Here is a 288,358-nt window from a genome sequence, read left to right as displayed (position 1 = left end):
CACAGGCACGTGGGCCTCGTCCCTTACAACAGGACACAGACTGGGGGAAAGAAGTAGTCATGTAAAATAAAAACATCATTGCTTTTCAAGAAGATGAATGTCCATAACTTGCAAAGCTTTTACTCTTGCAAGTAGCACATATCTTTTTGAATAGTCCCGTTACAGTCAGCAGGCTGTTCATGGCAGTATTTGGAGGAGCAGACCCTAAATTCATTTTAAAATAAGACCATTAAACTCACAGCAAGCTGTATGGAAAATTGCTTTTTAAATGCCTCAAAATACCCAAACATTTTATTTGTAGTGAATTTCCAGTTCACTGTGGTCATCACAGTAGACCCAAGATTTCTGCTCAATTAATGAATGCTCCATCAATCATTAATTGACATTTGACATTTAATAACTGTTTAATTGCATTTAAATTACATGCTTGTATGAGATGTTTAAGTATTTAACATTAATAGGCTTGCAAATAATTGATTTTTTCAAATCATTAGCTGTCAAGCCCTTCATCAAACGAATCACCTGTAGTAAAATAAGGAGAATTAGCCAACTTCCTAGACAGCTTCACCCCATTACACATCCCCAAGAAGACCGTGTACAGCTGTAAGGCAACTGTGTGGTTGAAAGAAATCCATTTACCCATTCTGCTATCGCTTTCAGAAATGAAAACACTAAGGAATGTTTAACCACAGGGGCCTCTCACTTTTCACGGTGACAGCTCTGTGGCCCTTACTGAAGTAGTCTCTGCAGAGGTACAGAAGAAATTTCTAAAGGTTCAGCTACTGTGCTGGACCATTAAGCCTCTGAGGAACCAAAGAAAACACAAAAGGATTGTCAGTGTCAGGTCTGAGGCAGAAAAAAACTTTGAAATATAAGAAGGGATAAAAAGAAAAGCCTGTACAGGTATGTCATCCCCAGTCAGATAAAAATACCAGTAGAATGGATGATAAAGCTAGATTTGAAAAGCTGCTGTCTCTGGGAGAAACCCAACTCATTTATTTTTACTGGAAACCTGACACATTAGTTTGTTGCAACTTAAAGTCTTAAGAGCCCACTATGGCTACAAGCTCAGCAATAAGAATAAGAAAAAATTCAGAGAAGTAGTAGGCTAAACAAGCTCTCTCGTTGCTGGTTTTATGCACATTTCACCTGCTGTATGTCAAAGAGAAGATGACATGTTTCACCCAAGTTGCTTTTCAAAAGATGGCAAAATTTCATTTGTCCTAAAGGTGCCATAGAGAATATGTAGCCAGAAACAAAGTCGGTGATCAAGTGTCTTGCTGTTTATTAGATGCTTAAAGTTGTTCCTGGGGAATATTTGTAACAGAAATGTATTTTTGAAAGGACAAAATGTGACATCTTTATCAAAGGAAAGCAGTGTATCCAGGCAGATTCTGAGTTCAGCATGGTTCCCCCCAAAAAAATTCACCAGTTGCAGCCTTGTTATGAAAGATGTGAAGATTTAATGCTTTTAGTTTTGTGACCTTTTGATTTATCTGGAACAATTGTATATAAATATCCAGAGTTCCACACCCTCAATAAGCATCAGTTTTCCCCCAGTTTATAGACTGGCATATTTTGAGCTGTCTGTCTCTGTACAGTTAAGATTTGTGTTGGAAGTAAGAAATGAGAGCAAAGCAAAACAAAAATTATGGTGAAAGGCTTTTCCTTACTTAGCAGAAGTCCTAACTCTAACCAAAATAATTTTACATAATAGTCCTTAGGAGAGCTACCAAACTTTGCACACTTGAGAGACAAGAGAAACCCAATCAAAAGTTATAGATTGAACATTGCTCTGCTTGAAGCATTGTAAATGGAGTTTGGAATGAAGCATTGTAAATGGAATTTAAATGTGATTAAAGGATTCTCTCTACACTGAAGGCAGACTAAGACCAGAAAACAGTGTTTTTAGGGTACGTTGCATTATGATAATTCTTACCCCGCATAAAAGCCGTTGCAACAAATGTGATTAAAAGTCATTCTGAAGTTTCTATAAGAGCATGGATCGTGAACTTTCTCCAGGGTCAATATATGGGGAAGGAAGGGAAAAGACAGAACAAGGAAAAATCTTGGACAATTAATCCCCTTTGATATGGAACAGTAGTAGCTCTTATCTTAATGGAGATTCACACACGCAGGGAGAAAGAGATTGGTGTATGGACTAACTTCCTCCATATTCCTACCCTTCCTCCTACCTTCTACTTCCTTCCCCACCTCCCAAAAACAGCTCTTTGAAACCAAGTGCTTATCTATCTCCACTCATCCACTGCATGTCCCACTGCCGCAAACAAAGACCCCAACCTATGTTCCAGCCTCCTGTACCCTTTTACTTCCCATTAGGAGCCCTGACGCCATGCCCTCATTTACCTTTACACATCAAGGCATTGCCACCTAAGGCATATTTTCTCTCATGACTCCCATGCTAGCTGACATGGCTCTCTTTCTGCAGAGCTGAACTAGAACTACAGGTTGGAACACTGGCTTAGTTCCTCCAGATGCTCCAAGGCACAGCAGAGCAACCTGAGGAGCTGAGAACACACATACTAAGAAAGGGACCTCTGATCAGCTCATTGGTGTCAATTGCTTCTGTGTCTAGTAAGCCAGGGACACAACTCCCCATAGGCAGAGCTAGAAGCTGCTGCCAGGATGTGTCCTTCTGAACTGTTTCATTTCTAATAAATTTTACCTTCTGTGAATTCAGCTTCTAATTCAACTTGGATTTGATTCTGGTGAAGAACACTTAAAGAATGTTTCGTTTGGAATATTAAATAGAGGAGGACAATTTTTCACTTAATGTAACTCTTGAGCACTTAGACATCTGTGCAGTCTAAATTAAACAAACCAAGCTATTCTTGCACATATGTGTTAAATGAGTCTTATCTGATGTTCACTACTTTTCATTAGTGAATTTATATTTGTACACTACTAATGTAAGAATCATGATGAGAGGATTTAATAAAGCACCTGTGTAAGTCCAAGGTGTTGATTGCAGGAATATCACAAAAACCACACACATGATCCACGGACACAGTGGATTGCCATCCAAAACATAAAATGTTATCCACAGTCAGAGTCTCCTAGCTAAAAGACAGAATAAAGCAAGAGGTTTATAAAGTGGATACACTCTGGAGTCTTTACAGGCAAAGTATAGGCATGATAAATATGCTGGTAAGATACACAGAATGGCTGAAAAACACTGTTAGTAAACTATTAAAAAAAAAAAAAAAAGGATGCCCACAATGCATTATTAAACTAGCTGTCTGTAACCGGGCAAAAATCATATCCTCATTAGAAAAAAACCCTCTTTTTGACTATAGAATAGAATAGAATAGAATAGAACAGAACAGAACAGAACAGAAAATAATATTTTCAGTTGGAAGGGACCTACAACAAACAGCTAGTCCAACTGCCTGACCACTTCAGGGCTGACAAAAAGTTAAAGCATGTTATTAAGGGCATTGTCCAAATGCCTCTTAAACACTGACAGGCTTGGGGCATCGACCACCTCTCCAGGAAGCCTGTTCCAGGGTTTGACCACCCTCTCAGCAAAGAAATGCTTTCTAATGTCAAGTCTGAACCTCCCCTGATGCAGCTTTGAACCATCCCCATGTGCCCTATCCCTGGATCCCAGGGAGAAGAGATCAGCACCTCCCTCTCCACTTCCCCTCCTCAGGAAGCTGTAGAGAGCAATGAGGTCACCCCTCAGCCTCCTTTTCTCCAAACCAGACAAACCCAGAGCTCTCAGCCGCTCCTCACAGGACATGCCTTCCAGCCCTTCCACCAGCTCGGTTGCCCTCCTCTGGACACATTCCAGGACCTTCACATCCTTCTTAAATTGTGGGGCCCAGAACTGCACACAGTACTCAAGGTGAGGCCGCACCAACGCTGAATACAGCGGGATAATCACCTCTCTTGACCGGCTGGCTATGCTGGGTTTGATGCACCCCAGGGTGCGGTTTGCCCTCTTGGCTGCCAGGGCACACTGCTGACTCGTATTGAGCCTGCTGTCGACCAGCACCCCCAGATCCCTTTCTGCAGGGCTGCTCTCCAGCCACTCCTCCCCTGATTTATACTTGTGTCCAGTTACTCCATCCCAGGTGCAGAATCTGGCACTTGGATTTGTTGAATTTCATCCCATTAATCATTGCCCAGTGCTCCAGTCTATCTAGATCCCTCTGCAAGGCCTCTTGTCCCTTGAGAGAGTCAACAGCACCTTCCAATTTTGTATCGTCAGCAAACTTGCTAATGGTGCATTCACCTCCACATCCAGATCACTGATAAAAATATTGGACAGAACTGGCCCTAGAATTGAGCCCTGAGGAACACCGCTGGTGACCGGTCACCAGCCAGCAGCCAGATGTAGCCCCATTATGCTCTGCTCTTCACCCAGCGCACGTGTACCTGCTCATCTCACAGTTGGACAACTACTCCAGAAGGATGCTGTGAGCGACAGTATCAAAAGCCTTACTAAAATCCAGAAAAGCTACATCCACCACCTTCCCTTCATCCACTGGGTGGGTGACCTTATCCTAGAAGGATATCAAATTAGTTAAACAGGACTTTCCATTTGTGAACCCGTGTTGACTGTGCCTGATGATTGCATTGTTCTTCAAATGCCTTTCAATAGTAACCAGTATGATCTTCTCCATAATTTTTCCAGGAACTGAGGTTAGACTAACAGGTCTGTAGTTTCCTGGGTCATCCCTCTTGCCCCTCTTGTAAATTGGAATAACATTGGCTAGCTTCCAGTCAGCAGTAGGACAGGACTTTAGCCTGGCTTTCTAATAGTAGTTGTAAGGGTCTAACAACCCCTTCCTTATCTTTGGTTTCCTTATTTATTCTATTTTGAAAATATTTGACACTTAGCTCTTTTTTTCATCTGGGGTCTGGTAAAGTAGTGAGAAGATGCACTGAAACAATAAACTAATACAATATTTTGCTGAGGATTGAAAGTCTACAAAATAAAAGCACTTAGCATGTGTAATGCACTGTGTCTTGGAAATGTTTTTACAAACTTCAGTGAGTAATCTTCCAAAAACTCCCTGATATATCTAAATTGTATTATTCCCGTCTTAACAATGGAAGGGTTAGGTAATCTGGCCAGTAAGCACTTTGATTTGTATTTATGAGCGTCTGACTCTTATTCCTTACACAAATGAAATCTTTCTTTGCAGTAGGTCCACTGTAGGTATATCACTGAATGTGTACATGTAGTTGAAGTTTGTTCACTAAAAAGCTGTTGCTAATCTGGGATAGTTCTCTCTTTCTCTCTCTTTCTTTTAATTCTATCACTCTCAGCTGACCACTGCAATCTAAATTCCTAGCTCCTACCAGAGAAAGCAAAAGAAAAAAATATTTTTTATAAAAAATTATGTGAACTTACCAACAATGGCCATCATGTAATAAAGGCAAGTGTCTCTCACGCCACTTCCCTACTGAAACTTTCTGGTTTGAGCTAGTTTATTGAAGCTTGCTGTGTAAAAGTTTCTAGGATACCCTCTCCTAGACAAGGTTAGTAATGAACAGTTTGGCAACCTCCTAACAGCTGCAGGTATTAAATAGGTAGTTATATATAACTTAAAGGTTTCATTTGGCCACCTTCATTGGAGTTCTCTGTGTTTGACATGTAATATCCTGAGTGGAGAAATGACTCAAGTTGGCGCTTCATTTCCTTTATTCTGACTGAGACCCTTGCAAGCATCATTTGGAAAGGGTATGGCAGCTTGAAAGATACAGACAATTATGTTTGAAAGTAACAGAACTTTCGTTTTCTTCCCTAGCAGATTTCTAATAAAAAATCTGTTACAGCAGTTAGAATGTGTGATAAAACTAGAATATTTTCTTCCAAGAAAGCAGCTTCTTTTCATATATCATGCAACAGGAGATTCCCATGGGGAAATTACTGAATCTCTTGTGGGTGATTTTCAGTACCCACTTCACAGACATAGACTGTCTAAAAACTGAATTTCTGCTTTTGAAAAATGCTAGATTTATAACCCTGGTGACTGACAGTTACTTGTGACAGAGCAGGCCATGGCCTGCTGCATGCAGCTTTTTAACACTGCTCTGGCAAAACACCTGAGCAGTTATTGGGAAAGACCACGTATGGGGTCAGCAAGTGCTGGTGGTGTTTGCTTACTTCTTGGTCTGCTTACTAGGGATGGTCGAATAGTACTCATGTCAGTGGTCTTTATGTCAAACAATGTCAACCACATCAAAGACTAGATTCAAAGAGTTTCAATTGTCTTTAAGCACAAATTCTGTAGCCAGAGGTTTTCTTCCAGATCCAGCTGCAGTGACATATGACATCACAACACTGTTACTTCTTATGGTTCCTTTCTTCTGAAGTTTACTGCCCAAAAAGCTCTGTCAACAGAGCAGTTCATGTGAGTCTTTATCTGATTCAGGTCATATCAATCAAGTCAGGTCAAACCTGTTAGCTCTGCTGATATTGCAGGGAGTAGACTAAGAAACAGCCTATTAGCACAGGTGTGTGAGCAAAAGCCCATAGCAGAGGGGTAGTAACAAGCAGCTGGAGGGCAGTAGTAGCTTAAACTGCTACAGATGTTTACAAAATGTATATCTGTTCACAGTCCAGCAAATAGCTTAAGACAGTTCCCAACCACAGTGTCGGCAATCAAGATTTTTTTGAATCCTTTGCACTTATCTACACCAAGTTAAAGACCTAGAGAAAATTTCAGTGGCAAATAGAGAAAGCAACTCCTGCTTGGAAAACATAGCAAGAATTAAATGACAAATGACAAATAAAACAAACCTCCACAATAACTTTGGTCTCTCTTGATTAACTCAGTTCCCAATGTGACAGTGCAAACAAGCAGCACAGCAATGTTTTTTTCCTATGCTTTCAACATTCCTCTCAGTTCAGTTTCTGTAGACAGCAAAATCTCAAGTGTCCCAGGACCAGGCTTCTCTCCAATTCACTAAAAAGCCCTACGCAATTTTTTCTGGGCTGTATTAATTGATCTAAATGTAGTAAATTCATTTTAGAAGGTGTCTGAACACAGTGACCCTTGCCTAAGTTTATTTAGCTTTGTTACTGTTCTTTACAGCTTCAGTAGAGTGTCCCATGGAGCATCTCCTGTTGGACAATCCTCTATCACAAAGTTGTTTGACAGAGGTAAAGCAGGCACAGGAAAAACCCTTGAACACAATCCTTACAGTGAGGGCTACATTCTTGGTTGAAGTCTAAAAGTCCTCTTTACCTTTTCCCAGGCAGCTAGGATTTTGCATTCAGTTGTGGTAACTTCCAAAATCATGCTGGAGGAGAAAAAGCAAATTAATTTCCCCTTGGTAGCCATGCTGATGACCAAACCTAAGTCATATGAGAGGCAAATGTACCTTCCACACTAGATCATCTTCTACATGTGTACTCTAAACAGATAAGCAGATAAACTTCTCTTGTCCAAACTGCAGGGCATGGTACTGAACAGTCTTGAGCATGCACCCCAGGGTGGTGAGCTCGCCAAGCCACACTGCAGCTCCTTTTTAGCCTCCACATCCTTATTTCCTTTGCACAGAATTGGGGCATGGAAAGGGGAATTGTAACACAGAATCAAAGCACAGCCTGCATGCACACATGAGTTTAGGGGCTGAGGTGACCTTGTCTCCCCATTTGAAATGTAGCATTATTTGCCATTCTTTTCTCTGTTCTCAAACAAATTAATAGAGATCTCCTTACTTTTTATACCTTCAGTCACACGGATTAAAAATATGTCTGTCAAGATTTCTCTGAACAATAGTAGACCTTAGAGTAAAATGATTTGATTTGTTGGGTCATGTTACTCTTTATTTGTGAAAGTGTAGACAACCGTGGAAGTACCTGAATCCTAGCACGGTAAATATTCATCTGAATACCTAAACCATCTGTCTGTTTGTAAAAGTTTCAGTCTACCAAAGAAAACCAATGTGATTTAGATGACTCATAATGCAAGGTGAACAGTGAATACTTATTCCTGTATATGCTAAACAATTCAGAGACTACATCTGAAAAGTATTAACTGATGGTATTTATTGGCCAATAGCTGTTACATTCACAGTAGCTGTGACTGATATGTGAAGAATTTTATCTCTAAGAATGGGGCAAGAGTAAATGAGTATTATTTCAAATGAAGAGTTCAGCCAGTTTCTTTTTCCTATTCAGTCAACAAGATACCAGTTCATGACAATGGTCCCATAACAACGGATTTGTTTTGATTACAGTTTTATCCAAGTCAGAAACTCATTTCAGAAATGGGAATTTTTGATATTTCAGTTAAGTTAAGAACCTGTTCCTCAGGTAGAGTGCAAAATATATGTCTTGGTTAGTCAAAGACATATCTCAGCAGAAGAGTGATATGAACCCATATTGGCAAGGTACCAATCTGGATTTCCTTTATCATGTATTATCCTTTATCATTTGTACATCACCTTAAGCAACCACCAAAAAAATTAGTATGTAATTCTTCTCTCTGAATGTCTACTTGGAAGGCATACTGAAAACAGGGTATATAGAGGAGGAAAAAATGAAGCCAGGTGGCTTCAGTAAGAATAACATGGTAACAAGGCTGTCATGTAGGCACATATTTATAAGTATTTGTTTATTCAGGTTTTCTTTGCAAACTCTTTTGCAAGCTGCTATAATGTCAGCCTTTCAGCAGACCCAGAAAAACCGGTCAAAAATATCTTTAAGTTCAAGACGCTGACCCATTATTGCAAAAGTACATAGAGTTGCTCAAAATAGCTGTTCAAATGGGCTGAAGCTTCCAGTTCAAATTCTGGGTTTCCATAGACGAGGGACCCCTGATGCAATCTGATGTCTATGAACACATATGTGACTTTTACTGCACACTATTGTTATGCATGTGCTTCTTTTGGTCACTATGAATTAAGGCAACTAGATGCGTTTAGCAACATACATTACAGCTGAAGTAAACTCAAAATGTCATTGCTGAATAGTCGTAGCAATCTCTTTTCCACAGTAAATATACAAATGAAACAATGCTGAGACAAAAACATTTCTGGAGATAGTATCTTGAAACCTCTAGAAAAATAATTCAGAGTTCTACCATCTTGAGTGAGCTCAGGGCATATGAAAAGCACTCACCTGCTTAAAGCAGGGGTACTAATCTTAAGGTTTTACCTCTACTGGGGAAGACTACTCAGTTTCTCTGCCCCACTCCCAGCTTTGATAATAGTTTTGGTAACTTTTGCTGCTGAGGGAGGAGCTGTGGTATGTAAAAGGTGCCAGAGTGCGTCTTCCTAACAGACCCAGTACTCTTCCTAGTGAACTCATTACGTTAAATGAGAATTTAGTTTGGCTTCTCCAGCATTCTTTGGTGATTGAAACGTAGTTTTGACCAGGAAGCTTTCAGGCTGCAACTGCCTTAGCCCCTTTTTCTTCTTACTCCGCACCAGAAAAAATTCAATGCTCGTTTTTACCTGCAAAAATTACTACTGCTTGGCCCACCTCTAATGAGGAAATGCCTTTGTAGGACATGGTTTTCCTTTTACTCTTAATAAGACTTTAATATGAAAAAACACTTCATAGAAAGCCTGAAAGGAGACTCCTTTGTGTTCTGCAATAGGGCTACTATATTTCACTACCAGACTGAGCAACTATTCACTGAGCAAAAAGATTTTGGAAATCATGACTAACACCAAAAAGCTGAGGAAGGTTTCCATGATTATATTGGACACAGGGGATAGGAATAGACAAATCAAAAGGGTGTTCCCAAGAGATATTCCATTCCTTAGGATTTACAGAAAACAGGGCTAGATTTTTAAAAAAGTTGGGTTTAAATCTGAAATGTGAATTGGAATGTAAAGGAAGCTTCGTACCACAATTTTGTACCACACACACAAAAAAAATCAATCAGACTGTAGGACTAAAAATACCTCTGCTTTGAACATTTTTTTCCCCTCTTATTAGAGTTGAAAGCATGCCCATTGATCTAGCAAGAGCAATTTGCTAATAATTAGACCAGCAAGGGAAGACCTGGGATTTTAACCAGGAGAGGAGGGAGGAGGAGGTGCTCAAACTTCACAAGTCCCAGTTTAATACAGATGAAAAAAGAACAATTCATACCCTTCCTTACAGCAAAATACATACAATTATGCTAGTCACTATATCAAATTACCATACAAAACCACAAGTCCAAGGGTTTATAGATTCATTCAGAGATTCAGATAGGAGATTATAGGCAGCAATACCATTTGAGATAACCATAAAATATTTCTAACGTTTACTGATATAAGGTAGAAGATCTCTGGTTCTCCCCATCATCTGCAAGTGAGTTTTTTGCATTTACCTCAGTGCACGTTACCAATGCTTGTAGCTGAATTACCCTAGAAGTGGTGGTTTGCATTACATAAAGCAGAGAGTAACTCAGAAATACATGATTTTAAATAATAATTACCTCTGAAAGTTTTTACACAAATGTTTGTGCATTGTAGCTTGATAAAACTTTTAAAAGAAATAAAAATAAGTGTGAAAGAATGTAGATTTTTATGAATAGTTAAGAAGGTAACTATTCCTCTCATCATCCTAGCTGTGAATGCTTATCAATCAATTAAAAAAAAATCAAAGGTATTCATTTTCTCATAAAATATGCATTGTTTTTTATTTTAAAAGAAAGAAATCAATTTTAGTTTGAAAGGCACATTAAAAATGTAAGTTCAAGAGCATGGGATACATTTCACAGAAGATTGCAACTGCTAACATTTTTTTTCTCATCTACCAGAAGAAATCAAATGAAACCAGTTCGCCTCTAGGGTTTTAAACATCATTACAATTCATCTTAATAATGAAGTTAAAATTAACTGAAAGAAGACAAAATTTAAAAAAAAAAAATCCTCAACCAAAAAAGCTTTCCCCCTGCCAACACATGGGTTTATTCAAGAAAAATGGTTAAAAGCAATGCCTGCTGTATATATTTAAAAAGAACAGTGAGATATCAAGAGCATAGGTGGCATTGGATTCAGGAAGTACAAGACTGCATATATGTTCTGCAGATACATTTTCAAAAGCAATAAATATGTGTGTTTCAAACAAGACACAAAGCATACAAAATATAAGAACAAAGGTATGAAGATATGCTATAATTATACGGATAATAACACTCACTGAAAATATATGGTTCCAATACAGTCTTTTTATTTATTTATCTGCAGAAGAATGAAAGCATGGTGTAGAGGTCAGAGAGGGCATCTAATCTATCCAGGCCCCCCATAAATGCTTTAATGAGTTTGCTCGCATTCACTGACCTTGATCTTAAACTGTGCTGAGAGCTTTCCATTCCTACAGTGTGTGGAAAGCACCTTACAGTATTAAGCCTGCTGTCTCCCATCCCCTCAGAATGTGCACTAAGCTTATTAGGAGTATTTTATATCACAAATTAAGTCCTTTAGGAAAAAAAAGGTTGTCACATGCCAGCTATGACAATGATGCTGACAGTAACGGATAGTGCTGTAAAGCTGATCAAAAGGAGAGTGCTGGTGGTTTCTACAGCTGTCAGGAAAGAACTTACTATATTTTTACCCTGTCTGACTGTCTATTTTAGTAGCATTAAATCATTGTGCAGCCATTTTAAACATTCTGCATGCTTTAAACAGACCTGTGAAAAAAAACAAACACGTGTTCACTCCAGCATGATGAACAGTGTAAACAGAAAGGAGTCTGACACTAGGAGGTATTTTCACTTGCCCTTTTGCCCTTGATGCCTAGAAGACTTTTTTCAACAACAACAAAAACAGTATGGATGAAGGAAGGAGAAAGTTGAATTCACCAAAGGGAAGTTGCCCTCTGACGTGTTTCTTCACAGACTTTCAACCTAAGTGTTCCAGGGTAACAAAGTGGCTGAGTCAGCCACAGCTAAATCTGAAATTATGAACTCCAGAGAGGGGGGCCTTATAGCCAAGATAACACCAAGGGCAGTCACTGGAACTGCAGTACTCCTCCTACACCTCCTCCTCATTTTGTAGCATTGCCATATACATACAGAAGCAACACAAAAACCTGGAGTTTAACCCCACTGGCAGAATGTAGAGATCTACAAAGCTTTGCAGTCAGTCAATGCAAGAGCTTGTTTTGTTTCCACCTCCTCACAGTCTGACTGATCCTGGAAACTGCTATTGCCATTAAAGACTGTGGCCAGTCTTCAGCACTCATTTGCCTGCTTCACACCTCTCTCCAAAACACAACTTTACCCGCTTTCAAGCCTCTTTGTAACACCAGTTCCTTTCACTGTGCAGGATGGATAATGCCTGTGTGGAACTCCTTGCTTCAGAATGGTTTGGATGCTACAAGCTAACGTGTGTCCAGAAAGCAACCTGACAACTTTGTGGAAGAAAAATCCACCACAGACTATTAACACCATGACACCACTTCAGGAAGTCTCTGACTTGAATTGCTGAAGACTAGGAGAGTGTTCTGGGAAAGTATTTCTACATTTGTCCCCATTCCTAAGTGACTGGCTACTCTCTGAAACAGAATACCGTGCTAGATGGACCCTTGGTGTGACTGGGGCCAATTGCTCTTCTTTTCACCTGTGATTTTTCAAATTGTTGTTTATTGCTACTGATAAAAACAGAATTAAGTGAAGTGAAAACTTTAGCTGCAAACTGTGCCCATAACTAATCACTGTTCTATTTGTCCTCCCTGCCTAGTAGTTTATTCATAATACTGTCATGACTTTTGCTAAGACATTAAGTCCTTCACAACTTTAAGGTTTGCTTTAGTAATACATATGCCCAGCAGCTACAAGGGATCCCCACCTGGTTTCCTCATCCAGGTGCTATTATAGTACAAACAAAAAGTACAACTGTATGATGCTTTTTTGTGTTCGGGTAGGTGGATGTCTAATTTTTCTCTTCTGAATCCTCCTTGAAATTGAAAATAAAACTCCAAGAAACACAGATCACAGGTTTAGCCAGTTTCCCTCCTGAGAAGGTGGGCAGGCTGTTATGGCTTTCTTTGAAACATCTTCTGCCCTTTTAGATTTTCTACTCGCTCACTGTGCTTTTAAGACCTTTGTGGTTTGTTTCACAGAGTGAATTCTTGGAACAGATCCATGAAGTGTCCAAGACTACAAAAAAGTGTTGCAGTTCAAAAAAACCCTAATCTGTTTGGGTTTTTTTAATTAAAGTACAACTTTTCTTGGTATTTTGAACTTTACAAAAATAAACTGGAAAAATTTTTTTCTAATTAGCTTTTTCAAATTCTTTTTCTTCAATCCACATTGCCTACAGCAAAATATTACCTTGAAGATCTGAAGAGGCATAGCAGAGTAGATATTGACTGAGCTGTTAGCCAGAAGAGTAGCTCTCAGTGGACTGAGAGGTTGGGCTTTGATGGAGCTAGCATAATGAATGGATATTTCACTCAGCCCAGGTACTTATTTGCAGTAAATACCCAGCGTATTGGTGAGGTCTTTGCAACTGTTTGGCAATACTGCAAGAGCAGGATCTCTCAGTAAGTAGAGCAAAGAATGGCACACCTGGAACACAGTGACAGTAGTGCTCGTGCTAACAGCAGAAAAATGCCTCTTCATATTTGGTAATCCTTGCTAAACGGATCAGCATGATTCTGTCATAATTTCCCACTAACTTCATACTTATAAGTACTCTGAAAGGAGTAAGAGTGGGAACACCCCATGACTGCAGAGAACCATAATTTCAAATAAAAGGAGCACTTATTAATTTCATTCAGCTTTTCCCAGGCAGTTATGTGTGACAAACAAAATGACAGCAGTGCATGGACCTCTTACATGATAACTAGTTTATTACCGTTAACTACTTTGAAATGGTGGAATGGAGATTCTAAAATTATTACCAGAATAATTAGTGACATAAATAAAACTAATGAGAAGTGATGCTGTTCTGGACATTTCAGAGACTCATAATGATGTGTTAGGTCCAATGGCAGAACCCACACAGCATTGCTGTACTGATCAGTTCTTCTGGTACTAACAGATCTTTCACTCATGTGGCAAAGTGACATACTCAAATCTTACAGGAAGATTATTCACCTGCAACCTATATAGTTCAAGAAATAGAATAGAATGAAACCAAGTAATCATCTAACCAATATTTTGACTTCAGTGGGGTCTGGGTTTCCTCCCAGGCTCCTAGAAGCAAAGAAGATGCTGACACAGGAAGGAAGCCATTCCCATATCATTGCTGAAACCTGAATTCAGTATAACCCAAAGTTATTTCAGAATATCTAGTTACTGCTACACATCTAAGCTCAGCAGAGCAGGGTATTGTGTTTGACTGGTATCTGGCCCAGCATGACAACAATTCTGACTTGAGCACGTAATTGCTATAATAATATAAATATTGAATAAAAATAACATTAAAAATAGTTTCACTTAGATTGTTTACTATGCTGTCTATGTGTAAAATGACCAGTGTTCTCTCTTCACCTTGTTAGTAAAAAATTTGCTAATGCATAAAATAATTAAGGACCCAGTAAATGAAACAATGCTGATTATTCAGTGAAAATTGACTTTACTTATTAACAAATCTAAAGAAAATACAAGCTCGGCTTTGTAAACCAGCCATGATCTCAGAGGTTATACATTAAAACATTAGATACAGTGCAGTTCACCATCTTCCAAGAAGCAGTAGTAATCTTTTGTGTAAAAGTAAGCACTGTGGCAGCAATGATTTGAATTTTTCTGTTTCAGACTTGAAAAGGGCTTGTGTACCTGAAAGCCTGTACTTTTTTCTGGATATGGTGCTTTTTCTAATAAAAGATTTTCTCCTTATAAGTCTTGCCTACCTTATAAGTCTCTATGATATTCACTAACATAACACTGTTCTTGTGGATTTTAACCTACTTTCCCAGTGCAAAATGTCAGGTCCATCACTACACTTGGGCTGAGGCCAACTGTATGAGGTTCAACAAGGCCAAGTGCCGGGTCCTGCACTTCGGCCACAACAACCCCATGCAGCGCTACAGGCTTGGGGAAGAGTGGCTGGAAAGCTGCCTGTCAGAAAAGGACGTGGGGGCGCTGGTCGACAGCCAGCTGAACATGAGCCGGCAGTGTGCCCAGGCGGCCAAGAAGGCCAATGGCATCCTGGCCTGTATCAGAACTAGTGTGGCCAGCAGGAGTAGGGAAGTGATCGTGCCCCTGTACTTGGCACTGGTGAGGCCGCACCTCGAATACTGTGTTCAGTTTTGGGCCCTTCACTACAAGAAGGACGTTGAGGTGCTGGAGCGTGTCCAGAGAAGGGCAAGGAGGCTGGTGAGGGGTCTGGAGAACAAGTCCCATGAGGAGCGGCTGAGGGAACTGGGGTTGTTTAGCCTGGAGAAAAGGAGGCTGAGGGGAGACCTCGTCTCTCTCTACAACTCCCTGCAAGGAGGTTGTAGCGAGGTGGGTGTTGGTCTCTTCTCCCAAGTAACAAGTGATAGGACAAGAGGAAACAGCCTCAAGTTGCGCCGGGGGAGGTTTAGGTTGGATATTAGGCAAAATTTCTTCACCAAAAGGGTTGTCAAGCATTGGAACAGGCTGCCCAGGGAAGTGGTTGAGTCCCCATCCCTGGAGGTGTTTAAAAGACGAGTAGATGAGGCGCTTAGGGACATGGTTTAGTGGGCATGGTGGTGTTGGGTCGACGGTTGGACTCGATGGTCTTAGAGGTCTTTTCCAACCTCAATGATTCTATGATTCTACACAGTAAATAAGACAAAGGAAGGCAAATACAGGTAGCAAGAATGGGTCCCAATCTATACGTTGTCTAGAGTCTTAAAGATAGCATATATAGATGTGTACATATTCATGCACATGTATAAAAAATACATGTGATTTAACTTCTGAAATCCTGGATCCTATGGATATGAATGGGAAAACAGAAGTCTTAATGGTTAATGGGACCAAACAATTGAATACAGTGAAGTATGAGAGATTTTAAAGCTGAGGCTTTCCACTGCTCACTGATATATTTCTGTTATTACAAACTGCCAGCATTTACGAAAAACCTGTAGTGCACAATGTAATGATTGGTCATACAGAGGGAATTCTTTTTATTTTCTATTCTGCAGAGGGTAAAGCTGATATTAAAATTAACACCTCTGTCTTCAGTTGTTTAATCCCTTGGCTTACATTTGGAAAATATAATAATATATCAGTACCAGAGAGGAGTAATGATGGTGTTTAGTTTGCTACACATGAATGATTTCTGCACATGCAGAAAAGTCTGATGCGCTTTTGATTTTTCATTCATTGGTAGGAATTTTAGAGATTTTCATCGCACCACTGGTTTCAATCAGAAATTCAGCAGAAACACAGAAATAAATTATCTGCCTTTAGAGTCTGAGGTATTTGCAGGTGGAATACTACTTATGATTAACTTGCATTGAGTCAAAATTTAGGGATTTCTTCCCTGAATATGTTAAGTATGTGATTGGTAGGTGAGAGAAAAACATTCAAATAAACACCGTAACAGGAAGGAAAGTTCCAAAAGTCCCCAGAGTCCCTCCTCAGTCTACTCTAAGCACAAATTTTGAAAAGAAGAAGAAAAGTGTATCAATGTATCAAAAAGTACCAATTTGAGTGTAATATGGAAAATATTAATTTGAGTGATAACCATATTGGTCTGTCTCTGAGTTATTTATGCCTTTCAAATAACATTCTGAAAAAAAATGAGCAGAGTTACTTTCAGCAAATGCTTATTTCAGTTGCTAAACTGATAACAGTAGTTTGTGAGATAATTGGGTTATTCTTCCTACAGGGAAATAAATACTTATTGCTTTATGTACTTTATATGGTTGAAAATCAATGATGTAACTTCAAGTGCGGGACTTATTTACTGATTTAAATTCAAATTATCTTGTAAGTTAATTCCCTGTCTTTTTAAGTTAGTTAACAATTTACTTAACAACTTACTTAAAGGGACCACAATTTTGAAAAATAAACTTGTATGTATATATGTTTTGGACAACTATATGAATTATTTTATGCTGTAAACAAAAAGTGTGTGTGGAAAATACATTGTTTTCATTGTTCTAAATACAGCTTTTTAGGCATATTTATTATGTATGATTCTTCCATTTAACATACATTTTAGAGTTGCATTCATTTTTTACTTCAGCTGTTGTTTTCCATTATCAAAAGTAGTAATTGGTGGTGTTACATTCAGTAGAAGATGGGGTTTTAAAGATTTGATACTGATTTTCAAATTAGATTGGCTTGAAACAGGTCTATACTTAGGCATATTCTTAAACTCCTTTTTGAATTTACTTGCCATCTACAGGAGGAATGTACATGCAGAATATACTCCTGGATGAAAGCTGAAATTATTCTTCTATCTTTTGTTTAGCTTTGTTTTAAGCTTACAGCAATAAAATCAGTTCATTACCTGAAGCTATTCTTCACAGCTCATTCTTCTGAAAGTAAGTACCACAAATAATGAGTATACTCTATTTAGAATTTTTGGCAGGAGAGGAGGGGTTTGCTTTGCTAGTGTTCTGTTGGATTATGTCCTCAGGTATGTTGTTGAATGTTAAATAATACATTGAAAAATGGAGAGTACTAAATAATGCAGGTTTGCAGGGTATGAGTTTTCTTATGCTAAGTGAGGGAACATTCTTTGAACAGAAAATTGTAACTGGAAGGAAAATATATCCTTGTGCTAGGGAATTTTTTCATTTTAATGAAATTAAATTAATCATTTAATAAAAAAAAAAATCATTAAGTTTCCAAATTAGCTATCATACATATATTCTAGACCACAAATTTAGGCAACTGTTTGAAAACCTATGCATTATTATATATCAACATGTGAACAAACACAAAAGAAGAGAATATGTTCTTTTGTGCCATAGTCAAGTTAAAAAATGCTTATAGGAGAATTTACCTTCTTTACAATTTGATCAGATGGCATCTGATGGCTTAAACATCCCTTGTTTAAAACATTTACTTCTCTGCACTTTCCTGTGAACTTGGTGTCATATCTCAGGCCTAGTTTGTCACTCCAATAAAATATAACATCTAGAGAGTTAACTCCAGGAATAATTCCTATATTCTTTATTTCCAAATAAACAAAAATGTCAGTATGGTACCTAAAGTATTTTTTTTCCTTTTTTTTTTTTCTTTTAGATACATAGGAACTAGCAGTGGTTGCTTGCTGAATCATTATTGTATTATTTATTTGAACATAACACCTAAGAGCTCATGACAGTGGACTCTCTATACCTGAGACTAGAGACCCTACCTCTGTTTTCAGAGAGATGCATTTCACAGTCCCATCCTCTGTGTGTGTATCCTGGCTAGCTCATGTCTGCAGAGCAAGTGTGCTCCATGGGGACCTCTTCGAGAACACTGTGGCTGAGAAATGGGGAACAGCACCCACCCAGCTGTTGTCCTGATAGGCAGCAAGGATGTGTCCTAGGACCGCACAAAGGGATCAAGACTGCTGAGCACACCTGCTTCAAAGAGCTACAACACTTATTTCAACAACAATAAAAAAAGTAAAAGGTGAATTGTGAGACATTAGCCAGCATTGTAGGCAGAATCTCAGGGAAACCATTTCTCTTCTACTAAGCAGGATTCAAAACAGCAATTCTGATTTTATACAGGTTTTCATAAAATTGTGATAACTTTTAATTCAGATGAGATTAAAATCCAGAAATTAGAGCTGACACCCAGAAGGTGCTCTGCAGGGTTTGTGACAACCATACCAGTAAATAAAACAGGGCCAGGGGCCCAAGTGCTGAGCCATGTTTATTCATACTGTTAACCCTTTAGGACTCTCCACAGCAGAGTTTTGATGTGTATCAGCTATCATGCAATCAGACAGTTCCTTGGCAGAGTTCAGGGACTAGGACGTGCCAGGGATCATTCCAACACAGACCTAAGGGTCTGAAGAGGAGGGGTTTGGCTTTCTTTTTGGTGTGAGCAGTGGTTTGCAGCCTGATTTTGTGATCAGACAATGATCTCTGCTCTTTGGTCTCTAGCAGCCCTTGAGTTCAGTGATGAGCTCCAGCTGACTGGAGACCAGAACCAGGATCTTGCAGCACTCTGCTCAATTGCCAGTGTCACACATTAAGCCATTTAACTATGCAGTCCATGTTACTATGTCCCAGCTAACTACCAATACCAACATAATCTGAAGTTCAATATTACTGAAATATTGACTAGACTTTCCGCAAATGTTTGATTAACCTGTAAGATGCTTCACTGATATTCACAGCTGGGCTTCAAATTCCATGTTTAAGCTTCTGATGACACTGATGATACTTCAGCTAGCCAAGATATCTCTTCCAAGTTCTATCTTCTGTTTATACTTCACACTTCAGCACTTAATTTCTTTAGGGTAACAACTGAATTTCAGTTATTTTTCTCCCATATTTTCTCATTCATCTGGCACAAACTAATACTAAATATTTCATTCCCACATGCTTTGCTTTATTCCTAGGAGGCAAAGACTTTTTTTAAACATGTTTATCCAAATCAAGTGTCATAACTTCTAGTCCAATACATAAAAATCTCCCCATTAGTAATTCAGCACGCACACATTTCTAGACTATATGGTGTTGTTTGATAAGACAGCAGGAAATAAGCTATTTTCTGATTTAAAGATAGTTTATCTTCTTTGACAGTTTTCATGCCAGTTAAAAAACAATCTTGGAAAATACTGCCTTCTCAAATAGAGCACAGATTCTGGTAGGTAGATAAAGTAGCTAAATATTATTATCACATAACTTTTTCTATGTTCATCAGGGTCAATTAACAGAAATTAATTCGCATGGTAACACATACGTCACGAAGTTAAGCCTTAAAATTAAAAACATTGCTTGTATGGCACTGACAAACTGTAGATGGCTCCTGCCTATGCTGATGATGAATCTTCAAAGTGTCAAAAAACTTACACCAAAGAAAGGATTGCCAAAAATCAATATAATCTACTGGTCATTGGCATGATGACTATTTCAAGGAATGTCCTGGTGCACAACTGAGATCATTTATGCAAACTTCTTTTCAGTCTTCTTTTCATTCCCCACCCTCCTCTAAGCAGAGACAAATTAAGAATGACACTGAACTCAGGTATAATACATTTCTTAAAGCATTAAAAAGTCCAGTGACTATTAATACAATTGAATAACTAGACCCAAATGAATGATTTTTTTTTTCCTGATAAATGTTGCTCTAATTTTTTATTCATTAATTGTCCCAGATCAGATTAAAACAGCCAATACCAGCCATGTAACCATTCTTTTTTGGTTGTTTCAAATCATAGAATCACAGAATCATAGAATCATTGAGGTTGGAAAAGACCTCTAAGACCATCGAGTCCAACCGTCGACCCAACACCACCATGCCCACTAAACCATGTCCCTAAGCGCCTGATCTACTTGTCTTTTAAATACGTCCAGGGATGGGGACTCAACCACTTCCCTGGGCAGCCTGTTCCAATGTTCAACCACTCTTTCAGTAAAGAAATTTTTCCTCACATCCAATCTAAACCTCCCCTGGCGCAACTTGAGGCCATTTCCTCTCATCCTATCACTTGTTACTTGGAAGAAGAGACCAACACCCACCTCTCTACAACCTCCTTGCAGGGAGTTGTAGAGAGCGATGAGGTCTCCCCTCAGCCTCCTTTTCTCCAGGCTAAACAGTCCCAGTTCCCTCAGCCGCTCCTCATGGGACTTGTTCTCCAGACCCCTCACCAGCCTCCTTGCCCTTCTCTGGACATGCTCCAGCACCTCAACGTCTTTCTTGTAGTGAGGGGCCCAAAACTGAACACAGTATTCGAGGTGCGGCCTCACCAGTGCCGAGTACAGGGGCACGATCACTTCCCTACTCCTGCTGGCCACACTATTTCTGATACAGGCCAGGATGCCATTGGCCTTCTTGGCCACCTGGGCACACTGCCGGCTCATGTTCAGCTGGCTGTTGACCAACACCCCCAGGTCCTTCTCTGCCGGGCAGCTTTCCAACCACTCTTCCCCAAGCCTGTAGCGCTGCATGGGGTTGTTGTGGCCAAAGTGCAGGACCCGGCACTTGGCCTTGTTGAATCTCATACAGTTGGCCTGGGCCCATCGATCCAGCCTGCCCAGGTCCCTCTGCAGAGCCTGCCTACCCTCAAGCAGATCAACACTCCCGCCCAACTTGGTGTCGTCTGCAAACTTACTGAGGGTGCACTCGATCCCCTCATCCAGATCGCTGATAAAGATATTGAACAAGACCGGTCCCAAAACTGAGCCCTGGGGAGCACCACCAACTGGATTGAACTCCATTCACCACAACCCTCTGGGACCGGCCATCCAGCCAGTTTTATACCCAGCGAAGAGTACACCTGTCTAAGCCGTGAGCCGCCAGCTTCTCTAGGAGAATGCTGTGGGAGACGGTGTCAAAGGCCTTACTGAAGTCCAGGTAGACCACAGCCACAGCCTTTCCCTCCTCCACTAGGGGGGTCACCTGGTCATAGAAGGAGATCAGGTTGGTCAAGCAGGACCTGCCTCTCATGAACCCATGCTGGCTGGGCCTGATCCCCTGGTTGTCCCGCTCATGCCTTGTGAGTGCCCTCAAGATGATCTGCTCCATAATCTTCCCCAGCACCGAGGTCAGGCTGACAGGCCTGTAGTTCCCCGGATCCTCCTTCCGGCCCTTCTTGTAGATGGGCGTCACATCATGAAGCATCTGAGAGGTTTGCATTAATATGCACTACATATCATTTCTGTTTTTCTTATGCTGGCTTGTATGTACTTACCTGTGTTTCAGGTTAATCTTTAAATTATTGTGTGCATCTCTGATCACAAAATGGTAGTACCTGGCATTCAGTTACACCATATTTTAAGACAGGTGGGAGCTCTACTGCAACTGGCTAATAGCTCTTTGGATTATTTATAAAGCTTCTGGTGCTGCCTGCTCTGCTTTCTTACACAGCTAGAAGCTGCTGGAATTCATTAAAGCTGCACTGCGAGATAAACGTAGCTATGCCTTGCATGTTGGAGCATGCGGTTACTTGATTTCCAGTGCAACTGCATGTCTTCTTCTTACTAATGATGCTCAGACCAAAAGGCATACCGGATCTCTGGCTTTGAATAGGGTTTCATGGACTGCTTTAAGATTACTGAAGATGCCAAACAGCTTACATGTTTTCTCTTGTGAAGACAACAAAGTGTTTGTAGGGAGAAACACTGTCTACGGTAATGCTGCTATCGTCTTTGCCTAAAGTCACACATCTGATAGGACAGGATATAATATACCCATTCATGGGTAACAGAAAATACATCTTAGTTAAGGAACAACTGATTAATGAAAAGTCACAGAGGTTTATTATATTAGTTATACCTAATAATTTATTTATTTATAAGGTATACCTAATTATTTATATATTTATTTATTATTATTAGGTATACCTAAGCAGTTCTTACACTTTTTTATTGCTCAGGATTGATAACTTTTATTGCCATTTCAGATCACAGCACATAAGACGGATTGACACTCTTGCAAAAAATCTCAGCTGTGTTGATCCATGAGTATTTGCCTTCCAGACAGGGATGCATGGACAAATGAAATGGACGTGAACTTGCGTGTCACCCTACTGAGCAAGGAGGGCTTTCAGCGGCCATTTACAGACAGTATGGCTAGTAACGGACCCCAACCCTGACAGCCGCAACTCCAGTTCTGAACAAACATGTACACAAGGGACCCAGATGATCAAGCATTAAGTGCATGAGCAACCATCACAAGGTTGAGCACAGTTTTCAGAGAACGTAGTAGCTGACAGCTTACAGTTTGGTACTGGGGTAAGGAGATGCATAGCAGCTCCCATACTGCACACTGCTGGGAGCTCAGTCTTGTGGTGGTTTCATAGGGGTGGCAAAACACAGACAGACTAAATGCATCAGGAGTCTCCTTACTCCCCACACTGACTGATAGCAGCGAAGGACACAGAGGTAGCTGTTTTCCCTAAAAAGTTATTAAGCCTGGAGGTAGCCTATGAAGAGCAGAGCAGCTGCTCAGGTCACCCTGCCCCACTGCTGTATGGGGTCAGGGCAGAGGCTATAAAATCAGCAGCTCATCCTGCCCATCTACTTCTTCCTTGAGGTAAGCTGATTCCTCTCACTCAGGTATGTAAGTATAGGCATGTATTACCCTGCTGTAAAGCAGTCCCTGAAAAAGTCCTATGAAAATCCACACAACAGCTACAAAATATTTGCTTTTTTTTTTTAAATGAGGTATTATACAACAGAACATGTTATTTGTAGGCTTTTACCTATCTTCAAAATCCCACTGAGAACAGGCTGTGAATCAGGCCACAAATTTAAAGAAGGGTCATAAGCAGGTAACACAAAGCACAGAGATGTTGAAAGTTAGTGTAGCATTTTTGCCCGCTGAGTGATGCTGAACCCAACAGTTACTTTTCAAACCGCAGGTTAATTGCTACAAAATACCCACATTCTCCCATTATTCTTAGCACAAACCATCAACAGTATCACCCAGAGAGGCATTCAGTTAAAGCAGCTCAAGCTTGGCCTCTAGACTTCACTTGACATTAATTTGTTACTACTTGTTTCACTTATTGTCACTTTTTCACCTGTGAATGTTTCTGGTCCAGTCTTTGGTCTGCTCCTGCAGCTCCTTGAGCCTTCTCTTGGTTATTTTTCTCAGTCGTTCAGGTACTGACATACCGGATCACTTCCACTACACAAAGTGGTTCCCTATTTCCACTTGATAGTAATTTCTGGATGCTATTTTGATCTTGGGGCTTTATGGACATGTTCCAAATTAATTTCCATGCCAGATTTTCTTCAATCTCATTAGTATTCATCACTGTTTCTAAATTGGTTACTTTTGTTAGTTTTCTCATTAGTCTTTTGTGTCACTCTTTTCCTGTTGATGTATATTTTGCTTAGCTAGATATTTTTTGGCTGTTCATGTTGTATGTCAAGTTAATGTGGCCAACATTTTGATATTTGTGACACCTGGCTTTTTATAAACACATACGTGAATCAGCTGGGTTTTTTTTACTCTATGAAAGCTTTCTGGTGTTTCAGTTTCTCTTCTGAAGTTACATATCTTCAATTTGACTATTTGTTTCCTTGCAATCTCATGGTTTCTCCTAAGCATTTTTGCATGGATTAGTATCACATTCTTTCTTTCTCAGACAAATACAAGTTTGCCCAGTAAAGCTTCTTCTGAAAATTGCCCAAACTGATGTACACTTTTCATTATAAACTCATCAGATTAATTTCTTGTTTCTTCAAATGAAACTATAAGAAATAGTCTGTAGTGTTGCTATGAAAGAACTTCCCATTAGGAGTAGTGCAGATAAAATCTGGCTGGTTTTAAGATAGGTCTTGATTCAACTACTGTTGGACAAATGCACCACTGTTGCCTACACCAACAGTGGATTCAGCCTGATGTCCCATTGTAACCCCCAGTACGCATTTGACACCAGCTGAATTTCAAATAGTCATTAATTAATTGTTCATGCCCCAGATGTTTGACTCTCTAGTGAAATACATAATCCAAATGTATTGGCAAGCTCTTGGTCTGGTACAATTCCTTACACCATGTTAAGCCAGAACTTTTGGGGATACTAATCAAGCTATTTGCTTTCTCCACTCACACTCCCAAAGAACTGTCTTTTCCACTTCCTCGCTCCCCTCTTTATTCCTCTTTCAAAACCAGCTTCAAAATCTGGCCCTGCCTCTGTATAGCTTAATTTTGCCTGGGCAATCTATTTTTCTTATGCATTTTTATTTGTATAAAAAAAACCCAACCCAACAACAAAAACCCAAAACTAACATCCTAGTGATCCTACATTCTTAGAAAGAGCACTGGAATCAGATAAGCTGATCTTTCTTTACTTCATTTCCCTGCTCTTCATCACCCAGACACATCATCACCTTGCTGGTGTTTGGTCTGTCATCTTATTTGGAGAGACAATCTTTTCTGTCTTCTATACAGCAGATACTACATTTTGGGATACTGTTAAATGAGAAAGCCATCAACTGGTGACTGTGTAGTGTATAGTTTTCTAAGTTCTTTCTTCTGTGGCAAAGCAGTGATTCTCCTAAAGGCAGGTCATACTGTTGACATTTTCTTGAGAAAGACACAAAGATCTAGGCGGTGGTCTGGGTAAACTATGGTCAAACCTATTTTTTGTGTCTAGTAAGTGTCTTTGATTGTATTATCATCCCTGGCTGTATCTCACCAATAGTCTTTCTCTCCCATGACAAATCTGCGTCAGGAGACAAGGTGAGTACATTTTATCTGTGTTAGGGCAAAAGAAAACCCCAAACAAATGCAAACCCAAATAACAGGGTAATCAAACCCTTAAACTTCCATTTTTTCTGTGAAAGACAATGCAGAAATAAAATACTTAAATTTTCTTTGCTTTTTAGTTAGGCATATGCTTAAATATGTCTGGAACATATTACTGATACATTAGTAAGAATAATGAAAAGAGGGCCAATTTCTCTAATATTTTATTGAAGAATGGAGGGATTTTCCTTAGAAAAAGACTGTAAAATTTACCCTAAGAAATTATATAACAAGATATTGTTAAATTGTCATGAGGTTTTCTGTTTTGCTCCATATTTGCCATTTCTTTCTAACTCAGTTAAACTTAGATTTGGGCTAAAAGGTTACAAATTATTACTAGAGTTTGGCTAAAAGGTTACAAATTTGAATTTTGCTTCCACTGCTTCCAGTCAGCTTCCACTTAGTATTTCACAAACTGATGCACTAAGGTACAAAACAGTCTAATTAGTGATTACAGGAAAATGGTTCCTTTGCCTCCCAGCTTCCACCTCCACTGCTTACAACAGATTGCCCTCAGCTTGTGCTTCAGTCTTATCAAATCCAAAAGCACTACCCTCCTCTCTGACTTGTGGTTCCCCATTCAGAATTAATAATAACTTGCAGGATGAACTTGCAGTTAAAACGATAGGTGAATTTGTTTAATCCATCAAAGAAGCACACAGCTGTAATGGTAAAATCTGCAAATACCATCCACAGGGAGAGCTAGAGTGTATGTTGAGAATTCATAAGATAACACAAGGAGTTCACACAACGCATTTGGTGCTATTTAAACCAAAGACATCCTGACCATCAATCTTTAAGAGAAGAAAGTGTATATGCTTTCCTGAACTCTCCAGAGGGAACCTGACAAGATGGGAGCAGGCTGGTAGCAGAGCAAAAAGTATCAACAATAGATGGATTAATTGGCCATAACCCACGGCTCCATGAATGCCAGGGGACAGCAGCAATGTAGGAATTGCCTTGAGATTCTTGCCCTAATGATGAACTGTGGAATAAGTTTCCCTCCTGCATTTTCCTCACGGGAGTACTTCACCCTCTCATGCTTCAGGAAGTTGAAAAGACAATGAGTGATAATGTCTGGTTACAATTTAGATTCACAGGTAACAGAGAGACACATAAACCAAAGCTAACCCTATTTTTTCTACGTCATTTTGATTGCAGTCTTGATCATATGTATTTGGAATTTCTAGGCACAAAAGTCTGGGGAGGGCTGTGTTTTGTTGCATACTTATGTATAGGATTATCAATATTGAGGCAATAATACCTCTCTGAGAGAGAGGTCAGTCAAACGCATAGAAAAATGAGAACTGGCTGCCTGAGACTCCTCAGGTAGTTTTTCTGACCTGTCAGAAAGAGTCACTTTTCCTGTCAGGAGAGTGACTTTTCTCAGTGACTGGGTTAGTGGCTTAAAAGAAGCAATGTCAAGGACTGCTCTGCCCACCTGTCAGTATGACTGTTTTTTGAAATCAGGAGGATAGTCTCAATCTTTAAGACAGCACTAGTCTCTGATCTGAAGTTAATATTGCTAAGTGGAATGAAAGAAAATAAAATTGAGGTAGATATTGTCTCATTCAGGCATTCAATTCAGAAGAATATCTAAAATTAGTTTTCCCCTCTATCTATTTTATTCACTTCAGGTCCCCAGTCACAAAAATACTTACAGGTAGGCTTTCTTTTCTATTTGCTTGCCTTTTTTTTTTTTTTCTTTTGACTCCCATATACCCTTTTTATTCCTTCACATACTGTCACAGTCATGATTACTTGCAACCATATGCATTTTTTTTGTGTTGCACAATTTTGTTTCATATTAAAAGAAAGGCACTCAGTAGAAACAATAAGAATGCAATTATGTATTTCCAATATTTATTTGAAAAGAGTTATACCTTTTAATGACAATTTTTATAAAAATTGGACATATGTATGGATAAAAATAGTACTTATAAAATAATGCAATGGAATGAAGCAGTATACTACATTACAATGTTTGGCAAGTTCATTATACAAAAAATACCTAAGGAAAGTTTACATGAAATAAGCTTTCCAAAACATCATAAGTTGTACCTGCAACAGTTTAAACAAACATTTTTAAGAAAAACATAAAAATAGATTTCTGCCTCTTCTCACTCACAAATCTGGCAAAAATAGCAATCCACATTTCTGTAAACCTTTCTTTGGCTTCAATCTGTTATGTGACAAGGTTGGGGTTTTTTGTTTGTTTTAAATTGAAAACAAGAGAAATTGACAAAGCAACGCATAAACAATAGAAAAAGTTGCAATTCCAGATGAATAAGCAGACCTATTTTTTAAAGGGTCAGACAAATCCTGAAACGCATTATCCATTATCATTCTAATATTCCTTATAATCTATCTTTGTGACAAACACACAAGCTGTCTTCGTTTTTCTGAACTGTGGACATTTTCTGCACCTAGTGAATTCTGGGTCACATCTGAGTCTGTGGATACTGCAAGCACTGCAAAACACAAAATCAGATATTGGTGTTGCAGAGAGGACCAGTAAAAAGTTACAAGAGATTCAATGTTATTTAAAATACCTGAAAAGTGAAAACATCAGTGAGAAAGATTTTAAATGCAGATAAATTGAACCGTTGTGGCTGCTCTAAATTCAGAGAACTCTCAGCACAAAGGGGAGCAGCTGCACACCTGAAAAGAGCCCTGTAACCCCCTTCCTTGGAGGGGCAGGGGGAGTCCCTGTGCCATCTCCAAGTGCACCACTTCTTTCACCTATCAGCAGGGCTGCAATATGTGCTGGCTACTTCTTCAGCTTGACTAAAATGTCAGGCTCTATTTCTCCATTCACAGCTTTTACCCCTTGCAATCTTATTGATCTTCATATTATCAAGTCACTGTAGAAGAGATGGCAAAAAAGCGCTAGTGGAAGAAACAGGGATTCTGCATGATGGAAGGGAACTAAGAAAGGATTTGGGAAAAGCTGACAATGGGATTTGAGATAGAAAGATTAAAAGGACAGAGAAGGGAAAAAAAAAAAAATCTTTTCTCCTTCAACCTGTCAGACCTTTCATTCAATTCCCCACCCACCCAACCTTCTTAACAGGATACTAAAATTTATCTTGCATGACACACCCAATTCATCACAATTTCTCCACAAGCTATTTATTGTCCGCTATGACACTAGAGACTCCCATAGGAATAATTATTTCTCATGTGCTTCACAGACATCCACATGCACAATGAAGATAATTCCACCAATGCTGAAAATGAACATGATATATGTGCATGGATGTGTTCACAAAAATCCGTGCACATGCATGCATGCACACGCATATACATTCACTCCCTACTTTGGCAGATGTATCTTCATTATTATTACTACATATCCCAATGCCAATTTGCATTACAAACACTCTTATAATTTCATAAAATGAAGCCAATGTTTTTCATAAACTGATATCTAAAGTCTCAGCCAAGAACTACTGTTAATTAGAAAAGACATTAATGTGTTATTTTTTCATAGTTCATAAATAAAGTTCTTAGTTTTCCTCGATGATCTATTTTAATGGCTTGTGAGTTATTTGTTCTCTTATTAATGGTTTCATTTTTAAAAATCTAAAATAAAGATTTTCTAAAGGCATGAAAGCCATATTCTTATAAAGTCTGACATTTCAGCTTGTTGCTTTTAAGTGTCTATGATCCAGGTATTCAGAAGTATTTGAATGTCTAAAGATGTCAAAAGTTTTCAAAAGTATCTAGATGCATAAGGTACAATTGAAGCATAAGCTGTGAAGTAGGCAGCTATCATACTTACGCATTTCTGTCAGTCCTATTATGGTGATGCTAAATGCTTTTGAATATCTAGTCTTGTAATGCTAAATTTAATTTTTTAAAGAGGAATCTTCCGAAGGGCAGTGTCTGTCCAGAGATCATGAATATATAATTCATGATCCTGTGATACCCGTTCCTTGTCCAAAGTAGATATTTTAAAATTTATTACTTTTAGATTTTTTAAAAAAACCAGCAACCTTACAGATTAGGTTGTCCTTTATTTATTACAAGAACACCCATCAACATGGTGTCAGACTGCTATGCAATAAGTGATTTACAAGGTACTAGCAGAGCACTGGTATAAACAAGATAATAGGCATTTGTCCTCTAAGGTCATTTTTTACAGTATTCAACTATTTTGAATAAAATCAGAATATTTTAATTAACTATATGGCAATAATATCAATGGCTAAAGTAACTACATGTTATTTGCAGTTGTGGTTTACAAACTTAAAACACAATTGATACTCTCATGGCACGTCTATTTTACACAGACAAAGGGGTAAGCTTTGGCTAGTTCAGGCCATTTATTTCAAAGAAAGAGTTTATGGAAATATCCTGTCCTCTCTGCTAATATTTTCAAGAGTCTTGCAGTTCTTTTACCAAGAATGTTGGAAGAGAAGATCTGAAATACAGCAGGGCTATTCTTTTGCTTTAATGTTATTCTTTTTGCTTCCCCATTTCCCTTTCTCTGACAGAGGAAAAAAATTAATGTTAGTAATGTTTAAGAAATCTGGGGTGACGAATAGACCATGGAGACTACTGAGGATTTTTCAAAGACTCTGTCAACAAACAGATGTTCCAGAACCCCATCCGAGCAGAAAATCTCCTGCTCTCCTCTGCCATAGTGTACTGTGGGCCTGAGGGACTGTACCTCCGATAAGCTCTCTATACACCCCACTGCCAGCATGCAAAAACAAATCACTACACTTTAAATCAGAGAAAATTAGAAGCTTCTGCAGAGAGAGACTGACTAGGGAAGCTAGAGATTGACTCCAGAGTGAGGAGATAAGTGTTAAGACCAATAGCATTTGGGAACAGTAGCATTTTTGGGAGCTAGCAAAGGAAAAAGTCTAAGGTCAAAGTAGCAAGCAATGGTAAAAATGGGAGAAAACAGGAAAAGCAGTGAGTTAAAAGGCTTGACTGGGAGAGAAAAAAATTGGTATGAGAAGTCTCAAACCAAAGAGACAGGATGAGAAGCTGGAAAGGACATGAAAAACAGTGTAGGGAAGAAGCAGATGGAGTAGGAAAACAGATTCAGCTGAGACGGGTAATAAGGGCTCATGCTCACTGAAGTGCGCTTTCCAGGATCTGATGGAAGAGTGTGCCCTGGAACAGATATCTGGACTCCTACCATTTACTATTGCCATGCTGTCAGTAATACCAAAGAAAAACATAGACAAATTATGAATGAAGCCTCAAGTTGTGTTTCCCGTCTCTCAGCTGTATAGTGTGATCAGGCTCTCTATGGCCTGCAAGGAGAACGAAGCACACATACTGCACGCCAGTGTCCCCCAGCTCTACTGACATGTCTTCTTGGAGACTGAACAGATTCTAATCCCGCTGATGACTTATTTTGGTGTCATTATGAACTCAAGGAATACATTTTTGGAGGTTTGTTTCCATTTTAGTTTTCTTAAAAAAAAAAAGGTAAAAAAAAAAGTACTAGTAAAGAAATGCCTATCAAGAAACGGAAGTCAGAGGTAGTGTAATCTGTGCAAACTTAATACATTTTTTTGTACTTTTGCATTACATACTGGTATCCTGCATCAGCACACAGATGGATCAGACCTGTTGCTGAATGCAACTGCATAATGAACAAAACTGAGCGGTAGAGCACCAGTTTCTTCTAATACAGAATTCAGATTGTGCTGCAGTGAATGGGAATGACTGGTCTCACAAAAACACTGATAAGAAACTCAAAGATGAAAAATGTGGAAACAAAATAAAAAGGAAAGTAAATAGCAAATGTACTTATATGAGAAGATAAAGACTTGTGGGGGAAAGCAGTGGCTGACATAACTTAAGAAAAGAGCAAGGAGCTTTTAAAGTATCCAAGAAATAAAGAGATACCATTGATATTTTAACAGAGTATCATAAAATTGTAAATAATGATGCAGAAAAAATAGAGCAAATACTTCTGCTCAGGATTTGGAAAGAAGCGCGATGCTTTATTAACATCACCTTACAGGGATCCAATTAAATCTATTAATAACTAAGGGGACTGTTAAAGACAATCTATTAGAATTATGTAGTTTTACATCAACAGGCCTGTGTAACTTCACCCACACATTATCAGTAAGTTGGCTGAAGAATTTTCTGGACTTTTCTTAGCTAATATTACATTAGCTAGCATATCGAAGACACTCTAGAGGATTCAGAAAATATCAAGACTGCTCCAATGGGAAATTGAAGGTAATTATGTCATACTAGGAAAAAACATAGAAAAACTAGTATGGAATTATATCAAGTAAAAATTAAATTAAAATAATATAATCAAGGTCAACTGATACCATCTAAGGGAAAAAAATAAAAGCTCTTGTAAATCAAATCAGATTCAATCTTTGGTGAGATTAGAATTTTGGTTGGTGAATTTACTGCACAAATATAAATTTTATGAGGCTTTTGACTCAGCATCTATTATCCTTTAATTAAAAAATTAATGACAAACACTACAACAAAGCATATATTAAAAAGACTAATAATTAGATAATTGATTATATGCAAAAACAACCGGCAATAAAGAATTATTATTGAACAGTGATTGTTTCTAGAGGTGAGTAGTATAAACCCCCAAATTTCTAAGTATGATTCAGAAGTATATATTATATCAGTGCAGAAGAAGCTGATGAAGGTTACTAGTAGACAAGGGTAAGGCCAAGGATACCAGCTCTGGAACTGAAACACAATGCATTTTTTACAGAGAAACAAAAATTCCCTTCCTTCTCCACCCCCCACCCCCAAAATGCAGTACATATCTACACAATGAGAAACTATTTCTTGGTAGCAGCAAGTCTGAAAAAGAAATTCAAGGTCATTGGAGATAAACAAATAAAAATTAGTTCCTAGTAAAACATAGAGACAATGTGGGTTAATGCAAACCTCAAAGGAACAAGCAAGGAGGAGGAGTAATGAAAAGCAGTGGTGATTTTATGTCTCTAGATAACACTAGTGAGATTGATACTGGCAAACTGCCTCCTGTTCTGCATACTGCACACAGTTCATTTTTAAAATGTCACTGAAAAAATTGGAGATGATATAGAAAAAAAAGCTGAAAAACTATTCCAGGCTGCAGAAAATTCAGGTGAGTGAGGACTTAAAAATATCAGTCTGTTTATCTTATAAAAAAAAAGACTGGCAGGTAGCTTGATTGCAGTGTATAAGCACCCTCACAAGGAACTAAAGAACTCTTTAATCTAGCAGGGAAGGACATAAACCAATGCATAGAAAAGGAAGGCAGGCAAATTCAAATTAGGAATAAGATAAAAAATTTAACAGCGTAGATGATTAACAGCTGGAACAAACTCCCAAAAGGAATGGTAGATGGTCCATTACTTGGTGCTCTCAAATCAAAGCTAGGCACCTTTCCAGAAAATGTACTTAGTCTGGAGCCACTGGAAGAAATGTAATGTCCTGTAATATACAGGACATATGTGACCAGATGATCTAGTCTTCTGGCCTTAAAATCTGTTAATCAAAGGTAAGGCTGTAAAATATTGCCACACAAAATTGGATGTTAACCCTCCTTCTACCACAGAGCATGCCTAGATAATGTTTGGCAATTCACTTAGAATCATAGAATCATAGAATAGTTTGGGTTGGAAGGGACCTCTAAAGGTCATCTAGTCCAACCCCCCTGCCGTGGGCAGGGACATCTTCAACTAGATCACGTTGCTCAGAGCCCCGTCCAACCTGACCTTGAATGTTTCCAGGGATGGGGCATCCACCACCTCTCTGGGCAACCTCTGCCAGTGTTTCATCACCCTCAGTGTAAAAAATTTCTTCCTTATATCTAGTCTAACTCTACCCCCTTTTAGTTTAAAGCCATCCCCCCTTGTCCTGTCGCAACAGGCCCTGCTAAAACGTTTGCCGCCATCTTTTTTACAAGCCCCCTTTAAGTACTTGATTTAAAATGTCTATAAACAGTTGCTGACAGTGTACTACTGTTTGGTGCGTGGATCCCCGTCTTACAGTCTTGCATATTGATGCTTACTAGCACAACCAAAGTCAGTGAGAACAATGCAGAGAACCTACCAGCATGCCATGGATCGCTATCTGAATATCAGCCTCTGGGAATTTCAAAGTAATAGGTCTTAACTTTTTGTGCCTCTGTTCCCTACATGTTAATGCCATTAAGAACATTTTCTCCCCATCTACATACAACAAAAATAAACCAGTCTTCACAAACATTATCATGTTCAATGCCAAAGAAAAGCCTATGAGAAAACTAGTGATTTTTGTACTCACAGAAAAGTATAGATTGATTTCAGTGAGTAAGACATGAAAGTGTACATTACATAATGACAGTTTAATGACCAAAAAGTCTTTCAGTTAGTTTATAGAATATTTCATTCAATGAACAAGGCAAGGAATCTATGGATAGTGTACAGTTACAAAAGACTGTATTAAACATATGGCCCAAAGTCACCAAAAAACTGATGTTGCATCACTTCACAGTATCTTTTTTATTTGCTAGGAATACAGCCCCATCTTTTGTGGCTTTCACACTGTCCTGGTCATAACTGGTGAAGTGGTCTCTTCCACAAATCTTCATGAATAATAAGAAAGTCACAAAGAGAGAAATATTAAGTGGATCCAATGACGCCGTCTGGGACAAAATATGGTCTAACGGCTCCCAATACAGCATCATAAGGAGATAAAAATTACAGAACTTTGGGCACCAGATGGTACAATAACATAGCACATAATGACCTATACACCTTGCAGTGTAGTTTGAGAAACCTCTGAGCCTCCCTGCTCAAGATCCTATAGCTCTGGGGTATACAGCAGTGGATAAAGACAAGGCTTGAGGGGGCACCAGCTGCTTCTCATAATGCTGTAAACTTCAAAACAGAGAATAACTTTGCCACTGCTCTGTCTGAATAGTAAGTAAAGTGGCAAGTTACCAGCTGCCTGTCTTTTGGATTTACTTCCTCTGCAAAACTTTAGATGATGGGTAAAACATCCATTTGTTGTGCTTCAGTTCTGGACAGAATATTCCAGGGATCAACCTGAGCTTCCCAAAGAAAAGTGGATAGGATGCACGTACATGAACTAATACAGTTTTACAGCTCCATCATGAGCTAATGGAGTGGTGGCTTCCATCCTGTTCAAACACGAATGTATGGTAAGTTCTAAAACATTTTGTCAGCAATTGGTATTGTCCATTTTGTGTGGAGATAAACTCAGGCACAGAAAAGTTAACTGAATTACCTGATGGCAATTTAGGGGCAGACACAGGAATACATTTACAGATTGTGCAAGTTTTCATCAAACGGTAAAGGCAGAATTTGCCTTTTACATAATTTTGGGACAAACGTAATCTGTTTGCCTTTAAATGTTGTGTTTACAGTTAAATTTAACTGTGTAAGGAATTGTCCATCCATGAAAATTTAGCTTGTGTCCTATGCACATGTATCCTACCTGCCATGTCCTCTGACATAGATATGAACTTAAAGTTCGTCGTTTTAACTCAACTCTTACATAGATATTAGTAATATAATACCATTGTATTATCTTCAGTCAGCTGTGTTTTCTAAGTCTGCAGGTGGGTGAGATCCTTTATAGCTTCACATGAAGACAAATATTAAAGCTTCCAGCAGTGTTCTCTAAAATCAATTCTGAAGTCATGGTAGTGTATCTTTGTCTATCCTCTTGCAAGTGAGTTTCATTACTGTCATTTTGTCTAGAAATCAGGTTATTAAGTGCCATCCTTATGGAGAAAACAAAGAACTGTTAGCTTATCATCGAAAATTATCCTATTTCTAGTGCATATACTTGAACATTTTTGCTGAAATAACAAATTGCATTTATGCAGCATTATGACTGAGACTGGGTCTGTTATTCAAATTCAGATCTTCTAACAATCTTCTCTTAGAAATGCAATGGTAGACCTGGACAGCGAACCTAAGGATCGGTAAGGATTGTCCTGTACCCACTTTCCAGAAAAAATCAAATTATGGCAAGTACCCGTGTACAGACAACAGGGTCTTAGTACAGCAGCAGAATTTGAGGGGTGGCACCTACACAAGTGAGTTAAAGGATAGAGGGATGCAGCTCTTTTCATGACTAGAATAACAAAAACTTTTCACTAGTCCTGAATCAAGTGCAATCTCAGTGTTCAAACGTCATCAGTTACATCACTAAATTTATTCTAAAGTGTGGGGGATTTTTGTTGGGGGTTTTTGGTTGGTTTGTTTTTGGTTTTGTAAACAGTTCTTTTACAAAACTGTAAAAAACTGCTTTTATGGCTTGGCAGTCTTATCTATGCTTTGATTGTAAAGTAGTGTTTGTGTGAAATGGGTCTGATTGGCTATAAATGTATCTTGACAAATTTTCTACAATCAACAGCATAATATCTTAAACTTTTCTCACATTTTAGCAGGTTTTAAGAGAAGACTATGCCCACATTGGAGCTGACAACCCACCAGTTGTTTTCTCTATTAATTTAGGTCTCTCCTAAAAGGTATTTTAACCTCATTTGTTACCATTAATTAAGTCTATTTGTTCATAATGGTCATCCCAAGACTCCTGATGCCAATACAGAAAATATAGTATGAGTGAGGAATTCAGGTGCCATGTGAGAGCTTAGAATAATAAAGCATTCCCTTACATATTCAATTTCTAGGAAAAGAAAATCTTGAGAAGATTATATGCATGTGTTTGGCTACACATTTCTACCACGCATAGCTTTGAACATATCTAAAATGCCTAAACAATTATGTGTTTGGAAAGGGACAAGATAAAATTAGTTTCTTCTGTTATCTGGGTACCACAGAAACTTCCCCTGCACTTCCTTTTACTGATCCCCTCCTCATGTGTCCTATTCCAAATGGATACATATTCTGGTTTATAAATAAAAACTGCCTCAAATTAATAATTCAGTCTCCTTTCATCTTTTCAGAATACAACAAGCAAGGCAGTACCAGCTAATCTCAATCACACTGCAATCTGCTCTCTTCTGTTGTGCCTTTTACATTATTCCTTCTAAACTGACATTTTGTTTCCTTTGTTTCACACCAGGTGCCTTATGTAAGGGCTTTAGCTATTAGAGGCATAAGCTGCAAGATGACAAGAATGCAATGTTTCAAAACAAAATATTAATTACATTAGGTAAGAGACTCACATGACCATTTTTCCCTAGCAACAGTGTGCACACCCTCGAAGTATGCCTTCAGTGGCTGAGCCTGGCAAAGAACATTGGCACATACTGCGTTTCCCATCTTTTTTCTAGTACTTAAGCATTGAACAACCTAGTCCCCCTTTGATATCATTCTTCTGCCTCATTCATCTATAAAATGACATCATACAGCAGAGCGAGAGATATAAACCAAAATGGAAGTCCCAATAAAATAAGTGCCCCAGTTTCCCAGTATTCTTAATTTTTATTCTTATAGCAGATGCAGTTCAACAGTAGAAAGTGAAATCTCAGAAGAATAAGTCTTTCATTAGTAGCAATGGTGATACTTTATTAGGCAGCCACCAAGCACAGACATAGTGGGCTTGCTCAATGTAAGTAACAGGCAGCACAAAAAGCAGGGAAATAATGAGCCCTAGTGTCCCTTCTTGCCTTTCTAGGTTGTTACAGTCATGATGTGATAAAACATACTCATGTGGGAATTAAACACATAACCTTGTTATAAGAAATAACATCTGGTTTGCCTTGTTCTCAGGTCCCAGAGGGTTAATTTGTTTGCTTTTGTTCAGAAATGGAAAAAAGACCTGAATTTGAAAAGGCAGTTGGAAAATGATCTTCTGGATAGTTACAAAAGTAGCAGCAGTGAGTAATCACTGAAAAATCCATGTTTCTGAGACCTCAGTGTGCCTGGGTATCTCTATCTGCCAACAAGCATTGACAGGCTGCAAATGCACTTGGCTTGAGACCTCCCTCTAGAGAGCACAAGTCATCGTATAGTTCCTTCATATATATCAATCTTTGTTCCTGAGTCCTTGGCATGTTGCATTGCATGCATAGCCCCATAGTAGTAAAGTCATGCCCCAGGGAACAGACTGTTCAGTGAAGGATATTAAAAATCCCCAACTATTTCTGGAGATGTAAATTCTGTGTCTATTACTAAAGCAAAGAGATTCAGTGAAAACAGAAATTTGAATTCCAAAGACAAGCCTGCAAGTGCCGCAATGCCAATACTGATACTGTAGACATACATACAGGGAGCTGGTGAGGAGCCAAAGCAAATAGAGCTGTCAAATCACTTCCTGTTTTTAAAATAGTACATTTTGCTATTTTAATATCTAAAGATACATGAAAATGAAGATTAAAAACCCCACCTACTGTACATGAAACACATCACCTGCTTGTTCTGACAATCAGCATTTTAATACAGAGATTAAAAAAATCCCAAACCTGAGTAAACTGTTCAGAGAAATAAATACATTCAGCTGTGTCTTAATAAGCTTAAGTTGCAGAACTATTGCATTATTTACTTAACTATGTAGTTTCAAATGGTACAGCAGTTCTGCCAGCCATATGGGTAAATGCTCACCCGCTCATCTGTCCACTTACAGGATACTGCAGAATTCAGATTTCTCCTCCCTCTTCTTTACTATGCTTGTGAAGCCATTACTAAGTGAAATGAAGGCTCATAGTTTTTTTGCTATGTTGGTAGCATGTACCTGTACATTTCTACCTGCCTGCTCTGACTGAGGCAACAGAAAAAATGACCTGAGTGTGACTGTGGCTGGGGATTTTTAAGTTGGCTTGCTTAGAGTCAGTGAAGTTACACTGCAGGAAAAAATCTGCAGATTTTGGTGATGATATCAGCCCTTCAAAATGAAACAATTTAGCTGCTGTTTCTTAGTCAGGCTGATAATTTTTAGGTCCCAAATTTAAACTCTTCAGACCTTTCAGCTACACTAAATAATGCATCTACTCAAAATGTCACACCTCACACTGTCAGAACTAAAAAGCTCCTGACAGTTCTGAACTTTGAGATCTGTACCTTCAAGAATTGTTGCATTACCTCTGCACAGTCTTTTATTTCATGCTCTCAACTTAAAAATAACAGCTTAAGTGCTGTTTCTCAAAGACTGTAGCTTGAGACAAAACTGCAGTACAAAAAGAATGTGTAAAAAAAAACCCCACAAGAAGCTTCAAAGGTTTAAAAAAAAAAAAAGAAACACAAAAAACCAACCACCCCAAAAAAAACTCAAAAACCCTTGCTGATCCTTAACGATAAAGATCATTGTCTGTGGCCACTGCAATATACATGGTAGGAAGGAACCTACACCTAAAAGCTGGCATGGATAAAGTCTTGGAAGGCACTGAGGCTGCCTAGACTGAAGACTATCTTTTGCAGGTAAGTGATTAATCAGTTGTTGAAGGGCAAAGAGGAAAAAATAAGCAAAGCTAAGCATAAAAACAATCAACTATATGGACTCACTGCCCAGGCCAGCATGCAATCAGGTTGAACAGGACATAGGCAGCTCATAGGTTTGGGCAATCCCAGCCATCAGCACTGTCCTGATCCCCTTCAGGGTCATGTATGATATAGGGCTGAAAAATGAAAGCACAGTTACTGCGCTTTGTGACTCAGTGCAGATGACTGCAAGTTGAGCAACACTTACCTTGCCTTTTCAGTCATGGCAACAGAAGCAAGGAGCACGGCCCCATACCAAGTTTAGAGTGAAAACCAAAAAGCTGCAGCTGTTTTATACTAGATTGCACCTAATAAAATATGTCATGAGGCAGTCTTAGGGTATGCATGAGACATGTCTCTCAGAATACCATGAGTCCTTAGAAAGGTGAGAAACAAGGGCAGTTTGTGCACATGGACACTGTTTGGCCACAATGCCATACTGATGTGGCTAGTGCATTGTACAACAGGCTGAGCTCTCTGTAGTAGAAATGTAGCACAGACCGAGAGACTACTAGTGTACTGCTAACAAAGAACTCTGACTGCATTTGTCTAAATTCAGCTATGCCAATACAGTTCTATATTGATTTTGCTGTAACATGAGCAAAAACCACAAGTATGAAGCTACACCGACTGTTTTTGCAATAATAGCAGATTAAATGAAGGCTATTCCCAGAATTGTCTGGATGTTGTCTGTGCTGACTACTTGTTGTAAAGTAAACAACCTCATTAATTGTAAGCCATGTGAGAAAGAGAAAGATGAGCATTTAGTGGTGGATGATTGTATAAGGAAAAGCTATGTTTGTCAAATGGAAAACTGAAGAAATTGACAAAGTACATTCTGACTTTTTATTCTGAATAATAAAAAAACCAGGACTTTTAATATTTTAACAAAACTTCCTTTAAACAAAAAAATAAAAAATAAAAATAAAAAAAAAGCAAGCTCATTCCTGGCATGCATACACACTTTCTTTGCTGCATTTAGCAAAGGATCACTTCCAAAGATGCTTTACCTCTTGGATATGCGCCCCTTGCCTTTTCTAGCCCCTTAGACCATTTTCATGTGCAGTTCATGTTGAATAAACTGCACACATGGGGTTTGACTTTTAGATCAGAACAAGAGTTATCCCCAGGACTATGCAGGAAAGAGACTCAGAGCTCTAGATTAATGCAATGAAATTTCAGGACTTTCAGCATTTCTTTAGCAGGAAATAAAAAGCTTGCAAACAAACAGGAAGACTAGTTAACGTATCTCTAAGGTATTCTCCTAAAGAAAAAAAGAAAAGAGGTGTTTCTGATCTCTTGTGACTTATCTTCATTATGCCATTATTTCTGCTTTATTTCAGCTGGTCTTGATACAGTATCATATTGTCTGACATATTAGCAATCACCTTTATTGCTGTACATGGGTTTTTCTCCCCTCCATACAGGGACTAAAAAACCGTAATTATGGCTACAATCTCAGGAGCAAGCTAATTAAATATAAGTATTGTATTTTCACATACATACCCATAAAAAGAAAAAAAGAAAAAGACTACTTTTTTTCTGCTGTGAAATTCTCCCTATAAATACACATTTCTACACAAAAACCCAACCTATATTAGGAAAATCATATAAAAGCTCAAAAGACAAAAATGGGGTAAACTTCCATAGATGGGATCAACACAGCATGCTGTGCCCTGAATGGAGGCCTGTTCAATGCCTTGTGATGTGGGGTTCCAGCATCTGAAGGGGTGTAAGCTTTTCTATAGTCTCCTTTCTTTCCTTATATTGTTAGCTCCAATAAATGGCATTCTAAATACTACTTCACAGTGTCTGAGTGCCTTTCTTACCAGGATCACAAAAACCCAATGTAAAATTGGTGCAAAACACCTTCCTCCAAGCCTCCTGGGGAAACTACTTTTTCAAAATCTACAACTTTAAGGCAACCAGCTGTGAGTTGAAGATGCCAGTGACTCCAGATCCCATAGCTCCAAGGCTGTCTTCCAGCCATGGAGACTACCCCAGTACCAGAAACTTAGGATTTACATTGTTTTCATCAAAAATATTTTTTCTTCAGAATTTTTAACCCAAAGACACATACCTCTTATATTTAGTACAATTTTTTTGCTACAAGGAAGCTCAGTAAATTTATTCCATAACCATATGTTACTCCTTATAAGAATAGCCGTTTCTTCCCCATATAAGCGTTCTTGCTTACTCCTTACTAAGATCTCGATAAAACACAAAAATATCAAGATATGAACCTTTTCTCAAACACTGACAACCAAGACAGAAATGAAGCTTTGAGAAAATTTTCCTTGTTTTGTTTTTCCCATTTCATGTACTTAGTTTTTTATCACATCAGTTTTCTCATCTGCAAATGTTCTTCAATTCAGAGATTCCTTTAGTAACCCTCCTTTGCATGTTCCTCCAGCTATATGTTCCATGATGCATATTTCTAATTCTTTTAAAATCCAAACTGTAGTTAGTTCTATCATGTGTATAATTTAGAAATTCAGAAACAGTTGAAGTCTCACAATTTTTGATAGTGTTATAAATGCATTCCATCTGAAAAGCAATATTTTTCTGGGATATTTGCATATTCTGAGTTACTCAAAGATACTTAGATGCATATGTATACTTGATGGATTTGGGGCTTTCAGGTCCATATGCTTAAAGACAAATGTGAGTTGAAGATTCATAGGCTGGTCTTCAAGTTGTTGATTAAATTCCTAAGCCTTTAGAAAAAGTATAGGAAGAGAAGCTTCTCCCAGTTTCAGACAGTATGTCCTGCTAGATATCTACACTGGTTTATCTTATTGATAGACTTGTGTCTAGTTTTCTTTGCCATCTTTTGTGGTTTCCTGGATAGTTGAGCAAACATGCACAGGCATATGTACATAAAACCAGCAAATATGTAATATATGTAAAAATTATGATTGGAAGAGCTTACTTAGTTCTTTCTTGTTTTGCTGTTCCTCATAACCCAAAAGTAACATCATAGAATTTTTTAAGTGTATGTATCTGCTGTGTATGGAAAGAAACATTAGAGGTATTAACAAAACACAACAGTTTTATGAAGAAGGCATGCTTGCTTGAAAATGTATAAATAACTTTACACTTCCTGATCAGCAACAATCAGGCATTTGGTTGTGGGAAAGGAAATAAATCAAGTTACCATTCAGAGAACTCTGTGTACTGAAGGTGAAGGAAACAGACCAGCAGAATCATGGTCATCAACAGCTGTGCAGTGAAATTGCGACATGGAGAGAATGAATAGGTATTCTGCTCAGAAATCCGTTAGACTGATGCAGTGAACTTGGCCAAAATTGTTACTTTTGAGAGTCTGCTTTCATTATGTATCATAACTTTTAAGAAAGTTACTTGTCATCTCTTGAATTCTCTGGGTAGATTCAATTCTTTTGCATGGTAGTGAGATACAGTATTTCATACCTGCGATGATTTCTCCCCTGGGTGCTTACTATGTGGTGATAGTTAAATGATTCTCAACATTATATATATAGTTTGAAAAATACGGTAGGATTTTTGGAGATCATCTACATATACTGAGTTGAATGACATTGCAGAGATTTAGCACACTGCATACTCTCATCTACTTCCAAGAACTAAAGTTACGAAAGTAAATGCTCTGTATCACTAATGGGGAAATGCAGCACCCTCCAAAAAGATGATTCAATGCAACTAGGTTATATGCTTAAAAGTAGGCAACAATAACTCTCCCATGTATTCACAGACATGATGTCATTCACAATGCATATTTTGTATGAAGAATAAACCTCCCCCCAAAATAAAAGTGCCCCCCCTAGTTGGTGGTCTTTTAACAGTACATGTGGCAATATTTATGGAATTTAGTCATCCACTTTGAGCAGAAGACAGCTGCAGTTTAAGTCTTACAATATTGACCCGATATTGCTGTCAAATATCTATGGCTAGCAAGGACCTCCCCCTGCAAGACATCTTTACTAGCATGAAAGCAGCAGGTAGGTAATTGACATGCTGTTGTAAGTGCTCTCCAGCTGCAGGCTTTTCAGTGGAGTGATACTGTTATGAATTAGCCATTCTCAGGTTGATGTTCTATCACAGATGGGTTCCCTGTGACAAAGATCTAAAGATGGTCTGTGTCCACAGTACTCAAACAGGGAATCAGAGTAATAGGTAACTTCTCTATGATGTGTGCAAAACATTTATTCAAAAATGAAGGGAGGTTTGATTCATAAAATAACAGAGATGTCAGGATTAGCTTTGACTCTTTTCCAGAGTGCTCTCCCCACACTAAACCTACTGTGGTCTCTGATCAGAGAATTGAACTGATTTGTATGTTGGGTTTCTGAAGGAAGGAAAAGGAGATGGATTTTCCAAGAAAGGAAAGACACTTCAGACTTGATTATGAATTTGGTTTTTTGTTGATCAAATGCTGTTCCATAGATATTTATTTTTCTCATTCATTAGATCAGTAATTGTTATTTGTCATACAATGTTACAGGTAACAATTGCAAACAAGGTAATGCAAGTGCAATAGAATTGATTGAGTGCTTAATCATAGGCAATTTGTCTCAATATATTTGTATTGTACTCACATTCATATCAGGCATAGAAAAGAAAAAGTAAGGCTGAGCAAATCCAAAACCAGATTTCTGCAAGTCAGCTCAACTTAGTGGCTCTGAATGAAGAGAATGAATTTAATCCTTTAATTACAGTTTGAATTCAAATTACATGTTTTGAAATGTTCTGGTATCAACTATTTGTATTTAACACTTCAGCAATAATACAGTGACTGTGGTTTTTTAAGTCATTCAAAGAATATAGTCATCTAAAACAATATGAGCCTGAGGAAAACAATCTATCAGCCTAGCTTGTATCGAGTATAGAACAGGTTTGTGTTCTACTTACCTTTGGATTAGCTGGAAAGTTTTAAATCATTGAGAAATGAGTAGCTCAGTCTTGAAGTCCTTCCTGAAGCAAAATTAGTAACAAAGAAGGTGAAGATGTTGTTCAATTCCTAAATGAAGAAAGTTACTATACATTACAAACATAACAGAAACTTATGGTGCAGCTATGCTCAGTTTTGCCTGGAAGGTAAGCTTTTGGAGAATTTTATGGATTAAAAGAATGAAGTATTTAATTCCCTGTATTTAGACCATATAATGCATGAGTAAACCCACAATTCTCTGAGAATTTTTATGAATTTTTACTTTTATAATTTATGATCAAAGACTTTGAAATAGGCTGTTCTCATATTTCTTTGTTTAAAAACCAATTTGTTAAGATTTATACTTTTATATAAAATTTGAAATTCACTATAAAAAATTCTGTGAAAGAAAAGTTAATTTCTGTAGAAGTACTTTGTGTTGAAGTTTAATCTAAGTCAGACCGTTATTTATTGTCTGAATGCAGTAAATTGCCAAGTTCTGAGATAATGAACAATCACATATAACAAGCATTTATCTTACTGGCATGAAGGCTCACTCTTGTGGTGTCACATCACTGATAAAATTCTCTTTTGGTACAGATTTTCTGTAGAATTTAGGTCATAAATATGCAAAATTAATTATAATTATTGTACATTAATAAATTTCTTGTAGTTCTGATTTTCCTGTTTTCAAAATGACCACATCCAGACTTTACAACAACCTTCAAGCTATGGATAAAGTTGTCTTTAATAACAAAGAGGTCCATAGCAGTAAGCAAACAGTTCAATGATCTCATCTCAGTGAAGGTAACTATCACGAGATGCTCCAGGAAAAAGGTGATTATCACTCCCAGTTTGAACAAGCAGATTCTGTATAGCCCGCTAAATGACAATATAGTAGTTTTGTATGCTATAAATAAAGTAAGTAATTCTGGCAGATACAAAATAGAATTTCGATTAAGCTGTATAGGAAGTATACTTCCTATCTGACTATTGTAAAAAAAATATTTGGTTTAGGGATTAGTGAGAGAGAGCTATTGTTCCTTCCAAACCTGTTTTCCTTTCTGTGATATGAAGCTGTTCATTTAAGAAGATCCAAACTAGCAGAGCCAAAGAATGTCTAAATAATGAGTATCTTCACAAACTACTCTAAAACTGGATTAGCATAGAATATATGCTGTACCTTTCATACTGTGATCACGTTTATTTATTTAAATTTTACGATATGGTAGCAGCAGAGACATTACAGAAATCCAGAGACTAGAACACAGCTGTTTCTTCCCATCCTTTAAGCTCAATATAAATTATATTTGCAAAAGCCTAGCAATTACATTCATGCTAAAGGATACTAAATTATGCATCACAAAATAAAGGCATGCTATAAATAACAAATCAGTTTTATTACAACAATTCAGTTAATATTTATAAGGCATCAAATATCTTCCAGGAGTAAGAGCTCAGCAAAAACAAGGGCAGTTCCTTTATGACACCTGCTTTGCTGCATCCACACAAGAATTAGTCAGTCTGAGCCAGGTATTCCGACAACTAAACCTAAGAGGATCAGCTACAAATGGCCTTAGCAATCTTGAATTCTGTCAAGGTCGAGGGCCCCAAAATTTTAGTTCCTTCTTTAAAAAACAAAAGCTGAATATCACCACAAAGATGAAATACACTGTATATACAAGATTGGATGAGATCAGTCCCTATCTATAAAACTCTGACAAGCTTCAATTATCAAATTTTACATTGTAAAATGTCAAAATCCTTTGTAGCAGTAATTTCATACTCCATAGAGAAGGAAAACTACTGGCAATACAATTTCCAATTTTTCATCAAAAAGGGCTTTGTCCTGTTTTACACAATTATAGTTTGGCTTAATATGTCCCGAAGAGCACCACTGAACGAACTTGTTGTAGAAATTACTTACTTTTTTTTTTTTTGTGTTGACTGCCCAGAAGATCTCCTACAAAACACAGTTGCCCAGGCTGGGCCAAAACTAGATAAAATGTGGAAAAAGTAATGCAAGCTTTATGCAGATGCTAAGATGCAGCCTTATGAGAGATTCACATCAGAGAGACCTGGCTGGAGCTACTAGAGGCATTGTGCTAACCTAAGTCTACCAGTCAAGATTCACAGCTCTTGGCAAACTAAAATAGGACAAGAAAGCATATAGAAATATAGTCATCTGTACATGCCTTAGATAAAACAAGTTCATTCAAATTCTTTCATTTGATAATAGAAAACAAAATTACAGACAATAATCTTTGTGAATATGTCTGTCACAGAGAAGATATCTGAAAGTCTTCACTGTACATTAGGAACGAATGACTGGAATACACCTCCTGGATCATCCGGTGCAGTCCCCTGGTGTCACAAATACTTAGTTTGTGTTCTGCATTTTGAAAAAAGTTTTTTTTTGGTCCACAGTACCTCTAGAAATGGAGGAATCTAATTACTACGCAGCTTTATGAAATATCTAAAATTAATTCACGGCCTGCTTACCCCCTTTGTCTTTTGGTATAGTTATTTTCCTCTCTAGGATTGTCTTTGATGTCCTTACATCCATGCTTGGATATCAGTAGGCTAAACAAAGTGAGCTTTTCTAAACGCAAGACAAGGGATTCCTACTACCCCAGCCATCCAAGGAACCCTCATCTACACCAGCCTAAATTTTATTTATTTGTTTTTTAATATAAGAAACAAGAACAGAATGTGAAATCAAGAAAAACCTCTCACCCAAGCCCTGAACAACAGCATTAATACATTAATACTTCTCTGTTTCCTAAGAATTCTTCTCCCGTCATCTTAGGATCATACTTGCCTTTCTCAAGGCTACTTCCTGCTGACAGTTCACAGTCATTCTGTGATCAGTCAGAATATCCAGCTGCTTACTCATATCTTTTTTTTCCCCTCAGCTGATGAAACCCTATTATATGACAAAAGCTTCTGTTATGCACTCCCAACATGGGCATCAATAAAGGGCTTTAGGCACTGTGATGTTCAGCACTGGAAAGCCTAATAGGTATTTAGGTCAGGGACTGGAATATATGAAACTGACTTTGGTAAACAAAAATTCTTACACATAGCACAGGGGTGAAGGGGGAGGCTGGTTCAGGAATGCAAACAGCCAGCATGCTGAGCACTGGGACCCCAAAGAAATCCAAGAGGAAACGATAAAGATTGATGCACGTGTGAAATCTTGTTTCCTGCATGGGCTACATATGTACCTGTCTTGAGGCGGCAATTGAGAATCTAGGGAAATAGAGATGAAGCCTAAATTCACTTACCTCACTTTGCCAAGTGCATCCACACAGGACTTGATGCCAAAGGAATTCTTCACATTTGCCTTCAAAGGAGAAGTAACTGTGAAGATTCCCATGGTAGGACCTTCTGTTGTGGAGGACTCATCACAATACCTGACTTTTTAGCAAAGTAAGCAGCCGTGGTACAAAAGGGAAGGCCCTTACATAGACAATTAAAAAAAAAAAAAATTAAAAAGACAGGAAACAGAAAAACAATAAAAATCCGTTAATTCTTGAAATGGAGGGAGGTTACCAGTTCCACAGGTATATGTGGCTGTTCAACATTTTTGGATGTGTCCTGAAAAAGGGGGTGAGCAATGGGGTGGCAAAGTTTGCTGTCAGCCCTGTTATTCAACGTCATAAGGATGAGGGTTGATTGAGATGAACTGTGTTTCACATGACCAAAGAATCTATCTAAAATGGCAAATGAGATTCAATGTGACTAAATGTAAAACTAGGCAGGGGGTGGTGTGGGGGAAGACTTCCACATGTGAAGTTAGAATTGTTCTCAATTGTCCATTAACCTCAAGACCTTGCTCCTGAGTAGCATGATAAGCAGTTTAGTGGTCAGCAGAGATAAAATAAGAGAACAAACAAGCAAATCAAACGTCAAGAAAGGATTAGCAAATAAAGAAGAGAACATAATTGCTTTGCTACATAAACCCATGCTGCATATGAACTGTGAACACTATCTGCAGTTCCATTCTCTTTATCTCAGAAAGGATATGGTAAAATTGGAACGTACTCAAATTTCCTTGTTGCTTTAGCTAAAAGTACAAAACAGTTTCCTTTTAAGCAACAGTCAAGCAGGCCAGGACTTTTTAGAAAAATAGAGTACCTTGAGGGAATATGACAAAAATCTACAAAATCCTGAGTGGTACAGAGAAGATGGATAGACACTGACAATAACCTAATTTGAGGTATCTGAATTTTAACATGAGAAGAAGCAGGCTGCTGGTTTTCTTCTGTTTATGGTGCTTTGTTCCTGAAGCAGGCAGGAGCTTGAACAGGTGAAAAGCCTGTGTTTCCACCAGTTGACTGGCACCTTCATGTCAACAAGTGTCTTCAGCCATAGCAGGCAAAACCTTTTATCCTTAATGTTTCAAAAGTGGTACAGGGCACAGCACAATACAGTGGTACAGATAGTGTGGGCCACAGGGGTATTCCAAAGGGTTTGGGGTTCATTCATACAGATAACAGCCTCTTGCCTTCAAAACACTCACTTTGTCACCATTCGGCAATAACTAAGGCATAATCAAGCTATTTTGGTGGGATGCACTACAGTGGTCAGAGTACTTGTACACAAATAAAGGCAGAAGGTAACTGGTAGTCCAGCACATTTAAAGTAACACAGCATCCAGAATTGAGGATTGCAACAGGCCTATCAATGACCAAAGAAAGTACAGAAAGGAGACTACCAGGAGAATAGTCTGTATGCAAACACAGTGCATTATTATTAGGCTGACAAAACAAATGAAAAATTAAATGTATTATTGATTGCTTTCCCAGATAACAATGCCTCCATTTCTACAAAACAGCTTGCACAGTTTAGCTCCACAGAAAACTAAAATACACACCTAAATGCCAGCATTTAAAAAAAAAAAAAGTGACTATTCTAAGTAAAAATATAGTAAACTGATCAAGGTAGCGTATGGAGAATAAACAAAAACTATAGAGCTTCCTGTGGCTGTTTGAGCACAAGCTAAAATACAGTATTTTAGCTGTTTTTCTCAAAGTGGGAGGCACAGACCCTTAATTATATATAGCAGTGACTCAGCTCTGCATTCTAAGGCACAATTCAGCAAAGGTTCACTCACACGCTGACATAAAAGGTGCATATTTAAGAGGTATATGGTGTGGTGTCTCCATCAGCAAGGAAGGAATAAGTCTTAAATACAACAATGTGCTGCTTCACAAAAGGCTTTTAAAACCCACAAAGGTGGTTTAAAGCCAGTCTGCCACTCCACTGTCAGCTAAAATAAAACAGGTCAAGCATTATGTGTTCACAATTGCACAAACCAAGAACAAACATGCTACTCCATTCCGAACAAGCTGTAAGTGGTGTAGACATTGTGCCGCTAGGAAGAAATTGCAGAAATGAGCCTCCCAGTCAAGCAATTAGATGTTGCTTCACAACTTTTTCATGAGATCATTAGGCTAACTGCTTGCATGCATAGAACCAGTGGGAAACTCTCACATGATAAAAAAACAAGTCAGAAGGAATATACAAATTCTAAAAAAGCCTCACTAACCCTATATCATCTTGAGAGAAGAATAAAACCCTTTTCTGGCTTGCAAAGATTTCTTCTCCACAAAATAGTCTCCTTGGACTCACTGATGAGGGATATACACAACCAATACAGATGAGGTGAACCACAAAAATAAGTACATTAAAGGTTAATCCAATAGGATAAGCACTATTTTAGAATAAGTGGGCAGCATTTTTCAGTTATTTCTGTCCTACAGCACAGATCAAAACTTTAAAAGTCCACAAAAAAGAAGCTACATCATGCTTCTCAATAAAAACACTGTTGAGTGTCCTGCGATGCTCAGAAGAAACACAACTTTTCTCTTTCTGGAGAGTGAAAAAAGGAGTGGATGCCAACGATGCTTTGTGTAGGAGAAGAGTAGGCATCAAAATATGTGAAAGTTAGCTTTCCTTTCTGCTTGTTCCCTGGTGATGTGGGAACATGAGAGAAGGCAGCAGGACAAGCACTTGTGTTGTCCCTTCAATTGCACAAGGTGAGGATAAGTACACACTGGGAAAGAGAAGAAAGAGTATATATACAAAATAATTTATAAGAACACACAGATGATATGCTGGGGAAAAGCAGGATGAGAAAAAAAAGGTACGTTTGGTTTTTTTAATGCCATAGGATATGTGGCTCTAAAAGGAGAGAAAGAGAAGAGAAAAGAAGAAGAAAAGTTAGAAACATGACCTAGGGCAAAAAGTACTGAGAAAATGTAAAGAAAGATGCATTTGTGAGAGGAATGAAGGAAAAAAAATGAGTGAAGGAAAAGAAAGTAAATGAAAAAGAAAGGCAAACTAAAAGGGCAAGGACAATAAAGCTACTTTTAAGAGAACTATTGTGGCTAAAATGCTAGAATAAGCAAAAATAGGTATCTCCATTAGCTCAGACAATAGAGGTTTATACTTTCATTGCTGAAATGTTCCAGCTTTCATCTCTGGACAATTCTGTTATCTGGATTTGTGGCGTGACTATATTTGCACCTGATTTGGACAGAAAATATGCATCTCTGTAGAAAAAAATAAAGCAAGAATAAAAGACACACTTAAACCAATAAAAAAGAAACAGAGGTTGGGAATTGTCTGCAATTAAAAAAAAAAAAAAAGAAAGAAAGAGAAAAACTAGTGAAAATATATGAGAAAGTCATCCCTGGAGTCTACAAAGTTAAGCTGTTTTAAATAGCATATGCTTTGACTTTCGTATTATAAAAATATATACTAAACATCAGACATTCCCCTGCTACTGATGTACGTGCATATTTATTTTAAAGTATCTCTGCACTCTGAGTAGCTACTTTATCTTTTGCTTTCTCTCCTGCAGCAGGAATGTCATCTGTTATTTCCTAATGGACAAAAATACGAGCGGTCACAAGTAACATGCAGACACATAGACAATTTGACAATTTGTTTAATTAAGGCTTTAAAAATTTCAGATCCTTCTAAGAAGTTGTTTAGCTGCCAGTTTGAACAATGCCAGTACTGTGAGGGTTAAACAATGCATTTAAAAGTGACGAGTGCTCAAACACTACTGAACTATAAGAAAAAGATTCTGGACAGCATTGACATGACACAAACACAAGCACTGTCAAACATGACAATAAATCTCTTGTCACAGGAAAAGAGCAAGAAATGTTTAATGCAAGCAGATGCTTCAGTGGTTGATATGCAGCCCTGATCTTCGTCAAGAAACACAGTGAATAGGAAACAACATAAAGTTTGCTGTCACCAAGGAAGAGAACGCATATCCTGCAACTATGAATGAAGCAATTAGACTATCTACTGCGCACACATTTATGGATAGCAGCTCTTTACAAATACTGGCAGGATTAATGCTGTCTTTAGAATGACAGATCTGTTTGGGGTTTTTTTTGCACAGCATGTGCAAGCAGGATTTCATTTAAAATGTGAACATTGATTTTTGTCTTTTTTCCTTCATTTTTAAAATGGCACATTAAAAAACACAGACAATAAATAAAATAATTTCAAATGACATGTACATCAGGGAACAAGAGAAAATTCTTTTAAATGATTCGATACTATCCCCTTTGATGCACATATAGCTTATTTAGCTGTGGAAATGTTTCAGCTATTTCTCTCCTCCTGCCCTGTCACTTTACCTCATACCCATTTACAACGTTGCTGGATAGTAGCTTCAGAAATTATGCAAACCAGAAAACAAGCCTGCAATTTTCAGGCTAAATCCACAAAGCCATTTGTCTACAGTAAAAAAAAAGAAGAAAAAACAAAAAAAAAAAAAAGAAAAAAGTTAAGTACTGAGATACCAAGTTAAGACCCAGGTACTTCAAATCTTTGTGGCTTTGGCCTTAAATGATTAGTATCTTTGGATGATCTGGAGCACAAAGAGGCCGAGGAAGCCAGATTTCTCAGTCTAGAGAACAATAATCTGAGATTGATCTTATCAGCTACCTAATAGGGTGTTACAGAGGCGGACTCTGCTCAGAGGTGCAGACAAGAGGCAAAAGTTGCAATAATGCAAATGCCAACCAAGGGAAAAATCTTCCACAGAGAGAGCAGGTAAGTGCAGGGACACGTTTCTCAGAGAGGTTGTGGAATCTCCATTCTTGGATGTTTTTCAAAATTCGATTGGATAAGGCCTTGAACAACACACTTTAACTTGGAAGGTGTGCCTGCTTTGCATTGGCTAGACGGGACCTACAGATGTCCCTTCCAAACTAAATCATTTTATGATCCTAAATGAGTTTTGAAAACAGAACAGACTACTAAATCACATAAGGACATCTGGGTTTTTTCCACATGTTCGTACAGTGTATGAATGTGAAGGCTCCTGGATCTTAACTTTGAATCTGGACAGATAAGCATTACTAAAATAATGAAAAAAGTTTACTTGTAATTCTACTTTTTGACAATCCTGGGTTATCAACATGTCCCGACTCTAATCAATAGAAAATGAATGAGTCATGAGACTGGATGCTCTGCATCATCATTTAATTCTTCAAATTCAGTTCAACTCAGTGGTAATTCATAGATTCTTACCATGAGAAGGCTGCTTAGCAGCCTGAATAGAAATGAATTAGCCACGCAGTTACCACAAACCCATGCTACATAAATATACTTTGCTTGGTAGATTCAACACTCACTCCTAAATCTCAATGAACATAAAATACTCTTATTCAGAGATTGTCATTTCAGCCCTTTGCTTAGTTGCACAAGGAAACCAGCCAGAAGTTTAAACTTTCCCTGCATTTTGTTGTGTGTTTTCAGCGAATAAAGAGAACATTCCAGCCTTTGGGGATATTGATCTATTCACAGGCACTAAATTCATTTTTTAAAAGACAGTATAAGAGCTTTGCCATTCTGGACATCTATGCAAAGCTGTGAAAATCAAAGAAAATTAAATTTGAAGAGTAAAGTCTCTCTTGATACATGCATGGTAAACTACCAACACAGATAGCCCCATTTATTCAGCAAGAGGAAAATAGATTTTAAAATTGAAAAATAATTTTTTATAGCAAAGGTGGGGAAGGCAAGAAAGTAATTAATTTTTGTTAATACTAATGATGGAAGGAATGTGGGTTTTTGCAGAAGTCTAAAACATAAAACTACAACACTAAATCATCATGTTTTCTTAAAAAAATATATATAGGTGGTCTTCTCAGTTAAACAAATTCAGAATAACCCTACTCAGTGATTTACTCCACTCTGCCAATTGATTTAACTTAGTATAACTTTGATGTAATATCAAAATCTGTCCCCTTGTTAAAATCAGGTATTCATAAATCCAAATTTGATAAATATCTTTCTAAATCTGCCAGAAATTTAAGTGACACCCACAAATACTGGATTTAAGGTCAAGGCATATAACTATATTTCAAAGAAAGCATGTCAAATGAGGTATGTAAACTAAGAGTTGTGAGTAATAAAAATTTAAAGTGTTTAACGTCAGGGTTTTTTAATATGGTTATAGCTTAAGCATAACTTCATGAAGAAATCCCAAACGTTTACATTTCTTGATTGTATGAAAAAAAACCCCAAAACACCCTTTGATAAATTCTGTGGATTTGCTATGACTGTAATTAAGAACAGGAGTCTATGAGGCAGCACAGGTTCAAGTGGAGGTGTATTTGTCCTCCTCTTACTAGCAAAGATGTTCAAGATGGAAAACGGCCAATGTGATATGGCATTCACAAACCTGACTGAACCTGCAGTGTTGGCAGTCTGGAAATCAACATCATTTGGTATGTAATGTAAGCATTCTCACTACAGAAACAACAGACAAAGTAAAATCCCAGATTGACAATTTCACAGTACTTTTAGGGTAGAAATTTACAGTATTGTATTACTACTGAAGCTGAAATGGTAAAATTCTATGACACACTTCAAGTTTAAATTATTGTCTGGGTTCAGCCAGTACCAAACACCAAACAACTCTGCAAAAATATTCTAAGGTACACCTCCTATCAGAATAGGAATTGGATACATTTATCAAAGCAAACATTTTGTACAGAGGTCACACTTTGAAAATTCATTCCACCTTTGGAGAAGTCATCAGTTCCAGTGGTATCCACCTTTTAGCTATATGGATTCTCTCTCAAACCTAGGGAAGCAATCAAAAGAAAATTAACTTTTTAAGTGCAAGCATTGTACATCAAATCAGTCACCTTTCAGTGAATTACAATGAGTGTACCAGCTATTGAATCAAAGTTATCACCTCATAAATCATACCAGGATCAAGTCAATGTCAGGTATACTGCATGGTTGACCAGTTATTTCCCCTGGCAAATTAAAATCCTGATATCCTACAGCTGCTAACATTTACAAAAGCAATTATATTCAAAACTGACCTGTTATAACTTGCTGGGAAAAATCCTGATATGGTAGGTTTTTAGGTAGTCATTATACTCTCCTTTAGTGGGAAGACAGCAAAAGCACTGCATTTTTCATGTGTCCGATCTAATACTAATTCTAACATGGTCATCATGCTTTATAGAGCAAATTACTAAGTAACAAATACTGCACTCGTATCTGGAAAGTCCTTTTGCTTTATGAGGTTTACTGTAAAATAAACAGATTAGCAGAAATACAGTTACTGAGTCTTAAAAATATATATTTGAGATTAGAAATACTAATTTAATATGAAATAATGAAATTGTTCAATCACACACAAATAATCTTATACAATAAGATTGCCATAAACAGTCTTTGTAACAACTTTGTAACACTTCAAGTTTTTATCACTGTATTTTCCAGATGGACAATTTAAAATATAGAATTTGATTTATAATTGTATAATTCATAATATGTATGCATTTAAAGTTGAGGTAATATGATTTTTCAATTAATTGAAAGAATTTTAAAAGGTCAAAATATTCCAATATCAACCTTATTGAGAGTGTGTTATAATTCTTCGCTTTGAAATTTTATATTTAATACATTTTTATTTTACATTGTGATTTACCATATAAAAGCTAACTGGCTCACTCCAATCTATTTTACCAAAAAACTGTTTCAAAATTATATGTTTTGTTCCAATTCAGAATGAAAACTAATGTTAAAAACGTACTGTATTTTGAGAAATAAAACCTCTTCTTCCTATGCAACTACTCAAGAGAAATCAGTTTGAAGTAGTATTCTCAGTACCTTCATCATAACTGCTTTCGGAATAAGTAACATACAGTCATTTATATTTTATTTACCACAAAGCTTTTTTCTATAATACTTAGGTCAAATGTTATAAGATGCTGCCCTCAGAAACTAGAGTTACTGTATTATTCCATTCCCCCAAATGTCAGAAACAACAGAGTAGGAATTATTTCCTGCAGCACTATTAAAATATTGTACTTTCAAAGAAAAGAAAGTGAACATTCCAAAATGAAAATTCAAGTGACAAAGAACAGAAATGACAAAAAATCTGCAAGATTGACCCATAGATTTTTTTTCTTTTTTTTTTAGACAAAGACATTTAAAATGTAGGATTGAATGAAAAAAACAACAGTAAATATTGATGTATGTCTTTTGGATGGAGACATGGGGGAAGGGATGAATTTCAGGCAGAATAAGCCATTATTTTAACCATTATTTACAATAAACTGAATTATGAAGTTGCTGAGAACTCTCCTCTCCCCTAACATGGATGTGGTGTATGTGACAGTGAGAAAATAACAATACTTTATGTAGATAACTCCCACATGTACCTTTCAATTATTCATAGAGATAGTTTTGAAAGTGAAAGCACACAGCAAGAACGTTAAGAAAGGGGTCGTTAAGAAAATAACTTCACAAACCATAGTGATGTAATCCCATATCTTTCCAGACCACTAACCCTACAAATTGGGAACAGTTCCATAAGTTATAAATTTTATATCTTGTGTTGAATTAACAGCATACGTTTCTGTTTAAATCCCAGATAAGTGCAGCAAAAATGGTATTCAAGCTTACAGGTTAAAAAAACCACTGAACCAACATATGTGATTTCCAGGACGTAGACCAAGCTAAAGCCTATAGCACTAGGTGTGTCTGTAAGATATTAAGATGATCACCTTTCAAACCCTTTCTAGAGGTTTTTCTGATATAAACAGGATAGGCTACAGGAAAAATATTCTGACAAAGTTCTAAGCTAACCCTGAAGAGAAAAGTAGTATATATATTTTATGATCATATATAATTATATATTTTATATATTAAAGTCATATTATGTATATTATATGATTATTATATAGACTATATATTATGTATTATAATTATATATTATATACTTTATTAAAATATTTCAACACAAAACAGTGTCAACTCAAATGAGTCCATCATGTAAGCCGTGAGAACCCATGATTCTATTAAATGTTTCATAATGTCTAATATCAGGAGGTAAATATTTCTCCTTAGAAAATACTGCTAAATAATCATTCTACAACATCTGGATACTTATTTTTGTTAGGAGGTGAAACATCCTTCGCTTTTTATAAAATCAGTATTGAGGAAATGTTAAGTCTGAAGTCTCTGAAGTAATAGTAGACTGGTAGTCTGAAAGAGCTCAGGGATTTTCAAAGGACAGATTTACTGAAGCCAACCTCATATCCATGGAAAACAGCCCATATGATTTGTAATACACAATTTATTTGACAATTTTTCCTGTTTCTTTGTAAACTGGCCACTAGCAAATGGCAATGTTCTCAGATATTCATTATTCAAAATTATTGGTGGACAGAGTGAGCTAATAATTTCTGGTTAGCACATTGTTTAGGACACTTAATTTCTATTGTTTCATTCATTAATATACCAGACATTATATTGTCTGTTTCCTAACAGAACAACTTATATCAATAATCATTACCTGTGTGAACTTTAAGTTATGCATCTGAATGTTATACTCAACATAAGAGCACTATTTGTGTAGACAGAAATTAATTTTGTTGTAATATTCAAGTTCATTTTTTTAAGCTTTCCTTAAATATTTGTGCTAGTGAAGCTGTGGTGTTTAGGAAAAATACAGAAAAGAAAATGAAAAAAAAGTTCTTGCATATCCAGGATGACTTAACTGAAAAGTAATATTCATCAAATATTGATCACCAGTTTTGCAGCATGCACCACATTCCATATGCAGAGCTGGAAACAGAAAGACTATTCTTCTCAAATTGGTAATCATTATCTGAGAGAATGCAGCCTATGTCTCAAATAATAAATATGTACACATATATATATTTGCCTCCACCGAGGTAAACAAATATTAACATAAATTATTCCAGAGGTTTACTCATATATTGAAAAATTAAAGTTTAATGAACATAGGAAAATTATGTCCATATTTCTCTCAAGCATCTAAGAAAAAAAATTAAAAAATTCTCATTTATTAAGAAAGGACCAGAATGTTACAAAGAACCTTTATTTACCACTGATGTACTGTTTGCTTTTTATTAAATTATTTTAGAAAAAAAAAAAGTTTAACTTTTTGGGAGGTAATCTGAAATACAATTTTTCTGAAGACTAGTTTCTCAGTACAGTCCTTTGCATTATATTTTTCTAAAATTTCTATCCTAATGACTACAACTGTTTAATCTAGATAAGTGATTTTATTTACAAGTAGTTTGTTTTTTTATTAAAGCACTGCATAGATGGCTGGTATCTCATTGTTTCTCAAAACTGGATGCAGAAACAAATAGAACAGGTGCAGAATTTTCTGTTAAAATGTTTATTTTTTTCCCTTGCAGCCCCTCAAAGACAATTGATATTTCAAAATTATTACTTCTTTTTAAAAACATGAAATGAAAACTTTTGATACATCAAAAGTTTCATCCCATTTCAATACGGAAACAAATGTTGACCTATCAGAACTTCATGAGCATCAAACATTCAAATTTTTAGTCAGCTCGTGTTGAAAAGATCCGCAACACAAGGACAGATACCGTGTTACTAATATGGGAGAGCACGTGAACAGATACAGCAAAACTAAGGTTAATGTGATTATATAATCCTATTTAAGTGATATACTAAGTAACTCTGAACAAACCTAATAAGGAGGGACATACCATGAAAAGCATAAAAGTGGGCCTGAGATCAGTCCAAATGTTGGCCAATTTTTACAATCATGTGTTTTTTATGTTCATGTATCATAAACACAGAAGGATAAGTGCCTTTGTGTTTCCCATCATAAACAATTCAAACTAACCTTGTCAGGGTTCTGTATACTTTTGGATAATTTAGAAGAGTGTTTCTGTTCATAATTCAGAATCTCTGAGCACCTCATAATAAATAATTAATTATAACTGCTATTGAATTTCAGTATTTTTATTTTTTCATGCTGAAACAAGGACTGTATTTTATGTACCCAAGAACAGCATTTCAGTTTTCATATTTTCGTACAAATATTACTGGATTCTAGGGACATAACCAATAAAATCCATTTATAATTAGTTTTGACAAGTTTAACCACTGAAAGCAAAAATTTGTAAGCTGGTTGTCTGTCTTCAGTCAAACAGTGACAAACTTCAGGTTCCACTCTTGCTCAGAATGAGGCTAATGATCAGGATAGAGAGGAGAAAAGAGGGAAAGACATGACAGAAGAATATGGTGCTGGAACTAACTAAGCAGGAACACAACCAAAAATGGCAGAAGAAGGGTCAGTAAGGGGGGGGGGAGGGGGCGAAAAAAAAGGTAAAAATAAAAAAGCTTGGAGAAAGATATTGAGACTGGAAGAGTTATTAGTTAAGTTTTGTCATGTGAAGACCCATGTGGAGAAAGCATAGAGTAGGAAATAGGGTCTAGCAGACACGAAAGAGCTGACTGGAATAACAGGACACATAGTTGGCCTGAAGAGACAGAAAGGAGACAGACAGAAGCAGAAGCGGTGTCTGTGAGCATTAGGGAGCCCTCTCCTACTTTAACAGAGTCTCAGATGCTTGCTGCTCATTACTCTGTAGCTGTCAGCATGTACCTGTGACACCTACTAGAAACAAACAAATTTCATCACTCCTCAGTGCCAGTTTGCCTGTGGAACAACTACCATTTCCATCAGTTACTTGCTTGACAACTGGCAGTGGTACACACAGAAAACGTGTACACTCACTTTCGTACTGCACATGGACGCTTTTATCTCCAGCACATAAGAAGAGTCACAGAGATAAACTCCTCCTTCCCCAGCCAAAAAGACCATTAAATTAATTCTCCTCTCCTTATCTCTTCTGTTTCATAAAAAAATGAAAATCTATTTTAAAAGTTTCAAATAAAAATTACCCCAAACATAAAAGCTGGTTGCAGAGGACCATTCCATGGATAATAGCTGTAGATATATGATATACTTGCTTCCTACCTTGTGTTTTTCTTGCCTACTTAGAGAGTTGGAACAGGAATTGTCTGTTGTTTCGCAGAAGAAGGGTTTGCTCTTGGTTAAAGTACAACAGTAACAAATAGTTGACCCTCTACACATATACATGCTCATATACACACACAAACATTTTGTGTGCATAATTGTGGCAAACTTGTATGCAGCTGAACCGCTTAATCACATGTATGGTTTGCAAAGCCAGCCTTTATTTCTAAAAGTAGACACAGTTTCTGGGTGTATTCACAACTGGAGGTATTCAGCATTTATTCTGCCAGAAATAAGTGCACAGAGACTGGAGTCAGGACCTTTGTGGAGAATCGTCATTGAAAATTAACTGTTCTGACTGCACAACTCTCAGCCATGTTCTCATGTATCATTTGGATGGCAGAATCCTGTGCTTTAATAGTTTTGTCATTCCATGGAACAGCAGACTCTGCATGAATGTTTTTGCAGTAGTAAATAACTAGTGTATATGACTGGCCATGTCACGTGCAGAAGTTTGTTGACAAAAAATTTGCATGAGATGAGACTATATCCTTTTTCCTTCCTCAACACCCGTTAAATCACCAGCACTACCTGAGCCCTCAAATCCTTGATCCTTTTGACCTCTAAGCACAGCAGGATAAATACAGCCTAAGATTACTGGCATTTGCTCCATTCATGACACGTTTCTCCTAAAACTGGCAAAATGGCTTCACGTTCAGCCATTTTCCTATAGTCAGTGTTCCTACAGGGTCCTCTAGTCTGCCTCCCCACAAACCAGGACATTTAGCCTTAAACAAAGATTAGCTTGGCACTGGATCCATGTCTTAATTGATCTGCATAAGGCAGTATGGCAAAGAACATACTGCCAATAGCAAGTATGCTATCAGTCAAGTAACAATATTGTAGAGTCCAGCAATGCCAATGAGCTGCAGCTCCCAGAAAATGTAGAAAAACATATGTTACTCTTTCATGCTGGTTTTAGTCTTCTAACATACTGATAATGTATTTCTTAATGAGTTAACTAACCTAACCACAAACTAAGCAGGCCCTCCAGGCAGGGCTAGTTCACGTGCAATGCCATGCAACTGTGAAAGCCAATTGAGATGCTTTGCGATCTGTATATCCTCTGACTTTCAGCTGCTTAATGCAATCTTCCAACACTCATCGCTTCACTATGAGTAGCCCAACCACAAAGACAATTTATATCTTCTCCAGACAAGCACCTTACCTTAGCTACCAGTTTAGTCACAATTAGATCTCATTGTGAGCAGAGATAATCAGGCTTCTTGTTTTCCAAATATGAATATGTAGTGTGCCATTTCAAGTCCAAGTCTTCATAAGACCACTTGGCCTCAGCCTATACAGCATTGTTTTGCTCTGTCATTCCTGAAAACTCTGGGCATTCAGCCCCACAACAAGCCCAGCTGGCCACTATTTGGTAGCAGTTACACAAGTAAGAAAATGATGCTGTTAACTTGATTGCAGGCTTTTGTTTTGTCATTTATTAACTGAACAGGCTGGTACAATTTTAATAAATATTGAAGTGATTAAAGTGTAAGAAAATTGGTATTTGCAATGACAAGATCAAATGGCTTAATATGGGTTGCAATAATAAATTAACAAAATTAGCAACTAACCTTATCAAAGAGCAGTTTCTCAACTAACTATAAGAATATTGGCATTTTTCCAGACTGACCTCAAATTAATGTTTAAAGGAGTGCATTTGCATAATATATTACATAGCACATACACAGAGTTACTAACAGCTTGTTGAAACCATCCTGTTTTCTTACTTAGGCAGAAGCAGAATAGCAGCTGCTTGCATACTAAGCTCCCTGCTTGGTACTCCCTTACCGCAGCTGGGTGCATGTAGGGAACTGATGTGACTTCCTCTAAAAGGCAGAGGTAGGGGTGACCTGCTGATAAATTCAGTTCATTTCCAGGTATACTTGTTTCAGTAAATGTGTATAAGCAATGACATTTGTGCACTTGATTATTAAGTGATAACAGTATTGTAACATGCATCTCATTTTATGTTATTACTGTGATGCAATAGACTGTATTCTGCAACGTGAAGTACAGAAATGTTCTTCATCAGTGCAAAAGATGTAGTTTATTGTTTTTATACCTCCCTGTTTTACCACCATGTTTTCTTTATTTTCCTTGAATACTGTTGACAATTCCTCCTTTGCTCTTGAAATTTGTCCTTCATATGTGCATTTGACACACTATTTGCTACTGCTGAAGTGGGCTGGCCTCACTACTGCAGGCAGGGCCATGATGGAGCAGGGCAGTGGCTGTAAGGGCAGCGTCCACAGCTCCTCGGGTGCCCATCACCTAGGGACCCGCCACTTCAGAGCCATGCTAAGAACTAAAGAAATGCAAGGCAAGCTCAGTGGCAACATTTTCCTTCCTGAAACGGCAGCAGCAAACTCCATGCTTGTGGTATGAGTGAACCAGGGGTACACACCTGTGTGGAGAAGGAAACGGGGTTTCCCCCACACCATTCTCCTCCTTGTGGGTAGGTGTGTGGCATGGTGCCTTCTCAGGCTGTCCTCCAAAGTGTGCACACCTGTTGAGGGAGGATTTCACCCCATTCTGCAGAGAGACCAGCATCCCAAAATCCTGGGGTTTATCAAAGCTCCAGAACAGTCCAGTGTGTCCCAGGGCGGGATGTTCACAGTCTGATTAACCAAGAGGTGTTGAAAGCATCCTACAATATTGTGGCAGCTCCTTCAACCAACCAAAGAGGGGGAAAAAATTATTAAAGGAAAAAGTGTGTGTGCAAACAGGCAATCACAATTCACACAGAGACTTTTGTTAAGTCACACAACCAAGTACACAAAGAGCATTAGATTACAAGTGAAGTTTCTGTACAGAGCTAATGCAATACTACAGTGAATAAAAAAGTAAGACACAGTTTAAACATATGATCACATACCATTTTTTTCCCAGGGACCCCTGGTTTATTCACTGCACAGGATGGATGGTGCTTACTTCAAAAGCAGCTGTTCAATATTTTTTTTTTCTCCTCATCGTTCTCGTGTAGTTATAACATTATTCAAGCCCTGCTCTGAAAACAGAATTTCTGCTTACCCTTTGGGCTCCTTTAGGGCAATCAGCACTAAATATCCAAATTTCTGAGTGAGTGCATTTATTTATTTATTTTCATGAGACCCTTGTACGGTGAGAGCCTGGTTAACTCCGTTTAGCAGACAAACCAACATCTCAACTCCACAGGTGTTTAACCAGCCCAACCTGATGCTGTCACTCCGCACTCCCCATCCAGCCCATGGCCACCCATTCCTGCCTTCTGACTACCTTATCCTTCTGGTCCAAGTGTCCACGCAGGGGTCATCCCTGATGACATGCAGCTGGCTGTGAAGAATCTGAGTGTAGCAGATCTACAGGCTTTCCCAGCAAGGAGCAGAAAACAAATTACCTTAACCTACTGAAAATCTCCTTTCTTCTGGCAGAAAACCTGCACATCTAGGACACAGTACCAGAACCATTGCTCTCACACAGGCTTTTTGTGGGTATGATAAAGCAGCTTACTGAGAGCTGGAACATTGAGTAAAGTTGCTTTGCAGTTAGAAGCACTTAAAAGGACTTTCTAATAACCTGAAAGGTATAAATTAATATATGAAGCAGTTTTTAAAGTATAGCAAAATGGCAAAAGGAATGGCCATTTCCAGGCAGGTCTGACGGATCCTGGCACTCTGGCATACTGCAGAAGATTCAGACCCCTTGTAATGGCTTTGAGGGTTTTCCTATTTGAGACAGGGAAAGATCTAAATAGGAAATCCGAGTATGTGGTAAGAATTTATTCCTCATTTGTGAGAAAGTGACTGTCCGCTGTTTCTTACCATTAAGCCACAACTAGATCCTCTTTAGTATTTAGTGAGAAGAGGCCAGCTTTCAGTTGTCTTTAGGACATTAAAGATATCTCATCCTATTACTGCTTTAATTTCTGTCTGGGGAGTGCAGAGAGCTGGAATATTCTTGTAGGTATAACTCAGTCAACACTTCTCTCTCTGGCTCTTTCTGCAAATATCTCACAGGGCCACAGCACAGATCCAGTTTAAGCTATGATCCAGGTCCCATTAGTACACCCCTATGTAACTAAAGGCTCAATCTGATGAGCTTGTAAATGACTCTTTCTTTTCCTAAAAGGAGACATTTGTAAAACCCTTGTTAAGATACATGTTGAATTCCCCCTGTAAAACACAGTTCTTTAAAAGCCTCCATGACTTGAACTTTACACACAGGAAGTTCTCATTAAAAAACTAAGGCCAAGATAGTCATTGTAACTTAAAACTGTACTGGGCAGTTAAGGAGCATTCATATATCCTGTGGCTTTTGAAGTTGAGGGGGGCTGTGCCTCCATTTTTATGAGATTATTTTGAATTCTTCAATGTTCTTGTTGTCCCTCCTGGCTTCGCACTGCTCACAAATGTAATAACTACTCTTTTGCTTCCATCTTCTAGATCATAATGAAAATATTGACTAGTACATCACTCAGGACAGTCCCCAGCAGAATCGTACTCTAAACATCCTTTCATTTAGACAATGAAACACTGATAATTCTAGCGAGCTTCTGACCAGTCAGGAAATCCCATCTTTCAAAGAACTGTAAACCATTTGACCATACGATTACTACAGTCATTGCTTACTTTGCAACATTCTACTTCATACAACACCCAATACAAAATAATTTCCATCATGCTAGCAGCTGAAAGGAAGTTGCAGGTGTTAGGGATCTGACTTGTGCACAGAGACAACGCTAGCCAGAAATGGTCGTAGTGTACTATCTTGAGCTAGTCTGTTTCCTAGGGTGGAATTCAATACTGCAGAGTAGGATTCCTCTGTTGCAAACTGGTGACTAATCTGCCAGTCTGTCTGGAAAAGTGGGCAGCATTGATCTGCAGCAAAAATGCTGAACAGCATGCGGCTTTTCCTGTGATGCTGCTCAGAGCCTGGTGTATAGTGGTTTCATCTACCTTAAATTCATACTTTCCTAAACCACGGCTGCCAGAATACTTTGGGTAGCTTATACTGATGCTTATTTTAACACAGTAGTTCCCAAACCTGATTTTCAAGACAGCAGCATCAGTCCTGCTGAACTAGAGCTGCAGTACGTGGGTGTGCTCAGGTCCAGTCAGGAAGAAGGAATGCATGTCCACCCACTCCTCCCTGCTACATATCCTCTTTCTTCCCCAAATTCACACCACCAGCTTTCCCCTAACCATCTCCTACATGCACCACAAGCAAGCGCTAGTCCTTCAGCCTTGCTTTCCCTCCCTGGCATAGGTTGTTCTGAGCTCTTTGTCTCATCCTGCCTTGCCAGTGCACCTCTGACACACGTCCTGGAGACCTGTGGGCATGGGAGCTGGCTGGTCCAGGGCTCAGGTAAGCACCTGCACTCAGGGAAGCAGGCAGGAGCTGGTGCAAGGAGCTTCTCAATGCCTGTCTTGAGCTGCCTATCTGTGAGTCATGATTAAATCAGCAAGGAGTCTGTAACCTGGTGATTGCTGAACGCATGTAACTGCTGATGTACAGGACTGTGGGTGCAGGAAACACTTCTGCGCAAGTAATGGGGAGCTGCTGTCACAAGCCACCAAGACCATGACATGAGTACATCTGCTGTCCTGTGGTTACATAGGGTGTGCAGTAGAAAAATACCACCACCCCAGCAGGTACAAGGCTGGGCGGATGCTTGAAGAACTTTATCCTGTTCCTGCTTTTTGCACCGGTTTAGTCCTGTAAAATCAGATGTAACTTCTCTCAGTGCCTATACTGGCCCTCTGACCTGATTTCTCTTGCCTGTTTTGTCTGAAATATTTTTGTGATAAGGGCAGGTCCTTCAATGTGCTGCCATGGTGCCCTGCAAAATAGAACCCATGTCCTGTTGGGTCCTCAGGAGCTAAATGCAATAAGTCCAGAACACCTGTGCCTGTGGTTTTAATTCAAATTGAGGTTTTCATCAAGAAAAACAAACAAAAACTGACTTCAAAAGAGCTCGGCCAATCTGCCAAAACAACAGAGAGGAAGATGTATTTACTCTAGTTTAGCTTTTGGTGGTCCCTTCCTACCTGTCCCTGGATTAAGTCAACTAATACATTAAAACAGGTACATGAAAGACTATATTCAAAGGTAGTTGTCACCTTTTCTTTTTTCAAAACAAAGATAAAAGATATGATTGAGAGTCTTCTTTCTGGAATACAATCATAGAATCATAGAATCATAGAATAGTTTGGGTTGGAAGGGACCTCTAAAGGTCATCTAGTCCAACCCCCCCGCCATGGGCGGGAACATCTTCAACTAGATCAGGTTGCTCAGAGCCCCGTCCAACCTCACCTTGAATGTTTCCAGGGATGGGGCATCCACCACCTCTCTGGGCAACCTGTGCCAGTGCTTCACCACCCTCAGCGTAAAAAAATTTCTTTCTTACATCTAGTCTGACTCTACCCCCCTTTAGTTTAAAGCCATTCCCCCTTGTCCTGGCCCAACAGGCCCTGCTAAAAAGTCTGCAGCCATCTTTTTTATAAGTCCCCTTTAAGTACTGATAGGCTGCAATAAGGTCTCCCCAAAGCCTTCTCTTCTCCAGGCTGAACAACCCCAACTCTCTCAGCCTTTCTTCATAGCAGAGATGTTCCATCCCCCTGACCATTTTTGTGACCCTCCTCTGGACCCACTCCAACAGGTCGTGTCTTTCCTATGCTGAGGGCTCCGGAGTTGGACGCAGTACTCCAGGTGGGGTCTCACCAGAGCAGAGTAGAGGGGCAGAATCACCTCCCTCGACCTGCTGGCCACGCTTCTTTATATGCAGCCCAGGATACCATTGGCCTTCTGGGCTGCGAGTGCACATTGCTGGCTCATGTCCAGCTTTTCATCCACCAGTACCCCCAAGTCCTTCTTGGCAGGGCTGCTCTCAATCCCTTCATCCCCCAACCTGTATTTTTACCAGGGCTTGCCCCGACCGAGGTGCAGGACCTTGCACTTGGCCTTGTTAAACCTCATGAGGTTCACACAGGCCCACTTCTCGAGCTTGCCCAGGTCCCTCTGGATGGCATCCCGTCCCTCTGGCGTGTCGACTGCACCACTCAACTTGGTGTCATCTGCAAACTTGCTGAGGGTGCACTCGATCCCACTGTCTATGTCACTGATGAAGCAGTATCGGTCCCAATATGGACCCCTGTGGGATGCCACTCATCACCAATCTCCATCTGGACATTGAGCCATTACCACTACCCTCTGGATGCGACCATCCAACCAATTCCTCATCCACCGGACAGTCCACCCATCAAATCCATACTTCCCCAGTTTAGAGAGAAGGATGTTGTGGGGGACCGTGTCAAAGGCCTTACAGAGGTCCAGGTAGATGACATTCGTAACTCTTCCCTTGTACACTGATGTAATCACTATCATTAGAAGGCCACTAGCTTGGTAAGGCAGGACTTGCCCTTGGTGAAGCTATGCTGGCTGTCTCGAATCACCTCCCTGTCCTCCACGTGCCTTAGCACAGCTTCCAGGAGGATCTGTTCCATCATCTTGCCAGGCACAGATGTGAGGCTGACTGGCCTGTAGTTCCTCGGGTCTTCCTTTTTTCCCTTTTTAAAAATGGGGGTTATGTTTCCCCTTTCCCAGTCAGTGGGAACTTCTCCAGACTGCCATGACTTCTCAAATACGATGGATAGTGGCTTAGTAACTTCATCCGCCAGTTCCTTCAGGAACCGCAGATGGATCTCATCAGGTCCCATGGACTTGTGCACCTTCAGGTGCCTTAGATGGTCTCAAACTTGATCGTCTCTCTCACAGTGGACGGCTCTTCATTCTCCCAGTCCCTGCCTTTGCCTTCTGCAGCTTGGGCAGTGTCGCTCGAGCACTTGCTGGTGAAGACCAAGGCAAAAAAGGTCATTGAGTACCTCAGCCTTCCCCATATCCCGGGTAACCAGGTCTCCCATTTCGTTCCGGAGAGGGCCCACATTTTCCCTTTTCTTCCTTTTATCCCCGACGTACCTATAGAATCTTTTCTTGTTGCCCTGGATGTCCCTGGCCAGATTTAATTCTATCAGGGCTTTAGCTTTCCTAACCTGATCCCTGGCTGCTTGGACAATCTCTCTGTATTCCTCCCAGGCTGCCTGTCCTTGCTTCCACCCTCTGTAGGCTTCCGTTTTGTGTTTGAGTTTGTCCAGGAGCTCCTTGCCCATCCATGCAGGCCTCCTGGCGTTTTTGCCTGACTTCCTCTTTGTTGGCATGCATCGCTCCTGAGCTTGGAGGAGGTGATCCTTGAATATTACCCAGCTTTCTTGGGCCCCTCTTCCCTCCAGGGCTTTGTCCCATGGCACTCTGCCAAGCAGATCCCTGAAGACGCCAAAGACTGCTCTCCTGAAGTCCAGGGTAGTGAGCTTGCTGTGTGCCCTCCTCGGTGCCCTAAGTAGGATCTTGAACTCCACCATTTCGTGGTCACTGCAGCCCAGGCTGCCCTTGAGCTTCACATTCCCCACCAGCCCCTCCTTGCTGGTGAGAACAAGGTCCAGCACAGCACCTCTCCTTGTTGGCTCCTCTACCACTTGGAGAAGGAGGTTATCTTCAACGCATGCCAGGAACCTCCCAGATTGCTTATGCCCTACCATGTTGTCCCTCCAACAGATATCGGGGTGGTTGAAGTCCCCCATGAGGACCAGGGCTTGTGAGCGTCAGGCTGCTCCTATCTGTCTATAGAGGGCCTCATCCGCTTGGTGTTCCTGATCAGGTGGCCTGTAGCAGACCCCCACCGTAATGTCACCTGTCCCTGCCTTCCCTTTAATCCTGACCCACAAGCCCTCAGTCAGCTCCTCATCCATCCCCAGGCAGAGCTCCATGCACTCCAGCTGGTCATTGACATAGAGGGCGACACCCCTTCCTCATCTCCCCTGCCTGTCCTTCCTAAAGTGCCTGTATCCCTCCATCCCAACACTCCAGTCATAGCAGCCATCCCACCACATCTCCATGATGTCAATAAGATTGTAGCCCTGCAGGCGTGCGCACGTCTCTAACTCCTCTGGTTTATTCTCCATGCTACGTGCGTTTGCACAGAGGCATTGAAGTTTGGGCCCCCAGTGAAGCTGTCTTACTGGCTGGAGTTCCTTTGTGCTGCTCGTCAGGCGCTCTCCTGGTGGCCTGTGTTCTTCCTTCTCCAGGCTCTGGGCATCTGTTGCTGGCCCTGACATCAAACTGGTAGGAGTGGGATGGATTGAGGTTCCCCTCCCCCGGCATCTCTAGTTTAAAGCCCTCTTCACCAGCTTGGCAAGCCTATGACCGAAGATGCTCTTCCCCTCCTCTGACAGATGGACCCTGTCAGCCCCAGGTTTCCTCAAAGTGAGTCCCATGGTCTAAGTAGCCAAACCCCTGGCTGTGGCACCAGTCCTGTAACCATTTGTTGACTCGACAGATTCGACTGGCCCTTTCAAACCCCTTCCCTTTGATCGGCAGGATTGATGAAAAAACTACCTGCTTTCCCGAGTCCCTTACCACCACTCCCAGGGCTCTGTAGTCCTTCTTGATAGTCCTCAGACTGCTCCTGGCTGTGTCCCTGGTGCCCACGTGAAACAGCAGCAGCGGATAATAGTCAGTGGACTGTACGAGGCTTGGTAGCCTCTTGGTGACATCCCTGATGCGAGCCCCCGGTAAGCAGCACACCTCTCTAGAGAGTGCATCCAGTCGGCAAATGGGTGCCTCCGCACCTCTCAGAAGAGAGTCTCCTACTGCTATCACCCGTCGCCTTTTCTTAGTGGTGCTGGTTGTTATACGGGGGGCAGATCGGGCTGCATTACTCAGCTCCAGCGCTTCTCCTGGTGTGACAGGACTTTCCTCTTTGGCCTGCAGAGCAGTGACGCGGTTCTGCAAGGGCACCTCAGGCTTTGGGGGAAGTCTCTTCCTCCTGCTGGTCCTTGGCTTTGCAACCGTCCATTCTTCTGCATTATTGGTCCCCCTGCTCCCTTCTGCATGTGCCGGTGGGGGGGGTTTTGGCTGTTTGGCCGTGGGCTGCAGGTCCGCTGCAGACTGCACATGGAACCAGCTATCTAGCTCCTTATCTAGCTCCTTCTCTGCCTCCCTGATGTTACGCAGTCTTCTCACCATCTCCTGCAGCTCAGCCACCTGCTGCAGGAGGTCCTCGACCTGGTCACACCTTTTGCAGGCAGGTCTGCCGCCTGTCCCTACCCCAGGAGAGAGGTCTGGGCACTTCCTGCAGCCTGAGGTCTGCACTGCAGCCTCTCCCTTCAGCAGTTCCCTCTGCCTGGAGGCATCGGCCACCGCTGGGGTAGATGGTGCAGACCCCCCAGCTGGAGCCACGGCCTTTACCCTCAGACGAGTGCCCACCATTCTGCCTTGAGGGTCGGGTAGGATGAGTGCCCTTGACCTACGCCCAGTTGCTGGGTTATCTGTACGCCAAGTGCCCCACTCAGCCTGTGGAATGCCTCTCCTTCAAAGAGGTGGCCTCCCTGCACGTCCTTCTGTGGGAACTGCCACCCAAACTGCCGTGCCACGCCCAAGCTGACATGCCACGCCCTGTTTGCCCATCCTGTTGGCAGCGCTCCTGGTGGCAGCGCTCCCTGGGGCTGTCTTGAGTGGGAGTGGGGGGTTCTCCTGGCCCCGCCCACGCCTCGTCAGCCGCCCTCGTGAGAGCTGCCGGCTCCCGGCGGGTCTCTGCGCTCCCCTGTGGTTTCCCCAGCTCAGGAAACCCCCCTGTATGCCGCGATCTGCGGCTCCGCTGCGGGACATGCCTGCACTGGAGGTGATCGCCTCTGCAGGTGCAGGAAAACAATGTTATCATAAACTTTAGCTACACTTCTTTGATATGACATCTTCAATGAGAATTGTTCAAATGAAAAGTGCTTTTCTTTTATTTGAGAAACCAACACTGAAATAGGTTAAGCGTAATATTTTTTCATGGCATGTTTTCCACTCTTTTTTCCCTCCACGTGAAGAAAATGAAGTTGTCTGGAAATCCTTAGATTCAAATATCTTAACCTGTAGTGGCTACTCAATTATTCTTCCATAATTTTTTATGTTAGTGTGTGGTTAATCTCTAAATAAAGACCCACAATTCTGTCTTGTTAGTAGTAATAATGATAATGAATCTGTATCAGTAAGTATATTTCCATAGAGATTTACTACCGTAGAGGAGGACAATGGTACTTAGGTCTTGCGTTTGTTTTTTTTTTTATTTTATCACAAGATACTGAACAGTTGTTCACGTAAAGGAAGGAGACTACATAGATATTCAAGTTGAGTTAGACCTGGCAAAGGAAATTAAAATAGAGATTCCCTTCCCCCCCCCCCATTCCTGTAATTAAAAAGAGGAAAAACAAAAGGCACAGTCAGGTATAAAGTTTATATAGTTTGAGCGTTTGCAGGGTCAGTGGCTTCAGAGCAGCCTGTATAGCATGGCTGGCTGAAACTGATGCTGGAATCCTTGGAAGCCAGCCAATAAATTTGATATTCTTTCTGGTTTTGTTACTGTTAGTAAAAAGACTAAAGTCCAGGGTGCTTTCCATTCATAGGAAATTACAAGAAAAACGTAGGAGTATAAAGTAGGTATGGCTCCAAAAATAAATATTTCACCTGACTTTTCAAGATACATAATAACTTCTAATGCATAAACAAAAGCAAAAAGAAGTTCTTTGTTTTTCCATTAGGGAACAGGATATTTTTTATTCCAGAATTCTGAACGAGCTGGGAAATGAAATCACATATCCAACAGTGAGAATTTACAATGAATCTTTCATCCCAGAGAAAGGTACCATCAAACTGCAAACCAGAATACGGTTCAATAGAATATTAACATAGGTTCAGAAAGGAAGAGTTATAGGGTAATGAGTTGGCAAGAGTTTGGCCTCTGCAATAGCTAGGGCTCAAATTAGTCTTTACTTGAAAAATTGTGGGTAAGTTGAAATTGGACTAAACATGCAACAGTGTTAGAAGGGCAGGTTGTGTCATCAAGCATTTTTCACAGACAAAAATAATTAATATTCTGGACAAGGAAAATCCTCTAGGTCTCTTCTCTTTGGCATTCAGTGGAGGAATTTGACACAATGCCATGTAGGAAGTTATTAGTTCAAGTGGAAAAGGTGAGAATTACTACAAGAATAAAAAAGGATGAGGGTTTGCCTATAGGGAACGTAACAAAACCAAAAAGCATCCTGTACTGATGTGATTAGTGGACTCCTCAGAAGTTTTAGAAGCCAGCCTGGAGCGAATATTTTTGGTGATCATCTTGGCATAATATGCTATTGTTTGCTTCTGAAACAAAGTTTGGAGACATTGTCAGTACGGAAGGGGAATTGAAAATAGCTTGAAAACCACAGTAAAGTACGAGTGTCTTTTGCTGTTGTACAACTCCCCACAGAATTCCAAACTCTCTTAAGGTTATTGCTGAACCTGCCAAGAACTTGCATAGATCTAATCACTTGGGGGGTGGGGGAGGAGGGACAGGATTGTCAGAAATACTTAGAAATTGTATTTCAGAACACTGTTGGTAGATTTTTAAATTTTTTTACTAAAGTCCCAAACCAGACGATACATGCATTGCCGACCACTTTTAAAAACAAAGATCAGCCATATGATTTTTCTACAGATTTTAGTGCAAACTCAAAATTAGTCCTTGAAGGACAGGAAATGAGCATGCCAGAAACATGAACCAATTTGAATTTCTTCACATCTACCACTGGAGATATTTGTATACCTCAGGTTAGAATGACAGAATGATCAGCAACATGACTCTGCAACACTGATCCGGGTAGGTATTTGGAATCATGTAAAATTAGGAGCATTACTATTTCCTTCTCTCCCTGTCACTGCAAATGCACTGGTTTAGGGTTTAAACACACTCTTAATTACTTCTGTACATGAAGAAGCAGAGCAGAGAGGTCTTCTCTGGTTCTAAACAAGGTATAAAGAAAGGAAGTTATGGTTAGGTGATCTTGCCTTATATAATTTCCTTTCCAAATGTTGTCTTGTGTAATTCAGCTAGAAATCATGTGTATGTACACACACATATTTCCAGAGTGAAAAGGTTCAGAAGAGATCTGGAAGATCTGGAAGAGATCCTGATATGGTCATGCCTTAAAACACTACGTTGCCTATAGAAATCATCTCGCACCCCATTGCAGAGGCAGGTAATTTCAGTATTTTTACCAATTTGTGATAGTATATTCTATTTGTAAAGTTGCATCATAGAAACAACTGTGAAATCTGCAGCTGATAGTTTTGAGATATGAATTTGACCATATTATAGCTTAGACTACAAGAATATTGTAACAAAGATGAAATCAAATTTATAAAAAAAATAATGACTTACTATTATTGGCCCAGCATTCAATGTTACATGGAATCCATTAATATAGATGTTCATAATTCTGCTGCTTCTTCTCTCATATTGAGGATTTATTGTGCATTATTTTGGTTTAAAAACAAAATTATTCAAGTTAGCTAAGAACAAAGATACAAGGGAACACACATTGGTTACTATTATCGGGTACTCGGCCCCCCGAGCTGGAAGACGGGGACGGCGAGCAGGATGAACCCCCCGTAATCCAGGAGGAAGCAGTCAATGACCTGCTATGCCACCTGGACACTCACAAGTCTATGGGGCCGGATGGGATCCACCCGAGAGTGCTGAGGGAGCTGGCGGAGGAGCTCGCCAAGCCGCTCTCCATCATTTATCAGCAGTCCTGGTTAACGGGGGAGGTCCCGGAAGACTGGAGGCTTGCCAATGTGACGCCCATCTACAAGAAGGGCCGGAAGGAGGATCCGGGGAACTACAGGCCTGTCAGCCTGACCTCGGTGCCGGGGAAGATTATGGAGCGGCTCATCTTGAGGGCGCTCACAAGGCATGAGCGGGACAACCAGGGGATCTGGCCTAGCCAGCACGGGTTCATGAGAGGCAGGTCCTGCTTGACCAACCTGATCTCCTTCTATGACCAGGTGACCCCCCTAGTGGAGGAGGGAAAGGCTGTGGATGTGGTCTACCTGGACTTCAGCAAGGCCTTTGACACTGTCTCCCACAGCATTCTCCTCGAGAAGCTGGCGGCTCACGGCTTAGACAGGTGTACTCTGCGCTGGGTCAAAAACTGGCTGGATGGCCGGTCCCAGAGAGTTGTGGTGAATGGAGTTACATCCAGTTGGCGGCCGGTCACGAGCGGTGTTCCCCAGGGCTCAGTACTGGGGCCGGTCTTGTTTACTATCTTTATCGATGATCTGGATGAGGGGATTGAGTGCACCCTCAGTCAGTTTGCAGACGACACCAAGTTGGGTGGGAGTGTTGATCTGCTCGAGGGTAGGCAGGCTCTGCAGAGGGACCTGGACAGGCTGGATCGATGGGCCCAGGCCAACTGTATGAGGTTCAACAAGGCCAAGTGCCGGGTCCTGCACTTCGGCCACAACAACCCCATGCAGTGCTACAGGCTTGGGGAAGAGTGGCTGGAAAGCTGCCTGTCGGAAAAGGACGTGGGGGTGTTGGTCGACAGCCGGCTGAACATGAGCCGGCAGTGTGCCCAGGCGGCCAAGAAGGCCAATGGCATCCTGGCCTGTATCAGAAATAGTGTGGCCAGTAGGAGTAGGGAAGTGATCGTGCCCCTGTACTCGGCCCTGGTGAGGCCGCACCTCGAATACTGTGTTCAGTTTTGGGCCCCTCACTACAAGAAGGACGTTGAGGTGCTGGAGCGTGTCCAGAGAAGGGCAAGGAGGCTGGTGAGGGGTCTGGAGAACAAGTCTTATGAGGAGCGGCTGAGGGAACTGGGACTGTTCAGCCTGGAGAAAAGGAGGCTGAGGGGAGACCTCATCGCTCTCTACAACTACCTGAAAGGAAGTTGTAGCGAGGTGGGTGTTGGTCTTTTCTCCGAAGTAACAAGCGATAGGACGAGAGGAAATGGCCTCAAGTTGCGGCAGGGGAGGTTTAGATTGGATGTAAGGAAAAATTTCTTTACTGAAAGAGTGGTGAAACATTGGAACAGGCTGCCCAGGGAAGTGGTGGAGTCCCCATCCCTGGAGGTTTTTAAAAGACGTGTAGATGAGGCGCTTAGGGACATGGTTTAGTGGGCCTGGTGGTGTTGGGTTGACGGTTGGACTCGATGGTCTTAGAGGTCTTTTCCAACCTCAATGATTCTATGATTCTATACTGCAGAAGTTAATAATGTTCCAGTAACAATTCATTTGAAAAATGCTTGTTGAGCCTTAATTGTTTCACATGAAGCATCACAATTTCCATTACCTTTCACCAAGTCCAAGGAGTCTTCTACAGGAATCTACAGGAACTCCTTTTGGACTACTTGAAACTGGAGATGCCAGGCTCTTACCTTTGGCTTGCAGATAGCCACAGTGGCAGGCCCATTCTGAAGCTGGGTAACTGGTAAGCTCTAATTCCCAGGCGGTGGAGAAATCCCTGCCCCACAGGACTCCAGCCAGGCCTCCCAAGTAGATTCCAGCAGCTTAGGAGGCAGATTTGCCTGTAGGTGGCTCCAGGTCAAAGGCTGCAAATGCATGAGGGTAACCAAATAGCAAAAGCAGCAGGAAGCTATTAAGAACCCCAAACAGAGCTAAGGCACTCAGCATCTGATAGGTTGAAATTCTAAGGATAGAAATCCTAGGGGAGTTTGTAGGGTCCCCTGCAGCAGAGCAGTCTGTACAGAGAGTGGATGGCTGCAAGCAATGCTGAGAACCCTGAAAGCCAGCCAGTGAAGTTGATACTACTTCTGGGGTTTTTTGCTGCTAGTAAGCAGAGCAAAGTCCAGGGTGCTTTTAGCTGACTGGAAATTAAAGGAGAAAATTTTATTTTCATTCTGTATGGAAACACACAAGCAGTAACCACCACACAACCTGGAAGTCTTACCGCCATAATTGCTAGCTTTGGTTCAGCCGGTGACTGCTGCTGTTACAGGTTCAAAGAGGTGGATTTGATCGTAACTTGGTGCTCTAAAAAGTACTGTGCCACATTGTGTGCATCTAGACTAATACTCTCAGAAGCAATACACTAAAACCACACAAAGATCAAGAGAAACTATAGATGTCACATGCAACTATATTCAGTCACCCAACATAAAGGTGCAGAACTGTACGTGAACAAGAGCTACAGGAATAATTAGGTACTTAATAATAGGTAAAGTTTTTAAAGCATTTTATGCCATGCTACCAGAATACATTCTGGTGGACAAGTGACAAACACCTCCAAGGAAAATAGTCAGTCTCATCAGTAGAGAGAAACCGCTCTTGGATGCTATCTTACTTTTGAAAAACAATGAGCAAATCAAAAGCATCCTTCATTGCTAATAATAAATTTATATCAACAGAGTCTTAAATACAGATATCAACAGTTTCTCTTCTGATTTTCTGATATTTGATCCTTATCCACTGTCAAGTGATCATTGATCGATAAAGACAAGATTGTTTTTTAGCAGAATTCAAACACTGAAATGGTTCTAGCTTTGGTACAAAAGACTTTCATGTAAACTAGTTGCTTTATTGCTTCATCACTATTTTCTATCAAGAAAAAAGCAAGGCAGTTATTGTTGAAATTCCCTCATCAATAATACAACTCTCACTTACAGGAAATCAGCAGTGAGGAACCTAGATGCAGTTTCCTGGTCACAGTGTTCCTTATGTATGTCCTTAGATTCAGTGAGCAGAAATTTTCCAGCTAGTGTATCTAGAACAGCCTAAGCCTTTGCAGTAAGAGAAACCACCTTATTAGGGTCTCACATTCTCAAAGTGCGGGCCTCTATGTCAGCAACACAGTGCTGTATAGTGCTTTTCTGCTGTGGTCTCTGTCACAGAAGGTCTGCCTCATCTCTCTATTTTTTTCCTCTGTTTGGATTTCCTTTCTCTGTTTTTTTCCTCATCACTTCTGCTCCCCACAGCTTGTACTCTCAGATGTTCTTTAACTGGAATTTCAACTTTCTTCCAACTAATACAGAAGAATTTGTGCTGTATAGACAATTGCTTTCAGACTCATGACAAGGAGTTTTAGTCCTCTGGGCCTCTGTTCACACAATTGTGTTTCTTGCTCTGTCATACTATCAATTGTTTCCTTTGATAAGCCCTTTTAACAACAGACATATCTATATTGTTTAGTATGTCAGCTGTATTTAAAAGACAAATCCATAAACACTACTGCCAAACTACCAAGCAGACCATACTATATAACCTGTATTCTAACAATACAATAACCTCTGACATTATAGTTTGAATATATAACATAACAGTACAATGAACTCTGAAGGCTGGAAGGGATAAATATGAAATCGCTCCACTGTCATGTCCTAAGCAGTAATGAAACATTGCCATTAACAGGCAGTCAGAAACATACTTAAACAATGTGAGAAAAGTAGCCACCACTTAGCTTGCATTCACAGTATTATATAGTCTGCACTTAAATTACTACAAAGAAAAAAATGTCTCCCAGAATTTCTGAGCATACCTGAAAGATCGTCTGTGAGAGAACGCTGGATAAAAAGTCAAACATGAAGAAAGGAGATATTCTTCTCCTCCTCCTTACTTTGTTCTCTGCCACAACAAACATCCTGTATTTGATCTGCAATTTGTAAAGCTCCTTTGACATCTTAGTTGTGAATACTTGCTGTAAGTGTCACAGCTGCACTCAAGACACAAACTAACACCCTCAAGGTCAGGCAGCTGTGGAGACAACTCATTACTTACCTGCACAGTAGCCCTCTTAAAAATCTTTATTATGCAGATAATGTGTGTAAGCAAGTCATTTTAATTTCTTTTCCAATCTAGCATTTCTAATGCTACTTGCTATGTTACACTGCAGCCTAAAACTGCCTTGATCAGTAAAGGATTTTTCAGTCACTCTGGCCATGCTTTGAATCAGGTCCCCAGGCTGAACAGCTGCTGAACTTAATCTAGCTTCTCAGTAATGAATTCATTCACCTCATTCATATGCAAGTCACGCATAAGTACCACAACTTTAAAGTAAGACCAAAACCAATCTTTTTAAATGGAGTGAATGTACAGTAGACTTAAACTGAAGAAGCTTGCACAGAATTCACAAAGCATTTGCTGTGTTAGTGAATAAGCTGCACACACTGCAGTTAGAAAAATTCCTTTCAGTGTTGCCATCTAATTCACTTTCTTGCCTACAAAATGATATCAGTCATTGCTGTCTCTTGGGAAGAGGGATGAATGGCACCTCTTAGGCAAGGGCCCTTTGAAGGGGCCCGTAGTGCAGCCATAGGTATAAGGACATCTTGCTTCTTGTTTGCCCACTGCACTCTAACCTGGATGTTAAGGTGGCAAATGAGCACTTTATTGGGAGTCTCCCAAATGGTTGCCAATGCATCCCAGCAACATCTGTCCAGCACAGTGCATTTCAGCTGAACAAACTGCTTTGTGGGTAACCTGGATCTGGTGCAGCTCAGCCAGTATTACAAGGAGGGTCTCTTCAACAAGCTCATAAGTCAACATGCTCCAGGGTGCACCTGGAATGCCTTCAAGCCTAGAGTTTTCCTATTTTTTGTTGGTAGGGAAGATAAATTTGAAGGAATAATGGTTGGAAATAGGTAGGAAAATGATGCTACTATGGGCAGCCCAATGCTGACATTATGCATTTTATATTTGGCCTTTCTAGAGGGGGTTATTTTGTTATATTCATGTGCCACAAGATGCTCTGTAATGGTCCGATCAATCAAGAGTATGTTACCAAGGACTGTGGTAAGTATACTCCTCAAACGCCATTCTGCTCAGTGCTAGAGATGTGGCTATCTGTCTGAAATGTCTTTCCTCTTTTTATTGCTGCCAGTGGTTTAGATTTAAAATAAATTAAATTGAAAAATTAATTACATAATTCCTAGATCATTCCTTTGCACCTCTCATAAATCCATAGCATGCTGAGTGGTATAGGCCACTTCACTGTTTTGCTTCATGTTTATATTGGACTACATATAACTATTCTTAAAAGAGTGTATAAAAGCTTTGTGAAGAAAATTCAGATAACTGAATGCCTTTGTCACTGTAGATGCTAATGCATTAGGTGAGAGCAGTGTTTTTCTTTAAATGTAATTTTTTGAAGAGTAGTAGCTTCTTGACCTCATAAGATTTTCATTCTGCAAATTGGGTTTTGTGCTTTGTGGAAGACTCTTTTCTTCAGTTTTTATTTCACAGCCAAAGCTTTCTACTTGAGAAAACCCTGAATTAAAGTGACCAACAAGCCATTTGAAAAATTATACTTGTTTAGTTCATTCCACGTGTGTAGGTGTTGCTCTGCTGCATGTTCAATATCGCTCAGTGACACTTTTTTTTTGTCTCAACTGCAGTGCTTCACATATTTAAACAACTGTTTGAACAAATACTGAAATGGAAAGTCATTGTCATTCTGACAGGATGCAGCAGTGTCTGTATGGCTTTTGTTTGTCAGAAGTGCCACTGTTGCCAGGATACTCTAAGGGAAGATGTCAAAAGACAACTAAGGGAAAGGACAGACTATCTGGACTATCCTGAAACCTGCCCCTTGCATACTAACAAATTTAAGGAGTGCTCCTTTTCTCACTGACTTCAATGAGAACAAAATTGGGCTGCTAGTTTCACTTAGGGACAAGCTGGAAAGGATTCCATGAGGCATTGCTAAATTTCTGACACCAAAGAGGCAGCTAAGATAATATCTCTGCTTCCAATAGCTTTGACATTTTCTCTGGTTGTAGCTAAATCATCCCTGCAAGAAGCTTATAGAAGGTGTTTGCCTTTTAAATGGATTCTGCTGTATGGTGTTTTCCTGAAGTGGGTTCTGTAGAAAGTGTAGCTTTAAGATCTTCTTAAATTGTGCAGATACTGATCAGGTTTGGTTGTTACTACAGGATACAGTTCAGGCCCTGATGCTGTGCCCTCACTTCAGTGGGCAGGTACACAAGTCTCTCAAAGACCCAGTGGCTTAAAAGGGAAATTACCCAAATTCAGATTAGAAAGACGATAGAAATTTAACTGACAGCAGTGTAGCTCTTACTACAACTTTCATAAAGATATGTGTGGAACCACCTTTGCTCGAAACAGGACCACTGGATTTCTTTATCAAAGTGATCCCCACAGCTCAGAGGCAGCCAGCCGTTTTTGTCGTTAATGCCGGTGAATCACAGTATAAATCAGTGCTCCAGATGGCCTTTCTTGCAGCTGGCACACAGCAGGGACACAGTGCCCAGCTGTGCTGCCGTACCCAGCGATCTATACTAAATGTCTATACTGCAGGTCCTCTTTCATTTTCTCTTTACCTACCGCTCATTTCTCCCATGTTGCTAAACCTGTCTTCGTCTGTTGCTCCCTCCCACACTCACATAAATACTCCCTTGCAAGCCACACAACAAACATCCCCCTGCCCAAGCCTTGACCGCAGACCTCACACCTAGACCTGCCCCAGCTCCATACACAGCCCCCAGCCCAGTCCTCACAGGGTCTGCAGCCACTGCACTTCCCTTCTCTACTGGCACAGTCACATTTCATACTTGCTACATAAGAAACGTTCACATTGCTGCTTTTCCTCCCCAGAAAAGGAGCCCCTAATTGCATGCACTGCTGCATGCACTCTCCCTGCTCTCTGATGAAGGCAACTGTTAGCAAAGGCAATAAAAAGCTATGTGTGCAGCAGGCTGTTTCTTGACAGGTTGGCTGCCCCTGCAGTCACCAGTGGTTACAGACATGATTCACCACATCACTTCTATGTGCCTGCATTATAAGGCAGTCAGCAGAACAACCTTGACATTTGTGCACCTCTAAACCAGACTGCAGGCTGGGAGAGCACACAGTGAGCATACTGTGTCAGCCCCAGGCTTCCCAGGCAGTCAAGTGTTCTTCTTCTGTAGCTTATTTATGAGTAGTGAGGGGTGGACACCATGCAGTGTTGTCAGTGTCATCAAAACAGATTTCAGAAACAGAATACAGATGTTACTAGATGATGCCCTTGAGATTGCACTGTTTGTTTGGTGGGAAGGCACCGTTCCTTGTTTTAATCATAAGGAAGTGTTTTTGTTTCAGACAGAATCCACAGGTTTCTTCATCTTCTGTGGAGAAAATATAGCCTGAGGTACAAGAGCTTATCACAGGCTGAGTAAAAATGTTTAAGGGCACATGAAGTAAGCCAAAATACTGAAACCAGAATAATATCAGGACTATCATGTTTTTATTCTGCATTTCCTATGGCTGGTATAATAAAACAAGCCTATTTATTTGAATTCTCTTGAGAGAGACAGAATCAGTTGTTAAAGGTGGTAATAATTATCCTCTATTTAAACAAAGCACTAGCGTTCAAGAGGATGATTCATTAGTATGTATCTGTGATTCATCATAAACAATCACACCACCAAAACATAGTGTTGTCATAAAGCTTCATCTAAACCTCATTGAAAACAGTAGAAAGATTCATTCTGCTCAGTGAACTTTGTGTCAGACTCTTTGTAATATAAAAATAAGGCTTTTTAGACTTCCTACTCTGTATTATTCAAGCCTTCTTTTACAGTTTAGTCAATATGAAAAAATTACATTCACAATGTGGGAAAATAACGCACTGGGCCATTCATTTACATTTTTAATAACTCATTTCCTATATGAACAGTTAAAGATTTGGTGTTATTCAATATGTGGTTTTGAGACATTCAGAATATGTATGAAAACCTGTAAAGTACATTTAAAAGGCTCCCTTTTTCTCAGTCTTCTTTAGAAATATAGTACAGAGAAATGCAGAAGTATATGTGTAAAATATAGACTGGAAGCTGTATAGTGGTGCATTTTCAACCAAAATTGGAACATCCCCTCATAAAGATTTCTGGGCTACCATGAAATTAAACAACCATACTCTCCAGAATCTTAAGTCAGTATTTGAAATGAATACTCTCTATACTCTTGTTCATGTGTAATGGCTGTATAAAACAAGGGACTTCACTTTGACTGCTGTCAAAGTGTCAAAAACAAATTCAGTTTCTTCATACAGAACTCCAAGGCTCCAGGCTGCTTATAAGTTGCAATTCTTTCTGGTAAAAGACTTAAATATTAGTGTATGACATGACTAAAATTACGTAAGATACTTTGGAGAGCTACTGCATTGACAGAAAACTATCTGAAGCCAAAATGCCTGTGAAATTTAACTTGCAAAATGTCAGCGTAACTTCCTATAAGAGACAGAGCAGAACTACACTTTGAGCATCTGGAGTTTAAGATCCTGTCCTTTACAGACTCAGCTATTACAATTGCTAGGTGGTTATTAGCCCCTTGTAAATGTGAACATTTTCAGAAACTGTGATTGCAGGTGGCAAGATTTATTATTATCGGAGGCCAAATTACAGAGATAACTCAGGAAAGAAGAGCTTTGAAATTAAGAATCTCAGATTGCTCCAAGGTTGCAAAAATAAATAAATGACAGTCCAGCCACCACCCTGGAGGAGTTTTTGTGCCTCATTTCTTGCAGCCCCTGCTATATTTAGGAATGAAAAATAGAAGGAAAACATTTTGTCTGTATAGACCTAAGGGTATGTCTGTATCACGGAAAGCAGCATGTCACAAAAACTCCTGGGCAAATGTGGCATAAGCTAGCTTCAGACACAGCTTGTGTAGTCCCTTTAGATCAAGACTGTGCCAAAGCTCATGAGCACTGTGCTGTACTATGTCAGCAGTCCATCATGCACTGAGCTGGCAGCTGGACCCCTGTGCTCTGTACTAATGTCCTTCATAGACACACCCAGAGGCATCCACTGCCTTAAAGCATCTACAGTTGAAGATATAGAACCTGACTTGTACGCAAACGTCATTCTGCCAATGCTTTCAAAGCCAAACAGTGTTATGACCATGCTCAACTTATAGTACATTTATTGTCTAGTCAACTGATTACAATGACTTATGGCAAATAGTAAATAGGATATGATTGCAAAAATGGAGTACAAGTGAAAATGGGCACAATTAACAGAAAATCTATTTTATGTAGCTTCATATCTTAATTACTTTATTTTACCTTAGCAATTTACAGTGTGATGTCAGTATGTCAATCTGAATATGGTGTACAGAACAGCCAACTACAATTTCTTACATGCTCAGGAATGCTGAAGCCTATGCACCATGAGAAGAAGAAAAAAAAATACGGCAAAGCAACTCAGAAGAAAGGAAAACAGAACTTGTTAATTTAAACCCACATCTTGAAAGTAAAGTTTGGAAGTTTATGTTTATACTGGATTCTAGAAAAATGTATTGTGCAAAAAATTTTTAATAGAATTTGCTGGCTAAATGTGCAAGTTAGTGTCAGATACCCTGCTATAATGGTTATCTTTCCCTTAATCCCCAAGGATACACATTAGTCTTCTAAAATCTCTATTAAAAAATAGCCCACAAAGCCTTAAGTATCAGATTTATGGAAACAAGAATTAAGCAGAAAATGAGAAACTTAAGTTTTTGTTTTGTTTATGGTGTGTTATGGATTCTTTGCATCCTTAAAATCCAGACCAAGAAAGAATTTTACATTGCATAAATGCATGCCATTAGGCATTGTGCTCCAAGCTGAACCTGAGAAAGATTAAAAAGCAATTGCAGAATACATACTGTCACACTGGAAGAAGAGAGATGACTTCAGCAGCATGGAACAAGTCATAAGCTGCCTAGATGAGGATCGTGGAAGAGTGTTAAGCTTCCACAGATGCTGACTTATAGCATTTTTTAAATACTAGTCAGAGGGTTATTTAAATACTCTCCGCAGTTCACCCATGCTTCTCACCAGTCTCTCACCATTTGCTCCATTTTTTCTTTCATTTTTGATCCTTGCTGCTCTCCAAGCTCACAGTTCCTTTTCTCCCCTGCATTCCTATTTCCCTTTTCAAACATCAGCAGGTTCCAGACACCCCCTGCACACCTTCCTTTGCCCCTTCCTCATCGCCTGGAGTGGCACTATCCCAAAACTGCATTTTTTCCACCTGTACTTGCTGCCACTGTATCCCTCCTCCATGCAGTCCCCTTCTTTATTTCCTTCTTCCCTTTTACATGCTGCCCTGTACCCTTCTATCTGAGTTTCTGGAGTGCACGCTCCATCTTTAACATGATTCCTAATTGCCGTTTCTGAGGAATCAAGACATTCATGACCTTTCAGCTTGTTCTTCTCTCCTACTGCCATTCCTGGATCCCTGTGTCACATACACTGACACAGAGATGACCTCAGTTCTCCTCATACAGAGAATAATTTAGGCACTGGACTTCTTCATCTTTTTCCATACCCTGTCACCTCTGGCTTCGTAGCTTCTCTCCTTTTTTTTGAGCAGCAGCCTCAAAGCCTCTTTCCTCCATTTGTTCTCATATCAAATGTACCTAGCCATCAACCTATTTTCTGGAGTTAAGCTCTTCGGTTTCCTGGATTTTTGTTTTGTTACTTGTTAAACTCATCTATGATGATGTCAGCCTTCATGTCAATGATCAGTCCACCCCCTGCTCTGCACATTACCACACCCTCATATTTTAATATAATCAGGAGTCTTGGTTCCACATCCACCTAAAAAGCTATTATTTGATTACAGTCTTCACCAGGTGTTACTTTAACTTAGCTGTCTCTTGCTGCAGTTCTCCTTTCCAATCATCCTTCAGTCTTTTTCCACAGTACCTACCAGTATCACTTTTGTGCACCAGCCTTTAACATTTCTATGATTTTCTGTCATTCACCATCCATTACTTTTCTGTTCTCAGCCCATTCTTCCTTTTTTTCTCTTCAGTATGATGACTGAGTCTCTCAGTGCTTCATATTTCTCTGTCCACAACTCCTATTCATCTCTTGCCCATTGGAAGATCCATAGTACTAGCCACTACCTAACAGGCCCTTCCTGTGCTCTGCTGTTGCTGTTGCCCTCGCCCTTGCCCTTTCCCTTGCCCTTGCTGTGGAAATCCTTTAACCAATGTAGCTTCCTTAACATCAGCTTCATTCTCTTCTTAGTTTCTCCTTAGCACTTCTCTTTCTGGATGATGGGCAAGCTTCCTGAGCAAGATGGTAATGCATATAGTGAATATAAAACAGTATTTCTGAAAATTACCGTAAGAGGTGGAAGTAAGTCAATATAACAAAGCATTCTTACAATCAATATCTGTCGGTAATATTATTTGGTCTTCAAGGTGCATCTGATACATTTTTTAACTGTATCTTTTTCCAAGAAACTGCTTTTGTTTTCCTGTGCAGGATATAAAAACAAAGGTTACAGGGAGTTAATAAGCTTGTTGGATATGGGCGAAGGCTCACTAATAGTTGTTGGGTGATTAGTTATTATTTCCAATAGCACCTAAATCTTGAAATAAATATATTGTGAGACTTAGTTATCCCTAGAGAGAACATGGATCATTTTTCTTTCATTAACAATGGAGCTGGAATAACACTGTTTTTATTTATATGCACATTTCCAGGCCTAAAAGCTTGTCTCTTTAAAATTGCTAGTATTAAATTCTGATCAGCCCTTGATGAAGAAAGAATTATGTGTCAACAGCAACCCTGTTAACATCTGTGTGCAATGCATGTTAAAAAGAAACCTAAAAGTCTAACAAGGTTTTGCAAAGTTTATCAGTTTTTCCTCCAAAAGTAAGATGGGATGAATTGCACAGTTCTTTTTAACCATACAGTCTAAGTCAATAAAGAGGTAGATTGGATTATGCTTTGCAATATTGGAGTCCCCATGTGTATTCTGACGTGCAGCTGACCCCCCTAGAATGCTGAATGTGCTTTTGCAACACATTGCATGATAGTAACCTCTGCTTTGTACACCAGTAACACTGGACCTGGATTCTATGAGTCCTACATACCTACTTCAATATTTAATGCACACTGCTTGACCAAGCATTTTTCACGCAGTTAGTATGGTCTAAACCTCAAAAACTGAGACTCTAAAGCCTCACAGTAACCGATGATGTTCACTAGATAGTAGTTCCATGATTTGGTGAGATCACAACACTTTGTGTGAACTTACCTAATTATAGGACTTTAACTTGGAATTATAGCCATATTATTGTTATATCATTTAACAGGTACCATGGAACAAACAGAACACAAAACAAGGGTGTTATGAAATGTTTTCAAAACCCTCAACCGTGAGTTCTGCACTTTATGACCAGAAAATTGTCTTGGTATTTTTACTGGAGAAAATCTAAAGCAACTTAGGTTCAGGAGAACCTCCACCCTCTCAATTCTGCATTATCACTGGCTGCTGAATCTTTCAAAAAGCTTTGTCAGAATGACCAATGGGTCATTCATTGGAAGACAGGGCAAATGGTTGCAATTCTCTATGAAAGTTCAAAGCAAACCAAAACACTGTGTTTTGCTTGCTTCTGTTTCTCAATTATTGGTATAATAGAAATAGTGGCTGAATCTACTGTCCAGTCTCCATACAGGAGAAGGCAAGTGTGTCAATGACTTTTGAAGGAGAATTTTTGTAATCTCCACATGTGTGAGCAGGAGCAAAGTAAGCAATTCAGGTGGAAAACCTGGAAATGCTGAATGGTCTGGCAAGTCTGCAGAATGTCTATGACTAGCTAGAAGAATCAAGTTCAACAAGATAAACAGAGTCTGTTCTTCTGAAGATAAGTGTAAAGGATGTTGTTTCTACCCTTTTCATAAGTACCATTTTGTGAATCAGCTCAATTTTTTAGAGGAGATGGATATTCCTACACACCTAAAATGATATGTCTTTTTTAGACATAAGGGTCTCATTGATTCCAATGACTGTCTAGACTTGACTGATTGCTCGCAAGAACAGCTGCTTCAAACACCAATCAGGTGATTATCTTCAAGTGTCTTATTTTGACATTGTTAGCAGAGGCATACAAATTCTCCATGTGTAGCTTGTGATATTTATCCTTGTAACTTTAAATGAGTTCTAATGTGTTGTGTTTCTGAGATCTTATCAAGGATCAGTCTTGCTGATAAACTTACTCAGGGTTCCCTTTCAAGATGGACACTGGACATGCAGTCCTGTATCTGCTTTAGGTCCTGTCTGTCACTGAGTCATCTGTGACTGGAGCTAAGGCTGTGGCTTCATCACTCTTTGTTGAACGTTTTTTTCATCTGTTTGTTAGGACTGCTTTGTAAAGCTTGCCAAGGCAATTAGAGTTAAAGGTCAATTAAAAACTACAAATGCATTAAGGTTTTTGGCACCATATAATGGCTTTTGACAGGCAGAATCTTAGCAATTACTTTTCAAACAGGAAGAATGCTGACTCTTATTGAGTGGCTTGTTTGAGAATGATAATTATAACAATATTGCCTGCTGGGTAACTTGCAGCAGTCAAGTTTATGAATTTCCATTACTTCTCCTGGAAGCTGAGTCCTTCTCTCATCTCAGAGGGGCACATCATTTTGTATTGTATTACAAATTTAATATGCATTTTGAAATATCTTCTGAAGACCTTTTATAACAATATGCATTTTTTTGCATATAAAATATTTTCAATTGGTGTGTCTCAAAACACTGATAAACATTAATCAATTGAAACTCACAAAATTTAATAAAGATGAACTTTTTGGTTTGCAGTAGAGGACAGTGATATAAAAGAAGTTTAGTGACTTCTATAAGATTTCACAAAAATCCCAAACTTCAGTACTCAGTCCCATTTTTTACTCTTTAACCATTCCCCCCAGTTGTGACCGCTGTGCCATTTCACGTGCTATTCACCTCTTTGATGACATTTTAATTTTCATCCTTGTGAAATATTATATTACTAGCAGAAAACAAGATACACTTGAGTATGCTGTTTAATAATGCTCAGTTCCTAGGAAGTCAATCCCTTAAAAATTGATATGTCAGAGAACAAAGAAGAACATAGAGAAAGAACAAGATACTAGAAAGCCTCTTGAGACAACTGAAAGGTCATCATCATAATCATTTTGGAGAGATAAGCCACTCTTCGTTTCATCATACTCTTCTGCAAGAAATAGCTTCTTTACAGAATACACTTGTTCTCACAGTTCTTCGTTCACTCTAAAAAGGTCTCTTCCCCAGTCAAAACATGATCCAACAACTCACTTTTTTTACGCCAGAAGAGACTGTAAGTACCTTATTTGATCTCTGTAAAAGTACGTAACTTTGCAATGCTATACTGTCAAGGGTACAAACATTCAATCTATTCTGCAGACAAGTGTTGTCTCACATTGACAAAGTCCCTTCCAGTTCAGTATGGAAAACCACTAATTTCCACATTCATAAGAGAATTAAAGTTGATAAGACATCAGTTAAATTGTGATAACAGATTTATACAGCACTAGACCACTAGACTTGTTCAGTTTACCAGCTTTCTTTCCCTCCTGAATGAGAATAAAAGACCCAAGCTCTACAGATGATGGTACCGTTTCATTTATTCAGCAATAGAACAGACCCTGCGTCCATGTAATTTACATGCAATAAAGCTTTTTCGCACAAGAGAAGTCAGTTTCTGGTCCAATTAGTGATTAACACTGCCTCTGAAAAGAAGAGGAAGAGCCTTATCTGCACTTTCCAAATTTGCAGTGCCGCCCATGAGATGTAGATGTCCCTTGTGGTAATTAGTTTACACCCTGAAGCAAGAAGCTTGATTACCCCTACATAATTAAGTTAACTATGGCTACAAACATGGCCTGAATGTCATCCAGCCTTCAAAAAAAAAAACGAAAGGCAACATTGTAAGCCAGTGATCTCCCCAGGCTGATTACAGTGTACATAGCATAGAATCACAGAATCATAAAATCATTTAGGTTGGAAAAAACCTTTAAGATCGTTGACTCCAACCATAAATCTAACACTGCCAAGTCCACCACTAAACCATGTCCCTAAGCACCACATCTATCTTTTAAATACCTCCAGGGGTGGTGACTCAACCACTTCCCTGGGCAGCCTCTTCCAGTGCTTGACAACCCTTTCGGTGAAGAAATTTTTCCTAATACCCAATCTAAACCTCCCCTGGCACAACTTGAGGCTGTTTCCTCTTGTTCTATCACTTGCTAATTGGGAGAAGAGACCGACACCCACCTCGCTACAACCTCCTTTCAGGTGGTTGTAGAGAGCTATAAGGTCTCCCCTCAGCCTCCTTTTCTCCAGACTAAACAACCCCAGTTGCCCCAGCTGCTCCTCTTAAGAATTGTTCTATAGACCCTTCACCAGCTTCGTTGCTCTTCTTTGCATGCATGAAGAATTTTGTTCAAAATCTACTGCCGTTTGACATCAGCAGGTGCATCTTTCTTCTTAAATTAGAGAGCATAAACAACCTCTATCACTGTAGGTATATAAATTCCTAACTTAGCGGTAAGCAAAGACAGACTGCACTCTGTTCATAACTGCACTCACTTACGTTAATGCCTTATAAACAGAGAGGATTCCTCTGAGTGCTGCTTTTTGTGGAAATCTTACTTCAGACCAAGTCTGCTAGTGGTCATTACAAAAATTTGGGTATGTGACAATAGCTACATAATGGGAATGCTTAGACTATATCTATGCAGATCTGAAGAAATTGTCTGTCACCTAGTATGTTTAAGTCCAATATGTAGGCACCTGCATGAGATCCAGACTCTACACATGGAGCAGCTACTAAAACTTGTAGATACCTGAAGTTCTCAGAAGGCTGTTTTATGCCAGTGGGCATCATCTAGACGCTTTCACCAGTAACACCACCAAAACCAAACCTTATCAAACTTCTCAAACAAGACGGGGCTGTTGATGTATTAGGAACCAACAAGGAAAAACACCTGTGAAATGCCGCAAATAAATTACGGTGTGTTCTTCTAGAAAGGTGACACAGTCGATAGCCCAGCTGAAGTGCCTCTATACCAATGAACACGGCATGGGTAACAAGCAGGAGGATCTGGAAGCCACTGTGCAGCCAGAAAGCTACGATCTAATTGCTGTCACTGAAACATGGTGGGACAAATCACACAACTGGGGTGCTGCGATTGATGGTTATAAACTGTTCAGAAGGGACAGGTAAGGAAGGAGGGGCAGAGGGGTTGCGCTCAATGTAAAAAAATTGATTGACTGCACAGAGATGTCTTTGAAAAATAGTGATGAACAGGTTGAGAGCCCTGATGGAATTCACAGCCTTGAGGGATACGTGCCAAGTGAAGAGTAGTCAGGACCCTGAATTTTAGGAGAGCAAACTTACAGTTGTTTAAGGAATTAGTGGATGTGACCCTCTGGGAAACTGCCTTCAGGGATAAAGGAGCTGAACAGAGCTGGCAGCTCTTTAAGAACATTTTTCTTAGAGAGCAAGTGCTCTCAGTTCCCATGTGAAAGAAATCAGGAAAGGAAAGCATGAGACCAGCATGGCTGAGTAAGGACCTCCAAGTCAAACTAAAGTGTAAGAAGGAAATGCACAGGCAGTGGAACCAGGGATGTGTATCCTGGGAAGAATACAGGGACACTGTCCAGATGTGTAGGGATGGGATCAGGAAAGCTAAGGCACAGTTGGAGCTGAATTTGGCAAGGGATACAAAGATTCATAAGAAGGTCTTCTACAGGTATGTTGGTCAGAAAAGGAAGATTAAAGAAAATGTACACACACACCCCCCAATAAATAAGACAGGAGAACTAGTGACAAGTGACATGGAGAAGGCTGAAGCACTCAGCAATTTTTTTGCCTCAGTTTTCAGTGGTAATCCCTCTTCCCACATCTCTCAAGTCCCTGAAACTCAAGACAAGGACTGGGGGAATGAAGTCCCTCCCATTGTAGAAGATCAAGTTTGAGACTACCTGAGGAACATACATAAGTTCTTGGGACCTGATGAGATGCATCCCAGGGTCTTGAGATCATTGGCTGATGTAGTTGCCAAGGCACTCTTCATATTTGAAAAGTCATGGTAGTCAGACCAAGTACCCAGTGACTGGAAAAAGGGAAACATCACATCCATTTTTAAAAAGGGTAAAAAGGAGGACCCTGGGAACTACCGACCAGTCAGCGCCACTCTGTGCCTGGTAAGATCATGGAACAGATCCTCCTGGAAGATATGTCAAGACATATGGAAGACAGGGAGCTGATTAGAGACAGTCAACATGGCTTCACCAAGGGCAAATCGTGCCTGACTGACTACTCTAGTGCCTTTCTATGATGTAGTGACTGCATCAGTGGACAAGGGAAGAGCTAGGGATGTCACCTACCTGGACTTCTGTAAGGCCTTTGATACGGTCACCCATAACATTCTTGCTGCTAAATTGGAGAGATATGGGTTTGATGGATGGACTGCTAAATGGATAAGGCTGGATGGCCGGGTCCTAAAAGTCATAGTCAATGGCTCATTGTCCGCATGGAAATCAGTAATGAGTGGTGTCTCTCAATGGGACGAATAGTATTTAATATCTTCCTCAATGACATAGATAGTGGGATTGAGTACACCCTCAACAGGTTTGCAGATGACACCAAGCTGAGTGGTGCAGTTGATATGCTTGAGGGAAGGGATGCCATCCAGAGAGACCTTGATAGGCTTGAGGAGTGGGCCCATGTGAACCTCCTGAAGTTCAACAAGATCAAGTGCAAGGCCCTGCACCTGGGTTGGCACAATCTCCGATATCAATACAGACAGGGGGATGAACTGATTGAGTAGAGCCCTGTGGAGGAGGACTTGGGGATATTGATGGATGAAAAGCTGGACATGAGCCAGCAATGTGCACTTGCAGCCCAGAAAGCCAATTGTAACCCAGTCTGCATAAAAAGAAGCGTGGCCTGCTCTTAGGAGACCCCACCTGGAGTACTGCATGCAGCTCTGGAGCCCTCAGCACAAGAAAGATGTGGACCTGTTGGAGCAGGTCCAGAGGAGGGCCACAAAAATGGTCAAAGAGGGCTGGAACACCTCTCCTATGAAGAAAGGCTGAGAGAGTTGTGATTGTTCAGCCTGGAGAAGAGAAGGCGCCAGGAAGACAGTACTGTGGCCTTTCAATACTTAAAGGGGGCTTAAAAGAAAGACATAGAGAGGCTTTTTACCAGGGCCTGTAGTGACAGGACAAGGGGTAATAGTTTTAAACTAAAAAGGGATAGATTTAGATTGGATATAAGGAAGAAATTTTTTATGATGAGGGTGGTGAGACATTGGAACAGGTTGCCCAGAGAAGCTGTGAATGCCCAGTCATTGGAAATGTTCAGTCAGGTTGGACAAGTCTTTAAGCAACCTGATCTGAAACATCTGCAACATCTGAAAGATGTGTCTGCCCATGGCAGGGGGAGTTGGAACTAGATAATCTTTAAAGGTCCCTTCCAACCAAACCGTTCTATGATTCTATGATTTATTACCCCTTTTCTCTTGCGGAGACCAATTAAAGACACAGCTTCAAAACAAACCTTGTGAATTGGGTTAAGGAAATTAAACAGCAAGAGATACAATTTTTCTTGGCTGCCTATACTGCATCAAGTACCTCAGTGGCTGCGGCAAACAAATTAATAGGATCATAGTAATGACTTGGGTGATGTGTATTCGTCGGGGAGAAAGCTTAATTTTAAGACAGCAAATCCTCGTCAGAACCCTGTTAGAGGAACAGCAAGTCATTTAATAGGAGTAACTTTAGACATGCAAATCTCATGTTGCTTCTGAGGTCACGTATGTTATATTGGTCAAAAAGAGTTTGCCAAAGCTGTTTTAAATTATCTAACCCTGGATATTGATCAGCTGCAGGAGTCTTTCATAGACTGTTGAAAATGTGTGGCATTGCCCTAAGTAGGTCTTATGGCAGAGAGATAAGCTAGTGTACAGCCATTTTAACCTGGAGGGAAACCTTGGTTATTTGGCATTAGACGAGGAATTATACAGTGACCTGGTATTTGAAACTGATTTGTCCCTTCTTGTTCTAAAATTTTTGGCTAATATACATTTATTAGCGATAACTTAGTTTAATACAGTATTTTCACAGAAGGACATAAAGTAGCCAAACTTTCCAAGTCTTTATAAAAATAGGATCCAACTAGGATTTCTCTACAATCGTATGAGAAATGGTTGAATTTTGAAGCTTTCTTTCAGGTAGCAACAGAATATTGACTGTAGATGCAGCGACTTGGTTTGTATTTTCTAACTTGATTTTAGTTTTCAAAGAAAGCAAAAAAAAACCAGAGTAGGAAAGTTGTCTGCTTTAGTTTAGCAAGGCTTCTTCTCTTCATCAATGTTTGGTTTAATTCATCAGTCTTGATACTGCATACAAACCTAACTGATGTCATTAAAAACATTACATTTCTAAAAAAAAAAATCTCCCATTGCCTCCAGGGAGGGGGAGTGACTATCTACCCCTCTGAAAAGAAATTAGTTGCTAATATTTGATTGTAAATTACTGGAAAAAGTCCTCTGACTCAGCACCTTTAAGACAACATTCTTCCTGAAATCTTATAAAACAACCAAAGTACACTCCTGCAATGTAAATGGAAGGTCATTTTACCCTAATATTGATGACAGTTTACTTCAATGAGCCACTGTGTAGCATGGAATTTAATGCTTTTTTTTTTACACAAATAGCTCAAGTAAATACCCTTAGATCTAGGATAAACAATGTTGAATTTTAGTCTGCCTATGGCTTTCCAGCGTTTAATAGTTTTTGCTTCACTACACTGAAGTAATTTCCAAAAAATTCAGAGCTTTACAGATATGGTTAACTGCTTATCCTTGGCAAATTAAATTAAGCCTCTGGCATATGATGAAAAGTTTGTTTCACCTAATTGAGCATCTAATGAGTATGGATGAATTTAAGCTACTCATAGAAATTTTGTTTTTCAAAGCTTTTTTGATTAACATCCATTCAAATGGAGAAAGAAACACATTGCATTTATGTATACATAAGCTTTTGAAAGAAAGCTTAAAATAAGATTCTCATCCCTCCAGAAGGTTTCACCTCAAATTGTTGTGTCCTGTATTGATAACTGTAATTATTACTGAAATACGCTGGCCCACTTTTCCTTTTGATTCATACAATTGCCTCTTTTTATTTCCCTGGGCTTTTCTGTACAATATTGTGTACGTTCACTAAGAAGCTGTGCCCTTCAGAAGCTTTACTATTACTCTGATCAAACTAGCATGTCAGTTTTTTCCCTCTAGAATATGCACCTGGAAACTAGATATAGCTTTTTTACCATCAAAATGTCAAGCAACCAGGGAAAGGGGTGGATAAAATTTTGGACTCTTTTGAGATTACTGAAAGCTTTATACCTTTGACCTTGCTCTATTTGATAGTATTCCTCTATGAATTCTTCATCTTAACAGTATTGCAAAAGCCCGAGATGGGCACTTTATTCTTTTTTACTCATTATTACACATTAATAAAGCTCTGGACTCTATCTTGTCTTTTGGGTTAGGATAAAGGAAGAAAATCTTGTAAGGTAAAAAGTAAAAAATTTTTATGCTAGAAATCTTCTAATTTGGAGGAAACCCACAGTCTTTTAGACAAAGGATTTTAAATTAAGAGATTGTGTCCTAAGAAAGTTCACAGCCAGTTTTTCACACCACATAGTCCCGTCACTAAGAGCTCATGTGGTTATCTACACTTGTTTCCTTCAATTCCACATTTAAAAAAAAAAAAAAAAAATCTCTTGTACAGAAAAAAACTGATTTGACCATGTCTTTTTGAAGCTTGCACTAGCTTTTTTCCTTCAAAACATTTTGTTCTGCCTTCTCCTTCCTTTTAAATCACTACACTTTGTGATCCTACCTACATCCAGACCCTAATCCTTTCTTGCAATCACCCTATTGCTTTTGTTTGTTCAGGCCTTTCTTACCATTTCCTTTGTCTCGAACTAGGTGTTTTCATTTAATGCCTTTATACCACTATCCATTTATCCCATGCCTACACTGAATTTGAATATGTGATTGAAGCACATGGAGGCATGCCCACGCTAGCCTTAATCTACCTGGTTGTGTTATGAGGTTATTGCCTTCAGTGCAAACCTGCCAGAAATTTGATTCACCTACTCAAGATATGACTCTCTTTGCCCTGAAATCTATGACTCTACTTCTTTCCTACATTGCTTCCAAAATTGCCTGCTTTAGAGCTAGCATGGATATATATCCCAAAGTGTGCCAGTCACCTTGATTCTGGCTGCGTAGATTCATGTATAGCGTATTTTTAACCCAGAGCAATGTGTGGCTTATTTCATTGGGATGGTTGTGTTCCTCACCCAGAGAAGGATTTGCCTCTGTGCCCTGCTTCCATGTGATTCCAGATTATGGTTTCATTGGCTAAGGATTCTTCCAGTTCCTACAGACACTTCTGAAAGAGCCCTATGTCATTTGCTGATAAAATAGCTTTTTTCTATTCTCAGAAGAAATCTGATATTACACACTATACGCTGATGCTCTATGTTTCTCAGTTTCAAAGCATTTGTTAGCTGAAGCAAGAGCAAGACATCGGTAAGAACTTAACCCCTGCTGGGCTGACAAACTGGCTCTTTGCTGTGATTAGCTCTATAGACAGTGAGTTGTGCTTCACCGTCTCCCAGTTACTGGTATGGTCTTGGGCATGGGAATATTTTCTCACAGATGTGAAAATAATACCCTGGACAACATATTTTTTTTAGACAATCTAAATAAAGTTATATTTCCTTTACTACAGAGGACCATTTTTTTCCTGTAGCACTAATGTGAGCTTTCACTTGACCTGGCCTGTTTAGTTATAGCAAAGTTCAAAAAATTCAACGTTGTTCATCTAAGGCTAGAATAAAACATTCTTAGACTTTCTCAGGACTTCCCATCCCTAAAGACCTTTATTTATCCTTTTACATGAATTATTCTGAAACATTTCATGAATCTTTGTATTAAACCAAATAATACTGAAAAATAAAACCACACCTTCTTCTCCTCTCCAGCTCGCAACATAGCCCAAGAATATACTTTCACAGCTGCCCATGCTAAAAGGTATAATGCTTTCTTTGTGGTCTCTCCCAAAGCAGTACCTTAGCCTATGATAATTCAAGCTTATGGTTTTGTTTTATTTTTACTAAACAAGTTAACCAGTATTATATCTGGAATTTTCTCCACTATATTATTCTTAAACAGCAGAAGGGCTGAAGCTGCTCCCAAGCGCCTTGTACCCTTTCTGATGTTTTCAATTAAAATATTTACAATAATGACATACCATGGACTAGGAACAATTTTCAGAGATGAAAATGGACTCCAAATGGAGTAGTTGGGAACCACTTATGTAAAGAATGTTTTTGTTCTCATTTATTTTAAGAACCCTTGTCAGTCTGTATAGATGGAAAAAAAATCCTCTCCATTTCTTCTCAGAGGAAGGAATAGCAAAGGATAAGAGTGCCAGTCTCCAAGTCTCCTGCTGGCAACAATAATTTGAGATTTTTGTTCCGTTTTGGGTAATGCTTGCCTCTCATAAAGACTTAAAGCCTTTTGTATTCAGAGAGTTCCTCTGCATTTATGATGCTTCATTGCTGTTTGCGTGCCTCACACACAGACCAATGGTCTTCAGTTTTGGATAGCAGTTTTCACACTGCTGAAAAGAGGATTATGGTAATACCCCCTTTGGAGTCATCTGTAGACAGCTGAAATTGTTCTTCCTGGTGTTGTTCCTGACCACTGCTGCTTCCTCAATTAACTCCTTCAGCTTCTTTTATTTTCTGTTAAGGTTTTCATTTAATGTCCACAGGACATCAGCCCAGAGTAGCATTTTCAGATTACTGTGTTGAGCAGGTGGGTTAGGCACACTTCTTATGAAACATATTTGTTCCAAGAGATCTTTGCTGGAACAAAAGTATTACTGATGGCAACAACTGTACTCTGTGCTACTCCTAGACTTTCTTCTTTTGGGAGTGATTTCTGTCTCAGGCATACTTTTTTATAGAATTACCTCTGTAATACCCATGCCTGTTTTCATTGTTAATACTGATAAGTACCACTTCTGGCAACACACTCTTTTGTACATCACTGTCCAGCTTAAAATCATTTAGTAACCCATTTCCTTTCAGGCTTTTATAGAGAATTTGACTGTGGCGTTATTGGAACCTTTGCCAATTTTGTGCATATTATGCAATCTCTTACAAACTCTTGTAAAATGATATAATTATGTTTCTTGCAACATTTATATGGATGCTGAGCATTGTCTTGGCTCCAATATCCTCCTGAGCTGTTGTTAGAGCTCTGTAGTCCTGAGCTCTGTCATTCTAAATTAGGTCTATTTATAAGATATTTCAGGTTTCTTTCTTTTTTTTTTTTTTTTAACCATTCTTGTTGCTTTGGAGTGGTGCCCACATTTTATAAACTTCATTCTGGTCTGGATTACTTCTGATGCCTGCCCAATTGCTTTGTCAAGAGTCAGACTGAGGTTTTCAGTTGTTCTTCACTCCCTTTCTCCTCCCCCAATTCTTTTGTTCCAGACCTAATCAAGGTCTAGTCCTCCTTCTAGGGTACTGTTCATCTTTTCATTCTTAAATAAAGTCACTGGCTTTTTGTAGTTTCATTCTATTTAAATACAACACCCTCAAAGATTTTACATTTATGTGAAATGCAAAAATACTCCTCAAACTTTTTCATTGGTTTCAGCTAGCTTCCTGTTTGATTTAACTGCTGTGCCTATCAAGTGTGTCAGAATTAGCCATTTGGTAGAAATATGGCAAGGTTTTTTCTATCTTTTGATTCTTGCAGGTACGGAGTGCAACACGGGTAAAATTTCTCCATCCCCCCTGCATACATATATTTTTTGGTCATTGACCTCTTCAGCCTTTCATTCAGGCAGTTTTCTTAGCTCCTTTTAAATTCATTACCCTGTGGGATTCAGCAGCTGCCCAATGCTTCTAACGCTTTATCCTCTGTTGTCTAAGCTTCACGTCTGAAGCCAGGATGAAAAATTCTGCACTCAAACTGCACCCAGTTATGCATACAGCCAGTTCCCTTGCTGTGGTAGAAACTCTGTAACTTTGAAATGGGTAGCGAAGGGCAAGCTGCCATCTTCAGGCTGTGATTCCCACCAGTGCTACACCTATCTCAGTGCTGTGCCCTAAAAGTTTCAGAAATTTCCCAGGCTTCTCCCCTGCTGGGTGCAGCACAGAGTATCTCACCTGGGACACCAGCAACCCACATAAGCCCATTCGCACAGAGAAAATGTGTCAGAGGAAGGACCCTGGCAGCACTCTGGACTTACCTTTGATGGCTGTTGTCCCCACAGCTCCTTCACTGTGTCTGATGCTGTCCCAGTATGATTTATACTCATTGTCACTAGGATCCCAATGAAGACCCAGAGGAATCTCAGTTCCTCATGCAGTACTCTCAGAGTAGCAAAGTAACTACAGCAGTGCCAACTTTCTTCCTTGCAGCTGAGTGAGTGCAAGCTTAGGAGGGAGGGGTGAACTGCTCATAAGAGTGGAAGAGTCATAACAGAACCAAAGCTTCAGACCAAACCCACAGTATCTGTTGCATTGCTCACTGACTCCCTGCATTGGTATACCTTCATCTCTGTCTCCTCTTTCCATCTTCTTCAGCATTACCAGTTATTACATTAACCTCCTTTCAGCCACCAGCACTGCTTTGCAAGCCATGTGTGGCCTTGAGCAACTACATTTCTAAGATTTTCCTCAGGGGAAGTAGTGAATGCTTGCATAGCATCACTGTGCTCGGTAGGTGCAGTCTTTTCAGCTGGCTAATTCCCTCCCCCAAAGCAATGAAATGTGAGACTGAAGAATTAGTCTCCTTCTCCTTTGTCAGAAAGACTTCACAGAAAGAATATTTGATCACTTCAGGATTCTGGATTGCATCAAGCTAGTGCTTTATCATCTGTATCAGTAAATTGTCTTGTATCTCTTCATGTCTTCCAACACATTTCTCTGCAGAGCATGGTCTCTTGTTCTTTGGTTTTGGATACCTAATAAAAACAAATAATTTCTAAAAAACAACCATGTGATTATATAAAAATAAAAACAAATTATCTGCTTCATTCCAGACTGGAAAGTGGTAGGTAGGAAAACAATTATATTTTATCTAGATTTCTGAATCTGGGTAAAGAAATTTTCTTCCTCAAGACATCTCGTTGACAGTATTCCTGTCTCATCATTTCAAATGCTTGTGGAAATATGAAGATAGCTAATATTTCTTCTCTAGAATAAGTCATTGCATTCATATACTAACAGAGATCCAGGGAAGGTTCTCTCCTTTAAAAGCTATGAGACAAGTTCGCCTGTAACTTCCAAATCATTGTTTAAATGTCAAGCTAAAATCAGTGAAGTTTGATTAGTATACCACAATAACTTTTTGAATCATGCTTATTTTTGGAGTTAGAAAGCCACTGAAGTTTCTCTGCTAGGGGAACACCTTTACACAAAATGGCTAAAATCAGGTTCAGATGCCCTTAGTGGGCAATATATCTGAGTCTAATCTGTGAGAACTACTTAGATTTTTCAGCAAATTTCTCTGTAAGAATCTAATAAAACTTTCTTTGTGCAAGTACACTATTTCATGTAAAACATCTCCACTTTAAAAATAAATTTTCTATCTTCTTGCACAAAATATTTGTAAATTTTTTAAGAGTTAGGATTCTAACTTTAAAATTACATTCTATGAATTGAAGCAGAACCTAAACTGCTTTTCTGTTGAAACCTTAGAAGAAATTTTTGAATATGTGAACACATGGATTATAAATCTTACAAAAAAGAATGTTTCTTAGATGAATGAGTGTTTTAATAGTCAGAGCATCTTTTATAACATTTTACTGACCTCTATATGAAATACAGTTTGGCTAACCCTTAGTCAAAATTGATCATTCTTTCTGTAAACTAAAGATGCAATCCATATAGCCTTAAAAGCCTCCTACACATTCCTCCTACAAAATGTTCAGTTTAGATTTTGCCTATGACTTGCACTCTAATTTGAAGATCTCCATGTATGCACACAAGAATCCTCCAGCTTTCAAGGCACTATTTTCAGCACAAACTGCACAACTACCAGCCCAAGCTGAGAAGGTTCTGGCATGGCATTGCTTATAACTACATCTCTATGTATTTATACATATGTGCACACAGAGAGAGATTTTTTGTGTTTCGTTTCTAGCAGAAAGCCATTCATTATTCCATGAATTTCAGACTGGGACTTGCAGTTCTTTATTAAATGAATGACAAAAATGTGAATGATACTGAACAGAAACATTAATATAAAGACTAATCAGTTTCCTTTTTTGTATGACTTCCATTTCAAGGTCTTCCCTTCTTCAATTAGTCTCCATGAATTGATTGTTTAATGCATAACTAATCTTAAACTTGTTCTTCTCTTGCTGATGGGAAAATTAAAGTTAATTTTCTTGAAGTCATGGTGCTTATGTTGCACATTTATCAAATGGTGATATTTTCAAAATCCGTACGGCAGCTGTTCTGTTTCTCCTCAGCAGTACACAGAAGTCAATTTTATTTATAAACATGCAGACCTCTACCCTGTTTCCTGCAAATAGAAAAAACCACGAATGAACATTTTCTCCATCGATACAGAAATTTTCCCTCATGGTGGTAGGAATTATGTTCCCATGTGCTGCATTACAACAGGTTAAAACATGATATTGCTGAAGGTCTAAGATGCTGGCAAAAGGGATAGAAAACCAACAACAAAGGATTATGTCTCTATAGAAGGCACACAAAAAGAATAGACATAAATGTCTGTGGTATGTTTATTTGCTACAGCAGTTATATTTTAACCAAGTAAAACAATACCTGTGCCATACAATTACTTGAAATGGATCTGAACCTCACCTCCAGGCCTTTTGGCAGTACATGACCAAATTCACCCTTTGTTAGTCCCTTATTTCAAGCTTTACATTTTTCCAAGAGAATTTTGCTTTATAAAGCACTGGTGAGAACTATATTCTAATTCTTAATATAGTTGCAGCTTTTGCATTTACCTTCCACTGATTTTCAACAAATCTATTGTAAAAGGGTTATCCAACACAAAACTCCTATTAAGTATCCTGGAGTTGTAAAGCAAAATGAATGAATAAAGGTGAAAGTAATGATATAAAAAGTAGCAAATCCTCACTACAAAATCAACTACAGAGAGACTGTGAATCCTCATCTACAGCACAGACGTAGAGTGCTGACCATTTGTAGAGCTATAACATAGCTGCTAATACAGCGACTAAGAAATAGCATAAATCAGACTTATTGCACTGATTTTGCAAAGTTTTTTTTTTTCCCCAGCTGTACACTATCTAAATCCCTTCAAGCCTGCTAAAGTCACTTCAGTCATTCATACCAGATTTTTTGCATGCTCAGATGCCATGGGTTTTTCACTGGATGAAGTGGAGGTGGAATCTGCCTCTCTCCTGTGCCAGCCTTGTTTTGTGCCCCAAGACACAGCACAGCATCATCTGCCAGCAGGAGGATGGAAGAGATTCAATTCTGTTCACTCAAGTTTACCCACAAAATTATTCACATGGTCTGAGCCTTGAGCTTATGAATTCCAAATCCCTAATCTTGACTACATTGTGGCAAGCAGATAATTTCATTAACTATAATGAACTATGTTAAGTTAATTTCCTCTCATTTAAATAATAGGGGTGTGACATTTTTACTTTTCTGTTTTTTACTTTACTAGCTAGTTTTTTCTTAGCAATTACTAATGGGTCATATTAAGTTTATCTAAATCCCGTGACATACATGCAGAAGCATCATAAGAGACTTGTGACTTAGCATACCACAAAGAAGTTTTTATCGTCATTTGGAGACAGAAAAATAAATATAGGTATCTAAACATACATAACTGATGAAACTAAACAGCCTGAAAGTACACAACATTAGTGAGCATTGGGAATTAATATATGAACTTAAAAAACGGTTGAGGAACTGCCTGAAAGGAAGATGGCATGGAGCTCTGATGAAAGAAGAACTACTGGCTGGAGAAAGGCAATTAGGGAGTTTTTCAAGTATTGCTTTTAGAACTGATGATATTTAAATATTTTCATCAATGACCTTGGTAAACAGAGTAGGAGTATGCTAATGCAATGTGCCAGTGCCATGTATTCCTGTTTTATCAGGTCATGGCTACATTCCAGCTACAGTATAAAACAGGCCATATGGATTTCTTTTCATTACATGATAAGCTGCTGCTGCCAAAGCAGTTTGGCTTTTGGCCCACTCTATGCCACTGTTCTTCCCAAGCCCCCTCATGTGGATAGGGAGCAGGACACAAACCTGATGACCATTTTGGGGAGGCTGGTGAATATTCTGGGAAGGCTCCAGCCTCTTCCCTATCATTCGCTTTCCCAAGGACCTCTTGGTGTCCTCGTCTTGACATGACCAGATATGTGTATCATGTGAATAAGTTCAGTTACTTAGTTATCCCTGGTTACGTACCAGACACCGAGTTAGGGAGTGGGAGCATGCATGCATTTCAGGCCACATGGGAAGAAAGAGCATGGGCGTCCTATCTTATGACCTACAGACAGGTTAGGGGAAGACATTCATGCCAAGGCAAAGAATAGGGAAGAAATCCTGTGTTACAGTCTTAACTGCCTCTGTTGCCAAAAGTTACGTAAGTTAAGTTACCTAATAAGGTTTTTGGGGAAGCAAAATATGAATCATTCAGATATCCTACTTAGGGAATGTTCTTGATGTATGAATAATGCACTTGGATCAATATAACTTTCAGGCTGTCTTTCTGTTGACTTTTATTTGAGCACAAAGTAAATGTATAGGATACAGCTGAAGTTTCTATCAGAACAGCTTTTCTTTTGAGTCAGTCAGCTTTCTATGTACATAGTTTAATACAGTTTTCCATTTGTTATAAGAGTCTGACAAAGAACAAGAACAACTTGTGGGTCTGTCTTCAATAATATGTTCTAAGGCTACATACCTTTCATGTGCTTTTCAAGTATTCCAGCCTCACAGAAAATGTAACTGTCTTCTTTCTGTTTCTAAACTCATAGGAGTTCAAATATGGATGATCTCTGAGGACCCAAGAAAAACATATTTGCTAGTTTTTTCAGATTACTGTTCTCAAGTTTACAACAAGTTTAAAATTCTGAATAGTCAAAAACAAGAGGAAAAAAGAGTCACTGCTTTGTCTTTCCCAAAACAGTTCTTTAGACAGACAAACCTTTCCTTTCAGGCTCTAAAGAATGGCAACAAACCTTGTTTCTCTGCATTTTGCAGGCATTTTATTTTCTTTACATCAAAGATTCTGAGGTATCTGGACTCATACTTCTGTTCTGGAGACTATTTTGTGGCAAATAACAGTGGGCAGTTGGGTGAGCTTGACTAACATGATATACTCCAAATACAGATGTCGATTACCCTACACAAATTCTCTTAAGCTTTTGCAACAGAATTAAGCTGCAATATCATGCTATATCATGTATGTAAAAAAGTCTATAACCCTCTATTTCTAAGAAACAGCAAAGTTTTGTTAGTGATTCACCTTCTGAGTCATTAAAAAATTTTCTAGTAGTGACACGAAGAGATTACACATGCTTTTTACTTTTAGCTAAAAGGCAGGTAATGCTTATTTATAAATTTTAGTCTGTGTATCTGAAATGCACCTATTTTCCTACAACCACCATTTCAGCAGAAACTTGCCTGAGAATTACTCTGCATAATTCTGCATAAATGGATGCCATTGATAAGAATAACCATAAAGTAGTCTAGGGAGAGGAATACATGATTTATATCTTGTGTAAGCAATTTTGCATAATAATTGCTAGAGTGGTCAGATTTGGGGTGTATGTAGTATAACAAACAGTGGTCAATATATTAATTTAAGAAGAAAAGAGCATTACTACAGGACTGCTATAAAATAATCCTTACCCTGCTTTACTCTCCTGCCTTCCACCAATTAACAGTTTAGGGATTTTCAGAACTGCAGGTTGTACCTGGGCTCTTGTTTTTAACAGCCACTGGAAGACCTATCTTTTCTGAATTTGTGTAACCTCTTTTTGAATCTATTTACCCATTCGGTTTCCACAAGTTATACTAGTTCCTTTTTTTGGTTTAAATTTGTTACTCAATAATTTCATTCTGTCTTAACTAGTTCTTATGAGGTAAAAAGATAGTCAGTCATTTCCTATCTACTCTATCCACACACATCTATAGTTTCATGATTTTATAAATGTCTTTCAGTTTTGCCATTTCATCATTTTTTATTCTGTGTTGAGGAGTCCCAGTTTTTTACTCTTTCTTCATATGGGAGCTACTCTAAACATCCCTGTCAGGCATCCATTACTTTTTCTAGTACTACTACATCCTTTAAAGATGAAATAATTAGAACTGCAGGCAATATTCAAGACAGGGGCATACTGTTGATTTGTGCAAATTCGCAACAGTATTTTCTGGTTTGTTTTTTTTTTTTTTTCCTTGACTCTCCTTCTAACAATAAAGCCCAATGTTCTGTTTTTCTTCTTGCCTGGCTCTAAGCACTGGAACTGACATTTTCAGAGAAATGTGCACAGTGCCTCCTGGATCTCTTTCCTCAGTAATAGCTAATTTAGACCCCGCCATTTTGTATATATATAGCTTCCCATATGCGCTTACCCATTCTGAAATTCATCTCGCAGGCCAGTTGTCCTGTGTCTGGTATATATATTGCATGCCTAATCTTGAAGAGTAGGTGTGGTGCCAAAAGAATATAAAAGCATAAGAATTATAGAAAAATCTTCAATAGATATATATGTCCAAAAAGAAAGACATGTTTCTGATTAAAGGTATTTACAGGCCAATAGAGAAGATATGTTTAAGGGAAGATGCTGAAGTATCAAGTCTACTAACTTTGTTGCAAGGTTAGTTAAAAGTCTGGACAAAGTGTTATAGCAAATGCCAGAATTATTTCACAGAAAAGACTCCAGTCTCAAAGACTTGCAGAGACTATGAAAATATTAACAGGAATTTAATCTTTATGCAGGCCTGAAACTACTGAAAGCAGAGAACATTCAAGTCAGAAAGATTTGATACCAAAGAAATATCACCAAATCAGAAAAATGATGGAAGGATATTTTCCACTATCCTTCACAACATGTGTTTCTTCTGATAATTTTTTTCAGTCCAAGAAACACAGTATCTAGAATGAAAAGTGCTGTGAGAAGACATTTTTCTTTCTGTAATGGATAGCACATGCCCATTATATCACATTCATCTCACTATGGATAGGTGAAGAGATCTAGAAGGCCTGAAATAAAATTTATAATTGACCAAAAAAAACTTTCTTTATGGATAGAAATTTAAGACAATTCAGAGGACTCCTTATATCAAAAAAAGCTAGTCGAAATGAAAATTAAAATCTTTCAAACAGATTAGAATCAGAAGAGATCAATTAAATCAAACTTTTAATTTGCATACACAGAAGTGTGTCATCATAGCAACCAATAACTGTATTTTCTCTGTTGGTCATGTGATGCAAATATTGACATGAATTATATAGTAAGCCTTTGGGAAAACTAATGAATGTTTCATATGATAAATAAGGTATTGCCCTCTCTTTCCTTTCAAATCTTTTCCTAAGACTCATTACTATCTAGATGCATACAAAAACATTAGCAGATATATTTTGCTGGGTTATAGATCAATCACAGGCAAGTACTATTGCTTATTTATGAGTTTAAAAAGATGAACTCAGAAATAACCAGTCATGAATCTAACAGAAATAGAACTGCCTTCTAATAATTTATGAATATGATTAATCTGGTACTGGGATATTTTCTTTTTGAACATACAGGTTTAGTCTAATGGCAAATAAGACAGAGACACAGAGGTTGGAAGAAGCAGGAAAAAAAGAAAAAGAAATCAAAATAACTTCTTCACATCTCATTATTTCTTATATTAAGTTAAGAGGAAATCCTATGAAAGGACAACACTGATGATATAATAGATCAGAAAGACTACTGCAATTCTTTTTTTGTTTTTTAAGGGAGAAGAGGTTAGCTGCTGTAGTAGCTTTTAGAACAGACTAGACAAATGCACAGACACCTATTGGAACATCTGAAGATGATAAGCCTTCCAGGGAATAGGAGGATAGATGTATATACAACAGTCTCTCTTTTAAAGTCTTTATGCTTTGTTCTTACCATTAAAATAAACCATGCATTGTATTTGTATCCATTTATATACGTTTGTGCTATGGGTACAAGTGTACTGACATTGTTAAGCAGAGACTTTTACACTCTTATCCATCCTGGAGCAGTCCAAGCTTCCTGCTTTCTTTTTCAATTTATAGAGAAATATAAATGGGTAGATCTCTCCGAGTCACTTCCTCTCAGTGCAAGAATCTGGAGTCAGGACTGTGAGGGAGAAAGACAGAAAGGTAGGTTATAGATGTACATATTGGAACCACCTCTAAAGAAAGAACAGTTATTCTTAAGTAACTTTTTTTTTTTTTTTTTTTTTTTTTTTTACTTTGAGTGATCATCTCTGGATGTATTCACATTGGGGAAGATTCCCAGAATCTCCTGGGTAGATTAGTTGTGACTTACTGTTTTTAAAACCTATTTGTTAGGAGTTATGGGTTGTTCTCAGTCTCCCAAAAAGTGTTATGGGGGGAGATTTGTGGCAAACAATATGCACTTGTTCACACTATCTAGCATCTCTTCAAAAGCTTGGTCTTACTGTTGAGCTTATCTATTATAAGAGGCTGGTGCCAAGCATAAAATTGTGCGGCAAAAAAAAAAGTCAAGAAATGGCATTTAAGAATTAGGAAAACCTGAAGAAAGCAAAGAAAGTGTGGCATCATTTTTAATACTGATGACAGAGAGAGTTTCAAATAAACAGTTAAGAACTGAAGGATGTCACAGTGCAAGGGGACAACTTTAAATTATGCATACTCTAGAGTAAAGCAGATCAGCCATCTAGGCAGCTGATACCAGGCTGATATATATCAGCCCGCCTTTGGGTGTTAGTCATGCTCCAACAAGTCAGGATCAAATGTGTCCTGTAGCAACATTAGAGAATGCCACTTGAAGGGGTCATCCACCTTTTAGTGAATTAGAGAATTAACTTTTTCACCACAACTCAAGCAGACTTTCAAATCAGGTAGCAAGAGTAAGTGATGAGCCCTAGGTATTTCTGGGTGAAACCCCTTCAGCACCAGAGATTAGCCATATTCTGTCACTTTTACTTATGGGGAAAACCCAAATCACCAGCCTAATAGAAGGTAATTCTTAGGTAACTAAGAATTATCCATTATATATCTTAATATCTCATTATCAGTTCCTGTCATCATCCCAGATGCAGACATTCAGGAACCTACAAGACATTACTCCATTAGTTGGCTAAGCTACAGCCTTTTGGAACTGCGTACCTTCCTAAATTGGATAGTTGGTAAACAAGCACAAATCATGGTATTCCATGACACACCAGCTAAAATTACAGTAACTCTAAACAATAGCCAAGGGATGCTTGGGCTGCTGAAGAGCAGAGTCTCATGGTAAATGACATACAAGTATAATACATGCATACATTTTCATTTTATCTTACATTCATTTTCTAATATGTACACTACTTACTATGCTTCTCCATCACTGTCCTGCTGGCCAGCGCAAACTCTCATACAACAGAGTTTTTAATGGTATCTCAATATTGAATAAAAACATTCCTAAAAGTCATACGGCAGGCTGTTATTTCCAACCCAGCTCACATCATTTTTCATATTTTGTCATTTTCAACAGCCACAAGACAAAGTGAAGAGAGGGCATTCATTGTATACAAATACAATTTTAAATTTTATTTATTTGGAAACTTTGATCCAGGAAAATATTCATGAAACAAGTATCTCCTTTTAATATTCATCTAGATGTAGGAAAATTTGCAAATTTGGATCTCTGACTTAGCCATTTGAGCCAAAATGTCTCCCACAGCTGTGCTGCATATGCACATTTTTTCACAACATTATCCCCTGTGTTGATTTTGGCCAGGATAGAGTTAATTTTCTCCATAGTAGCTGGTATGGGGCTATGTTTTGGATTTGTGCTGGAAACAGTGTTGATAACACAGAAATGTTTTCACTACTGCTGAGCAGTGCTTACACAGCGTCAAGGCCTTTTCTGCTCCTCACACCTCTCCACCAGCAAACAGGCTGGGGGTGCGCAAGAAGCTGGGAGGGGACACAGCTGGAACAGCTGACCCCAACTGACCAAAGGGCTATTCCATACCATATGATGTCATGCTCAGCATATAAAGCTGGGGGAAGAAGAAGGAAGGGGGAATGTTTGGAGTGATGGCATTTGTCTTCCCAAGTAACTGTTAGGTGTGACGGAGCCCTGCTTTCCTGGAGATGGCTGAACACCTGCCCGCCGATGGGAAGGAGTGAAAGGATTCCTTGTTTTGCTTTGCTTGCGTGCGTGGCTTTTGCTTTACCTGTTAAACTGTTCTTCCTATCTCAACCCGGGAGTTTTCTCCCTGTTACTCTTCCGATTCTCTCCCCCATCCCACCGGGGTGGGGAGGGTGAGCGAGTGGCTGTGTGGTGCTTAGTTGCCGGCTGGGGTTAAACCACGACAACCCCCTTCCTCTGCAACTCTAGAGCAACTCTGTGTATTCCCAGCTAACAAACAGATGTGGTTTGTTGTCTATAACAGGCAATATTGTGACTTGCACTGATAAAAATTAAAGCTCCACTGTCTAACAGCTTAATAGTAATAGATGTTATTTACTAAGGCAATAAGTAAAAATACCAAGTTTCTCGATTGGTGTCAATATACCTCTAGTTCTGGAGAGTCATAAGTTGTTCTGCTTTTAAAGGTAAGATATTCTATTAAAGAGTAAACTGAGTCTCCAAAAGCATCAGTGTTTTCCAAGTTCTGTGTAGTTGGCCTTCAGACAGGCTGACAGAGCTGGAAAAGCTTTGTATACTGGAATACGGGGCAGTATTTTTTTGACGTGTAGAGGAGGAACCTTTCTTAAAATTCACAGTTTAACGTCCTTTCTCCTAACCCAGTGGCTGACTGGAAATAAGCTTCCTGAGACTTACCTCTAAGTGCAGCATTCCTGTTATCTTGTTTATCTTACTATAAATTGACATTCACGTAAGAATGTTTATTAGACATCTATTGCTGATTGTATCTAAAATGGCTTCTTTGTAAACTCTAAGAAATATTCTGGATCTAGTGTACAACTGAAAGATACTCTTTTTTTGCTAGAAAGTATTCACTGGGAAAGCCCTACATCACTTTTATAGTGTGATTTCCTCTAATATTCATAAAGGAGATTAGCAGAATTCGACTCACTGAAAAGCACACATTAGAAAAGCAGAATGAATAATGAGAATTAAGTTTATGAGACAGCTAAACTGAATTGTAGGGGTTTACAGTTTTCTTACCCCTACAGCCCTTAAACTTAAGAGTGGCACATCCACATCTGAATCCCTAGGAATTCCAGCAGTAACCTGGAGAGGAAATTCAAGACTACGTATGTATTTCAAGACCAGTTCAGACTGTCTTGTCAATCCGCAGCAAGAGAATCCTAGAATCACAAAGGACTGGTTGAAATAGCTGAACATTTACAATTTATACTCATTACTGTCTGATGTAAATAGCAAACTGGCAGAGCTGTCTGGAAAGTGACCTGAGGCTTCTCACAGAAAACACACAGTAGATGCCCTAAAAGCATAAAGAAAAAGCAGATATGTTCTCCCCAGACCACTTGTATAATGACCTAACCCACAGTGCAATCTCCAGCACAGCTGCCGAAGTCAGCACACAAGCAATTTTAAATTGCATGCAGCAAAGCTAGTGATGGAGGGCTACATTGTCTTGAAAGAATGGGATCTGTGAGAGATAACAAATATGGTCTAAACTCAGAAGAAGCCAAGAACACCTTCATGCTAAAGGGCAATACTGCCAGCATCTCATTTCTTTGAGGGGCAGCATGTTCCCATTCCACAGTTTGTAAGAGCTCACATCAGACTTAATTTTGGAAAGAAAAATACAACTAGCCATCCCAACATACCATTTTTCCAACACAGCAAATGACAGAGATGTTTGCAGCACACTGAATGGACGTGTAAAATGCTTCCAAATGTCTTCAAACCAGAACTGACTTCTTATAATGGAAGTGGCTATGATCACAACACATAGGCCTTTCTGGCTTTATTATTGCAAACTATGGCTTTTAGCTATATCTGTACAGCTAGGAAGTCAGATACAGCAATATTAAAGTGATTTGGAAGCCAGATTCTTCTATTTGTATTGAATGTGAACAGAAGGTTAATGGTGTTGCCTTTATGCTATGTATCTTCTCTGTGAATCCAGCAACTAACATCCCATTGTGATAGCTGCAAGCACTGATTATTATTCTTAGACTCTAACAGTTTCTAGGATGTTTTATACATAAATTAGGTGACAAATTTTTACGTAGATGGTTTATTTTATGCAACTTTCTTAAGAAAGTTTTGCCAAGTGATAATAAAAAGTTGGAAAACCAGGCATACAACTGCTAGTAGAATAACTAGTAAAAAGCAAGATGTGCATATGGTTCACGTCTGCAAGAATTGCTGTTATTTGCTACTGAAAGGACTGTAACAGTGTTATGGGTACTGAATGGTACTATGCAGAAGACTCAGAGATTTTTGCCAGTAAAATATTACACTAACTGCTAAGAGGTAGAGGACACTGAAGTAAAAACTCTTAAGCCAGTGAGGAAGAAATGGTGACACTTTCTGTCCTAAACGCACAATTGCATTTACAGCCTTGGAGTAACTAGCAGGGGAATGACTGGAGACGTGTTTTTTCAGATGAAGTGATGATGCCACGGCACTTGCTGATTGCTTGTGCTGTTGAACACAAATGTTTAAATAGTGAACAATGGAGAAAGTAAGCTGGAATAGCAATGCTCTCTGTAGTCTGAAGTGTCCACACTAGGGCACTGACTTTAGTAGAGCTTCAGGAATGTAAATGACACTTTATTTTGGCCTGCTGGTTTCAGACACAAACCTTATCACATCCTAAATTACAGTGAAAACTGTATCAAAATTTGCATATCCTCCACTGAACTGTACACACTTCTTATAAAAGCAGAGGTGTATAGTCAGACAAGCTTGGCCATGTGTGGGCTTACATTTTCAGAAATTCTGCATTCACAACTTTTCCTCAATTGTATTTGAAGGCATATGTACAATCAAACATGTTTTCTTATCTTGTTTGTTGTTAGTCTTCTATTAACCTTATGTTATAGAATCATAGAATCATTAAGGTTGGAAAAGACCTCTAAGATCATCGAGTCCAATCGTCGACCCAACACCACCATGCCCACTAAACCATGTCCCTAAGCACCTCATCTACTCGTCTTTTAAATACCTCCAGGGATGGGGACTCCACCACTTCCCTGGGCAGCCTGTTCCAATGTTCAACCACTCTTTCAGTAAAGAAATTTTTCCTCATGTCCAATCTAAACCTCCCCTGGCGCAACTTGAGGCCTTTTCCTCTCGTTCTATCGCTTGTTACTTGGGAGAAGAGACCAACACCCACCTCGCTACAACCTCCTTGCAGGGAGTTGTAGAGAGTGATGAGGTCTCCCCTCAGCCTCCTTTTCTCCAGGCTAAACAACCCCAGTTCCCTCAGCCACTCCTCATAAGACTTGTTCTCCAGACCCCTCACCAGCCTCGTTGCCCTTCTCTGGACACACTCCAGCACCTCAGTGTCTTTCTTGTAGTGAGGGGCCCAAAACTGAACACAGTATTCGAGGTGCGGCCTCACCAGGGCCGAGTACAGGGGCACGATCACTTCCCTACTCCTGCTGGCCACACTATTGCTGATACAGGCCAGGATGCCATTGGCCTTCTTGGCTGCCTGGGCACACTGCCGGCTCATGTTCAGCCGGCTGTCAACCAACACCCCCAGGTCCTTTTCCGACAGGCAGCTTTCCAGCCACTCTTCCCCAAGCCTGTAGCGCTGCATGGGGTTGTTGTGGCTGAAGTGCCGGACCCAGCACTTGGCCTTGTTGAACCCCATATAATTGGCCTGGGCCCATCGATCCAGCCTGTCCAGATCCCTCTGCAGAGCCTTCCTACCCTCGAGCAGGTCAACACCCCCGCTCAACTTGGTGTCGTCTGCAAACTGACTGAGGGTGCACTCGATCCCCTCATCCAGATCATTGATAAAGGTATTGAACAAGACCGGCCCCAGAACTGAGCCCTGGGGAACACCGCTCGTGACCGGCCGCCAACTGGATTGAGCTCCGTTCACCACAACTCTCTGGGCCCGGCCATCCAGCCAGTTTTTTACTCAGCGCAGAGTACACCTGTCTAAGCCGTGAGCCGCCAGCTTCTCTACGAGAATGATGTGGGAGCATCTTTCTTCATCTTATCTTTCTTCATAAATTTCTCCATAAAGGAATTTGGAGCAGGAAGAGCAAGCTGAGCATCAGGCTTGGAGAAAGACAGCTCTTCCAAGCACAAAAGAGGGACCAAAGCCATTGTCATGGAATCAAGAATCAGATGTGAATGCTCCTGTTGCCTATATTCTAGTAGACAGGTGAAAATTATCTATTTCTAAACTGGAGGTGCCATATTCCTTGTTAATGATTGCATCTCTAAATTATAGATTAATTCATATAAATTGCAAAGAAAAAATATTCAGAGAAATGGATTTGTGTACTAATTAATCTAAAGATATTATGATTTTCAAGAATGTAGAACAGTGTACAGGTACTATAAAAAACCAAAATCTTCCAAATATTTTCTTCTTTAAAAAATCATCTATTCTGAACAGTTGTCTCTCAGCATTTTATGTTGAGAAAATATTCTGTTTTCCAAACAGTACATCCTAAATAAAATTATTTCCTGAAATTCAAAATACAAACAAAATATATGTATCTGCACACTATAGGATATAAAACCATAGATTGAAAAAAGATCGCTGTAATCAATTCACTAAATCTAATAGGCACACGATTTTTAACTGTGTTCTTTTCCTTTTTTTATTTTAAAAGAGTATTACATACATTTGAAAAGGCTTTTGGAAGAGCACAGAACCAATGATCCTGTACTATAATCCACCAATATTTGCAGAATACATTAAACACTTTCAAGCATTATGTGCTGAATATTTAACACATTATTTAATATTAGAAATATTAGAAAGTCTGAAAATTTTTTAATTTAAAAGCTGGGATTCTTGAGTCATTTGTTTCTTTGCTCACAGGAGTTACACAATACCACATTAGGTTAAAAGGAAAGTATCTTTTCTCCCATTTTTAACATGACACAGTCTTACCAGCCTTCCATCCTGACTGTGCTAATTCTAACTGTTGCCTAACTCCAAATCTTTGGTTCCTCAGCAAGTCAGAGGGAAGTAGCTGCAAACTGAGCTCCCCAACCCAGCAATCTACTTTACAAAGCCTGGGCAGCACCTGCCTGCTTGACACCACTGCTTTGCCCTCCACTGTGTGCCAAGGATGGGAGTGCTGGCTTCCTCTTCACCTTCTCTGTAGTGTTGGTCACTATTGGCCATGCCTACCTCTACACCTGTGTGTCACCTGGGAAAACATTGTGTGTAAGCAAATGCGTCAGAATTCTTTCCTGGAGAAAGAAACCCCACAAACAGTGATGTGAACCTGCATCATGACCTACTGGCTTTTCAGCCACCAAATCTCACAGGAGCATTTTGCTTGCAGTACCAGCCAACATACCACCTATAGGGAATCTGGTGTTTTGATGTAAATCAAAGCTCTAGCATGATGCAGCTGTTACTTTATTTACTATCACAGAATCATAGCATCATAGATTAGTTTGGGTTAGAAGGGACCTTTAAAGGTCATCTAGTCCAACCCCCCTGCCACGGGCAGGGACATCTTCAACTAGATCACGTTGCTCAGAGCCCCATCCAACCTGACCTTGAATGTTTCCAGGGATGGGGCATCCACCACCTCCCTGGGCAACCTGTGCCAGTGTTTCACCACCCTCAGCGTAAAGAATTTCCTCCTTATATCTAGTCTAAATCTACCCCCCTTTACTTTAAAGCCATTCCCCCTGTTTTCAAAGGCCAATTGAAACTATATTGATTCTTGTTCAAAGACTGTAATACGTAGCAAGATACCATCTTTCAGCAAACAAGCAATAGCCTTCAAACATGGTTTGAGGCATTATGCAAGACAAGAGAAATCACTTTGTATTATCACAGCTCTGGCATTACCACAAAAGTGTTTTTCCTTTGCCCTTTGGATTAGTTTCCATTTGCTGGTACCTACTTTTAAAGCCAAGTGTAGAATACAAAATTAAACCTGACATCGGTGCCAAGTTACCATGCATCAATGCCAATTGATAAAAATCCTTTTAATCTCAGTTTCCAACTTGGTCCAAATGTAAGGTGGCGTTGAACTGGTGATTGCCCTCACTTTTAAAGGAACTGTAAACTCCCACCCTGAGCACTCACAGTTCCACACCACCCATCACAACACAGCCAGCACCTTTCCAACCCAGTTACTCTGTGACCTGCATATCCAAAATGCTACCTGTCACCATAGTCACAAGGCTTTTTGTGCCTAATGACTTAGGCAGTGAAAAGTGAAAGCAGCATGCCTAGCAAGACCAGTAAAACCCATATTTTGACCACAGTTTGCAATATAAGAATGAACTGGACTTTTATAGACCTTATATTGTGGAATTCTAGAAATCATGACAGAGATGCGATGACATTCCCAGAGACTGGATGAAATATATTTGTGTGTTGGGGGTGGGGGTGTTTTTTGCTTTGTGTTTTTAATTGAAACATAGGGAAGATGACAAGGACTGCTGGAAGACTCCTTACAGATTTTGACAAAGCCATGAGGAATGAGATCTCAATGCTGCTTTTTTTTTTTTGGCTACTGATATTTACTTAGGTGTTGCCTGTTTCACACTTACCCCCATACAAGACTTAGTATAGTATTACTATACTAACTAAGTATCACTTAGTTAGGCAAGTGAACCATAGACATTTTTTTTTTCTTGGGTTTAGAAGATTGCTCTTGAATCCTAGCTTGGAAGAGCTTTTTGGTTCTCCCCACTTAAATGTATGTCATCATCAAGGAAGGAATCTGTATTTGCTTTTTCCTCTTGGCTAGCACTTACATGATTTACTGTTTCATATTTTATATATTAAAAATAAAAACCCCTACCACATGGTTACTAGTTATCAAAAACATTCAGAAAATGAACAGAGATCCATTTCTGATCCATATCTGCAGGAGCTTTAACTGCTAAAATTTGCCAAACTATAGGTTTCACATTTCAGCTACTCCTCATGTATTCTGTACTGGAAAGCTACTAATAGCCCACAAATCACGACTTTCACATAGACTGTATCTTTCAGGATGAACCTCGACAAACTCAATTTTGTAAGGCACCTTTCCTAGCAGCAATTACACATTTGTTAGCTATATTAAAACCCAACTCAACACAATTATTAGCATCTTAGCTCATATTCCAAAGGCCCAATTTTTGATGAATGAAAATTCACAACTCATTTTGTCTATTTGGAGACCAATTAGGTGAATAGGTTGTAGATCTCTGTGCCAAACCCATTTGAATAAGTTTGCCTTACAGTTACATTTGAGCTTTCACAGTTTCTTTCTCATGTCTAATAGCCAAGCCAGTAGAGTTCATTTTCCAAGGTACAAGCAAAAGCAATGGGACTGATTTTGGCACTGTCAAAATAGATAATTTCCTTTTGGTGTGCAAAACTTAATTCTTTATCTGGGTGATGGACTTTTACTAGCATGCTCCATTCAGAATTGAGATGTTTGTAACAGCTGTATTCAATCTTTTGACATAATCGCTGTCTATCTGAATTGCTTCCATTAAACTCATATTGTTTAATTTATTTTAGCTTGGAATGGGTTACTGTTTAAAATAATTCAAAATATTTGGAACAAAGAAAAGCTTCTTTTCACTGTCACAGGTATTAAACAAAGAGTTTTGTGAACAAAGGTCATCTGTTTGCAAAGCTGTTTCTCTCAGTACACTGCTGCAAGTGATTCAGACAGCACAGCTTACTTAGGATGTATTTTGTCTCCAGTAGGCATTTTAAACTGCAAGTCCAAATTAATCTTTAAACTTGTCAATTTCCATTTTTTCCTGGAAATGTTCAGTGCTGCACAGTGAACCAGGAAACACATTTCTGGTAAAGGTTGTTCCTTCTCTCAATTTTCAGCTGTCACCTTTGGCCTCACATCTTCCAACATGCATCTGGATCTTGTGCAAGTTCTGGTTATCTAATGAAGCCTTCCTTCCCCTTCACAGGAACAGGCCATGCAGCACCACAGAATGAATGAATGGTTGAGGTTGGCAGGGACCTCTGCGGGTCATCTGGTTGACACCCCTGCTCAGGCAGGGCCTCCTAGAGCCAGTTGCCCAGGACCATGTCCAGATGGCTTTTGAGTATTGCTGAGGATGGAGATTGCACAGCCTCTATGGGCAACCTGTTTCAGTGCTTAGTCACTCTCACACTGAAAAAGTGTTTCCTGATGTACAGGAAGAACCTCCTGTGTTTTAATTTGTGTCCATTGTCTTTTGTGCTGTCACTGGGCACCACTGAAAAGAGCCTGGCTCTGTCTTCTTTACATTCTCCCTTCAGATATTTATATACATTGATAAGATGCCCCCTGAGCCTTCTCTTCTCCAGGCTGAACTGTCCCAGCTCTTTCAGACCCTCCTCATATGAGAGAAGCTCCAGACCATAGCAGAACAAAACTACACAATGTCATTACCAGGACCTTTTTTATTTTCTTGCTCCTTTTCACATCTATTCCTTTGGCCACCATGCTGAATTAAGCCAAGTAAGTCACCAAGTAATTTTCTCAAAGATATAAGATTTTTGTATGAATTAGACTGGGACAATTTGCTTTCTCCTCCTCGAGTCTTTGTGAACCTTGAGAAGAATGCCTGTAAATGTACACTATTGCTGATAGCATTTAACTGGTATCATCAAAACACTGACCTTCACTGTCATCTGGAACTGCTAATTTTCTTTCATCAGCATATTTTACTGCTGAAGTCTTTGAAGGTCTTTTCTGTTATTAAATTCAAAGTTGGCCAAAAGTTCAATATCCTCTATTTTCTAGATAACTTTCTGATCTAGCACAATCAGGTTGCTGATTCTCTCTTTAATGTGACTTGAGTGTCCACTTGTTTATGGCTGGGTTTCTCAATATGCCTACATCTTTTGTTCTAACAAAGACTTCATCTGTGCTTACAGGTTATTTTTCTATCTTTCCTGGAAATCCTCCAGTTGTCCTTGTTTCAAAAAGAGCTTTACTTTCACTGTCTTAAAAGATGGCAGAACCTAGCAGTTTCGGATATTTTGCGTACAACAATATATGTATGATACATATCATAGATGTTTCCTCACAATACATTATTGCTCATTTTTTGCAGTACTACAAGACAGTTGCTATGCAGAAAAGTCTTTGGAATTGACTTGAAGCTAATATTTACTGAAAAGTTGAGGACTTGCAAATGATTTTGATTTCACTGTTTTCATTAACTTCTTCCAGTACAAAGCCTGTTGTTTAAAGAGATTTGAGTTCTAAAGAGAAAGCTGCAAAAAGTCTAATTTCTTCAGAATGAATTGGGATGCATCCCATTCTTAGTGAGAATTGTACACACAAGTTGCTGGAACTAGAGATTTCTTTTTTCAAACTAGTCATATCTATAGGGTTGTGCCTACCTGCTTCTGGAAAATAGAGACTTAGGAAACATCCGACATAGAACTCAAAGAGAAAGCAGCCCGAACCACAAACATTATAGATTTTGTTGGTCAGTGATGTGAACAGGTTGATCTTAGAGGGTCCCTGGTAGCCAAAGCCATAATAGTGGGCATTATCAAAAATTCTCTGATTTACTATTGCCTGATCAAGACAGGTCAATTAATTCTGAGCATATTCAGGACTTCTGGAAGGTAGGTTATAGGTAAACTTGGGGATGACAGACAGGTCCTGAAATGGAGATAGTGTTATATCATGCTACATATGCAGACCACTGACAGAGCAGAGCTTGTCAGCACTCCCCCATCCCTCTTGATGAGCATCAGGAACTCCTGGATTCTTGATCACACACAATTCCAGCTCACCAATGTATAAATATCTTTTGGGAGAGTGGGGAAAGAAATGGAGGAGAAAAAGGGAGAATGGCACCTAAGTCTGTTCAAGTGCATTTTCAGAGAGAGAAAAATGTATGTTCCTGAACAGCAGGCTAGTGATGTGAGGCAGTTGTGGCAAGCAAGTAGGGCATATGCCCCATTCGCATGGTCACTGATGTAGATTAAAACTATGTAATTCTTGAAAAGCTGGCTGAGTGCTCACATCCAGCACATCTCATGCTTTGGCTGACACAGCAGGCAGTCTGACTCCAGAAAGCTCTGTAGTATTCACCGGGCAGAGCTGGAAGGCTGTGTACATACTAGAGCCTACAAATGCCTCCACATTTAGCTGGCATGCCAAGAAAGAAGAAAGTAGTACAAAAGGAACAACTAAGTTAGAGATAGAAATAAAAATAGACTAGTTATCTGAGGAGACCACAAGTTGCTTTGCAGGTCATGACTTGAGAGGAACAGAGGCACGTGCCTTCCTGCATGGTGGATGTGTGTGACGCACAGGGAGTGGTGGTGGCAGTAAAGTAGGACAGACGCTTTTGGGATTAAAGTCTCCAGTTTAGTCATACCCATAATATGAATGATTTTATATACTGTCAGTCAAAGGGCATCCCTTTAACAGACACTATATAGCAGGAAGAACATGTTATATTGAGAATGTGAAGCTCTGAAATGTACGATTAAAAATATCCCTGTCTTTAAGTTCAGATAGCACAAGTTTACATACATGATGGATTTTTTTTTATTTATTTTCTCATTATCCTCAGTGTTATTAAATAATTTACATAAAGGAAGGAGAATAACCTAAATAATGCATTATTGCTACTACATAGAAATTCTGGCAGACAAAAAGCTAGTGATGCAATATGGACTTTAAATATTGATTAGTTCATAAAATCTGTATATTAAAAAACTGACAGATCCACGATTTAATATTATAATTTACAGAAATGTTTGGAGACAGAGAAACTTTGTATCAGTAAGAACACTGTCTGAAAATCCCAATAGTTCTCCAACGAATTGAGTTTATTCTAGATAATGGGGGTGGTTTTTTGTATGTTCCCTCTTTTAGAAGACAAAATTAATACCTTTGGCTGATCTTTGTTGTTGCAAATTTTTAAGACAGAGTAGTTATCCTAAAATAAACAGGACCACAAATTTAATTTCTACTTTATATTTTGTCATATACACAACAATTCATCACAAGTCAGATAGCCTGTTATATCTGAGCAATGTATTTTCGTGTCAGTATCAGTAAAGATGTGTAGAGAGATCTAGCACCTGTTATTTTAAAACACGATGGACAGGTATACATCAAACATAGTTAATTTAATTTCAAAAAGTAAAAGACGACTTTATTGGTAACTGGAATTAGTGGAATATGTTCTGTCCTTATGGTCATGCTGATAGTAATGGATTCCAGAGTAGGATGACCTTAAAAAGGTGAAGGGGTGTTTTAAATTGGACCCATACCCATTGTTTCCTGCTGCAGTTAGATGTTATACACATTCATCTTGAAACGTCAGCTTTAAAATTATGGAGATTTACACAGTATGTGTATATGTATACTTTTATATTTATAGCTAAGACTATCCAGTCAACATCAAATAGTTTCAGGCACTGACTGAAATTTATACTTATTGTCTTTGCAGCTCAATATGCTTAAGCTCCATCAGCACTTTGGGAAGCAAACCTGTAAAGCACTTATGCCTGTTCAACTTGTCATATGTAATTACAGCATATTATATTAGCATTATATTATTTTCTTAAAAATGTTCAGTCTAATTACAGTTGAACTGTTATTTTGACTTTATCTAATGGTGTGTTTGTTAATTTAATTTACAAGAACAGTTTCCATTCCATTACTCTCAAATGCTTAAAAGAGAAATGAGATTAATTCAAGTAAAAAAAAAAATTCTAGAATTTTACACCTTCTGCTATTTTCTGCTACGTCAGTGCAAGATCTCTTTTGTGAAAGAAGAGGTACCCATTCCCTTCCCACACTCTGCAATCACACATTTACATTTCTGAAATTAGCATCTATCTTCTTCTGTTTGGCACCTGTGAAATAGATTGCATCTTTCATCATGAGTTCATCTCACTACAGATAATTGTCCATTCCCAAAAGCTACCAATATATCAATCTCAAAACCAGCATGCTTGTTGTTTCTTTTTTTTAAATGTAAATTAGCTTTGTCTAAGGCATTAATGACACTGACCATATCTCACAATAACATTATCTTTTATTAGAGATCTTATTTTACATATCCCCATAAGATATAAAACCTTCCAAGAGTAAATATCAAAAACCTTCAGTTGAAATCAGTTTGTTTCAGACAATATGAGCAAGTAAACCAAAGACATTTAAGATAAAGGAATGAAAAAAAAAATTCAGTACAACTCCAGTATGGAAAGTAATTACAAGGTTTTAAACTATTTCTTACACAGCATTGTCTTTAAAACCATATTGGAAGGTAAGGATGCTTGGTTCTCTTAACCAGTAGTTATAAACCCAGCAGCTATAAAAATAGAGAAAAAGAAAATAATATGATTAAATTAGATGGCCAATGCACAGAAAAAACAAGAACTTAGTTGAAATATCCAATATAAAAAAAAATACAGCGTAAGAATTCATTAAGAGTTGTTGAAAAAAACCCCAAAAATCCCCATCAACAGCCACATTCTGAACTGATTAAAGTAAAATTTATTATCAGACTTGACTGGAGTTTTGACTTATTTAAGGTTTTCAGGAAAGGATCTCATATTGAAGGCTGTTCTGTTACACACAAAAATGCAAAAAAAAGGAACAAAGATTAAATCTGCTGGTTAAGGAAGATTCAGGCATCATGATTGTACAGCTAATGACAAAAGAAAAGATCCAATGCTATATGAAACATCTTTTGGAAGCAATTCCAATAGGCAAAATACTTTGAAACTTTATTGCATCAAAATTTTATTTTTCTGCCTAACAAAACTGAAATACTATTTTGAAAGCTCTCTTGCACAGAAGACATAAAAGTCTCCGAAGCATTTTAATTCTGAAGATGCAACAAAATAAATGTTGAGAACTTTCTCCTGGCAAGTCTACCAGGCTTTGAGTTCCAACAAAAAAGTATTTCCAAATACTACAGCTAAGAAAACTTACAGTACATGTTTATTGCATGAAAACATCCATTTATTGGATCCATCTGATTCTTCCATTTGTGGCTAGTGGTTCTTATATTCTTGATATAACTTGCACCAGATCCTACTAAGTATTCCACTAATTACAAAACACACAGTAGATTGAATTAAGTAGGGAAATCTACACAATCCCAACAGAGATCCAACCTATGACAATGCATGAAATCGAAGTTTCACTTTCATTTTCTTTTAAGATAGCCTGTAGCTACATGATATAATTTGATACACTATGGAACAACAATGATGAAATTAAATACAGTAGGCAATATTAGAGTTAGAAAGTAGCACATCTTTTTACCAGTTATGATGACTTTTCATGCATTAGTATTAAAGATAAGCAATGATGTATGGAAAAGTAAAGCATAAGCAAGAGATAGAAGAAAGAGTTATGAACATAAATGAAGACTAGGAAATGGGATCATACTCAAGTGCACGTTTATATATATTAACTGTAAACAGCAGCTCTACTTAGGGAAATATTTTTCACACTTGAATGGCTTCAGCACTAAATATGAATTACTTAATATGTGAAAACAAAGCCAAAAGTAAGACTCCATTCTTCATTAATGTGAACACTGGCAATGTAAGTGAGGTTGCAAGTTAGAAAAATGTTGTTTAAAATATAGGCACATGATTCTGAATTAATAGGTCACCACAGTCTGTGACATGCAAGCACATGTTTTGATGAGTTTGCAAACTATGTCTTGCTTACTATCAACTCTCTGCATCAAGTTGTGATTTCCTTGAAAGCAGCTGAAATTGGGATTTTACAGTAATTTTTTTCATCTGTGTTTCATGTTATGACATCATTTTAATACATTCAAATAGTCAAAATGTTCAGAATAAGATAGCACAAACTTGGTGCAGGAGGACATAGATCAGAGTGTGGCCAGCATTGTCAAATAGGAGATACACAGCTTAAGTATTATATAAACTACCTTTCCCCAAAAAACATTAACATAGACACCAAAATTGTAACAAGACGTATCAAAAAATAAGGCACATTTATCTTGATATGGTAATCTTGAAATAGAAAACTCATTTCAGAGAACATTGGTATCTAAATGAGTTTTATAAAAAATCTTGTATTCATGATAATTATGGACATTTCTCATCATATATGATAATGGAATAATTGCACATATCCCAGTGTGTCAAGTAACAAAATGGGAGTTTTATTAAACATTTCCATTGCAAAATTATTTTGTAGGTTCATGTTTTCCTATTTACATAACTCAGGTGAATGGTAGAAGTATTAAAATCCACCATCACTTATCACAAGTACTGCAGGCTTTCATTTTACCACAATTAATAATCCCCTTTGTGTTGAATAAATTGAAATTAATTGTGGAATAAATTGAGATTATTGTCATTTATATAAATGATTGTAAATATTTGGACATTAGCTACTACACAAGAACATTTTATTCCATTTTATTTCCAAGCTGCATCAGGACTTTCTACACAATTATTTGTACATAAATTCATCAAGGATCAGCAAAGAAGGCTGTTTAAAATCCAATCCCCTCTTTATGAAAATTAAAACACCAGAAACATCATTAGTTAGCATTTAACCTGAGATTTAATCTGTTGAGAGGTTAACATCCTTAGAAATTTCTTCACTTGTTGCATTAACTTATACTGATGTTGCTGTTTTATGTAAAAAACAAAACAAAACAAACAAAAAAAACCCCAAACAAACAAAAACGTTGCTTGCAACATGGCTTTTCACTGTGTTGGTCAAAAAATTATAGAATGCATGTTTTTCTCACAGTATCCAGAAGCTGGAATAATAATAATAATAATGTGCTTCTTATTGCACTTGAAACTTAGAGGAGATATAATTGCAGATTCCTCTTCTCTATCTGAGTGTTAAAGCCAGATTTCATCTTAGCCGAATCCGGAACGTATTTATCTCCATAGAACTCATATTTATTTCACTTATATTTCTGGCATCCGGAGGTGAATGCATCAAAGATAGAGATGCAGGTGTAAGACTTTCCACTCTGAATTTGTTAAAGAGTTTATGCACCTTTATCTGGAAAAAAAAAGAAATATATTTAGAAAATACAGTCTATACCTTAAAATTGACTTCAACCTAATCTCTCACGATGATCCAAATGATACATCTCCTTACAGGTATCAGCACAGCAATTCTTACACCAAAGATTATGAATATTTTTAAGTACCACATCTCAAATGCTGCACACTAAATTAGATCTTTTTAGGCAGTGTTCACTTGCCACATTTCAAAGCAAGTAAGTTAAATCAATATATTAAAAAACTGATCAGAAATATTTGGATTAAAACTCTTCTTGTTTCTAAACAAAACAACACTTACTCTTCCGCTTAAAGAAAATCCAAAACCTATTTCAAAGTTTGATTACAAAATTTCTACAGATTCATAACCATCCAGTCCATCTGTAACCCTCAGAACAAAGTTGTATAATTTATATTTCGTGGTTTTATGTATCACATCAATTCTACAGCAATTGCAAAACACTCAGATATTTGCAACGGTGTAGGTCATGTAAGTGAGCATGGGTAGACAAAGGGCTTGCTATAATAAGCAACAGTTTTCAAAGTAACAGTCACATAATTTGTGGATATGTTAATACTATTCAAAAGATACACTTCAGATGATGTAATTTGACTTTTTTTACTCCATAAATTTCTAAAACACTATTAAAAAATTATTTGAGAAATACTGATCCGTGTTATATGAAAACAACATTTACAGGAAGTTAATGAGACTAAAACTGACCTAGAAGTTTACTTGATGCTTACATGGTAATTCCCACACACCAGCAGATCCGTATCTTTATCGAATGGAAAGCAGCTTTCAAGATAAACTTAACTGTTATCCTGAAAGTGTAACTCTTGAGAAATAACTACCTAGACCTCGCCTATTACTTGATTTAAATATCAGTGTTTCTGCAATACTTGTAAGGTAAGCTTCCCATAAAATATCAGTATACCTTTCCCTGAGTAGTGGAACAGAGAAGACCCGTGTCTCTGTTTGAAAATCTACAGTCAAATCCCTTTCTGTGAAGAATCAGAGCAGCTTCATCAGACGGCTCAATATCTACCTACAAATAAACAAAATAAAAAATTACTCAGAAAGTAGCAGAGCTAGAAAGACATTTTAGGACCTCATAAAATTATCATTATCTTACAGCGATAGAGCCACTTCGCCTCAAATAATTGGCCTAGATTGAACAGTCATGTTTCTTTTAATGCTTATAAGATTAAACATAGAAAGAACTAAACAGCAGAGAGAGTTTAGATATATAAAGTACTACAGAATATAAATGTAAGTTGTTAACCAAAGAGTTCAAAGTTCAATAGATGCACATGTACAAACTCAGAATTTAAGTGTAGCTATCATAGTTGTATTAATTGGTTTTCCAGAAAAAATTATATGGCAAAACCAAAACCAAATGAGAAATCATATGCTAATTACAATAGCCTGTTTTAAATACTCATTTTGACCATGTTCCGTCAAGCTTTCATTTTGCAAAGCTGCCCTCTTAAACCTAAGTCAGCTTAAGGTGTACATGAAACCATACACTAAAATACAAATATTAAATAAATTTTATGTTTATAGATAAGACATACCATGCTCTTCAGCCTCAACAGGCATCAAAGACTAGCCCAAGAGTAACCCACAATCCCAACTTCCTCGTTTGGACCAAATCACTAAAATCACTTCGGACAAATGGTCACAAGAATAGCATATAAATGCCTCAAATCAGAATCTTGTTTTGATATGTACTTCAGAAAAAAAAGTCATATCCTAGAACTGGCTGGGAAACTTCAATTTATACAAAAACTTCTTTTTTTTTCTTTTACACTAAGATGTAAAGAACCATGAAATCATACAGCAAGAGTAACAGAAAAGAAATTCTTCTTCACACTATAGATGAACGTGCACATAACCTATCTTCACACCACACAACTGGCACATGAGTGGTACATGACAATACAATCATAGAATCATTAAGGTTTGAAAAGACTTCTAAGATCATGGAGTCCAACCGTCGACCCAACACCACCATGCCCACTAAACCATGTCCCTAAGTGCCTCATCTACAGGTCTTTTAAATACCTCCAGGGATGGGGACTCAACCACTTCCCTGGGCAGCCTCTTCCAATGTTTAACCACTCTTTCAGTAAAGAAATTTTTCCTCATGTCCAATCTAAACCTCCCCTGGTGCAACTTGAGGCCATTTCCTCTCGTCCTATCGCTAGTTACTTGGGAGAAGAGACCGATGCTGCAAGCTGTTTGCTGTATCACTACATTAACCTTAGTCATTTATTTTCTATGATGCATTACTTTATTTATTACTTTTTTTGGTTTTGTTTTACATTCTTCAGCTGTTCATCTTATTACATATATAATAAAGGCATAAAAAAGATGGTTCTACCCGCAGCCATGCCAGCACTTCGGTCTATTCTTCTCTAATTTATTTCTGGTTTTTTCCTGGTGCTTTTTCCCAAAAGTCTCTGCCATGAGTTAGTTTCATTTCTGGTACTTCAGTAAGCATCTATTGCCTTGGAGAAACCTACGCCAACAAGCATTAGGCATTTTGTGATGCTTCAGCTCTTGAAGCATAACAAACGAGAGAGATCTTACTCTAACAGCCTTCAGATCCAAACCAATTGTATTCTAATAAAGGAGATCTTGGAACAGCTTGGCAGTATGACAAATTCATAGTATTAAGTCGTCATTCACATAATAAAAATGGTAAACTGATAAACTTAATATTAGTGTTTTCTAAGTAAGTTCCTCATTTAAAATAGTAAAAATTTACTCAACAGTATTTGCAATTGAAATGAGATACTTTGCAGTAAAACATTGACTAGTAAAAACTGCGCATAGTTTACAAATCATGAATAAAACTCAGTTTGAGAAGATTTTCATGAACAATGTTAGCTTATAACCACCTAAAATCAGGTTTTTAATTAATGAATGGTGTCTACAGTCAGCATATTCAAACAAGTTTGCAGTACTTATTGCATTTCAATACTTTCAACATTGATGGTTGAAAAAGTTCTTATCCTGTTATTGGAACAATAGTACCACTTTCTACATTAAGTAAGGTAATAATGATGATGATGTGACAAAATTATTTTCCATCTCCAACTAAGAAATACCTGACATGGTTTTCACTGTCACTGTTGTGACAGTGTTGCACTTAAAAGTAGACATTTTTATGCACACAAAATAATACCGTCTGCCTAAACATCAGATTAGTGAAATATTAAAATTCATACTGCAAAAGCCTGACTTCCTATGGGGAAAGTTGATGTTAAAAATGACAAGCCAGTAATGGGTATCAACACTTTCTCTATTACAGTGGAATTATCTTGTAGTCATCTGCATAACAAATGCATTTATGCGTCTCAAATGATGGCATGAATATTTCATCTCTCAAGTTTTCAAAATTAAATATTATCTTAATTAAGATTCAAAAGATTTAGAACAGAAAGGTAATAAACAATTAATGACACCTTCAAGAAAAAAGTTTTGGTAAGGATAAACATCTATGATATAGTAGTCAACCTTTTAGAATTCCCAGGACTTTATCATGCACATAGCATCCATGCGTAATAAATTAAACTGTTCTAACCTATTATCAAAGCAGGTGTAAGACTGAGCAAGTTGCCACAGCCTCCACATCTACTTTAACTTACCTCTTCTTATATCATCTCTAGGTAAATTAGATTAAGCGTATGCAAGCCTAAGGAATATCTGAGCAAGGATGAACCTAGTTTACATCAAATACACCTAAACATGACCACGTTAACTGCATGAAAATCTGTAACAAATTTCTCAATTTTCAAGAAACAACATCCTTATTCTTTCAAAACTTCACACCATTGTTATGTGACAAAAATTCCCTAACTACTGTACTATCAAATCTCTGACTGCCTTTCTTGGAAGAGCTGCCAAAGTTTGATTTGATTTTGATCTCCGAGAAATAAAATGCGGTTCTCGCATCAGGCTTCTAGATGGAAAAAAAATTTGCTATGCTTTCTCATAAGCAGTATCCCAGGGCAATGCTGCTAAAATTTTTATGAGAAAGAAAAACCATTTAAACACTTTTTTGTCTGATTACTGTAAGCTAACAGACATGTATTGAAAAGTTCAAGCAACATGACAAATGTATTTATATTTAGTATAAAGGGACAAATGTACTCCGTTTCTAAATCTTGAGGCCCAGTCAGGAGGTAAAATCTGTGTCAAAGAACTTGAAAACTGCAGCTTTATTAAAAAATTCTTTAAATTTCATATTTCGACGGCATTGGACTCTTCCAAGACAGGATCACATATCTTACAACAATAGCAGTATTATTCCCACTGAGAGGAGCAGAGTTTAAAGGGAAACTAGGAATGCCCTTATGTTTTTTCTCATTTATGCTTTAATGCATTTTCATGCATTCTGATTTCTACCTTAAATTTTAATAATACTTTATTTTGATTTGGTACCCTTTTATGTGAAATTGTAATGATATAATTCCTTGAAAATCAACTTCAACAGCTAAAGCAATGGAGAAGTAGTCTACATTTCTGGAAAAAATTGCATTGCATCAATTAGCCAGAATTATGATGCTTGTCGTTCAAATTCTTGGAAGATGGAGAAAGGAAGCAGAAAGTGAGGGGAGATTTAAAAAGGCCATTTTGGCATGCAAGAAATTCTTTGCAAGGCATAGCACCATTTCTGCTGTGGGGAAGAACTCTTCTGTATCTATAACAATAGTGCTCCTATCCTGTAACTACTGATAACTTTCACTTTGAAGTGCACAAATTAATGCTGCAAGCTCAAGAGCTGTCAATCAAGTAGTCATTGAAATATGATAAATATGAAATATGAAACAAATCCCAGTTGTGGACAGGGAATAAATCATAGCCTGAAACAAACTTATACTGACTGGGATAGTGGGGCCAGTATAGGCCAGATAAAATTGTAGAATTCACCTACAAGTAACATTGAACTTAAAACAGCAGACGCAGAGCCAGCCTTCCATTTCACAGGTCTCATGGCCATACAATACAAACAAGTTTAGGTCTCGAAAAGGGAGAGGGGGCACGTTCATGAAGGTCTGCCCCTGAACTTGACCTGCTGAAGCAAATAGGTGGTGCTGAGCTGGCTGAGGTAAATGAAAAGATTTTACAGTGAAGTGTGGAACATACACTTCACATGAAGATTTAATTCAATACGAAGCTTTCTCCTAACTCTTCAAAGGCGTAAGACCTGCAGAATCAAGAGTTATTCCACTTTGAAATTCAAAATAAGAAACAGTCACAGCTGAAGGTGTGTACATGAGATTGAACTACTAACAGAGAAAGTTTGAGATTTTTAAGTTTTAAAATAAGGATTAAGACTGAAAATTAAGAACTATGATAAAACAGTAGGTAATGGCAAGTTTTGCAGATATTCTGAATATAATCTGAGGTTATTATAGATGAGCAGTTCTACCTCAGCCACCACGGAGACTCTAAGGGAGAAGGGACAACTGTAGTTTGTAAGTATCTGAGCATGGCAGAATTAAAAAGGGATTTCATCTATGGTAACAGCACTGGTGAGTGATACTGCAATACAGCATAAAGTTAATATACCCACATTTTAAAAGGTGTTGAAAAACTGAAAATAATTTATACAAGAGCTGGTGGAAAAAGGATGCACAAACAGCTCTACTTCTATACTTTATCAAACAGAAAATTGAAATATGGTGGTTTGGGGTTTTTTGGTGTGTGGTGGGTTGGTTTTTTTTTTAAACCTACCAGAGAATAGTTTCACAGGAACCAAGGATTGTAAGCTGACATTAGAATAATTAAAATAGGTCTTGTATTTAAGCTTAAAAATATTTTAACGATTTATTCTATGCATGTTAAGATGTGGTAGATTTTCTTTAAGTGTTCCAAACAGAATCAGATGGGTTTAAAACTATATGTTGTATTAAAAACACAAATTATTGTACTCAGAACAAAGTCTAATGACTTTAAATTTAATTCTTCTTAATACAAAGAGGGCAAAGTATATGAACCCTTCTGCTCTTAAACTTTGGGAACGCACTGAAATGTGCCCCCTTCAGAGACAGAATAATGCACTATGCATATTATTATCTTGTAAAAAAACCAATTCCTGTATTTCATGTTACTCAAACTGACACAAGTGTCTAGTTCTTGCAGAATTAACAAAAACTAGTCATCACTCTGCAGTTTATCGTATCATATAAAAAAAAAATAATCACAAATTCCTTTCCTAGAATAAAGTATTTGATTAGACTATATTAATAAGCTATATCACATTTGCTCATAAAAATAGTGATTTGACCTTACCTTTGATTGGACTGTCCTCAGATTGACTATATGCATGTCACAAGGCATTGATGACATGAGTGGAGAAAAAGTATTTAGCATCTCTGGGACACCTGAATCTGCATATGTTGTCATTGGAATTACAGGATGATTTAAGAAAGAAGAAGTCATATGGCTAAGAAGTGAGGGAAAACTGACTGATGCCTTCTCTTCATTCTGCAAAATACAAGAGAAAATATTTGTAAAATCAAGTTAATACACCATCACGTCTAAATTTTGAAACCCACTTATATGATTCCATTAATTTAATAGAAAATTTTAATTTATAGACTGTCCATTTAATTACTTTTGGAAACTTCTGATCATCCACTAATTGTCTTTTCTAGTACTAGGTATACTTCCTGTTTTTACAAATCATTAGTACATCTTTCAAAATGATCATTAGATGATACCACATTTCACACCATTCCTCAGTTTTCTGTGTTAGCCTTTGATGTGTAAACAATGTAGTTTAGAGAAAGAAACTAGCTACTACTTTAGCAAGTTACTCCTATTTATTCAGTATCTACTTGAATACTGACAGCCAGCTAGTCTTTTGCAGGCTTCCTTTTCTGCATAAATTTCTTATCTACGTTCCTCAGATTCACCTAACTTGTATCCTACATCCCTCTTTTTAAATCTAACTTCTTAAAACTGTTTTCTGGAAGAAATTGCAATTAGCATCTTGGTCTTGGTCCACAATGCAAAAGATTTCTTTCAGCAGTTTTGTTTCAACGTCCATGCCAGCAGGAACTGAAGGGACTCTCTCCCAAGATTTTACAAGTTTTGTACTTCCCAAGTTTTGTATTTGCAGTGCTTTTACATGGCTGCAGAAGCTGTGTTACAAACCCGAGATGACCAAGTCCTACATATTCACAACAGCTAGTTAAAGCACCATAGAAGCCAGAAAAGAAAACAAAACTTTAAAAAAGCAATTTCTGTTTTAGAATGTCAGTGAAGATGTTAGAAATGGGTGAAAACTTATTTTGCTCTTATTTTTCCTTGCATATTTTACAGATACATTCATGCTTGTTTACAGTTAAACAGGTGATTTTTAGTGAAAACTTTCTGCAAAGTTTACTGAAAACATAGCATCTTAAGCATTGATATCTTAAATTTGCATTTTATGACAGGCTGAAAACATGGAAATAAAAAATAAATGGGAGATACTTAAAGCAAAGGGGAGGATTATTTATCAGATAATTATGGACAACCATAACAGTAATTCCTGTTTTGGGGTGCGTATGCATGTATGCATATTGATTTATACTTCTGCAGTAGCATTAAATACAACTGACAGTGTAGCAATTGAAAATATGCCAGAGCTGACTTGATGCAAGATGATAATTTCTGTTTTATTCTTGGTGCTTTTCTTAGTAATGACTAACACTTTGCCTCTTTGGTAGCTACTAAGCATTGAGGCTAGCATTTTTATAGATCTATTATGACCCCCAAATTGCTTTCAAAAAATGGTAATAGTTGATAGTTGTAGAGGATTGCTCCTCCATGTGCCTCACTACATTTATTTATGTTGAATTCCATCTGCCACTTTACTGCACGCTTAATCAGTCTTGAGTCCTCCAATTCCTCAGTTAGCCTTGATTTTTTTTTTTTTTATTACCTTGAATAGTTCAGCATCACTGGCAAACTTCCTTGTCACAATTTTCTTCTTTTCCAATTAAAGTATGAGCAAGCTTGCTCTAAGTACAGCTAAAGCTAAAAGTCTTCAGTTCAAGTGACTGTATGCACACTCTATCCACAGGGAAAATGTGCATATACTTGTTCTTTCAAAGAAGAACTCACTGTTTCACCCCAAAAGGAACATGGTTTACTCTGTTGTCACAGATGTGCTAAAGTCAGTCAAAACAGTTTATCATTGGTTTTCTTACTATTATTCAATCATTTTTTTTCTGTAAAATAAGTTGATTGCTTGCATCTGAGAACTTAAAAAAGGTGTCCTAGAATTTCTTACAAATTACACCTGAATCAAATAATTTATTCATCCTATTATAATATTTAAAAAAAAAGATGTATCAAAAGCCCTTGCAACTGGTTCCTAGTTCTAGTCATGTTACCTGAGAAAAAGCAGAAGACAAAACTACTGTCCAGCAACAACAGTTATTTGAGATCCGTTTTTTATATGCACTTTTAAACACTGGGCATTCATACTCAAAGCATTTGAGATCAGAGATTTTTCCTAAAGAGAATTCACATTCATCCATTTCCTCCTCTACTTTCAACCATTGCCTAACATACACTACAAACATTTCAAAGAAAGAAGTGCATGCCCCATATCCAACACAGCTCCCCTCAACTCCAGATTTCTCAGATTTCAGGGACTCCAAGGAATTGCAAAGAGGAAGAAGGGTGAGCCTTCACAGAAACAACTTTTTTTTTTTAATGTTTTATCTACATGCAAATTCTCACTGCAAGACATCCCAAATACTCACCTGGAGAAGTGCCACAGTTTGTTATGGGAAGAGTGACTGAAAAATCATTCTAAGTGCAACTTTATGCTTGAAAAGACAGTGCTTGCTGAAAACAAACAGAACTCATTTAGATGTCCTCATAATTTCAGAAATAGATGTTCCTTGGAAAACACCACCAAGGTAATTTGAGATGAAGAGAAATGAGATCTTTCTGAAAGTTTCTGTTCCATGTACAGAAAAATACTGTGTACATAAACACAAGCATGACATCCATGGGTCAAAACCTTTCCCAAATCCCAGAAATCAGAAGTACAGGAAAAAATGGGAGGCAAGTTTGTATACTGGCTGACATGAAAGTAAAAAATCGCTCATGGTAAAAATATCAGATGAATCCTCAGCCTTGTCTAGGAAAAGACAGCAGGTCAATCTTCTACAACTGAATCCTTCAAAGCCTTTTCTAAGGCTAACAGAAGTAATGTGAATAAAAAAGGTGTTTTTAATACAAAGCTGCAGTAACGTATATTGCAGTTGAGAAACCAGGAAAGACAGAAGGAAAGACTCTGGAAACTTTGAAGACAAATAATGTGGGTAGGAGGGAATCATTCTCTGTTAATGGGCAATGGAACAAAATTCTCAGATAACCCACACCAGAACCATAAAGAGTGGCTCCTCAATTCCTAGATTCTGGAAATAACTGATGATTGCAGAAAAACACAGTCTTGAAGGATTCTGGCAAATGCTAGAACCAGAGCTGATTCAACCTGGCTCATTTTTGCTCCTGCTGTGTTTAGATGTTTTATCACAGCCATAAGCGTTATACTTAAGAATTATCCAAAATTCAAACTTTGAAAAGCTGCACTAAGACTTAGGTGGAGATTTTATCTTGAATCTTATATTCCCACATCTGGAATGACAGTCAGTTTTGGATGACTGCACCAACAGAAGAAGTGCAGTCATTGAGTGAATCTATGTAATAGCAATGTGAATGGAGAGTACAACAGGTGTCAAAACCTGCCAGGAGACCAAGGGAAAAAGGGTTTTACAAACACTGTGAAGACAATGTTATCACAGAAGATCCAGAAGGGACACTTCAAATCCCACTCCCCCCAGTACATCACAGTCACGAAACGATTGGAGTACATCTTTCCCCTCTCAATCTAGTGATCCAAAATTTAAACATGACTCTGGGGCAAGAGAGAGATGGAAAGGGTTTGCATGTACAAACAACATATTTGCAAGAATAGTTACTCTATAGGCACATTCACTATGTGGGTGGCTTTCAGCAGCACCCTGCTGATGCTAAGTCAGAAGACATAGTCCCACAGTCTCCATCTAATTAAAGTACTGCTCTCTCAAAAGTGGCATTATTTCGTCAACTTCAGTGACAGTGTTTAGCACTCAAAGTGTGAATTGTGCTCCACTGGCAGCCTTACAAACATTACATACTAGCAAGATTCTGATGAATGCCACTGATATAGCTGGTGCTGGCTTAATGAGCTCAAACCAAAGCAAATACGGCCTTTTTTAACTACCTTACAGCATATTCATATACAGTTATCCAACTGGAAACCGTCTGTGTTGCAATACAACTCCTTGAATGACTGTGCAATAGATGTAAACAAATCCTCATATAGGATCTTTCCTTGTCATCAAAAGTAAGGTGAATAATTCTAAACTTTTAGTTTTGAGGAAAAACAAACAAACAAACCACACTTCAGTATAACTTTAGATTATAATTTGCAACAAATTCTAGGAATGGCCTCATCTATAAAAAGTGCCCTTATATCAGAAATGAGCTATTTTATCAATAAATGGAGGATGGAACAGATTAAGAAAAGACTCAAAGGGTTTCCTGGTAAGAGTTTAAATTGAGGAATTGAGGTCCTTAATTAGAGGGGAAAAACACTAATTAGACTCTTCAGAAATCATTTAGTAATTGAATGGAAGAGAGAAATGGAAAATACTGTAGAGAAGAAAGTAAAGCTGAAACAGTTGATAATTGGACTTCAATTGAGCTAACAGAGAAACAATTAACTTTTCAACACAGACAAGTAGTCTAAAATTTCCCATACGAAAGTAAGGAAAGGAAACTGAGGCAGACAGAATATCAAATGACAAATCTTGACTACTTACTCCTCCTCTAGATTGTTCTCTGCTATGAACAGCCCTACTCAGGAAAGAAATTTAATTATAACTCCAAAACCCCACAAGCATCCAAACTATCTCATCAAACATGCTGAAATGTGGATGCTGACTTTGGATGTCAGTGCATTCAAATAAAATCTGGAAACAGAATTCTGGGCCTGCTAAATCAAGGGATGCAGATCAAAATAGTCTGATACCAAACCACCTGGACTATTCTTGGAAGGAAAAAGTCTCTCACTCTCTCTTGTGTTGTGCGAGGAAACAATTTTTATCCACTTTCTCTGTCACAGGTTCAGAAAACCAACTGGCAGCACTCTTCAAAGAAGAATGTTTCTGGACTGGAAAATCTAATCTGTGGAGTAAAAAGACTCTTCAGAGCATCTCTAGTCCAAAACATAGGGAGACAATATTATTAAATATCTGTCAATCATAATCTAGCAACTGACAGCAACCGAGATGGTCAGCCAAAGAATCTAAAGCTTCCCAAAGACAAACATGGAAAGAAAAATTTGTTTCTTTCTGTACAATCCAAAGATTGACAATCCATCTGCATGTTTGATGAGATTCTGCTTCTACATGAGAAACTGGTTGGGTAATACTGTGCTAGCCTGCTTATAGGTAGAAAAATAATGGCAGGCAACATCATTGACTATGTGAATATGCAGTTTTACAACATGACAAAAATAAGTGACAGGTAAGCCCAGATGCCTTAGCTTTTAAATTACATACATTCTTCCCCAAATGCAAACATCTTGAATCCTTAACTATGTAGAGTGCTCCCCACTTGAGGAAGGAGGTGTCGTAAACAGAAAGAGAGTGAGAAAATTGCACAACACTCTTGCACACACATTGCCCTAAACCTCCCAACTTGGAAGAGAAATTCAGATTTTATTTGGGACTGATACTAGTCAAATTAATGAAATGGACTTGAGGCAGTAAATGGTTTCAACTTAGTTGCAGGCTTTACATGCAAGACTGCCTGGCTGTTACCTCACCAAGTGAAAATCAGATGCACTTGCTTTAAATTCATCCAAAGTTGCACATTGTAATACAAAAAGAATAATCAAAGTCTGACAAGTTCTGAAAGTCCTTCAGATAAGATTGTATCATTCCCTTTCTTCTGAGGTGCATGTCTGGAGGTAGATTTTTGTGTCCCTGTAAAACCTTCTAGTGCTTTTAAGAAGGAAAGGAGAAGGATGTTAGATAATGGGGCTTACACCCACAATGCAACAAATAGCAATTAGTCACTGATGAAAACTGGATGAATTCTTCTGAGGTGAATAATTCATTTTCAGTGTCCAAGAGTGCAATGCTGAATGTAACCACGTGTCAAAGGAAACACTGACTATCACTTCAAGCAGCTTTCAAACTGGCTAGTGGTTGCAGAGGGAATTTTGTATGGAAAACAAATAAGGTGATAGGAAGATCCTCTCTGAGCAGTGTGACTCAGAACACCTAAGACCTCAAAGCTGCACAAGAATCTTCAGCAGAACAATTTTCAGGTAATCTCTGTAAAAAAAGCAAGTCCTCTACAATGAATTAGACTTTTAAGGAAGCCTGGATAAATTGCAACCAGAAATAACAGCCGCAAATGTGAGTACTGAACAGGCAGCTATCCTGAAATCTTACAAAGACTATAAACAAGAATACTGATGCCAGATTATTTTCTGCTATACTAGAGCATCAGCCTTTCCTGAAATCCTGCAAAAATAAGGGGCAAAAATCCTGAAAAATATAAGGATTAGATCTGCCTGAATTGTTCATATATACATTTTTGTCAACACTGAAATATTCATCAGTTATGTTACAGTTTTGCACAACAAAGCATAAATTCTTTTGGCAATGTTTCAAGTCCTTTATTGAGAACCATGATCTGGAATGCTTAGGTTTTTGATAGCTATTGAAGTGACCAGCAAAGGAGGACTCAACTGAGCAGACAAAAACTGATATTACCTCTTTACCTCTGGGAATGGAAGTTTTTCTATCAAATTCACTTGGAGGCTGTTACACTGGAAATGCATTTCTGCCACACTAGGTGAAAGGGGTCCCTGGGGGCTGATTATAGAGGAAATGAACATTCTGAGGCACTGTAAAATATCCACGAGGCTATGAGCTAGTTCAGAGCGACTTAAAATCACCACAGAGTTTCTGTACTACCTGTGAATTTTTAGCTGGCACTGAGACTGCAGGTGAAGAAACCTGGGACTGCTACCGGTAACCAAATCTATGGAAATTTGGACCCACAGGAGGAGTTCTTCCCAGTCTGCTAGACCCAAATTTGGTAGTCTCTTTGACCACGGGACTCCTCTCATCCCAAGTCGATAGATGGGAGCCTGCTGTGGTTCTCCCCCTCCAAGACCAGGCAGGAGAAAGGCAGAGCATGTATTCCCAATAGGTGTGCACACACACACACGGCCAGCCATACAAGTGAGCAGAGAGCAGCACCTTTACCAGCACCCATGTAAACACAGAGCACTTGGATAACATGAGCAGAACAGACAATCCAAACCTGATCATGCCCTCCAGCTGATCAGGTCTGAAGTTCACTAGCCAAAGACTCTCACTTTCTTGATTCACAAGTACACTTAACAACCACTGATCCCCCAAAAATCACTGTGGACTTTAAGTCCGTCTGATATCCAGGCCTGAACCTTAGGCCTCTTAACCATCCACCAGCTCAGACTTCACATCCTTCCAGGTGCTGGTCCCTACCTGTCAGCTTGAAATTTGCTAGCAGTTTACATGCACACACAGAAAATATAGGTCTTGCCAGCAATTGGCAGCCAGATATACTGGTCCCTCAGTCCCGCGGTCTCTCCCTCTCCAATAGCTGACACACAGACCTCTTACTCTACTTGCTTCCTAGTCTTGCCTGAAGTTGGCTAATGGGTCACACAGGTTCAGAAAAGGTTGTGCACTCATACAGAAACGAGATTTAATAAGAATACAGGATAGGCTGTGGTGATCAAGCACTGGACTTGATCAGACCCTTTCATGCCTATTTTACACCTATTTTCCCCACTTGTTCCTCCTGGATCCTTCTCTTTCCCCTCCTATGTCCCTTCCACTATGTGAACATCACACAAGTAGTCTCTTGTTTAAAAAAAAAAAAAAAAAAAAAGTAATCCAAAATTCTCTCCCTCCTCTAAATCCTGTAAGTCCTGGGCCTCTTTAGGCAACAATGCCTTTAGTCTGCATAAAGTGATTCCTACTGAATTGTCTTGTTGGGTTTTGCACCAGGAACAATCTAACCTTCTTCCTTTCACGGTCTCAAGAGCAGCCAGTTCAGCGTGCTCCATTCCTCCCTGGTTAGGTTCCTTCGCTTCCTCCACCTATCACTGTTCCTTCGATAACTGTTAGGTCCTTGCATTTAATTTAGTTAGTCTTTAATCAGATGCCATAATAGCAATCATGTTCTATAAACAGACCATTTGGAGAACAGCTACTCAATGGTCTCCCAAAGAGTGCAGATGGCAAAGAAAGTAACTAGTCATCATGACCATAATTACTGAGGTTGACAAATATGCAGCCATCAGTATAGCTGGATGAAAGGGATCACAAAAGCAGACAGACAGCATGACATGCTTTTCTCAACAATAAAAGTATTTTACACTTTAGTTATAGCCTCTCCCACCAATTTTATTTATTCTCTTCTAATTCTTCTTCCAGTGTTTATATTGTTCAATAATGATGCAGGAAGAAGAAGGAGGGACTTAATGCCTAAATAAATAACCCATGGTAGAGTTGTGGGAGGGACACGGTGCTAGATTTTGTTTCCTGTTGACTGGCAAGAGCTTATCCTGTCCCCGATGATGGCAGAACAGTGATCAGAAATTTTCTGGAATTCTGCTTTGACGAGGAAGTAGGTCACCAAACTGATGATAAAGACAGAAACTACACAATGATATCTCCTAGTTTTTGTCCTCCAGAGAGGCTATCTGCATTGGAAGTCTGCTGCTCATGTGAAGTTCTTGCTGCTGATGGAAACCGCTTGTTCCACGTGCAAGGAGATTATCCCTTGAGACTTATTTCACTTGAGAATACAAGAAGAAGAGGCTGGACTTGCAGCCTTTCTTCTGCTTTTAAGAAGGATTCTGCCCTACTGCCAGAACTTGCAGCAGGAATGAGTAGGCCTTCCTAGAAGTGGTGATACAGAAAGGTTTAAATTTAAGACCTCAAACCGCATCAGCTCAGATAAGCTTAGAAAAGACCTTAAAGAGGTCTACCTTCCCACTTTGGTGAATTATATGGGCTAAAAGTGGACAGACCAAGCTTGAATACTATGCATACTACTGAAGTAAAATACTTTCTTTCTAAACAGAGCTGGCAGACAGGTATGCACAATTGAAGACAAAAACAACCAAAGGAAAGTAATTCACTGTAGAGATGTACGTACCTACACAAAAAGACCACAAAAGAGACATAGCTATAAGTCCAGAAATCAGAGGAAGGCAGGACTCTGTACTACCTACTTCACCATGAGCCAGCTACAACGAGTGGCTGCTGCCCTGTTGCAGGGTGAGAACATTCGCTCCCTACAGCTTTGGACAGTATCACATGAATGGAGCTTGGAGACAAATCCATCTTTATTTAGAACCTTTCTGCAACACGTCTTTGTCACAGTGTCAAGAAAAAACAATATTTGAAAGGAAGTAAGCTGTAAGGTACCCTGACATAAAACCATGGACAGTGCTGGCCTGAAAGCAGATAGTATTTGTAGATAAATAAGATACGGAAACACTGTTCTTAAGCAGCAGACACAAACTTCCAGTGTAAGAAATACAGTATCATCTATATAGTAGTAGCAGTTATAATAATTTAAATGTAGAGTTTTAAGCAAAGCTGTAAAGAACTAACACATACCTGAATCTGTCTTCAAATGAAACAAGAAATAAGTGTACCTCCCTTACTAAATATACGTGGCAAGGCTCTAAAGAAGATGCATTGTGTTCTGTGTGGGAGAAAGAGCGGGAAATGTCTTTTTTTTTTTTTTTCCTGTGGCCATCAGAAAACCCCAAAACTTTGAAGTGCAAGATTTTGTATATATTTGACGAGTTCCCTATGGTAGTCATAACTAAAAATCATATTAGAATATCTGAGGTTGTCACACATGGGCCTGAAAATACTTCTAAATGGTAGTAGTTAAGTCAATGGTGAGTTTCTGCTTTTTTGAAACATCAAGTTGATTATGCTTGTTAAGATGTGGTTACACATTGCATAGCAATGCACAGTATAGTATATAGCTACTATGTGAAACGTACATATGGATTATAAATATGCACACCAAGTAAGTGGCAAATGCAACTCAATAATGAGACAGAAATAGCTATATCACCAAGCATATATTTTCAGAGAACATGGATACTGACAGATATTTAATAAGAAAAAAAGAGTAGTTGTATGTGGTGGAAGAAAAGGAGTTTGATTATTTGACTGCCACATATTTGTGATTTTATTAACTGCCTGTACCATTGTTTCTCTAAACAACCTCCCCCAAACCATAGCAGCTATTTGAGCCTTTGAAACCTGGCTCTCTGCTTGAGACTAGGCTATAAATCCAGTTATATAAATTGAGCAAGTCAAGGCAAGGTATGAAATAGGAATCTGAAGAAGAAAGTGTGTGCCTGGAATGGCATCTTTTCTCCAGCCACATCACTGATGAAATAAAGATATTATCACTTTCTATAAATCCTATTTCATTCATATTCTTATACTAATATAGCACACTAAGGACCAGAAAGTAAAAAGGTATCAATGCTTATTTTTAACAAAACTTATAATAAATGTAAAATAAAAAGTCTATATTTTCAACAATAAAGAAATATTTACTCTTTTGTCAAGCAAGTATTGATAGCTGTACTCAGTTTCATTCTCAGCTAAATAATAATCCCTTCAATTTAAAAACTAAATGCATTCAGTTCTTGCTTAACCATCTGAGGAAAAAGAAGAATGAATATTAGGAAAGAAGTCAAAAAGATATGCAGAGCCAAAAAATGCTTGCAAGGACAAAGTTAACATCTAAGCAGAATTAGTTACGTACAGTAGGAGGAGAAAAAGATGTATATAGAAATTGTATCAAAACACAGTAACAACATCAACAGCGGTCTGAGGGACACAGATGTCAATAAATCAGGTGAGTACATACATAGCCTATTTAATGAACAATATCATCATTCTGAATACACCTTTTGTAGTATCCAGCTTGGGGGGGGATAAAAAAACTTCAGCAAAACATATCAATCTGAAGTCTTCTGCATAGAGGCAACATCAGCATGGCTATTTACTACTGGCTAGATGAGCTAGAATTCAAGAGCCAAAAAGCAGGTAACATTAGGATTAGGGACTCAGTAGAATACAGGCTACCTCAGTATGCTAGCGATTATTAAGAATTCTATCTACCCACTGGAGAAGTCAATCTTACACTTCAGGACATTCATGTGGTTTGACTCTGCCATTAAAATATACTGTGCAGGGTGGGGTTGGGGAAGGAAAAAAGTATTTCAGAGATGTAAATTAAAAGAAACTTTTGGTTGATATTGTCATAACCAAAAAACTCCACAGTAATAACACCAGCGATACACATTTATTTTAATTATTTTTAAAGAACTGCACATCCTACACTTCACACACTCTCCTTTTATGGGAAAGTTTCCCAAAGAGCAGCAAAAATCCTATTCTTCAGAACTGTTTTTGAGAAAAGACAGAATTAATCATTTTGGAATACACTTTAGGAAAAACTTGTACTGGCAAAGATGCCAAATGATCAAAACTTTCTCCTCCTGTAGCTTCCATGGTTCCTCAAGGCAATAACAAAATAGGGCTTGACAACAAAATTAGGGTCAGTGTATGAGTCACACTGCAGCCGATTACATATATAAACTGCATATAATTTCTTCACAATTTTTCTGACAGGGCTATTTTTAAACTATTATAGCAACTACCTTCTAAGTAACAATGCACTAAAAAAATATGTTTGTACATTTAACAAAACAGAAAGGAAGGAGACTACTACCCTTCCTTACTTTAACACATCTGAAAAAGTTACATGAATCAGAAAATTGTTACTGATGTTCAGATAAATTTTGAAAAACAGAATGCTAGAACACTCTTAATATAGCAAAGGGGAATTCCAGATATAACACCAGAAAGATGATGTTTCCTTAAAACATCTTGCTTGGCTCGTGGGGGTTGTGCACACTGTATCAGTTGGGCCAACAGCACCTCTTTGACTCTGCCTATTCCCCCATAGCTTTGATCCCCTTTCTTTCCAAGTCCCTGCAAGAGTGTTTAAGAACCAACTGCCCTCAAACGCTTACTCTGCAGCTATTTAAAACCATTATAAGCTCAGCAGGAAGGGGGATGGAAGGTAGATGCTGGAACACAGGTACGCAAAACACCTCAAAGATTTTTGATCGTAGCAGGTATCTGTCCCTTCTCCTTTGAAAGATTCTCAGCAACTTGCACAGAATCTTTCAAAAATGGAGGAAAGGAAGAGTATTTTAATAAGAAAAGGGAAATATATTGTTATTCTACTGAGCTGATGTCTGACTGGTATCCCAAACAAACTGGTAAATGTATACAAAGACACATGTAAACATTTCACTAACCAGATAATCCCACAGTTGTTTAGGCTGCCTTTCTTCTAATTGAGGTAACCTCAAACTATTTTCTAAAGGAGTGTTTTGGTTTGAAGCAGCAGTGCTGTTCTGAAATTAAACTTACGGTCAACCCCACTTATCCAGGCACTGTGCTAGTTTGCAGAGGAGTCTCAGTGTGCATGGACTCGTTCTCTTTTAGAAGAAAGTAACCAAGAAGCTTCCCTGGAAGTATGCACCAACATGCTCTAACCTTTCACATCTCCATTACGCTCTGAATGGATGACTAATCCTTTGGACAGTTTTGTAAGTCTGTTCTGACACAAAAATGACCTGCTTTGAGCAGGGATTTGACTAGAAGACTTCCAGAGATACCTTTTAGTGAGCTATTTTATGGTTCTATGGAAAATACCAAAACTGCACACAGTGTCAATGCAAGCATCATGGCACTAACTGATTTGATGCTATTATTTCAAATTATTTGCTAATGTAAACATAGATTTCCATGTCCAATAATCTTACTTACCAGCTTTACATTCTGATTTAATACAACACAAATTACTCTGGGTACTAAAGAAGTTTTCTGTGGCAGCATAGATCTCTCTGCAGGTTTCTTCTCGAAGGTAGATTAACCTGTGCGATGCTCATTGTCGCCAAAGCTAGACTGCTGCAGAACTCAAGTTAGCTTCTTTCAAGTTAGCTCAGATATTTGCACACCACACTGATAAATGCAGTTAATATGCTGCCTGTGTTATACAGGATGAGGAACTAGAAAATCATAATGACATGTACAACCTGAAAAAACCACTGTCAATCATTAAGTGGTGGAAATTAGCTTTAAGCTTGATATTATCATCCTCTCACAGTGGTTAATGATATCCATTATAAACCAGAATTAATTCCAATTTATCTGCATATTCATTAGCAGCTCAGTATACAACCTCTCATCTCTAGCTATGTGATGATTTTAAAATATACTCAGTGCTGTCATAGTGATTCTACTGCCTCAGTATGAAGATGTACTTCTTATTTTGTCCTCCTCAAAAATGGTAGGGGGAAAAAAGCAAAGAGAGAAAATGCAAAGAATGAAAGAAAATTGAAGAGTCATTCAAAAGTCGGAAAAAGGCGAACTGAGATGATCTGTGCAAGTAAAAAAAAAAACCAACAAACCCTTACAACAAAATGGTGTCAACTTTCCCAGAATCATAATTAAATGAGAAGGTTTGTACGTCTGGCATCTAAATATTTCCACTTAAATCTTATTTCCTAAGAAAATTAAATTTATAAGATGTTTTCTCTTTCCACCCATTCATCTGAAATAATTTGTCAACCTTTGTCTGGATTCAGTTAATTTTGCTAAGAAGCAGAAGTCTTGCTAATAAGCAATTTTTAAAAAGCTTCCTCAATAAAAAAAGAAAAAAGAAAAAAAAATAAAAAAGAAAAGAAAAAAAAGAAAAAAAAGATACTTCCACAACAGTACCCCAGTCATGTGTTGAAATGTGAGTGAGAAAGCAGACACTGCGGGTATTTGTGTGAGGACTAGTGAAAGATGGAAGTCTTTATGATGAGAATATGCAAACAAGCTGACAAAACTCCCTTGGAAGCTATGTTTCCTTAGTTCTACTGGTCATGGAATAATTTCTTTACTGGGTTCACTGCTGCTGCAACAGAAATATTTATATCTTAATTAGCCAGAAAAATCCAGACAGTGAATCCTACCACATCTGTTCCATGTCTTCTTTCCAGCAGAAGTCGGAAGATATTAGCTGTAATCTTGTTATCTTGGACACCTTGTCCAAGGCCACGGTTGTCATCCTGCATAAGTCGACGATCCATGATCACTTCCAACTGACCTGAAAGAGCAATACAAGGATTATACTGGTAACAAGAATATGTAAAGCTGCTAGTAAACGTAAAAAAAATACCCTGAAATATAACTTAAAGAATCACAATTTTTCTGTTGCATATGGAAGAGTAATAGCAGATCAATATTGTTAGGACTGATTATGAAAACAGTTAATACCTTTGGGCTTTGGCTGTTTATAACCTTCCAAAAAATTTTCACAAGATTTTCAGAAGAAGGTACTGCAAATTTTAACATAGGAGTCTAAATAGAAGTTTCACATGAAAAGTTGTTACTGTTAACTGTTATTTTTAACAAGGATACTTGGCACATCAAGCATCAAAGAGGAGAATCACCCCAAGTAACTGCAGCTGTATGGAGAGACCTTCTGTAGAGGAACTGTCTTCATCTTACACTCCATAAAAGAGTGCACCTCCCAAATGTATTTTTTCCTTTTTTTGTTTTACAGTTGGAGGCAGAAGGAAAAACAGGTAGGCAGTATGAGTATATAAATACTCACGATCACTCCTTCTTGTAAGGGTATTTTCACTTGTGGGAGCAGGAAAGAACTTTGCACCAGATGAACACTGAGTATGAAGTTCTCAGTTTATACTGAACTGTAGCATTGCCATTCAGAATAGCTCTTTAAGTATGATGTTAAATCATGAATAGCCTTATGGAAGATAAAGTTCATATCTTTTCAAGTTTATATCTCCAGAGGGAAACCAGTTTGGGGCACGTAATTAAGGCTGTTACAGTTTTTGCACACTGAATCTTCAAACAAATGTACTTGTTTCCTAAATAAAACTGGAAGACTGAAGCACTTGTTTCCTAAATAAGAAATGCACAATTTAAGCTACTAGAAAAGGCTGCTTAGTAAGGCGGTCTCTTTTATTCTTCTTCAGTGTTCTACAAATACTTATCCAATTTTCCTAAATACTTGTTCTTCCCTTCCCTCAAGTAAAAACAGATTTTAGGTATCCAGGACAGAAGTCAGATGGCAATGAGTAAGAAACAAACTACCATTTTGAACTAGGTATAAAGCTAGGATTGTGCCTCAAATCGATGGTCTTTGTGGATCACTGTATGAACATGGACTGACTGACAGGTATGCTAACTCTCTGAAAAAAACTAGAACCACAGTGAGAAGGACAAACCTATGATAAACTTTGACAAAAGTTTTCAAACAAAACTTAGAAGATCTAGATCCAAAACTACCTAACCACATTTCCAACATTTTTTAAGAAGCTAAGATAATGAAGGCTGACAAAATAAAGCTTTATTATTCTTAAGGCGATTGTGAACAGCAAATACAAACAAAATGATCAGTGCTGCTAAAGTCATAAAAAACATTTCAAAAGTGGGTCAAAGATTAAAAGAAGATTGTTTTAGGGAAAATTCTGGCTTATAAATGGTATAAGAGTATCACATGAGGCTTCAGGACATAAGTGACTGCTGCTACCCCATTAATTATCCATCAGACTGCAGGGAAGTCCACCTCTGAATGACAGTGGTGCATCCCATCTATCTGGAGGTCTTCCCTGGGGCATGGAGGATAATCCACTAAGTAGTAAATTAGAGTAGAACTGGACAGAACCTACAAGGTGGAAGATGTTCATCACCTAATGTTAAAAAATGATTATGCATCCAACACCACAAATTAGAAGAGAGATGGTAAGTAGGAATAAAGTTGTGGCATATGTATTTTAGAGTTTTTGATCAAGTCTCTTACAAGCTGATGTTGAAGACTTATGACAATACATTGAGAAATCCTCTTCCATACTGCTGAGATCATCTGACAGCATGAGAGTTAACTAACTGCTGCATAGTAAGGAACCTTTCTCTAATCCTGGGTTATGCTTTGAGACACACAGTCTCAGACGCACAGATACACAGCTACTGGAGGTGCTTGCCTAAACTGTAACGTTTTTTAATTTTCTTCCAGGATCCCTTTGAGATCCTAAAGGGCCTTCAAAAGAAGTGTCATGAAGCATATGACTTTCAGCAGCCACAGAACCTTCATCTTCATTTTTGTTCTCTTTTAAGGAGTCCAACATGACCTCAGGACAAAGGTAGTAAACACAGTCCTTTCATGAAATATTACCTAATGATAACAAGTCAGATGAATACATTCTCCTCTTTTATAGTAGGCACAGAGTAAATATTTCATATTGCTAACTATCTCTTAACCTTGAGTGACATAATAGAGTTTGCCAAAGAGTGACATAGTTAAGAAATTAATGCCATGACCAGGTATGGGATACATCATTTGCTCTTTTATTTAACTGGAGTAGGGCAAAAGCCTCTAATATCCTCTGACTGGGTTGAAACCAATGCTCATAGAAAGCCAGCCTCCTGCAATATGTCAAACAGTGCCAGCCTTAACGTCCCTAACTTGAAGACAGAGAGTGGGGGTCTCTGTGGACTTAGATGTTGCATTATTCCGTGATGCAGAGACTATGATTGTTAAAGAACAAATACAGACACTATTACAATGTAATGGAGCCTCTGCACACTAATTTAGTCTCCAATACCTATGTAACAAATGCCTACAAACATTTGGTAGTGTCAAGTTCATTCACAAGATCAGGCCAAAGGGAATTTGGTTTCTAGCAATGGAAAGCATGAAAAAAATGTGGTTTGGGTCTTATATCAGGTGGTCTTGGAACAAAAGGCTGATATTTCCACTATGGCTTTATTAAAGCATCAGTCTATAGGCCAGTGTTAACTCTTTGCCCTAAAAGGAATTACATTTGTTAATACTACCATCAATCTAGTGCAGTATCCACCTTTTGTCAGAATAGACATTAATATGACATTTTTCTGAAAAGAAACTGGGAAGTAGGTTTTGGCACAGTTTCTGATGGGCTTTTTTTCTTCTAAGTATTCATTCCGTTGTTTTTCAAAACCGTGTAAATTTAAACTCACAATATTTTACAGCAAGAAATTACACATCTTAAATTATGAATTATATACCTTATTTTGCCCACTACTTGCTAGGTTTATTTGAATGCCTCCTCAGCAGTATAGACTGAACTGACCTCTGTTTCCATCCTTCCAGGCCATTCATCACAGCCTTCCATGCTGTAAGGGACAAGACTGCGTCCCTTTTGGAATTCTTAATAAGAATTGATTTTTCTTGTCAACATATTCATCAGCTCTTTGAAAGTACTCCATTAAATTTGTGAGGTATGATTTTGCTTCAGAAGAAGTATGTTGATTCTTACCGAGGGTCATTTTTATCCTTTATTTCACTAATTCTACTCTTCAAAAAAGCTGCTATTGTTTTCTTTGACAGGAATGTTAGGCTGTACTGCGTATACCTTAAGACTAGTGCTTTCTACCCTAAAGCAAACAAACAAATCAAAAAACATGATCAGCATCACATTATCCATCTTAAGCCCTCTGCTACCAGAGCAGTACAAAAGAGAACAAACCACTTAGTTTTGCTGTTTCATCCTTGAGTTCCATCAGAGTTCTTGGGTGAAAAATACCTGGTTCTGACATTTTGTTGCTCATTTTGTTTTTTCATAATCTCTTTCCTCTGTTTCTAGTTTGAGGCAGATTTTCTATTGAAGATGACAGGATCTCACGTGGAAACAACCTCCACCTCCTCCCTTATGGACATATTCTAAAACTTGTCAGAGTTGGAGAAACGTATTTCCTTTCTTCAAACGCCAGTAGGTATGGTAATCTCTGAATGAACTATTTCAGACAATCATGAAGGACAGGCCTTTATAATATCTATCATCTTATACTTACCATTTTTCAAGCTTGCAACACCTAGAGACTGAGCTGAATGAAGCGTCAAACGAACGCCAACATCTTGGATATAAGCCATTGTAGTCATAGGATAGATATTTGCTTGAAGAGGCAATTTGCTCATCGTCAGTCTGGGCTGGATCTGCAGTATGAACACGAACTTCAATAAAATACGTTCTTTTTATGCATTTAAATTTCAAAGACCTTTTCAGACATTTATCCCATGTGCTTTAGAAGTACTGACTGACAACCGGCACCAAAGCATTCACTCGACTGTATTATTTAGCTTTTTGGAGATTTATAGCTAAAATTACCACTTTGGAAATGATAACTTCAATGTACTTTTAGATCAAAGAATATTTAAAAAAACCTGAAAGATTCATCAAGGGAACCTACAAAAAAAAGGAATAATCACAGTTATAGAATGAGAGAAAATTTTTTCTCCTCTAGAGAGCAAGCAGTGAATAGATTCAAGGTAGCAGAAAAGGAATTGTTAGTTTATAATGGGAACTTTATTAAAGTGCTAGTGGAATTCTTGAATGGTACATGACAAATGAGTAGTAGTATTAAAATTATTTTCATGTTTAAATATTCACTTTACTGTCTCCAGCAAAATGCAGTATTACACACTAACTGCAAAAACAGCAGTCTCTTACTCAGCAAGTATGGTTTTCAATGTATTTGCAAAACTATTTTTAGCAAGGAAGGAAGGTAAGAAAATTTTCTTTCTTTTGTGCGTGCTGCAGAGTCCAAGTTAAGAAAATAGTCATACTATATTTCATCAGATGCATTACCAATATAACAAGCTATTACACTCCAAAAATACATCACTTATTTCCACCACAGCAGCAAGCAGTTGTTCTCTAGGTCTGAACTGCTGGACCTTATGCACATCTAGCGTTGTGCTACCCAAAGGGCTCTAATTAATTAGACAAGGCAGAGGGGAAAGAAGGCATGCAGATATACATGCAACTACATGGTGGCTTCACATAACTTGCTGTATTACAATTCTTATGGTAAAAAGGATATACAGGAATATTTAACAAACTCCTTGAAAGAAAACAGTTGTTATTTCGTCTAGTTTAAATCAAATTTTCTAACGGATAAATTTTTAAAGCTTTTTTCCTTTTAAATGATTAGTGAAGTTTAACATGAGAGTTTGATTAATATGACTCAAACTCTTTACAAGCAAAAGTATTAAGACAGTCAAAAACTGAGGCCCTAGGCTTTTATAATTAAGAGACAATAATTACCTGATATCCATTAAGATCAGTATAGAATCTATTTTGACTGTTTATGTCAGATGAAATTCTCATTGCAAGCTCACGATTATATTCTCCTCTAATATCCACAATATTGGAAACTTCAAGAGACTGGCCTTCCAAACCTACATGAAAAAGATGCATTTAAAATCTCTCAATTTTTAACAGCCACTACCACAGAACACAGTAACCTAGCTTTCCCCTGCTAGTTTTCCTTTTCTGTTATGTCTAACCAGATATTTGAAGCCAGTTCAGTTATATGCCATACGCAATAGTAGTACTTCTAATTCAGTACTCATTGAATACACAGTCTGAAACCTTCACTGAAGTAGAACAGAAGCAATTCATAGTAAGAACCAATGTGGGTTCCAGTAAATCAGTAGGAAACAGCTCACAACTGTTAAGTGCTGTCTTTAGCAGCAGCTAATATGCTGGAACAAGACCTAGCCATTCGCTTCTCAACTTGTCTGTTGCCATTCACAGACAAGAATGAAGTTACCAGCTTCTTGACAGCAACTGTTCCACTAAGCAGGAAACTGGTCAGCTGTTTTAACCAAAACAGGGAGAATTGTCCTTAAGGACAGTGAATTAAGAAACCGCACACTGATATGACCACAACCAGGACACAAGTCTTTGTCGACAGGGAAAAGATGTCTATTTATTAAAAGAAGGATTAAGTATCTGAAAATGCAGACAGCTGTTCAGTGAGATTTTTTTCTACAGTGCCTGGCACTGAAAATTAAATACCTTGAATAATAACCTGACCTTTTCAAACAGTTCGAGACACAGTTTGGACTGGAATCATACCATCATTCAGCATGACCACTTCTATCCTTTCTGTAGTCTAATGGGACTAACAATTATGAAAAGAATTCCGCCAAGCAGAACAGAGATATGAAATTTCTCTTTGTAGTGAGATGAAATTACATTGTGCTTGTCTGATGGATTGTAAACAGAAGACGGTGGAAAGTGAGGGACTGATTAACCAACTTAGTCCTTTAAAACCTGAAGGCAGTATTTAAAAATCTTAGATACTAAATACTTTTTTTTTCCCCAACAGTTCACTGTATGTCAACTCACAAGACCCAGAGGCATGCTCATCAGTTTGGGCTCCTGAACTGTAGGATCTTTTGCAGAAGGACAAAATACCTTCAAATAAAATTCCTACATTCCTAAGCACATAGACAGAGGTTAGGACAACCTCTTTTTCTTTCTACACATAGAGTTTTCAAATTTTTTTAGCAGTTCTGTTTAAGAGCACGTTGGAATAGTTTCCTTAAGAAGGTCTTTGTCAAATTCTGAAACGCTCTGAACCTTTACACAATGGAATGCTGGAAGTGTCCGCCCGCTTCAGTTTTTAGTATGTATACTGCAGTCAAGGTTGTGATTTTGTCACTTGAATGAGGAGGATGTCAAGCTCTGTATTTGTTTCCTCATCTTTTTTAAAATCTGAATGCCACCTGCAGCAGTACCAGCAACTGTTAAAAAGTTAACATTTACCAATGGCTATTATGCTATAGTGCTAAACAAAAAACATTTGGTTTAGGTAATTACTTCTATTTTCCCAGACCTAGTCTGGAAAAAGTGGATCTATACGCTCCACTTTTGATGGTCTTAGTCATAGATATTCCAACTATTTTAAAGTAGGACTATTAAAATACAAGTACATTGAACAAGGATACAATATTTTAGTTTACAATTTTAAAATGACCAGACCATTTATTACTCTCAGCTCTTTTGTATTGCATAATTTGAGTTAATATAAAAATATAATTATGAAGATAATGAAACGTAAGAAGCTTCTGATAAAAAGATTAACAAAATCATGCTGATAACAAAAACAGATGCCAATGGAAAATCACTCATTCGTCAATTACTGAACAGAGTTGTCAAGCCAGAGTATTTTCTGCTCAAAATCAACAGAATTCTAAAGCCAGAAGTGGAAAAAGCAGTGTTTTACCAAAATTGCTGCAGTAGGACTCGGAAGTAGTGTCCAACAGTTGGATTAGTCACATGATCAGGCTTGCCACTTCCTGACAAGCAGGTAGGTTACAACAGGAGTATCAGGTCTTCATTTAAAAACAAAATGTATGTATACACATACGCATACTTATTTCTCTCCACATGTTTTGTTACTGTACATATCTAGTAAGACTTCAAGATACCTTCTTTTAATTGATGTAATGCTATGTAAATAACTTCCCTTACAAAGCCCAGGGAACAGACCTCAGTAAAACAATGATGCATAGTCATCAATTTTTAAACTTTGAAAAAGGCCATTTCATATGAAGAAATTAAAATAAAAACACACCATAAAAGAAAACAGACAAAACATATAAAATAATTGCATCACTTTTCCTTGAAAAAGCTGGAAACGTGGTACAGGACTTCACCATGATGACTGGATACTCAATGCTGTAAGTATTGAAACAGTGAGATGAATTAAAAATTGTCAAAAGAAGAGGAAAAAACCTAGATAGTGCACTGACAATGAAAGATAAACTTATGTGTTAGGAATTGGCAGGCAAGTGATTTTCACTGACAACTTGTTTTCTGTGAACTGTGAAATGGAAGTAGGCACTTACTAACAAATTAAAGAAAAAGGAGTATTACGAAGAAATCCATTTTAAAAAAACCAAACTACCTCACCTTAACCAAAAGAGACACTTTTCAGGCTTTTTCCCTCCCCTTCACTACAATAAACACCCTCCTTATATAAGTTCCCTCCTTGCTAAGAAGTTTAATTTACTGAAACCCACAGAGCAAAGTAACTTTTTTTTCACATTTTTGACAACCTAGTACATCTTGACCTCAAGGTATCTTTTTTTTCATCTAAGCCTATTTTACATATTGGTCACATAAAAACAAAAAATATAATCTTGAATATAAACGTTTCCTCAGGATCTTCAACAACAAATTACTGTACAACATCTTGGTTTGTATTCATAAGGAACGTGATCTAGAGTTTGATCTAGAATTACTGTATCAGATGAGCTGGCAACTGAACTCTGATCAGTATATGGCATATGGGTAAACTCTAACAACTTCAAACTTCAAAGTATACACTTATACCATAAAAAATGAGGCATCAGAATCGATTTTAGTTCTATATTATATATATTACAACTAAAAAAAAAAAAAAAAAAAATCAAAGAGACCAGTTCTGTGCGACTGTAAAGTAGGTATTGCTGGGAATACTATTTTTGAAACCTAAAAGGAATAAGGAAAAGAGCAAGGGAGACTTTCAAAGCACTTATAGCTCCATCATTTGTTTTTGAAGTGTTTAGAAAAATAATTAAAAATATGACAAGTAAGATTTTAAAAACCATGCAGACAATTTTGATACCTACAGTAAAAGTAATGCTAATACAAAACATGTTTAAGTTCTGTCAAGTGTTGAAAATATTAGCCAATGCTTCTGTATTTCAGAAAAATTCCAGCAGAGTAAATACAAATAGATGAACTGAAAATGTATGTTTCCTACTTCAATTAGAAAAAGATACACTTAAGCATTTTAAGTCAAGTTTCTACAGGAAAGTAAGTTTATACAATTGCACCATAATTTCCTCCCTCTTTTATCTTTTTCACTGGCCAATTTAATCATCAAGTTTGGAAGGGTACAAAGTTCCCAAAGTTACTGTTTTCTTAGAATTTTCTTGGAAATCAGTAGTTGAACAGTATAGAAACAACAAATGAAAGCCCTACTGAAGGAAAAGCAAGCAAAACTGGTATGAAGTTGTGTCCTAAGAGTCAATAAGCTGGTGTTCAGTGCTGGTGCCTCTCAACAGACACAGCCCATTCTCTCATAAGCTCTTCCAAGCAGATAAAGTACATAAAGAGGAAGCTCACAGGTAACTAAAGCATGCCTACAGTTGTGGAGTAAACCAGATTTCACTATTAATGCCACTAACAAATAACTTTATATTCTTCGTGACTTTAGAGAAGATATTGTACCTCCATCAGTAAGTTTGAAGCTATGAAAGAAACTACATTTTTACATCATTGCCAAGATATTTCTAAAATTTTTTTTCTCATTTTCATAATTTACAGCTACCTACAGCATTCAAATGACCCAGTGTTCGGGACCCCCTTGTAGGTAATTTATACTATAAAATTTTCTAATACTGAGAGGTATCTCCAACAAATCTGTTGAGTATAAGCATGCCAGCTTAATGACTAGCACGATGCTCAGAAAGGGATCATGGTGCACTGGACCCAGTAAAGACTTCAGTCTGATGAATTCTGTACTAGTTCAGAAGTGCATTTAAACATTAAAAAGTCAGGTAGGATCCAAGACCGTAGTAATGAAAAATAACTGCTGAGAGAGACAGAATTTCACAACTCTTACCCTGGACTTTATACAGTCGCATGGTATGTGTCACGTGGTGGAAAAAACATACAACTTCTGAGAAAATCCTTCCATGAGCAACTCTTATGATAGGTGGATCTGTAAAAATATAAGGCTACAAAAAGAAAATAGAAAGTTAGAATAATTATTTTGAAAGTTTTGCATAAAAGTAGTGTCAATAAATCAAAGTATTTAACAAATATTAAATAGTCTTTTAATTTTTTTAAACTGTTCTATATCTAAGTCTAGTCTAAAAACTGGGAATTAAAAAATTACTCCTAATCTGAAATTCAGCAACTTCTCTTCAGAGCCTCACTTTTCCTTTAGCTAAAAAATTAGGATAACCCTCACTACATATCTCACAGGTATTTTATGAGGATTAAGGAATACAAGGCCTACAGACAAACACAGTAATGTATTAATATTGCAAACATCTGGATTGAGCTTTTTTGCTAGCAAAATTAAACTTGGTAACCAGTAATCAAATACTGTAGTTTCATAATCTGTGGCAGATGGTTTAACTGTCTGTTTGGTTTGCTCACAGATTACTGTATCAGTGGTACACACTGCATGAGGAAAGCTGCGTCTACACTGTCTTGTGGATCAGTTTGCATATCCGTTTGAAAGTGAAAGAGGAAGCTTTTTCTTCATCAAAAGCAGCTACCATTGCCAGGGGAGCCCCCTGAAATGCAGAGTAGAGCTGGGAACCATTAAAAAGCCTCAAGAGGGACATTGGCTTCTTACTAATGTCTCTCAAAGACTAGCAGAAACTTTGAATATCCACAGTCAAACCAAAGAGATGAAGAAAATTATTTCCCATGTAGTCACAGTATTTTGAGTCTCGGCTAAGCAAAGAATGCTGCTTTTTTTTTAAACAGTTGATCCCAAACTGAACTGTATACACTATATAGAAATATATGGACGGCTACAAAGGTAAAAATGAGTTAAATATTAAGCGTGTACAAAGCCAAAAAAGAAAATACAACACATGCAACTACTACTATAGAGCAACAGCAATAAATAGACTTCACTCAAAAAAACCAAAAAAACCCTCAAAAAAACATGTTATTCAGAGGGATCTAAGCAGAAAGCTCTTAGAGGGTGGCTGTCCTCCTGCTGTATGTAGCAATGTCATAAGAAGGACAGAGCATGCTCTTCTCAAGCAAGGAAACCAAAGATCAAATGTATCTTGAGGAAGAGAGGAAATCAAGATTACATCAATACAGACAAAACATGTCAGAGAAGAACAAGTACAGGTACATATCATCCAATCTTCTTTGAGCATATAATTATATGTACATTCACAGAGAAGATTTGAAGAAGTATTGCATAAAAGAAGAAACTGAAAGAGACCTTCAAATTCTTAAAAGCCTGCCTTTCTATTCATATATTCATTTGTAAAGCTTCAGACAGAACACTGTTTAATAAAAGCTTTGCCAGAGCTCCAAGAGGCAACTCTACAGCTATCAACTACAGGAATACTTTGTACAGGAATTTGGTAGAGGAATCATAGTTGCTTACACTTCAGTAAGATGGGTTGTTTTAGGGAGAGAGGGATTTTTCTACTGATCATCTTAAAGCAATGTTTCACTCAGTTAATCAGTACAAAAAACCAAATGAGGAAATAGTCTTTTGGACTTCACAGTTGACATGAAAAAATGATGGGATCCTTCCAAGAGGTCTCATCTTGTCAGTAAGACAGACAAGTGTTATCTATTATGCAAAATCCATTTGCTAGCTGAGAAATACAGGAGTATGGTATTACGAGGGCATGGAAACCAGGCAAATTAATATGCTGAGATAAAGGAAATCTGAAGACCAGAACTTAAGGTTAGAATTTGAGCTGGCTTTTGGGCTTTCTTATTTCCATGAAAAACTGCCAATATCAGTAAACGTAGACTGAATCTTCCCCTTTCTTCTGGCAGAAGAGATTGCTATCTATCTGCTTATCTATCACACACAGGTAGAGAAGACAAACTCATTTAACCTATGACTACACGCTCCTAGAAATATATGTTTAGATTAAAATCCCACGGAGGAACTGGATTACTGACAGGAAGGTGGAATAATCAAATCCTTCAAAATCCTACCTTCAGGGTAGGGCAACATGAAGATCCTCAGGTTAGCAATGAAGGACTGAAACAGCAGCTAAAGGAACTCTCAGAAAATTAACTGAGAAACCTGAGGTCTTCAGGCCGAGTAAATACCCTTGCCAATTATTTTCTAGGAGAATACTACTTATACAAACAGCAGCCTGCCAAATACATTCTGTTAGCAAAGTAACACCTATCTTATGGGCTTATTTCTGTTGTTTGTAAGAACATTTCTCACTGGAGCTATCCAGGACCAAACCAGCAAAATGGAGAGATGCTGGATGAGTGACAAAGGAATGCAAAAGGCTGTGCACTTATTAAAAAAAGAAAAAAATACCTGGAGTAATTTTTTTTAAAACAAAAAGTAAAAAAAATATACACTTGGAGGAACTCTGTTCCATTTAGCGTGTTAGTATAAAACATGATGGTGACATTGACAACTACCACCAAAATACATTGTTGCCATACAAGTAGAAAGCTGAAATGAGAGGAGTTTAACAGCTCTGAGGTTCTGGGATATTGCCACAAACTCTAAATTCACACACCAGAGTCTCCAAGCTGCCCATGTAGCCAGATCAGCTCCCCAGCTGAAGATAAAGGCAACCATACTTCCCATTCTGAACTATATGGAAAGATGAGGTGATAGGGAATAAAAGGAATTAAGTGTCATTTTGCAGATATTGTCTGAAAGTAATGAATTTTTTTAAATCATAATTTGTGATTCCACTAGCACATGCATTGAGAGAAATGTATCAAAACCAGTTTGCAAGCCTCTAATTCAGACAAAGTGTGGGGAAAAGGAACAAATGAAGAAGGAGAGTCACAAAGGCACATGCTATCATGTGGTTTTGGGGGTTAGACAAGTTCTTTCTGATACAAAGAGTGGAGATATGATGTATACTCAAGTTCTCAAGGATGCCTGTTGCTTCCTGATTGTTGGGCAAACAGGAAAAATGAAGAAAAAATATGGTACTGAGAGAACAGGGAAGCCTCCTAGTTCATATTTAGTGCCTAGAAAAGCACTAGTCCTAGAAAGCGATTTCTTGATAGTCATCTGGAGACATATTGAGTTCAGAACCTATAAAGAGATAATTGACAAAGTTTGCCACACTGAAAACATTTCAGTGAATCAGGCTTTTAAGCAGGAAAACATCTTTAGGCATTGAATGTGCAATTATTCTAGTATCTTTATAAAGATCCTTGGTGAGATGCACAGAGGCCTGTGAAATGTTCCTGGTCCTAGCTCTGAAATATGAAGATACTTTTGATGTGAAAGTCTGACTAAGATTCAGAAATAGGCCTCTTACTACTGAGACGCAAACCACTTCCCTGTCCACTGATTGGACAAAGCACTGGTCTGAATTCAGTATTTACTCTTCTTTGAGTGGGAGCTTGGACTAAATGACTTTCCAGCATGAAGGATTCTATGATTACTCAGATCTTAAATCAGGAATAAAAATATTTGGGTCTCATATCCAGTGGTAGTCTCAAGATTCCACTTCCTAAACAGTTAAAAAGAATAGTCACTGTAAAATCTGTTCCTCTCAGCTCCACTGGAATGAGTTCCATTGTACAAGATTCAGCAGCCTGCTGTGGCAGGTTTTGTTGAACCTGGAAAGCAGTATTTTCAGAAACAGGATAACAGAACTATAGGTCAAAGGGTCCAGAAACCATTTTTCAATGGTTTCAAGAGAAATATGCAACCTCTCCTTGAAGTAAGGAAAAAAAAAAGCAAGCTAGAAATTTTAAGGGAGAATACTTGGAGCAAAATAATATCCCATAGCTCCCTAGGATATCTGAAAATACTTGGCATCAAATTGGGTGCCAAAGCGCCAAAGGGCAGAGATAACTGGAAAGATGCCTTCACTTAAAGGTTTACTGGCTTGCACAGAAGCTGGCATGGCATATTGCAGCCTGAAGGCATGAAGCATGGGCAATAAGTCTTTCCCCTTGTAGTCAAGTGAAGCACTACTAACCATCTTAGTGTAGCCTAGAAATTTCTGGCAGTGCAGCACACTGTTGGTGTGGAAGTCAAACAAACTATGCCCAGAGGAAAGTTTTCCAACACAGACTGAATTGCTATTGATATGCCTGAGATTTTAAAAAAGAACTCAAGACTTCAAGAAAAGTTGCTTCTCAATAGCAGATTACCCTTCATTTGTCAGGGTTTGAGATTAGACTGGGCTTGGCAGGGGTGGAGGTGGGGCAAATACTATGAGCTCTTGAGAACTGTGTTTTAAGAATTACATGGCAGAAGAGAGACGGTTGTCATTTTAATACTTTTGTCTCCAAAAACAACCCCACCAATATGTGGGGCAGATTTTTAGGTGATAGATATGATGCTTGAGGAAAATACATAGCACCAAGGAAAGAACAGACACTTCAAAGGCAGCCGATTCTTGAGTATTGTGAGCACCCTCCAGATAATGGTGCCTGCGTATTTATGTTTTCCTGTTATCAGACATGCAAAAACAGGGGATGCATTAAAAGTAAGGATACTATGCTTGAATGAGGATCCTCTGCCTTTTTGAGAGGGAAGATCTTAAGATGGATACAGTGGGATACTCTAAATGGATAGTCTCTCTTTTGAGGCAGTGCAACATCCCAGTCTCACTTAAAAATGCAGAAAGATACCATTACCTTTTCCTTAGGTTTGAAGGCCAAGCATTTAGGTAACTCAGATATGTGTTTTTCTCTGAGAAGTAGAGTGAACAGGTAATCCTGACATACTAAAAAAGGACCTGTCATGAAAAAAGTTTCCTGAAGCTCGTAGCAGCAGCTGCAGCTACACAAGTCAGAGATCATCATCAGTAAAGGAAGCCCAACCATGGAGACAAAGTGTGAAGAGGAAAAAAGGGAGAAAAGCTCTAGCACTAGAGATCCTGCAGGATAAAAAAAAAAAAAAAAAATCTTTTCTTATATATTCTGTTAGTACGTAAGTACCTACAGCAACTAGTGCATACATATGTGCATAGACACAGCTGCCTGAGGGAGAATCACAATTTCCCAGTCTGGGTCTACCAAAAAAAGTCCACTTTGATTCTGAAAAATTGATTTGTAAAACAAGAAAATGAACCACTCACATTGATCCCACAAACACTTAGTATCTGACTCTTTGGAAAAACTGCTTTGTTCTATTCCCTATTGATACTGAACATGGCTAGTAAGTAGGTCATCACATATTGACTTGTCTTGAACACATAGAAGAAAATATAGACATTTAACTGTTTCAAATTTTATTGAATACTGATTTTTTTCCCCCAGATCTAACAGATTTACGGAGTTGGCCATGCTTCACAAAATCACAAGAGATGCAAACATGTTTTCCCTCCATACACAGGATGCTTTTGTTTATATTTGTTGTGAGGTCCAAGGAAGTCCCTTCCTTCCAAACCTTGATAATGTTGTCAATCAGTTAAGCAGCACTGACATTTTAAAAAATTAAGATACTGCCTGTCTTTTTCCTTGGTACCTTGCTTTTGTTCTATTTTGCAGAAAATACAAAGACATGATAGGAGCACTGCCTTATCTCTAGAGCTGCAGCATGGAGCCTCTGCTCTGTGTCATTGTCCTGGATTTTGCACTGGTGTCCTGACCTGAGGCTGCCACTGAACTACTTTCACACTTCAGAGACGGCAGGGACAGAATCATCCATGCTCAAGACCCTATGCCACCACCCCAGAGACCGTTCTTACTGTGAGCTGTCTAGCTGCACCATGGCAATGCACTGCACTGCACCAAACACAACATTTGCCATGGTGTCGTGGAGCCTTAAGTCCAGCTATTCCTTCCAGAGAAGTGACAAAGAGTTATTGGTGTTCAGTGTACCTTCTATTTAATACGGCGTAAATCACTGCCATTAAGCCAGGTCTCTGCTGATGTCCAACTTAGTGCTGGTACTAGAGGCTTACCACTTCTTAGCAAGAACGCACTCTTTGCAGTACTCCAGGCTGGTTTTATGTCAGCCATAAAGATGATTAATCCAAGGAACCTCTTGAAAAATTCAGATCCGTGTACATTCTAGTACACAGACCATCACCTGCAGAAAACATGACCTCCACCCATAATAGCCTACCGATGACCAGAGCTGCACTATGTGTATCAAGTGTTCTAAACTGACATGGCTTTAAGTCATGGCCTGCAAGCCTAGCATGTCACAGCACCAAGTTTCCAAAATTAAACTTGCAGAAGAACCCAAGATCAAAAAGGCTATATACGTACAGACGCAAGACAGACGATTAAAATAGATGAAGAAAAAGAATCTCTGAGTAATGTAGAACTGAAAAGAAAGGAACCAAAAGACTTACCAGGTAACAAAACAACCAGCTAACAAAGGCAAAGAAAACACATAACTGTACTCATACCAGAAGAAAATGACCCAACATTAAAAGCAATTATTCTTTGCAAATTTTGCAGTAATACATAGGGTGAGAGGGATAGGAAAAAAAACCACCTAGCCAAAAATCAAGAAAACTGCCTGTAACCTATCCTATCGCCACTCTACACAAGGACTTAGAAAGTGTTACTCAATCCACCTCACACTGAGAACCCTGAACAGATGGCATTTCTTTTAAGACAGAAATCATTAGTTCAAACTGTTTTAGAAACTACTATAGAATTACATTGTTATTCCCAGTGGGAAAACCTAATTAATGTTATTAAAATGCAAGCCAAATGAGCCTTATGGTATATTAATGAAGCAGAATTTTTAGAAGTATGACGACTTCATTTTTATTGTATAGAAAGTTACAAAAGCTGATCACACCACCCTTTTTAATGTTAACTAAAATGTACTTTAATTTCATTTTCCACAAAAGTTCAATATGTACCTTATCTTCTAACTGTGCTTGCAGGCACGTGAGACTTTTTCTGTTCAAACCATAGCATTTTGCTATCTAGATTTGTCCAGATTATTTTTATAAAGCAAATAATGCAAAAAAGTGTAGTTAAAATTACGTAACTGTTTAGTTATTATTGTTTTTATAAGTAAAAGACGAAGTAGCATCTAAAATAAAATTAGCTAAAGTGTGACCATGCAGCTGATGAAAGGTAAAAATTAAAAAACATAAGTGATATTGTTCAGGTATTCACCAATCAAAAACACTGACATTTAAAAATTCAGAATAAGTGAACCCTGTTGCACATAACTGATGCAAACAATTATGGGACTAAATATACTAAATGGTTTAAAACTGCCAACTCACAGACCTCAAAATGTGTGCTTCTAGAAGACTGCTAAAAGGAAAGTAAACTGTTCTGTCCACTTCCAGACTGATTTACACATATAACAACAACAAAAAAAATTAGAATGATTACCCTTACTTACTTCCTGAAATAGTAAACATAGAACTCCGAGTTTGCCTTATGCATGCAACTTAAGTTTCCCCAGGAGAAACTGGGCAGAAGAAATATGATGCAAACTAGCTAGCTTCTTAAAAGTGTTCATTATCTCATCATCTGCTTTCTGAAATATCACCTTTCCAGTTCCAAAAGTGGTACAGTAGATTCCGTATGGTAATTAAGTCAGTGTAAGAACACTTTCATTTCTGAATTTCCAATTTGGAAACTAATAGGAGTATGCTGTTGCCCTCCAATAATTACGCAGCCAAAAATACTGATAACCCTAGGCAACTAAATCAGAACAGTTGCTTGCTACTCTGTCTTTACATTCATCAATAGGGACTCAGTATCTTAATTACTATATTAAACTACATATGCTAATATCAGCTAAAAAAAGTACTACACTACGAACTGGAAGCTCCTCATTCACAATAAAGAAGTCTTCAGAATCAGAAAAGTGAAGAAATGCAGAAATGAATCAGTATGACCTATACATTTTCACCATAGGAAGTGAAAGTGAACTTATTTTTTTGATAGTGAATGGTCACATCTCACTGGATTTCTTGCAAGGGTAGCATCTTATTTAAGTTTTTTGGTGAATCATAAATATTCTGTATATTTTTACACTTTAAAATTAATGCTGTGTTTTTACCCAAATCTAGGGTTATTAATTATGAAATTCTGCCAATCATTTCAGTAACTGATGTCATTATTTCTAGCCACACAGCTGTATTTCAGTGTTGGGGAAAACTAGCTCTTCCAATCTGTATTTGCAGAATGCTTCAAGTTACTTCAAGATCAGAATTTCTCTGCAAATGGAAGATTTACCTTGGCATCTCCATCTGGTAAGAAGAGATAAGCTCCACTTTTATCCCGGTTACTTGTAGTTCCATACCAGGCAAACTCCACCTTCATTTGATGATTTTTACCATCATCTTTGGTATTCATTTTCTAAGGACAGAGAATCATGTTTGAAATAGTTGACACATTTAGGTTTCCACGAGTAAGAACAGAATTTCTTAAAAAAGTAAAACATAGTGTTTCGAAATATAATGCAACACACCTCCAGTAATCCAGACATTCCAGAAAACCATAGTTTCATGTAAGAATTTTCTAAGATTATATTATCCACAGAATTCTGCATCTCTTTTATCTTGAAAAGTCTGTCTGGCTTCTCCTGCCTACTGTTCTTCATGTATATGTTATAGTCTGCTAAAACTGCTTCTGAACTCTGAACCTCCAAAAGCTGGTAAACTCCAAGCCCCAGAGGTGGTAGATGCGCCACGAAAAAGATCTGTTGGGAGCAAAGAAGAAGCCATTACTAAAAACATCAAAGTATCAACTTTTTATACTAAATTTATGCTCAGAGTAACTCCTTTTGATTCAATAATTTTAGGATGGCTGAATTTTTTCCCATATTCCATAAATGAATATGAACTTACAAATGACATTCCAAAATTAATAGCTGAAGCATGTTAAGAAGAATTAGCAAACAAAAATGTCTGCATCTCTAATTTGCTTGGCATCAAGATCACTGTTATATTAATGCAATGATTTTGAATCTTGTTAAAAAAGAATATTAGCTGTGATGTGCAGTTCTGAGGATATTCGCTGTGCATTAAAGATATGTGTGTAGCGCATCAAGTGCACATAGACCCTACTTATCACTTAAGTTGCATTTAAAAATCCACAAATTTAAATAGGAAAATATAAAGCAACTGTCTCATTTTTAGTCTCTGGTTATTTAGGAGCTATAAAGTAACCTGCATAGAAGAGTAATACACAAGGTAGATCTCCAAAGCAATTTGCTTAGAATTTGAGGTATAGATATGCAATTTTATTTCTTCTTCAGGCAATTAACAGTGTTAATTATTGTACTGGTTTTGCCTGGGATAGAGTTGAATGTCTTCAACGTAGTATGAGGCTACGTTTTGATACCAACAGTGTTGGTAACACAGGGATGTTTTAGCTATTGCTGAGCATATGGGCCTCAGCATACACAGCATCAGGGCCTTTTCAGCTTCCCATGCTGCTCTGCTAGTGAGTACGCTGGGGGTGCACAAGAAGTTGGGAGGGCACACAGCCGGGACAGCTGACCCCAACTGACCAAAGGGATATTCCATACCATATGATGTCATGCTCAGCATATAAAGCTGGGGAAAGAAGAAGGAAGGGGGGACGTTCGGAGTGATGGCGTTTGTCTTCCCAAGTAACCATTATGTGCGATGGAGCCCTGCTTTCCTGGAGATGGCTGAACACCTGCCTGCCGATGGGAAGCAGTGAATGATTTCCTCATTTCACTTTGCTCACATGCACAGCTTTTGCTTTACCTATTAAGCTGTCTTTATCTCAATCCTCGAGTTTTCACCCTTTTACTCTTTCGATTCTCTCCCCCATCCCACTGGGGACAGTGAGCGAGCAGCTGTGTGGGGCCGAGCTGCTTACTGGGGTTACCCCACAACAACTATCAATAATTATCCCTTTGGAGGACAACTGAGACACACTTATTGAATTATCTTCGCAGGAATGTTATCCTGAAACAAGTTCAACTTGGCTCCCAAGTCAAAAGGAATCAGACTAAGACTGTAAGCCTGGAAGTAAAAAAATAGAGCTTATACAGTAGTATTGTATCACCAGGAATTTAACAAAATACAGTTTCTGAAGTATGATCATTGAGGACAATCTTCTATAATGATGTGTGATTCAAAAATTCTCAGAAACTTTGTTTAAAACCAAAAACAAGAGGCGGACTCAAAGTCATCTGTCTAGCTTGAGTATAAGAGTAAAGGAGATTATTATCCAGCCTCTATAACTGGAAGACAAAAAAACCCCAAAACAACAACAAAAAAATCAGAATCTAACTGCTTAAGCCATTGCACTTACAAAACCTTCCAGCTGGAGTGCTTGAGCACATACAGACTGTGTGATTGTGTATATGGACTATCACTTGAAGGAAAAAGCAGCTTTAGAAAGTTGGGGGAAAAGACACACATCCAGTATTTTCTGTTCATGCAGCTGAAACTAACCCTTTAAATGTAATACTCCATATCACAGAAGTTTAAAAACTTACCAGTTTAAGAAACGTTAATGCTAAATATATATGGGTTTTTTTTTTCCTTAAAATGACTGAATTAATGGCATTATCTGCAGAAGACAGAACTGCCAATATTTGAAGTATGCTTTCCATTTTCTTCAACTGTGAAGCTACAATATCTGTCAAAAAAATACCTTAATGCTTTTTACTTAAAGTATCATACCTGATATGCTTCATGTGATACTGTAGTTGCTCCATCCCAAACAGCACTAATCTGGACAGTAACAGGTTTTCCCAAAGGAGATAATAATTTAACTCTGGGTGAATTCACATTGACTGAAACCACTGAAAATCGCTCTTGTTCCGTAGGATTATATATCAAAAGGTACCTGCGAAAACATATTTGCCAAATTATCTTTTGGCAAACAAGCTTCCTCCTTCAGGTTTAATATTATTGCACATAAATTTTACATACAAAGCATTGAAACAATGTTAGAACAACAGGTACATACCACAACAAATAAATATGCAAAACATAACCAGGAAACAATGGATATTTAACATCAATTCTTGGCAGATCTTCTTTTTTTAATGCTATTATTTTTCCAAGCAATTTTGAAAATACCTTATTGATTTCCCATCTTAACTACTAAAGAATTGCTATTAACAGTTGCAAGCACAATTGAAATATTTAAGGGTATTTTAAATGTATTTTTCAGGCTGAACTATTAAATTCTTATCCACAGTTGCTTTCCCTTTAACATAATTTAGAAACAATCAAGTAATGAACAAAACCTGCTGTACATACACATATCTGATATATATTCTTTAAAGCAACTAGTTTCTCTCTGCTATAAGGGAAAGTTCAGAATTATTTAAATTATAATTTACCAACATTTCCTATGGCAACTGTCTGCATATACGCTGAAATAATTTTATTAGGTACATATGGAATAACTAATCTCTATGTAATCTTATGCCTGTTCTTCCATTTGAGCACAGATTATGTTACTAACCAAAAGAATCAGCCCTGAAACTGTATAAAGCAACTTTATTAGCCTACATAATTTTTTTTTTTATTACAGGTTCATATATTGTATGGTATAGAAAAATAAAATGATACTAGAACATTTGTGCTTTATGCATCTGTAGGACTATCATTGTATTTCCTATCTTTTCATTGCCAAGCTCAAAGAATGCACTATTTACAACTGTTCCCTGAAGTTCCCCTCTGCTCATTTCATCCTTTAAAAAAATTGTCTTTAACAATGAAAAATGTTCTTGACAAAATTTCTAATAACTTCTTAGATACACAGCAGAACCAATAGTCTATCTTCAACCTCCTTGACCCTTCCCACTGTAAAACACAGTTTACTTCTTCATGAAATCTTATCTTTCAACAGTTTCCATGATATCCACTTGTTACTTATCAAATCACTCCTTCGGCATTTCTTCTAAGTAGATTCTCCTCATTCTCTGTTCTGTTTTCTATGCAGATTCCTCAGGGTTTTGTCAGTGATTTTCTTTCTTTTCCTTTCACATCCTAACCTTCAAATTCAGTTACCACCTTCACAGATCAAACCGCTTCATCTAGAATTGTCTCCTTCCACCCAAACTAGAAATCTCATTCTGTCACTCAGGTCTTTTAACTTAAACATCATCTGTAGCTTGAACCTCTTTCCATAATCTCACATTCTGACTGTAAGTCTTCCAGGTTCCTTACCCATACATTTAGATGCTCTGTGCTCCATTATTTGCTAGCCTGGCACTACAGTACAACTAAGGTCCTGCTAACAAGTGACTTACATAGCTAAACTCTTCAATCTTTTCTCTTTTCCAACATTAGCTCTAAATGGACTGAGGGTAGCCCTCCTCTACACACATGCCAGAGGAGAGTGAGGTCTCCCTGGCACCATAAAGTCTGGCAGGCAGTGGACAAAACTGCTGAGATGATACTTTGGAAATAATGAAAGAGCAACATTTCAGGGCTGAGAGGCAGCAGCAAACTGCTTAGAGTTAATAAGGAAGTACAAATTTAACTCCTCCTTATTCTGAGAGAGAGGACTTCTACACAATTTCGGTGTAAAGTCAGAGAGACTAAGTTAATCCACCTCTGAACTATGAATGCAATACCCATACACAAGGAAAATTCTTCCTTCTCTATAGTGCTGAAGAATCTCACCTACTCTCTTTCCATCCTGCCCTTTGATTTTTTTTTGCAACACTACTTTAATTTCAATAAATGCAGTTTCGCTCTATGGATACTCAGAATCCTTATGAACACGAACCAGGCTACCATTTTCCCCTTATCTTTTTATTGGCTCTTTTTTCCCTGCATCAAACTTAGGCTGTTAATCTTCAATTTCATAGCCCTTAACTCCTACCCTATTACCTCACAATCAGCAGGAAAGGTCAACTCCAACTTCTCATTAGTTGAATAAACTAAAATCAGAGGCTATATTAGCTTTTTCTACCAAGAACCTTTGGATTACCTGCCATATATAGAATGGGCTTCCCATAAAAAATTATTTTCCTTTTAGCTCCTTAGATGAAGATTCCTCTGCTAAATATTGTTAAGTCATGACTTCTGTGCATAACAACTATTTTCCTTGCGTATTTGTGCATCTAACTGTGGTCAGTTGCCTTCCAGCACAACCAAAAGCACTTTGGGATGCTTTTTGCCCTGTTTCATGTTGAAGACTCCTAGATTACTAGACAACACAATAGTTAACTGTACTCTTGGTCAGCTTTTGGAGTCTTTAAGAACTTGTGCAAGACTTTGTGAGAGCCTCCCCTAGGCTGGGGTAGGTCATTTTACACTTTTGCTTAACTGAAGATGTCTTCTTTTGGAAAAGATTTTAATTTAAATGTTAACATAATTTTTTTGTAACAGTTGTGGAATCAAAACCAAACTAAACCAATACTGCTCTCAGTCTAGACCCCTTAAAAAGTAGAAAGAAAAAAAAAAATTAGTGAAATACTTTAAGAACTCCTCATATACTGTGAAAGAAGAGCATAAGAACAGTGTCAGAAACAATACAGATCTAAGAGATGATCCAACACCAAAGCTCAGAATAAATCATCATTCTCATCCCTCAATAGAACATTACAAACATCTTTTCTTTCTATACAGTGGAATTCCTCAATTCTTATGCCTCCAAGTAAAATGCTACCTTATGCATACAATTCATTTCTAGTAATGCTATACATCCTCATTAAATTTAAATTATCTGCCAAAGAACATATTCATGTAAAAATATTTCCAGAAACTTTGTTCACCTTTCCATTGATATAAACACGTTTCACAACTTTAATTAGTCGCATGACGAATTTACCCATGACAAAAGACCTTAGGAACTGCCATGTTACCATCATATTTCACCAGACTATTTTTTTTTTATTTTTTATATTTGGATAAAACAAAGCTATTGTTGTACCAAGGTACGTATGTTTTATACCTTCTTGAATCAATGTATTGTAAGTGCATTATGTGTATGTAGAGTAATAAGGCAGTCAGACGAAGCTAGTAATGACAGGGCAGATTTTCAGCAGTTGAAATGCAGGAATTTTGCCTAGATGCTAGTATTTTGTTTGCAAAATTTATTTCAGCAGGACTGAAGTATTTATACTCAGTAAGATATAATTCTTGTGCATATACAAAAGCAGTGACTAATGTAACTAAATCACATTACTTCTGAAGTATCATTCAACTCCCACCCTTAAATAACATCCCACTATAAATATTTTAAATTCTCTATGAAACAAAAGAACTACACTTCACTTAAGCTGTATCATTACAAAGAATGTCATCCACAAATGTAGAGTACAACTACTTAATGTATTGTGGTGACATTACACAGAGAAGCAACTTGACAATATTTAAAGGTTTTCTATTCCAGATTTTAAGGCAAAAACATGAATATTACTGTCTTTCAGAAGCAGCAAGCAATTATTTTCCTTTCATTATTCAGATCACTGGTCTTTGGCAACAGCATCAAGAAAACTACAAAAGCTCACATCTTTTGTCCAAATAAAGGGGGAGGGGTTTTAATGCCTAGTGGTAAAATCCAGATGAAAAATTTTGCCCAAAATATTTTACTTTAGAAACACCATTATGGCCAAGTGTCAGCCATTGTTTCTTTCACTTATTCAAGAAATCAAAGAATTCTGACACTATTTTAATATAAACTGTATTGAAACAAAAGGAAATCATATAACTTTCTACAGATAAAACCACAACCAATTTACTCACACACAGACCACATATTCCATCTGAGCAATGGGAGCAGGAGTAAACTGCTCTCAGCTCCTCAAAAAATGAGAAACAGGTGCAGATTTGAGCTCTTAATCCTGAATTGGATGCATCTCTGATATGCAAATATTTGCAATTTCAGAAAAGCAAATCCTGCCACCTGCTTTTCAGACACTTTTGGAAAGATATACCTTGAATTTTTTTACCCCATACTTTTCTGGGTCTCTGAAACCCAGAACGAGTATCTTTTATTCATACAAGCATGATCATTTTCCTTATATAACCTACCATATGCCATTAATAAACTTGTCTATTAAATACGTACATTCAAGCATCAAAGAATATTTTTACTAGTCTTTCCTGTAGTAAAGATTTAACTTGCTGTGAAACATTTTCAGCCAGAGCTGAAAAAAGCCACCTTCCATTCTTATTTCAAATACTTTCTTTATTAAATTATCAAGAAAATATGTAAACTGGTGTAGCTATATTCACAGGCAAAATGTGAATAAAGCTGATTCAGATCTCCAACCACTTTAATCTTGTTCTCCTAGAAGAATGCTACTGCAAATTTCATTTCTTAAACTGAAAAGTTACATTATTTCAGACCACCTTTTTTTGTCTCACTGATGTGCATAAACATATGGGCATACATATATATTGATACATACACACATTTACTGGTAACACCCGCAACACAATTACCTTTTCTTTTAAAGTTCATTCAATGCTGCCTTCACAAGCGATGCGTTCAACTAATGTGAGAAACTGGAACTCCTTACTAGTAAATGTCAGAGGATCATCAATGACAAAGGATTATTCAGAAAACCACCTCTTCAAGACACTTGGACTCAGGACAGCTTAGAACAGCTTTCATTGCTTAGTGGAGGACTTTTATTCAAGTTCGCTTTGAGACCCAATTCCTTGAGGCACTCTAGCTGAGACTGACCAATTTTACTAGAATTTCTCTGACAAACCTTCGCAGACAGATTAGAGCGTTTCCCATTATAGCTCATCAGAACCAGTTCTCTGGGCACTTATGCACAATTTCAATGCAGTTACATGAACAGCACCTTCGAAGCTGGTTAGTTTCTTTCCCTCTTCTGTTACAGAGGCTAAGCTAAAAAACAGCTAAGTGGTGAAAAAAGCAAAACTGCTACAAGTACATCCAAATTGAGAAAGATACAAGCCACAAAGCGAAATGATATACTGTATCAATGGTCTTCCACTGAAAAAACAAAAAAGAACAAACAGAAGCATGTAAATTCTCCTGAAATGTTAAATGGGGGGGTGGGTGGGGTGGGGTGGAGTGAAAGGGAGGGAAAAATCATGAATACACATTAAAATGCCTTAAGCCCTAAAGAAAAGGAATTGAAGTAACTCTACATGTGTTAAAAATCACCAGGAAGACTGGTGGGTTAGAAACCAGAATTCAACTCAAAGGTATTCTGAGATCTTGGCAGTTGATGGACTTTGATGGACTAAGATTTTAGAATTCTAAACAAATCTGAAATTCTCTAAACAGACTCATCTCACTGGGACAATAAAACAATAAAAACTCTCCAGACATCAAATGGGTGGCCAGGAGAGAATTCAAATTGTTCCATATCTGAAAATATGCAAGAAAAAATTACTTTGAAATATGTGAGAAGAGTCAGTAGATAGTAAGATTGTTTAATTAGTAAACACTGATGTGTACGAGGTGGAAACGAACTGGGGATTAGTATTTAAACTGCGTAAAGCACCTCTTGCCATGCTAGCTGCCAAAAATACCATTAAAAAAAAATCTGAATTATGTGACTTCTGCCATATGTTGGAAGCTTTAAAAAAAAAAAAAAAAAAAGCCATATAAATGCCATACATACAACTTGAAGTGTCCTTTAATCAACTTCATTTTTTTTTTTTAAAAAGGGATTAAAGGTATCATCTGAAATCATGTGGTCACGCTGCTCCTCCAGTTCTTCAAAAATTAGACATTTTCTAGTATCTCAAGCCATGTTCTTAATATTTCTTTAGGAACAAGACTAATCAAAAGCCAACTGTGCAGGCTTATGATTATGACACTCTCCTTGACAGAAGATTAATGCTTTTTTCTACAGCTCTTCTATCAGTCACTAAATTGAGCTTTAGAAACTGTATGTTTCACAGCATTTCAAGACAGCTTTCAGTCCTATTCAAAATTTATTTAGCAAGACAGTTTGGTAACAGAGAAAGTTTTGGACAAAGTCATTCAAAATTTCATGCATGAAAATCACGTGGCCAGTCCAGTTTCTGAAGGTATTCAAGACTGATTCATGCTTGTTTTAAAGAAAATTTGATTCTACAAGTATTTTTTAAAAGCATCCTCATTTTCCCCTCTGCCACATGAATATTTATTTCTGAAATGTAAAAAGTTCTCCTGATTTCATCCAAATTATACTTTTTCTAATACATGTTATTCAAAACACTGAACTCTAAGCCTCTGTGTATCTTGAACTATTATCAATGACATTTGGCTCACAACTTTCTTTTAATAGTGGCAAACCCTACCAAAAAATGAGGAAACAAAGAATGTGGAAATCAATTTGTCAGTTAACTTTGAGTTAAAAAGTCCATAAGCCCCTGAGGAATTATTTAATGTATTTTTTAAGAGATATGCATGGATACTTGTCCAATAATCCAAAAATAATTTTTTTCTTCTTCGTTTATATTCAGAAAGGAAGCAAAATCACTAATACCCATAAGATGGATTAATTCTGCATTAGAATTTGTTTTTTTTTTCCAGAAGGAAAAATACACTTCCAGGTCAAATCATACCAACTAATTTACAGAAATCTGGTGTTAGGGACTTAGGATATTTCTTTTATAAATATAACTAGATACATACATATACATATACCATATATGCTACATATATGGGGGGGCAGGGTGAGAGGCAGAGGCAAAATCCAGAATTTTCCATTATTAGGAAGTATCTTGACCCCTGCATTCCTATAGAGAACTGATCTGTTGCTACTAATGTAAGTAGTTATTACTCTACTCAACACTTCTCACCTCATCAGAAACCTACCTATCCATAGTAAAAAAAAAAAAAATAATGTATTACTCTGCAAACATTATTTAATGTGTAAAACCGTTAACATACCCGGCACTCAGACAGCTCTTTCATCAAAAGCGATACAGAAACACTCCTCCTTTTATAGCAGATCTGCCAAGTACCAAAATAACATCTGTCAGAGGAAAAAAAACCTATTTATCCTAAACAGAAAATTCCTTTTGCCTGTATGACTAACTGAGCATAAATTGCTGTGCTTGTGCATTAGGGACAGCAGTTGTAAGCAGAGCTGTTCTCTCATTAGAGCAACTAGTTCTCATACAAACACCAAGTAACATTTCAGGTCACTGGAAGGTCTTGTATGCCTTAAACCAGTCCACTTTGCTCGTTTATTGCAGTTGGTCAAATAAAAACAGTATGTACAAAACAGACTAGCCTATAACCTTAGACCATGCTGGGTACTGCAAAATATGCTGTTTTGCTATGACTCTCAGGACTAAATTCAAGAGACAAAAGGAAAATCTAGATATTAATTAAAAAAACAGTGGACTAGAAGGTTGCTGTAGTTTCACCTCTTACCCAGAATGAGAAATCAGCAGGACAACCTTTGACAAATGCTGCAATCACTACTCTTGAAAATGTCCAAAACTGTTTATACTGTTCTGCAGCTCAAGCACCCATTTTGCTAATATACAATTAAATTTTTAATTAATTTACATTAAACAACATTTCTTCTAGTTATGTCTTGCTTTTTTCCACTGCAAGAGTAATGCAACTGATTCTCTTTGCAACAAACCTGTATGTATTTATAGATTTATGTTCCTCATTATCAGCCTTTTCAAACCAAACAGATGATACTCTTTCAACATCTCTTTGGTCGCTTTCTTCAACTTAGTACTCTCATTTTCCTGTTAAGCCTTCTCAAAGTCACATCTCTCAAAGTATGTTTTCTAAAACTAGATACCATATTTTTGATGAAGCCTTCATCACTCTAAGTGTAGCACACTATTTCAGCTGCATTTTAACACAGAACATTTCCATTTAAATCATCCAAAAGCAAAATAGCCTCTGACACCATACAAGTAACTCTCTCAATCTGATCTTCTGTAATGTCTAGTCTTTTTCTGCTTCACTAATGCCTATTTGGTTAGTCCCCACATTATTTTTCCATGTGGTGTGCAATACTTCCACTTGCCTGCTTCATTTCATTCTTTGACTACAAAATATTGGCTCCAGTTTACTAAGATAGTTTTAAATTCTAATCCTATATAGAGTGTTTGTTCCCACTATGACTTCAAATTTTATAATCTATTTACATTCTACTCTATTAGCACGATTGATACAAATAGAAATATTCCTGTTTGGGTTAGTGGTTTTTTTTTAAATTTAATCCTCACATTGTGAGAATGAACTTTCACAAAAAGCTATACCAAGTTAAGCTCAGAGCACCAAATGAAACTACAGCAAAAGTGTGCTTTAAACTGCATCAACACACGTAATTATATTACAACGCTTATTTTCAGTAATTGCTACAGCTTTAATGTACACTTCCTCCCAGATACAGTAGATGCTGAAACCATTAGCATTTGTAGCTATACAATCCTAGACATCTAATTAAATAAAAAAGTCCTTTGTGAGGAAAACCTTACGATTAAAAAGCTGCAGTCTCAGATAAACAGTCAGATGTGAACATGAAATATGGGGCAGTGGGAATATGGGTGGTTTAATAAAAATTCAAGTTAAGCAAACAGTTCTCCTCTATATAGTCAGAGAAAAGCAAGTTCTCCCCAAAAGAAGATTCTGATACCTTCCCAAGGGGCTCTTCATTGACTGGATAAAGTCTAAGCAGATTCTTCAGCTTACTTAACTGGATAAGATAAATAATGCTAATATGGTCCTCTGCATCACATCCAGCTAAACTTCTTGTAAATTTAAGAATCCGAATTTGGGACTATCAATACTGTCACAGATGTAACAAAAAAAAAAAATCAATTTACATCTAAGCAGCAATTCTTATAATCCAATTAAACTGTTTATTACAGAGTAGAATATTAATCTTGAAAATATATAATCAAATATTATCATATACGAACAAATATAAAGATTTTTGCCTCTTCCTAAATAAGACATCTTTTCCAGTTTATGAAAAAAATCCTGCAGAAGAATTAGTAGGAATCCAATCTCAACTTGAAGCTACAACCACACAATATAAATCTGTGTTTCTTTCATAAGGTATAAAAGCAAAGGTGGAAACAGAATCTATTATCCACAGATCAGCTTTTCATTATAAAATCAAACTGGTGACATCAAGAAATAAAAAAGAGATACTATCAATAAATACGTAAATTCACAAGAATTCAGCAGAGTTGCAACTAACACAAAATAGTATTATGCTATCATTATAACAGCATTCGAAGAGGAAGCTAAATGCTCAGTTTAGAAATAGAGCTATAATGTTAAAATTACACATTCTTTCTAAAAGCAGTAATGGCTGACAGTTCTGATTCACATACAAATAATTAAAAACAATGATACTGTACTTTAAAAAAAAAAAAAAAAGGTCCATTATCTTAGCTTGACATTTCAGAATTCTGAATCACTCCAGGAATGCCCTTCCTAATGACAAACCCAAAGTCAAACTTTAGATTCATTAATAAAGGTGAGAGAACTCACACACACACACATTCCTATCAATTATCTTTTTATAAGTCCACAGATATATCTTTATAATATCCATTGCTCATGCAAAAGGCAGAGAATTAGGCAGATGATAGGTACATATTGCATCCCTCTACTCTCACAGGAAACAGGACCTTTGTGTGGTTTTCTCAAGCACAAACCATGGAACACCCTCAAGAAAACAGCATTCACGATAAACACAGACAACAGCACAGCAAGAACTATAAATTTTGAGAACACAAAAAACCAACATCAACCTAAGACAAGACTTTTAAAATGTTATGTACCTACTACATATGCCAGATACACATACTTCCTATGATTTGGATGGATTCTAGTGGCACACATATCCTAATCTGGAGCACATAACTACTCTCCAATTAAGGATAAAAGGATTAAGTCCAAAGGCACTATTTTAAATTTTTCTTTTACCACAAAGTTGTGAGGTGTTCTGAAGTCCAAGATGGGCTTGAAGCCCCCTGACTTTTTCAGGATCAGGAAGTACCTTCACTAAAATCCTTTCCTTGTTCCTCTTGTAGTGCAGGCTTTATAAATCTGCATTTAGAAGGGAAAAAAAATCTGGTTCAGAAGAGCAGAAAGACTTTAAGTATGCTATATCACTTCAGTCTGTGCCTTGAGCGCCTTGGACTAACTACAGTATTGCCTCAAAGCAACTCCAGTAAAAAGGCTGAAGGGGCCAGTGCCTGGAAAAAAAAGAAATAATACACAAATATACTAATATACTGAAAATGTGTATCTTCTACTTCCAAAGCTGCTTCAACAAGTACATGCATACAATGCAGATCTTTCAGTTGTATTCAGTTCTTCACTAGCATATTCCTTCATAATGATCACTTTTTGTTTTTTGAAAAACAAACCCAGGTTTTTTCCTCCCCCCAAAGCATGTTTAGTTTATCTATTCTTTCTGCATCTCATATGACACTTCCATTACAAACAGTGTTTTCAGAGGAACCCAGAAATTTCTTGTAACACCTAATTGTGGGATTTTTCATTTTAACGTTATAATTTTTTATAGCAACTGAAGCATCAAACACCTTCACAATCTGATTGCACTGGTATTGCAACCCCCCCCCCCCCCAAATTGTTGAAATTCTGTGCATTGAACCAAAAATCCTAAATTTGTGCAGTTTTGAGAAACTCCAAAGATTCTACAAACACTACAAAATGTATCAACTTATTTACTGGTTTAATTTTACAACTGCAATTTCAAAGACAGTCAGTAAACAAAAATATTTAGAACAGACTATCATTGCTTTATCAACGATAAGACAGACCAAAAACTGAAAAAAAAATTGATTTATAAGAATTTTTATGCACTGAAAAGGTAATGATTAAAAGTTTGAAATTTAGTAACTTTTAGAACAACTTGAATTCAGAAGCATGACAGTCAAAACTGAGTTTTGAAAAATAAAGTTTAATTCCACAGAAAGCTTTGGAGTGCAATTAATTGCAAATCAAAGCTGCTTTTTTCTTAATAATGAAAATTTATAATAACTCAAAAAATGAACCACAGTTGAGTTTTAAAGAGCTATCCCCTGCATCAAAACAGACATTCATCCTTTAGCTTATCTGTTGTTTTGTTTTCAGAGTTCCCAGATAAACTTTTAGTGAAATGTCAACTGCCAGTGCAGGGAGTGAGTTCTGAGATAAGCCTGCACGTACTGTAATTAACACAAGTAGAAAACTTGCACAGTAAAAATGGAAATCTCTGAAAAACTGCTGTGACCTGACAGAAAGAGTGGGAATTAAGAGATCAAGGTGCCGTGAGCTCTTCCACGTCCCTCACTTCCTCTCCCATTAGACATTGTCCATGCAGAATTTGCCGGTTTTGGTCATAAAGGTAGTTGCACAGCTAACGTCCACCTATAAAGCAGAATGAATGTATACTGCTTTTGGTTTTGTTCATTTTGAAGTCACCACTTTTGCCAAAATGATTTTTAACTGAGTTTCAGGATTCGGATGCCTGAGTTACCCTGTGTCAGCCAAGCATTTCATTGCCTTTGCAACAGCTCTTCCATCATGAAAATCAAGAGGGAGAATGCTTTTTAAATACCCCTTCAATTTAGTCAAAATTACCTTGAGTTTACTACAAATAGAACATGTTCATGGCAGTTACAGGTCACCCAAAATCTAGTAAATTGATCAGGCAACTGAACACTGAGATTAACACTTTAAAGTATTTTTTAAAAAAATCATTAGGCTGTATTCAGCCTCAGCAGCCAGGGTATTGGAAACTAAAAGTGCAGCTCTTCACATATAATTTCAAAGGGTTTTCTAATTTTTTTCATTACTTGCACTACTGTGCTAAGAATACAAGTGCTTAATTAAATGTTGTTTCTTAAGAGAAGAAAAGAGTCTTAAGGCTTGACTGAATGACCATTCATCCTGTCCACCTCACTTAAAGTTACTAATACAGAGGTTTCACTTTAACAAAAGCATAACAAGGTTGTGCATATTGCTATCACTACTTCATCTAATAAAAAGCTAAAACTGTTTGTTTGGTTTTGGTTTTGTTTCCCCCCCTCCCCAGGGAACAAGTGTGCATATTAACAATGTATGAACTGCCACAGATATTTTTAGCCTAATTTTAAATGTTACTGTATTCTTTCTTGTTTTCTCTAAACATTTTTTCCCCCATTGACAACTGAAAATACCTGTCTTTCAACTGTCTTTTTTTTTAAACTGTTTCAGTATATAACTAGAAATACATATGCCTTAGAATTCATGCAAGCATAAAAGGTAATTGAAATGTATATTATTGAAATGTCAAATACTGTCGGAGCATCCTCGCCTTATAACTACATTGGACAACTGTTTAGATTGATCGTACCAACATGGGCAACACAGGTCAAAAAAAATCCCCAAAACCTACCACCAAAGTTAAAGTTGCCAAATGAGAACATTAAAACATTACCAATCCAGTCTCCTTCTAAGCTCAGAAAGATACAGTTTCTTTGGTATGAAGCTTTAATCAATTGCTTCACATCATCAGGACAGCTTTGCCTTTTGGTATATCACACCAACAAAGTTTCCTTCTCAGGTAAGTTATCCTTGCTGTCACCTTCCAGCCAAATACAGTAACACACACACTACTCTGCCAAGAATTTTTGACCTTTGTACATTATTTTTTATCACACATTAAACTTAATGACATAGCACTATAATGTAGAAATGAAAGCTGTGTTGAGAAAGCAGTGGGTACACCTGCCAAGTGAATTTCTGAAAAGGTAACCAACTTGCAAAATCTTGAAGGTAAATCAGAATTTTCTTTCTCAAAAAAGATCACAAATTTTGGACCTAACAGGATGAACACAACTTATGTCAAAACTTTGTTAATTACAACCTTATGCCAAAACCTACTCATAGATATTGAAGTAAGGACAATATTCCAGATTATTTTGTATCCTCTATTGGGAAAAATGAATCTTTCTTTTATAAGGTGGATGTCATTAAACTGCTTGGTGCTTTGACAGATCTTTGAAGTAATCCTTGATTACAGTGTATCCTACTCAGAATTAATCCTCTGGGCAACCTGAGTATTTCAGCTAGTGGAAAATGTGTCTGCTAAGCTATTAAACTAGCCTGACAAGAAGGCTATCATACCATTCCTCTACAATTAGCTGACAAAAATAATTTGTGGGCAAGTTATAAGTATTGTTGGTTTAACACTGAAAATAATCCTAAATCAATGATTTTCAAAAATCTTTCAGTATCATAGTATCTTCAGTTCAGATGGGATGCCTTACACCATGCTTGTAGTGTGCAATGGAGCTCAGTAAAGGGAAAAAAAAGCATGATTGATATTGTTAGGTCTCATTTACTCCTAGGTTCGCCATGTTGTGTCAAACAGTACTACTACAAAGTCCAAGTTGGTACAGACAGCCAATTCAGTTATTTGGTCATGTATTACATTCCCCTGCAATGCCGTCTCCAGGAAACACTGTAGATAGAAATAGCTAGGAAATCTTGCCACTCACACTGTCAACATACCCTTCATCAACAGCCGTCAGCTTAAACTGGATGGCAAGAGGTTCAAATCCACTCCCCCCCCCCCCCCAACGTCCAGTGAATGCAAGTCATTTGCCATTTGGGAAGTATGACCTCTGGCAGACTATTCCCAAGAAGCAATGATTGTATCACAGGACAGGGCTCTCACAGAAATATGATACAGTATCCAGTTTATCAGCACACTCATATCAGCTTTGTCTCCACGTCACATGGTAATAATTGTTAATTTCAGAACAAGACAAAAGTAGTTCCATATCTAGTTGGATATTATCTTGTGAAAGCTTTGTTTTTCAGCTGGAAGTAACAATTTCTTAAAAAAGCATGCAGCTTAATTTGTCAGTTAAACGGGGTTTAGTGTAATTAAATACAACATAAATTCAGTACTCAAAAGCCCAATCATAAGACCACTGAGTTGTTCTAAGGTGGCAGAGTCACAGTAAGATTTAAAGTACTCTACATACCTATTTCATTGAAATTAACACATTAATTTTTTTTATAAAACTACGGATTCATAAAAAGATGGCAACAGAGCACTACAGAGAAGAGATGCATAGGTGGGGGGGCAAAAGATACCAAAAATATTAAAAGTGGTACCTACTTAGAAACAGTTTGAAAGATACCTCTCAACTACACAACGATGTGGAGCTACTTCGTACTGGTACAATGACTACTGAAAGACAGATTTTTTTTTTTCCCCCCTCTTTTCTTTTTTTTCCATGCAATCAAGTTGTACTAGCTCTCCTGTACAGTCTGATCAGTTTTCACTACTGACTACAACTTTCACAAGCAGTGAAGAGAACACTAAAATGTTTTACTAAAAAACATCAAAAAGGAAGGCTGGATGAGAGAGGCAAAAGCATACTACCAACTACTTTCCTGTTGAAAAGTAGGTTAGATTTCAAATTCACAGTATTGACTCAGTAAAATAACAAAAAAATAGGAAAATTATTGAGTAATTAATCAGATGAAAAAAACATTATCTTATGAGCTTCCCATCAGTAGCGTTCCTCTAAATTTATAGGTGATATGAACAAAACTTTTGTAAGAATAATCAATTTACAAAACTGCTATTTTTAAAAATCTTGACACAGAAATGCGGAACTACAAAAAGCTAAATACTCAGCCAATTGAACAAAAGTAACACCTTGCCAGTTACATTGACTTAATTTCTATCCCACATCATGGTATACTAGAACACAATAACAGAAAGAAATCTAGAGATTTCATGCTACAGACATGAACAATAAAGACTGTTATGAATAGAAGATAACCAAATAATAAAGTTTTGATGAGAACCAGTATTTTCAATCTGCTGATGCCTCAAAATTTGAAATGAAAAATCAGTTTCTGTCTTAGAAGCTTCAAACTCTGAAGTTTAAGCACAACAGTACTTAATGATAAATCAAGTTGAATTTAAGATTCTACTGAAATTAACATTTTACATCTTCACTGATTACCTAGAAAACTCAGATGCAGTCATAATATTCACATACTAGACTTAAGCAAAAGTTAGTGTCTCAGTTTACATACCACTTTTCACAATGGTAATAATGTTAGTGGAGATTCAGACTATAGCCAGAGATAAAGTTAGAAGCCTAGAAAGACTAAGTTCATTTTTATAAGAGAAAATAATTGAACATACAGATATTAAAATGAAAATTTTAACAACAAAGGAAACATGAAGTAGTGTGCACTTACGTACTGCTTTGAAAGTGTTTCCAAACAGGAAGTCATTACAAAAAAACAGGTTTTCAGGCAGCAATATCAATACTCCTTTGTAATTTTTCTCCTCCCCTTCCCCCTCACATTTTTTCCCTCTTTATACTATCTCCCATAATTCTGATTACATAGTCTTGGGAACGTGAACTGCATCCTATATGACTGTATGGTATCTTCACAATACCAGACAAGTTAAAATTGGCAATTATCTACCAATGTTATCTTAGTAAGTTAAGACAAGTTTAGAAAACAGCAGCAAAAGGCTGCTAGGATAATATTAATTTTAAAATAAAAAAGCTTGACATGTATATCTACTTAATGTACAACTAAGAGGAAAAAAAAAAGCAACTGCCTGAAATGCATAAACACCAAAAAGGGAAAAATTTACTTAGCATACTATGCAGAGAGATAAGTGGAACAGTGGATGCAAGCAAAAGGCATATCAGGGGATGGAAAGGGCAAGGGGGAAATTTCAACAGCTAACCGAAGCAAGGAAAGCAAAAGCATTAAAGCTATCCTCAACTGGCAAAGAAAGTCTGCATTATAACTTGCCTCCAGCCAAGTGTTTATATACAATATATACAATCCTCTCCCAGTGAAGATATCTGAGGGGATATTTTGAAAAAGTTAAAAGATTTTAGTTAAATAAATAGCTAGGCACCTCAGGTTTTGACCATTTTCGACAAATTTAAGATAATCTATTAGCACCTACGTAGCACTCCAATAAGAGAATAAAACTCCTATTTTAAGAAAAAATAGTATGTATGTCTACATGACTGCTCTAGAGACAAGCTTATATTAAAACTACATATACACACATATATACATTTAACTTTAGAGTACTGAAGACAGCTTCCCCCAAAAGCTCACAAGGACCAAATTTTGCTCATTTTTTCAAAGAATCTGATTAGAACTTTTTAACAGTAGCAGTTAGTCTGCTGAATAGTCTGACACCTTCGTGAATTAGATAAGTTTTATTAGCTTGCCACTTGCTAGAACTAGAGAAATTAAATACTAATGTCAGCAAAAATAGCATTCACTACTTTTTAAATGAATCTTAAATCTTCTGTTCTGTAAGCGAAAACCTTGTATTACTTGATTTACACACATAGCAGCTCTCATATCCACACGTCATTCACTTTATTTCGATTAGTTGACTTTTAATGAACGTTTAAGTTATTTCAGGTTGGATACTGAATGTTCATGGGGATAGCAGGATGTCAGTTTCAACTGAATACTCTAGAACTACATATAAATAAAGAAGTAAGCCCTCCTTATACAATGGAAAGTTGGAATTAAGAGAAAACAGTGTCCTAGTTTGTCTTCTACTTGAATTTTAAATACAATCCAGCATTTATATATTGTGATTTTTAGGCCTTATAAAAACTAAGGTTTTGCTCACAATGTTAATTGCACCAGCTGTAATTATGTTTAATTAGAATTTTCTACGGCTGCTCTCAAGCATAATTTATTAAGGATTACAATGCTGTAAGAGCACATAGTAAACAGACTACTTTACTTGCTGCAGCTGAATTAGTGGTATGTGAGGAACTTCTATGGTTTTAAAGTGCTGTGTCCTCTTTCAGCTAGACATAATAGTATTTGCATAATATGCCAGACTACCTTTTTACCTTTTTTTATTTTTTTTTTCTAAATTATACCTTTATTTTGACTGAAAGTAAAAAAAAAAAAATAAATAAATAGCATAGAAAACTACTAGGTAGTGAAAAAACACACATTGCTAAAAGAATCTTAGACACCAAGCAATACGTAAATTATTTACCTTGGTTGCAACGTCAGCTTTATAACCGTCTTGCGTGGCAAAGAATCTTGGGAAGACTGAACATCATCCTACAAGACAACATCTTTGAATTTGCTTTTGAATACACTTAAACATATATCAGCTTTGTCTCTTACATGGACTTTATGAAGTACAAAACCATGCTAGCCATACCATAAACAGAAGCCTGTTTTAGCACATTACACAGGACAATGAACCACAAAAGTTTATAAAGTACTTCAGACTGACAAAAGAAAAAGGCTCACTTTGACCAATTCATTGAGAAACCTTTGCTTTCATTAAATGTCTCTTACTAGATACCATTATCAAATTGTCATCCCCATGGTTTTTTTTGTATACAAGACATCATAATCGTCAACTTCCTTCAAATTTTGCAAATATTTATCATATATTTTTATTAACTTTCTCTTGCTATAAATTTACTCTCTGAAACCCTACACTCCTGTATATTTATCACAAGGATTTAGAGTTTAGTCTTCTGTCAGATCTCAGTTACCTTACATTGTACATAACAAAAATTTTCAAAAAACATAAAAATCATACACGCCCCCAAATTATGTGATATAAACTACTTGAAGAATTGTTTCACAATATTGATAAATTCTTGTTTTTCACTAGTTTCTCTCTTTTCTTAAATACAGTATGACCCAGTGCTTACTTCCAGTGAGAAAAGGTAGCGACAAGCCATTGCTGTCACTATTGCGTAGATCTTTAAGTAAGAGAACAGCCAAGCTGTTGATGTACTGTTACATTCCTATTGGTTCATATAAAGGGGACAACTATAGACTTTGCAACTGAAGTGCAAAGCTCCCAGTTTCTCAGAATATTTCAAAATATCCTCAAAATCATGTTTTTCAAATCCAACTATTGCCACTTATAAGAAAGTTTTCTTTCTGCACTCAAAGAAATAAGACTAATATGTAGGAATGGTGCAACGGTTGCACAGCTTTACTTTTATAGGTTGGATCTCATCCTATTGGTTGGATCATTCAGGGATCTCTAAGTTTCTTTTATTATTCAGTGTATTGTCTTCCAAGCTATCTAGTTTTTGTTTGTTTACTAATGTAACACCTGTAAAACTTACACATTATTTACAAAGTATTCAGTTATCAGCTGAGAAAACCATGATGCTTTTGTGTGTAACTAATAATTACAAATAGCAGAAACACAGTGCATGCAATGTCATTCTGGAGTCCCTCCATCATGTCTCATTTCCAACTTCATTTTTTCTGGCTTCAAGAAGGGCAATTTTCCCCCGGTTGTACCTACTATCTACTGGAATGTTGCTACAGTCTCTTGCTCTGTTCCTTTGACCATGTGTTTTTTCCTTCTTCACCCCTCAAAGACAACAGCCGTTTTCAATCTTAAAGTCTTCATCATTTATCTTTCTCAACTGTCTCGGCATTCATTCTGAATGCCCATCTCTGAGCAATTCAAGATGTCAGCTTCCATCAGCCACCAAAATACCATGATGGTATTTCAAAACAAGTGCCTTTGAACTTTCTACTTGCTCAAGGTTTGCAAAAGGTTTTTTGGAAATATCCTGAAGTTCTCCCATTAGCATGCTACAAATCCCACATAAAACCCCTTTTGTCATGGTAACCAAAGTACTGTGGGAATATTAGGTTTATGATATGCTGCAGTTACTGTATATCATACAGATAAACCATAGTCTACATCTGTAATCACCTTTTTTTGGTTTAGATAGATATCATAAATTCATTGAAATAAGAACTTGTTTTCATTTCTGCTTTCACAATGGTAATAGTGGGTTTGACTTTGTATGCTCCTAAGCAATACACAGTTTATACAGTAATTAGTACTTCTGCAACCCAGTGTTATTAATCCAGACTCATAAAGAACAGGAACAATGAAAATTTAGTAAAAATGTAACATCACAACATCTTCCAATACAATTCAGAGCAGAAGTGAAAACTTCATTCCATGAACAACTTCAAAATATTCTTACTGTATGGAGGTGCACATTCATTTTGTTAGCCTTTCCAACCAGAAGAAAAATTACATATTTGTGACACGCATCCACATAGCACACCCCAACAGGCACATATATGCAGCATGCACATATATATTAGTATCAAAGTCATAAAACGTATAAAGAACTATTTTAACAATTTTTATTTTTTTTTAAATATGTGTGACTGGAAGAGTAATTCAAAGTATGACACATCTGGGACATCTAAGCCAGCAGAACATATGTCATGTTAGTTATGTTAGAAGTGTGAGGTAATCATATAATAAAGACTGTCTTAATCCTGCTATGTTTATGCACAAAGAAACTAAAGCATCTCGTTTCCTCTCTATTCCAGGTGTGTGGACTTAGGTGGACTTCCTAAGACTACCTAGCTATCACAGCAGAGAGCTTTTGTTCAGAAAGTGAAGAAACTAAGAATTCTGAAAGGAAACAATATTAGCAAGTGTGTTTCTTCAAGGTGCTCTTCACTGTAAAATGGGTCTCAAAATGCTATGTGGGAATCTGTGGCTGACTTTATCATCGGTAGATTCCTGTTTCAAATAATTTCAGCTGAGGAAAAAAGCACAAGGTCTTGTCTAGACTTGGTCTTGCAAATTCAGCTTAGGCTTATGTTCAGGATGGAAATTTTCCTCTTCCTACATTTGTTAAGTAATAAGCAAAGTCAAACTACACGACTGCATACCATCATATATTCTTATATATAATGATATATAACTTATCACATGATATATCACTTATCACATGCATGTCACTGAAGTTACCAACAAATATATGCCCACAAGAAAATTAGAACACCTGGTTTTACTATGTGATTCACAAAGTGGAATAAAATAAGCCCATTTACTTCAGATGTGTGGGGTTTTTTCCCAGCATTAACGGCTGAAGTTTTTGCTTTCTACTTTCCAGTATCTTCAATCAATATGAACAGTGATAAGTAGCAGATTTTTGAGCGGGTATTAGCAGCAAATTTCATTTTGACTTCTCCCAGGCCACTCAGACTGTATTGAAAAGACATAGTTCACATTTTATTTTTGGAGAAAATCAAGAAAGATAGCTCACCATCTTCAGGAATGGAGTTGATGTGTCATAATTATAAGCACCTTTATCCTTTAAGATAAGAATATGAGCAGAGTCAATTATCACTTTCTTCAAGTTCATTATTGAATGGAAAAGCCTGTTAAAAATTTTAAAGTCTTAGTTAGTTTTCAATTGGTTGTATTCAATGTGATAACATCAAAATTTAAAAAGATTAAAGAACTCAAAAATATGAGTTACAGAAAAATAAATGTAATTTTTAATATCAATATAGCATGAAATTAAGAACAGCTAGTTGCAATGGGTGACCAGACTGCAAAATGCAGAAATATTCTGAATTTCATTATATTCCTATACCTTGCATACTGAAAATGAGGTACATCTCCACCCCACTGTTACGCTACAAAACATACACCCTCAAAATACCAAGTACTTTTTCAAAATGCTCATCTTAAGAAAGTTTGTGGTTTATATGTTTGATTTCCAGTATCTATAGTAGAGACAAGCCTGAAACACTGGTCACAAAGTCAAGATTGCCTTTAAGCAGGATTAGAAAAACAATCACCATTATTTCCATTGCTTCAACTGACACAAGGTTTACAAATTCTTAAATACAGAGCGCTGTGTAATTTTATTTGTAAAGTGAAGAAAAACTTTATTTTACTCTCTCATAACCAAGTACATTGCACATGTTTATACCTTGATTATACCTACGCTTTAATAGATAAAAAATTAACAAATTTATAGAATTTAAAAATACTTTTCATCAATGCAGTAGTTTAAACCCAGAAAGAATATTTTAGAGGCATTTAAAACAATAAATTATTTAATGGACATGCTCTACCATCAACCATCTACCATCATCTACCTCAAATTTACTAGTGCTTAACGTTCCAATATGTAACAATTTTCTGAACAAATGCATAATTAAAGCACATATCTACATATACAGACATACATATATATATATATCATACACTCTTCTTCAAAAAAATTCCACAAAGTAGCTAGCAGAGTAATTTGTCAATACCAAGAAAGCAACTACCCACCAGATATAATAGTAATAGACAACAACAGACAAATTAAGTAGAAGATTGGCAACATGAAAAGGATTTCCCACATTGATGAAAGGTGGGTTACAGCAGGTGTGGGATTTTCCAAGGAATAAACGATTAAATTAGCATGTCTCTTGATTATTGCTTAGCAGAGGCAGATATAAAATGTACTCCTATACAATAGTACTGCAGAAAAGAATAGCCCTGTTATTAAAGAACTCTTGGTATCGTGTCTACCTAGCTCCTTTTGAAACCTCAGAAATTTTGTTTGGACATCAAATTCTTACTTCAGACGATAAAAAAATATTCCATAAATGAAGAGCACGGGTAATCAAATCCACTTCTCTTGTAGAGCACCACTACACTTTTCAGTACTGAGTATGTTGCTAGCTATAGCAAATCTGTATCTCTGAAATAAATACTTCTGTTTTAAAAAAGCAAAGGGAAGTTAAGATTTAAGTTTATATATTTATAATAAATTACCTAGTGCCATAATCCACAACTACCCAATCTTTAGATGTTCCTGTAATAGCATCATGATGCTGAAAGAGTCCAAGGTTCCTCCTAGCTTCTGTCAGCAATTTATAGTTATCCACTGAAGGAAATACACTCAACTTCTCAGATCTACTGGACTGTACCAAAGCCAAGGAGTAGAGGATTTCAGCTGCCCTGGAATTGCAGAGAAGAATCAAATATTTATATAGGTTTAAAAAGCAAAAAGCAACACACATTGTACCTGAAGAATAAACTGATGTTTTTACATCTTTCCTCATGCCTATTTCCGCGAGTTCTTTAAACTTTAACCTTGTACTTTTTAGCCTGCTTCTAGCTTCCAACAGTTAAACATCACTGCTGCACTTCATCATCAACTGGTTTTACACCTTGTAAGCTTCCTGCAAGGCTTCAGTGATGGAAAATAGAGCTTTAAAATAAAAATATGCCAGTACAAAGTAACATACCATTTTCACGTGTGAGGTATACAGATCTGAGCCTAAAATGATACAGTAAGGATAGACTGCCTTACAGGAGACATACAATTCCCATTTCAAAAAGCAATTTACTAAACAAATAAAATTATCTTAAAGAAATATATTAATCTGTACACTCTATATAATATCTATTTTGCCATTTGTACTTCAAGCAAACTAAATTCTCCTCAAGATTTAGGCAGTTCATGCCCCTGCTCACTATACATTCACCTGAACGGTGAGAACACTGGATTCAAAAACCCTTAGACTGAACAGCATGCAGAGCCCTTCTCTCCTATTTCTTATGCAAATGCCTAGCACTAAAATATTAACATTAGGTTCTCACTTGCTTTATGAGATTCTAAATTTATTTTGCAAAAAAAACCTGTAATTTCCAGTCATTATGAATATTTGACTAACAAAGATGCCTGTAGAAATTCTGGGAAAACATCTTTTAACTTTTTTTCCCATCTCCTTTTCCTAAAATGTTACAGTTCTGTTTTTGTAAGTCTGAGAAGTGTCAGATTCCTTTTCAGCTTTATTTGAGCTTAATGAAGGTTTCTCAAGTGTTTGAAGAAACCAAGAAGATACAGGTTTATGTTATAAAAAGCAAAGAAAGCATACTAACATACGTTCTTGAAACAAATGTAAAACTAACTTCTAAGCATGCAAATAAAAAAAGAAAAAAGGAAAACACTGACTTTTACGTTTACCCAAGCTGTCAGTGAGTGCACGTTTTCAAATTTAATCTCGGTACAACAACAAAGTTTAAAATCATTCTCAGCTTGGGTTTTCAGACTGTCCACTGATATTTACTGTTAACATGAAAAAATACCTTTGGATTCAGTTTGGTCTTTGTCTTTATGCATCACATAGGTGACAATTATGTAAAAACTGCAAGTAGCATGTGTCAAACTAAACTGAAAGGTACACTGTACATATAATGGCTCAATTCATTTTCATATTGTCAATATTTGAGGAAAAGGATGAGATTTTGCTCTTACAGGTAAGATAACTGCTCAGAAGTGACACAAAAAATCAAGATGTTAAAAGTTGTAACTCTTTTTCTTTATTACTAGTGCACTTAAGCTTAATGGCTGTGATTTTAATGTTGCTTAGTGCAAATTCCTACATCTATGCATTCTTCCTACTTTGTTCTATTAAAGCTTAACTTGAAAGGAAAACAAGTCTATTGTAGTTAAAAAGGCACCAGGTGCACATTCACCTAGTGGATAAACCCTGTCTGAAAGTGGTTTACCTTTTTTTAAAAAAATTTACTTAGCCACTAAACACTGACCCAACTGTAGCTATGAAGAAGAAAACACAAAAAATTTTAGTCCTCAAAATACAGGTTAGATTTCCCTCCCCACAATCCATCTCAATTTTTTTTTTTTTTTAAATAGGGAAGTCCATTATTTATAAACAAGGTAGCAATCTTAAAACCAAAAGAAATAACATTAAAATGAAGCTGTATAGTAAATGCATTTTCAGTTCATACTGATTACAGAACATCACTTTAAATCCATGTTGTCTATAAGGAACACTTGGAACTCTTTTGCCTTTCAGAAAAATAACTGGTTCTGGTTTACAGATCCATTCAGTACATCAGTCTCTTAGATGCAGAATTTTCCTTTCAAGTCTCAACATTATTCTAAACATTAGAATGGTTCAATGGTCAAAGATGAAAGACACTTGGAAGTGAAGCCACAAGGAACATGATATTAGAGAACACTTCAACTTATAAGTAAGCATCTACCTCTCTCTCTATACAGCTTTTATGGAAAAATATTAAAGCCTTGGTTTTCTCACCTCTGTTTCAAACTACTGCAGATTACCTAAAGTAGTTACCACAGATTATCCACTTTGTTGTAATTTGTCACGGTATCTCTACCTGATGGGACGCTGCAAATAGACCAAAATTCACTTCACTGATTGCTCAAAGCTTACACTAGGTGACCTTTAGGCCCACTTTATCTGTAACCGAAATAAATAATAAATATTTTTTCCAAGAGTTTCTGAACTGTCAAGATGTGGTCTTTTCTATACGTCCGTACAGTTAGAAGCATCACTGCGGCTCTTGTCCTGCTTCTGAATTACTCCAACAATCTTTTTTGCAGACTTACCACAATTTTTCCCTGATTACATCTGTAAAGAATGAAACCACAGAATGCATTCCTAACTTGCCCCCAACTATGCTGTTGTTCTTTGCATCTTTCCACTACTACATTAAACAAACTTCTGCTCACTGATTTCATCACCCTTCAAACTACTTTAATTCACCTGTCTCTTATCCATCTCCCACTTAAGATCAAAAAATCAATTAAGTCCCAAATCAGCAATTATGTCAATCTCCATTACCAAAACTTTCATGCACTTTCTTTAATGCACAAACCCAAAACTTTTTTAAAAATGGGAAAAATGCAACCAACCAACTCTTTTCTTACTTAAATAGCCAGTCATCATAGCAAGTCCTGAGATTGAACACTGTTTCCTGGCTATTAAGTAACAGCGAAGTACTTCTTAATCCTGGTACTGCTGGAACTTAAAAGCATTCATCCTTGGTAAAAAATACACACACATAGATATTTATCTCCTGTTCATGGTTCACTCCACCACATATATATACATACACATATACATGCACACTAGATAGATAGATATGTTAGCTCAAAAAGAACCATGGAAAATTTAATCACAAGGCTGGGGCAAGGGTGTTATTAATTAAATATGATAATGTATTTCATCAATAAAAGACAAAACCCTTAATTCTGCTGTTCTCACAGCTAATATGCCATCCTTGAAGATTCTCCAGGTCTCTGAAAGCAAAACTGACAAAAAAAAACTGGTATTAAACTGACAAGAATACATTTGTACGTTTTGTTCTTACATGTTATTCACAGAGGATAATGAAGGATGAAAAACTTCCCAGGTACATTTTTAGAAACGTGCTTTGTTTTTATTCATAAGACTGAAGGTTTAGTTTTCTTCCAGAGATTCTTTACCTGTAAGTCTAGCACCTTTTTCAGAAGTTACAGGTAATTGAAATGATGCTTACATGAAGGAATCTTTTAACAGTTTAAAGTTGTAAACACTACAAATAAAGTTGAAAGCAATTCATATGAAGTTTTCTGCAATGTAAGTAATAAAAAACAGAAAAATGACAATAAAGTAAACATTTAAATTTTTTGAGAAAATAGGCTATGATAAAGCTAAAAAATTTAAATCCTTGGTGCATTTTAACAAACAGAAAGGAATTTAGGCAAAAGTATGAAAAACAATTAAGTAGGGAATTCAATTTATAAGGACATCATCTGTCCTGTTTTCTATGTATCTTGTCTTTTCCAATAGCAGTATTAAACAAGGCTGTTTTCACTGAAAATCAAAGATTCTTACAATAAACAAGCTAATGAGAACAGAGCTAATTAATATTTATAGTGTCAATACAGTAAGTAAAAACTAAAATGCTTCTAAGAAAATCATATTCCTAGTGATGCTTGATACTCTATTTGTAAACTATTTCTGAATAGTTGTCAAACTTCCTAATTACTGTTAGCCTTACAAATGCCCTCTTTGTAATCTTCTAACATTCTTGGTTTTGTACATAAGTTAAGCGTAACACTTGTAACATTACAAAGTTCTGATTAAAACACTGCAGAAGTCACTCCTCTGGTAACTTCTACTTACCATATTATTTTTACCTTCTTCTGCCAAAGGGATCCTCGCCTTGCTTTTTGTCATTCCTCTCAGCTTTGATCTTATTTTTCTCCTCCTTCCTGACAGTCTTTGGCTTCTTTACTCCCTGCTTTCCCATTTGTGAAACTTTTCTCTTTGCTGGTCAATGCAATGCCTTCAAAGTTACGTTACACTGTCTCTTCCCTAACACTTTTCTATTCTCAGGCCCTTGATCTCACTTCTCCTTACACCTATCTTAGTCTTTCTATTGCTTTCATTTCTTCTTCACTAATTTTCTTATTTCCTCAGGTGTCTTACTCTGTATTCTTAGAATGCAGAGAAAAGACTAGAAAAAGCCACTTTCATTACAAGACATACTACAGATCACAGAGTAGCTGTGTCCCAAGTTTGCGAAGCCTCCACTTCACCAGAGTAAAAACTTGACTTCTTGGAAGAAGCAAAACAAATTCTGCTAGATACTGAGGTTTCTCTTCTGAAAGGTACTTGTATCTGCCTCCAAAACGCTACTTTCCATGTGTGCAAAGCACTACTTTCCACGCCTCTTTTGCTCCCTCCACTACTGCAGCAGCCATTACAACACCAAAAAAAAAAATTGTAAGAAGTCCTTAAGCAAGCCTTTCTCAGCATCACAGAAGTTCTTCCCTAGCACAAAAAGGTCTAAACAGCATATAGAAGCACTACAACAGGTGCATTTTAAAGGGTCCTTCCAGAAGACAAAAAGTGGCCTTTGACTAAGGATCCTTGAAAGAATAATCTTTTCAAAACAGAGTTTCCAAGTTTTGGAAATAGATAGTCCAAGGTTTACATCATATGCATCTGTCCCAGATTTCTTTCTGGAGCCTTAAAATACAGTTAAATTGTTTTCGAATGCGTCTTATCTACAGCTGCTACAAGGGAGAACCACTTAAATTTGGTAACTCCGTTACCAAAATTCAGCAATATTTTTTTCTTTAAAGAACATGCAAACACTTTTCAGCAGGGCAGTACCTTACAAATCTGAGACCACTTGGTACACAATATTCCTGACTACTTTGCAACTGCCTCTAATAACCCTTGTAAAATTCGCACCTTTGTATTTCTCTCTAAAGGAGTTCACAGTATAGCCATAATGATAGATTGATCTGACAGCTACCCAAACTTGATACAGAATAAAAAGCATACTACCTGCTATTTTTCATGGAATCGGGACTTGCTGATCACTTGAATAGTATTTTAGAACAACTTATTTGTTTGGGCGGAAAAACTATCATTGTATTTCTGTGAATTTAGTAAAAAAACAGATACACTGACTAATTTTGTAACACAAACTACATTTGGGGGCCATTTAGGCTCTCCTTATTGTAAGTAAACTTAAACTGTGCATTTCAAAATCACTTTTCCATCTGTCCAACAGACTTAGAGTACTTAGACATTCATCTCTCCCATGTGCCAAGGCATATGTTATGAATTTACTGGATGGCAGTATTTACCGTAAGTAGGATTCCAGGAGTCTATCCAGTCGTTTATAGAAGGGTCGTGATGTAAAGTATCCACTCCAGTAATGATGATCTCTGTCTGCATAGGTGAAGAAGTCTCCACTTAAAACAGGGAAAAATGAATTGCTGCCTTTTTCACCCAAACTGCTTTCTTTGCGCAGAGCTTCAAAGTAATCTGATAAAGTTCCAAACTGGGCCTGAACGAAAATTAAAATTACTATAACATAGCATCATTTTCTTTATTTAGACATATGAAGAGAATGAATATGCTTGGTTTCATATACGTTTCAGAACTATGGCAGTCTTCCAGCAGAATTATAGCAGAAATCCTATCCTAAAGAGCTTTAAAGTTTCCCTGCACACTTTTCAGACAAACTGAATAGCTCTTCCAAAAGCATTTCAACTTCAATTCAACTCAGTACAAGACAGACATGTACCTGTTGGAGCAGGTCCAGAGGAGGGCCACAAAAATGATCAGGGGAATGGAACACCTCTCCTATGAAGAAAGGCTGAGAGAGTTGGGGTTGTTTAAGCCTGGAGAAGAGTAGGCTCCAGCGAGACCATATTGCGGCCTTTTGATACTTAAAGGGGGCTTATAAGAAAGATGGGGACAAACTTTTTAGTAGGGCCTGTAGCGATAGGACAAGGGGCAATGGTTTTAAACTAAAAGAGGGTAGAGTCAGAATAGAGATAAGGAAGACATTTTTTACACTGGGGGTGGTGAAGCACTGGCACAGGTTGCCCAGAGAGGTGGTGGATGCCCCATCCCTGGAAACATTCCAGGTCAGGTTGGACGGGGCTCTGAGCAACCTGATCTAGTTGAAGATGTCCCTGCCCACGGCAGGGGGGTTGGACTAGATGACCTTTAGAGGTCCCTTCCAACTGAAACCATTCTATGATTCTATGATTCATGAAATATGAAATACGAAATACTTTTCTTTTTTAAAGTATAAATCGGTATCTAAAATACAAGCTAAATCTCAACAAATAAGCAAAGCATTCTTTCGTGTCTTACGAATAAGTCTCTAATACATGAACTAAGTAATATCTCAATATTATGTAAGTAGATGTCTGGACTAAATAAGAAACTTTATGTAATGTAACAAGAGCATAGTTGTCTTAATCCTGCATTTTCAAAATTAACTCTGTTGCGCTCCAGTTCTCCAACATATGCTTAACCCAAGATGACTGTTGATCAAAAAATTAGCATTTGTTTTCAGAAGCTGTTTTTTTAAAACTATATACAAAGAAATTGTGTTTAGAGCTGTAACATGGGGGAGTACAAAAAACTCATTATCTTCTGGTCATTTTTAAAAATACTCAGATAAATAAGGCAATAACAGCCCTTTACAGGGCAGGTCAAGAGACGGTACCCTCAAGCTTGAGGAGTAAAAAAAAAGGGGGGAAATAAAAAAGGGAGAGGGACTGATGTCAATGTTGCCAGCATTGAGAGATGTTGTTAAAGAAGGCATAGAAGGCAAACTGGGTTTTGAATGAGGGTGGAAAAACAATTAATGGAAGTGGGAACAGCACTGAAGACCACCTTACCATAAGTACCCTCATAATAAACTATAATGATAATTCTTCAAATTTAAATTTAGTCACTTTTTTGTTGTTTGGGGTTTTTTTTAATTATTGTTAACAACAAGCATACAAAGTAGCATGCTACAGTTTACAACACAAGAAAACAAGCTTTTAGCAAAAATCTTTTTAAAAAGTGACTTGGAATATAAGGACTATTACTGTGACAACAAAGATGTGCTATTTCAACATTTAAAAAAAGAAAACAAACCAAAAAACAGTATTCACTCTTCAAAATCATTCAGAAGATCCAAGTGTCTGTTAGGTGGATACAGTATGATAACTTGCCACTTTGAATGGCAGTAAAGCAGAGAAAGAGACATATTGCCACAGAAATCCCAACAGCAGTGATCCTTCTCTTATCAGGCACTTCTAGGACACTTGGCCTTTTCCCTGACTATCACAGACACCTACAAGACATAATTCAGAAGAAAAAAGAAAAGATATCAATGGACCAAGAGAAATCAGGTATAGGTGACCTCCCTTCTGTATGCTGGGTTACATCAGAGGAAGAAAACCTCACCAGAGGAACCAGCAAAATTGAAGAAAACTCAGTCTAAGTGGAGTGGAAACAGTGAAATAACCTGGTAGACTCTTCTATTGGCATATAAAAAGTCTCATCTTAATTTATGCATAATAGATGTAAAGGAGATCAAACTCCGCAAGAGCAAAATAGATATCTTTTTACAGTAATCTACCACACACTTTTAGGACCATAGAATAGTTGCTGGCACGAGAATCTGAATGCTAACAGACATATCCACTAGACAAGTATCTCAAATGTGTCTGAAAGTGTAAATCTCTCATACAGTCAGAAAGGCAGAGTAGGCGGTCCCTTGTGTAAGTAGTAATATCCTAGGCATCTCAGCACTTAAGAAAGAAATGTGAACTCTTCCTTTACATAAAGGAGTGGAGTTACAGTCTGCTGGGGAAAGTGCAGCAGAGTGTGAAAGTTCTCCACCAAATCTCGTATTTCCAAGGATAAATGACATCAGTTTAAAAAAAAAACAAAAAAAACCCAAAAAAACCCACCACCACAAAAAACGAAACAACAAACAAGCAAAAAAAAAAAAAACATCAAACCACCAGTGAGAGAAAGAAAAAAATCCAACTAAATAAATAAAATGAAAAGGAGACACATTCCAGTGCCAACAGTGCTCCAGCTGAGCAAAGTACCCTAGGTATGAAGTGGCTGAATCTGAGGATTGCGTATCTTTTTGTCTGGGTATTAAGGACCAGAAAAAGGGTTGGATACTTCTATGAGGGCCCCAAGGGCTGGTGTGATTCCCAAGGTAATAATCCAGGTGGGCAAGCCAGGGCTAATGAAATAGACTCATAGAGTCCTTGGCAATAGGCTGAGCAGAACCTTTCAGATAAAGATCTTTCCGATGCCTCAGGACACAAGTGGTCCTTGAAGAATGATCTCAGAGCTTGAGCCTTCAGGTTTTGCCCCAGAGAAGAAAATCATCCAGCCCAGGTTAGTTGGAATGGAGACTACAGAAAGTATACTGCTGTTAGCATCCAAAGAGTAACTACCTGCACACTATATTCATTTTGAGGGGAGTAAAGCTGGTGATAGCAGAAAGCTTTAGATTTAAAAGATGGGCTTTAGACTTAAAAGATTTAAAAGAGGTCCAGGTCTATCTCCCTCCAGTAAGACATTGCAGGCACTCACATATATCATGTCACCCACATCCCATAGGAAACAGATGCAAAATCGAGCTCTCAGACAAGCTGCGATCCCAAGAGATCATCTTTCTTATGCAGAACACAAGTCCATAAGTCAGCAGAAAGAACTAACACACTACAGGCACTACTCTAATCAGCAGTTAAAGGAATGGGGGGAGGTCTCAGAAAAGGTGAGGGAAAAAAAAGATGTACATACAAACAATATAAGAGAGACCAGACCGGGTTTAAAAAGCCTAAATGTGAAAGCAGCAATAGTGCTCTCTCACGTGATACTCAAGAAAAAACAAGGTTGTGGTCCCCTATTCCTAAAATATTTCATCATGCTGAAAGATGATGAAAACATGTCTGAGTACAGAGCACATTTATAGTACAAGAAGTCTCTGAAGTACTCAGCTTACACATTAGAATGTATGAATGTGTATATTAACATTCAAACATAATTAATGATTTAAAGTGATCTCTCATCTGATAATTGTGTTAGTATTTTCACTCCTTTTGTAGCCAGGTCAACCTCTTAAATTTACTGTATTCAACAATGTGTGCCAGCAATGGTGCCTCTTAGAATTTGTTGTTTGTTTTGGGACATAAAACCAAGACAACCCAAGCTAAGCAACAAAATTTGCTTGAACTTTAATAAGAAAATACAATAGTTTTAAATAACAAAGCCTGCGAGCCTTAAATAACAATGCCTGAAGCCTGTGAAAACACGAGTACTAAGAAAACAATCAAACCTAATAGCTGTTCTCTAAAAAATTGGATACTATTTCTAGTTTTCAAGCAGATATTATTAATAGCAAAGTTTTTGTTTTGGAGGGAGAAGAAATGGTAGAGGTAAAAAAATCTAATCTGCCAAGACAAACCAATCTGCTGTCAAATAATATATAAAGCTCCACAGTTTAAAAAAAAAACAAACCACAACTTTTTTCCATGAAGAATCTCAAAATCCTGAGAAATATTGTCTAATCCACAATCCAGAAAAAAAGTGCTGTATTTACCTTAACATGCCACTCAGGATGAGAATTCATATAATCAAACAGCTTCTGATAATTCTGGTACTGCTGATCCCATTCTGAGCTCTCAGCATAGCGGAAATCATCCCCTAGTGGAGCCAACAGAACTTTAGTACGGAAAAGCTTTGACTTCTTTCTGTATTGATCTAAAATCATCCAAGCCCTTGAGGGGGGAGGGGGAGGAAAAAAAAAGGCAATTTAGCAAACAGAAGAATAAAGGTCAGCATTTGACGAAACAATTCATAGATATCAAGTTGTGCGTTAGGGTGACCCTAAATAAGACATACAAAACTCTGCTATTTCATTTTGTAACAAGAAGCTGGATGCAATTCCCCTCACAGGGACACCACATTCAACCTACTATTGTTGCAAAGACTATGCTAATTAAATCCTCCAATAAGCTTATCAAGCTCCATCTCAAACAGCAGGTCAGTCTGCATCAATTTGTTCCTGTGCCAACACTAACCTTCAGTTTAAATTATGTTTACCTTCTTTATATTTAGATAACAATCCTGATCCTCTCCAGCCCTTATTTACAATAATAAGCAAGCTCTTCTCATCCCCTCTGGTAATTCCCTTGGATACTTTGCTTCACACCTTCATGTCCTTGACAGAAAAACTGCCCGTAAATTAACCTTTGAGAAACTCCAGCTTTGAAAAAAAAAAAAAAAAACAACAAAAACCCAAAAAAACTTCTGGAGGAAGTTCACTACTAACAATCACTGTTCCCCCTTCAGCCAGCTTCTTACCTGTCTTAGAGCCAGCCCTCTTAAGCTTAAGTACATGTCCTGAAAAATTAAACCCACTGCTTTTCTGCTTTTGGCCTTTAAAAAAAAAACAAAACCAAAAAAACCCAAACAAACAGAAAACCTACACGTGCATGCACAGAAAAAAGGCAGTAAAATTATCCTTTGGCACCTGCTAACTCTTTGACAGGTAAAATATCAGTTCTGCCATTAAGCAGTAATGTATTAAAAGTTACAAGTCTGATGTCTGGACTACTGAAAAGGTCCACTTCTGCCCCCCCCCCCCCCCCCCCAACCCACAATCACTATCAAAATCTTCAGATCCTGATCCTCTCTAATTAAAGTTATAGAAATAATTTTAGTTGGGAGTATAAACCATAGTAACATATTTAAGAAAACAGGAATACAAATGACAAAGTTTTAAAGAGAAAATAGCAGCAAAATCCAGATTCAGTGAGCTTTTTTTTTCTACAAGTCTTTTTAATAGATGGTCTACCAAAATCTACTTTCAACTCATACTCTTGAAGATTTGTTATCTAAACATTTATGTGAGAATTGAATCTAGTCCAATATATTTGAAAAACATATTTCTTCGATCAGCAAGTCAGAGTTTATTTGTTTATCAGATTATAAAAGCATTGAGTAAACAGAAGGTCTGACTGTATTCTGGAGGGAGAAAGGGGGCACAACAACATGTTTAGTTAAGGATCTACATAGTTCTGCTGAGATTGGAACAGACCTAACTAGTGGCTTCCCCCCTCTCTCTGCCTATAGTTTGATTTATAGTTCACATTACCCAGTATTTAGGCTTGAATCAATATTTTTCCATGACTTTCAACAGGTTGCCAATTTAAACATGAAGACTTCCTCTCCACACAACTAACAGAACAATTGGCACAACACCAGACTTTATAATTCTCCCTTCTAATAAGCCAGCCTAACTCAAATTTTCCACATGAAGCCTATGGTTGGAAACATACTTTATTTTAGAGCCTCTTCAAAAATACAGGACTTCAGGAAAGGTTACAGTTAACAGGATATTTGCCTTTGACATCTCTCTTCAAAGTCCTCCTCTAGTTTCTTTCCAAATCTACTGCAAAATTCATCAGTGTTGCTGTTCTCCCTTTCTTCAAAATACTCATAACTGTAGGATTATGAGGTGTTTTTAAGGGGGCAGCAGGATCTTCTGCCATTGCAAACCAGTTTCAATTGCAAAAACACCAAAGAAAAATTAGATGTCTCAAGTCAGGTATATCCTCTTAAGTTTCTCTCAGATAACCTCCTAAATCACTATTTCATATAGGAGTGAGAAAGAGTCAGCAGAAAGCCCCAGACAGAATTTGCTGAAGATGAAAAATACTTCTGGAGGAAAAAAGAAAAAAAAACAAACAAATTCCACTGACTCTCACCAATGCTTTCCCCTTCTGGTTCCCCAGCAAGACAGTATTAGATACATTTTGATATATGTTTATCCTGCCTACCTAAATAAAAATTTAAAAACTAGAGAGATCAGTCATGAGAAACTTCTTGTAGCACCATAATTATGGATATAGCATATCATCAGCAACTCCATTTTAATGGCTTTTAAAAAAAAAAAAACAACCCAAATTTTTGGTTTTATGCAATCAAAAGTCCTTGGAATTGTACACAAGATGCATTATGTAGTTCTCAATATTCTGAGCAACCCTAACTGCACAGTTAGTTGGCAACACTGAATTATATAAACATTTTCAGTAACAGCATCAAGAATATTTTTCACCTTTCTTTGGGAAGCTTTCAGATTATCATTGGATGCTTAAGACCTTTCACAAATGAAGACAACCCCTTCATATCACAAGTGTGTTCTTTTAACACAAAAATTCCAAGTATTTGGCTAAAACACGTCAAAAGAATTAACGTGGCTGGTTTTGCCCCTTCCTATGTCAAAGGAGGAGGAGCAGTAGCAACCCAGAGTCTGTAGGAATCACAATAAATTTTGCAGCAGTTATGGCAAGTCCTGTGTGACAGGTTTGACAGTGGTCATGGCTTCACAGTCCCTACTACTTCAGCCCATACAGCACATGAAGCATTAGGGACTCACTCTTTGCTCAGTTATCTCAACTAGAAAACAAAACCATTTGGTGGATTGGAAATTTTCTTATCAGGTAATTTGGTGGAGGAGATGGCTATGCAGACAGGATGAGTACTTCCTAAGAGGGTGATCTCAGATTCCTGAGGTTGGCATTCACAAACATTAACCACCAACACCACATCAGCAATGTAATTCTGAGTGCCAGTTGCATGTTGTGCAATGTGACCAACCGTAAAGAGAAAAAAGCTGAAGGGTAAAATTGGGCTCTTGAACAGTAGGGGGTGAAGGGGAAAGTCCATTTTCTACTCCTTCTCTGAAACGCCTAACTTGCAGTATAGGTTCTTTCCTATTTCCATGCATGGGAGAGAAAGACATGCACCAAAATGAGCTATGCTTCCACTAACAAAACAACTCATTCCCATTCAAGGAAAAAAAAAAAAAGAAAACAGCTGTTTTTTCTTGCTAGTGTGAAAAGCTAGAACTTCATTCAAACATATGGATAAGGATGCAGCTGCAAAACAGGGCGAGTGCAACAGCAACCTTTATAACCTAAGCTGTTATGAAGTGTAATTAAACAAGTACAGGCTTTCAATCAGGCTTCTATTTCATTCCTTCCTACCAAATCACAACTGAAGTGGCAAGGCAATGATAAATCCAACAGCTACTAGTCTTAAGTTTTCAATTCAGTATCTCTTCAGTATATATGTATGTCCATAATAGTATCAAAAGCAACAGCCTCAGCTGAGTATTCAGGATCTGTGTTTTATCAATTTTGTTGCAGCTTTAGCATTGAAGAAAGGTCAGTGATCTAAACCTTGCCTCTAAATTAATAGTGTGTATCAAATACTTTTTCTCAGATCTATGTAGTGTAGATCTGTATTTTTCCAGTCTTAAAAAACAAAGCAATCAGAGATGAGAGGCAGATTAGTGTGCTACAGATCTTTAACCTTGGAAAGTTTATGATGTAAAGATAGATTTTCCAATTACTTTTGGATCTCATACATCTCCTCATCATAACAACAGTAAAACTTGTGTTGTTACAGAGGTCAGCTCACACAAGTTTTTGGTTGCCTACAATATTCTTTTTCTTTTTCGTAAAATATAAGTAGTGTTTTTAGCATTCTCCAGCAAAACACTATTTCCTATGTTTTAGTGAATTTATTTCAAACTAGACTCTCAAACTACGGTTCCTGTGTTCCTTCCAGTGTTCCAAATGTAAATAATCCAGGCTCTCAACTCAAAGGCCATGTGTTAGTTTTACTTTTCCCTTAGGTATTATCTACCATACTGCTGTTTCAACTCCCTGTTAGACACTGAAACTGTTTATACCTACCAAAAGCTGATGCAAAAGATTAAGTTTCAGAGACCATATTGAGATGATGATCTCTTCAATTTGATCATACATTGTCTACATCTATACGTTCACTACATACCTGCCCCATTTTCTCTGACTTCATAAGACATGATGAAAGAACGATTTCTTTTACAAGGTCTAATTCAGATTGTTATACAAAGCTTGCATCTAGGAAGTGCAGGGATAAATTAAGATCTAATTGAAAAACAAAAACCTTAAAAAGCATTCCAAGCAGGCTCTCTACATTATACTTATAGCCTGTATGTTCCAGGTATTTGTTAAACAAGCTGTTACTCTTCTACAAATATTGGTCTCACCTAATTGGGATACGTATTCAAGATTTTTCTTTTTACAACTTTGATTTAAAGACACATGAGGTTTCCTTCACATTTGATAAGCACTGTGTGTGTCATAAATGATTCTTCTATTAGCTCTACTGTTCTCCTGTCACCTTCAGCTTTCATTTTTCTACTTTCAGAGAAAATGACTATTTCCTATCATCATTCCAATTTCTACCTTAAAGTATGACAATTGTAATGTATTCTGTTTTATTTTGGTTTTATCTTCGATAAAATTTTGTAATAGAATTTTACTGACAAAGTGAAGTTTTCAAGATGCTTGGCAAAATTCACACTCAGAAAAAGGACATGCAGACTTGACATGTAGACAACCAACACATAATCATCACATCATCACTTCAAAACTTCAGCATCAAGACTAGAACCAAAAAGTCACCCTGCTATCCTTAATACATTTGTTATACTCAGCAATTTGCAACAATTGTAAACACCTACCTAAATTTCTAACTCTTGAACTTGGGGATGGTTTGAAGGCCTGAAGATAGTAACAGGACTGTAGAAAACAATCTTTTTCTGGAAAAACCTTTAGCAGTTCTATCTTCCCTTTCTTTTTTTTTTTTTCTTTTTTTTTTTTTTCCTCCTCCCAGAATTGAAAAGTAGTTTTGTAAAACTGTAAAACTTGATTCTTACCCGTGGCAAAACAACTCAGTGTTTCTATTTGAAAAATAAAATTGAAGTTAATATGATTCCCCTGCCCCCCCAACCAGACATGTAAGACATAGGACTCAGATTCATTTAAAGTATCCACTTCAGGAAACCTAGGCCACAGACTGAGAAGTTTTGCAAGGATATACCATGGAAAACATCTCATCATTTGTAGTTACAGCATACTACACCATGCTGTCCCTGAAGTCTTCCAGTGGCATGAGACAGATCACTGTCTATTCATAAAATTCACAAAACCTACAGTAAACCAGTAACGTGACTATAACTAAACAGATGACTATGTTCTGCCTAGCATTCAGAGATAGTAATAGTTAGACCCATGTATCATGAATAGAAAAATATGTAATGCATCTTCCTTAATTATAACCTATCTTCAAATTTCACTGTCAATTATGTTCTGAACTTATGAGCAAACACTAGATTAAGTAACAGATATTATTTTCCTATGACAAGTTTAATTTAAGAACTATATAAATTCACCAAGCTATGCTAGATATCACCTTTGACCAGCATAACTTTTTTTTTTTAAAGTTATTCTCTTGCAGAATATGTAAAAACTGTACCTGTGTTGAACATTTCCAGCATGAATGGCTTCTGGTGGAACTCTCCATGGACAGCTTACTCTTCCTCCAGGAAGACGTTTGAAATCAAACTGGCAGCAGATTTTCGGATCTGGACCACAAGTATGAGGAACATCATAGCTATAGAAAGGCATCATATGACAAAGGATATCTGTACTGGATCCCAAATCTGAAATTAAATATATAGAGCACACCTTTAAAAAAAACCCTCTCAGATTTGCCAAAACTAAATCAGTTCCATGTTCTTAATCCAAGAATTGTATTAAAAACATCAGATCAAGACAATTCCTTGCTTTGAATATCCATACCTGGAGTTTACCTTTGTATGTACCACACATATAAAGAGGCTAAAACCAGAGATACAACAAAGATTGGAATGTTCCAATCAAGCACCAGCTGATTAGGAAAGATAGGAACAAAAAGTTAGGGGTTTTCTACCCAGATAAATCTCATTATTTCCAGAGTTTTAGAGGTGAACAAAACAGATTTTTACACTTTTCCATCTAGTCAGTCCATTCCCTAAAGTTTAACCCACCAGGAGCAGAGATCTATACATATTGTGTCAAGTCTCAAAAGAAATGTAACTTTGAAAACAACCCGAAGTTCTCATAGAACTTAAGAGAACTTTAAGTTTACTCACCTGGTAAAACCCTTAAATGCTGATTATCTATATCCAGCACTAACTACTTAAAGTAATTTTATGCTGAAAAAAAGGGATGAATGCTGTAGATGTGCCACAGAACCTGGCTCCTAATTATGTCAACAATACATATGAAAATACTCTTCAAAACCTTAACAGCGTAAGTCTGCAAAGTTCCAATCCAGATCTTCTGTTTAAAAACTCCTGTTTTACTACTACATATTACTAAAAAGGTAATATTCCATAAATATATGCATGTACTTTTCAACTACAAGAGTTCTCTTTATCTCAGGTACCACGTCTACATATTACGCCAGATGAGTGTGCAGTGACCTTTGATATGTGATCTGTTTTGAAAAGCCTTCTTTTGAAGGCCAAATACTAGACCATATCATATACGTGATTTACGTATGCAACTATTTAGGAAAAAGGCCTGTCAATTAAGTATTCTGTACACTGAGTGGCATATACCAACATTCAAAGAAAAATCTCTGAAGTGTCAGTATCTGACAACTTCTTTCACAGTGGTATGTTTTCCTCAGGTCAAGTTTACTTGTGCAGCTGATTGCTTTCTCTGAATACCCTCCTTCCTACAATTTCCAATTAAAAAATTGGAAATTTTTTAGATCCAGAGAGGATCTAAACAGCTTCAAAAACACCACCACCTTTCAATAGTAAGTACTAAATACATTTGTTTGACCCTGTATTGATAAAGCAGTGACACACTAGCTTACTTTAAAAAACAGAAAGACCAAAACCTCAATGATATACATTCATCATACAGCTTATTGGAATGCTGGTACAGTACAAAGCAAAACAAAATGTTCATACAGATACATCAGTTTGCTAAGGTATAATCGCTACATTACCTAAGAAAATTTTCACGCTCTATATTGTATAAATAATGTAAAAAAAAACAAAATTATATTTATTCTAAGAATAAAGTTTTAGAGGAGAATTTCATTGCAAATTAAAATGCTGAAATGTTTTTAATCTATTTTTCTGACTAAAGATAACCTAAAAATTTCAAGTCCACAGAAAGCTACTGTAACTAATGACATTAATTTGTCACACCAGCTGAGGAAAACTGGTTGCTTTACAGTTTTTTCCTTAATAAGAACATAAACAAGACAGATCTCTCCATCTCCAAATATTCACTTTTGGCTTTTTTTTTTTTCCCCCTCCAAGAGAAATGTTCCTTCTCCTCTACTTCATTTCCACATAGTGGGAATAGAAGGAAAAAAACAAAGAAGTGAGAAAAAGAAAAGGAATATTCCACCCCATTTACTTTTATATATATATATTTGTAAGGAATGTGGGAGAAGGGAAATAAGAGAAAGTAAAAGCACAAATGAAAGTGAAGAAACAGGAAGATCAGAGGAACAATGGCAATAATACAGTTTTTATATTTAACCCCTTTTCTAACACACAGGTACTCACATTCTCTTTCTGTTATTAAAAAAAAAAATCCCCGAAACTTAACCTACATGAAAGACTTTTTTTTAACAGAACTGCAAGTCTAAAATTTTCAAAACTAGACTAAGTTCTCCAGATAACCTGTTCTGTAATGACTTCCATAGTATTTATTCAAGTTCTCTCCATATTTTACCTATGTAAATTAACAAAACAAATTGACATAAAGGAAAAACACATACCCCAGTTCTGTCGCCAAAAAAATTCTAGTGTCTTCTGCGTTGCAAAATGTTTTTTAACTGAGTAATGAACTCTTTGTATAAGCATATTGGAAAATCCTGTGCGTTTCAAAAGGTAGGCCATTGTTGGCGAATGCCCAAAAGGATCAATTGCCCAACCAGACTTTGGTTTTACTCCTGTTGACAAAAGAAAAAAAGTAAAATGGGAAGAAAGTTTTTCTTTTCCCTCAAAGAAAGCTATACCAACATAATTCAAATCAGAGCACTAAAGATAAAGTTTCCAAGAAGATAAACTAAAATATACAGCTGAGTATTAAGCCTCCTGCAGAACACACCCTGGAATTAACAAGCTAGAATTAAACAGATAAACAATAACAAAAAAAAAAGTAATGTCTTAGAGGCAAGGCATTCTAACTACATAAAAAACCTGAGATTAGTACTCTATGTTGTTACACTATTGCAACTGTGTCTCAAACATCTTTACATGGAATCATAATGAAATACATCTCCTTTTTCACTTTAAGTAGTTTACAGGTGTTACAATTGGAAAGGAAAGCTGAAAGAAAATGAACGGATGGAGGTGGATTGATGTTGTAGCTTGTTGAATTTTCACTGTAATTTAAATAATATTAACCTTTGATGGCTTTGGAACTAAATTTTCTTTTGATTTATTTGGTTGGCAATCATTAGAATCATGTTAATACTGTCTTTTCACTGAACTTCATACTAGCAAATACAGAAGCTATATCTAACTCCTGTTTAACTGATTCTTCAACATGGTTCCTTAGGCACATTTTTACTATCTTAGCAAAAAAACCAATAGGGAATGCATTACGCTTTTATTAGGCCTTCCCTCCCCACATTTCTTAATTATGTCAAGCTGTGTTTATGGAAATTGCGATCTAAGAAAAACAGTGAAACAGCTTTTCAAAATAATTTCAGTTAATTGGATGAAGTAATGTTAACTTACTATTAAAATCACTGTACAATATTTTCTACATAAAAAGGGTTATCTCTACTTATGGAACATTATCTCTACTTCTAGAACTAAACAAAAAAACCCATCCCAAAGCCACCAAAACAGTTCAGCCTACAGTCAGTAATTCCTGAAAGTTTCAAAAGCGAATGAGTCGGCCTTTTTTTTCTAAATATGAACAATTCTAACACTACAAGGTGTTTAGGCTTTATAACTACTACTACTGCTACAACAACTACTACTGAATTTCATATTTACTTTTTTGAAAGCCTTACGTAAGAGAATATAATTAATATACAGCCTGCAGAAAAGATCCAAACACATGAAAGGAATTTTAATTTTTAAGTCATTTTAGGGCCTTTGTCATGATTTTCAAGAGACAGAAATGGCAACCAGAGGCTGTGATACCAGAGACATGATCTACAATTCAGCATGATCTAGTGTTATATTTTATTATGCTAATAAACTATGCACATCTTTCATTGATCAAGACAAAATGTTATGACTTAAAATTGGTTAAATACACTTCATCCAGGAACTCCTATCTGCAAACAGTAATTGCAAATACTAGACTCAATCCTATAGCTTCCAGTAAGCGGTCTGATTTAATGTTTCAGGAAAGCAGAGTAAAGAGAGCCTTCTAAGCACCTCAGAAATACAAAACAGCACTTTCTAATTGACTTCCGGTATTAACAGTTAAATTTTAGATCAAGCTACATACCAAGGTTCTTTTCTAGCCATTGATGTCCTTCTATCAGTTGGTCAACTAAAGCAAAATAATGAGCAGAGGCTTCATCAGGCATGACCCATCCTCCTGTTACTATTTCAAATTGTCCATCTTTTATTAACCTGAAAAATATGTAAATTGTGTTCAGAATCTTGCATATGAAAATACACTCTTAAAAATCAATTTCTGAATACCCAATAGATATTTACCAGGGACACGATGACAAAATGGGATGGATCCTGTGACTGGAGTGTTGGGATGGAGGGATACAGGCTCTTTAGGAAGGACAGGCAGGGGAGATGAGGAAGGGGTGTCGCCCTCTATGTCAATGACCAGCTGGAGTGCATGGAGCTCTGCCTGGGGATGGATGAGGAGCCAACTGAGGGCTTTGTGGGTCAGGATTAAAGGGAAGGCAGGGACAGGTGACATTACAGTGGGGGTCTGCTACAGGCCACCTGACCAGGAACACCAAGCGGATGAGGCCCTCTATAGACAGATAGGAGCAGCCTCACACTCACAAGCCCTGGTCCTCATGGGGGACTTCAACCACCCCGATATCTGTTGGAGGGACAACACAGCAGGGCATAAGCAATCCGGGAGGTTCCTGGCATGCATCGAAGATAACTTCCTTCTCCAAGTGGTAGAGGAGCCGACAAGGAGAGGTGCTGTGCTGGACCTTGTTCTCACCAGCAAGGAGGGGCTGGTGGGGAATGTGAAGCTCAAGGGCAGCCTGGGCTGCAGTGACCACGAAATGGTGGAGTTCAAGATCCTACTTAGGGCACCGAGGAGGGCGCACAGCAAGCTCACTACCCTGGACTTCAGGAGAGCAGACTTTGGCGTCTTCAGGGATCTGCTTGGCAGAGTGCCATGGGACAAAGCCCTGGAGGGAAGAGGGGCCCAAGAAAGCTGGGTAATATTCAAGGATCACCTCCTCCAAGCTCAGGAGCGATGCATGCCAACAAAGAGGAAGTCAGGCAAAAACGCCAGGAGGCCTGCATGGATGGACAAGGAGCTCCTGGACAAACTCAAACACAAAAAGGAAGCCTACAGAGGGTGGAAGCAAGGACAGGTGGCCTGGGAGGAATACAGAGAAATTGTCCGAGCAGCCAGGGATCAGGTTAGGAAAGCTAAAGCCCTGATAGAATTAAATCTGGCCAGGGACATCCAGGGCAACAAGAAAAGATTCTATAGGTACGTCGGGGATAAAAGGAAGAAAAGGGAAAATGTGGGCCCTCTCCAGAATGAAACGGAAGACCTGGTTACCCGGGATACGGAGAAGGCTGAGGTACAAAATGACTTTTTTTGCCTCAGTCTTTACTGGCAAGGGCTCAAGCCACACTGCCCAAGCCACAGAAGGCAAAGGCAGGGACTGGGAGAACGAAGAGCCACCCGCTGTGGGAGAACATCAGGTTTGAGACCATCTAAGGCACCTGAAGGTGTACAAGTCCATGGGACCTGATGAGATCCATCTGCAGGTCCTGAAGGAACTGGCGGATGAAGTTGCTAAGCCACTGTTCATCATATTTGAGAAGTCATGGCAGTCCGGAGAAGTTCCCACTGACTGGGAAAGGGGAAACATAACCCCCATTTTTAAAAAGGGAAAAAAGGAAGACCCGAGGAACTACAGGCCAGTTAACCTCACCTCTGTGCCTGGGAAGATCACGAAACAGATCCTCCTGGAAGCTATGCTAAGGCACATGGAGGACAGGGAGGTGATTCGAGACAGCCAGCATAGCTTCACCAAGGGCAAGTCCTGCCTGACCAAGCTATTGGCCTTCTATGATGGAGCGACTACATCAGTGGACATGGAAGGGCTACAGATATCATCTACCTGGACCTCTGTAAGGCCTTTGACACGGTCCCCCACAACATCCTTCTCTCTAAACTGGAGAGGTATGGATTTGATGGGTGGACTGTCCGGTGGGTGAGGAATTGGTCAGATGGTCGCATCCAGAGGGTAGTGGTAATGGCTCAATGTCCAGATGGAGATTGGTGACGAGTGGCGTCCCGCAGGGCTCCGTATTGGGACCGGTACTGTTTAATATCTTCATCAGTGACATAGACGGTGGGATCGAGTGCACCCTCAGCAAGTTTGCAGATGACACCAAGCTGAGTGGTGCGGTCAACACGCCAGAGGGACGGGATGCCATCCAGAGGGACCTGGGCAAGCTCGAGAAGTGGGCCTGTGTGAATCTCATGAGGTTTAACAAGGCCAAGTGCAAGGTCCTGCACCTCCATCAGGCAGTTCCCCGGTATCAATACAGGCTGGGGGATGAAGGGATTGAGAGCAGCCCTGCCAAGAAGGACTTGGGGATGCTGGTGGATGAAAAGCTGGACATGAGCCAGCAATGTGCGCTCGCAGCCCAGAAGGCCAACTGTATCCTGGGCTGCATCTAAAGAAGCGTGGCCAGCAGGTCGAGGGAGGTGATTCTGCCCCTCTACTCTGCTCTGGTGAGACCCCACCTGGAGTCCTGCGTCCAGCTCTGGCATCCTCGGCATAAGAAAGACACGGACCTGTTGGAGCTGGTCCAGAAGAGGGCCACGAAAATGGTCAGGGGGATGGAACCCCTCTCCTATGAAGAAAGGCTGAGAGAGTTGGGGTTGTTCAGCCTGGAGAAAAGAAGGCTTTGGGGAGACCTTCTTGCAGCCTATCAGTACTTAAAGGGGGCTTATAAAAAAGATGGCGGCAAACTTTTTAGCAGGGCCTTTTTCAACAGGACAAAGGGGAATGGCTTTAAACTAAAGGGGGGTAGATTTAGACTAGATATAAGGAGGAAATTTTTTACCCTGAGGGTGGTGAAACAGTGGCACAGGTTGCCCAGAGAGGTGGTGGTTGCCCCATCCCTGGACACATTCAAGGTCAGGTTGAACAGGGCTCTGAGCAAGCTGATCTAGTTGAAGATGTCCCTGCCCACGGCAGGGGGGTTGGACTAGATGACCTTTAGAGGTCCCTTCCAACCCAAACTATTCTATGAAAATCTAAATTGCTTGTGTTATTTCTGTCACTGGACTATATTTCTTTAATCAAACAGGGAAAGAATGAATAGATGAACAGTGAAGTTTTTAATGCCTCTGTGCAATGAAAACTACCAGCTCTACTGCATGTGCCATAATATTTGTTTTTTTTTTTTTTTAATCAGGAAGAAGGCTATTTCCTGCATAGATTACAAAAATAAAAGTGTATGTGCCACAGTACTAAAGACCAATTGAGCAAGATGCCTAGACCTTGCACATCTCAAGCACTACTAGTATCTCCCTGTCTTTGATCTACCGTTCTTTTTATTGTCAGAGAGCTGACAGAGCTTCAAAGTTTGTTATACCTATAAGGGCTTCAGACCAGCTCAGTCATCAAAATTCCTTCTTGAAACAGATCACAGGATGATCAAATCTTTCTATTAACATGTCAGTGAACATAATGATCATGCTTCCAGCATCAGGTGGTCCCCACAGTTAAATAATGTAATTTCAGCACTTATATTGTACAGTAGCATGTAAATGTTTAATGAATTCAAGAAAGAAATACAGTAAACTTATCAAAACTTACTCATATTATAGATAATACCTGCAAGAATAATGAAAAACATACAGCAAAAATAATCTCCAGTGCAGCTTCTGTAAGTCTTACAGCAATTTAACCAATACCTGATATCCCTGAAGAAACGACACAGTTCCCTAGTGACTATCATTTACTGTTTATTGTGTTCCAAGGGATCTTTTTAATCTCAAAAAACAACAGCTGTGCTATAATACTCATGCATTGTACATAAATTTTTGAATAGTTTTCTGTGTCATTCCCAAGATTTCCAGCATTACTTAACCTTTGCAGCTGTGAGGCTCTCATAGCCTTAAAGTGTACTGCAACCCATGTATCTTGAAGGGGGGCATGAGAAGGAGGGCATCACAGAGATGAGCTAAGAACTGTTGGATCCTGTCTTAAGCAAAGTAAAAAAAACAAAACAAAAAAAAACCTTTTGAAAACTCTAAACTAGATCCTTACTTCAAGTTTATCCAAGCAACACACTTTCTTGTCTCAATGTCTAAGCAAACCTTTTACTTCTGTATTACATTTGACTTGTGATTTTAATAAGAACTAAGAGCAGCAAGGGTGTAGAGTATGTACTATTTTACCACTTAAGCATCTGCATGTTTATAAAAAATACACATATTTAAAACCAAAAAATCTCATTTCATAATTGTTATAACTGAAGAAAAAATTATCATATATAAACAGCTAATATGAAAGATTACTTTTCTTCCATTGCCAATACTTCAAGGTGACTTCAAATAAAGTTTATAACCACAACTCCATTAGAATTTGAATTACATGTTCACGGTTGTACATGGAAACTTTTAGACAATTTTCTCAGCAACTTAGTAATTTGGCTTCACTTCTCTAAATGGAGTTTTATTTTGTAACTGGAAAAAACCAAACCAAGCCCCCCCAAAAAAAATCAGAATTTGAGTAGTCGATTATTCTAGCAATTCTGCATTGCAGCAAGTGAAATCTCAAGTTTACAGTGTAGTCAAATACACAAAGTCTCAGAACATGCCACATGGAAAATAAGAAATAGTTCAGTGTTCAAACCTTTTAACGGCATCCTTTTTTTGGCTATCTATTCCATCCCACCATTTTGAAAAGTAAGAAATCTCAGACCACATAAATTTCCTTCGGTTGTCTTCTTGCAGTTTTATAACCATATTATTTAAGATATGCTGTGTCTGATCTCGGAAGTAATCATCAAAAGTCTTCAGCCAACCTAAGAAGAAGAAAATAGGAAATGTAAGTTGCCTTCAAGAGTCTTCGAGACCTGCTTTCTTCCCACTCCCTACAAAAAACTCAGTGAAGCATCTTCTTAAAAAGCTGAACTTGACATGCTGTGGGTAGTTCAAAGTGCTAAACTCTCCAGGAGCTTCTTTTTACAAAGTTTAGATGTTTTATTTCCTAAATGTATAAATATATGAAATATTAAGCTTTCTACTTTGATCAACACAATACACAGATTTAAAAAACTGTGGATTTTTTTTTTTTATTTAAGCACAAATTAAGTAGTTGAAAAGGAAGATGTGCGTATCTGCAAACTGATCTTCCTTGATAACTTCCACTAGGTTTCCTCATCTCCAACATCAGGACAACTACAGCATCTACTAACAGATCATCTTCCCAACCCAAGCCCTATTCCCAACACACACACACCCAACAACCCCTAATCCTTCCCTCAATGTCTTATCTCTTCTCTCAAGTCATAAAGCACCCCATCACCCTACTTTATGTAAAACAGCTGAATGAAAATCCTTACTATCAGCATCTTACACCTACAGCTTGAGAAAATTAAGAGCCACTAATGGTTTCCCAAAGACCTTGAGGGTACAGAAATAAAAGGGGGGCAAACGAAGCAGCAGTAAGCCCTGCAGCACGTGTTTAACATCATTTATGAATGAGGGGTTTGTTAGCAATGACTGAGAAAAGAACTATGTTGTAGCTGCATCCCTCATTACAAAAGGTATCAGTGAGATGCAGAGTAAAGGAAAAACCAGCTTTAACACATATTCAGACCTCACAGTGCAGAGCCTTCCATTAAATTCTTTAACTTCTCCCTAAAACCTCGCATGAGAAAGTACATGCATCTTTCTTCCCAGAACCTGGAAAGGGTATGTTCTTTCTGAAACTATAACTGGAAAAAAGCAGATACGCCTGTCTACTTAATACACAAGTGGCATATTCCTACTCTTCATACCAGCTCTTATCATGTATGAGCATTTTCATTCAAGTGCTTCCAAAAGGGACTCAGGAGTTGAGTTTAAGGAAGTATCATATACAACAGAGTAACTACTTAAGAATGCAAGTGATGTTATGAATTGGTCCTTTAGCATGCATCCACATTTCAAGGTTTTGTGAAAGCTTCCACACAATGTAAGGATTGTACTCCAGACAAATATGATCCTAGTGATACCACTCCGATTTACCAGTTCTGTTCTGCAGAAGCATTGCCATTCTAGCACAATGCCAGTCTGCTTATAAGAAGATACAGGATTAGGCAATTCTGGAATGAGATAATATTGTTTCAAGGCAGTTATATAAATTCATAAAATTTTAGTATTAAAAAATCATTTTTAAGTCTAATAAAAGAAAACCACTTTATTATTTAATAGAGTCTGAATATCGATTCAGAAAGGATATATTCTACTTTATTTTAACAATAAAAAATAAATTACATTAATCTTGGGTAGAAATGCAGAGCTAATGTAATTTGACAATATGCACATTCTTTTCTAGTTCACATCAAGTTGTTAATTATATTTCAAATAAAAAATCTTGTAATTAGGAATAACCACTAGACACTGGCACGTTCTTACTTTGGTTGCACTACTTTCAGGTTGCACTCTCACTTTGTAAAGGTCAAGTTTTAATAAAGTATTTGGAAACAAACAAAAACACCACAAATTTCAAAAATGTCCCTTTTTTACTTTGCAAATGAGGAAATAAAACTATAACACTCCAGAGGAAAAGTGCTAGCTCAATATCTTTTTTTTTTAACAGATGTTTTGCATCTAGAAGAATCATCACATCCAATATAAATTTCTGTACAGATAAAACACTAGGATCTAATCTAATCTATCTTAAAGGAGAAAAATACATTTTGTCAAGACAGTTAATATGAGGGCTTAAAATCTAAACTTAAAACATACTTCCTTTAGAGGCATGGAAACAGCTTAATACAAAAAAGTTGACAGTAAATTACTGTTACACAATAGTTTCATGAAGACTGAAAACAAAAGTGAGGAATAAGCTGAATTTATTTTCTTTTTGTGCTGTTCTTAATCAAAATTTATCGTGATCTCTGCCTATTTCAGTAAGTTTTTTTTTAACGGAAGATTTCAGTAAGTTTTTTTTTTAATGGAAGCTTTCACTCAAAGACTTGAGATCACATGACCAATTAATATTTTTCAGTGCTCATTTACTTTTCAACAAACCAAAGAAATATTTTACTAGTATTTAGATAAAAAGATCCACATGTAGCAGACTACAAATTTATAGCTTTTTACCAGGAATTTGTTCTGTAAGAGATATCATGCTAGCACACAATTAATGGAGGATGAACTGAAACCCTACTATGTTTTTCCTATACAGAAATATATCATAATAATAAAATATTTTAGCAAACTTTTACATTGCAGCAGTAAAAGCAAACTTACACTGAATTAGTTGTCTTAAACATTCTTGAAAAACATAATAAACCAACCTAAATGAAGAAGCACAGGGCTAAAAGACAAAGCAGCTGGCATAAGAATACATTATGATGTAGGAAGAGCAGTGTTATGATTAGAGGTTGTTTTATTTTAATATATTCAGTTTATTAAGCTATAGAGGAAGGGTATAACATGGTTAACACACTGAATTTTCAAAAAGTCCTAGGAAATATTTACAAGTATTCACAGAATTAGTTGCAAGCCAACAGAAAGTCCTCTGAAATTTAATTACCATGCGCCTGGCATCTTGCACTTAAACATTTATTTCTAAATAGAACAGAACAGAATATTTTCAGTTGGAAGTGAAATACAACAATCACCTAGTCCAACTAGAGCTGACCAAAAGTTAAAGCATGTTATGAAGCTCATTGTCCAGATGCTTCTTAAACACTGACAGGCTTGGGGCATCGACCACCTCTCCAGGAAGCCTGTTCCAGGGTTTGACCACCCTCTCGGTAAAGAAATGTGTCCTCATGTCAAGTCTGAACCTCCCCTGATGCAGCTTTGAACCATCCCCATGTGCCCTATCCCTGGATCCCAGGGAGAAGAGATCAGCACCTCCCTCTCCACTTCCCCTCCTCAGGAAGCTGTAGAGAGCAATGAGGTCGCCCCTCAGCCTCCTTTTCTCCAAACCAGACAAACCCAGAGCTCTCAGCTGCTCCTCACAGGACATGCCTTCCAGCCCTTCCACCAGCTTGGTTGCCCTCCTCTGGACACATTCCAGGACCTTCACATCCTTCTTAAATTGTGGGGCCCAGAACTGCACACAGTACTCAAGGTGAGGCTGCACCAACGCTGAATACAGCGGGATAATCACTTCTTTTGACCGGCTGGCTATGCTGGGTTTGATGCACCCCAGGATGTGGTTTGCCCTCTTGGCTGCCAGGGCACACTGCTGACTCGTATTGAGCCTGCTGTCGACCAGCACCCCCAGATCCCTTTCTGCAGGGCTGCTCTCCAGCCACTCCTCTCCCAATTTATATTTATGTCCAGAGTTACTCTGTCCTAGGCGCAGAATCCAGCATTTGCTCTTGTTAAATTTCATGCCATTGATACCTCTTAACCCCATGACTTACAAAGGCTGTCCAACTTTACATGGAGCCATAAAGATTAAAGAAAATCATCAAAAAGCTGAACAGAACAATGAATAAATTAATTTATAGCTATCAACTGTAAGTCTACTACTAAAGACTACCACACTAAATTTATTATTTCACATCTCAGTCCCTAATATCACATAAGAATCTAGTACAACTCAAGTTCATTTTTGTGCTTATCCACAAACTAATAAGTTGTTCCCAAGTTGAAACAAAAGGTTTACCAGTGTATTTGGATCAGGAAACTTTTAACACAAATACACTTTACACATGGAAAACATGCGATAGTTTAAAGCTGCAATTACCAAGACTAAATAAGCTAATATCAGCAAAATAACACTTGGTGGTTTAAATCTACATAGGGACCTTTGTCAATATAAAAATGTAAGCAAGAAAAAAAAAATACTGTCTTTATTGTCATCATGCTAGTCTTGAATTAGTAACTATTCAGGACTTTGCCAGCTACTTTCATTTTCTGCTAGCACATGTGACAGCAATAGAGGGCACACACTGTTAAGCTGCTTGCCTTCTCATTGCCTCACTCATGTCTGTCCTCAAAAGTGTGGAAACTTGATTCCTCCCCCCCAACATTTATCAGCATCATGTAGTTGTCCGTTTTTTCACTTTTTCCCCCCTACTTTGTTAATGTAAATTTTCTTGGGTCGACAGCAGACTCCAAGAATCATGTCCAAATGTCAATGCAGTCCATTGCTATGCAAAAAAATCCTGATACATTTCATTAACTGATTTTGCCACTATTCTTGTCTGCACTTTCCAGTCCAATTTCCTTCTTGAAGCTCTATCAGCTCTTTGCACTAGAGAAAGGTATTCTTGTGTCTTACCTCAGTTAAGACAGTTGTAGAGGTACAGGCAAAGTTTCAGGACAAAATCAGAACAGAAGTTTACAAATTAGCATTATTCAAAAAGTAACCTAATTAAGTGAAAGCACTTTACAATTTGATCATGACAAGAATCACAAATCAACTTTGAAAACATGAAATCATTACAGTAGTTGAGCACTGCTTAAATGTATTTGCAAGGCTGGTTTATTTGTTGGGTTTTTTTTTGACAACATTGATATTTCTTTTGTCTTTTGGTTTAAAATTAACTGTTGAAATGAAACAAAAAAGACTTTTAAATTCCTTATTACCATAAGTCACCTGCCAACATTTAAGAGGAAACACGTCCTTAAAAAAGTTTCTAGTTTCTCATTAACTCTGTTTTAATGAAGAGGTAGATCTAGTCAATGTCTGGAATACTATCACTTGTTAGATTAATGCATTTTTGAGGGCAGTTTGTGTATCTGATTTACTTTACAGTAGATCATAATCAATTTCACTGAGTCTAAAATTCACACATCAGTGCTGCTTCCTGCAACCTAAGAAACTTGAGTAATTTATTAACTTTATGGCAGAATTAAATTAAACCATTAAATTTCAGCTAGCATTATACAGCTTTCCAGAAAATAAAAGCAATCTCTTTGCAACAAAATTAGTGGAACTTCAGTTCTTGGATTTTTAAAATGTACACCTGAGTTAGTAAAAAACTTACATAATTTTTTTTACAGTCATGCTTAATTCTCAACTAACTAGTTCCTGGAAGAAGATACAATTATGTAACTGTTTTGATAGCTAAGGAAGTAAAAAAGAACCATAACCTGAAAGAGGATGTCTTAGTTCTTAATTACATCCATGCTCCACATAACATGTGACACTGCAATAGTAAAAGTTTTTCTTAAAAACAATAAAAAAATTAATGGACATGTAGCCATGAGTTCTTATCAGTGCTTTGGAGAACTTAAGCGTGGTATATATGTTTAACTGATCACACACAGGCACACAATAATGACAATAATACAAATACTAGAAATAAATCCAAAAGCTAAGTTTTAACTTACATTTTAGTACGGATGATTACACATGGAAAGAATTTAGCATTAGCTCCTTTCTAGATTCAGCAATAAAAAAAAATCCCTTGTTTTTAAAATTATAGAATATATGCATCAGTTGTTTAATTTAGAAATCTTGCATCATCATTCTATGATGTCAAAACTAAATACAGCAAATATACAAGTTAACATTTTCTGACATAAAACTTCAGTGCTAATTTCACCAAAAATAAGTACCTTTTCAATAAAGATGAATGGCTCATTGGCCAAGACTGTGAAAGAAAACTTAAGAAACATGATGTCTCTCAGGTAAGGCTATCTCAGAATTAAAACTAAAAGCAGTCTAAGATTGTTTTTCATTTTTCTATTTGGCATAGTATAAACCAGAATAACACAGAAAGCCTCCTGGAACATCCCTGTGTCGAAGCATTCATTCTGATTCAGAAGAAGATAAACACAAGACGAGCCCCTTGTTCCCCTAAAATACTCTCTGAAATAAAGTCATTCAGGTAGGAGCAGAGACACCAATATTAAAAAGGTACAACAGTGTATTTACTTTCCCAATGACATACTTTAACTTGTAAAAGACCTCTGCTCAACGGACCACAAGAATCATTCCATATTTATCACATTTAATTTCATAAGCATAGCTAAAAACTCAAATGATTGCACATTTCACCAAAAGCAAAATCTGTCATGAACCATGAGGCACTTCAAAAAAACACAATTAGACTTCTTATGTGTTAGGCTTACACAATGCAAGGTCTACTTCTGCTTTGTACATATCAAATCTGCTGCCCTCATAACTGAGATGGGAAGAAAATTTATACTGATCAGGAATTAAAAGTGTGCTCTCTGTAATAGTCCTGTCAATTTTCAGTGGAACTGCCCTGAATTTTCTGCCCCCCCCCCAAAGAAAAAACTCTCTCCCTAAAAGTCCCCTACCAGCTCATATGCAACCACAGAAATATTGAGAAGTGATCCAGGAATAAAACTCAGATTTCTGTAATTCAGCATGTCAAGAAAAACTTGTGAGCTGCCCAGTTTCCCTTTCCATTCCTAGATCTCATCTCCTCTACAATAGAAACATTAGGTGTTCACCATTCGATGTATATTTTATAGTCTTTGCATAACCTTCATAGTTGGTTTGGGGTTTTTTTTAAGAAAACACTACATATTGTTGCTGTTTACAAAAAGGAAAACAAGTTCCAGACACATAGTAGTGGCCATGATCTTTTTTTATCTTCCTACTAAAACACAACATGAATATATCAATCAGTGAACTTTCAATTTACAGTCTGAAACTTTTAAAGGTAAAGTTTTCAGGAGTCATTCAACTAGCATTTTTTCTTTTCTGCTTCAGCTTTACACTAACCTATTCTTATATTTTGGTGGGTCAGACAGTCTAAATAATCTGTGTTCCAAACATGTCAGGAAAACTAAGAAGTCACCTGAAAACCATATCCAGATTTGGTCAACAGAAAACAAACCTGAAACACCATGGTGTATTAAGAGCATAAAACTTTTATTCTTAAGTTTTCTCTTAACGCTGCAATTAACTTCATAGGGCTATACAGTTTTCCACGTGAGAAATGGAGACTGTCTTAAGTAATAAAAAGGGGTTAATGTGAGTGCTAGTAAGGTAAAGTTACCAATACTATAGATAATTAATGAAGTGTTAAAAAGTAGTATTTAGACCTGACATAGGTGCACATAAACTTTTACGTACATTTTTACTTAGGTAGAAATTGGGGGTGGGCAGGCAGAGGGCGGAGGGAAAATCTATTTTAATCTCTTTCAATTCTACTTAAGTGCTGCTTGTACTAGGTCTGTAACAACCACATTCAGCAATAAAATATTCTGATCTGGTACACACATATATTAGAAAGCTTACAAGTCTCAATTCTTAAATAATTTAATGAGAAGACATTGCCAAAATCATCACTGCCAACAGAGCAATAAATGCTAGAGGTGTCTTTCAACCCCTCGGGTCATGTCTGAACATCATCTTTCAAGTCCAGTTGTGCTGGTTGACAGTATCGCTGTCCCTGAGCAGGGTTCTCCCCTTTGGAGTTCAGCTGCTTAATCCACTTCAGGCAGTCACATGAAACTGCTGTTGAAGCACACGAGAGCTAACATAAGGGATTTGCCAGCACAGCAGGTTATACGATCACTCCTTAATCTGCTCCAGAAAGAAATGCCACCCATCTGCGATGACTATAACCTCACACAACACAGCTATTTGTAACTTGAACATCTCTCCGTGGCTTGAGATTAATCTACACTGGGTGAGTCCCCCCAGATCAGGCATGCTACTGAGGTGCTTAAATCTTCATCAACTGCCAGCAACTAAAAGACAGTTATGCCTGCCACTGCTCAAAAGTGTGAAGGGGACCCATTCTCATACCTGATTTCCCAATAACCGGTAAATATATTAGCTACTGAAGGGAAAAGCATAGAGACCCCAAGTTTGTAGGTCCTGGTTGAATTCAGACAGAAGCAGTTAACCCAGATTTGGCAGAATTTAGCAACACCAAGTGTTTCACAGCATCAGCACACAAGTGCTGATTTCCCCAAAACAGAATTTGAAACCTAAGACCACTCCTTTCCCTACGGATTCTGTTTCAAGGCAGTTTCTTTGCCTTTGAGCTACAGATTCTCACTAGCATAACTGGTTACATGAAAAGTTGAAGAGAAAGTAGCCTCAGATGAGAAAACATAATAAGAATTAGTAATAAGTAATTAAATAAATTAAGTAATAAGAATTTAAAGCTTCTGGAGCCAATATAGTTAAACCTTTACTGACCCCATTTCTTGGTAAATATTTTCACATACATTGTTACATTATAGGTTCATTATGCCTTAAGCTTTTTTGCCAGAAGGCATTTCCTTTGCACCATGCCTTTTAATCCTCTGAGGGAAAGGAATAACATAACCATTATCTACACAAGAGTTTTCAGATCTCTGTTACAGATAAATTTTCCTTCTTTCAAGTGCTTATTAATATGCAGTTTCATACTGCAGACAATTCCACAGAAATTTCCTTACCAAAAGCAGTACCAAGTCAGGAGATTTCTATGGTAACACTCTTCGTGAAAGCAAACAATAACCATTCTCCCACAATCACCTTTTGTGATGGAACAGGTTACATTTACCAGAATTATATCTCAGTTTAACTCTACTTGGTATCAACTGAGGAACCTGAACAAGCTAGCAGATATTTAGATTGTATGCATGAGGAGATGCAGATTTCTTGATTTTAGTTGCTGCTGGTGAAAGGACAGGTATAATTTTATAGTAAAGGCATGAAGAACGTGGGTATTAAGGAATACAACTAGAAAGCCAGTTAAGACAGCTTCATCGAGAGCCCAACTTCAATGTCTCTATGCAAACGCATGTAGCATGGAGAATAAACCAGAGGAGTTAGAGACGTGCGCACACCTGCAGGGCTACAAACTTATTGACATCATGGAGATGTGGTGGGATGGCTGCTATGACTGGAGTGTTGGGATGGAGGGAAACAGGCTCTTTAGGAAGGACAGGCAGGGGAGATGAGGAAGGGGTGTCGCCCTCTATGTCAATGACCAGCTGGAGTGCATGGAGCTCTGCCTGGGGATGGATGAGGAGCCGACTGAGGGCTTGTGGGTCAGGATTAAAGGGAAGGCAGGGACAGGTGACATTACGGTGGGGGTCTGCTACAGGCCACCTGACCAGGAACACCAAGCGGATGAGGCCCTCTATAGACAGATAGGAGCAGCCTCACGCTCACAAGCCCTGGTCCTCATGGGGGACTTCAACCACCCCGATATCTGTTGGAGGGACAACACAGCAGGGCATAAGCAATCCGGGAGGTTCCTGGCATGCGTCGAAGAAAAGGAAGACTAGAGAAAATGTGGGCCCTCTCCAGAATGAAACGGAAGACCTGGTTACCCGGGATACGGAGAAGGCTGAGGTACAAAATGACTTTTTTTGCCTCAGTCTTTACTGGCAAGGGCTCAAGCCACACTGCCCAAGCCACAGAAGGCAAAGGCAGGGACTGGGAGAACGAAGAGCCACCCGCTGTGGGAGAACATCAGGTTTGAGACCATCTAAGGCACCTGAAGGTGCACAAGTCCATGGGACCTGATGAGATCCATCTGCGGTTCCTGAAGGAACTGGCGGATGAAGTTACTAAGCCACTATCCATCGTATTTGAGAAGTCGTGGCAGTCCGGAGAAGTTCCCACTGACTGGGAAAGGGGAAACATAACCCCCATTTTTAAAAAGGGAAAAAAGGAAGACCCGGGGAACTACAGGCCAGTCAGTCTCAGGTCTGTGCCTGGGAAGATCACGGAACAGATCCTCCTGGAAGCTATGCTAAGGCACATGGAGGCCAGGGAGGTGATTCGAGACAGCCAGCATAGCTTCACCAAGGGCAAGTCCTGCCTGACCAAGCTAGTGGCCTTCTAATGATAGTGATTATATCAGTGTACAAGGGAAGAGTTACGGATGTCATCTACCTGGACCTCTGTAAGGCCTTTGACACGGTCCCCCACAACATCCTTCTCTCTAAACTGGGGAAGTATGGATTTGATGGGTGGACTGTCCGGTGGGTGAGGAATTGGTTGGATGGTCGCATCCAGAGGGTAGTGGTAATGGCTCAATGTCCAGATGGAGATTGGTGACGAGTGGCGTCCCGCAGGGCTCCGTATTGGGACCGGTACTGTTTAATATCTTCATCAGTGACATAGACGGTGGGATCGAGTGCACCCTCAGCAAGTTTGCAGATGACACCAAGCTGAGTGGTGCGGTCAACACGCCAGAGGGACAGGATGCCATCCAGAGGGACCTGGACAAGCTCGAGAAGTGGGCCTGTGTGAATCTCATGAGGTTTAACAAGGCCAAGTGCAAGGTCCTGCACCTCCGTCAGGCAGTTCCCCGGTATCAATACAGGCTGGGGGATGAAGGGATTGAGAGCAGCCCTGCCAAGAAGGACTTGGGGATGCTGGTGGATGAAAAGCTGGACATGAGCCAGCAATGTGCACTCGCAGCCCAGAAGGCCAACTGTATCCTGGGCTGCATCTAAAGAAGCGTGGCCAGCAGGTCGAGGGAGGTGATTCTGCCCCTCTCCCCCTCACTCTGCTCTGGTGAGACCCCACCTGGAGTCCTGCGTCCAGCTCTGGCATCCTCGGCATAAGAAAGACACGGACCTGTTGGAGCTGGTCCAGAGGTGAGCCACAAAAATGGTCAGGGGGATGGAAGACCTCTCCTATGAAGAAAGGCTGAGAGAGTTGGGGTTGTTCAGCCTGGAGAAGAGAAGGCTTTGGGGAGACCTTCTTGCAGCCTATCAGTACTTAAAGGGGGCTTATAAAAAAGATGGCGGCAAACTTTTTAGCAGGGCCTGTTGCGCCTGGGGAATGGCTTTAAACTAAAGGGCGGTAGCGTCAGACTAGATATAAGGAAGTGGTGGTGCAGTTGGTTTTTATTTGGGGCTTCTGTTTTTTTGTTTTGTGATTGGGGGATTGTTTGTTTGGGGGGTTTTATGTGTGTGTTTGGGGTTTTTTTGTTGTTTTTTTTGTTGTTTGGTTGTTTTTTTTTTTAAACACAGACCAAGAACCTAAACCTGACAGAGAAGAATGCAGTACATAGAGAGGAACTGCCCATTTCTCTGGACCTGGAGAAAACCCTTGTTATCCTCTGACCCTCCAAAGAAGGTGTAATAATTCAAGCATCATGGCAAATATACAGTGAAGCTCAAGGCATTCCTCATTGAGTGAGCTTAGTAATTTGCCATCCTAATTTGGAGGCTAATAAAAGGTATGTCCTTCTTCCCAACAATTCCACTATTTTGGGGACCCTTCTTATAGGAGCAGTACAGAGCTATTTAGTCTGCTAGTCCCAAAAGACACATATCTAAAAATCTGGAGGTTTTGTTGAAGCCTCCTCCAGCATAACCTGATATTGATAGCCTTCACTATTGGCCAGCTGAGCCAACAGCAGCCTCAAGACTGTATGCCTTGTTTGGCACACAGTGAAGAGGAACGTAATTTGTAGTGACAGATATTAGTATCTATCAAAATAATCTTGATGTGAAAAGAGGTCCAGTAACTTCAACACGCAAATCGCTTGGAACACGAGTGCTCCGTGGGCCACTTTTGGTAAGCAGAACAGGTGCTACAGGATGAACCAAAGACTAGATTAAGGCACCCAACACCAAAGTTTGTCAGACACAAAAGGTGTTGGCTGTGAAAAATCTAGCATAGCTGTTTGCCTGATTATAGGAGGCAAGACAGGAATCTAGATGTGAAGAAGAAAGTAGAAGGCTGGAGGTCAGAAAGCTAAAGGTTAGCTCTAAAGAGTCCTTCCAGAATGGCAACAGAAACTGGTCAATTCTGCATGCAGTACTGCAAGACAGGCCAGGCACCACACAGGAAATCAGCCCAATATATTCTGTTTTGGAAGACAGTTACAGAAGGATGTAAATAAAATAAAAATAATTTAAAAAAAAATAAAAACAAAATTACTAAAACCTCTAGAAAAAGAACCAGGGGTTGTGTTAAAAAAACCCTGTTCTTTTATGGGACCCATATGGATAGTCAAAACTAGCCTCCTTTAGAGAAATGGGCAGAGGTCTATCTCTAATGGCAATGCCAAAAGATCTGAAACATCTTGGATATGCAGTTATGAAACCACAGGGTTTTTTAATAAATTCTAGAGTAGGAAGAGGAGAGAAGCTACCATTTTGATATATCAACCTAGACAGAGTCATGAAACAGCAAGCTTAGCACCAGAATTAGAAGGAATCTACTGGTTAAGTTTGGAAAAGTCTACCAAAACAAACGGTCTGAAAGTTTATCTCAAGGACATAAAAAAATGTCTCCTCTACTGATCCACTGAAAAGAGGGCACGGAATGTGAAGCTTAAAAATGCAGGCTCTTAGCCTCCACTAACAGACTGCACCTGAAAAAAAAAAAAGAAAATCAGTGCAGGAACACTGAGCCCCAACCGAACCTCATGACTTGAAGGGACACCAGCAAAGTTTCATGCAAAGCTCTTCTCACCTTCCCTCGGGACCTTCCCCTGCAGCTCCCAAGCCTCATGCTCCTGTAGAGCTACCTCAGCCTGCACTGTGCAGGGGGTCTTTGTTCAATCCAGCTAAAATCATCTCAGAAGGACAGATGTGACACCAGGCAACTGGCCTCTAGCAGGATGCCAACCGTCCTCCCCCAAATAGGATATGATCCTACTAGCTTCAGCAGAAAGAAGGGAGAGAGGTAAACTCCATACCCCATTCTAATAAGAACCAAGAGAATTAAAAGTTCTGTACATTCCTTTAGGGTGGTTTCAGATTCATTAAATGACTATACAGGGTGTGGCTTCTCTCCAGGAAAGTTTTCAGGAGACCGACAACCAGAGAGGAAATAAATGGACACAGGTTTAAAGACAGTTCTACAAAAAAGCAGATCAAAGTTTATACTGTGATTATTTTCTCTGAATATTTTTACTATATCCATACTTTGTTATTTTAGCTGTCATAACTGGACAATACAGTCCCTCTAAATTCCAGTGTTCATTTTCTTTGAAAATGCTACACACATGCAAATAAAAGTCACTTATGTTCAAACTACCATATCTTACTTCACTCAAATCCACAGTACTTCAAACAACAAATTAAACTGTTAGAGATACACGGTAGTAAAGTTTTAAAATGCTGAAATTGTGGCTTTCCACAATAACAAGCAGCTTCACCAGCTTCTCATGGTCAGTGTACGTGTACCAGGAGTATACTACAGCAGTATAATTCACTGCTTTTGGGTGTATTTTACAGTTATTTCAAAATAAAGTGACACTTCTCCATTTTATTTATTACACAGTAAATATCCACTTGGGAGGAAGAAGTGAAATTATGCAAGCACACTTAGGTTTCAGTTTAAATCCAGACTTTAACATTATCCCACTGTAGGCTGGGGGTGGGGATGTGCACAAGTCAGAAACCTCAGATTTGCCACTGTCACATCTTCCAAAAAGCACATCTCTCTAGCACAGGCTGAGGGTTACATACCTATGACAGTCCAAAAAGTCAAAATAAGAACAGGCCATATTTAATGCAACAATGAATAAACTGACTGGGTTACCAGCAGGATGAACACAGAGAATCCATATTACCTTCCAATATCAACAATGAAGTTCTACTCCAGTTAATAAATAAGTACATGTACAACTCTTATCATAACAGTTGTCACTCGAAGACAATGGCATTTGAATTATACATCTGCTTAACCACCTAGCTAGACTTAAATCTAACATATTACGTAGTATGCTTCAAAAAAGCCCAAATCTTAACAGAAATGGCAATATATTTCTTGATTCAAAAGCCTCTAGATCAATACAGTTAAAAAATTACCTGGGTCATTATGTGAGTGAGGCACGACAAAAACTTGAAGCGGTTCACTGTCCCATTCATTTTCATTGTACGTGATATCGAATCCTTGTTTCCACACGCCACCATCTGGATTATCGAAAGGAAGAATGTCATAGACATCCAACATCTAAAAAAGGGTAAAAGGAATATAAAACATGAGTTCACAAAAACAGTTCTGCTATTAAAAAACAAAGCTGTTTTCGTCAAAAATGGATCAGTTTGTTCATTACACAGGGAGAGATGAAGTGTCAAATGAATAGAAAACTGACAAACAAGAGCAAGTTTCAAGTCACACTAGGACACCCAAGACACAGCTGGCAGGAAGCAGAGTATTTGGCAGGCCCTGTTCTGAGGAGACTGAAATTGATTATATAAAGGGTAGGAATAAGAGCCTTAAGTCACAAAAAATTATGACAGCTCACAATGGCATTGGGGCAGGAGGGTAGGGAGAGAATTATACAGAATAGCACAATACACTAAATAGGGGAATGCAGAAGATGAAAAGGACAAACTAAGCAAGCAGTAAGAAGAGAGGACAATATGAGAGAGATTGAGGCAAAAGTGGTGGACTTGGTAGTACTACGTTAACGGTTGGACTCTATGATCTTAAACGTCTTTTCCAACCTAAATGATTCTATGATTCTAAAAGTCAAACTCACAAAAGGGAACTGAAATAAACTGTCAAGGAAAAACGTTCAGAACTATAGCCAGTTGCTACAACAAAGCTCCTTATATATTTACTGTTGCCCAGTATACTAATTATACAAAGAAGGACATATTTCATTTGTCAATGCAAATAAGAAGGTTACAGGTTATTAAAGCAACTCTAGAGGTACTTTAACAAGTTCCTATGGAATTTAGATACCACCAGATAGCTTCAAAAAGAATATTCTAATGTAAGTTTAGACCAAGGTTACCATATCCAACTTTTTTTTTTAATTTTTGTAATGCTCTGGTTTGCTTTTAGGAAAGAGAGCAAGCTTGATGAACATGAATTGTCACCTGGACAAGCCTTTTACTGGCACTGTAGTTTAAAAAATTTAAACTAAACTTTAGTTTAGTTCTAACCCCATGGTTAGAATATAATTGTACACCTGACAAACTTTCTTCAACAAACATTTCACTTCCACAAAAACAGCCTACAGGTGTCATTTACTACATTACCACCACAGGAGTTAAAACTTTCCAGTGGTAAGCTGGTTTCTGTCCTGCTAGGAAACTTGAGAAAAATACAGACATCTGAAACAAACATCTGACTAAAGAACTTAAGGCCTTGTGATGGGTTGACCTTGGATGGCTGCCAAACCCCCACCCAGCTGTTCTCCCACTCCCCTGCCTCAACAGGATAGGGGGGAAAATAAGATTAAAAGCTCATGGGTCAAGATAAAGACAGGGAGATCACTTTCCAATTACCATCACAGACAAAACAGACCAGACTTGGGGAGCATTATGTTAATTTATTGCCAATTAAAATAGAGTTGGATAGTGAGAAACAGAGAAACAAAGACAAAACTAAAACACCTTCTCCCCACCCCTCTTCTAGACCCATTCAACTTCACTCCTTCATTCCCAACTCCTTTATGTCCCCCTGCCCCACGTGGTGCAGCAGTACAGGGGTTGCAGTCAGTCCATAATGGTTCCTCTCTGTCACTCCCTCCTCCTCACACTTTTTGCCTGCTCCAGCATGGGGTCCCTTCCACAAGCTACAGTCCTTCATGAAGTGCTACAGTCCTTCATGAAGTGCTCCAGCATGGGATCCTCTCCACAGGCTACAGTCCTTCAGGAACTCCTCCACCGTGGATCCCCCATGGGCCACAGTTCCTTCTGAAAATTTCCACTTGCTCTGGCATGGGGTCCTCCATGGGCTGCAGGGAAATACTTGCTCCACAATGGTCTCCCAAACCTGCTCCACTAGCTGGAGCACCTTCTCCCCTTCCTTCTTCAATGACCTTGGTGTTCACAGGGTTGTCTCTCCCACCTTTTTTTCCTTATACCTCACTGCCGTGCAGTGTTTTCCCCCTTCTTAAAACACGTTCTCCCAGAGGTATCACCACCCTTGCTGATGGAGGGCTCAGCTGTATCCTGCAGTGGGTCTGTACTGGAGTTGGCTGGAATGGCTGTGTCTGGCACAGGGCAGCACTGACCTTCCCTCACAGACACCACCCCTGGAGACCTCCCCTGACAACACCTGGGCACCTGCACCCAGTACATTCCACCCTCACCTCTGTGAAACACATATTTAAGAAGAATTGATAAAATATACATTCATCACACACTCTTCACAAACTTCACTTACATCTACCAAAAAAAATTCCCACACCAAAATCAAAATAACATAACAACACTGAAAAAGTGGAAAGTTTACACACAAGATAAGACTCCACCCCTTGTCCCTTCACCTCATTACAACAAAAGAATCCCCAGAATTATTTCACTGTGGCAATATCCAATCCAAGTTCTGGCCATTACCACTCCCAATTACTGTCCTATCTCTCATTCCTCAAGCCCCAGGTTGGGTGCCAAAAAGGACTGCAGTGGGTTGACCTTGGCTGGGTTGGCATCTGGCAGCCAGCCAAGGTCAAACCACCAACAAGCCTTTAGCTTAAGATACAAAGAGAAGTAAGTTATGTTAGATGGGAACACAAGCCACTAATCCTAGAACTAGCAGAGCCTCAGCTGGGCCTACAATGTCCATACACTAGATATCTATGGCCTGTACAAGATCTTGTCATGTCACTGCTCCACCAGGATTGCTTCCACCTTTGGACAATATTGCTTAATGGAAAATACAGGTGAAATACTTGCAGATATATGCATTCTGTATGGCCAGCTTGAAGGGACCAAATAAGGGTTACATTGAAATTACCCTAATACCGCACTTTCTTGCTTTTCTAAAATTTGATTTTGAGGAACTGTAATTCTTCTGTGAAATGCAACCTTCTGAAGAAAATTAAGTGCATACTCTGTAAATTTGCCCGTTACCAATGAGTGTTAAGACTGATAAACTCTTTTGACATTTCAACCATGAAAACATATTTGTTTAAAAAGCAACCATTCATGGAATTGCCCACATTCCTATGAGTTTTTCTCATGAATGGAGCCTGAATTTCACAAGCAACTTTCTGCAGTCTGCAAGATACCAATTTTTACAGTCCATAACATACATAATTTTTTCCCTAACACCTATTACCTTACAGTTATCTCAAACCATGCTCCCATGATTATGAGCTCAAGAGCTGGAAACTGCAATTCAGGAAATAGATCTTGGAATCTTAATCAACACTTCTCTGAAATAACTGGCTCAATGACCTGACCCATCATCTAGAGAGGTTTGCTGCCTGCCAGGAGCCTGGATGTTGCAGAGGAACTGTCGAAACTTGTCCAGCCTTTTGACTACTACCCCTTGTTGTTCTTCCATGTGGGCACCAATGATACTGCCAGGGGCAACCTGGACTGCATCAAAAGTGACTACAGAGCTCCGAGGTTAGTAATCAAGGTCATGGAAGCCCAGGTGATATCCTCTTCAGTCCCGCCAGTGAGGGGTAGGAGTGTGAGAGGAGGACATGGACACTACAGGTCAATCATTAGCTGCGGAGCTGGTGCTGGCAACAGGTTTTGGGGTTGTATGACCATGGGACCCTGTTTGCAGATCAGGGTCTGCTTAGGAGAGATGAGATCCAACTCACTAAGTGGGGCAAAGATATCTTTGCCAGGAGGATGGCTGACCTGTTAAGGAGAGCTTTTAGTTAGGAATAAAGGGGGAGGGAGAGAGTCACCAGCAGCCCTGTGATGAACAGTGATGTGACACGGAAGGATAAAAAAAAAAATATTCAACAAAACAGGGCTTAAGCAGGGTCACCTCCAGTATTTGCGTGTAAGCAAGGAAGTGCCTACAGGCAGTTACAGAGAAATCCCCAAAACCCCTTCCGGGAAATCAGCATGCCAGGGTGTCTCTCTGAAGTACACTAATGCACACACCACAGGGAATAAACATGATGAGTTAAAGATCTGTGTGCAGTTGCAAGCCTATGACCTTGCTGGGATCATGAAGACACGGTGGGATGATTCCAATGACCGTAAAGTTGCAATGGAGAGATACAAGCTCTTGAGAAAAGACAGACCAGGAAGACAAGGAGGGAGAGTTGACCTTTATGTGAGAGAGCAGCTGGTGTGCATGGAGCTCTGCCTGCGGATGCATGAGAAGCCGACTGAGAGCTTATAGGCAAGGACTAAAAAGCAGACCAGTATGGGTGACGTTACAATGGACGTCTGCTAGAGGCTGCCTGACCAGGAGTAACAAGTGGATGAGGCCCTCCAACAGACAGATAGGAGCAGACTCACATTTGCAGGATCTGGTCCTCGTGGGGAACTTCAACCACCCTATAATGTGCTGGAGAGACAACAGAGCAGGGCATAAGCAACCCAGGAGGTTCCTGGAGTGCATCAGTGACAAATTTCTAACCCAAGTGATAGAGAAGCCAGTGAGGAGCGGTGCTGTGCTGGACCTCTTACTTGCCAACAATGAGGGCCTTGACGGGGCTGTGAAGGTCAAAGGCAGCCTTGGCTGCAGTGACCATGAGATAGTGGAATTCAGGAGCCTGAGAGCAGGGAGGAGGGCAAAAAACAAGACCACATCACTGGACTTCAGGAGAGCAGACTTTGGCCGCTTTGCTTGGCAGAGTCCCACAGGATAAGACCCTGGAGGGAAAAGGGGCCCAGGAAAACTCGTTAATATTGAAGGATCACCTCATCCAAGCTCAAGAGCAGTCCATCCCAACAAGTAGAAAGTCAGGCAAAAATGCCAGGAGGCCTGCATAGATGAACAAGGAAATCCTGGCAAGACTCAAACACAGAAAGCAAGCATACAGAGGGTGGAAGCAGAGACAGGTAATGTGGGAGGAATACAGAAACACTGTCCGAGCATCCAGAGATGAGGTTAGGAAAGCCAAAGTCCAAATGGAATTGAATCTGGCAAGGGATGTCAAAGGCAACAAGATGAGCTTCTGTAATTACATAGATGACAAAAGGAAGGCTAGAGCCTGCTGCTGAATGAGACAGGGTCCTGGTGACATAGGACATGGAAAAGGCTGAGGTACTGAATATCATCTTTGCCTCAGCCTTTACTAGCAAGACCAGGAATCCCAGGACCCAGAGACCTGGGGGGAAGTCTGGAACAAGGAAGATGTGCCCTTGGTAGAAAAGGGCCAGGTCAGGGAATACTTGAACAAAATGGATATATAGTCCATGGGCCCTGGTGGGATGCACCCACAAGCACTGAAGGAGCTGGCTGATGTCACTGCAAGGCTACTCTCAAGAACCTTTGAATGATCATGGTGCCTAGGAGAAATGCCCAAGTACTGGAGGAAAGCAATGTCACTCCTATCTTCAAGAAGGGCAAGAAGGAGGACCCAGGGAACTACAGGCTGGTCAGCCTCAGCTTGATCCCTGGAAAGGTGATGGAGCAGCTAATACTGGAAACCATTTCCAGGCACATGAAGCACCAGAAAGTCAACAGGAGTAGTCAGCATGGATTCACCAAGGGCAAGTCACACTTGATCAACTTGAGAAACTTCTATGATGAAATGACTGGCTTGCTAGATGAGGGGAGAGCCACGGATATTGTCTACCTTGACTTCTGTAAGTCTTTCAGCACTGTCTCCTCTAAGATCCTCATAGAGAAGCTGTTGATGTTTGGGCTGGATGAGCAGACAGTGAGGTGGACCAAAAACCAGCTGAACAGCCAGGCCCAGAGGGTGGTGATCGGTGGCTTGAACTCTAGTTGGAGGCCAGTAACCAGGAGTGTACCCAGGGGTCAATACTGGGTCCAATCCTGTTGAACATCTTCATTAATGATTTGGATGATGGGGCAGAGTGCACCCTCAGCAAATTTGTAGACAACACCAAACTGGAAGGAGGGACTGATATGCCAGAGGGTCATGCTGCCATCCAGAAGGACCTGGACAGGCTGGAGAAATGGGCTGACAGGAGCCTCATGCAGTTCAACAAGGGGAAGTGCAAAGTCCTGCACCTGGAGAGGAACAACCCCAGGCACCAGTACAGGCTGGGGGCTGCCCAGCTGGAAAGCAGCTTGGCAGGAAAGGCCCTGAGGGTCCTGGTGTATGCCAAATTGAACATGAGACAGCAATGTGCCCTTGCAGCAAAGAATGTTAATGGTATCCTGGGCTGCATTAGAAGGAGTGTTGCCAGCAAGCTGAGGGAGGTGGTCCTTTCCCTCTACTCAGCACTGCTGAGGCCACACCTGGAGAACTGCGTCCAGTTCCGAGCTCCCCAGTAGAAGAGAGACATGGACACACTGGAGAGAGTCCAGCAAAGGGCCACTAAGATGATGACAGGACTGGAGCAGCTCTCCTATGAGGAAAGGCTAAGAACTGGAACTGTTTAGCCTAGAGAAGGCTTGGGGGGGATCTTATAAATGTGTACAAATACCTGAAGGGAGAGTGCAAAGGAGGAGCCAAGTTCTTTTCAGTGGTGCCCAGTGACAAGACAAGAGGCAATGGGCACAAACTAAAACACAGGAGGTTCCTCCTGAACACCAGGAAACACTTTTTCCTTGTGAGGGTGACCAAGCACTGGCACAGGTTGCTCAGAAAGGTTGTGCAATCTCCATCCTTGGATATTCAAAAGCCATCTGGATGTAGTCCTGGGCAGCCGGCTCTAGGTGGCCCTGCTTGAGCAGGGTGTTGGACCAGATGACCTCCAGAGGTCCCTGCCAGCCTCAACCATTCGGTCATTCTGTGATTCCAATGTTAATCAGAAGCAGTTAAAAAAAGCCAAGAAAAAAATTAGGACTCAAAAACTTCCACATGAATAAACTGAAGCCAGATCAGGCTGAAATCACTGCACTTATGCCAAGAGATCCAGAAGACAGATGTTAAGTCATTTTTATCTTTCTTACCATCCTCAGTAAGAATTGTGCAAAGGATTAATCACAAATTACATCATCACTTGACCAGGTTACATGACTGCAAGTGAAGAATAAGTTCCAAGTAACTCAACAGTAAGAAGCAAAAAAGGTTAAAGACCAGTATTTCCTGGACATATTTTAATCTCATTTCTAAGTATAAAATACTGGTATAGTAAGCAAGGACTTTGTATAAACAGTAGATAAATAGAAATTCAAAAAGGATGCTGCCCGTCTTTATTGTGGCTGCTTCAGAAGACAGTCATGTTGTTAAGCTTTTGAATTAAAACATTGGAAAACTTATCAGTTGCCTGTCTTTCTATATGGGCTTATTCTTTCTCTATACTGAGGGACTCAAACTGCTGAAGTAATGCAAGTCTTGGGCAAACATCACATTTACCCCAGTGAATACTAAACTACTGCACAGAAGAAATAAAAGCATAGTTCATGCCTCTTCAGGCCACCCTTTTAAAAAGTGATTCGTGCCTCATTTTCAAAAGGAGCAACATTACTAAGCACAATGTTAGATGCCTCAGTAGTTGAAAGGGACAAGAGAGGAGACACCTCACCATATTAGTTAAAAGACCTTCCAGCTCAGTGTGATGGCTGTTGAGAATTCTACCTTCTTTGAGCACAAATTCCAGATACTTCTTGAACTACTGACCTAAAAAAGCATCAGGTCTTAACCATATTTAATCCAGAGTTCTTCATTTTTTTGGTTTTATTACCTAGCTCCATTTTTATCTTTTGAAAAAAGTACACATTAGACTATTTAATTTGAATTACATGAATTCTCAATTCAGTGTTATTTTCAGTGGCCAGCTCTATTGCAATTTCATACCTACTTACAAACACCACAAGTAAGTAACAACATATACAATTTCTTGATTTACAATTCCTCCATGAAAAAAAACCTTTAGCTATCCTACCCAAGAATCTTTTGGGTCTCACATTATTAGTAACTTGTTTTGTCCGATTTATGCAAAGAAAATACATCCCTCTGAGTCGCAAGTCCTGGTAATATTTCTAACTGAAATAGCAGAGGTTTTTAATCCATATTTGAATCCATTCTTATAATGGTTGCTCTATGATGGGAGACTATAATGAACTCCCATAATTTATCCAGTGAAGCCTCTTTGCCTTCATTCTCTAAAGTGATTTTTATCCAAACACTATGTCTCACCTATATTAGTTCTTACTTCTTTCTAGTCTCTCATTTCATTCTCATACGTCCATTTAAAAGGCAAACATGGAAAAAGTAAGGTCCAAATCTGTGGGTTTAAGTTAACATTTATGAACAGCAGGTAATTAACACTTACAAGCTGTTTTAGAATTTAAAATAAAATTAAGAAAAACAATGCTCCAAATAATCTCAGAATTTCTCAGTCTTTATAAAAAAATCTAGAAGAAAATAAATTAACTGACCTTGCAGAACACATCCAGCTTGGCAAAGTATTAAATAGTAAAACCATATTCAAATACAGTAATTTAGATCAGCTTGTTAACATGGTGTTACAGGAATTTTGCTAAAGTCAAGGTCTTAGATTCCCTAACTGAAATGCGGGTCAGACTCGCAGAGTGAGAAACTGTACACAGAAGCAGTATTAAAGTGACTTAAGGATGATGGTGGATAACCTGCTGAGTACAAGATACTAATGCAATGACATGAAGAACATTAAAGCCCTCCCTCCCTGTGCAAGGCAAGGAAAGAAAGTGTGAGTAAGGGAACAGTATTAAGAATATTCCCTGCTATCCTTGTTAGTTAAGTACATGCATATAACCTTGAAAGTAAGGAAAATTATCAAAAAGCAGTTTAGCTACTACAGCCTACCATTAGGTAGGTAGGTACGTTAGTTGATAGTAGGTACGTGTTCTGACATTCTGCAAATGTGAAGCAAAACATGACAACAGTTTAAGAAAACATGTTTTACTTTCCATTCATAACAGGTTAACATGTCGCAGCATTTAAGCCAACACATTTTACCTCAAAATTCAAAATTCATATTTACTATAACTTATTTCTAATGCACCTAAAAAAGCACATAATTTAATATAGTAACAGACTGTAGAAGGAATAACCTGTTAACAATCCAGTAGCTTGAAAATATGCAATCATAGGTCCACATGCTTTACTTTCCTGCACAGAAGTCTTAATGTATATTGGAAACATGAACAGTCACATACTGCCTTTAAAAAAAAAATACTTTCTCTGTAAGAGACATATTAAGGTGGTACCTATCCCTGAAGAGCTTAAAGGCATTATGAATGATACATCAGAGGTTACAATTGTTCTAATATGTGTACTTACTCATCTTAAGTCCACTGTCTTTCTCCTGCAATAGAAATTATTTCACTTCTAGAATGAGAAAGCTGGACTTCAAAATTTAATCTTTGCTTTAGAGTACTATGAATATTTATAGTACTCCCACAAGACTCCCAAAAACAGTACAGATCACAAACTTCACACAGTATTCTCAGCACTCCTGAAACACTCCATTAAAACTGAATATATGAGTCCATGAACTCACAAGCATCACCAGAAAGCAAAATAAATTCAACTTGAAGTGTTTGACTTTAAAAACTTCAGCCTCCCCAGTTCATGCCAACCAGTCAATATGGTATATGTTCCTCCTTCCTGATCAAAGTGCCTTATACAAACTGGAGACACACAAGAATGCTGAAATACAGAAATAGCATTCAAAAGGGAACACAGTACCTGAGATTTTTTTAAATTATTAGTTGTTGAACATTCTTTGCCTCCGCCTCAAGACCCATCTACAGATATATCCCTAAAATGTAAAACCTATTTAAATCAAGACTCTCCACTATTTCCAGTTTATTTGTCATCAATTTTAGAACAATTTTGGGAAGTGGGAAGAGACTCTCAATAAATTCTTTCCAAAGAACTTCTGATAGTACTGGACAATGATCTGAGTATAATCACTGGGGGTTTTTTGGGGCGGTTTAAAGAACTTTTAAGCATTCTGAAATTTTGGCTCTTCATAATCACTATTCAGTTTCTAGACAGTTTAAAAAAGGTAAAAAGGAGCAGTTTCATAACATCTGTTAAACACAACAGTCACTTGAACAATTCCACTATGTCTTAGATTAGGAGCTTAGTACCAAGCTTTTACAAGTAATTAGACGTTTGCAGAATTAAAAGGTAATGACAGCTAGGACTCCAGCAGAATAAGAGAGAAAGACATACTGCTTACCTGTACACCTGAACCATGGCTTCCACTTTTTGAAGCAAACAAACAATCCTCAGAATCAACTGCAAGCAAAACTGAAGCAGAAGGAAAAAGCTCAGAGACAGATCCTTGACTGAAGTTTATAGCCTCTGGATTTTTTTGACCATCCTTTACTGATTCACTCAGATTGATCACTGAATCTCGTATGTTTGAAATAATCTCATTATTTTCTGCCAACAGGCGTTCTAAATGATCTATTTTTTCTTGCAAAATTGAAAGCTGGCCCTGTAAAAAAAAAAAGTAAAGTTTAATTATTTCTCAGACTAATTCTTGACAGAATTAAAAATAAATAAATTTCACAATAGTATACAATCACACAAAAAAAAGAAATACATCTTTATTCTATATTTTACGTAAAGACAAACTAATAAGAAATTGAACCAACATATGAAGCCTTCTCTTTTCAGAATAAGCGAAAAGAACAGAAGTTACATTTTCCACTATGAACTTGAATTCGTGGCACAAGATTTAATCAGTGGTACAAAGATATTCTTAAAGGTCACACTGTTTCAAGTACCAATTATGCCAACTTCTACTTTTTTCATGTCTATCACAGATTCGCAAAAATCTGATCTTTTCATTTATCATCACATTAGAACATCAAAGGGAAAGCCATTTTTTAGAAGGCAGTCACATCATGATGGGATTAATAGGATATATACATTCTAGGTTTTTTCTGTACATGTAAAATAATATTTCAATAAATACTGAGTTTCTTATTTTCAGTGAAATTTAGAGAGAAATTAACAAAAGCACTTAATGGTTGTAAAAGATCCTGTAACACCCTGATCATAGTAATAATCTGTATAATTGGACCATTGCAAACGTCAAGATAATCCTGTAAAAGACAGCTCAAACTGATAGCACTTTCAGTCAGAAGGCCATATTCAGTTGCCAACCAACAGGATTTTGTAGATGATTCTAGTGTGTGCCACAAGAGGAAGGATCTAGGATAACATCTATGTGAATTGAAAGAAGTCAACATATCTCCCAAAGCAACTTGGAAAGACAGACAGATACCACAAAACAATTTAATAGCATCTAATCACTGTACTGTTGGAATACAGGACAGAGCATAGCAGAACAAGATACCTGGAAACGCTACTGCCCTCTCATGTACTAGCCACTCCTTCCAAATGATTTGAGGTATGCTTTTTTTTTTCAGGAATGAATGTGTTAGCTTTTACAGAATCATAAGAGGCCAGATTATTTAACATGTTTTTAGGGATATTTCATCTTAACAGTATTTTTTTTTCTTTCCTCAGACTGACTTCAACCTAACAATAATAAGAAAAGATAGAGAACAAAAACCAGTCACTTCCTATTATTAAAGTTGTGGTCAGACCCCAAAATATACAATGTATGATTAAGTTTTTTTTCAGGAAGCTGTCATTACAACAAAACCCTCTGCGGATTCAGGCATTTACATTTTACCCATTACATTCAACACAAGTAACATTGATTCAGTAGACAGCTATTCTGTGACCTATGATTTTAATGACAAGTAAAACTTTTTCCTAGCACCAATGCCTTATTTTCCAAGTAGTATAGAATAATATCAGAAACAAAACCTGTACATGACACTTTTTTCCCCTTTGATAATAATTTACTTGAGGCCTTTGCATTTTCCTTCTAAGAGACAAATTGCTTTCCTCAAATGCCAAGTTAATTCCCACTCCTGTAGTTAGGCTGTAGTTTGCAAAGGATTAAGCCTCCTTTCTAAATTGTGATGTGCAATTTCTTTTAAATTCTGTTCGCTTTGGGAAGTCTGCAGGAATAAAAAACACCCCTTACCAAGAGATACCAATCAGCCTTTTGGTTTCTACTAAATTGCCATTCCTATAATTCTATCTTTATGGAAGTTCTTTGTAATTCTGCAGAAGATACTAACAGGTTAAAAAAACCTAAACTGTAAGTTTGTCCCCTCACTTTCTGGGCTGTGTAAAGTGCTCACCCACTGCTTTGGTTTTTTTCTTAGACTGATACATCCTGAAAACAATAACAGGTTTTAAAATGCAACACAGGCAAACAGTTACTGCTTCCCAAAAGACAAAAATATATTTTGACAACGGATCCAGATTAAGCTAATTGAGATGTAGGGCCAACATCCTAGAATCTCAACAGTTTAAAAACAAATACTAGAAACTTATAAAATAGGTGAACTGAAAACAACAGGAAATCAATATGCAGATGATGGGATACTGGACAGAAAAAAACTGTAGTCCCATGCCCCCTGGTGGCACAAAAGAAACAACTAGACTGAAATCTTTCAAATAATACATTAAAGATAGTGTGCACACATTTCAGTATAAAATTAGTATTTTCCCTTTCGATGTCTGCGACATTTTAAAAGAAGGAAAGGTTTCTCTACTCAGAAAACTAATAGCCTATTATGCCACTCACCCTAAAAATAACATAAATAAAATAATACTGATTGGAGCTTTACAGGCTGCCCAACATAGCCTCTGATCTTTAGATTTCTAAGACGCTAAAGAATAACTGCCATCTATACAAATTATGACCTGCTTCACTGCACATGACTATAGTTCACCAAAGTTACCAAGTTTTTAAGCGCTAAAGTGCTGTTCACACCTATGCCACTACTATATACGCTGCCTCTACAACTGTAAAATCAGACAACTGTTTAAAATTTATATTCTCATTCACGTATGTTCTAGAAATATTTTACATTCCTACAAGAAAAGAGTTTCATATTGCTTAGCAATAGCCTGTCAACTAGCTGGTCATAGATTACACCACCAATCTGCCTTATGTCATCTAGCCAAGTATAGTCTCTCCAGCACTGGCCAATGGGGGGGGAGGGGAGGAGGGGGATAAAACCCACATTAAGAAACACCAAACACATGATTAGACTGATCCTCCCATTGGCATACACTGCCAACCTCTAGCAGTCACATACAAACTTCCAATTTGGAGGTCGTGTCATATTTCGGATCTCTAAGATGGACCTGTCGTTTAACTTATTGTATCTTAAACCTTCAAATATCTATGATAACAAGTTCTACCATTTTAAGTGTTTATTATGTGAAAAAAATACTCTTCTTCGTAAACTAAGTTCCCTGCTTCCTGTGTCACGAGAAATAGTAATTTGTTCACTGATAATCTTCAAACAACGGTGATTTTATACATTGCTATATACTTCCAGCAATAATTTATTTTTAAGGTGGAGAGTTCAAGCCTACCTAGGACTCTGAAGAGTAGTGATTTTTACAAGTATGTTAAAGTATGCTACTTTAACTTTGGAGGTAGGTATTCTGTTATTTGGAGAAAGAAATCCTCACAAAGACCTCCCACTGTGGAAGTTAACAGAGGACATTGATAAAGACAACCCTGCTTTCTTTTCTGACGACTATGAGATGCATCATGCCTCTCCTAGTGCATGGCATATTGAAATGCTTTAACTCAACTTGCATGCAAAACATGAAATAAAAAGCTACAGTTAAGAACACGTAACTATGACCTCATGCAATACCCAAGTTAAAACTGACAGGCAACCAAAACTTTTGAGATTTTAAAAATATTTTCAATTTCTGTTGTGAAATGCATCAGCCATGAGAGTTAACTTTAAGAAACAGTGCCACAAAATAGAAACAGATCCCAGTTTTCATTCAGTATGAAAATAGTTAATGCCAGGAATCCATTCTCAGGTTGGAAAATTTCACATGGATCCAAATTATGCAAAAGCTAGGTGTATTTCCATTGCACATTCACATTTTCTCCTTACTCATTTTAAATAGATAGGGGTAGACAATGCCTAGAATGTAGTATTCAATAGTAGAGTTATTTTAAAATATGAGCTAAACATGGAAAGTATTGCAACTCTTCAAGACAATGAAATTAAATATGAAAATAAAGGAAATTCAGTTTCAACATTTTTAGAGGAAGGCAACCGACTTACACTGCCCAACTTCAAATATCAAGGCCAAATAGTACAAAACAGTGAAGTTACTCTAAAAATGTTTCATCTTATTGATTGCTAGTAACAGACGTTGATTAACTAGTAAAACAGATTAGAAGCATGTTACGGGGGGCATTAAATAGGTCTAATTAAAAACCAAAACACACAGGACCTCTATAATACTAAAAAGGTACTCCTAACAGTATTTTGTTTTAAACTAAGTTTGAAAATTTTCCACGCATTTGGGGGTGAGTAGGGGGGAATTTTATTTTTCTGTGAGCAGAGATGCACCAATTTTACCTTAACCAATTCTGCCTGAAATTTTGTAACCTACATGGCTTTGTAGATACTGGATAGCAAAATTTGGCTAGCTCCACAATTCATAAATGTCAGCAGACTCTCCCCTGAGTTTACAGCATCAAGTCTTCTCAGAAAAGAAGCAATCCTGATCCAAGACTTTGAGCACAGAAAATTGGAGGTACGCTGTCTGGGTAAGTCCAAGTGAACATCATTAAAGGATGCCCTGTTAATCTACATACTTGTTTTAACATAAGGAAATGCTATGTAAAGTTGCATGAATCACCCAGCCTATACAACCAGTTGACAAGTTTATAACAACTTTGGTATAAACTTCTTTCTTTCATTTCTCTCCGCCTTTATATATTGATAAGATTGTGCAAATAAAGGTTTTATTAAAAAGCAAGAAAGGCAACCCTGCTGTTACTCCACAGCAAAGCAACTGTTTCTACAAGAACTGCAAAGTACCAACAAATCCAACAGTCCCGAAAGTAGATACAAGCTGCACTGGTATAAGAATGGTACCACACGAGCGGCGCATCTGTTCACCATCCCCACGTTTACATTGGGTTGGACTTAACCCATGAAGTCTTCCCACGTGAGGACAGCACAGACCAGCACACCCTCCTCCCATTTGGAACAAAAACTGTCCATACCTGCTAGCTGCACTGAGCAACCTGCCACTTCCACCACATGAACCAGCTATGTAAACAGTTCCTTATGCTTCAGTCAGTCTGAACCCTGCAGCAGTTTTCATGCCCCAAATACTCCAAAGCAGTCTGCTTTCCCACTGCCCTCTGTTTGTCCTTCTCTCTTTGCTTCTGACACTGGTCTGATCTGTAGCAAGGACTCTCTCCAGAAAGGAGCATACTGCCACCCAGGACAAGGAGGGAAGTCCAGTAACACAATGAACAGTCAAGCTGCTTTATTCTGGGGAAATGGAGAATGGACAGTTTCTCACACCTAAACATTGTACGTTGCAGAAAGGGTATTAGTTGCAACTTTCACCTCCTCAGTGAACATTCGCTCCTTTAAATGCAGTCACTTTCAAGTAACGATTATTTCATCATGAAAAAGACAGCTAGCTCAAATAATTAAAGTGGGAGTATGACAAGATGAGATTTCCTCATAGATGAGGAAAGCTCACAGAAACAGGCAGGCAGAGGAGAAATCCACATTAGAGACTTCTGAGGTTAGGTCAGCTGGAACTTGATTATTTGTATCCAGACTCAGTCAGCAACCACCAAGTGCTTGGTTCAAAATCAGCCAGAGCCCATTCTTCTTCTCACCCACATGAACAAGCAGGAGACCACAAAGGAGCTGGCAGTGTCCTGCATAAGAGGCTCTGGTGCACCGATGAGCTGTGATGAAGAAAGCAGAGTACTGCACTGAACAGAGTTCTCCGGGGGATGTGGAATTCAAGTCAAGATCATCGCCTATACAGAGTTACTGCAGCAAGCAGTGAGGAAACTGGACTCAAAAAGTCTCATTTTCTGGCTGCACTGAATGGCAATCATCTTAATTTTCTGCACCAGTCTTGTCAATAACTATTTCCAGGTACATCTTCACAAATCACGTACTAACTTCGCTAAAATCCTGATATAAACCTCTGATCAGATGCCAGCGTACCAAGATGGTACTACCAGAAAGCATTTTCTGTTCACCGTTACAGCACTGTACAGTGAACAGAACATACTAAATGTAGAATTAAATGGTCACCTCTTGTACAGAAAAAGCAAGGAGTTAAAAGTTAAAAATGCAACCTGATGTAGCATCAAAGCTTAATATTTGAACACACTGTTTCAGCACGTATTCACATTGCAAGGTAGGACATAGAACAAAAAAACAAGCATACAATGCATGGGTCAAAAGGACAAGTCAAGGTTTAAAGCCTTTATTATCTGGGCAGAAGGCTTATGTGCATTTGTCACGATGAAAATTACATAAATAACCTTGTTAATAATTTCCTACTTTTAAAGTACCATTCAAAACAAGCTCACTTTACGAAGGCACTGATATTCTTCCAAATTAACTGAACTACAAAACAAAAGTCTGTTCTCTTAAAAAATGAGAAAGTTCTATTCCAAAGATGCAACAGCCTGACAAATGGATTATAAGAAGCTGATGGACTTCCACATTCTGTTTTACTAGAGGCAACAATAACAGGAGTGTTTAATGCACTATTATCCTAGACTTAAGTTTCATGCAATTTACAGAGATAAAAATAAGCCATGCTGTTAGGGACTAATTTTGACACCATCATCAGTGATCTGAAGGCAAGAAGAAAGAAAAGGGAGATGGAGACAAATCTAGAAATATTCCCTGTTTAAAGTCAATTAATCTGAAAAATGTTCACTACTACTCCAGCTGATGTTTCAGGTTCATTTCCTTTTTCATTCCCCTTCCTGCCCGATACTGAATCTTTATGTAAACGGCTAGCGGAACAAAACTGAAGCACAGCTTACATGGCATTAAGAGTATGAGCATTTTAATAATGTTTATTTTTATTTGAACAAGTCAAAACTTAAAATAACAAAACCATGTGTCAGACAAAGAAAAGGTCAAGTAAGAACAAAGAAACTTTCTGTCTCCATTTACTTTATACAGTTTAAGTTAGGCATTGACTCTAGGTAGCAGAAGGAAGTGGTCATTTATAGGTGGTGTTACTACTTTTCTGAAAAATACATTTTGCGCAACATTTTGCACCAGATTTAAAGACTGTAACTGAAGGACACTATTAGCTTCTGCTTGACTGCTGCTTAGCCAAAACTTTACACAAAATGTGCAAGCAGCAAAGACAAATACACTGTGAACATTAGGAAGTATACAGAATTGTTACTGACCTGTAATTATGTTCACAAAGACAGCCCCTCCTCCTTTACAACTAGAAGCTCAGCAGAAGAAATTCTGAATTTTCATTATCTTACACTGAAGATTGTTCCCATGACACTCAAAGGCTTTTAGATTGTGAACTTAGTAAGTGGTGTTAATAAGGCTTTGTTTGTTTTTTAAATAAGTCAACATGTTTCAAATCCAGGAAAATAATGATTCTTTCTGTGGATTTCTTCACTCAACATTCAATCTTCTCTGACATGAAACTCATAAGAATGCTACTAAAAGTCACTGTGCCCACAATTTTTCAGTGCTCAGAAGTCAGAAGAAAATGGCGACTTCAAAATTATGTACAACCGCAATTGCCACTATTCACATTTTAGAGTAAAACAAACACTTTCTAAATACCTGATCATGCCTCTTCCATTACTTCTGAATACAGAAGTCTTGTTCCTTGTTATACAACATAGTCCAAAAGCTCCCAAACGAGCTCATAAAAATTACACCAATTACTAAGAACATGCAGCAACAAAACGTGTATTTATAGTCCATGCAAGCCATTGATTTCAGCTACTTCACTACAGCAGGGCACCTAGCAAAACTCTAGCTGGAAAAGGTGTTTATCGTGTATCAGTAGCTATTTCAAAACAGGAAGCATACAGACTCGCCAACACTGGAGGGAGCTGAGGTTTGCACCGCACAGAATTGGGGCATGGTAGCTACTAAGCATGAGCTGATATGCTGTAGTTACAGCCACCTAATGGAGACTCAGGGCTGACTGAAGGTAGTGCTTCCTCACAGCAGGGGAAGTACTACCACAGCAGTACTCCAGAGTAAAGTTCACAAGGCGCCTTTGTTCAACACGCAGATTCAGAGAACTGCTGGTGTTTCTGCCGTGTATTTGGTCCTAATTTCCTACTATTACTGCTCCACCCTACCGTGATTCATATTTTGGCCAGGTGGTAAGACTATCAAATTATTGGCAAGCTCACATGAAATAACACTCCATGCTGCAACAATCACCACTTGCGCCATTTGTGCAGAAATATCTGATGCATTGTGTAGAGGCCTTGAAAGCATGAATCCAGTAAAGAAGCCTTTAGCAGCCACCAACAGCCAGGCCACTTGATGCTTTGCTGGAAGGACACTGGAAACAAAAGAACAAGCCAGCTGCTTTTAGAGGAACTGTACTTGATCACTTCTGTTCAGTGCAATGCAACTACTGAGCCCATAAAAACAGTTAACACACATGAGAACATCAGAGTAAGCTTCAAATAATGGTGCTCAAAGGCGGGAGGGGGAAGAAAACACAGAGGGGGGGAAAGAGAGATATCTTATTCAAATAACAATTGTTTAGAAAAAAGAAAACAGTACAGATAGAAGTTGCTGCATGTTTGTGCTTTGCCTTTTAATAAAGTTTGAGGGAAAGACCAAAGATAACAAGGAGCAATCACTTGGTGCCATTCCAGTTATCAACCAAAATCATGGCAGACTTGAGTTTTAAAAACGTATCTCCAGAAACAACCTTGCACATAGTGGGGAGATATGTCCCATAAAAGCCAAAGCAAGCTGTGTGAAAGTGGTTAGAGGAAAAAGCTTATGTCCACCACCTATCAGGCAGTGACAGAGGATGCTGTGTTGTGGTGCTGTTTTGCCTTGCTCAGGCATAAAATTCACTAAAAATGAATTACTGTGATAATAATAAAAGTGAATACTACACAAAGGCCATATATTTCTGAAGCAAGATACTCTTACAAACAAATCCTTCACTTATTTTTTTTTTAAACTGGATTTTTAATGTGTGCCACGCATGCTTAGGCGTCAATCTAGCAAAATTTAGAATTAAAAGAAGTATTCCACAAGCTTCTGTAAATTAACAGCTTTTATGGATCTGTTCTAAGTCAAGGTAAAGTTAGTTGAGAAAACAAGCCATGTTAGGCTAATGATTTTTTTTCTATTTGGGTCCAAAATACAGAATAGATTAATATGGGCTTATCAGTATTTGGTATTCATCTGTATATAGTAACACAGGTTCTTCAAGATAAGCTGCTTATAGACTTATTCCACTTTAGACTTGATTTGAATGTAGTTTTCATTTAGCAGTTACCAATTTAGCCCACAAATCACTTGCACCTGACACTTGCTGCACAAGAGATGGCACAGGACTAATCACCACTCTGAAACTCCCTCCGCTGTACAGTCACACAGGATTTCTCAGAGAATTCTGTGTTACTACAGAGAAAAACAATATACTCAACCATTTTTCTACTCTATTACACTAGAAGACTCTTACACAATGATCTGTACTGACAACTGGTACAATAATAATCTAAAAATGCACCTAAGGCTATTCCTCCACCTTGAGCTCGTCTCTGCGCAATGTTATAACATTGTTCCTGGCCTGAGACAGGACACTACGACACATCGTATCCTGAGACATGTCCTGAGACAGGAGCATCCTGTGGCTAGGAACAGGCTCAGAGAGAAAGACATCATAAGATGTCTTAAGATGTGATAAGGCCATCGTAAGAATAATATACACCTGACAACCAGGCAGGATCCATAAACATATATGCAGGAATTACAGAGGAAAGGCCAGTAAGTCTTGATCTCCATGTATTATAGGTACCTAATCCTCCCAAAATTAACAGGGACTTCAGTTCTATGGCAACATACAGATCTTCTGATATTATGATTTAAATGCACCACCAATGATGACAAGGCTATAAATCACTTTCGCTCAAGTTCTATTACAGTTGCCACGATGCCACCTTACCATGGCTAGGTGTGGATAACATTCACTGTAAAACTGACTACTGATGCCAGCTTTTGCAAACCCAACACTTAAGAAGACACAATGTCACCACTGCCTCCCAAGCCTGACCACAAGCGCTGCCTAGCACAGCAGTGAAAGGCATTTACAAGTATTTGGTTAGAGAACATGTAAAGGCATCTGCCTATGGACATTCACCCATCCTGGGAGATCTTGTCAACAGAAATATCTTGCAGAAATAATTTTTGGACATCTTTGAACAACTACCTGAACTCTCAAACTGGAAAGCAAGCTCTGAAAGGACAACTCTTGGCTACACTGCCAGGTAAGCCTGAAAAAAGACAGGTTCACAAGACTGAGTGACACAAACTACCCCGAGACCATGCAAAGAGAAGGCGCCTTGTCTGGAAGAAAAAGTGGAAATGAAAGTGGAGCAGCAATGCTAATCATTTATTTTACTACAGGTATTAGGTACCATGACACCTTAGGTGAATGCAGACCAACAGGCACTGCCAGCTGAAAAATTCCAACTCTAATCCTGGCAGAAATTAAATAAAAAGCCTAAATAGACACACACTCATAAGCTAAACATGAGACTGCTTCCAGAGGTACCCGCTGCTCTCCTCTGAGCTTAGTGTAAGCCACACAGGCAAGGAAGAAGAAACTAATCAATATGCAACTTCCAGGACACAAAAGGTGACGTATGCTGTTACCAGAACTGTACAGAGGAACAGCAAAGCTGAAAATTAGCACATTGTCAGAACAGAATGAGGTATGAATCCAAAAGCTTGTGAAAAAGAGTCTCAATCCCTTTTTCTAAGCAAAAAAAGTTCTGACCTCTATCATCATGAAAGAGAATGCCTTCTTAAATCTACAGACAGAGGATCTACTGCTGCTATAGCTTTTCACAAACAAAAACAGTTTGAAGTTTTTACATCTGTGGCTAGTTTCACTTACAGTACATTGAGTTCTGGCAACACTGCACTGACACAAACAACTTTTTGTCAGCTGAGGTAGCACTAAAGCTGTTCCTTTCAAATATTTTTGGTGGCTTCTATTCCACTCTTCATCTTTTGCATTCACTTTAAACTGATGTATTATAGGGCTCTGAAAGCATTTGCTAGGTGTCAGAGGTTTCCCAGTTGTAACAAAGTGAAAAATTTCTACCCTACGGGCAGCAAAAGGAAATGACAAAATCACATCAATTTCATCTGTAACCTCCTCAAAGGATAAAGCAGTAAGAAAGGAAAAGGTAACCCAAAGGAAGGACCAAAACAGTGATAGTCAGAGGATTCTCCACTGAGAGTCAGCAGCCTCAAAGAAATTTAGATATGGAAAAGGCAAAAAAAGTAAACACTGATAGACTGTTCTAGAAGACCGAGGGGAGGGAGGAGGACGGAAGGAGAAATGTTTGTCTCTAGCTGACTAGATCACGTAGAAGGAAGAGGTGTAACAACAGATTAAGGTACTAAACCCTTGGTCACAAGAGATAAGGCCATGTTACACTGCAGACCAGCGTTACACTGTAGGACACAGACAGGAATTTCAACTGCAAGACACTGACAACGGAAGACAAAACATGTCTAATAAATCTTCCCTGTTTACTCAAGTATTTCAAACCAAGATATAACATTTAAAAAAAAAAAAAAAAGACCACCCATGTACGAGCTTTCCTGTTCTATTCTTTACCTGGATTAAACTCAACTGGTGGTATAAAGACACATGAAGTGATTTCCTAATATAAGATACTGACCATATCACCAAAGCAGCACTTGTACTTAGCTGTTACAAGTGTCACACATGGCATTACTCTCCTGCTGGAGCTATATACTGAACAGACACAGCTGCTGTAGCCAGCCTTGTCTTGCTTTCTTCTCCTAAGCTTCTTTCCCATTCTTTTAGTTCCTGCAAAAAACAGTGGCTGACCTCTGAACGGTAATTCAAAGGAATAAAGGCAGAACAGATCTGCGCTCTTTCTTTACGTTTAAGTCAAGGTTTTTATCTTTACTGCTAACAAATAGGTATCAACTATTATCTTTGCATTAAATGAAAAATTAGTGATTCTATCAGGAAGATAATTGTTACTACTTAATTAAGCCTTTTGAGTTCTTCTATTCACTTGAAGTCTGACAGCTGTACTAAAACCCACTTTCATTTGTTTTATTTCCCAAAAAATAAATACAGTGCAAGCATAAATAAGCTATAACTTTACTTTCTCTTTTTTTTTTTTTGTCTACTACTATAAGAAAATAAAGCTATTTATACACAACAGTATTCTGCCATTCTGCACAGCATACCATGCGCTCTCTGAAATACTTTTTTCTTGTCATGGTTAAACACTCCTTATTAGAACACTACCACGACACACAGCTTCTACATTTCTCTCCCACACAGACAACAAGGGAAAGTGAGGAACTAAAGAACTGCTTCGTATAACCATGCGGTGCAGTCAGGTATCAGCCAGTTACGGCTCCAAAGCAAGGCTTAGCGAAAAGGAAAGCAATAACGTAAAGTCAGCATTTCTCTAAACCTACCTGTTGATGCCACAGCTGAGATCTACCCTCGGCTTTCCCTGTCAGCTCCTACCCGTCCTCAGCACTGGTTTCCACAGTGCAGAGTACGCCCCGCACTCCCCCTTCTGCTGCCTGCCCCGGTCCCGAGGAGGGCGGCCGGCCGGTGAAGCCGCAGCGCAGCCCCCAGCCCGTCCCGCCCGGGGCGAGCCCCCCGCCAGCCGCCCCTCCGCACCGCCCCCTTGCCGGGCGGGTGGGCTGCGCCCGTCTTCCCCCTGCGGCCCCGGGCCGGGCCGTGCCAGCAGCAGCGCCGCCCAGAGGCGGCACCGCTCGTCCCCCGCCCCAACGGCCCGGCAGCCGCGGCACCTCGCCGGCGGCCCGGAGAGGGCGAGGCGCGCCGTCGCGCCTCGACGCTCCGGCACCCCCGGCGGGGAGAGGGGAGGGTGCCCAGTGGCGGCACCGCCGCCCTCCCCTCCACCTCCGCCCGGCGGCCCGGGCGCTCGCCCACCCGCCGCGCCCCGGCCGCCGCCCCGCTCACCTTGGGGAAGGTGCCCTCCCTCCGGGGGCTCTTCGGGTGGTCGAAGTGGCCGCGGTCCAGCATCAGGTAGAGGGAGAAGATCACTACGCAGAAGACCGCGCTGCCGAACACCGTGAACTGCCGGCTCAGCTTCATCTCCGCGGCCGCCCGGCCGGCCCCGCCGCCGCCGCCGCCGCCGTGCTCCTCCCGCCGCGGCCGGCGCTCCCGCGCCCCACTCGCCGCCCCGAGCTCGGAGGGGAAAGTTCTCCCGCCGAGGCGGGGACCCCAGGCGCCGCCGCCGCCGGCGCGGGGCAGCCCCAAGTCTTCTCCGGAGAAGTCCGAGAAGTTGCGCCCCCCCCCCCCCCCCCCCGCCCCCACCCGCTGCGCCGGGGCGGAGAGCCCTGCCGAGACCCCGCCGCCGCGGCGAGAGACGAGCCGAGAGTTTCCGGGAGCGGATCGCGTTCCCGGGCAGGCTAGCGCCCAGCGGGGAAGTGGCGGCAGCAGCGCTGCGGGGCCGACCGATCGCCGCTGCTCCCCCCTCCCTTCCTCCTCCGCCGGCCGCCTCGCTACCCGCTCCGCTCCTCCTCGTTGCCGGCAAGCGGCGCCGGAGTCTGGCACCTCCTCCCCCGCCCGGCGGCCAGAGCGCTGCTGCTGCCGCCGCCGCCGGAGCACCGCAGGCCGCCGCGCACACGCTCCGCGCCGAAAGAGCCCCCGCCCGCCAGTGCCGGCCCCCGCCGCCGCCGGAGCGCCGCGCTCCGCCCCCGCGCGCCCGGGCGGGTGGGCGGAGCCGCGCGCGTGTCACGCGCGCGGCACCGCCCCCACGGGCCCGCACCGCCCTGCCGCCGCGGGGGCAGCGCTGCGCGGCGGCCGTTGGCGTCGCAGCTGCCCTTCGGCGCCTGGCGGCGGGGGGAGTCGCGGCCGCCGCCCCTTCCTCTCACCCGCCGGGCCGCCGTGAGGAGGAGGAGGACGCCCACTCCCCCCGGTTCGGCGCGGCAGGGCCGGCCCCGAGCTGCCGCCCAGCGGGCGGCGCGGGGGCGGCTGCCCCGCGGCGGCGGTCGCTCGGAGGCGCCGCGTGATGGTCTCCCCGCCTCGCCGCCGCCCCGTCGGCGGGCGGTGTGTGGCCGCCTCCGCCGCGGGAAGTGAGGAGGCTGGAGGGGGAAGCGAGAGGGCTGCCTTGGGCTTCCGCTCCCGGGCCTTGCCGTGCCCCGCTGCGGAGCGGGGAACGGCGGCCGGGGAGAGGAGGGGGGAGTGTGGGGTGACCTCCGGCACCGAACGAGGCCCGGCGTCCCCGCGTTGTTTAGCAATGACCTGTCGCACCTTTCCGCATGAGTCCTACACCTCTGCTAACAGCATTAGAGGCATTTGTGGGCCACTGTCGAGCTCCAGCTTGGGTCAGGCTTTTCTACATCTGAATAAGTAGCAAGCTTCATGAAAAGCACCGTGTGTGCCCACAGGAATGGCTGGTCGAGGGCCTGCTGTTCAGACTGCCCCACTCCTCCATTGCAGCATTTAGCTCCTAATTTTCACAGATTTAATTTGCTCAGATTTGAAAATGTTCATGGCTGGTGTCTGTTTCTGACCAATATTTTGGGGAAGTACTTAGGATGCATTGGCTGCCATTGGGAACTAGACACATGCTGAAACCATCTTTTATCACTGTGTGCGCTGCTTTTTTAAGGACTGCCATTGAGACATACCCCTATGACTTGAAGTCGGGATGTATGAGTTAGCATCACTACTTTCTTTTCTTCTTCCATGAAAATCCCCCCCCCCCCCCCCAAGTTGTTAAAACTGTAATAACACAAAAATTTGGCCAATAAAGTTCAGTAGAGTTCTGCAGGAACCGAGAAGCTTAAATCATTGCTAAGTTTTTCCATGTTTGGAGCTTGTTCTGATATCCTACAGAACCTACTTGAGGGCTTATTATTCATAAATTCTCCCTCCCTTTCTCCCACTGGACAAAAAGTTAAAGTGTTTGATTCTGGCTTTCAAAAGCAGCACAGGACTCCTGCAGTTACTGGGTACGGACGTTCTGAGCTACTGTGGTAGGAACTGCTGACAGCAGAGAAACTGCCTCTCTCTTACATGGTGCACTATTGTGCACACTGACTGCATTTGAGATTTTTTAATCCAGGGGAGTGAGAAAGTGAGGTTGAAGAGAAAAGCGCTGAGTAGTGGGGACAATACAGGGAATAAACTGGGAAAGGACAAAAAGATGGGGGCTAGCATAGGAACGGAAAGGGACTGACAACCAGGGAAAGCTAGGAGTAAGAGATGAAGCAGGTTAGGGGAAAGAATGACACTGGAAGGGCACAATCCTCGGTGTCAGGCAAAATAGAGGAAAGATGCAGATGGGTCTCCTACAGAATCTGGAATTTTGAAACCTGACATTACTGTGCTGTTCAGCAAAAAGCTGTAAACACAAGGATCTTAACCGTTTCACGCTTGCTCTATTCCCCCTCTAGTGGCAGATCCCCACAGAAAATACAATGTTTCTTACTCCATGTATTAGTTAGTGGGGCTCAGATACCTTTGTGAATCCAAAAATTCAACTTTGCCGTGATCTACGTAAGATGTGATTTCCAAATTTCTTTTTCTTACGAGGGAAATTATATTTAAATCTACAGTAAACTAGCACAAAGGTTACAAAAAATGCCTCAGGATTTAGGATATGTATTGTTAAGGTTGACTCTGAAACCTTTGTTCATCTTGTGCGTGGTCAGATAGATATTATTTTTCCTCTTTTTTTCACGGAATATTTAGTTGATTCATTGAACAGGGTAATGGGGTGCCTAGAGGGAAAAACCAGGACTGTGAACAAACCAGTCCTCTGTAGACCTTCTCTTTCACTTGTTAAAAAAGTCAGAAACTGTTTGATGAATGAGACAAGTATTGCAGAGAGACAGTAGTGGTCAGGTGGCTCAGAGAACAAATGTTGCCACAGACAATCAGACCCTGTTCTCCTCTCTGTTAGAGGGTTTCTGGGTGGTACTAAGTCACACAAACTGAAATACCTACAGAAAGCTGGTAAGGATTCTTTGCTTTCTGGGTTCCTTTTCAAGACATACGTGATCTAAATTGCAGAAATACGCAGAACTAGCGTTTGCAGCTGAGGCCAATGAAAGGAATGAGCTTAGACTTTTCCTCACAAGGATCTTTTACACATAAAACTGTAGTGTTTGTAATAAACTATGATTTCTTAGAACATCATTAAATTGTAAGGAAATTAACCATTCTACTGTCAGTTCACTGTTTCGATGGTGTATATGGAGTAATATGAGAGGTCACAACTTACGATTACAGTAGAATATTCAAAATATTTTGAATCATAATAGTGTCAGTGAGAGTAGTCTGAATAAACCAGGGGTCAAGTGGAAAGTAGTATCTGGTCTTATACTTTAAAGCTGTGTCATAATGTATATTCGTTTGAGGCGAAAATGCAGGTTACTTTAACAATGTGTCATAATATATATATGGACCAATTCGGGTTTTCCAGGCAACATTGTGACATGTTGTTTTCTCTGTGTTTGATTTTGCAACTCTTCCTAGTCTTGTGGTTGCAGATTTTTTTTAGGTGACACTTAAGATTGGATATCATTACCTGTTTAAATGCACGCTTTGTTCTGTTGTGTTAGATACACTGTAGTATTCTAATGTTTAATAGCTGATAAATAAGAATATATCTTCTGTAGAAGGAAGGACTCAGGTAATGTGGTCTAAGACTGAAACTTTTAGTCTAGCATCAATAAATCTGGTATGGGTGGTATCAAAGACAAGAACTACAATGTTTCCAGTTCTGGTTTGTTTGGGTTTTTTTTTCTTTCACGCATAATGTGAAACGGATATCAGTAGTACACAGTGTTAAAACCAATGCAGAGTTCTGATACTCCTAGAGATGTAGTGCTAGGCCCAAAAAATTCTTCTCAAGTAGAATTCAGGTTCCTTTGTTAGATACCTGAATTATGATACAAAGGGGATAAGGAGAAGTGTTAGCCTCAGAAATAAGGCTCAAAAACCTAGAGCTGTTCAGAGAACTCTCCCGGGCGGTCAACAGGAAACACTAAGGACAGTCATTCGTGTAAAACCCAGCCCTTTCCCAGGATTTAGGCATAAGAGACTGGAAACGTATGTTTTCATGTACTTGGGCTCTGCAATTTTGAATTGTCTCTTGAATATAGATGTTCATAGTTTATTTTTCAAAGATATACTATTCCCACTTTTGAAGTGTGGAAGGAAGAAAATGGTGATGCTGACCACTTTTATAAACCAGCCATGTTTACTTAAGGCTTTGTATACATATCTCTGTGTGTATGAAGCCATAAATAAATACATATTATATATATTTTTATACATGTGTGTAGTTCACATACTATGTCAATATTATCTGTGTACATACACACACATTTTGTGTGCCAAAACATTTCAGTACTGGCAAGAATACAGTGTTTGAACCTTGGTCTCCTTTTTCTCATGCCAGTTACCTGTGTGCTAGGCTACAATATAGAAGGTAGACATAGCAACGTTTCCAACATCTTTTTTTTCTTTTTTCTTTTTTTTTTTTTTGTAGTTATGTGTCAAGAATTGCATTTTGTGAAGGATGCAATCTTCTTGCTATATCTTCAGAGTTATGCCTGTGTTTTTTCTGCCCATTTAGGGTTACATGGGAACCTGGGTACTGGGGTGGGGACAAACTTATGCGGAAGTGCAGGACCAGAACTGTAGTCATATGAAGAAGTTTCATCTTAAATACAGATAGGCCTTAAGCCATGGGCAGCTGCTGAGTGGATTTTTTTTTAGATCTCAGTTTTGGATTTGGGCACCTAAAGTTTGTCTAATCCCTTCCTTAGATGCCAAATTCTTTTTCTGGATCAAGCCTCTACAAGCAAACAGAGGAAACTAGTTTTTCAATAGTTATTTTCTTACTGACCAGGCTGATGGTATCTAAATTACATTTTCTACTACAGACTATGGAAACCTTATCTCTGGCTGTTAAGAAACTGTACAGTCAAGTAAACTCCATATGTGAAGGGATCTACCATCCAAACAAGGAAGAAAATATAAAATATAATACAGGTATAACTTTTACAACTTTCTTAACTGCATGCTAACTCATAAGAGTAGATAAAGGGATAGTTATTGTTGTTAATAGTACTGTAAAAAAAAAATCTGTGAAAGTATTTACTGACAAAAGTTTGTTTCCACACCAAGTCAATGTATATTACATCATGAGATTAAGAGATGGTATGTCTATTTTAAAATATATATAACTTCTATAACTAAAATATATATACCTTTAGTTCTTAGAGACAAATTATTTTGGTCAGTGTGTTCTAAATGTATCATCATGATATAAAACCATTATTGTTGCGTTGGACAACAAGTGATCAATAGTTGCTTATTTGAAAACTGTAACTAGCCTCAGAAATTTTGTAGGAACATAGGAATTTGGCAAACTTTGCATTTCATCTTCAAGAAACTGATTTTTCTCATTTGCCACTTGAATTACATGCTTATACATTAACGTCCATCCTTTGTAGCAACAGTTGCAATATAAGAAAAGGAGACAGTTTTTTAAATCCATAACATACTGTGTCTGATGGGTAGTTATAGTTCTGAGTATGGTACAGTGGGCTGGAACATTTTTAGTTTGCCTAAGATATTTCTTATTGGAAATAAAACACAGTGTTGTTGTTATACATTCGAAAACAGTTGTGGTTGTTCAGAAATTTTTATTTCTTCTGAGGTTCCCTTGAATACTAAGCTTTTTGTGAGTGTTTTTTAATAATACAAAAACAACTGAGGTAATAGCAGCACATGCATAGATGCATGATACTATAATGGGGAGAACCTGCAAGGTGTAATAATTATGTACAATTATTATTACAAGGTGTAATAATTGATGTACAGATACAAGTGCATAAGTGAGAAGAATTCACCTTTATCATAATCTGTCCTCAAGACTTGAGATCCTTCCTGCCCTTCTTTGCTTTTTTCCAGCAATGTTAAGCATATGTATTCTTAGGATTTAGATTTGGTACAAATGGATATAGGGAGTGACAATTCTTAGTTTCATTTTCTTAAGAAACTTAGCTTGGCTGAACATGCATTCCTTTTTCCTTTCCCGCTTCAGTAACTTTTCAACCCGTGGATGCAGTAAACAGCATTTGACAAAGATAGAATCTTAAAAACACTTAATTTCCCAGATACGTATGAGAATTGGTGGCTGGGACACAGTAGGTGACAAAGCTACACAGATACTGACTGTCCAAGAACACATGTTGCTCAGAACACGCACAGCTTATACTGCCTTTGCCCATAAGGTCACTGGAAGGCATAGGGAGAAAATGAAGGCACCGTGGGAGGAAAAGGTAACTAAAACATTGCGTGAGGGAAGAAAGGGAGTGAACTGGAAATATCGTAAGGAAGAAATGCAGGAAAAACAGACGGAACATGGAGGGGGAGCGAGACTATTGTGATCGGAGATGTTTAGATACAGCTATAGAAAGCTATAATCCATTAGTTGTTCATGGAGTAACTTGATCGAGTTAGAATTATTGCAGGCTTCCTTCTCCCTTTTCTGTTTCTTTCACCCTTCCTGTTCACTCTTCCCCTTCCCTTTTTTAAACCAACAAGGCCTCGCATTCCTGCCAGGCTATTTTTATTTGTTGTTTCCTTAATGTCAGATCAATCACTTTTATATAAATACAAATGAAAAATCAACCAGGAAACAGTTTAGCAGTGCCTCATTGCCTACTATTAGTATCATGTAGCAGTACTTGCCAGTCTTTGCATTTATTGAAGCTGTAAGACTCTAGACTGCACGAATCAATCAACTTTCCAAGCAGTCAGGTCATTCTTCTCTAAAATATGAGTAACTAGTGAAGGTAAATAAGGCACTGCTTTCACCTCCATCGAGTTTCTTTGCTTGTTTTTGGTATATAACTTTTAAATATTGTGTTTGATCATGTGATTGAATCAAGGATCAGAATCATGTAAATTTTAAGTAAATCATTAGTGTGTATATATATAGAGAGATATATTTAAATGCTGATGGATTTAGAATTAGACTGCATTGGCCTAGTATAGATCTTGAAACACTATATAACAGAGTGGAGCATCAGGCAATTAACAAAGCCTCTTGTATTCTCTGAAGCTAATTGCTGCAGAAATTTGATTTTTATAAGGTACTTGTATATCTCTGGGTTTTTTTATTCCCTTACAGACAGAACTTGCCTCCAGCCGCTTTTAGAGTGCATGGTTTTAAATATACGTTCACAGTTTCTGTCTTTGTTAACAATGTATTACTTAGAGAGGAAAAAATGGTGTGGTACTTCTTTGTTAAAATCAGAATGTTGAAACTGTATCTATGCAGAAAGTTAATGTAGAGGCTGACAATTGATTACTTCTATTCTGTTATCCTGATAGGCTAAGTAACTCATTATATTAATCTATTATAGATTGCACTAAACTGCAAAAGCATAGAATAAAACAATGCTAAATGCACGTCCATTAAGATTCACGACTCTCTTTCAAAGCCACGGAAGACTTTTTGTTTGCCCACAAACAACAGTGCTGACCATTCTTACAAGTCAAATTAGAACTATATGATCCCTCTCACCAAGTGCTGTCTGACACCCTTTTCCAAGCTTTTTCATGAACCATATGTCTTAACCTGTATAAAGGATGCTTGCCTTGAGCACTGAAGTCATTTTTCCTAGTGGATGGCCAGTTTGCCCACTAACTGTAACAAAGCCCTTTTCTACTGGACAACCTTGAACTGAACAGTCCTACCTTAATCCTAGATGGCTGAGTCGAAACAGCTGGATTCTAGGGGGCAGATAGCTTCACAACAAATGTTAATTTAATGAGCATGCCATGACAAAAATCAAAAACTTAGCTTCAAAGATCTGAAAGTAAGCCGTGACAAGACACATTGATAAGTCTGGCGGAATGTGTGTAAACCTACATGAAAGCTTACTGAAGTTATTACAGAGTAATAATATGCTGTTCTATAACAAGGAACACTCAAATCAAAATTTTAAGTAACAAAAAATATAATAAACTGTTGTTGGACAAGCCTGTTCGTTCATGATGAATCTAGTCATTACACAATGTATCAATGCATTTTTACAAAGCGGAAGAATGCCCTCTTTCTTTGCTGAATGCTGTTGGATATCTGGTTTTTATTTGTGTATTCAGTCATGTCTTTAATTATATGGACATTCTCTAAAAATAGAATAAAAACACAAGAAAAAATGAACAATGTATCTGCTATACAAATATTTTATTCTCAAAATAAAAGTTGATTTTTTCATATTCAACACAAAGGAAAGATGGAGCAGAGAGAGAGAAGCCTTTATTGTAAACAACGCAGCACTGGCTTTAAGAGTAAAGCATAGGCTGAGCTAAGGAAAGAAAAACCTGAACATGTAGAACAGAACTTTCATCGGCCTCTTCCAGTGTCATTCAGTTCTCAAGAAAAATAGTGATCAGAGCTATTATGTAATACTAGGGTTACATCTCCGAAACAGGTTTAGTCAGTTTTCTGCATCTCCAAGTATCCTAAATGTACTAAATACCATCTCTAGAAAGCATAACAGGAAGGCAGTATTTAATGAAAGGTAAAGAATATAGTATTACCCTGATTATTCTCAGAATTATCCACAACTGCGAAACCATTCTGGGAACTGCAAATCTTTAAATGCAAACATAGTTTAAAGGGAATTAAGCAACAACTAATGGGTGGAGATAAGTTCTGCATTAGCAACATCAAAGTAAAGAGCAATGTCTCAGATAAGTTGTAAGAAGCCATATAGAAATATCAGTTTAGATTTTTAATTAACTAGTATTTAATGAATACTAAAAAGCAAACAGTAACAAAAATGTTCGTCAAAGCAGCAAATGTTATACTTGTTAAAAAGGCCAGTTACAAGTGTAAAATTAGTACTATCTACTTCAGAAAATCTGTTTTATCATTGTAAGTCTAATAACAGAAATAAATGTAAACCAAGCTTAGCTGATGTTTTGCTGTGATATATTTGTTTAAAATATAATCTTGACCATCTGACTTAGACTCTAAAGTACAAAAAATGGGTCAAATATCAGTGTCATCTATATTTATGTAAAGATTAAGTGTATTAGACACGTTTCATTCTTTTTGAACTTTCACCTGGGGCAAAAAAGCTGATTATTATGGAACCTCACTAATGCTCTTATGCATGTTTCGAATCCACAAGTTTTAAACATGTACTATAAGAAAGAAGCTGAGCACATCCACAACTCACTGTCACATTATGCAGTAATGGTCTAAGTAGCCAGGATGGTCCAGAAGTACATTTGGTAGTGAATATTTTGCTATGCTTTGGAGTGACATTGTGGAGTGTATGTGAGTACATGGGAATGTGTAATTTCATGGCCCACCTTGATAGAAAATAACTGTTCATTTCTATGGCAGTTCCAGATCTTTATTTGAAGAGATAATTCACTGTAACTTCAAATGCAAACATCCCTAAGAATATGTCAGATGTTTCTAACGTTTGGTATACAAACTAATTAAATCACAGCATATATTTACAAATTTACTTTTCTTGGAATAATGTTGACAATATGGAACAAAATTTGCATATGTCTATTGTTGCTTACTGCCTATTGAAAATAAAGCTTCAGAATTGCAGGAACAAAGTATGGTGGATTTTCAAATGACATTCTGGTTCTTACTTTTTCCTTTGATCTCTTTTCAATTCAACTGAAAAGTATGTCATGAACAGAATATTACAAATCAACTTCACCTTTTGAGAAATACCTTTTTCTCTTGGTTGTTGCAGTTGACTACAGGCAAGAAGGTTATGAAAACTTGTCCTTCATGTGTGAGGCTCTATACAAAGCAACCAAAAGAATTGTGTAGGCAGCCCAATTCTAAAAAGCCCATATATTATTAAAAGGAGAAGACAAACAAAAATGGACAAAAAGTAACAAACATCACAGGAGTACAGATTTCACTAGTTACATTTCTTCAGGCCAAACTAATCCTTTTTGCCTTCCTAAATTTCCCTAAAAACCCCTAAAATAGCTATCTTTTATGCTGCCCACTCATGTATCTCACAAAAGTGCTAAAGATTAATTCTAACGGAACAAAGCTAACAATATTACACTACCCAAAGGGATGGACAGCATGTCTCCACGCGGCTGGTGCTCTGGGCTGTTTGGGGTTGAAGGAGATAGTGGCAGCCATAACGTTGCTTAGCTGGTTAAGATTTCAACAGAAACTTTTGCAGTAGATGTGTGTGTGCATTTGTGTGTGCAGTATAAAGCAGTGGACACTTAAAGAACAATAATGTAGAAAAAAATGAACATTAACAAGATGGGAATATTGTTATATATTGGAAAACAGAAGGAATGCCCATTGCCTTGTCAAATACCTTGCAACCTCCTCCCACCAGCCCATCTTTGTGTTTAGACTGATTTGCCACATATCCAACTCTGTCAGCAAGGAGATAGATGGCCTACTAAGGGCTACTGGGCAGCGATACCCCTGTGCAAGAACTCTGTAGAATGTTGAAGTGTTAACTTAAAAATAAACAGAAAAAAAAGGAGTTATTTACATGCTGTAAGATGTTGTAACAAGCTTATATGGCCCTTGCAGTACATGACCTACATTGTAGAGAGACACAATACTTGGTTGCATTATTCCACTACTTCATGTCACAATTTAGAAAGAAAAACAGAGAAAGATTTTAGCACTATTTATACAGTTCTGGTGAGGATGGCCCCACGATTCCTGTGGGAGACGCATGAAGGAAAAATTTTGTAACATGGTGTCCTACAGTTACAACATTTTAGAGTTATAGTTTGAAAGCAAAAAGGGAAAGGTAGGAGGAAAAAGAGAGGCTGTTCTGTTGGCAACACAACAAATAAGACTTAGTTTCCTATAATTTTGCTCCTTCTTCTTTGATTTGCTGTAATTTAATAAGGGACAAGCACCATTTTCCACAGTGGTGGCATTTATTAGCCTATGTTTCCCCTAGGAAACCTTATATGTTTAAATAGGAGTTAAGCTAACTGTGAAACTTCTCCATCAGAAGGGCACTAATCAGATGTCTGTCTTCTACCTGATTGCCCTTTTTTATTAATTCTCTAAGACCATGATATCTTTGTTATCATTGTTTTTCTGTAATATTTGATTGATGTTTGCTAGTGCTTTTAAAAGTTACAGGAGAGAGGACACATGAGCCTTCTTATGACAGAATTTTATTTTTATAGATAAGGAACAGTGCTGAGATTTTTGAGAAAATATTGTTCTCTGTCATTGTGCTGGTTTTGGCTGGGATAGAGTTAATTTTCTTCATAGTAGCTAGTGTGGGGCTATGTTTTGGATCTGTGTTTAAAACAGTGTTGATAACACGGGGATGTTTTCACTACTGCTGAGCAGTGCTAACACAGAGTCAGGGCCTTTTCTGCCCCTCACACCTCCCCACCAGCGAGCAGGCTGGGGGTGCACAAGAAGCTGGGAGGGGACACAGCCGGGACAGCTGACCCCAACTGACCAAAGGGATATTCCATACCATGTGATGTCATGCTCAGCATATAAAGCTGGGGGGAGAAGAAGGAAGGGGGGGACGTTCGGAGTGACGGCGTTTGTCTTCCCAAGTAACTGTTGCGCGTGATGGAGCCCTGCTTTCCTGGAGATGGCTGAACACCTGCCTGCTGATGGGAATGAATGAATTCCTTGGTTTGCTTTGCTTGCATGTGCAGCTTTTGCTTTCTCTATTAAACTGTCTTTATCTCAACCCACGAGTTTCTCACTTTTACCCTTCCAATTCACTCCCCCATCCCACCGGGGGGGCAGGGAGTGAGCGAGCAGCTGTGTGGTGCTTAGTTGTCACCTGGGGTTAAAACACAACAGCCACATAAAGATTTAATAATAAGTGTAGTGCCCTCCACCACCACAGCATAGCAGATTGGAAACAAGTCCTAACAGAAAGGTATGCTATCAAGTACAGCAACTGTCCTCAACTCCAGTGGTCCTCGGACAGTTCATTGTCAAATGGCATTAAGCAGGAATCACTACGTAGTTATGAAAACATCCTGACATTGTATCTTGGCTTTTCTGTTGGTGATGTTGCATTTCTTCAGTCAATGATTAATTAGCTTCTTAGCTCTTTCATCTCTCTCTTTCTGCTGTGAGGAAAAATGTGTGAATGATGGGGAGGAAATTATCTCCCAATCTCCTCTCTGCTGGAGGCAACAGGGAGCGGATTGACTTCTATAGCTTTTTCTTCACGGCATGCTAACTGCATCCCAAGCAATCACATGCTTGTCAACACGACCATGTCTGTTCCATGACCACATTGCCAATGTCAGCAAGATACAAGACTCAATTGGCACTCTCTGTGGTGATGACAAGTGATACAGGTGTCTGATCTGCGTACAGAAATTCACACTGTATAGTTTTATTCTTGCATTTGTAAAAGCTGGATTTAATTTGCCTGCTTATGCTTATCATCATAGAAGGAAACTGTTCAAGTCAACAAATGTCACTTCATCGAAGTCACATGCTGCAGGTATGAGTCTTTGCCTTTGAAATTATTAGGACCAAGGTCTGCTTTTCAGAGTGGAAATCAGTTTTGAGGAGTTTGTGTTGATTTTGTGTTTCATAACTTTGTTCATTCTATTGCTAGAAGGCAATAGCAGAAATTGCGAAGCTTGCTTAAGGGACAGAGAAAATGGAGATGCAAAAGCTTCTCCTTTGGAGTAGTGTAACCACTGAAAAGGAGCATATGAGCATGCATATATAGATCAGGTACAAGATCTCTAGAAAAACTGGGACCTCAACAATAGGTGGGACCACTTAATGACAGAAATTTAAAATGATCAAGCATGGGCTCAGAACATTTCCATGAAGAAAAATAAATTAAGACTTTTTATGAGGAGCTTGCTCAGTGCTTTAATGACAGTATGCTCATAGGAAAGTATGTCTTATATGGTAATGGTCTTGAAGACCCTGCTCAGTGTACGCTGGCAAACGAGACTTCAGATCAGAGATGTGCTAGAAAATTCTGGTTGGTGCAGTGGTTCTAGTGGTTCATGCCTGCTGTGCTTTCAGGAAAATGAAAAAACCCTTGCTGCCCTTCGGATGAAGCTTTATTTTGATGTGTGTCGACTGGATAAGAAATAATTTAGCTATATGCCAATAGTGAGAGAACGTACCTTCAACAAGTTTTACAACACTTACAAGCTTGAATGAGAATACTTTAGAAGGGATTGATGATTTGTGATAGAATTGCAGATAACCATTAAGACAATACTGGCACACATTTAAACTGTACAGCAAAAACACTGAGGCTGAATTATGGAGTTCCATGGAGTATTTTTGTGCTTCCAGTTACACCAAAATTGTGTGTCTTACGAACTGTGGCTATTGCTTTGTATTTGATGTGCAACTTATAGATGCCTTACAAACTAAAAACTCCCATCTTTTTGCCATTGATGAAATTCTTTGATGCCAAGAAAGTGGACACATAACTTGATGAAAATATATGACAATGTAATTTTCTAAATCATAATGACAATATAAATCATTAACATATTTTTTCTCTTCTTAGCATATTTTATTAAATATAAATTACACAGAAGATATTCACTTATTAATGTGAGTATTTAGTAGTACATAGAATTAGAGGTAATCTTGGAATTTAACTGGTTCTAAATCAAGATCTTTATTAGGATCTAAAGTAGATTAAAACTGTTACTTCAGTTACATAAACAGTAAACTAGAAGGTAAACATTTGAAAACTGCTCTGTAGTTAGAAATTCAAGTGACATTAGTTTCTGTTTTTAGAAACCATAAACGATCTGCCACTATCATTTACTTAATAATGTAGCAGTAGTCTTCCAGGGGGGGAGTTGTGGCATTTGCTGAATCTTTTTTAAATTTAGGATGAAGGAGAGTGTTGAATCTGGAATGATAATGAATTAGTGGTTTTGAAGTTCTCATCACCTAGCAGGAAGAACCTCTCTTTTTATTGTCATAACGAAAGAGTTGTTAGGGATAATGCCTCAAAAAAGTTTCTTAGATGAGAAAGTATAGCTTTATTCCAGAATTGATTTCACAGTTAAGCTGAGGCAGCAAATCTTCGGCTAGATAATATTTTTCTTGACAGAACAATTCTCTTTCCCTGTTTTTTAAGACATCTTGCTTTCTTTTTGTGTATTTTATTTCTACCAGTGCTGATGCTAACAAATATGTTAACTGATATTTAAGGGCTAGCCTTTCCACCTTTACATAATTTCAAAAGAGTGATAATTAAAGTTTACTGAATCACAGCTCACACAGGGTGGGAAGTCAGGCCTTTAACAGTACAGTTTAAGTTTACCTAAGTGGTCACTAATGCTAACAGAGTCAGTCTTACTGTTTGCCCCATTCCTGAATTCACATCACCTGTCTTGTGCTGCAGCATTAGAGAATGGTGCGTGGTCAGTGCAATCAGGCAACCAATGAAGCTGATACCTAAGGAAACAAAAAATAATTTGTTTTGAGCCAGCTGGGTTCCTGAATCCAACTGTCCCTTCAGTTGCAGAAATACTTGTGCTGGTATAAGCAAGAGAACATAGGTTTATATTGGTTTAAGTTGAATGTTAAACAACACCTTTAATTGTAAAGCAGTTTGACTGGCAAATAAAGATAAATTTACTTACAGTTTTAACCCAGGGGTGCAGTGATCTGAATTTTGGGTGTCTGGATAGTGTGTAACGGTCAAATAAGCAAGACTGAATTTCATTACTGGGTCCTGGGTTTGTTTGGTTACTAGTGACTAATGAAAAGCTATCAATAATTCTGCTCTTCTGATGTATCCTGCCTCTGCAGAGCTAAGATACTCTCTAGGCAGCTTAAGCCTTTTGGGACAACTTTTCCAGGGCCAAAGAAGAAAACAATGTGAATTTTGAATTCAAACTGTCATAATGGATGGACATAGCATTATATTTCTGGAGTTGTTTTACTTCTTTGAAAGAAATACAATATATTGGAAAGCATCCAGAATAAGTTGAAGGAAGCTGAGTATCATATTGGACAACAGAATTGTTCTGATCACACAGGATTTTTGTATTTATGTAAGTTTAGAAATCATCTGCCTAACTGTCCAAAAAGTATAGAACTTAGTGAAACTCAGTGAAACTACATAATCTATCTTAAAACAGTTCTGGAATGGAATTAAGTAATCAAAACACATTTGAAAACCACAAAATTCTGGTAGAAGAAATAGAAGCAGATTATTTCTCTTTTCACCTACCAGTTGAAAGCGCAGTTCCTAACCTTGACCCTAGGCCAGGTGTCTAAAAAGGTATGTACAATATTTGTTCTGAAACTATCCAACTTGGAATAAAAAGAGACAAATCTGACAAATCTTAGGAAAACTTTTCTTTTGTCACTGTTTTCAGAGTGATCTGTCAATAAAAGAGTAAAATTCTGAATTTGTATTACTGCTGCCGGTTGTCAGGGACTAGATAAAACCTTAACAGATTTGGGTGTACGGAGCAGTCACCTTTAATTTGCTGAATGAAATAAGCTATTAAACTCTTTCTATTGGAAAAAAAAAAAAAAAGCTGAACAATAATAACAGGAAAAACCACAGCCTTAAGTAGCATCTACAAGTCTATGCAGAGCCTAATACTGCCTTACTTAGGCTCCTTTTAGTACCCAAATGAATAAACAGCCACCAAAATATTAGTCTTTCTTCAAAGGAAGAAAAAAAATTAAAAGAGAAAACCTGTGAGCCAGACGGAATAGACCTGTGACCAAAGCAATTTTCAATTGTTCGATTACTCCCAAGTTTTGAAAAATGACTGTGCATTCCTTGTAAATAAATAGAAGTTAGTAGATTCCATCATCTTTTCTTCTTGATTTCTTTTTTATAATGGAAAGCTTTGATGTGATTCAAAATGTAGGCAAATAAAGCAGAGGTCATGTTACTCTTTTACTATTTTCTAACTGAAACACTATTTTTCATTTAACGTCAGTTCAGGAATAGATGTGTTTTTAGACTTGTAAAATAAAATTATTCTTCAGTTGCAGAAAGAATTTCACATGTATCTAGAAATATTTAAAAATATATTTGTAAGTGTTAGCAAAGATAAGATACAGTCAGTGAGAGAATGTATACTGCAATAACTGTGGCAATTAGAAAGCTACGCATTCAAATACAGTTTAGAATAGCTTTACAATTACATTTTTTTTAATGTTGATAATGGCAAGTGTAGCAGAGGGGAGATATTTTAGGGTGTTGTGGTTTAACCTCAGCCGGCAACTAAGCACCACACAGCCGCTCGCTCACTCCCCCCCAGTGGGATGGGGGAGAGAATCAGAAGGGTAAAAGTGAGAAAACTTGTGGGTTGAGATAAAGACAGTTTAACAGGTAAAGCAAAAACCGTGCATGCAAGCAAAGCAAAACAAGGAATTCATTCACTGCTTCCCATCGGCGGGCAGGTGTTCAGCCATCTCCAGGAAAGCAGGGCTCCATCACGCGTAACGGTTACTTGGGAAGACATACGCCATCACTCCAAACGTCCCCCCCCTTCCTTCTTCTTCCTCCAGCTTTATATGCTGAGCATGACATCATATGGTATGGAATAGCCCTTTGGCCAGTTGGGGTCAGCTGTCCTGGCTGTGCCCACTCCCAGCCCCCCCGTGCACCTGCAGCCCTCCCAGTTGACAGAGCATGAGAAGCTGAAAAGTCCTTGACTAGTGTAAGCACTACTCAGCAACACCTAAAACATCGGTGTGTTATCAACTTTGTTCTCATCCTAAATCCAAAACACAGCACTGTACCAGCTACTAAGAAGGAAATTAACTCTATCCCTGCCGAAGCCAGGACATAGAGAATATCACCAAGTTGAAAAACAAAATCTGAATAGGTAAGAAGATTATCAGTAGTTTTTTAAAATCATTATTTTATTATTACTGTGTGTTTTTTTTCTGCATCACAGTTAGTCTGGACCCATCTTTGCTCAGTAAGACTAAATGTCACAGGTATGTTATATTTCTGCAGTGAATTATTTTAAATGTAATTTTACAGCTTGTCTATGATTAAAACAAAACAAAACAAACTATTTACCCATCACTGTTGGCACACTTGCTCAAAGTCTCAGCAGAATTAAAGATTATGGAATCCAAATGATGTTTCCTAGTGTTATTGTTGGCCTGGTCATTACTACAAAGATTTATCAATGACACTTGGCTTCTTTTAGCACAGTCTATCTGTGTGCATACAGTTCTCTAAGTAATTCTCATGCATTTACCTGTTCCTCAAACAAAATAAGAGCTCTGTTAGTATATTTGCATTTATGCAGTGCCTAAGCAGACAAAGAATGATATCACAGTTTAAACAGTTCTCCCCCAGCAAGCTGACAATACAGCTATTCCTGCAGAAGAAACTTCACTGGTCCAATGTTTTAATTCAGCTTCATGGGGCAAAGCATGGTTGAAAGCCTGGCTGTCAAATCCCAGCACAGCTTTCTGGGAATGATGCCTGCTCCATCTCACTTTTATGCTGTTATGTGCTTTAGGAAAAATCTTCTATTTCCTTAAAACATTGGTATACCCATATTGTATCAGCAATAGTGTGGATTTTTTGTTGGAATCGGAGGCAGGGAAGCCCACAGGTACAGCAGGACAGGGTCTATGCCAACTAAAGAGAAATGAAATGCACCAGATTTACCAAGATTAAGGAGGAAAAATATAAGCCTGAATATTCCCATTGAGATATGCTTTTTTAAGTATTCATCACTGACGTGTTAAATTGGAACCTTGGTACCTTCCTATTAGTAATAATGGACAGCAATCTGATCTGAACTGAGATAGGTCCTTAAAATGGTGCCTATGGGAGAGAATGTTAAAGCTGTAAATGCACATGATATTGAGAGCAAGAGTTAAATCCTTGGAAATGTCTCTGGATACAGTAAAAAAGGAAGTTGAGTAGATGTGATGCAGAAGTGGCTGCTTCATGAATACAGACAGCTTATTTTCTCCAAAATCCTTTCTCCACCTTCTTCTCAAAATGATAGTTGTATGTACTTCCTTGTTTGAACTTGGACATTTATTTTCATTATGACACGGTGCTTGATAGAAGTAAAAAATTAGACATATTTTGCAGACGTTTGCTAAGTAGTTATGTTATGTTACACTGTAAAACTGAGTAGGAAAGACTGATCTTTAGTACTCAGAGCTCTTGCATCTTTCAGCGCAAAATACTTAAGTGTCAAGAGTGCACTATTGATCAAAACATCAGCAGGGTTACAGCACAGCAGCCACTTGACAATTCAGAAAAAAAAATTACTTCTGTCCAGGTAATGTAAAACCCTTACTCGGGTTTTCAGTCTTCCTAGAAGTATACCTATAGTCTCACTCTGGCAGAAAGTAATAAGAGCTGCTATGCATAAACTTACTGTCAGTCGCGATTATGCTCTGCGTGGACTATTAAATGGCAGACAGTTTTCTGGCAGAAGCCAGTCTCCTACATATTGATAGCCTGACTAAACTGTGTAAGAAATCAAGGCTGGCCATTAAACCTAAACGGCTGATAGGTATCCATGCTAGTTCCACTGCTGCTGTGTTACTCAGTGCGCTGTTTTGCACCAGGAGCACAAATGCAGCAGCCCCTTTGCTGGGGCTCTGTTTGATCTCCCAGCTGACCAGTCATGACTGCTGCACAGGTCTGCCTTCAGCTTTTTTCATGTCTGCCTCACAAGCTGTCTCAGGACCTGCCTTGCTGTATTAAACTGGTAGGATTACTGGCAGCTAAACTGGGTGCTGGGCATGCTCCTGCCTTGCCTTTGGTTTGGCTTTTACTTCTTGACCTTGGCCTTTTGTGATTACAGTCCTAACTTCCAGTCCTTGTATTAGCCTAGTCAGAGCAATTGCTGTGACAGCCCATACCCTGGTTATGATCTTTTAACATCTACTGCATACGCTGAGAATCTTGCATATTAATACTTCCACTTTTTAAGTAATATTTTCTAGACAATTCTAGTTCAAGAAAAAAATTAATGTATTTTCTTTGTCCTGAGACACACACAGATGTCAAAATTTTCCAAAGCAATTATTCCTGTTCACATTGCACGATTTCATATTCTGTCAAACCATCCTCTTAAATCTCACCGTGGCCACATAGCAAAATATTGGCATATCTCAATTGCTTGAAGTCAGCAGGCAAATTGAACATCTTACCATCAGCCTTGGAGCTAGAATGTCCTCTGGGCCTCACAAATGTTATGAAATGCAATCATGTTGCAATAACATGAGGGATATTTTCTGTAGTAATGACTGTCCTAGGCGTAAGGTATTTTTAACCTTCCTTCTGTCTTCTAAAGATACATGCCACAACCTGCACTGTGTCAGGTGATAGTTAAATCTTACCCTGAAAATGCTGATTGTCTTCCCTGATGCTGTCTGCAGCATTCTGTAAATAGAAAAGTACCTCTCACCCTCTCAATATATGAGATAGTTCCACTGATCAATACAGCATTCATGTTACTAGCAGCAAGACATGTTAAGAAAGATAAATGGCACTAAAAAGAATGGAAACAGATGGATTTCTTGGAATTTTGCCCAAGTACTCCGGCAGATTTTGTGGAGCTGTGCTATACATTATACCAAGTCTAAAATACAGAGAAAAGACAACCCACAGGATACAGCATCACATGCTCTCCTATGAGACACAAGGATGCCCTCACCCAAAGCCATATATCTTTTGCTATAGTCTTTTTCTACCAGGGCCTGATGAATCTGGGAAAGGCAGCCAGCTCTGATTGCACCCTATCAGAAGAACTATACTGGCTTCACTCTGTCTGCTGGTAAAACCTCCTGAACAGTAGACAAACATTTCTTAGACTGAAGTGTATGATCCAAGCAGCGCTAGAAAATGAACCTCTCGGGGAAAAAGAATATGATTCTTCAATATTCTTTCCATTTTTCACCAGCATTAAAAATCAGTTGACAGAAGGGAAAAGATGGGAGTTAGGATATTGATAAATTTCCTTCATTTTTTTCACTAGTTTTGCAACATTCATTCTGGGAGCATGACAGTTAAATCATACTGTCTGATGAACCTGAACAGGTGGTGAGTTTACCTTCATAAAAATCCTTCTGTTAAAAGAAAACTTATTTACCTATTTACTCAATGCCTAACGAAGTTTCTGAGGAGGTATGCATTAGCATAACTATCTTTCTAAAAGGTTGGTGTTTTGAATCAGCAGAAGTGTCATCTGAGGAAATTGATATAGTAAGAAAGAATGTACTAGTATTTAAGGTTTGGAGAGGCTGTAGAAACAGAGGACTGTAGCACATTTGCGTTCAGAGACTAACCACAATCCAGTATGCCTGTACCTCCACTGCAGCAGAATAATTCACTATTGATATTAAACTTTTGTACCTCTGAATTCTGAAAACTAAGCTCTGCTTCAAAAGGTCAGCAGAAATGCACTGTCTTGCAATTCAGGCCTTTGGATGTTATCCAGAGGCACTAGCTTTATAACATGGTAAATAATATCTTAGCATACTGCATTGACCTGTGTTACTTTTGTATGTTTTCCTAGCTCATGCTTAATGAATTGCCTTTATCTTGCCCATCTGTTCTCCTTTTTGTTCAGTTATCAAGTACCATTTACCAAGAGAGTAGATAATAAAGAAAGGCCCATTCAGTACTTTTTAAATAAGCTGGACTTCCAGAGATGTGAAAGAGAGGTATAACCTTCCATCAGATTTCATAGGTCTGAACTAAGTAATACAGGTGTTTGAGTAGCTGATCCACTGAACATAGAAAACTGCTACTTTCTTCCTGGTTTGATCTTGTCCACTGAATAATGAAATGAAAACAAGAAAGAATTTAGCTACGGTTTTCTTTAAAACACATTCTTGCTAACAATACTTGTATTGCTTATGCTGAATATATTTTCTTTGCACTGAATTTATTATGGGTAACATAAAAATGAATACCTATTATATGAATTTAAACAGAGGACTACAAATTTTTTCTTGTTTTTATGAATGGTATTATCATCATCATGTCTAATACCTCATGCATTTATAAAATAAATTATTTCATTTTTTGAAATGCGTAACATGACATATTAAATCTAAACACTCGTGATTTAGAAATAATCAAGAACATCAAACTGGATACTAAAGGTATGAATTTCTTTGATTTTACCAGAGTAAGGCTCTTGTATATACCATTACTGGCAATGCTGGCTGTAGTAATTTGGCCAGCTTGAGTCACTCAGACCATTCCTAGGGTCCTTTTGCACAGCAGTCCTAGGAGGATGTGATCAGCACCTTGCTCATGCACATCTCCTACAGAAATTAGCATAACAAAGGACAAAATAAAATGTTCTGATTTTTTTCCCCCCTCTTAGAAGTCAGTTCTGTCAAACATATCTTCATCACCACGTGTTTTTCCCAGGGTCTGATTCAAAATCCAAACAAGAGCATGGGAATTTTTCAGAGGAAATTTTTTTCAGACCTTTATTCCATTTGTTGCCTAATTCTTTTCTCTCTTTAGCTGTGCCCTACTTTAGCACTAAACAAGCTATGAATTAGGTAGGCCAAGTCAGACATCTGTCATGTATGTAAGAGTTCTGGTTAGGCATATTCTTTCCTAATAGGAAAGAGAAGTACTGTTTAAAGCTAGTGGAAGAATGATGGAACAGTACTTATTGAACAATAAGAGATACATACAATTATGATAGATCCAATTAGGAATGCATGAACGGTGAGGCTTAACACTTTCTTTTCCATATCAGTAGCTTGACCTAGTTTCTGCAGGGTATAGCAAAACCAATATTTGTTACACTTATAGTTGTCATAAATGTTACAATACAATGAAATGTGGAGAAGACAACAAAATACACTTAAACCTTTCTTAAACCCTAACCTTACCAAAACATCAGTATATCCTAGAAGTTATTAAAAATTGATTAGGCTTATGATCTGACTCTTTCAAGTACGAGGCTTCCTATTCAGTTGAGGAAAAAAGGGTCTGCAGGAGGGAAGGTTCCTTGGAGAGGCAGAATGCCTATTTCTTCCTCTTCCCTGGAGGTTGGGTGCCTCTCCATCCAGAACCCTGGCCTTAGATTTAGCTTTTGTTTTATTTATGCTTTGTGCTTACTTTTTCCCCATTTATGTGCAGATCTTATTCTAAATCTGTGAATTTCAGATTATTTTAAAATAGCCTTAGTTAATCCACTCTGTATTTTCATAAATTTAATAGCAATCTAAAGTATGCTGAAATAACGTATTAGTCTGAGGCTCTTGTATTACTAGACTTCAGTTTATTCACAGAGCTGTTTCATATCCCTTGATACCATTCAGTATCAAATTGGGTTTATCTTGCCTTTTCCCCTGGACATGTCCAGTATTTTTAGGAACGTTTCCCAGAAGCTGGATGCCGTAGTCTATGGTAATAAAATTTTATTATTTTTTCTGGCACAGATTTGGCATATTTCTAGCAATACACCTTCTAAATAATTCACTGGCATAATTCAGCAACTTCCAGGGAATGTTTCCTTTCGGTATTCCAGATGAGACCGTACCATTTGGGCATTTTTGATCTACACTGTCTTCTGTCCCCCACATTCCTTGTATCATTTCACACCATGCAGGATGTGCTTTAGCAGCTTGGTATTTATAGTCCACTGCAAAGCAGTCACTTTCACAAAGACAGGTATGTCAAGAGCTGTAGACCATGGAAGGACATGGGAAGATAGGTCCTTTGTATTCCTGAGAAGCTAGGCCAGGATCAAGGCTATTCAGCTCTGTCTAATTCCCCCTGTTTACTGGGCAGTTTCCAGACGAGTGGAAGTGGTGGAGTTTCAGAGCATGCATAAACATACTAAAGAAACTCAGGATGGCCTATGTTAGGGTTCAGGGTCAGGGCTGTACACCCATCACAGCTCAGCATAAGTATCTGCACTGAGCTGTGCTGAACTGAATCTTCAGAGGGAGGTACTGCGGAGTCTCCCAAATGATGAGCAAGACCTGGAAATCAAAAGACTGCACTTTAGGAGTCTCTTCTCCCACTCCAGGTTACCACCTTCCAGTGAGATCACATCAGCAATGGATGGAGGAACTGTTGTTGCCATCATTGCTAGTACCATCAGACCCAGTGGTGAATTCCAGGCCAGGGGCTCCTCTGATCAATGAAAGCTGGGTCTTCAGAAGTGAGAGTCTGAGAGCTCTTCTGCTTATTGCCTCCCACAGCAACGGCAGCAGACAGAAGCACCAGCTGCTGAAAGATACCTCCTTAGCTGCCAGCTAGACCACACTGCAGGGTCCTGCCACCACATCTCACCTGGTACAGTTAAAGTAAACACAACGAGGCATACTTGTTTACCAAACAAGAATGACCCTGGCAAGCATTTTTATGTGTCTATATGTGTGCACACATACTAAATGATCCAGTCCTCCTCTGCTCTGCCCCCTCCCAAAAGAGGACATGGTAGCACTCTTGGAAAGTGACACTGGATACTCCATCCATAGCACAAGATCCTTCTTTTGCATGCATTTCTGAATGCACAGAGCTGACAGGTAAAAAAAAAAAAATTATCTATCATCTGATTTATATGGCACATGGAGATGTGTCCAGTGCAGCAGTTTTCTCTCACTGTGACCCCTTTTTGCTGTTCAAGCCATTTTTCTTAGCACAGGCTCAAGGCTACTACATACAAAACCAGCAGCTTTTTCAGCCTTCCTCTCCTCACCCCAAAGCTGCTTCCCACATCTTCAACATCTGCCCCCCACATCCCCAACATCTGCCCCATCTTCCAGACAGCCCTTATCCATGCCTGGTGAGGCCTGTGACTGCCCAGCATGCCAGCAAGGGAGGGTCCATGTCTGACCCAGTATTGTAGAGCAATGTGGTCACCATATAGCTCCTCAGCTAGGGCAGGGCCTGGATGCATGAGACGTAGACACACACATCCCAGGAGGGACTTCTTCCAGTAAGTGCAATTGAGGCTTTCCTTGGATCCTAGTCTTCCTCTACTGAACATGTTCATGGTAGCCACCCTGGCACCCCACAACTTGGGTGAGGTGTGTTGGCATATTTTTGCAGTCTCACGGGTAAGGCAACAACACGAATAGCTTACAGAGATTGGAGCAACCCAGCCACAGCTGGGTTAGCGCACCCCACCATATCACTCACTTCTGGATCCAGATGGGCGGCAGCATGGCAGGTGCTGCCTATCCTCTGTGAATCTGCGTGATGCTGAGCAACAACCGTGTGCTGTGTGACAGCTTCAGGTGGGCTGAATGATGTAAAATGCAGCTAATAATGCATACTTAGGTTTTACATACTTAGAAGTTAATGCATACTTAGGTTTTTCTGAAAACCACGTTCCACTTTGCAGCCATCCTCTAGCAGCACCAGTTAGATGCTTGAGTCACTGACCATACAAAACAGGCTCAGCACATGAGCACAGGGAGCCTCTCACGGCTCCAGTCATCCTTTCTCTACTCCCTTTGCCCATGCCTCTCTTCCTACAGTCTTGGCAGCAGCCTATACGCGAGGCACATGTCAATCAAAAAGCATGGCCCAGTATAGTTCTTGGACCATCCCAGTCCTTACGCTGACCTTATTAGGGTCAGTGCTGCTGCAAGTTTCTGGGGGATGTGATACAAGTGGGCCTTTGCCATCAGGTATTGCGAGTGTAAGAGGACCAGGCTTAGCGTGCAACAGCTGATGGGCGTAATCATGCTACAAGTATTCCATCCAAAATTGTTCATTCTTCACTATTGAGGTTTTATCATTTGTAATTTGACTTTTATATTATTTTTACGCCATTTTCCTTTATTTTCTCATCTAAATTAGCATATATTTTGTTTGAATATTTTTTAATGAAATAAAATGAAATTAAAATGTCAAATATTTGTTTAAAGTTTATAGTAAAATAATTTTTAAGGAAGTATAAAAATGAAAATGAGTAAAGTGAGTCACCTCAAAATGAACATCCACTGGAATTAAACTTTCTATTTCACCAGTCAAATAAGTTACTGTTTTTCAAATTTGAGAAGGATATCTGCTAATTGTTTTTATTGACTGTTATTTTATCATTATGTTGTGGGAAAGTGGCACCAAAAATTCAATTTAAATTCTTCCAATTTTATTCTAAACCTTACACTATCCCTTGGAAAAGTTTGTAATTTTTTTATTTTAAAAGTGCTTTGAATTTCAAAATTGATCTCTGATCTGCCCCCTTTTTTTAATGTTTCTAATGAATCTGTAAAGGTACTTTCTCAACACTGTTCTCCCCATTTCCTTGGAAATATAAAGCTGCCAATGCATTAAGGTCCAATAGTTATGTCTCGATGCATTCTGCACTGAACCCAGTTCCAGATCCATTCTATACACATTTGCCTATTTGTCTTATTTTCATAGACAATTCACCAGGCCCACTCCCAGACATCCAAAACCTGTGATAGGTCACCATGTAACAAGTTTGGATGGTTTAGTTAAGTCGTGCGTTCAGGCAAAACCTTAAGTTATAAAAGAAGACTTCATCTGGATTTACATGACTCTAAACACCTGCCACAACAAACCTGTGTTCTTGTCTCCTATGTTCATCTAATAAATATCAGTGTGCATGGTAAAGCTAATCAAACTGAAATGTATCCTGAACATGGCAGATGAAAAACCCTGCAAAAAATTGCCCTTTTGCCTCTCCCTTATTGCTTCTTTCTCTTTATGTCTGTCACTACTGCAAATTCTTCCTTCTCCACCGGCCACATGGATAGTACCAGGCTGCTCCCCGGGGGCTGAGGGATGCTCCCCCCAGAGCAGGCAGGGAGCAGGGCAGGCCATAGGGGCAGATGGAGGCAGCGCCAGCCCAGGGCATCAGGCACCTCCATGGGTGCAGAAACTCACGCAGTTTCAGGCAGGCTGGTTGGGCTATAAATGTTCCTCTCCGCTCTGAGGATGAAAAGCAATTTTCATGAATTTTCTGCATGAAGCAGCAGATTTAAAAGCTTTGTGTGCTCCTGTCCTACAGAGTTACAGCCAATTCCCTTAGTTAGAGCAGGTGTGCTGGGCCAGTTGTTTTCAGGATCGGGTCAAAGAATGGACTAGCACTACACATATTCACCAGAAGCCGCTTGCCTCCAGTTTGCTGCCCAGCATCAGAAACCTGACAGATAAAATGGGGCAGGTACCTTCTTACCTATCTTTATCACTAAGTTTTGAAGCAGCTAAATACACTCATTAAATCTGTATGAGAATTTGAATGTGCTTCATTGTAGTATCAGTTAGGAAATGGGACTTGCTTGGACTTTATATAATGTATTTTTAAACCAGTTTTAGATTTATGTTCTCAATACTACTCATTATGTTTTACAGCAGGGAGGGAGCAATAGCTGGAATTAAAGTCTTTTGATCTTGGCCAAACAAACGGAAATTCCCATGGAATGGCCTGAAGGATGGAGCAGCCTGACCACACAAACACAAAGATGCACAAAGAAAACACAAAGATAAGAAAGAAAAACTCCTGGAATTTTTTTTTTCTTTTAGAAAAGATTCATTTGGTTTTGCTCCTATATTTCTCCAAAGAATCATTCATTTTCGTCCTTGATTATTTTTAACACATTTCACTGCCTTTAAATAAACCAAAATATTCTAGAATGTCTTCCATTAACACCGGAAGCAAATAAAAAGACTCATTTTATTTTCTTGATTTAATTGAAATATGGCAGGGTTGAATTCAGTTTATTTAAAAGAATTAATCACATGAATATTTTTAAGTTTTGGCCCAGTTGTAAATTAAAAGCAGAAGGACTTGAAGGCATTATTTTAATGAAACTAAGCTTTTATTTCTATTTTTTTAAATCCCTGCCACTCTTCCAATTAAATTAAGAAGTACTGATTGACATGGAACATTTCTCATACTTAAAAATATCCAAGTTAGACAATATTAAAATATTTTCTTGGATGAGTAGCTAGGAGATATGAAGGACAGACCAAACGTTTCTTTCGCAGATGGGAAGAAATGGGTCAACTGTTTTGTTTTACTTGACAATTTAAATATGACTTGTAAACAGCCCAGCACGAACACTAAGACTTGACTTCCTTGTACTAGAAAAGGTCTATTTTTTTTATCGGGAAGTGCAACATTGCCATGTATTCTCTGACGTTGTGCAGCACCCCTTTCGTTTGGTGCACGCAGGCTCTTGCACAGGGAAGCTGGCGAAGGGGCTGGGAGCGCAGTTATCCTCTGTGGCCTGGGGCACAGGAAGCAGCGTCTCCCTCACCCTGCTCCTGGCTGCAGGCTTCCTCCTCTGCATCCGCCTTCTGCCAGCTCTAGCGCTCATCAGCCTCGTGTGATGCCGATTCGGTTACCTGAACTGGGAGAAAACAAACCTAACAGCGAACCGAACACCTTCCTGGTGGGCTGGTGAGTTGAAGCTGTCTGGGAGAGGGGCCAGAGCCCAAGCAAGGCAAGGAGGGAAAGCCTGTGGCTGGGAGAATGGACATGGGATGCAAGGGCAGGAGGAGGCAGAGGAAGCAGGATCTCCGCCTCTTAAATCGTTTCAACTATCTTGTGTAACTTCACCCTGGAACACAGAACACTGGCTGCGTGGCAGCAGCATTTCTTCATGTTTGTTAAACAAATGAGTTATCCTCAGACCTTCTTTGTCATTGAAAGGTACATGTATAAATCAAATATTCTTTAATAGGTCATTTGTAGTTGACACAAGTGCTTATCTTGTGAATGACAAAGTGAGACCTGGTTCACGACTAGGACTCCTAAGAGTTACAATGTAAATAATAAAAATTGCTGGGCACGGTGGATTTCTTTTACCTCACTGCCAAATATACAGCTTGCAGAATCAGGAGTGGCTCAGAAATTATGATGAGCAAATTAGAAATATTCCTTCCTTTTGCTAGATGAAGCTATTTGATCATCTTTGAAGGATCAAGCCCTTTATGCTGGTTTGAGAGCAAACCAATCTCTTGGTACTGCTGGAAGAGATTGCACAGTTTCAAATGAATCTGGAAATTGCTTCAATTGGTAAAAGAAAACAAAACGGATAACTAAGCTCTTAGACCTGATGTTTTCTGTTCATACATCATCTTCAGTCTCATTTGTAAAAGATGATTTTGATCCATGTTCCTCATTTGTTTTCAGAAGAACTGAAGAGACTTGAAAGTAAGCATGTAAAATTGCAAAAATACAGTCTTAACTACCCTCAATCTCTCTTAAATTGTCTGTTTGTTCCAAATTCTGAAACTTGTATTATTTTAGCCCAAATAAACTATGATTGTTTCTAGTGCCCTGTTTCATTATCTTACACTTCTCCATGCTAATCTGAAGGAGCTACTTTATCAGCCTCCAAGCCTTATCCAATTTGATAATTTTCAAATGATTGGTTCTCTCCTCTATTTACTGGTCCAACCCAGTTTAACACTATCAGCAAATTTAGGTACGTTTGAAATTGCATACTCCCTTCAAGGTCATTTATGTCCACAAAAAAACCTGCAATAAAAGAATATTAATGAGAGAGAATAAAAGCAATGAAATTCACTTACAGCTGAAATGTACCTTGTATGTCCTACAAAACAGAAGTACAATACAGTACTTTATAAAGCTGCTCAGGTGGCACCTTGTGGTGGTTAATTTAAAAAGGCATACAGTACATTTCAGTCTTGTTTGTGATTTTCCTTCCTCTTATTGCTTTCTTTCATGACCTTTAACCTAGCCTTAGTAAAGCAATAATAAATTAATGTCCTTTCCTGGCTGATTTTGAAGCAAGAACGCCTCTGGAAAGCCATCTTTTCATAACAACACGCAGTTGGGAGAACCTGATTATATAACTTTTGTATAATGACAAAAGCTTCAATTTTCAAAAAAATTACTGTATCCACCTCCTCAATACAGTTCTTTTCTTTTTCCTGCATGGTAGACCTGAAAGGGAAAAGGAGTGGAAATTGGCCAAGCTGCAGGGAGAAAAGGTCAAAATAAAAGGACATTCAGGGAGATAAATGTTATTAAAGATGGATATCTTTGCCTACTCCATGGTGTGCCACCATGTACAGGGAGCATCTTGAAAAATGGATCCCAAATTGAGCCGTGTTTCTATGGAAAAAGAAGGTTTCTAGGCAGGGGACAGATGTCCAGAAAAACAGATGTAACATTGCACTCCTGAAGGGACTGGCCTGTTTGGGCTGTAGATGTCTTATTCAGTGTAAGCTCTTTAGAAAAAAGAAGTGTTTGTATGTTGAAAAATTCTTCACTGAGAATAAATTTTATCCCTAAATATCTGCTTTTAAAAGTAGCCTTTTACAGAATTTCTTTTAGAACAGATGTCAAAAAACCCCACAAATTTAACTGTCCAGCTTTTAACTCTTTGAATTTTTTATCTTTTTTTGATACAGTGAAAATGAACTTCTAAACCTATTGCTTCTTGCCTAGTGCATCTTTTCCCGAATTATTTTTGTGAAGCCTTACTTGCTTGCTGGGTGCTATATATGACTGCATTCCCTTTCTTTTCTGTCTGTGCGCGAGCGTGTCGTCCCTCACTCCCACACCCTGGCTGTGGCATGGGCGGCCAGGCTGGGCGAAGGGTTTTTTCTGCAGACCTCTGCTGCCATCTCACTCCGTGGCCTCCAGCAGCTCGTTTCACTTCTCCTCAGTTCCGGTTTCTCCCCGAGCTACCACAGGGGTAATTGCCCTCACTATAAAGTGTCCTGAGATCAACTGGTGGGTTACATGACTGTTGGCTATTCCTGTCAGAAGGCACAAATCAGAGCAAATGATTCACGCTTATGGCGTCTCCCAGTCCTGAACTGCTTATTTCACGTCACTGGCAGGCGGCGGGTGCACCCGCGAGCGCTCTGCTCCCTGTTTCCCTCCTGCACACATGGCTGTGCATCCCCCATGCAGCCTTGGGGCAGGCTCTGTGCCCGCTCGCAGGCTGGGCAACCCCTGCACCATTATCAGTGCCATCAGAGTCCGGCCCCCCCTCAGAAGTGCTTTTCAGGCATGCATGGGATAACTGCCACAGCTCTGCTGCCTGCCTGAACTGCGACTCTAGTCTGGTGGACAACCTGACAGTTGCTGTCCAACGATATTGCAGACCGGTCTTTCACTATGCGTCATCTCTTTAATTCGATTTGTTCTACCTTCCTGTGTTGCATTCTGATTTTTCTTGAATATGATGCTCTTCTTAAGTACAGAATCAAATGCTTTAATGAAATACGGATAGACTTTTTTTCACTAAATCAGCAAGGTAATTAAAGAATTCAAGCACAACAGAGAGACATCTTTTTTTCCCCTTCAGGAATTCATAATGAATGTTCATTAATAAATTACAGCCTAGTGGTACATGAACAGATGTGCCTATGTGAACTATTACATCTGCAAAGAGTACAATCATATTCCGCACAGATCTCAAAATCTGCATTAGTACCTCCCTGTTCAGGTCTGAAGCTTTCTGTATGTTGGGTCTTTAGACTTTGTAATTTTTTCTGTTATTTTCCAAATAACTGTAATCAAGTCCACAGGCTTGCAGTTTAGTTGGTTTTCACGATTTTAATTAAACAGAATAACTACTGCAGCCCACCTACAGGTCTTTGTAATGGACCATTTTCACTGCACTCCAGCTTGCATTTGGGGAGTCTCCAATGCTACAAAAATTCCTAATTATTTGTCTTTGCTTTTTCCTAAAATTAACATCACAGTACACACAAATTCCATGCAGTTACCTCCACAGAATAATAGAAAACTGGGAATGATGATTTAATTTGATTTTCCCTTCTCTCTGGAGGGTGCACAGAAGAGAGGATTTAAGCCTTTAAGTCAAGGAGATTAAAAAAAAACTGAATTAGCTGTTTGAGTACAAAAATAACAAAATTATTTAAGTCAGTTGGTGTGTGCATATGCTACAGCACTCCTTCCTACGTGGCCCTTAGCTAATCCTAAAGAAATAAGACTAGAAAATAGAAGCAATCATTTGCTAACGTGAATTTCGAACCCATGTACTACTTTATGGTGGCGAACCATAGCTTTTATATTTTTTCTAAAATCCAAAACAATCTTAAATTCGTTTTCCTAGCATTATAGCTATCTTTTCAGGAATTAAAGGCTTCTTTTTTTATTTGTTATTTTTATACTTTTTATATATTTTTAAAATGGGTCTCATTCTCTTCCTTTTTTCCATTCTGCAGTTGAATCCTAAAGTACATGAGTAATTGCCATGTTTTAAAAGAAACAAATAAATGAACGCATTCATTGTCAAAATAAATCTTTGTACATATTTGCTACTAAAATGATGCTAGTACTTGTTTTGAGTTCAATAATTTTTAAATTCAAATGACCTTACATCCCAGGATATTTTAAAGTTTGTATTTACAATGTTTATTTTATTGCACAGAAGTAGCATGAAAAGTAGTAAGGGACTTAAATTTTGTAGATGTTCCTCTGCAAAAGTGTACTCCAGATATTAGCAGTGTATAGCACAGTTTTCAGATAGTTGGAAACTATCTGCCTCTGTTTCTTACCCTTCCTCCTCTCATACACTTAAAAAATATCTGGTATTCATATTTTAATTAAACAACTGTTGCTTCAAGATAGTCACTAAATAGTTGTGCAATAAACATTAAGCTATGCAACACTTTTCTTCTGTACTCTCCAGTTACTCAAATTATTCATATTGATTTTTTAAATTATTCAGCTTGTTCTTATGTGTAGTAATTTGTTGAATCAATTTAGGTTTAATTTCTTATTACAGTCCCATAAATCTTCTATGTGCTGTTTTGCCTTAGTGATATTGACTCTGTCCAAACAATTCAGGGGCTTTAGACATTTTTCAATGTTCATCACTTTAAACATGATTAAATTTTTTCCCTCAGATCCTTATTTCTGCGACCCGAAATTTAGGCAATAACCTATTTAGGGCTCAGAATATTTCTTTCATTTCAAATATTGATGCAGCTGATTCAGGCACCTCGAACAAGTGAGACAGCAGGAAACTCATTGTTCTCAGTATATCACATGCCACGCTTCTGGTTTTTTTTTGCATACTCAATTTCCTCTCACTAGAAAAATAGTGAGAAAGCCATTTTTTTAATCCTTTTAATTGTACAGTTGAATACTGTTAATCTTTCATCTTGATGGATACAAAAAGAAGGGAGAGAATGTTTTAATCCTCAGATACAATCTATTCCCTGATCCCTTGAATTTCAGGCAGTTTGCTATTCCCTAGAAAGTCCAGATGTTTCTCCTTTGGTTGGATGTTGCTGCCCTGTGCAAATCTCTATGAAGACAGAAGTAGCATCCTTTGCAGGTTGATAGAGTCATAAGAGCTGCAGGGATCAGATTTGTGGATTCCGCCTGTTGATAGCTGTAGTCTATAGGTGCTTGCTGCACATATGCATGAGAAGAAAAGTATTTCCATACCTCCTTGTTACATCTAGAGACAGTTGTGGGAATGCCTGGAGTTTGACCACATCACCATACGCATGTCCAGGAAGAGATATTAAACTACCATAGCAGACTGTGCTGCCTAAATCATCTTCTCTAACAAGACCATGAGCTAGATGGCAGCCTTTTGTAGGTGGAATCCATCCATGATTTACAGTAGCAAATGCCTCCTCCTTCCTTCACCAAGCCTGAGCCCTGGCCCCTACATGGTTCAGTGCATGAAGTGAGAAAGCAGGAGTGCATTCAGTCTGACCGGGACTGATTCTGTTTGGCTACAGCTTGCCAATCATCTGAACCTTTAATTTGTTTTTTCATAAGTTCTTACTTTTCCTTTACTGGTTCCTTTGAAGACCATGGAATATTGGTGATCCTAAAAAGTAGTTGTGTATGAATTCTCAAGAAAAAATTTTTGAAAAGTTGAATACTGCTTCTGACTTCACAGACGTGCAAAAATCTAATTGGCAATTTTGATGGCTCGAGGAAGATAAGACTTTTCCCTAATTGTATCTTGAGTTTGACTGCTAGGTAAAGATGAGCACTGATTGAAACCTATAAAGAATTAATAAACTTATTAAGAAAAAGATCATCATAAGCTTTTTTTTGTTGTTGTTCTTCTTTTTCTAATTGAGTATTTAAAATCCTCTAAGTGCTGTATAAACAGTAGGTAAGTGATCTTCATATACTGCACTTCTCTGAACTATATAGCCCCACTTTATGGATATAGAAACTCAGAAGTCCTATCCATGTGATTTTTGATAGAGGTTTTTTTATTTGCATTTCTAAAAACAAGAAAGATTTCGTTCCAACCGCAAGTACATCTAAGTATTACAGATTCTTCTAGTCCCTTTTGAACTCATGCAGATTTTTGTTCTGCACAATATTCTGTTGAAGTAAGTTCATGTTGTATGAAGGAGGACTTCCAAACATTCATTCTGTATGTGTGAAAACTGAGCGTACATTCTGACCTTTGGTTTTCTACCTTTTAACTGTGTGCAATCCCACCTTCTTGTTTTACGACAGATTGCTTTCTTTAAGTGCTTCTGGTGCCAGAACTTTGGTATCCTGATGAACTTTGGTTCCTTCAGAGAACCCCAGTGTCATGTGAGGTGTGACTTCTCTTTACAAAGTTGGGTTGACTCTTCCTTAATGTGTCGGATACATCCGTGTGCCAATTAATTTTATTCTTTAAAAACATTTCTTCTCATTTGTCCCATATGGGTAATGCAGTTCAGGTCTATGGCTCCCCAAGTCTCTGCTGGAATCTTTTAAAAAGTTAGCATCACATTAACTACTTTCCAGTCCCCTGGTACACAGGCAGTTTTAAGTAAGACAGTACACTGCATGGCTGGCAATTCCTAGTGTCCCTATGGAACCTGATGGGTGAATACTATCTGGTCCTACCAATCCATTATTGTTTAGTTTAGTCCATTTTATCAGTAAGTTCTGTAATCTCATCTACCAGCCCTCTGCCTATCACTAGTTTTGCATGTTTCTCAAGTTGTTTTTTGACCTGTCTTATGTTCCTATCCTGAACTTAAAAGAACTCATGATTCTTTCTATTTTGTGCATTTCAGTACATCATTACCTCTGCTGTTCAGGCATACAGGCTTTCTTATGGGATTCCTAAAGGTGGTTTTTTGTGAGAAGTGGGAAATGTTTGCTCTGTGCCTCCATTAGGGTGGTTTTTAATTGTCTGTGTCACTTACAAAGATTTTTTTGTCTGTCCTCTCTTAACAAATCTCATTTTTATACAACTTTGAAATAAGCATAAGGTTTTTTGCCTTTGTAGATCCTGCAAAGACTATCAAGTGCCAGTACCCTGTGATGACTGTGACTTTGTACAGTAACATTATGAACAAGGTCTTGCATTCAGGACCAGCTGAGTTGTTGCTTGTCCTGTTGAGGTTCCCTGTCTAACTACTCCACAAAGCAGTCATTTATGGTAACTAAGGATTTAGTCTCATCTTCGTGACCTGATAGGACATCTGTTCAATCTACATGGGGGTAATTGCAGTCTCCCATTACCATTGTGTTTCCTTGCCCTCTCAGCCTCTTTTACTGTCATTCAGGATGTCAATCACCTATCAAGCTTATTTTCATGTCCTTATTTCCACTCTGGCCAGGTTTATCAAGACCTATGAGATGGATTGATGCCATGTTGTTGGCTGCAGGGCTGATAGCCTAGGCACAGCTTAACAGGGGCTGTCAGTTGGTGTTTTCACAGTATTTACTGTTGTCAGAAATACTGCTTTGAGAAGAAAACAACCTGATAAAGGAGAGGGTATACGGCATGGAACAGGAGTAACTTTTCTAGTCAGACTGTCGAGTAGGTGCTGTGCTGCTGTCCCTGTGGTATTTCAATTGACCGTGTACTCTTGAGACTGTTATTTTAAAAAGCACATCTGGTGATTCTCCCTCTTGTATACTGGTTTTGTTTTAGTAATTTCGTATGACTACTTCATGACTAAATACATGCATGCAAATTTGTATTACACAGTTTGATAACTAACCACATTTTTAAAAATCCTTAAGGACCTCATGAGGACACAGTTTCAGTAGTGTTAGCACCACCCTACAGAGACATGTGCCTCCACGACTGACATACAGTTGGTTAACCAAGCTTCACTTCACAGCGGGATGGTCAAGTCAGCCTATTTCAGAAAGGACGTCTTTTAATTTCTAAAGCTGAAGAATTAGCACACTCAGTAAATTAGTTAATCACTTCACTATCTTTTGGTGTATGACATACAAAGTAAGAATGTATCCAACATATCAAATGAAACATTTTTTATAAAATGTTATTAGATTACTGTATATAAAAAAACAGGCTAAATTGCTTGTTTTATATATGTACATATATATTGCCCACATATACCATGTGGTATTGTTTGAATTAAAATCTAGTCATTGAATTTTTGTTAATGTGTGTAAACAGTACGTCAGATTTTGCCTGCGTATACTGACTAAAGTCATGACTGATCATAGAAAATAAAAAGCATTTTAAATTAAAAATACTTAATGACTGAAGCAAAATAAGCATGAAATAATTTCTCTAACTCTATTAAATTTTAATATGATTTTTCTGCACTAAAATTCAGCTGTGCTAAATAGACATTTGAATGAGAACTTAGTCTTCTTCCCTGCACCTGCTATATTTTAAACTGTGAACAATATTCATTGATAAAAATATCTGATTAACAATATCCATCAAATATATAATTAAAATACCTGATTAACAATATCCATCAAATATACAGCTTGCATTGCTAGGTACAGATATGGACATAGATACAGACATAGAAAAGGACATAGATATGGATATAGATAGGTATAGATATAGATATAGATATGGATATGGATATAGATAGATATCATGAAGAGTAAAATCTAGCATTTTTATTTCTTAAAAATTGACTAATAAGATCATCAACTACTAATGATAGTACTAATTAAATACCATTACCTTAGGTACAATCCATGTACACAGGTGTGTAAATATTTACACTTCAAATCAGTTCTAAGGATAGTAAATTGGTCAAGGAACTGAACAATATTATTTATATCATGATCTCAACTTAGGACCCCATACTTTTTTTCTGCTTGGGAAACACGCATGGATCTTTCTGTGAGTCTTTCATGATTTTTTTTTTAATTATATGTGAGCAGGTGCATGCTTTATAGCTGATTTTTAACTAAAGACATGAAAAATTGATTTCTTAGTAAACAGTCTTGACTTACTTTTGAATGACTGTACATGCATAACTTTCACATATAGAATTGCTTTTACCTCTTTTTAAGCATTGTTTATATGGATATTACGCTGAAGTATTCAGATCTTTTTAATTTTGTAAATTAAAACCAAAGCATCTGAGAGTAGAATTGTTTACTATAAAAAACTGAAGAACTGTAAGATAAAATGTAACATAAAAATAAATTTCCGTAGAAAATTTGAGACAAAACTGTTGAACTGTATTAACTCTATGCAAAATCTATTATCTTTAATCCAGAAAATTACTCTAGAAAATGGAAAAAGTGAAAGCAAATAAAATCAAACAAAAGACTAAGATAAAACCCATAATGTTTGTGGACATGTTGTGTTATCCACTGTCTTTTCAGGGAGAAAATATGTGTTGTATTTGTTTCTGAAAACATAAAAGGTGTTACATTGCAATATAAGTAATCATCTACTTTTCAGTTTTGATTTTTAATGTAGTGCAGTATTGAAATTTAGAACAGAAATGAAGTAGTAATCCTGTGAAATCAATGTGCCTTTCTTGTGTTTTATATCATACTTCATATTGGATACAGCAATTTATTATTTCCACAATCCTTTGTAAAAAGTAAAATCATAAAAAACATTTTTTTGTAGTTGAGACTGTAATCCCCATTGCTATATTTCTCAACTGAATGAAATTTATTGAAATTTCAATTTAATTTAATTTAATTTAATTTTAATTTTAATTTCTCAATTTAATGAAATTAAAGCACTTGTTCATGAGCTTGTCCACCTAAATATCCATTCTGTATTTAAACATTAATTCAATGTAATGTTATGGATAACTGGACTTGTGTCAGTATGATTTAAGGACTGCCTGTACTGCTGTCTCAGTTGGACTTATCTACAATAATGTGGTTTATAACAGCTTTTTGTGTTGTACTAAGGGTCTACTGCACATTTAATGGCAACACAATCAAATGTTTAACATATTGATAATGAATATCCACAGCTAAGAGCACTGTTTAGCTAAAACATCCTGACTAATCAGATATCCAAGGGACATGACGCAGTGAAGAATTAAGCACATAATGAAAATGCCAACGAGTCCTCTGGACACTAAAAGAAAAGGGCAAATAGAAACAAGTGCTTCTTTGATGTATTTTGTAGCCAAACTAATGAAATTTACATGGCTGTATGTAGGATCAGATGACAGTTTGAGTGGGTGGTGTATTCTAACGTAACCAGAGTTTAAAATTTAAATCAGTGCTTGTCTTCCTTTGTAGTTTATAACCTTTGACTCAAGAGAAAAAAGTAAACGTGAAAATATCCAAGAGTGTCAGTGATGCAGAATTTGCATCATGATCTTGAGCATGTTTAAGAAAATTTAGAAATATTTTCCTGTCTTCTCTTTGCTCTACAGAGGAGCTCTGTGAGAACATCTATAAATAAATATTATTCAAGCGTTTTTAAGTCCATATGTGAGGTACATGTAAAAAAGGGTCAAATGGAGAGGTTAGGCAAAAGGTAGGGATAGACATTAAAATGAGAGGAATGACAAGATTAATAGCATGGTATCACAGATGTAGGTTAAAACAGCTGTGCTTTGCTTCTGCTCAGTTACACATCAACCATTGTAAACCAGTGTGCATGAAGTAAATGTTATGGGTTAACACCATACCTTAACTACAGTGATGATTTTTAATGGGTCTCTGGCCCAGTAAAGAAATAGCTAGCTAAAGGCAAAGTGCCCAAATAGCACACAGTTAATAATAGTGTATAGTACATTTATTCTGAGAAATTAAATGTATCCTGCAACATGTAGTTACTTAATCAACACGGGCAAAAAGTAAAGCATCTCTGAAAAGTCATCTGAGGTCAAATACCCACTGGTGTTTTCACCTTACTGTGAAACGGAAGGGGAAGTTGGAAAGGGTCCTATGCCATGCTGCCTGACACCTGTGCTATAGGCACTTCAGAGGGTTTTACTTCAGGTTATCACTGGTCTGAGTGCCTGATAGTCATTGCACTACCAAAGCTGCTGCCCTGGGCTGCCTTTCTGCTTTAGCATCATCTGAAAGAGCTGTGTGCCCTCCAGGAACTGTGAAGGAGAGCACGTGGGGACGAGCAGGAGATTCACTTCAAAAGTGCAGACCTGACCCAAACCAAAATGCTCATGCAGGTACATCTGTTGGGACCGGACTGCAGAGGGTATGTGCTGAACTGGGGAGGTGAAGAGCCCAGCCTCTGTGTCTTCCAGAGCTGTTCTGGGAATTGCTACATCCCCAAATGTCTCCACTTAACCAGAGGCTGTGGTATTTGTAACACTTCCCTTCTCAGTCATTCCTTGGAAAATGTCTGCTTCTCTTTAGTCCCACATCTGAGTAATTAGTGGTACCTGAAATACATCCAGCTCTCACCTCTGAGCAATATGTGCCTGACATTGCTAATTCCTAGAGAGGTTCATGGCCACCATGCCGAGTGTCTGCACAAACAACCCCTATCAAAAAAATCTGCACCTTGTTTTACTCCATTCACATTCTTCTGTAAGTCGTTAGCCACTGCAAGCTGAAAAATTGCAACTAGTACCTCTTTGCTGAACAGAAGTCAGGACAATGTGTTTACCCTGAGGGAAAGCTAAGATCTAGCTTACTACCTGGAATGAAAAGCACATCCAAGGTGAGTTTAATTCTGACAAATGCAATCATAAGCTGGGATGGGATCTGATCACCCTGCAAGTGGGAAAGTTCAGCAGACTGCTTACCACAGTAAAGAAAAATAACCTTTGAATTTTCCATAGAGTAGGATGAAATATTTTCTGAATATCTGTAATACCAACGGAGAACCTAGCCTTCTTTTGAAGAGCTGGATTGAGCTGTCAGCCAAAATGTAACTCATCTTAATAAACAGCAAAAAGTTTGACTGAAATGAACAAAGGCAAAAAAGGAAAAGAAGAGCAAGAAATGGCGAAATTTCATCAGTGCTCAATGTCTTTCCAACTGTTTGCCAATGTGACATGGACAGAAAAAGAGCAGGAGTTGGTAATATATCCAAGTTACTCTGTACTTCTGACATCTTCCTTACTCTGTTTAAGGGTTCACTTCTGAAAGCAGAAAACAACTTCGATGTGTTGCCTAGTCCAGGAGACAAACCATTTTCTTTGAGCACTTGTTGCTCCCCATACTTGTAATGGCAAAAGCAGAACCTGGCAAGGAAAGAAGCAGTTGGAGGAACTTAAATCTTATTTTAATCATAATTTAAATCAGTAAGCAGGAAATCTTGCTTTAATGAACCTTATTATCTTGTTTTTCATGAGTAATTTTTAGTTACTTCCACAAAGGAAGGTTGATTCTCATTAGCTGATAAAACTGTTGTACAGCTTGTTTATGGCTAATACAGAATTTACAGTAAGTATGATACTTTTTGCTTTCTGGAAGGATCAGTAATATTTGTCTAAGCAACTATACAATTTAACATAAATTTTATCTACATTTAAGTATTCTTGGTTTATTGTTAGAAAATCATTCTCCTCTACTTTCCTGACAAAGAGTATTTAACTTTTCTTTGTTTATGTCTGTATCGGTAGAAATTATAGAAATGTAGAAAATGAGACGGAGTTTTAAAAAAAAATAAAGCAGTATTTTTAATTATTTTATTCATGATTGGAAAGACATCTTTAAATAATCTAAGTAACACAGCATAGCTATCTAATGTCCTAATAGTTTTTATTTTGAACTGATGTAATGAAAACAAATTATTGCATGCAGTTAGTAGACTGAAGGAATTAATTTTCCCATGAAGTTTTTTAAAACTAGCAAGTCCTATCTTTTCGCAGTTTCCTCATGTAGGTGAGGAAAGTGGGAAAAAAGTCTATCATCTGCTTCTTAAATTCACTGTAGCTTTCATAATTGTGGAACTAGTCTTTGGACTGAACTATATGAATAAATTAAAATGAGAAAAGTATTTTCTCAGCATCATCAGAAGAAGCTGTTGATAACTGGAAAACTCTGGGTCCATATACATATTACCTGTTTCTCAGTTTAGGTACAGTGGAAAGGATTTTTACCTGGTGTCTTGTTTGACTTTGTGTCTAATTTCAGAAATAGCTTTCTGTCTTACCCTTTTCCATTAAACCAATCTATGTCAAATCCTGCAAACAGATGTAAGTATGTTGGAAACCTGGATTATTCAACAGTATAGAGGTCTGTTTTCCCACTATTCTGAAAATTTAGAGATATTCTTGTTGGTGTTACAGAAAATGATGGCTGCTATGCCATCAGGAATGTTATATTGTAAAGCAGAACATGTTCTCCATCATGCCTTTTTTGCTCTAATGTTGTGTATCTACCCGAAAGCCTGCAAGATGGTGATACTGTAAATTGATTTCCTGTTCCCATATGTTTTACTTTAATAAGAACTGTAGACCACTCAGTTTAACTAGTTAATTTTAGAGACAACCAGGGAATATATAGCTGAGGCTATAGCATATAGAAAGGTGCATTAAAATGAATTAGGTTTTTTAAAGCCATAATAAATGAAGTAGCAAAGAAAATGATTCAGGGAGTTGACCAGTGGCCCAGATACCAAGCTGTACTGCAGTATTTGTGCAAGATACAACTTTGGTAAAGTGTCTCTGCAGCTGATTCCAACCAGTTTATTATTTTAAATGTGCAGTGATTTGACTACTTTGACTAGCACTTACTTTGCTACATTATTAATGTAATGTGTCCTCATACAGTCCAAAGATCAGTTGCAAAGTTCAGCAGCCAATCTCCATGGCCAGCTTCCAAACTACTGTAGTAACTCTCTTATCTGTGGGAACAGCTGATATAATACAGCAGTTTTTCATTGCAAGGTGGGTTCTACTCTCATCTGCCAGAAATTGAAAGCTGACCTGGTCATCTGCAAATGTCTTCTTGAGTCACTGTTTCTCCAAAAAGTAAAAAGATATATTCTATTAATTTAGTTTGACAATGACAAGAAAATAATCGGAAAAAGTCAATATGGATTTACCAAGGGAAAATGGAGCTTGATCAGCCTGACTGCTTTCTACAATGAAATGACTGGCTATGTAGATGTAAAATAGTTTGAATTCAGTAAGGCTTTTGACTCTGCTTTCCACAGCATTCTCATCTGGAAGCTGAGTTGAGATAGGCAGGACAAACAGACTGTTATATGGACTGAAAATTGGCTGTACAACCAGAAGCACAGACAAATAATCAATAGCTTGACATCTGGCTGGAATTAGCCAGGTGTCTGTACTGAGGTCTGTATTGTTCAATAGCTTCATCAGTGACCTGGATGACACGACAGAACACATCAGCAGCAAATCTGTGGACAACACTAAATCAGAAGGAGTGGCTGGCACATCCAACAGTAGTGCTTCAGTCCAGAGGGACCCTGAGAAACTTAAGGATCAGACAAACAAAGGATTGGTTCTACCACAAGAAGGACAAAGATCTGTACCTGGGACAGAATAATTCCTTTCATCAACCAAGACTGGGAACCAACTGGCTGAACATTAGCCCTGGTGGAAAGGACCTGGGATTTACAGCAGAGTATGTGCCAACAGTACACTTCAATCACAAAAGCAGAAAAATGTAGCCACACCCTGGAAGAACCTGATCCAGCAGATGAAGTTATCTTCTTCCATGTGGCTAAGATGAGGCTGCACCTAGAATATGGTGTCCAGTTTTGGGCCCCCTGTTCAAGGTGGATGTTGAGAAACTGGAAGGAACCCATTGGGGCTACCAAGATGGCTAATGGCATACAACATGTGACATAGGAATCATAGAATCATAGAATCATTAAGGTTGGAAAAGACCTCTAAGATCATCGAGTCCAACCGTCAAGCCAACACCACCATGCCCACTAAACCATGTCCCTAAGCGCCTCATCTACACGCCTTTTAAATACCTCCAGGGATGGTGACTCAACCGCTTCCCTGGGCAGCCTGTTCCAATGTTTAACCACTCTTTCAGTAAAGACATTTTTCCTCACATCCAATCGAAACCTCCCCTCGCGCAACTTGAGGCCATTTCCTCTCGTCCTATCACTAGTTACTTGGGAGAAGAGACCAACACCCACCTCCCTACAACCTCCTTGCAGGGAGTTGTAGAGAGCGATGAGGTCTCCCCTCAGCCTCCTTTTCTGCAGACTAAACAACCCCAGTTCCCTCAGCCGCTCCTCATCAGACTTGTTCTCCAGACCCCTCACCAGCCTCGTTGCCCTTCTCTGGACACGCTCCAGCACCTCGATGTCCTTCTTGTAGTGAGGGGCCCAAAACTGAACACAGTATTTGAGGTGCGGCCTCACCAGGGCCGAGTACAGGGGCACGATCACTTCCCTACTCCTGCTGGCCACACTATTGCTGATACAGGCCAGGATGCCATTGGCCTTCTTGGCCACCTGGGCACATTGCCAGCTCATGTTCAGCCGGCTGTCGACCAACACCCCCAGGTCCTTCTCTGCTGGGCAGCTTTCCAGCCACTCTTCCCCAAGCCTGTAGCG

The 288,358-nt window shown here is 38.4% G+C and overlaps 1 protein-coding gene across 1 annotated transcript; it reads right to left on the bottom strand.

Annotated features, from left to right (window-relative positions):
* Positions 1 to 119,070: 119,070 nt before the first annotated feature.
* MAN2A1 (mannosidase alpha class 2A member 1) lies at positions 119,071 to 245,850 on the bottom strand. The gene is made up of 22 exons (XM_076361867.1): positions 245,698 to 245,850; positions 232,793 to 233,053; positions 222,638 to 222,782; positions 208,608 to 208,779; positions 204,017 to 204,144; positions 202,323 to 202,496; positions 200,010 to 200,196; positions 194,236 to 194,413; positions 189,965 to 190,167; positions 184,318 to 184,503; positions 182,804 to 182,918; positions 179,734 to 179,801; positions 162,464 to 162,629; positions 160,270 to 160,500; positions 160,035 to 160,157; positions 151,774 to 151,888; positions 147,417 to 147,550; positions 146,164 to 146,305; positions 142,278 to 142,411; positions 128,372 to 128,566; positions 123,003 to 123,113; positions 119,071 to 122,062 (listed from the first exon to the last, which is right to left on the bottom strand). The coding sequence occupies exons 1-22, from the start codon at positions 245,830 to 245,832 to the stop codon at positions 121,910 to 121,912; spliced, it is 3,456 nt and encodes a 1,151-aa protein (XP_076217982.1). The 5' UTR covers positions 245,833 to 245,850; the 3' UTR covers positions 119,071 to 121,909.
* Positions 245,851 to 288,358: the final 42,508 nt, after the last annotated feature.

This window comes from Aptenodytes patagonicus, chromosome Z (genome assembly GCF_965638725.1).
Source record: "Aptenodytes patagonicus chromosome Z, bAptPat1.pri.cur, whole genome shotgun sequence".
Classification (NCBI taxonomy): Eukaryota; Metazoa; Chordata; class Aves; order Sphenisciformes; family Spheniscidae; genus Aptenodytes; species Aptenodytes patagonicus.
The sequence above is the reverse complement of the archived record's forward strand: the minus strand, read 5'-3'. Positions and strand labels throughout refer to the sequence as shown.

Bases quoted from the DNA above. Each gene is read 5' to 3' on its own strand.
- MAN2A1 (XM_076361867.1), bottom strand. From the start codon at position 245,832: ATGAAGCTGAGCCGGCAGTTCACGGTGTTCGGCAGCGCGGTCTTCTGC. The intron at 179,802-182,803 runs GTGAGCTATCTT...GTTGTCTTGTAG, and splicing joins CAACTCCATTCCTGAAGATG to GATGATGTTCAGTCTTCCCA. The intron at 147,551-151,773 runs GTAAGAGTTGTG...TTTTTCATGTAG, and splicing joins GCGACTGTATAAAGTCCAGG to GTTTGGAAGGCCAGTCTCTT.